This window comes from Rhinoraja longicauda, chromosome 13 (assembly GCF_053455715.1).
Source record: "Rhinoraja longicauda isolate Sanriku21f chromosome 13, sRhiLon1.1, whole genome shotgun sequence".
NCBI lineage: Eukaryota > Metazoa > Chordata > Chondrichthyes > Rajiformes > Arhynchobatidae > Rhinoraja > Rhinoraja longicauda.
In genome coordinates, this window is record NC_135965.1 from 52,062,936 (window position 1) to 52,351,293 (window position 288,358).

Consider the following 288,358-nt stretch of genomic DNA (forward strand, 5'->3'; position numbering starts at 1 on the left):
CACAGACTGAAACATTAAGACAATCCTGGGAGGGTGTTGGCAAATAAACTGTAAAATACTTTTACAAGGAACTGAGTTTCAATGTACTTATCTACGATTAACTACTGTTTCAAAGCAAGACTGGTGTTTACTGCTTTTCATTAATTCAGTGTGGAAAGCAAATTAATTTTTCACAAAGGAAAGCAGGTTGGTTCATTAAATACTCATAAATAGTCTTGCATGGTGTGGTAATTAATCTGTTGTCTTCATGTGATACTCCTGTTACAGTCAACATGAGGTGATTTGCTTGGCAAGGTACTGCTTTATTAATCTTCATGATTCCACAACCAACAATTGACTTGCACAGGTTATTTTATTCATTCGTTGATATGATTTGAGATAAGTTGCAACTAAACCATTTGGATGTCATTTTGGAAAATTCTATCTCCGTGATCTTTTTACAAAAATATCTTTTATTACACATTTAACCGATGCCTGAACATAGTTTTTGAATAAATAATCCTATTGGAGAATATTATAATACAATCTGTTTATTATGTGTAATCTATGGGTATTGTGTTAACATACCAGTTATGCTGCTGCCAGTCAGAGTATCATGATTCTGTTGTCAGTACATCTGACAATTAAACACTCATGACTCTTGACATAGAAACATAGAAAATAGGTGCAGGAGGAGGCCATTCTGCCCTTCGAGCCAGCACCGCCATTCATTGGGATCATGGCTGATCATCCATAATCAGTAACCCGTGCCTGCCTTCTCCCCATATAACATAACATAACATAACATAACATAACATAACAAAACTTTATTGTCATTCGGCACAAACACCGAACGAAATTTCAGCAGCCACAAGACACAGCAAAAAAGAAAAGAACACAGGACACACGACCCCAACACAAACATCCATCACAGTGACTCCAAACACCCCCTCACTGTGATGGAGGCAACAAAACTTCCCCTCTCCTCCCCCCGCACCCACGGACAGACAGCTCGACCCCTACCGAGGCAACCGACACGCACAGCCCCCACAAGGGGATGGAAGGCCCCGCGGCCGAGCCGCCCCGGGCACCGAAACGTCCCGCGGCCGCACCGGGCGATGTTAAGTCCAGCGGCCGAGCCGCACCGGGCACCGAAACGTCCCGCGGCCGAGCCGCACCGGGCACCGAAGCGTCCCGCAGCCAAGCCGCGCCGGGCACTGAAACGTCCCGCGGCCGAGCCGCGCCGGTGATGTTAAGTCCCGCAGCCGAGCCGCACCGGGCACTGAAACGTCCCGCAGCCGAGCCGCGCCGGCAATGTTGTCCCACAGCTGAGCCGCGCCGGCGATGTTAAGTCCCGCAGCCGAGCCGCACCGGGCACTGAAACGTCCCGCAGCCGAGCCGCGCCGGCGATGTTAAGTCCCGCAGCCAAGCCGCGCCGGCGATGTTAAGTCCAGCGGCCGAGCCGCGCCGGGCGATGGAAGGCCCCGCGAGCGAGCTGCGCCCCGGGGAAGAGACCTAATAAAAGAAAGGTTTCCCCCGCCCCACCCCACCCCCCCACACCCCAACCCCCCCACACATACACAGCCAAAAACAGAAACAAAAACCATCCCAACACCGACACAAACAAAAAAAAGAAAAAAAGACAGACAGACTGCCAGAGAGCCGCAGCCGTTAGGTGCAGCCAACTCCTCCCAACAAATCCAATGAATGTACCAATATCCCTTGATTCCACCAGCCCCGAGAGCTCTATCTAACTCTCTTTTAAATTCACCCAGTGAATTGCCCTCCACTGCCTTCTGAGGCAGAGAATTCCACAAATTCACAACTCTCTGGGTGAAAACGTTTTTTCTCATCTCAGTTTTAAATGCCCTCCCCTTTATTCTTTGTCCTAGATTTCGTGTACACGAAGGCAAGATCAAAAATTCTTATTTTTGTTATAAATATGATTAGAACTCGAGAAGACATACAGTGAATATTCTTCAACTGAGATATAAATTCTTCTTCATCTTAAATCACAGACAGTAATGTTGCTGTTGCCACAAAGGGCCATTGCAGATCAGGGAACAGTTCTGCAGTCTGTTGATCTGTTTAATTACATCCATATCAAAGAGAGAAAGCTAGGATGTATCTGGTAGTCATGGCATTCAAGAGTCTGTGTGGGCAGAAGTCCGTTTGCTGCTCAATTAATAAAAATACTTTAAAAATTTTGGATGTATAATCTTATTGGAAAAGATTTTGATAAAATTTGTGTAATCCTAGATAACGTAATGTAATGTAATGTAGTGCTGTTGGTAGGATGGTCTCGGGTTCAGACCCAGTGGTAATGAAAGACTGGTGATATATATCCAAGTCTGTAAGATGTGTGACTGGACATGTTGATTCCTATACCTGTTGCTCTTGGAGCTAAATGATAATCGATCCGCAATATTAGTTCCTACTGGAGATAGACACGAAATGCTGGAGTAACTCTTCCATAACTCTACGTCTCCCTCTCCCCTGACTCTCAGTCTGAAGAATGGTCTCGACCCGAGACGTCACCCATTCCTTCTCTCCAGAGACGCTGCCTGTCCCGTTGAGTTACTCCAGCGTTTTGTGTCCATTCATTCCTACAGGCTCTTTCAGGTGTTACAATAGTAACCTATCGTAAAGTAAGATAAACAATGAGATAGACAATAGACAATAGACAATAGACAATAGACAATAGGTGCAGGAGTAGGCCATTCGGCACTTCGAGCCAGCACCGCCATTCAATGCGATCATGGCTGATCATTCTCAATCAGTACCCCGTTCCTGCCTTCTCCCCATACCCCCCGACTCCGCTATCCTTAAGAGCTCTATCCAGCTCTCTCTTGAATGCATTCAGAGAATTGGCCTCCACTGCCTTCTGAGGCAGAGAATTCCACAGACTTACAACTCTCTGACTGAAAAAGTTTTTCCTCATCTCCGTTCTAAATGGCCTACCCCTTATTCTTAAACTGTGGCCCTTTGTTCTAGACTCCCCCAACATTGGGAACATGTTTCCTGCCTCTAACGTGTCCAACCCCTTAATAATCTTATATGTTTCGATAAGATCCCCTCTCATCCTTCTAAATTCCAGTGTATACAAGCCTAGTCGCTCCAGTCTTTCAACATACGACAGTCCCGCCATTCCGGGAATTAACCTAGTAAACCTACGCTGCACGCCTTCAATAGCAAGAATATCCTTCCTCAAATTTGGAGACCAAAACTGCACACAGTACTCCAGGTACAGTACTCCAAAACTGCACACAGTACTCCAGGTACAGTACTCCAAAACTGCACACAGTACTCCAGTACTCCAACCATTGAACATGATTAATGTATTTTTTAAACTCCAATATGTCATCCATTTTTTCAAAGAAGCTAAATATTCAAACAATATTTTTGTAAATGTATTCACTCCCACATCAGGAAAATGCTTCTGATTTTCCTTAATTGAGTAGAGTAATTGACACGTTAACTTTCCAAAAGGAACAAAATCTCATTCTCTTGATTTCTTAAGTTCTTTTTCCAGATGCACCTTATAAAATTGGGAATGTGCAATGCTTCACAGCATAGAGTGTCATAGAGAGAAACAGGCCCCTGGGCCTAACTCGTCCATACTGACCAAGAGGCCGCCGAGAACGCTAGTCCCATTTGTCCGTGTTTGGGCCATATATCCCTCTAAACCTTTCCTATCCTTTTGCCTCTTTAAATGTCGTTTAAATGTTGTTATAGTACCTGCCTCTCGGGTCGCCAACTTCCTCACTCCCAAATAAGGGACAGGGTGACGTCACTGCCCCGTGCCCCACGTGACCTCACCCAGCCAGCGGCCACGTGCTCCCGCTCCACTAATGGCGGGTGCCCGGGCCAGGAGGCGGGTTGCTATGCAACCTCCATTAGGCGGCACCCAGGCCTCTGTCCTACAGCGTCTGGGCCCACACTGTCCAGGCCTACAGCGGCCCCCGGGCCTACAGCGCCCCCTGGGCCTAATACGGGACAAGGGGGGTCCTGTACCGGACGAACCAATTTAGCCCAAACTACGGGATGTCCTGGGTAATCTGGGACAGTTGGCAACCCAACCTGCCTCAGCGATTTCCTCTGGCAGTTTGTTCATGAACCATCCTGAGCGGTTAGTTACGGGCATGAGTGTCGCTATCACTGCCGACCAGGAACGTCACGGGTGTGCGCGGCCTGGTAGATTGGCAACACCGTCCCAAGGGGGCGATCAGAGGACGGTGACACAGGACCTGGTCGACACTCGGCCCACACACAGTTTGAAAGGCTGCAGCCATTTTATGTACGTTAGGATGATGTACCATGTTCGAAGGTTGTTAGTAATTGACCGCTAAATTACTTACTCGTTTGTTGTTATTGTTCTGGGCGACAATTCCAAATACTCACCACCCTCTGAGTGAACAGGATTCCGGGAATTAACCTAGTAAACCTACGCTGCACGCCCTCAATAGCAAGAATATCCTTCCTCAAATTTGGAGACCAAAACTGCACACAGTACTCCAGTTGCGGTCTCACTAGGGCCCTGTACAACTGCAGAAGGACCTCTTTGCTCCTATACTCAACTCCTCTTGTTATGAAGGCCAACATTCCATTTGCTTTCTTCACTGCCTGCTGTACCTGCATGCTTCCTTTCAGTGACTGATGCACTAGGACACCCAGATCACGTTGTACGTCCCCTGTTCCTAACTTGACACCATTCAGATAATACTCTGCCTTCCTATTCTTACCACCAAAGTGGATAACCTCATACTTATCCACATTAAACTGCATCTGCCATGCATCCGCCCACTCACACAACCTGTCCAAGTCACCCTGCAACCTCATAGCATCTTCCTCACAGTTCACACTACCACCCAGCTTTGTGTCATCTGCAAATTTGCTCATTGGCCCTCTGTAAATTGCCCTCTCGTGTTCAGGGAGTGGATGAGAGAGTGGGTTAACATAGAACTAGTGTGTACAGGTGATCGATGGTGGGCGTGGGCTCGGTGAGCTGAAGGGCCTGTTTCATGCCGTATCTCCACACTACACTAAACTACACACTGAGACAGAAGTACTGGAGGGATTCTGCAGATGGAGCCATTTACCAACAAGACAACATCAATAAGAAAACAATTCCAGTCAAACTCGCAGATATCTAGTATCAGGAATACATCATTTACCTGTGATAACCAGATTTACAAATTCTCCAAAAATTCATTCCATAAACTATAATAACTATTTGTGCAGTGTACGTAGAGAACACTGAATCTGTAGCATTCGTTGCCACTAAGGGTTATAGAAGCTAAGTCAGTAATATTTTAAGAAGAGTGTAGGAGAATCGAGAACCAGGGGACACAGGTTTGAGGTGAGGGGGGGAAAGATTTAATAGGAACCTGAGGGTAACCTTTTAACACAAAGGGTGGTGGGTGTATGGAATGAGCTTAGGCAGGTACTATCGCAACGATTAAGAAACATTTATACAGGGACATGGATAGGACAGATTTAGAGGGATATGGGCCAAATGCAGGAAAGTGGAACGATTGTAGATGGGGCATGTTGGGCAAGTTTGGCTGAAGGGTATGTTTCCATGCTGTAAGACTCTATGACTCTAAGAGGGGTAAGGGGGGGAGAGTGGAAAAATTGTTTCGTTTATTTTAGAGATACAGCATAGAAACAAGCCCTTTGAGCCACCGAGTCCACACTCAACATCGATCACCTGTTCACACTAGTTCTATGTTATCCCACCTTTGCATCTACACACTAGGGACAATTTTCGGAGGTCAATTAACCTGCAAACCCGCATGTCTTTGGGATGTGGGAGGAAACTGGAACGCCTGGAGGAAACCCACGCAGTCACAGGGAGAACGTGCAAACTCCACATAGATAGCACCTGAGGTGAGGATCGAACCTGAGTCTCCGGTACTGTGAGGTAGCGGCTCTACCCGCTGCAACACTGTGCGGTATTATGAGAGAAGATCAGTCGTGATTGTATTGAATGGCTGAGCAGATTCTAAGGGACGAAAGGCTTACTTTTAGTTTAGTTTAGTTATAGAAGCAACGTGAATACAGGCCCTTCGGCCCACCGGGTCGACACCGCCCAGCGATCCCCGCACACTGACACTATCCTACACACACTAGGGACAATGTACATTTATACCAAGCCAATTAACCTACAAACCTGCACGTCTTTGGAGTGTGGGGGGGAAACCGAAGATCTCTGAGAAAACCCACGCAGGTCACGGGGAGAACGTACAAACTCCGTACAGACAGCACCCGTAGTCGGGATCGAACCAGGGTCCCTGGTGCTGAAAGCGCTGTAAGGCAGCAACTCTACCGCTGTGACAATTGCTGCCCTCCTTGCTTACTCCTGCTCCCTGTTTTCACGCTGCCGTTTTTCTATGAGCCGCTGGACACAAGATCACAAGGATGAAGGATGAGGACTGGTTCACCTGGCCACTCGTTCAATACGATCCACCTCATCCGCTCTGTGCAAAGTCTCCACAGCTCCTCAATGCCCTGATATTTTAAACATGAATCTGCCTCCATTTTAAACCAACCAGTCTCCACAGCTCTCTGGGATGAAGAATTCCAGAGATTTGCTGCCATGCGCAAGAAGACATTTTAGTTTTAAACGACCAATCCCTTATCTGGAAGATAAGAAAATAACTGCAGATGCTGGTACAAATCGAAGGTATTTATTCACAAAATGCTGGAGTAACTCAGCAGGTCAGGCAGCATCTCAGGAGAGAAGGAATGGGTGACGTTTCGGGTCGAGACCCTTCTTCAGACTGATGTCAGGGGGGCGGGACAAAGGAAGGATATAGGTGGAGACAGGAAGATAGAGGGAGATCTGGGAAGGGGGAGGGGAACGGAGGGACAGAGGAACTATCTAAAGTTGGAGAAAGCTGCAAGCTGCCCAGGCGAAATATGAGGTGCTGTTCCTCCAATTTCCGGTGGGCCTCACTATGGCACTGGAGGAGGCCCATGACAGAAAGGTCAGACTGGGAATGGGAGGGGGAGTTGAAGTGCTCAGCCACCGGGAGATCAGTTTGGTCGATGCGGACCGGGCGCAGGTGTTGAGCGAAGCGATCGGCGAGCCTGCGCCTGGTTTCGCCGATGTAAATAAAATCCCTTATCTGGAAATCACTCATGCAGAACACTCTCACTGATCAAAACATTTGCCTTGTCAAATCCCCTGAGGATTTAAGAGAGAGGATAGAGCGGATGTGAAGAGGATGTATCCACTACAGGAAGAGTCTAGGACCAGGTCATGTTGTCAAGCTGGAAAGAGTATGGAGAAGATTTACAAGGATGTTGCCAGGACTAGAGGGTCTGAGATTGAGTAGGCTGGGACATTATTCCTTGGAGCGCAGGAGGATGAGGGGTGATCTGAAAGAGGTGTATAAAATTATGAGAGGAATAGTTTGGGTAGATGCACAGAATCTCTTGCCCAGAGTGGGTGAATCGAGGACCAGAGGACATAGGTTCAAGGTGAAGGGGAAAGATTTAATAGGAATCTGAGGGGTAACTTTTTCACACAAAGGGTGGTGGGAGTATGGAACAAGCTGCCAGAGGAGGTAGTTGAGGCTAGGACTATCCCAACATTTAAGAAACAGTTAGACAGGCACATGGATAGGACAGGTTTGGAGGGATATGGACCAAACGCAGGCAGGTGGGACTAGTGTAGCTGGGACATGTGGCTGCTGTGGACAAGTTGGGCCGAAGGGCCTGTTTCCGCACGGTATCACTCTATGTCTCTAAGACTCTGTAGCCTCAGAATTAAAGAACATTCTTTAGGAAAGAGAAGTGGAGGAATTTCTTTAGTCAGAGGGTGGTGAATCTGTGGCTCTGCAGTCCGTCTGTTTTTTGTTGTTTTTGTCTGAATTGTAGTTTAATATGATGTAGTGTTGTATGTTATGTTTTGGGGGGTGGGGGGGGGGGGGGGGTGGGAGGGAACGGGAACTGTAACATTCTCTCTCCCGAACGGAGACACGACCTTTGTTCTGTGTCGTGTCTCCGTTGCGGCCTACCACCGGCCATGCACCTGGGACCACCTGGGGCTCTGGTTCGCAGAGCCCACGGGCCGGACTCACCACCTGCGGCGCTGGCTGCCTGCGGATGCTGCGGGAACGGCTGCGACTCGTCTCCGGAGGCTCCGGCGCGGGCCGCGTGGACGTCGGAAGCCCGCAGGCCCCTGGATGGGGGCCGACATCGGGAGCTCCGGCAGCGGCAGAGGCAGCGTGTTCGCCCGCCCCGAATCGCGGGGCTTGGGTCGGCCCGCCACAGACCTTTCACCATCGGGCGCGGCCTGAAATAGGCCGCGGGATTTTTCACCGCCCAGCGGGGGCTTCAATGTCAGGAGCCCCGACCGCCCCGACGTGGCAAATCCAACAGCCTGACCGCGGGACAAGACGGCAGGGGAAGAGAAAAAGACATTCTGGCCTTCCATCACAGTGAGGAGGGACTGGAGGAGACTCACTGTGATGGATGTTTCTTTTTGTTTGGTGTTAGTTGTGATTGTATGTGTTATTGCATTTTTATTGATTAATCTTATTGGTCTTATTGTTCAACTGCGGGTAATGTTTCATTTCACTACACATTTATGTGTATGTAACAAATAAACCACTATTGACTATTGACTATTGACTATTGAGAAGGCTGTGGAGGCAAAGTCAATGGATATTTCTAAGGCATAGATTCTTGAGTAGCACAGGTGTCAGGGGTTATGGGGAGAAGGCAGGAGAATGGGGTAATAGGGAGAGATAGATCAGCCATGATTGAATGGCAGAGTAAACTTGATGGGCCGAACGGCCTAATTCTGCCTTCCTCGTGCCTCTCTCTGCCAGTACTATGTTTAATTCACCAACTCCTCCCATGACTCATGCTTCAGCTAACTGCACATCTCACAGAAGGTGTCCCACATACACCTTGTCTCATTCCTTGTCCAGAACAAGGGGTCACAGTTTAAGGATAAGGGGGAAGTCTTTTAGGACCGAGATGAGACGTTTTTTTTCACACAGAGAGTGGTGAATCTGTGGAATTCTCTGTCACAGAAGGTAGTTGAGGCCAGTTCATTGGCTATATTTAAGAGGGAGTTAGATGTGGCCCTTGTGGCTAAAGGGATCAGGGGGTATGGAGAGAAGGCAGGTACGGGATACCGAGTTGGATGATCAGCCATGAACATTTAAAATGGCGGTGCAGGCTCGAAGGGCCGAATGGCCAACTCCTGCACCTATTTTCTATGTTTCTATGTTTCTTTCTTCTTGTTTCCTTGCACAAAGATCCATTGCTCGGAGTACTTCAGTCAATTACACAAAGAGCAGCTTGTTTTTAACGAGGGAAACATTCCCAAGCTATCTCAAATATGGAATGATCCATAAACTACACACTCAATGGAAAGTAAGCTTTGCCTTTTTGCTTTGACATTTGTGCTGCCCTCACAGAGAACATGGAGTCGTGGCATCATAGACAATAGACAATAGGTGCAGGAGTAGGCCATTCAGCCCTTCGAGCCAGCACCTCCATTCAATGCGATCATGGCTGATCACTCTCAATCAGTACCCCGTTCCTGCCTTCTCCCCATACCCCCTCACTCCGCTATCCTTAAGAGCTCTATCCAGCTCTCTCTTGAAAGCATCCAACGAACTGGCCTCCACTGCCTTCTGAGGCAGAGAATTCCACACCTTCACCACTCTCTGACTGAAAAAGTTCTTCCTCATCTCCGTTCTAAATGGCCTACCCCTTATTCTTAAACTGTGGCCCTTTGTTCTAGACTCCCCCAACATTGGGAACATGTTTCCTGCCTCTAATGTGTCCAATCCCCTAATTATCTTATATGTTTCAATAAGATCCCCCCTCATCCTTCTAAATTCCAGTGTATACAAGCCCAATCGCTCCAGCCTTTCAACATACGACAGTCCCGCCATTCCGGGAATTAACCTAGTGAACCTAGAGTACCTAGGATTAAGGTGAGAGGGGAACAATTTAATAAAAAGCAGAGGGGCAACTTTTCCACACACAGGGTGGTGGGTATATGGAATGAGCTGCTGGAGGAGCAAGTTAGACAATAGACAATAGGTGCAGGAGGAGGCCATTCGGCCCTTCAAGCCAGCACCACCATTCAATGTGATCATGGCTGATCGTTCTCAATCAGTACCCCGTTCCTGCCTTCTCCCCATACCCCCTGACCCCGCTATCCTTAAGAGCTCTATCCAGCTCTCTCTTGAATGCATTCAGAGAATTGGCCTCCACTGCCTTCTGAGGCAGAGAATTCCACAGATTCACAACTCTCTGACTGAAAAGGTTTTTCCTCATCTCAGTTTTAAATGGCCGACCCCTTATTCTTAAACTGTGGCCGGTACTGTAAAGACATTTGGTCAAGCACATGGATAGGAACGGTTTAGAGGGATATGCAGTCAGGTGGGACTAGTCTAGATGGGGCATTTGGGTCAGCATGGAGAAGTTGGGCCAAAGGGCCTGTTTCTGTACTTTATGGTCGGTGGTTGCTGGGAAGAAGCTATTCTTGAACCTGGGATCAGGGTGTGAATCTGAAGTCTGAAGTTTCGACCTGAAACGTCACCTATCCATATTCTCCAGGGATGCTGCCTGACCTGCTGAGTTAGTCCAGCATTTTGTGTCTATCTTTGATATAAACCAGCATCTGCAGTTCCTTCCTAAACTGTATTCCAGTATACTTCCGACTTGCTTCATGTAGGTGGTTAAAAGGGCTTGGGGGTTTTAGGAAGGGGATCATTCCTCAGTGGTTGAATCAACCCATAGATTCACAGAGTGATACAGTGTGGAAACAGGCCCCTCGGCCCAACTCGCCCACACCGGCCAACAATGTCCCAGCTACACTAGTCATAGAGTGATACAGTGTGGAAACAGGCCCCTTGGCCCAACTCGCCCACACCGGCCAACAATGTCCCAGCTACACTAGTCATAGAGTGATACAGTGTGGAAACAGGCCCCTTGGCCCAACTCGCCCACACCGGCCAACAATGTCCCAGCTACACTAGTCCCACCTGCCTGCATTTGGTCCATATCCCTCCAAACCTGTCCTATCCATGTACCTGTCTAACTGTTTGTTAAACGTTGCAATAGTCCCTGGCTCAACTACCTTTTCTGGCAGCTTGTTCCATACACCACTCTTTGTGTAAAAAAGTTACTCCTCAGTCTCCTATTAAATCTTTCCCCCTTTACCTTAAACCTATATACAATACAATACAATACAATATATCTTTATTGTCATTGTACCCAGGGGTACAACGAGATTGGGAATGCGCCTCCCATACGATGCACTAATTTAGGTAATTTAGACAGCAGCAACCCAACGAAACGAACAGTTGTAACAGTTTTGGACAGGGTAAAGTGCAAGTTGATCTATGCGTTGTGGCCATCCGGCTCAGCAGGACCGGTTCATAGCAGCTATGGCCCTGGGGATGAAGCTGTTCCTGAGTCTGGAGGTGCGGGCATAGAAGGCCTTGTATCGTCTGCCCGATGGAAGGAGTTCGAACAGACTGTTGCAGGGGTGTGAAGAGTCTTTGTGGATGCTGGTGGCTTTTCTGAGGCATCGTGTGTTGTAGATGCCCTCCAAGTCTGGTAGCTGTGTTCCGATGGCCCTCTGAGCTCTATGGACTACCCGCTGTAGAGCTTTCCTTTCTGCCTCCGTGCAGCTGAGGTACCACACAGGGATTCCATGCGTTAGGATGCTCTCTATGGTGCAGCGGTAGAAGGTCTTCAGCAGCTGTTGGGGTAGACCAGACTTTTTCAGTGTTCTTAAGTAGAACAGTCTTTGTTGTGCCTTCTTGACCAGCGCAGCAGTGTTATTGGACCATGTTAGGTCCTCCGAAATGTGAGTGCCCAGAAACTTGAAGCTGGACACTCTCTCCACACTGACCCCATTGATAGAGATCGGGGCATATTCCCCGTTATGTGACCTACGGAAGTTGATGATCAGCTCCTTGGTCTTGGTGGTATTTAGGGACAGGTTGTTATCCGAGCACCAGTTCGCCAGGTTCTGCACCTCCGCTCTATAGTTTGTTTCATCCCCGTTGGTGATCAGCCCGATCACCGTTGTGTCATCTGCAAACTTGACAATGGTGTTGGTGTCGAATGCAGGAACACAGTCGTGTGTGAAGAGGGAGTAGAGCATGGGGCTCAGAACACAGCCCTGTGGTGTGCCGGTACTCAGGGTGATAGTGGAGGACAGGTGCGGGCCCATTCTCACTGCCTGCGGTCGTTCCAGCAGGAAGTCCAGGATCCAGTCACATAATGACGAGCTAAGGCCTAGCTGGTGGAGTTTGGTGATGAGCTTGGTGGGGATGACCGTGTATCCTCTGTTAAAGAAATGGATAGCTGATTCTGAAGATAAGAAATGTCTTGATTTTATATATCTTGTGAACTTTTTTAAACAGAGTCAAGATTATAACAAAGGAGCAAAAAAGACATATTTTTCAAAGTCTCGGAGCATGAAGTAAAGTATCGTGCCACCCGTTGGGCATTGCAAATCTAACATTCTCAGATCCTGCACCTTCAGCAGTCAAAACTCACATTTATATTATCATATCATATCATATCATATATATACAGCCGGAAACAGGCCTTTTCGGCCCACCAAGTCCGTGCCGCCCAGTGATCCCCGTACATTAACACTATCCTACACCCACTAGGGACAATTTTTACATTTACCCAGACCAATTAACCTACATACCTGCACGTCTTTGGTACATTATTTTGAAATCTAGTCTTGTGCTGTGTTCACCAACTTCAGTTGAAGTGCTGTCTTACGTATGGGTCCTTATCCATTGATGTAGACTTTCACCAGGACTTTAGCTTGCCTCGTTTTAAACTAAACGATGCAAAACTTCAACTATTCCAGTCTGCGTTGATATGATTGTTTATGTACCAAACATTTTAGATATCTTTCCCTTTGTGTATTTCTGATACTCTGCTAAAACCTTCCGTTCCTGAGGCAGCAATTGTCAGATAACAAATCTGAAAGATAACAATCCCTTTGGCTGTGCCATAGAATTGCTCGAATCGGATCAAGAATAATTTCACCAAGGGATGAAATCTTTCAGTTTTGTAACACCTCAAGCAAGATGTTAAAACAAAGGATCCTTCTGTACTAGCTGGGTACTTGGGCATGGAACGCAGACCACAGAACAATGCAGGACAGGAACAGGCCCTTCGGCCCACAATGTCTGTGCTGAACACGATGCCTAGATAAACTAATCTGTTCTGCCTGCACGGTGGCAGTGACAGAGTTGCTGCCTTACAGCACTTACAGCGCCAGAGCCCCAGGTTCCATCCTGGCTACGGGTGCTTTTCTGTACGGAGTTTGTACGTTCTCCCTGTGACCTGCGTGGGATTTCTTCGAGAACTTTGGTTTCCTCCCACACTCCAAAGACGTACAGGATGGTAGGTTAATTGGCTTGGTGTGAATGTAAAAATTGTCCCTGGTGCGTGTAGGATCGTGTTAATGTGTGGGAATTGCTGGTCGGTGTGGAATCGGTGGGCCGATACGCCTGTTTCCGCACTGTATCTCTAAACTAAACTAAACTAAACATGATTTATATACTTCCATTCCTTGCTATCCAAGTGCTTGCTATTGGTATCCAAGTGCTTATCCAAAACCCTGTCAGATGACTCTACTATATCTGCCTCCACCACCACCATCTCTGGCGGCACATTCCAGGCACCTCTTACTCTCTCTATAAAAGTAATGTGTCCCACACATCTCCTTTAAACGTTGCCCCTCTCACCTCAAAGCTCTGTCCTCTAGTCTTTGACATTTCCACTCTGGGAGAAAGGTTCTGACTGTCTACACTACCTATGCCTCTCATAATTTTATAAACTTCTATCAGGTCTCCTCTCAGCCTCTGCCATTCCAGGGAAAACAACCCAAGTTTGTCCCACCTCTTATAGCTGATACCTTCTAATCCAGGCATTATTATGGTCAACCTCATTTCCTTTTCTCCAGAGATGCTGCCTGACCTGCTGAGTTATTCCAGCATTTTGTGTCCAACATTCTGGTAAACCTCTTCTGCATCCTCTCCAAATCCTCCACATCCACCCTGTGATCAGAACTCCACACAGTCCTCCAAATGCAGCCAAACCAAAGTTTTACAATTTATAAACGTCACCTATCCATGTTCTCCAGAGTTGCTGCCTGACCCACTGAGTTACTCCAGCACTTTGAGTCTTTTTCTTCCCTATAATTCTTTGTTCAGGTCAAAATGATTGTTCAGGTCAAAAAGATCAGCCATGATTGAATGGCAGAGTAGACTTAATGGGCCGAATGGCAGGCCATTCGGCCCATTAAGTCTACTCTGCCATTCAATCATGGCTGATGTATCTCTCCCTCCTAACCCCATTCTCCTGCCTTCTCCCCATCACCTGTGACACCTGTACCAATCAAGAATTTGTTCTATGTGGCTGAGGAACTGAATACCCCAACAAAACACAAGATCTCATCAGGGCGTGAAATCACAGAGCTATGAGCTGAGAAGTAGCAAGTGACCTTGTTCCTGGCAACCACCACCATTCTCTCCTGTCCCACTCAGTCCGCCCAATTTAACATTTACTCTCTTCATCACTAGAGGCCCAACATGTACCTTCTACAAAATGGACTGCAGCAGCAAACCAAACCCTTCAGTGCCTGACAAACCCGCCAACTCTACACATTGGAAGAGCAACAGCGGAAATTACAAGAGACACCATCATTAAAAGTTGTCCATATCCCTTTGCAGATTCCCAAGTGTCTTCACAGCTCAATTTTACACCCAGGGTTGTATTGCCAATGATCTTGTATGCATTACACTCACTAGAGTCTTTCATTGAAGAAATAAAGTATTGAATATACAGTAAATAACCAAAAGCCCAGTACTGATTTACATTAGACTTTTACTTCAGAGACACAGCATGGAAACAGGCCCTTCGGCCCACCGAGTCCCTGCCGACCAGAGACCACCCCACACACTAGCACTATCCTACATTCCAGAGACAAGTTACGGAAGCTAATTAATCTACAAATCTGCACGTCTTTGGAGTGTGGTAGTAAACCAGAGCGCCCGGTGAAAACCCACGTGGGTCACAGGGAGAACGTACAAACTCCGCACAGACAGAACCCGTAGTCAGGATTGAACCCGGGTCTCTGGCGCTGTGAAGGCAGCAACTCTACCGCTGCGCCACCGTGCCACCCTGCTTGTGGCATCACTTGAATAGCAGTCTGCTAACCCCTAAATGAATGATAATTCCTGTCCCTTGATTTGGCTCTATGATTCCCCCTGAAAGTGCATCATTCTATCTCGGTAGCCAATACCTTACCAAACAAACTTTTATGCCTAATGAAATAACAAATCCAGGTACTTTTCAAACATCTCCTTCTAGCCACGTCTACGAACCCACCAACATTAGATGCTACCTGACCCACAGAGTACTCCAACACTTGGTGTTCTGCACAAGATTCCAGCATCTGCAGTTTCTTGCATTTCCAGCAGACATCTTATTTTTCTGACCAGAGATCGATATGTTCCATTTGCTCCGTTGTCTCTCTACGTTAAATAGTTGCACATTTGGAATGTTGGTCTATTTGGAACTATAAACATTTGGAGCTACCTATTCACGTTCACCAGAGAGACTGCCGGACCCGCTGAGTTACTCCAGCACTTTGCATCTTTTATTTGTTAAACCAGCATCTGCAGTTTTTTGTATCCCCACATTTTAATAACCTTCTTTCCCCTTATTTCACTTAAACATTTATTGGTGACTAGCTGAAGCAAATGGCCATAAAGATTCTCTCATTCAAAACTCACAATTTGTGGACTGGGGACTAACACTGTGCTGTAGAATATTAAGGTTTGCAGTGGCACAAAGAAACAAATTGTAAATCAACGTATCCCAAAAACAAAATCAGCTGAAGGAAATGTTGAGCAGCAGCAGAAACGACGAGGCTTTGGAAGCTTTGGAAGCGATGATGTGTCTATTTTTATAGTTATTTAGGTTATTGTTTTGGATTATATTGCTGCTGTGCCAATTGTAGTGCATGTTATTGCTGAGATGTCCTATTAGTCACCTTAGTTTAGTTTAGAGATACTGCGCAGAAACCGTGGCCCTTCAGCCCACCAAGTCCACACTGACCAACGATCCCCGCACGTTAACACGATCCTACATGCACTAGGGACAATTTACGTTTATACCGAGTCAACTAACCTACAAATCTGTACGTCTTTGGAGTGTGAGAGGAAACCGAAAATCTCGGGGAAAACCCACGCAGGTCACGGGGAGAACGTACAAACTCCGTACAGACGGCGCCCGTAGTCGGGATCGAACCTGGCGCTGTAAGGCAGTAGCTCTAAAGCTGCGCCACCGTGCCACCTGCTTCATTTCTGAGTGTTTATGCTGTCTGCGTTTGTTCATTTGATTTCTGATTTCTCCCACCAAACTCTGTTGGCAGTCACCTGCTTTTATAAACCTTCAACACAATTCAATTGGAGTCACAGGTATCAGGGAGATTTAGGAGTCAGGTTCAGTTTATTCCGTACCATTGGCCATGTTCTGTCCTGCCCCGCCTTCTCCCAGCTTTCTTTCCTGCCACTCCTACAAGCAGTGTGAAGAAGGGTTCCGACCCAAAATGTCACCTCTTCACGTTCCCCAGAGTTATTTACTCCAGCACTTTGTGTCTATCTTTGGTAGAAATCAGCATCTGCAGTTTCTTGTTCTTGAAGGTTTAGTTTAGTTTGGTTTAGTTTAGTTCAGTTTAGTTTAGAGATCGAGCATGGAAACAAGCCCTTCGGCCAACAGAGTCCACGATGACCATGGAATTTAGAAGGATGAGAGGAGATCGTATCGAAACGTATAAGATTATTAAGGGGTTGGACATGTTAGAGGCAGGAAACATGTTCCCAATGTTGGGGGAGTCCAGAACCAGGGGCCACAGTTTAAGAATAAGGGGTAGGCCATTTAGAACTGAGATGTGGAAAAACCTTTTCAGTCAGAGAGTTGTGAATCTGTGGAATTCTCTGCCTCAGAAGGCAGTGGAGGCCAATTCTCTGAATGCATTCAAGAGAGAGCTAGATAGAGCTCTTAAGTATAGCAGAGTCAGGGGGTATGGGGAGAAGGCAGGAACGGGGTACTGATTGAGAATGATCAGCCATGATCACATTGAATGGTGGTGCTGGCTCGAAGGGCCGAATGGCCTCCTCCTGCACCTATTGTCTATTATCGATCACCCATTCACACTAGTTTTATGTTATTCTACTTTCGCATCCACTCCCTGCACACTGGGGGCCATTTGCCTGAGGATTTTGTACAACCGTGTGTGATTTCCCCCCCCCCCTCAGCATCCTGCGCTCCAAGGAATAATGTCTATGTAAAATAATAGGCACGAAAATCAGCGGAGAGGTGTAAAAACTTTACACAATGGTCGGTCAACATCTGGCGTGGGCTTTATGGATGTAAATTCAGGCATAATTTTCAATTACATAACTAAAGGAGAGACGAATATTGAAGGGCCACAGTGAAAGGGCAGCGCGATGGCACAGCGGCAGAGTTGCTGCCTTACAGCACCAGAGACCCGGGTTCCATCCTCGTCTGTACGGAGTTTGTACATTCTACCAGTGACCACATGGGTTTTCTCCGGGTGCTCCGGTTTCCTCCCGCACTCCAAAGACATACAGGTTTGTAAGTTAATTGGCTTCTGCAAATTGTAAATTGTCCCTAGTGTGTGTACAATAGTGCTAGTGTACGGGGATCGCTGGCTGGTGCAAACCTGATGGGTCGAAAGTCAGAGAAACAAGTATTTCCTTCAAAGAATTAACATTGGGTTGTGAGTTGAAGAAGCTTCATTCATGCTGCACAATGAACTAGAAGAATCACAATTTTCTAGAAGAGTTTGTGCAATTCTACCCCCATGGAGTTTGTTTCCAGAGACAATCAAAGGTCTTGGCTGTGAGTTTGTAGACATATCTATATTCTAATAGCGCGACAATTTTAGGCCCACCTTACTCACCGTTGTCCCTTTGGTGCTAACGGAAGAAGTTTCATTAAAAACTGGTGTTAAACTTGTAAAGTTATTCACATTTTAAAGTTTAAATCTATCTTCTAGAGAAGGTGGGGGGAGGAGGGAGGATAAGGGGGGGGGTTGAGGGGGATGGAGTGGGGGAAGGGGGGAGGGGAAGGGAGGAGGTGAGAGAGGGGAGAGGGGGGGAGGGGAGGAGGAGGGGAGGAGGAGGAGGAGGGGGAGGGGGGAAGGAGGGGGAGAGGGGGGGAGGAGGAGGGGAGGAGGAGGAGGAGGGGGAGGGGGGAAGGAGGGGGTGGAGGGGGAGAGGAAAGGGTGCTGCACCAATTAAGGAGATTTGGGCCCAATGGGTCCACTTGGTCTAGTCACACATAAAAATGCTAGATAACACAAAATATGAAGCATCTTTCCTCTTTAACATAAGTCCTCTTTGATGCGATCCACCACTTCTCCGGTGATAAGCTCACCAACAAAATTTGAATTAGTTTTCTATTTTCTGACAATGGCCTCATCTCAGATTAGTGGAAAGTACCAAAGCATTCTTTATTTCAAACTCCTTCTTACACACATTATTCTTATTATTTTTTTATCATTTTATTTTATAAACTAAACTGCCTAACTGCATATTATCGTTAAGGTTGTGTAAGTCAAGGGGAATTAAGCTTTATTCGTTGTGTCAATGGTTTTTAGATAAAGCAGAATCCATGTTGTTACATAAATGGTTCACACTGCTGTTTTATATTTAGGAAACATTTCACCGTTGGAAAAAAAGTCTTGTGATTGTCTTTTTATTGAGTTACTGTTGTTTCTAACCCAATAATATAGCATTATATTCAAAAATAGACTACGTCCATGCCATTTATAAGTTATGCTGTGTTTATTTTCCCAATGAACTCATTTGGGAACTGGTCAGATGGGAACGGCAGTCAAACGAACTGCAAACGCTGCAAATTTAAAAGAAAGAAGCAGATGCTGAAAATGCACAGTCAGTCAGGCTGCACCCCTGGGAACAGACACCGAGCAAACATACACAGTCAGTCAGGCTGCACCCCTGGGAACAGACACCGAGCAAACATACACAGTCAGTCAGGCTGCACCCCTGGGAACAGACACCGAGCAAACATACACAGTCAGTCAGGCTGCACCCCTGGGAACAGACACCGAGCAAACATACACAGTCAGTCAGGCTGCACCCCTGGGAACAGACACCGAGCAAACATACACAGTCAGTCAGGCTGCACCCCTGGGAACAGACACCGAGCAAACATACACAGTCAGTCAGGCTGCACCCCTGGGAACAGACACCGAGCAAACATACACAGTCAGTCAGGCTGCACCCCTGGGAACAGACACTGAGCAAACATACACAGTCAGTCAGGCTGCACCCCTGGGAACAGACACCGAGCAAACATACACAGTCAGTCAGGCTGCACCCCTGGGAACAGACACCGAGCAAACATACACAGTCAGTCAGGCTGCACCCCTGGGAACAGACACCGAGCAAACATACACAGTCAGTCAGGCTGCACCCCTGGGAACAGACACCGAGCAAACATTTCAGGTCGAAAGACTTCGTCGCAGCTGAATGAGAACTTACCGAATAGTGAGCGGCCTGGATAGAGTGGATGGGGAGAGGATGTTTCCACTAGTGGGAGAGTCTAGGACCAGGGGTCACATCCTCAGAATGAAAGGACGTTCCTTCTTTAGTCAGGAGGAATTTCTTTAGCCAGACGGTGGTGAATCTGTGGAATTCTTTTCCACAGAGGGCTTTGGAGGCCAAGTCAGTGGCTATTTTGAAGGCAGAGATAGATAGATTCTTGATTAGTACAGGTGTCAGGGGCAATGGGGAGAAGGCAGATGAATGGGGTTAGGAGGGAGAGATAGATCAGCCATGATTGATTGGCGGAATAGACTTGATGGGCCGAATGGCCTAATTCTGCTCCTAACACTTATGAACAATAGTCTTATGTCAATGATTTTGAATTGAAGTAAATTCTACCCAACTCATTGGACATCGTTGAGAGGGAGTTATTTTCATATTGCCTTGTAATTTTACATTAGTAATAGTGATGATCATTTACTTTAAAAATGTTTTAAAAGCTTCTGTCCACATACATCTATCTTCTTGGCTCTGAAAGGTTTTTGCTCATAATCTTGATGCGCATTATTTAATAGATTGAAAGAAAATAACTTCCTTTGTTTTTTTATTTCCTGAACTTAAAGGAAACATTAATACTTTCCAATTTCTAGTCTTATGTCAAAGAACATCAATAAATGCCATTGTTGCTGTACAAAGATTGAAGAGGCAGTTGTTGAAAGGGCTAACGTTGATTGGAAATCCATCCGCTTGCTTAGTTCAGTTTGGTTTAGTTTATTGTCTCGCGTAGATACAGTGAAAATGTTATCCAGAAAGACCATATACGATTACAATCGAGCCGTCCACAGTGTATAGATACAGGATAAAGGGAATAAAGCTTAGTGCAAGATATCGTGTCTACCTGCACATAATCCATATCCCTCCAGACACTGCATATCCATAATGCCCATCCAAAAGTATTTTACAGTAAATGCCACTAACTTATCTGTTTCAGTCAGCACCCCTTCATTTGCTCAGCTGTTTTTATTAAATAAGAAAGCAGCACTCCGGGTATCGATTGTGATGTAACCAGTCTTTATGTCTGCTTATCTTCTTGTTCTATGCTCCGCCCTTGCTCCCCCTCTCCCCATTCGTAACAAGGACAGAATCCCCCTCGTTCTCACCTTCCACCCCACCAGCCAGCGTATCCAACAAATTATCCTCCAACATTTCCGTCATCTCCAACAGGACCCCACCACTGGCCACATCTTCCCATCCCCTCCCCGTTCCGCAGAGACCGTTCCCTCTGTAACTCCCTGGTCCACTCGTCCCTTCCTACCCAAACCACCCCCTCCCCGGGCACTTTCCCCTGCAACCGCACGAGATGCAACACCTGTCCCTTTACTTCCCCCCTCAACTCCATCCAAGGACCCAAACAGTCTTTCCAGGTGAGACAGAGGTTCACCTGCACCTCCTCCAACCTCATCTATTGTATCCGCTGTTCCAGATGTCAACTTCTTTACATCGGCGAAACCAAACGCAGGCTCGGCGATCACTTCGCCCAACACCTTCGCTCAGTCCGCCTTAACCAACCTGATCTCCCGGTGGCTCAGCACTTCAACTTCCTCCTCCCACTCCCAGTCTGACCTTTCTGTCATGGGCCTCCTCCAGTGTCATAGTTGACACCGCAAGTTGGAGGAACAGCATCTCATATTTCGCCTGGGCAGCTTGCAACCCAGTGGTATGAACATTGACTTCTCCAACTTTAGATAGTTCCTCTGTCCCTCTCTTCCCCTCCCCCTTCCCAGATCTCCCTCTATCTTCCTGTCTCCACCTATATCCTTCCTTTGTCCCGCCCCCCTGACATCAGTCTGAAGAAGGGTCTCGACCTGGAACGCCACCCATTCCTTCTCTCCACAGATGCTGCCTGACCTGCTGAGTTACTCCAGCATTTTGTGATACCTTCTTGTTGGCAATGTTCGACTTTGCAATCACTCTCACATTTACCAATGATCTTTGAAGGGTACACCAGTAAGATGATGAATGATTTCATGTAGAATCCTGAGATGACCTCTGGCACCTGAAAAATTCCATACACCCATCACCCTTTGTGTAAAAAAGATTCCCCCTCAGTTCCTATTAAATCTTTCCCCCCTCACCTTAAACCTATGTCCTCTGGTTCTCCATTCCTTACTCTGGGCAAGAGACTCTGGGCATTTATTCGGTCCGTATCACGTTCTGTGGTGATCACTTATCTTTGAACTACTTACTGACACGGGCTCATGTTTCTGACCTGGGAATATTTAACGTTTACTACTGTTTTCTTACCATGTGCTGGTACACCTAATTTTTACATTGTACAACAACGTAGCTAGCAAATAGTTGTGTACTGTTTTTAGCGACATTTTTAACTATATGCAATAGTTAACCAAGAGCATTGGACTAAACCTTGATTTACATATTTGACTGCACCACGCTATTTTACATTAACTGCAGTCTGAAGAAGGGTCTCGACCCGAAACGTCACCCATTCCTTCTCTCCAGAGATGCTGCCTGTCCCGCTGAGTTACTCCAGGTTCTAGTGTCTATCTTATTTTACATTATCTACATATCAAGAAATATTTTTTAATATACCTTATTTCTCTACCATCTCCCCTCTTCCCCCTTTCCCACTCGACCAATATCTAACCTTCTAGTTTTGCAATACTCCTCCCCTTCTCTCACCCCACACCCTTTTGTTTCCGTTTCACCTCTAGCCTTTGTCACTTACAAAACTCATCTGCCATCCAAACCCCCTCACCTGTATCCACCTATCACTTGCCGGGCTTCGTCCTGCCCCCCCCCCCCCCACCTCTCTTTTCCAGCTTTCTCCACCCCCTCCCTCCACAATCACAAACTGAAACGTCACCGGTCCATTCCCTCACAGATGCTGCCTGACCCGCTGAGTCCCTCCAGAACTTTTGTGTCTTACAAGAGATTTTGAAGCTTATATAATTTTCTTTTAAGTTGCAGATTTTTAAATGTTGGCTTTGTTTCAGATGGAGAAATGAAGAAAGTCATGAATGCAATTGACAAATTAACCCAGCACACCTGGCGATATGAAAAATAAATAGCTTTGCTCTAAAACGCACCTAAAGTAAGGCAAAAATACAATCCTGAATGCAAGCGATCTGTTCAAGACTGGACCCAAAGCACAATGTCCTTGTAAGCTATAAATCATTTGATCCTCTGCTTCAGCTGTGAAGGAAATGGGCGCAAATATTTAGACACAAATACTGCAGATGCTGGTTTACAAAAGATAACAGAAAGTGCTGGAGTTAATATGGGTCATGGTGGCACAGCGGTAAAGTTGCTGCTACACAGCGCCAGAGACCCACGTTCGTTCCTGACTACGGGTGCTGTCTGTACGGAGTTTGTATCTTCTCCCTGTGACCGTGTGGGCTTTCTCCGGGAGCTCCGGTTTCCCCCCACACTCCAAAGACGTACAGTGTTTGTAGGTTAATTGGCTTCTGTAAATTTAAATTGCGTGTAGGATAGAGCTAGTGTATGTACAGGAGGATTGCTGGTTGGCACAGACTCACTGGGCTGAAGGCCCTGACACCTTACTGCATCTCTAAAGTTTAGTTTAGTTTAGTTTAGAGATACAGCACGGAAACAGGCCCTTCGGCCCACCGAGTCCACACCGACCAGCGATCCCCACACATTAACACTGTCCTACACACAATTTACTATTTTATCAAGCCAATTAGCCAACCAACCTGCACGGATTTAGAGAGTGCGGGGAAACCGGAGCACCTGGAGAAAGCCCACGTGGTCAAAAGCCTAATGTCTAAAACGCAGCAGGTCAGGCAGCATCTCTGATGAACAGGGACAGGCGATTTATTGGGACAGGACCCTTCTTCAGACATAAATATTCTGAAGAAGGGTCTCGACCCGAAACGCCACCCATTCCTTCTCTCCAGTGATGCTGCCTGTCCCGCTGAGTTACTCCAGCATTTTGTGCCTATCTTCGGTTTAAACCAGCATCTGCAGTTCCTTCCAACACATACACCAATCAGCCAAAACATTATGACCTGATGCGCCAAAACATTATGCCCACCTGCCTAACATGCTGTTGGTTCTCCGTGTGCAGCCCCATACGCAGCAGGGTGCGATGCACTGTGTATTGTGACACATTCGTCCCGTGACCTCCATTAACATTTTCCATGACTTGTGCCGCAGTCGACCTTCTGTCGGTTCGGACCAGACGGGATAGCCTTCGTTGCCCTCGCGCCTCGATGAGCCTTGGGCGCCCAACACCCTGCCTGTCGCCGGTTTGTGGTTTGTCCCTCCACGGACCACTGTCGGTCGGTACTCACCACTGCTGACCGGGAGCACCCCACAAGCCTTGCCGTTTCAGAGATGCTCTGACCCAGTCGTCTGGCCATAACAATTTGGCCCTTGTCAAAGTCGCTCAGGTCTTTACTCCTGTCCATTTCTCCTGCATCCAACACATCAACTTCAAGAACTGACTGTTCACTTGCTGCCTAATATACCCCACCCTTTGACAGGTGCCATTGTAACAAGATAATCAATGTTATTTACTTCACCTGTCAGTGGTATGATGTTTTGGTTGATCGGTGTATATTTATCAGGTAGGACAATTGTTTGGACAAGACTCTTGATTCTCACTGTGCCAGCTATTCCAGCAGCCTTGCGCTTTGCAGCTGTGAGATGAGTTGATTCATCATTAATGGTCTGTCATGGGGACTTCTCTTCACCGACACCATCCTGTCACTCCCGGTTGATAAGGAGCAGAGAGGAAACGCTTGTCAAAGCTGTCGCTTGAAGGGAACTCTCAGCCTGACTCGCCTCACAGCCAGTCATGTGTGAGGGTCACTCAAGTCAAGTGTAGGCAGGGGTTGAGGGGAAGTCCAGGCTGCTACTTGACCCTGGCAGCTGCCACTTCCCTGCGGGCTGGAGCAGCCTCAACATTGTTAAAAAGTACAGCGTAAAAGGACAAATATCGGACTTTGTTGGCTTTCCCTTGCACTATACGTCATTCCCTTATCATGTATCTATACACTGGAAATGGCTCGACTGTAATTGAAGATTGACACAAAATGCTGGAGTAACTCAGCGGGTCAGGCAGCATCTGTGGAGAACATGGATAGGTGACGTTTCAGGTCGAGACCCTTCTTCAGACTAGCCAGGGGAAAGGGAAACGAGAGATATACACAGAGGTAGAGAGATGAAGAACAATGAATGAAAGATGTGCAAAAAAGTGACGATGATAAAGGAAACAGGCCATTGTTAGCTGTTTGTCAGCTCGATTGTAATCATGTATTGTCTTTCTGCTGACTGGTTAATGTGCAACAAAAACTTCTCACTGTACCTCCGTGAACGTGACAATATACTAAACTGAACTGAATTCATAAAAATATTAATAAGCTTGCTCTCCTTACGCATCTAAGTGATTAAACTAAAAATATTAATAGCGCATCAAATAATGAGAAAGCAGAAAATCTCCACAACGCCTCGTAAAGACAGAGACCCAGGTTCGATCCTGACCTCAGGTGGAGTTTGCACGTTCTACCTGTGACCATGTTGGTTTCCTCTGGGTGCTCTGGCTTCCTCCCCAATCTCAAAGATGTGCAGGTTTGTAGGTTAATTGCTCCGGGCAGGTAGGGAGTGGATGAGAAAATGGGGATATCTGGAGACTGCTCCGGCGCCAAGACCTCCCCCACTACATAGACCCAACACCTGAACCATCCCAGGACCATACCGAGTGCCGAGGGCTTTGATGGACAGGGTGGCTTGGCCTCTGGGAGGCGCCACATGACCATAGAACTAGTGTGAATGGGTGATTGATGGTCGGAGTGGCCTTGGTGGGCCGAAAGGCCTGTTTTCATGCTGTATCTCTAAAATAAACTAAAGAGTTGCATATTCTGCAGGAGTACACTGGAGTGATATAAACTTTCATTATTTCTATGCATTATCTCTAAACCAAACTCAACCAACGTCATTGGAGGAACAGCATCTCAAATTTTGCTTGGGCAGCTGTCAACCCAGTGGTATGAACCTAGATGTCTCTAACCTCAAGTACCCCTTGCATCCCCTCTCTCTCCGTCCCTCTCCCACCAAGTTGCACCAGCTTCAAAGTGGTCTTGTCGAGTCTCATTGTCTGTACTCATTCTCACTGAGCCCACAGCTGACAATGGCCTGTTTCCTTTCTCTTCGTTACCTTTTTGCATATATTTCATTCATTTGTTCTATATCTCTCTATTTCACCGATTGTATCTCTTGCTTTCCTTTCCCCTGACTCTCGGTCTGAGGAAGGGTCTCGACCCGAAATGTCGCCTATTCCTTTTCCCCAGAGATGCCGTCCGACTCCAGCTGTTTGTGTCTATCTCGAGCTTATCAATCAAGGTTTGGTGACTCTATTCAAACGAGTGGAGTATCGGAGTTGGGGAAGATGAAGTTGGAGGGTTTCCAAGCAGGGGATGAGTCACAGCTTGGTCATGTTCTGTTTGCTGCTTAGTCACCGACACACAGACGACAGTAGGCTTGCCTTGAGCAACATGCACACTTGACATGTTGTGATGTTGGATTGCCTATGAGTTCCTAGCTGGCGACAGCTTTGACAAGCGATTCTCCACAGTCTTTGTCAGCCGGGACTGACCGAGTGTCATCCTTGAAGCAAAGTACCCGTGACAAATCTTAGCGATGGATCATTGGAATTGAAATCTTAGCGATTGATCATTGCTTTCAGTGGTGGCACCTACATGGTTTAAAATTAGGTTTCACTCATTACCAGAGCACACAAAAGCCTCAGAATATTGCTGTAGATAAGACAGCAAAAAAAACATGCCAGGTTTCTGAAATATTTGAGATAGACACAAAAAGCTGGAGTAACTCAACAGGTCAGGCAGCATCTCTGGTGAAAAGGAACAGGCGACGTTTCGGGTCGAGACCCTTCTTCGGACTGAGAGTCAGGGGAGAGGGAAACGAGAGATGTGAAAAGGAACATACTGTAGAACAAATGGATGAACGGTGTGCAAAAGGACAGATGAAAGCCAGCATCAACGATCAAGGAAAGGTGGAGCATTGGCCCATTGTTGGCTGTGGGGAGATGATAATGAGCAATACAACAGTGGAACTCAGCAGGACAACAGTGAAACTAGTACGACAACTAGGGTGGGGGAGGGGCGGAGAGAGAGAGGCGATGTAAGGGTTACTTCAACCAGAGTCAGGGACAGTTTCTTCCCAGCTGTTATCACGCAACTGAACCATCCTACCACAACCAGAGAGCAGTGCTGAACTACCTCATCCGTGACCTTCGGACTCTCCTTGATCCTTGACTTGGCTGGCTTTACCTTGCACTAAACATTGGAATTTAGAAAGATGAGAGGAAATCTTATCGAAACGTATAAGATTATTAAGGGGTTGGACACGTTAGAGGCAGGAAACATGTTCCCAATGTTGGGGGAGTCCAGAACAAGGGGCCACATTTTAAGAATAAGGGGTAGGCCATTTAGAACAGAGATGAGGAAAAACTTTTTCAGTCAGAGAGTTGTGAATCTGTGGAATTCTCTGCCTCAAAAGGCAGTGGAGGCCAATTCTCTGAATGCATTCAAGAGAGAGCTAGATAGAGCTCTTAAGGATAGCGGAGTCAGGGGGTATGGGGAGAAGGCAGGAACGGGGTACTGATTGAGAATGATCAGCCATGATCACATTGAATGGCGGTGCTGGCTCGAAGGGCCGAATGGCCTCCTCCAGCACCTATTGTCTATTGTCTATTGTCTATTATTCCCTTATCATGTATCTGTACACTGTAAATGGCTCAATTGTAATCATGTATTGTCTTTCTGTTGACTGGATAGCACGCAAAAAAAAGATTTTCACTGTACCTCGGTACACGTGACAATAAACTAAACTGTAAACTGTAAAATGTGTACAGAAATCAATATTCATGGTGGTCTATCATTGTCATGTGCAGTGGAATGCAAAACCAAAGAAGAGATTCAGATCTGATATGAATCATTAGTTAGGCTATAGTTAGATTGCAGCTGAGCATTTGTCAGATATTAACTGACAGCTGAATGACTTTGCCTGTGCTGTGCACCTGCGTGATACCTCCGCCTGCGATTGTCAGGCGACTGACCCGTGAAACGCAGCGACTCACAGTAATGCCGCAGAACTGTCCTCTCCGCTTTCCAATTATAATTTGAGATCCACCTTCACATTTGTCAGACCGACTGATGGGACCATATCTCTACCTAGTCACATTAACACACTGGGAGATTTGTCTCCCAGCTTATTTATTGTTCAGAATGTGGGAGGCAGAGGCAAAGTGCCTCCCCACAACTCAGGTAGCACCTGGCCTTTACCAAGCATCAGTAGTTGTCCTGGGAAGGTGGGAGAGGGCCACTAGATTGAACCAAGGCAGTCCTTCTGGCAATGTTATCCCAATGACGATTGAAGGTCCTGCAATGCGTTTCCCAGTTGGGATGGTGTTGGGACTAGCTTAGAAAGATGCCAAGATGCCCCATCCAGGCTAGACCTAGCTTAGTTTAGTTATGTAGGAAGGAACTGCAGATGATGGTTTAAAACAAAAATGGAGTCTGAAGATGGGTCTCGACCCGAAACGTCATCCATTTCTTCTATCCAGAGATGCTGCCTGTCCCGTTGAGTTACTCCAGCATTTTGTGTCTAACTCTAGTTTAGTTATTGTTTAGTTTAGACTATTATTGTCACGTGTACTGAGGTAATGTCATGCGAGACTCTCCTAATTAATTGCTAACGTTCATTTGTAAAGGTGAAAATTGCAGGAAGCGAGGCTGCTTCTGTAGAGGGAGAACAATGAATGTTTCAGGCGATTGACCTTTAATCAGAAGAAATTCAAAGATACATTTTAAGATTTGGAGAAAGGTGGGAGAGAATAAAGATTCTCTAATAGGGTTGATTAAATGACATTTTGAATGATGGGTGTATGATGAAAGGAGTGAGTGATCGATCGGCCATGATTAAATGGTGGAGTAGACTTGATGGGCCGAATGGCATCATTCTGCAGCTATCACTTGTGAACTTAGGAAAGAAATGGAGTCTTTCTCATTGTAAAAATCAAACAATTGGTCTGGAGGCCAGGCAAATGAGAGAGGCATAAACGTTATGTGAAAACATTGGAATCAATTCAATTCAATTTTCAATTTCAATTTAAAATACTTTATTGGCATGATACTTTATACATCATTATATTGCCAAAGTATAGAACATTGCATCATACATATTTAAAATGCATGAATATAAAAACAAGTATACAATGCATGGGTCGATATAGCCCTGTACATGTACATATATATATATATATATATATATATTCATGCAATACATTTATAGCCTTTTATCGATTGCTACTCATTCTTGCAGTTGTAAACAGGACAGTAAGGTGGCAAGTTTAGTAGCTTGATATTAATTTCCTTAGTGTCAATTTATGTATGAGTGTATGTGTACATGTTGGTCATTCACTGTCTCTCAGGGTGTGGCATGCTGTTACATATTGTGGGCCAAGATGTGCCGTATTGCCTTCGCCAAGGATTATTCTTAGTTTTGATATATCGTCTAGTTCTTTAAAATCTGGAGTTGCCAGACTGAGTTTTTCAAGATATATTTTTCTTATTTTATCGAATTTTTTACATTTTAAGAGGAAGTGCACCTCTGTTTCAACCTCATCTGTCAAACAGTGACCACATATTCTATTTTCTCTTGGTTGCCAAGATCTCTTCTGTCTTCCTTTTTCAACTGCCAAATGATGGTCGCTTAACCTGTACTTGGTGAGGGTCTGTCTCTGCTTTATGTCTCTAACAGTTGAGAGATACTCTGCCAATTTATCATCTCTTTTTAGGGCACGGTAGCACTCTAGTCTGCTTTGGCTTTTAGTTACTTTATCCCAATGTTCCAAATAGATTTCCTTGCATTGTTTAATAATTTGGTTCACTCTAACTGGTGATTGGAAAGCAGTGTTGATCTGAGACTGGTCAAGGTTTAACTGAGTAGGAGTAGTGAGTCTCAATACCAACTGACACAGGGAGCTCTTTTCCTGGTTCCCCTCTTGGGTTTGGAGGGCTTTGAACTGGAGGGTGTCTGGGGGACTAGATTTAAGGTGATTCCAAAAATTTAGTGCTGGTTTCTGGATATTTATTATCAGTGGGTATCTACCTAATTCCGCCCTACATGCGTTTGTTGGTGTTTTCCTTTGGATGCGAAGGATGTTCCGACAAAACTCCATTCTCCGTTCAGGCAGACTATAATGCTCTGAGCTGATAAATGGGGATCTGTTTCAGGAAAGTGGAGATTATCAGAAGAAATTAATTGATAAATTTTAAGTCTGAAGAGGCCTGACTAGAAACGTCACCTGTGCATGTTCTCCACAGATGCTGCCTGACCCGCTGAGTTACTCCAGCACTCTGTGAAACATCACCTATCCATGTTCTCCACAGATGCTGCCTGACCCGCTGAGTTACTCCAGCACTCTGTCCTTTTGCGTAAAGCAGCATCTGCAGTTCCTCGTGTCTACACTTTGATAAATGTTATGATACAGAGGAGGCTGTTCCTCATGTTATCTTGAGTTTCACTGGCAAAGTGTCGGAGACCAAGGGTGGAGAGGAGAAGGTATAGGTTGGACAAAAGTCAAACCTTGTTTCGTTTCTTAAATTCTGGTTTCATCTGGGGTCTGAATAAAGCTGTTTTGCAAAGCACTCATCTAATCCGCATTTAATCTCCCCACAGTCAGATACAACATCAAGATACTACCACGATGCAGGCTTCCAGCTTTTGGAATATTTTGCTTTGCTAGATCGTTCCTAAATCGTTCTCTTTGAGAGAATTCTGCTTCTTCATAACCATTTGATCAGTTTAATTCAAGTAAATGGATCTAATGGCACAATTAAAATGGCCTAAAAGACAAATCAATTTTATAAAGGAGCAATCCTGGTGCCTGGCTTAATTGAGCTTAGATTTAAACATTTCATTCAAGCATGTGAAAGTCTCCTCACATTTAAAAAGGCAATTGGTCAGGAACATGGGTGGGAAAGGTTTAGAGGGATATGGGTCTAATGCGGGCTAGTGGGACCTGTGCAAATGAGGCATCTTGGTCAGGACGGGCAAGATGGGCCGAAGGGCCTGTTTCCATGCTGTGTGACTCTATGGATCTATGGCACATCGCCTATTAATTGAAAAAACGATTTCCTTGTAACTTAGCTTGGAGTGAAAAATGATAAATTTATGCTTAAGAAACAGAATGATGTGATAATTTAAATCTAATGAACAGCAAAGAAAAAAAATCATTTTTATTAGTTGAAGCTACTCATCAATTTACTTCCCACTGGTAAAGGAACGATGCATGAATTCATAGAACACAACATTTTCTTTCCACAATTAAACATTTGGCAAAAAAAAAATCCAATGAACATGAAGAGATTTTTTTTTAAAAGGTATAAAATTGGTGCATTGAGTTAGAAGGGATCATAAGTGAATATTATGGAATATCATGCAGGCACAAGGAACTGCAAATGCTAGAATCCTGAGAAAAACACAAAGTGCTGGAGTAACTCAGTGGGTCAAGCAGCATCTGTGGAGGGAAGGAATAGATGACGTTTTGGGTCGGGACCCTTCAATCAGATCAGGGATGCAGCCTGTCCCGCTGAGTTACTCCAACATTTTGTGTCTATCCCAACCTAAAATGTCGCCTATCCACAGATGCTGCCTGACCCACTGAGTTGCACATTGTGTTTTGTTTAGTGTAGAGATACAGCGCGGAAACAGGCCCTTCGGCCCACCAAGTCCATGCCGAACAGCGATCCCCGCACACTCACATTATCCTACAAACTAGGGACAATTTACATTCATACCAAGCCAATTAACATATTAACATGTACACCTTTGGAGAGTGGGAGGAAACGGAAGATCTCGGCAAAAACACACGCAGGTCACGGGGAGAACGTACAAACTCCGTACAGACAGCACCCGTAGTCGGGATCAAAGCCGGGTCTCTGGCGCTGTGAGGCAGCAACTCTACCGCTGTGCCACCGTGCTGCGCTAAATGAGATCTGTCACAATATTGTGAAAGTTATCTGATGAGGACTACTCTGTCTGGTGACACGTTGTCAATAAGGCAGCAGGACCTGAAGGTATTGTTTCACAGACAAGAGAAATACATGCAGACTGTCTCTGGTGACAGCTGTCTCCGAAAGAACTGCATTGTTACTGATATCGTAAAAAAAACCACACATAATTAAACATAAGGAAGAAAAATGATAAAATTCCTTTAAACCTAACAGTTTAAACCTTTTTGGTTATGCAAATATCAATTTGTAAAGAAACAACAAATAATTCAGTTAATATATACAATGTCAAGTGTATTATATCTCGTCAGATATAGCATTTTACAATAGTTTCGTTTAGTTTATTGTCACGTGTGTCGAGGTACAGCTTTAGTTGCGTGCTAACCAGTCAGCGGAAAGACAATGCATGATTACAATCGAGTCATTTACATTGTACAGATACACGTTAAAGGGATAAATGTGAACAATAGACAATAGGTGCAGGAGGAGGCCATTCGGCCCTTCGAGCCAGCACCGCCATTCAATGTGATCATGGCTGATCATTCTCAATCAGTACCTCGTTCCTGCCTTCTCCCCGTACCCCCTGACTCCGCTATCCTTAAGAGCTCTATCTAGCTCTCTCTTGAATGCATTCAGAGAATTGGCCTCCACTGCCTTCTGAGGCAGAGAATTCCACAGATTCACAAATCTCTGACTGAAAAAGTCTTTCCCCATCTCAGTTCTAAATGGCCTACCCCTTATTCTTAAACTGTGGCCCCTTGTTCTGGACTCCCCCAACATTGGGAACATGTTTCCTGCCTCTAACGTGTCCAACCCCTTAATAATCTTATATGTTTCGATAAGATCTCCTCTCATCCTTCTAAAACAATGTTTAGTGGAAGATAACGTTAGATGAAAGATGGTCCAATGGTCTCTAATAAGTTGGATAGCAGTTCAGGATTACTCTCTCGTTGTTGGCAGGATGGTTCAGTTGTCTGATAACAACAAAATGATCAGCCATGATCACATTGAATGGCGGTGCTGGCTCGAAGGGCCGAATGGCCTACTCCTGCACCTATTGTCTATTGTCTATTGTCTATAAAATAACATTTAGCGTGTTTAATCTAGGTTTCGCACTTTTGAAATCTAGTTGTTTGGATGTTTGCAATACCCTGGATTTTGCACCCTGTGGCTTGTGTTAATAATTTCCTGCAGAGTTCACCACTGATAATCGATGGAAATTTTCATGCAATGGCTGTCTGCCATAAGGTTCCCTAGTTCAGTTTAGCTTATTGTCACGTGTACCGAGGTACAGTGAAAAGCTTTTGGTGCGTGCTATGCAGTCAGCAGAAAGACAATACATGATTACAATCGAGCCATTTACAGTGTACAGATGCATGATAAGGGAATAACGCTTAATGCAAGGTAAAGCCCTATGTAAAGCATCCATGAATAGCTCAAACAACGGCGAGATTTCACCACCTTTCAGATGTCACTGAGTGCTTGGAGAATTTGAATCAGGAAGTGAAAACACTTCTCCAGAACAGTCCCAGCTTTTCAGTCATTCTTAAACCTGAACTATGGGGCAAGTGCAGCAAATTCATGGAGCTGAATGTGGGTAGAAAGAACTGCAGATGCTCCTTTACAACAACAAAATAAAGACACAAAGTGCTGGAGTAACTCAGCGGGCCAGGCAGCAACTCTGGAGAACATGCATTTAGAAGGATGAGGGGGGACCTCATCGAAACTTACCAGATAGCGAGCGGCCTGGATAGAGTGGATGTGGAGAGGATGTTTCCACTAGTGAGGGAGCCTGGGACCAGAGGCCATAGCCTCAGAATTAAAGGACGTTCCTTTAGGGAGGAGATGAGGAGGAATTTCTTTAGTCAGAGGGTGGTGAATCTGTGGAATCCTTTGCCACAGAAGGCTGTGGAGGCCAAGCCAAGTCATATTTTTAAGGTGGAGATTGACAGATTCTTGAATTGCATGTGTGTCAGGGGTTACGGGGAGAAGGCAGGAGAATGGGGTTGAGAGGGAGAGAGAGATCAAGCATGTGTGAATGACGGAGTAGACTTGATGGGCCAAATAGCCTAATTCTGCTCCTGCAACTTATGAATATGGATGGGTGACGTTTCGGACCCCGACCCGAAACTATGTCTGAAGAAGGGCCCTAACCTGTCTACATTCTCCAGAGATGCTGCCTGACCCACTGAGTTACTCCAGCACTCTGTGTCTCAGGTCACACAGTTGCTCTGTGATAAGTGGTGTGCTGGATAGAGCTCTTAAGGATAGCGGAGTCAGGGGGTATGGGGAGAAGGCAGGAACAGGGTACTGATTGAGAATGCACCTATTGTCTATTGTCTATTGCCCAACTAGGGGTCTCTGGCAAGGCCTGAAGTTAATTGTGCATTAATAATAATAATAATGCATTTTATTTATATAGCGCTTTTCATATACTCAAAGACGCTTTACAGAGATTTTGAGAACATAGGGAAATGAATAAATAGATAAATAAGTAAATAAATAAATGAACAGAGAAAGGAGACAGAAGGTGAGGTGACCTTCAGTGGTTGAAGGCAGTACTGAACAGGTGAGACTTCAGCGATGTTTTGAATGTGGTGAGTGTGGAGGAGTCTCTAACGGTTTGGGGTAGTGAGTTCCATAGGGTGGGAGCAGTGATGGAGAAAGCCCTGTCCCCCCAGGATCTGAGTTTGGTCCGGATGTGGGGGGATAGGAGATTGGCAGCGGCAGAGCGGAGGGTGCAGGTGGGAGTGTGCCTGTGGAGGAGGTCGGTCAGGTAGTATGGGACCAGGTTATGGAGGGCTTTGTAGGTTATGAGGAGGATTTTGTACTAGATTCTCTGGGGGATGGGGAGCCAGTGGAGTTTATAAAGGACGGGGGTGATATGGTCACGGATCGAGGTGTGTGTGAGTAGACGGGCAGCGGAGTTTTGAATGTATTGAAGTTTATTGATGATTGAGGGTGCGCCATAGAGGAGGCTGTTGCAGTAGTCCAGACGGGAGGTGATGAAGGCGTGGATGAGGGTTTCTGCAGCTGTGGAGGAGAGGGATGGACGGAGACGGGCAATGTTTTTGAGGTGGAAGAAGGCTGTCTTTGTGATGTGTTTGATGTGTTTGTCGAAGGAGAGGGTTTGATCAAGGATGATTCCAAGATTCCGGATGTGAGGTGAGGTGGATACTGGGAGACCATCAATGTTGAGGATGAAGTTTTGGGTGGATTTGGTGAGCGTTTTTGGACCAATGATGATGATTTCAGATTTGTTGCAATTGAGTTTGAGGAAGTTTGATTGAAGCCAAGATTTTATTTCAGTGATGCAGTTTGTCAGTGTAGAGTGTGTGGTGGGGGAGATTGACTTGGTGGAGATGAGGAGCTGGATATCATCGGCGAAGCAGTGGAAGTTGAGACCATGACGGCGGATTAATTGACCAAGGGGGAACAGGTAGAGAGGATGAAGAGGAGGGGGCCAAGGACTGAGCCTTGGGGGACACCTTGGGGGAGGGGAGCGGTGGGGGATTTACAGTTGTTAATGGAGATGAACTGGTGTCTGTCAGAGAGGTAAGATTTGAACCAGGATAGGGCTGTGCCGGTGATGTTAAGGGAGGTTTCAAGTCGGGTGAGGAGAATGGAGTGATTTATGGTGTCAAAGGCGGCGCTGAGGTCAAGTAGGACGAGGATGTTGAGGTTGCCAGCGTCGGAGGAAAATTAGCATTTTCTGTCTGATTTTTCAAAGTACAGTAATATGAGTGAGTGCTAAATTATCCAAGAGGTATTTTCACAGCGAAGTTCAGGACATTAGAGGCTTAATGTAATATTAAAAGTAACCGTTGCAATACATTACCATTAATTATCTATTTGTCCACATAGACTAAACAGTTATTTTCGGCTCACATACTAATGACATAACAAAACAAGCCTTCGATAATTAGTAGGATGCTACAAATCTCAGTTTTTTGTCCTTAATTATAATTAAGCCTTCTGCCTAATTCCAAAATATTTTCCTTTAGACCTAACTTGATATCTGAACATGGCACATTCAGAATTTTGGTATTTCTCACAAGGATTGAACTGACTATTTAATTTAATTCAAGTCCAGATGGTCATGTATAAAATCATGAGAGGAATAGATCGGGTAGATGCACAGAGTCTCTTGCCCAGAGGAGGGGAATCGAGGACCAGAGGACACAGGCTTAAGGTGAAGGGGAAAAGATTTAATAGGAATCTGAGGAGTAACTTTTTCACACAAAGGGTGGTGGGTGTATGGAACAAGCCGCCAGAGGAGGTAGTTGAGGCTGGGACTATCCCAACATTTAAGAAACAGTTAGACAGGTACATGGATAGGACAGGTTTGGAGGGATATGGACCAAACGTGGGCAGGTGGGACTAGTGTAGCTGGGACATGTTGGCCGGTTTCCACACTGTATCACATGATGATGCTAAACAGTAAAAGATGGAAGTGGTTTATTTGGTTAATTGTTTAATGGAGAAATGTACATTTTGTTTGTGCCATAAATGCTCTCGATGGTAAATAATTCAATACTTTAGTTTAATTTAGGTTTAGAGATACAGCACGGAAACAGGCTGTTTGGCCCACCGAGTCCGCACCGACCAGCGATCCCCGCACATCAACACTATCCTACACACACTAGGGACAATTTACACTTATACCAAGCCAATTAGCCTACAAACCTGTACGTCTTTGGAGTGTGGGAGGAAACTGAAGATCTCTGAAATAACTCACACAGTCACGGGGAGAACGTACAAACTCCGTACAGACAGCACCCGTGGTCGGGATCGAACCCGGGTCTCTGGCGCTGTGCCACCGTGCCGCCCGTAGATTTCTAACCTCGGTGAACCATTCTATTAGAGGACATTCACAAAATCCTGGATATTAAGTGGCTGCCTCACACCACCAGAGACCCTGTTCGATCCTGACCTCAGCTGCTATCCGTGTGGAGTTTGCACGTTCTCCCTGTGACTCTGCGGGTTTCTACAGGTGCTCAGGTTTCCTCCCATGTCCCCAAGACCTGTGGCTTTGTAGGTTAATTGCCCCTTGTCAATTGCTGCTAGCGTGCGGGGCGTGGATGCGGAAGTGGGATAACATAGAAGTAGTGTGAACAGGTGATCGACGGTCAGTGTGGACTCGATGGGCCGAAGGGCCTGTTTCCATGCAGCATCTCTCAATCAACTCCTCAGGAAACAGACGGCCGCAGCAACTAACGAGTCTTTGCCATCCATTCTCAGCAAACATTGTGCCCCCCTTGTGTTCATCACTCTCTTGCTCTCCACCCAAAAGATGTTCCTTTTGTAATCTCCATCCCTTCCACTTCCCTGCGTGAATCTAAGTGATTTCTAACTTTAGACAGACACAAAATGCTGGAATAACTCAGTGGGACAGGCAGCATCTCTGGAGAGACGGAGTGGAGAGAAGCATCTCCAGAGATGCTGCCTGTCCTGCCGAGTTATTCCAACACTTTGTGTCCATCTTCGGTTTAAACCAACATCTGCAGTTCCTTCCTACATGATTTCCAACATTCCCTTGTTCCAATGAAAGATCATTCACCTGAAATATGATGTTAACAAAACGGCAATAGCTGTCGGATATTTCCCTCATTTCCTGTTTTCATTTTTATCATGGAATTTTTTCTCTATTTTACCAAGGCTTGTTATTTACACGATTATGTAAACTGGCATAATTCCAAGTTGTTTAATAATGTATAAATGCACTGGGGCATTTGTCAAGAGTTAGTCTTTCACGTTCAGTTATACTGTCTAAATGTGATCGTGTTACGCAAGTCTTTGGGATGTGGGAGAAGACCGGAGCAGCTGGAGAAACCCATGGAATGGAGCCAGTAGCCCAACACAAAATGTTGGAGTAACTCAGCGGGACAGGCAGCATCTCTGGAGAGACGGAATGGGTGACGTTTCGAGTCATGGCCCTTCTTCAGACTGAGTGTCAGGGGAGAGGGAGACCAGAGACATGGAAGGGCAAGGTGTGAAAATGACAGATCAAAGCGGACGTGATCAAGGACATGTCGAATGGTTCATTGTGAGCTGAGGGGAAGGTGGCAACATGGCGCATAATCAGTAACATTTAATCAGGAGGGCAGTGAGACTAGTTGGAGAACTAGGGTGGGAGAGGGACACAGAGAGAGAGAGAGGGACACAGAGAGAGAGAGAGGGACACAGAGAGAGAGAGAGGGACACAGAGAGAGAGAGAGGGACACAGAGAGAGAGAGAGGGACACAGAGAGAGAGAGAGGGGGACACAGAGAGAGAGAGAGGGGGACACAGAGAGAGAGAGAGGGGGACACAGAGAGAGAGAGAGGGGGACACAGAGAGAGAGAGAGGGGGACACAGAGAGAGAGAGAGGGGGACACAGAGAGAGAGAGAGGGGGACACAGAGAGAGAGAGAGGGGGACACAGAGAGAGAGAGAGGGACACAGAGAGAGAGAGAGGGACACAGAGAGAGAGAGAGGGACACAGAGAGAGAGAGAGGGACACAGAGAGAGAGAGAGAGGGACACAGAGAGAGAGAGAGAGGGACACAGAGAGAGAGAGAGAGGGACACAGAGAGAGAGAGAGAGGGACACAGAGAGAGAGAGAGAGGGACACAGAGAGAGAGAGAGAGGGACACAGAGAGAGAGAGAGGGACACAGAGAGAGAGAGAGGGACACAGAGAGAGAGAGAGGGACACAGAGAGAGAGAGGGGCACAGAGAGAGAGAGGGGCACAGAGAGAGAGAGGGGCACAGAGAGAGAGAGGGGCACAGAGAGAGAGAGGGGCACAGAGAGAGGGGCACAGAGAGAGGGGCACAGAGAGAGGGGCACAGAGAGAGGGGCACAGAGAGAGGGGCACAGAGAGAGGGGCACAGAGAGAGGGGCACAGAGAGAGGGGCACAGAGAGAGGGGCACAGAGAGAGGGGCACAGAGAGAGGGGCACAGAGAGAGGGGCACAGAGAGAGGGGCACAGAGAGAGGGGCACAGAGAGAGGGGCACAGAGAGAGGGGCACAGAGAGAGGGGCACAGAGAGAGGGGCACAGAGAGAGGGGCACAGAGAGAGGGGCACAGAGAGAGGGGCACAGAGAGAGAGGGGCACAGAGAGAGAGGGGCACAGAGAGAGAGGGGCACAGAGAGAGAGGGGCACAGAGAGAGGGGCACAGAGAGAGGGGCACAGAGAGAGGGGCACAGAGAGAGGGGCACAGAGAGAGGGGCACAGAGAGAGGGGCACAGAGAGAGGGGCACAGAGAGAGGGGCACAGAGAGAGGGGCACAGAGAGAGGGGCACAGAGAGAGGGGCACAGAGAGAGGGGCACAGAGAGAGGGGCACAGAGAGAGGGGCACAGAGAGAGGGGCACAGAGAGAGGGGCACAGAGAGAGGGGCACAGAGAGAGGGGCACAGAGAGAGGGGCACAGAGAGAGGGGCACAGAGAGAGGGGCACAGAGAGAGGGGCACAGAGAGAGGGGCACAGAGAGAGGGGCACAGAGAGAGGGGCACAGAGAGAGGGGCACAGAGAGAGGGGCACAGAGAGAGGGGCACAGAGAGAGGGGCACAGAGAGAGGGGCACAGAGAGAGGGGCACAGAGAGAGGGGCACAGAGAGAGGGGCACAGAGAGAGGGGCACAGAGAGAGGGGCACAGAGAGAGGGGCACAGAGAGAGGGGCACAGAGAGAGGGGCACAGAGAGAGGGGCACAGAGAGAGGGGCACAGAGAGAGGGGCACAGAGAGAGGGGCACAGAGAGAGGGGCACAGAGAGAGGGGCACAGAGAGAGGGGCACAGAGAGAGGGGCACAGAGAGAGGGGCACAGAGAGAGGGGCACAGAGAGAGGGGCACAGAGAGAGGGGCACAGAGAGAGGGGCACAGAGAGAGGGGCACAGAGAGAGGGGCACAGAGAGAGGGGCACAGAGAGAGGGGCACAGAGAGAGGGGCACAGAGAGAGGGGCACAGAGAGAGGGGCACAGAGAGAGGGGCACAGAGAGAGGGGCACAGAGAGAGGGGCACAGAGAGAGGGGCACAGAGAGAGGGGCACAGAGAGAGGGGCACAGAGAGAGGGGCACAGAGAGAGGGGCACAGAGAGAGGGGCACAGAGAGAGGGGCACAGAGAGAGGGGCACAGAGAGAGGGGCACAGAGAGAGGGGCACAGAGAGAGGGGCACAGAGAGAGGGGCACAGAGAGAGGGGCACAGAGAGAGGGGCACAGAGAGAGGGGCACAGAGAGAGGGGCACAGAGAGAGGGGCACAGAGAGAGGGGCACAGAGAGAGGGGCACAGAGAGAGGGGCACAGAGAGAGGGGCACAGAGAGAGGGGCACAGAGAGAGGGGCACAGAGAGAGGGGCACAGAGAGAGGGGCACAGAGAGAGGGGCACAGAGAGAGGGGCACAGAGAGAGGGGCACAGAGAGAGGGGCACAGAGAGAGGGGCACAGAGAGAGGGGCACAGAGAGAGGGGCACAGAGAGAGGGGCACAGAGAGAGGGGCACAGAGAGAGGGGCACAGAGAGAGGGGCACAGAGAGAGGGGCACAGAGAGAGGGGCACAGAGAGAGGGGCACAGAGAGAGGGGCACAGAGAGAGGGGCACAGAGAGAGGGGCACAGAGAGAGGGGCACAGAGAGAGGGGCACAGAGAGAGGGGCACAGAGAGAGGGGCACAGAGAGAGGGGCACAGAGAGAGGGGCACAGAGAGAGGGGCACAGAGAGAGGGGCACAGAGAGAGGGGCACAGAGAGAGGGGCACAGAGAGAGGGGCACAGAGAGAGGGGCACAGAGAGAGGGGCACAGAGAGAGGGGCACAGAGAGAGGGGCACAGAGAGAGGGGCACAGAGAGAGGGGCACAGAGAGAGGGGCACAGAGAGAGGGGCACAGAGAGAGGGGCACAGAGAGAGGGGCACAGAGAGAGGGGCACAGAGAGAGGGGCACAGAGAGAGGGGCACAGAGAGAGGGGCACAGAGAGAGGGGCACAGAGAGAGGGGCACAGAGAGAGGGGCACAGAGAGAGGGGCACAGAGAGAGGGGCACAGAGAGAGGGGCACAGAGAGAGGGGCACAGAGAGAGGGGCACAGAGAGAGGGGCACAGAGAGAGGGGCACAGAGAGAGGGGCACAGAGAGAGGGGCACAGAGAGAGGGGCACAGAGAGAGGGGCACAGAGAGAGGGGCACAGAGAGAGGGGCACAGAGAGAGGGGCACAGAGAGAGGGGCACAGAGAGAGGGGCACAGAGAGAGGGGCACAGAGAGAGGGGCACAGAGAGAGGGGCACAGAGAGAGGGGCACAGAGAGAGGGGCACAGAGAGAGGGGCACAGAGAGAGGGGCACAGAGAGAGGGGCACAGAGAGAGAGGGGCACAGAGAGAGAGGGGCACAGAGAGAGAGGGGCACAGAGAGAGAGGGGCACAGAGAGAGAGGGGCACAGAGAGAGAGGGGCACAGAGAGAGAGGGGCACAGAGAGAGAGGGGCACAGAGAGAGAGGGGCACAGAGAGAGAGGGGCACAGAGAGAGAGGGGCACAGAGAGAGAGGGGCACAGAGAGAGAGGGGCACAGAGAGAGAGGGGCACAGAGAGAGAGGGGCACAGAGAGAGAGGGGCACAGAGAGAGAGGGGCACAGAGAGAGAGGGGCACAGAGAGAGAGGGGCACAGAGAGAGAGGGGCACAGAGAGAGAGGGGCACAGAGAGAGAGGGGCACAGAGAGAGAGGGGCACAGAGAGAGAGGGGCACAGAGAGAGAGGGGCACAGAGAGAGAGGGGCACAGAGAGAGAGGGGCACAGAGAGAGAGGGGCACAGAGAGAGAGGGGCACAGAGAGAGAGGGGCACAGAGAGAGAGGGGCACAGAGAGAGAGGGGCACAGAGAGAGAGGGGCACAGAGAGAGAGGGGCACAGAGAGAGAGGGGCACAGAGAGAGAGGGGCACAGAGAGAGAGGGGCACAGAGAGAGAGGGGCACAGAGAGAGAGGGGCACAGAGAGAGAGGGGCACAGAGAGAGAGGGGCACAGAGAGAGAGGGGCACAGAGAGAGAGGGGCACAGAGAGAGAGGGGCACAGAGAGAGAGGGGCACAGAGAGAGAGGGGCACAGAGAGAGAGGGGCACAGAGAGAGAGGGGCACAGAGAGAGAGGGGCACAGAGAGAGAGGGGCACAGAGAGAGAGGGGCACAGAGAGAGAGGGGCACAGAGAGAGAGGGGCACAGAGAGAGAGGGGCACAGAGAGAGAGGGGCACAGAGAGAGAGGGGCACAGAGAGAGAGGGGCACAGAGAGAGAGGGGCACAGAGAGAGAGGGGCACAGAGAGAGAGGGGCACAGAGAGAGAGGGGCACAGAGAGAGAGGGGCACAGAGAGAGAGGGGCACAGAGAGAGAGGGGCACAGAGAGAGAGGGGCACAGAGAGAGAGGGGCACAGAGAGAGAGGGGCACAGAGAGAGAGGGGCACAGAGAGAGAGGGGCACAGAGAGAGAGGGGCACAGAGAGAGAGGGGCACAGAGAGAGAGGGGCACAGAGAGAGAGGGGCACAGAGAGAGAGGGGCACAGAGAGAGAGGGGCACAGAGAGAGAGGGGCACAGAGAGAGAGGGGCACAGAGAGAGAGGGGCACAGAGAGAGAGGGGCACAGAGAGAGAGGGGCACAGAGAGAGAGGGGCACAGAGAGAGAGGGGCACAGAGAGAGAGGGGCACAGAGAGAGAGGGGCACAGAGAGAGAGGGGCACAGAGAGAGAGGGGCACAGAGAGAGAGGGGCACAGAGAGAGAGGGGCACAGAGAGAGAGGGGCACAGAGAGAGAGGGGCACAGAGAGAGAGGGGCACAGAGAGAGAGGGGCACAGAGAGAGAGGGGCACAGAGAGAGAGGGGCACAGAGAGAGAGGGGCACAGAGAGAGAGGGGCACAGAGAGAGAGGGGCACAGAGAGAGAGGGGCACAGAGAGAGAGGGGCACAGAGAGAGAGGGGCACAGAGAGAGAGGGGCACAGAGAGAGAGGGGCACAGAGAGAGAGGGGCACAGAGAGAGAGGGGCACAGAGAGAGAGGGGCACAGAGAGAGAGGGGCACAGAGAGAGAGGGGCACAGAGAGAGAGGGGCACAGAGAGAGAGGGGCACAGAGAGAGAGGGGCACAGAGAGAGAGGGGCACAGAGAGAGAGGGGCACAGAGAGAGAGGGCACAGAGAGAGAGGGGCACAGAGAGAGGGGCACAGAGAGAGGGGCACAGAGAGAGGGGCACAGAGAGAGGGGCACAGAGAGAGGGGCACAGAGAGAGGGGCACAGAGAGAGGGGCACAGAGAGAGGGGCACAGAGAGAGGGGCACAGAGAGAGGGGCACAGAGAGAGGGGCACAGAGAGAGGGGCACAGAGAGAGGGGCACAGAGAGAGGGGCACAGAGAGAGGGGCACAGAGAGAGGGGCACAGAGAGAGGGGCACAGAGAGAGGGGCACAGAGAGAGGGGCACAGAGAGAGGGGCACAGAGAGAGGGGCACAGAGAGAGGGGCACAGAGAGAGGGGCACAGAGAGAGGGGCACAGAGAGAGGGGCACAGAGAGAGGGGCACAGAGAGAGGGGCACAGAGAGAGGGGCACAGAGAGAGGGGCACAGAGAGAGGGGCACAGAGAGAGGGGCACAGAGAGAGGGGCACAGAGAGAGGGGCACAGAGAGAGGGGCACAGAGAGAGGGGCACAGAGAGAGGGGCACAGAGAGAGGGGCACAGAGAGAGGGGCACAGAGAGAGGGGCACAGAGAGAGGGGCACAGAGAGAGGGGCACAGAGAGAGAGAGGGGCACAGAGAGAGGGGCACAGAGAGAGGGGCACAGAGAGAGGGGCACAGAGAGAGGGGCACAGAGAGAGGGGCACAGAGAGAGGGGCACAGAGAGAGGGGCACAGAGAGAGGGGCACAGAGAGAGGGGCACAGAGAGAGGGGCACAGAGAGAGGGGCACAGAGAGAGGGGCACAGAGAGAGGGGCACAGAGAGAGGGGCACAGAGAGAGGGGCACAGAGAGAGGGGCACAGAGAGAGGGGCACAGAGAGAGGGGCACAGAGAGAGGGGCACAGAGAGAGGGGCACAGAGAGAGGGGCACAGAGAGAGGGGCACAGAGAGAGGGGCACAGAGAGAGGGGCACAGAGAGAGGGGCACAGAGAGAGGGGCACAGAGAGAGGGGCACAGAGAGAGGGGCACAGAGAGAGGGGCACAGAGAGAGGGGCACAGAGAGAGGGGCACAGAGAGAGGGGCACAGAGAGAGGGGCACAGAGAGAGGGGCACAGAGAGAGGGGCACAGAGAGAGGGGCACAGAGAGAGGGGCACAGAGAGAGGGGCACAGAGAGAGGGGCACAGAGAGAGGGGCACAGAGAGAGGGGCACAGAGAGAGGGGCACAGAGAGAGGGGCACAGAGAGAGGGGCACAGAGAGAGGGGCACAGAGAGAGGGGCACAGAGAGAGGGGCACAGAGAGAGGGGCACAGAGAGAGGGGCACAGAGAGAGGGGCACAGAGAGAGGGGCACAGAGAGAGGGGCACAGAGAGAGGGGCACAGAGAGAGGGGCACAGAGAGAGGGGCACAGAGAGAGGGGCACAGAGAGAGGGGCACAGAGAGAGGGGCACAGAGAGAGGGGCACAGAGAGAGGGGCACAGAGAGAGGGGCACAGAGAGAGGGGCACAGAGAGAGGGGCACAGAGAGAGGGGCACAGAGAGAGGGGCACAGAGAGAGGGGCACAGAGAGAGGGGCACAGAGAGAGGGGCACAGAGAGAGGGGCACAGAGAGAGGGGCACAGAGAGAGGGGCACAGAGAGAGGGGCACAGAGAGAGGGGCACAGAGAGAGGGGCACAGAGAGAGGGGCACAGAGAGAGGGGCACAGAGAGAGGGGCACAGAGAGAGGGGCACAGAGAGAGGGGCACAGAGAGAGGGGCACAGAGAGAGGGGCACAGAGAGAGGGGCACAGAGAGAGGGGCACAGAGAGAGGGGCACAGAGAGAGGGGCACAGAGAGAGGGGCACAGAGAGAGGGGCACAGAGAGAGGGGCACAGAGAGAGGGGCACAGAGAGAGGGGCACAGAGAGAGGGGCACAGAGAGAGGGGCACAGAGAGAGGGGCACAGAGAGAGGGGCACAGAGAGAGGGGCACAGAGAGAGGGGCACAGAGAGAGGGGCACAGAGAGAGGGGCACAGAGAGAGGGGCACAGAGAGAGGGGCACAGAGAGAGGGGCACAGAGAGAGGGGCACAGAGAGAGGGGCACAGAGAGAGGGGCACAGAGAGAGGGGCACAGAGAGAGGGGCACAGAGAGAGGGGCACAGAGAGAGGGGCACAGAGAGAGGGGCACAGAGAGAGGGGCACAGAGAGAGGGGCACAGAGAGAGGGGCACAGAGAGAGGGGCACAGAGAGAGGGGCACAGAGAGAGGGGCACAGAGAGAGGGGCACAGAGAGAGGGGCACAGAGAGAGGGGCACAGAGAGAGGGGCACAGAGAGAGGGGCACAGAGAGAGGGGCACAGAGAGAGGGGCACAGAGAGAGGGGCACAGAGAGAGGGGCACAGAGAGAGGGGCACAGAGAGAGGGGCACAGAGAGAGGGGCACAGAGAGAGGGGCACAGAGAGAGGGGCACAGAGAGAGGGGCACAGAGAGAGGGGCACAGAGAGAGGGGCACAGAGAGAGGGGCACAGAGAGAGGGGCACAGAGAGAGGGGCACAGAGAGAGGGGCACAGAGAGAGGGGCACAGAGAGAGGGGCACAGAGAGAGGGGCACAGAGAGAGGGGCACAGAGAGAGGGGCACAGAGAGAGGGGCACAGAGAGAGGGGCACAGAGAGAGGGGCACAGAGAGAGGGGCACAGAGAGAGGGGCACAGAGAGAGGGGCACAGAGAGAGGGGCACAGAGAGAGGGGCACAGAGAGAGGGGCACAGAGAGAGGGGCACAGAGAGAGGGGCACAGAGAGAGGGGCACAGAGAGAGGGGCACAGAGAGAGGGGCACAGAGAGAGGGGCACAGAGAGAGGGGCACAGAGAGAGGGGCACAGAGAGAGGGGCACAGAGAGAGGGGCACAGAGAGAGGGGCACAGAGAGAGGGGCACAGAGAGAGGGGCACAGAGAGAGGGGCACAGAGAGAGGGGCACAGAGAGAGGGGCACAGAGAGAGGGGCACAGAGAGAGGGGCACAGAGAGAGGGGCACAGAGAGAGGGGCACAGAGAGAGGGGCACAGAGAGAGGGGCACAGAGAGAGGGGCACAGAGAGAGGGGCACAGAGAGAGGGGCACAGAGAGAGGGGCACAGAGAGAGGGGCACAGAGAGAGGGGCACAGAGAGAGGGGCACAGAGAGAGGGGCACAGAGAGAGGGGCACAGAGAGAGGGGCACAGAGAGAGGGGCACAGAGAGAGGGGCACAGAGAGAGGGGCACAGAGAGAGGGGCACAGAGAGAGGGGCACAGAGAGAGGGGCACAGAGAGAGGGGCACAGAGAGAGGGGCACAGAGAGAGGGGCACAGAGAGAGGGGCACAGAGAGAGGGGCACAGAGAGAGGGGCACAGAGAGAGGGGCACAGAGAGAGGGGCACAGAGAGAGGGGCACAGAGAGAGGGGCACAGAGAGAGGGGCACAGAGAGAGGGGCACAGAGAGAGGGGCACAGAGAGAGGGGCACAGAGAGAGGGGCACAGAGAGAGGGGCACAGAGAGAGGGGCACAGAGAGAGGGGCACAGAGAGAGGGGCACAGAGAGAGGGGCACAGAGAGAGGGGCACAGAGAGAGGGGCACAGAGAGAGGGGCACAGAGAGAGGGGCACAGAGAGAGGGGCACAGAGAGAGGGGCACAGAGAGAGGGGCACAGAGAGAGGGGCACAGAGAGAGGGGCACAGAGAGAGGGGCACAGAGAGAGGGGCACAGAGAGAGGGGCACAGAGAGAGGGGCACAGAGAGAGGGGCACAGAGAGAGAGGGGCACAGAGAGAGAGGGGCACAGAGAGAGAGGGGCACAGAGAGAGAGGGGCACAGAGAGAGAGGGGCACAGAGAGAGAGGGGCACAGAGAGAGAGGGGCACAGAGAGAGAGGGGCACAGAGAGAGAGGGGCACAGAGAGAGAGGGGCACAGAGAGAGAGGGGCACAGAGAGAGAGGGGCACAGAGAGAGAGGGGCACAGAGAGAGAGGGGCACAGAGAGAGAGGGGCACAGAGAGAGAGGGGCACAGAGAGAGAGGGGCACAGAGAGAGAGGGGCACAGAGAGAGAGGGGCACAGAGAGAGAGGGGCACAGAGAGAGAGGGGCACAGAGAGAGAGGGGCACAGAGAGAGAGGGGCACAGAGAGAGAGGGGCACAGAGAGAGAGGGGCACAGAGAGAGAGGGGCACAGAGAGAGAGGGGCACAGAGAGAGAGGGGCACAGAGAGAGAGGGGCACAGAGAGAGAGGGGCACAGAGAGAGAGGGGCACAGAGAGAGAGGGGCACAGAGAGAGAGGGGCACAGAGAGAGAGGGGCACAGAGAGAGAGGGGCACAGAGAGAGAGGGGCACAGAGAGAGAGGGGCACAGAGAGAGAGGGGCACAGAGAGAGAGGGGCACAGAGAGAGAGGGGCACAGAGAGAGAGGGGCACAGAGAGAGAGGGGCACAGAGAGAGAGGGGCACAGAGAGAGAGGGGCACAGAGAGAGAGGGGCACAGAGAGAGAGGGGCACAGAGAGAGAGGGGCACAGAGAGAGAGGGGCACAGAGAGAGAGGGGCACAGAGAGAGAGGGGCACAGAGAGAGAGGGGCACAGAGAGAGAGGGGCACAGAGAGAGAGGGGCACAGAGAGAGAGGGGCACAGAGAGAGAGGGGCACAGAGAGAGAGGGGCACAGAGAGAGAGGGGCACAGAGAGAGAGGGGCACAGAGAGAGAGGGGCACAGAGAGAGAGGGGCACAGAGAGAGAGGGGCACAGAGAGAGAGGGGCACAGAGAGAGAGGGGCACAGAGAGAGAGGGGCACAGAGAGAGAGGGGCACAGAGAGAGAGGGGCACAGAGAGAGAGGGGCACAGAGAGAGAGGGGCACAGAGAGAGAGGGGCACAGAGAGAGAGGGGCACAGAGAGAGAGGGGCACAGAGAGAGAGGGGCACAGAGAGAGAGGGGCACAGAGAGAGAGGGGCACAGAGAGAGAGGGGCACAGAGAGAGAGGGGCACAGAGAGAGAGGGGCACAGAGAGAGAGGGGCACAGAGAGAGAGGGGCACAGAGAGAGAGGGGCACAGAGAGAGAGGGGCACAGAGAGAGAGGGGCACAGAGAGAGAGGGGCACAGAGAGAGAGGGGCACAGAGAGAGGGGCACAGAGAGAGAGGGGCACAGAGAGAGGGGCACAGAGAGAGAGGGGCACAGAGAGAGGGGCACAGAGAGAGGGGCACAGAGAGAGGGGCACAGAGAGAGGGGCACAGAGAGAGGGGCACAGAGAGAGGGGCACAGAGAGAGGGGCACAGAGAGAGGGGCACAGAGAGAGGGGCACAGAGAGAGGGGCACAGAGAGAGGGGCACAGAGAGAGGGGCACAGAGAGAGGGGCACAGAGAGAGGGGCACAGAGAGAGGGGCACAGAGAGAGGGGCACAGAGAGAGGGGCACAGAGAGAGGGGCACAGAGAGAGGGGCACAGAGAGAGGGGCACAGAGAGAGGGGCACAGAGAGAGGGGCACAGAGAGAGGGGCACAGAGAGAGGGGCACAGAGAGAGGGGCACAGAGAGAGGGGCACAGAGAGAGGGGCACAGAGAGAGGGGCACAGAGAGAGGGGCACAGAGAGAGGGGCACAGAGAGAGGGGCACAGAGAGAGGGGCACAGAGAGAGGGGCACAGAGAGAGGGGCACAGAGAGAGGGGCACAGAGAGAGGGGCACAGAGAGAGGGGCACAGAGAGAGGGGCACAGAGAGAGGGGCACAGAGAGAGGGGCACAGAGAGAGGGGCACAGAGAGAGGGGCACAGAGAGAGGGGCACAGAGAGAGGGGCACAGAGAGAGGGGCACAGAGAGAGGGGCACAGAGAGAGGGGCACAGAGAGAGGGGCACAGAGAGAGGGGCACAGAGAGAGGGGCACAGAGAGAGGGGCACAGAGAGAGGGGCACAGAGAGAGGGGCACAGAGAGAGGGGCACAGAGAGAGGGGCACAGAGAGAGGGGCACAGAGAGAGGGGCACAGAGAGAGGGGCACAGAGAGAGGGGCACAGAGAGAGGGGCACAGAGAGAGGGGCACAGAGAGAGGGGCACAGAGAGAGGGGCACAGAGAGAGGGGCACAGAGAGAGGGGCACAGAGAGAGGGGCACAGAGAGAGGGGCACAGAGAGAGGGGCACAGAGAGAGGGGCACAGAGAGAGGGGCACAGAGAGAGGGGCACAGAGAGAGGGGCACAGAGAGAGGGGCACAGAGAGAGGGGCACAGAGAGAGGGGCACAGAGAGAGGGGCACAGAGAGAGGGGCACAGAGAGAGGGGCACAGAGAGAGGGGCACAGAGAGAGGGGCACAGAGAGAGGGGCACAGAGAGAGGGGCACAGAGAGAGGGGCACAGAGAGAGGGGCACAGAGAGAGGGGCACAGAGAGAGGGGCACAGAGAGAGGGGCACAGAGAGAGGGGCACAGAGAGAGGGGCACAGAGAGAGGGGCACAGAGAGAGGGGCACAGAGAGAGGGGCACAGAGAGAGGGGCACAGAGAGAGGGGCACAGAGAGAGGGGCACAGAGAGAGGGGCACAGAGAGAGGGGCACAGAGAGAGGGGCACAGAGAGAGGGGCACAGAGAGAGGGGCACAGAGAGAGGGGCACAGAGAGAGGGGCACAGAGAGAGGGGCACAGAGAGAGGGGCACAGAGAGAGGGGCACAGAGAGAGGGGCACAGAGAGAGGGGCACAGAGAGAGGGGCACAGAGAGAGGGGCACAGAGAGAGGGGCACAGAGAGAGGGGCACAGAGAGAGGGGCACAGAGAGAGGGGCACAGAGAGAGGGGCACAGAGAGAGGGGCACAGAGAGAGGGGCACAGAGAGAGGGGCACAGAGAGAGGGGCACAGAGAGAGGGGCACAGAGAGAGGGGCACAGAGAGAGGGGCACAGAGAGAGGGGCACAGAGAGAGGGGCACAGAGAGAGGGGCACAGAGAGAGGGGCACAGAGAGAGGGGCACAGAGAGAGGGGCACAGAGAGAGGGGCACAGAGAGAGGGGCACAGAGAGAGGGGCACAGAGAGAGGGGCACAGAGAGAGGGGCACAGAGAGAGGGGCACAGAGAGAGGGGCACAGAGAGAGGGGCACAGAGAGAGGGGCACAGAGAGAGGGGCACAGAGAGAGGGGCACAGAGAGAGGGGCACAGAGAGAGGGGCACAGAGAGAGGGGCACAGAGAGAGGGGCACAGAGAGAGGGGCACAGAGAGAGGGGCACAGAGAGAGGGGCACAGAGAGAGGGGCACAGAGAGAGGGGCACAGAGAGAGGGGCACAGAGAGAGGGGCACAGAGAGAGGGGCACAGAGAGAGGGGCACAGAGAGAGGGGCACAGAGAGAGGGGCACAGAGAGAGGGGCACAGAGAGAGGGGCACAGAGAGAGGGGCACAGAGAGAGGGGCACAGAGAGAGGGGCACAGAGAGAGGGGCACAGAGAGAGGGGCACAGAGAGAGGGGCACAGAGAGAGGGGCACAGAGAGAGGGGCACAGAGAGAGGGGCACAGAGAGAGGGGCACAGAGAGAGGGGCACAGAGAGAGGGGCACAGAGAGAGGGGCACAGAGAGAGGGGCACAGAGAGAGGGGCACAGAGAGAGGGGCACAGAGAGAGGGGCACAGAGAGAGGGGCACAGAGAGAGGGGCACAGAGAGAGGGGCACAGAGAGAGGGGCACAGAGAGAGGGGCACAGAGAGAGGGGCACAGAGAGAGGGGCACAGAGAGAGGGGCACAGAGAGAGGGGCACAGAGAGAGGGGCACAGAGAGAGGGGCACAGAGAGAGGGGCACAGAGAGAGGGGCACAGAGAGAGGGGCACAGAGAGAGGGGCACAGAGAGAGGGGCACAGAGAGAGGGGCACAGAGAGAGGGGCACAGAGAGAGGGGCACAGAGAGAGGGGCACAGAGAGAGGGGCACAGAGAGAGGGGCACAGAGAGAGGGGCACAGAGAGAGGGGCACAGAGAGAGGGGCACAGAGAGAGGGGCACAGAGAGAGGGGCACAGAGAGAGGGGCACAGAGAGAGGGGCACAGAGAGAGGGGCACAGAGAGAGGGGCACAGAGAGAGGGGCACAGAGAGAGGGGCACAGAGAGAGGGGCACAGAGAGAGGGGCACAGAGAGAGGGGCACAGAGAGAGGGGCACAGAGAGAGGGGCACAGAGAGAGGGGCACAGAGAGAGGGGCACAGAGAGAGGGGCACAGAGAGAGGGGCACAGAGAGAGGGGCACAGAGAGAGGGGCACAGAGAGAGGGGCACAGAGAGAGGGGCACAGAGAGAGGGGCACAGAGAGAGGGGCACAGAGAGAGGGGCACAGAGAGAGGGGCACAGAGAGAGGGGCACAGAGAGAGGGGCACAGAGAGAGGGGCACAGAGAGAGGGGCACAGAGAGAGGGGCACAGAGAGAGGGGCACAGAGAGAGGGGCACAGAGAGAGGGGCACAGAGAGAGGGGCACAGAGAGAGGGGCACAGAGAGAGGGGCACAGAGAGAGGGGCACAGAGAGAGGGGCACAGAGAGAGGGGCACAGAGAGAGGGGCACAGAGAGAGGGGCACAGAGAGAGGGGCACAGAGAGAGGGGCACAGAGAGAGGGGCACAGAGAGAGGGGCACAGAGAGAGGGGCACAGAGAGAGGGGCACAGAGAGAGGGGCACAGAGAGAGGGGCACAGAGAGAGGGGCACAGAGAGAGGGGCACAGAGAGAGGGGCACAGAGAGAGGGGCACAGAGAGAGGGGCACAGAGAGAGGGGCACAGAGAGAGGGGCACAGAGAGAGGGGCACAGAGAGAGGGGCACAGAGAGAGGGGCACAGAGAGAGGGGCACAGAGAGAGGGGCACAGAGAGAGGGGCACAGAGAGAGGGGCACAGAGAGAGGGGCACAGAGAGAGGGGCACAGAGAGAGGGGCACAGAGAGAGGGGCACAGAGAGAGGGGCACAGAGAGAGGGGCACAGAGAGAGGGGCACAGAGAGAGGGGCACAGAGAGAGGGGCACAGAGAGAGGGGCACAGAGAGAGGGGCACAGAGAGAGGGGCACAGAGAGAGGGGCACAGAGAGAGGGGCACAGAGAGAGGGGCACAGAGAGAGGGGCACAGAGAGAGGGGCACAGAGAGAGGGGCACAGAGAGAGGGGCACAGAGAGAGGGGCACAGAGAGAGGGGCACAGAGAGAGGGGCACAGAGAGAGGGGCACAGAGAGAGGGAAAGCACGGGTTATTTGAAGTTAGAGAAATCAATTTTCATACTGCCCAAGCGAAATTTGAGGTGCAGTTGCACCAATTTATGTTGGGCCTCTCTCTGCATGGAACAGAGCAATAGTCACAGCAGTTCCTGCAAATCTGGAAAAGGGAATTGACAGGACAGTTATAGCTAGCTGAAATAAATAGCGAGCGTTGCAGAATCTCCGAACGAAATACATATTTCTTGTAACTTCAGTCATATCATGATGGTTTGTTTCAATTGAACTGGATACAAGGTGCAGAGTCAGAGTTCTGCTCACCCAGTTTTGATCACCCAGTAAAGCACTTGCAGTACGTTTCTCATTGTTCACATGATTGCAGTTTTAATGTGCATTTACGCTTGGATGGAGCACCACACTGGATCAAAAGATTATAAACCTGTTAAGGTGAAGGGGAACAGATTTAATAGGAATCTGAGGGGTAACTTTTTCACACAAAGGGTGGTGGGTGTATGGAACGAGCTGCCGGAGGTGGTAGTTGAGGCTGGGACTATCCCAACCCGAAACATCACACATTCCTTCTCTCCAGAGATGCTGCTTGACCTGCTAAATTACTCCAACATTTTGTGATACCTGGGACTATCCCATCGTTTAAGAAACAGTTGGACAGGTACATGGATAGGACAAGTTTGGAGGGATATGGCCCGTGCAGGCAAGTGGGACTAGTGTAGCTGGGACATTGTTGGCCGGTGTGGGCGGGTTGGGCCGAAGGGCCTGTTTCCACACTGTAGGAATCTATGAGTCTATGAACATCTGATGATATGACACTGCCTCACAAGGCAGCCAGCATCATCAGAGACACACATCACCCTGGTCACACTCTCATTTCACTCCTGCCATCGAGGCTGGGACTATCCCAATATTTAAGAAACAGTTGGACATGTACATGTTTGGAGGGATAGGGCCAAACGCAGGCAGGTGGGACTAGTGTAGATGGGACATGTTAGCCGGTGTGGGCAAGTTTGGCTGAAGGGCCTGTCTCCACTCTGTATCCCTCTATGACTATAACAATATATTCAATAGCTCCTTGCTGTTAGCAATGCCTGAGGAATTTGGGATGGACTGTATGGTGAACAATACAACATGAAAGTGCCTTGGGTACTTGAAGTCCCTGACACCCAGCTCGCAAATAAATGTGTAAACAACCCCACCATATCAGTGAAACATCTGAACAGCCCTCCATAAAGGAGGCGTTGTCATTCAAGAAACTCCATAGCAGCACAATGTGCAGTGCAGAGTATGTCAGCGGGTCAGGCATCCTCTGTGGAGGCAATGGACAGGCAATGTTTCGAGTTGGGACCCTTCTTCAGTAGTGGGGGAGGGAGAAAGCTGGGGAAGTGGAGAGACACAGCCTGGCACGGTGTCAGAGGTTATGGGGAGAAGGCAGGAGAATGGGGTTAGGAGGGAGAGATAGATCAGCCATGGTTGAGTGGTGGACTAGACCTGATGGGCCAAATGGCCTAATTCTACTCCTATCACTTATGACCTTATGACCTTATGATCTTAAGTGTCTGGAAGGAACTGCAGATGCTGGTTTATCAGTCTGAAGAAGGGTTCCACCCCAAGAAGTCACCTTAAATGGAAACCTCTCATCTACATGTTACATGGAGAAAGACAATGAAGATAGTAGTTTGTGAGAGGGAACCCATGCCTCTGCGTTGAATCCAGAAGTCGAGGCTCACGTCCAGACTTGTTGACTGTTGAGGCAGTTTGCATCTTATGGCACAGTGGGTAGAGTTGCTGCCTCATAGCCCCAGAGACCCAGGTACCATCCTGACAACGGGTGCTGTCTGTCTGGAGTTTGTACGTTCCCCCCGTGACCTTCGTGGGTTTACTCCGGGCGCTCCGGTTTCCTCCCACACTCCAAAGACATACAGTTTTGAAGGTTAATTGGGTTCGGTGAAAAAAATTGTAAATTGTCCCTGGTGTGTGTAGGATAGTGTTAGTATGCAGGGACCACTGGTCGGCACGGACTCGGTGGGCCGAAGGGCCTGTTTCCACACTGTATCTCTAAAACTAAAACTAAAAGGTCCTGCGAAAGCTGATTTTTCTCAGAAGCTAAAATCCCTCATCTCAACCATTTACAAAATAGCTAGTGGCAGGATTTATTTCAGCAGGTGTCTGTAGTCCTCAGTAGGGCATGGAATCACTTGGCAAGAAGGGCCTTTGCTTTCAGTGGCCTTTGATTAACACAGACAAGTGTGATTGCCTGCAGCTCCAGCCACGACAATGGTTTCATCACCCGGATTTAGTGTTGTGTAATGAACCTGATCTGATAAGGGGACTCGAGGTAAAAGAGCCATTAGGATGCAGTGATCACAATATGATAAGTTTTACTCTACAAATTGAGAGGGAGAAGGGAAAATCGGAAGTGTCAGTATTACAGTATAGCAAAGGGGATTACAGAGGCATGAGGCAGGAGCTGGGCAGAATTAACTGGAAGGAGGCCCTCGCAGGGAAGACGGTGGAACAGCAATGGCAGGTATTCCTGGGAATAATGCAGAAGTTGCAGGATCAATGTATCGCAAAGAGGAGGAAAGATTCCAAGGGGAGTAAGAGGCACCCGTGGCTGACAAGGGAAGTCAAGGACAGCATAAATATAAAAGAGAAGTACAACAAAGCAAAGAAGAGTGGGAAGCCAGAGGATTGGGACTCTTTTAAAGAGCAACACAAGATGACTAAGAAGGCAATACGGGGAGAAAAGATGAGGTACGAGGGTAAACTAGCCATTAATATAAAGGAGGATAGTAAAAGCTTTTTTAGGTATGTGAAGAGGAAAAAAATAGTCAAGGCAAATGTCGGTCCCTTGAAGACAGAAGTGGGGGAATTTATTATGGGGAACAAGGAAATGGCAGAAGAGTTGAACCGGTACTTTGGATCCGTCTTCACTAAGGAGGATACAAGCAATCTCCCAGATGTTCTAGTGGCCAGAGATCCTAGGGTGACGGAGGAACTGAAGGAAATCCACATTAGGCAGGAAATGGTGTTGGGTAGACTGATGGGACTGAAGGCTGATAAATCCCCAGGGCCTGATGGTCTGCATCCCAGAGTACTTAAGGAGGTGGCGCTAGAAATTATGGACGCATTGGTGATCATTTTCCAATGTTCTATAGATTCAAGATCAGTTCCTGTGGATTGGAGGGTAGCTAATGTTGCCCCACTTTTTAAGAAAGGAGGGAGAGAGAAAATGGGAAATTATAGACCAGTTAGTCTGACATCAGTGGTGGGGAAGATGCTGGAGGATGTAACTAGGAAAATTGACAGGGGAGAGCCGGTGGATGTGGTGTACCTTGACTTTCAGAAAGCCCTTGACAAGGTTCCACATAGGAGATTAGTGGGCAAAATTAGAGCACATGGTATTGGAGGTAGGGTACTGACATGGATAGAAAATTGGTTGACAGACAGAAAGCAAAGAGTGGGGATAAATGGGTCCCTTTCAGAATGGCAGGCAGTGACTAGTGGGGTACCGCAAGGCTCGGTGCTGGGACCGCAGCTATTCACAATATACATTAATGACTTGGATGAAGGGATTAAAAGTACCATTAGCAAATTTGCAGATGATACAAAGCTGGGTGGTAGTATGAACTGTGAGGAAGATGCTATGAGGTTGCAGGGTGACTTGGACAGGTTGTGTGAGTGGGCGGATGCATGGCAGATGCAGTTTAATGTGGATAAGTGTGAGGTTATCCACTTTGCTGGTAAGAATAGGAAGGCGGAGTATTATCTAAATGGTGTTAAGTTAGGAACAGGGGACATACAACGAGATCTGGGTGTCCTAGTGCATCAGCCACTGAAAGGAAGCATGCAGGTACAGCAGGCAGTGAAGAAAGCCAATGGAATGTTGGCCTTCATAACAAGAGGAGTTGAGTATAGGAGCAAAGAGGTCCTTCTGCAGTTGTACAGGGCCCTAGTGAGACCGCACCTGGAGTACTGTGTGCAATTTTGGTCTCCAAATTTGAGGAAGGATATTCTTGCTATTGAGGGCGTGCAGCGTAGGTTTACTAGGTTAATTCACGGAATGGCGGGACTATCATATGTTGAAAGATTGGAGTGACTAGGCTTGTATACACTGGGATTTAGAAGGATGAGAGGAGATCTTATCGAAACATATAAGATTATTAAGGGGTTGGACTCGTTAGAGGCAGGAAACATGTTCCCAATGTTGGGGGAGTCCAGAACAAGGGGCCACAGTTTAAGAATAAGGGGTAGGCCATTTAGAACGGAGATGAGGAAAAACTTTTCCAGTCAGAGAGTTGTGAATCTGTGGAATTCTCTGCCTCAGAAGGCAGTGGAGGCCAAGTCTCTGAATGCATTCAAGAGGGAGCTAGATAGAGCTCTTAAGGATAGCGGAGTTAGGGGGTGTGGGGAGAAGGCAGGAAGGGGGTACTGATTGAGAATGATCAGCCATGATCACATTGAATGGCGGTGCTGGCTCGAAGGGCCGAATGGCCTCCTCCTGCACCTATTGTCTATTGTCTAACGCTGTTAGACCAAGGACACATGAAGCAATTTGTAACTCCAGTCAGCACTGCAGCACCTTCTGACAACTCGAGATCTGAGTTATAATGTTCTTCCAAAACGTACCATTAGCATTCTCAGCTGTGAACCAGAAGCCAGACACATTGAGAAAGTGCCACAATACAGCTTTGCCAAGATCACCACTGAATAATTTTAATCTTGAATTTGGAAGGTGCAAGATAAGAAAGCCGATAAAGCAGCAAATTGGATAGGAGTGCATTCCATGTTCACTTAAACTAGTATTTATTCATCTTATATGCATTCTTTGCACTATATGGATGAGTGCCAGGGATGGTGCTGGAGGCAGGTATGATAATGGCATTTAAGATGCTTTTAGAGGCAGATGGACATGCAGGGACTGGAGGGATATGGATCATGTGCAGGCAGAGGAGATTAGTGTCACTTGGCATCATGTTTGGTGCAGGCATTGTGGGCCAAAGGGCCTGTTCCTGTACTGTGCTGTTCAGTCCTCTATGTTTAGTTTGTTTTGCTCAAGTGGAATTGACCACTGGGTGGCGCCAGCAATGGCTGCCTCGCCAACAGTCTGTCTGTCCTTTCCTTCTTTGTGTTTAAATTGTACGTGTTAAACGTATGTTTTTAGTGTTCTTTAGCTTGTTTTATGGGGGGGGGGGGGGCAGGTGGGGAAACTTTTTCTAATCTCTTACCTCGACGGAGATGCGATTTTTTTCTGAGTTCTATCTCTGACCTATCACTGCGGCATCGCGGTCGCCTGCGGACTTACCACGGCGGAGCGCGTGATCCCATTGCCAGGGGTCGACCTCGGAGCTCCAACCGTGGGACCTGCGGACTTAACATCACGGAGCCCGTGGTCTCTGGTCAGAGACCGACTTCAGGGACTCCAAGCCGTGGGAGTTTCGATCGCCCGACGCGGGAGTTTCGATCGCCCCGACGCGGGAGTTTCGATCGCCCCGACGCGGGAGTTTCGACCGCCCCGACGCGGGAGTTTCGACCGCCCCGACGCGGGAGTTTCGACCGCCCCGACGCGGGAGTTTCGACCGCCCCGACGCGGGAGTTTCGACCGCCCCGACGCAGGAGTTTCGACCGCCCCGACGTGGGGACTGGTGTCTGACGAAGTCGTCTCGTTGAGTCTGATTGTCTGTAACTCGTTCTCACCTAGCCCACAGCAAAGAATGGCCTTTTTCCTTTATCTTCGTCACCTCTTTGCATGTCTCTCATTCTGTTGTTCTACATCTCTCTACGTCACCGTCTATATCCCTATCCCTTGACTCTCAGTCTGAAGAAGGGTCCCGACCCAAAACGTCACCTATTCCTTTTCTCCAGAGATGCTGCCTGACCCGCTGAGTTACTCCAGCATTTTGTGCCCATACATCTATCTGCCTTTTACTAGCAAATTACCCCAATCATATTCTGGGGTTTCATTGCCTTTAATAAACGAGCTGGTCTACTTTCACCAGCCTCGGTGAAAATTAAAATCACACATTATACAATGTTGCTTTTGTCTTTGATTTCCATTTTAGCATCTGCCCCAATCACCTCTCCACAACATTAGTATTATCAGGAGGTTTAAAATCTTGCATTCTTTCTCACAGACTTGTAGCTATTGGCAACTCAAATGAGACATGCATGATCTATTTGATGTAATATTCTACAATGAATTGATGATGTTCATACTGAAGGAAAGGCTATCTAATCTAATTGATTGTGAATGCACTGAACAATGCTTGCATATTTATTCCATCCATCATACATATTTATACATAAAGAACTTTTGCCTCTATGTTCCCACTTGATCTGACAACTATAGTTAATTCCACTGAAAGTGTGCGCTTTGGTCCGTTCAAGCAAGAATACGCCAATGGTAGAAATATTCTGCAACCTTGTTGCCACGGAAACCACCAACACTCGTGGCAATACACAAAACTAGAATTTATTAGTAACTAAACCAGTACGAGAAAATAATAGTAACTAAACCAGTTCATGAAAATAATTAATATAACATGTTTGGAGCAGTGTTTATTGTTTTCTAAATCACTTGATTGCCACCCTGCAGCTTTGAACATGTCAATAGACAATAGACAATAGACAATAGGTGCAGGAGGAGGCCTTTCGGCCCTTCGAGCCAGCACCGCCATTCAATGCGATCATGGCTGATCATTCTCAATCAGTACCCCGTTCCTGCCTTCTCCCCATACCCCCTGACTCCGCTATCCTTAAGAGCTCAATCTAGCTCTCTCTTGAATGCATTCAGAGAATTGGCCTCCACCGCCTTCTGAGGCAGAGAATTCCACAGATTCACAACTCTGACTGAAAAAGTTTTTCCTCATCTCAGTTCTAAATGGCCTACCCCTTATTCTTAAACTGTGGCCCTTTGTTCTAGACTCCCCCAACATTGGGAACATGTTTCCTGCCTCTAACGTGTCCAACCCCTTAATAATCTTATACGTTTCGATAAGATCTCCTCTCATCCTTCTAAATGCCAGTGTATACAAGCCTAGTCGCTCCAGTCTTTCAACATATGACAGTCCCGCCATTCCGGGGATTAACCTAGTAAACCTACGCTGCACGCCCTCAATAGCAAGAATATCCTTCCTCAAATTTGGAGACCAAAACTGCACACAGTACTCCAGGTGCGGTCTCACTAGGGCCCTGTACAACTGCACACAGTACTCCAGGTGCGGTCTCACTAGGGTCCTGTACAACTCCACACAGTATTCCAGGTGCGGTCTCACTAGGGCCCTGTACAACTCCACACAGTACTCCAGGTGCGGTCTCACTAGGGCCCTGTACAACTGCACACAGTACTCCAGGTGCGGTCTCACTAGGGCCCTGTACAACTCCACACAGTACTCCAGGTGCGGTCTCACTAGGGTCATGCTCATTGTATGTACCTGATGGACCACTGATATCAGGGTGGCACGGTGGCGCAGCGGTAGAGTTGCTGCCTTACAGCGCTTGGTGCGCCGGAGACCCGGGTTCCATCCTGACCACGGACGCCGTCTCAGATCACGGAGTTTGTACGTTCTCCCGGTGACCTGCGTGGTTTTTCTCTGAGATCTTCGGTTTCCTCCCACACTCCAAAGACCTGCAGGTTTGTGGGTTAATTGGCTCGGTGTAAATGTAAAATTGTCCCTATAGTGTCGGTCGGTGTGGACTCGGTGGGCCGAAGTGCCTGTTTCCACGTTCTATCTCTAAACTAAACTAAACAACTCCTATGTTACGGACCATGGTTGTGGTAGATAGGCTGAAAGCAGCAGTATTGGATTTAGATTTAGATTTTAGGTTTAGAGATACAGCGCGGAAACAGGCCCTTCGGCCCACCGGGTCCGTGCCGCCCAGCGATCCCCGCACACTAACACTATCCTACACACACTAGGAACAATTTTTACATTAAAAAAAAATTAACCCAGCCAATTAACCTACATACCTGTACGTCTTTGGAGTGTGGGAGGAAACCGAAGATCTCGGAGAAAACCCACGCAGGTCACGGGGAGAACGTACAAACTCTGTACAGACGGCGCCCGTAGTCAGGATCGAACCTGAGTCTCCGGTGATGCATTCGCTGTAAGGCAGCAACTCTACCGCTGTGCCACCGTGCCGGGGGAATGGATGAGATGATGATAACTGTGCATGTGACCAACACCACCTGACCTGCTCACTTGCTCCAGAATTGTGTGTCACCTTTGAAGGTGAATCAACATGATTTTGCTGAATAACATGAAGGAGTTGAGGGATTAAATATCCTGCTCACGTTCATATCATCCATCATATTCAATATCATGTTCCTTTCTCAAACACATTTCCCACATTCCTATTTCCACACAAAGCATCTCCATCTTCTATCAGCATTTCCGACATCCTGTTCCATCTCCATGAAAGGTTAATCCAATTAATTTTCTTTTTATTTTGAGGTCAACCCACCTCCATCTAGAATGCACTTCTTTTCCTCTCAAAGTTATTTTTCTAATGTGTCTCCAACTTAAACATATGACATACTGTGGGATTTACCACAGCCTGGCTCTCCCCCCCACCAACTCCTCCCCACCAACTCCCCCCCCCCCCCAACCCTCACCCTCACCCCCACCCCCAAAAACCCCAGACCTTGTATCAGAACGTAAGCCTTACGTTCAAGATGTATTCAAGAGAGAGTCAGATATACCTCTGGGCTAACGGAATCAAGGGACATGGGGAGAAGGCAGGAACGGGGTACTGATTGTCGATGAGCAGCCATGACCATATTGAATGGCGGTGCTGGCTCGAAGGGCCGAACGGCCTCCTCCTGCACCTATTTTCTATGTTTCTATGTTCCATATCATCCTTCTCATTAATCCTTTCTCCACTTCTTTACCCAGCTATCCTGTGAATGTCTTCTACCTTCTATTCAATGTAATTTCTCACTGTATACCTGGCTCTTCCCTTCCACACACATCAATGTGCTTCTTTGTTTCAGCAAATCCAATTACTCTTCATTAATTGAACGGCTCGGGTTTTCATCGGCATTTTTGGAAACCGAGATGATTTTGTTTAGTTCAATTTAGAGACACAGCGCAGAAAGAGCCCCTTCAGCCCACCGAGGCCTGATGACGAGCGGTCCCCACACACCAGCACAATCCCAGCCCACCGAGGCCTGATGACCAGCGGTCCCCACACACCAGCACAATCCCAGCCCACCGAGGCCTGATGACGAGCGGTCCCCACACACCAGCACAATCCCAGCCCACCGAGGCCTGACAAAGACCGGTCCCTACACACCAGCACCATCCCAGCCCACCGAGGCCTGATGACGAGCGGTCCCCACACACCAGCACAATCCCAGCCCACCGAGGCCTGATGACGAGCGGTCCCCACACACCAGCACAATCCCAGCCCACCGAGGCCTGACAAAGACCGGTCCCCACACACCAGCACCATCCCAGCCCACCGAGGACTGATGACGAGCGGTCCCCACACACCAGCACAATCCCAGCTCACCGAGGCCTGATGACGAGCGGTCCCCACACACCAGCACCATCCCAGCCCACCGAGGCCTGATGACGAGCGGTCCCCACACACCAGCACAATCCCAGCCCACCGAGGCCTGATGACGAGCGGTCCCCACACACCAGCACAATCCCAGCCCACCGAGGCCTGATGACGAGCGGTCCCCACACACCAGCACAATCCCAGCCCACCGAGGCCTGATGACGAGCGGTCCCCACACACCAGCACAATCCCAGCCCACCGAGGCCTGATGACGAGCGGTCCCCACACACCAGCACAATCCCAGCCCACCGAGGCCTGACAAAGACCGGTCCCCACACACCAGCACCATCCCAGCCCACCGAGGCCTGATGACGAGCGGTCCCCACACACCAGCACAATCCCAGCCCACCGAGGCCTGACAAAGACCGGTCCCCACACACCAGCACCATCCCAGCCCACCGAGGCCTGATGACGAGCGGTCCCCACACACCAGCACAATCCCAGCCCACCGAGGCCTGACAAAGACCGGTCCCCACACACCAGCACCATCCCAGCCCACCGAGGACTGATGACGAGCAGTCCCCACACACCAGCACAATCCCAGCCCACCGAGGACTGATGACGAGCGGTCCCCACACACCAGCACAATCCCAGCCCACCGAGGCCTGATGATGAGCGGTCCCCACACACCAGCACCATCCCAGCCCACCGTGGCCTGACAAAGACCGGTCCCCACACCAGCACCATCCCAGCCCACTGAGGCCTGACAAAGACCGGTCCCCACACACCAGCACAATCCCAGCCCACCGTGGCCTGACAAAGACCGGTCCCCACACACCAGCACCATCCTATCCCACTGAGGCCTGACAAAGACCGGTCTCCACACACCAGCACCATCCCAGCCCACCGAGGCCTGACAAAGACCGGTCCCCACACACCAGCACCATCCCAGCCCACCGAGGTCTGATGACGAGTGGTCCCCACACACCAGCACCATCCCAGCCCACCGTGGCCTGACAAAGACCGGTCCCCACACACCAGCACCATCCCAGCCCACCGAGGCCTGATGACGAGTGATCCCACACACCAGCACAATCCCAGCCCACCGTGGCCTGACAAAGACCGGTCCCCACACACCAGCACCATCCTATCCCACCGAGGCCTCACGACGACCGGTCCCCACACACCAGCACCATCCTGCACACTAGGAACAATCATACAAAGCTGTACGTCTTTGGAGTGTGGGAGGGAACTGGAGCACTCCGGGGGGGGGGGGGGGGGGGGGAAGCACGCAATCACAGGGAGAAGGTACAAACTCTGTACCGACAGCACCCATAGTCGGGATCGAACTCGGGTCTCTGGCGCTGTAAAGCAGCAACTCTACCGCTGCGCCACCCTCATCCTGCCGCCTCTCCGGAGAAGGTCACATCCTGACCCGAATCGCCACCTGTCCGTGCTCTCCAGAGACGCTGCGTGACCCATTGAGTTACTCCAGCACTCTGTGTCCTTTTGTGTAAACCAGCATCTGCAGTTCCTTGTTTTTACATCCTGATCCGTCTTCACCTGTTCTGCCGTCATGAATCTAAAATTCTTGGCAAACAGAAATCTATTGATTTCAGAAAACCATGAATAAGCTGGCATTTAAAATCGATTTTCTGATAGAGAATTCCACATCTATATCGCCTTTTGCCTGAAGGCATGTTCCCTAACTTCATGAATGGTCATCTGTTTAACAGACATGACTTTCTGCTTTAACTCATTACTCCAGATGATGGTGTTAAAAGCCGGCTCGCGCTCTGAAATAACTGATATTGAAGACACTGATAGTGAAGACACGACTATATCACGCTTGCAGGAGTGGCAGTCACTGCACGTATGGTCACACTCAGTTATTTTGTGCACAGGCAGTGTATTTACACATTAGTCACGAGTCCAGATCATCACACAATCAGTATACTTCTGCACCGGTTATTAATGTCTAGAACTTGTTGTCTAGAATTTGGTATCCGGCCTTTCTCCTTTAGTCACAACACCTCTGCATTTCTGCAAAGCAATCTGTTATACTTTAGCTAGCAATTCTAAGTAAGTAAAGCAGGCTCATCACACGCAACATGAACTCTTAAACCCCCATCCTCCTCTACAATAGCAGGTGAAAAGAGTATTATTCTCCTTCTATTTTTTTCAATTCCATTCAAAATTATCTCTTTTAAGATACAACTGAAATTTATGAATATTTTACTAATCCAACTGTGTTGCATTGAATTGCTATTGAGGGCGTGCAGCGTAGGTTTACTAGGTTAATTCCCGGAATGGTGGGACTGTCATATGTTGAAAGACCGGAGCGACTAGGCTTGTATACACTAGAATTTAGAAGGATGAGAGGAGATCTTATCGAAACGTATAAGATTATTAAGGGGTTGGACACGTTAGAGGCAAGAAACATGTTCCCAATGTTGGGGGAGTCCAGAACAAGGGGCCCCAGTTTAAGAATAAGGGGTAGGCCATTTAGAACTGAGATGAGGAAAAACTTTTTCAGTCAGAGAGTTGTGAATCTGTGGAATTCTCTGCCTCAGAGGGCAGTGGAGGCCAATTCTCTGAATGCAATCAAGAGAGAGCTAGATAGAGCTCTTAAGGATAGCGGAGTCAGGGGGTATGGGGAGAAGGCAGGAACGGGGTACTGATTGAGAATGATCAGCCATCTATTGTCTATTGAAAGATACAGCATGTGAACAGTCCTTTCAGCCGACCGCGTCCATGCTGACCTTCGATCACCCGTTTGCCCTAGTTCTGCTGTCCTATTTCTTCATCTACAACTTACATAATCTGCAGAGATCAATCAACCCCAAGCCCGCAAGTCTTAGAGATCTTGGAGGAAACCAGAGCACCTGGAAGAAACCCACATAGTAACAGGGAGAACGTGCAAATTCTGTGCAATCAGCACCCGAGGATCTAACCTGGGTTTCTGATGCTGTGAGGCAGCAACTCTACCAGCTACACCTCTGTGCCACCCTAAGTTCTTGTACCTCAGGTATCCTTCGAGTAAATCTCTATTGTAATTGCAAGATCCGTATTTCCTATCTTTGGATCAGAGCTCAAAACCAGGAAGGTATCAGGTGTGAACTAAATTAGGGGTTTCCTACAGTTGCTGCTATACTTCATCGCCCTTGTATAGACAGTCAATGGATATTTTAAAGGCAGAGATAGATAGATAGATTCTTGATTGGTACAGGTATCAGGGGTTATGGGGAGAAGGCAGGAGAATGGGGCTGAGAGGAGAAGATATATCAGACACGATCGAAGGGGGGAGTAGATTTAGTGAGTCCAATGGCCTAATTCGTCTCCTCTCACTAATAAAATTATGAACAGTCCTATGAAATATAAGACAAGGCAATCTGGGGAAAGGAGAGTTGAGACAGGATTGCCTTTGCGTTTGACGATAAATATACTGTTACAACTGGAGTGCCATGAATACTGGAATGAGGCATCGACCAAAGTTATAACAGGGACAAAATGTATTTTCAGAGTCTTTAATTCTTCTGCCTTTGATTTTCATTTAATACGTCTTGATAGATAATAGATGGCTAAGATGGCTTTATCTACTTTAAAATAGAACATGGGATTAGTGTAAAGGAATCCTTTAGATATCTTCCCGGTTCCATCCAAACCATTTGGAAAGGAAAGTCTGAAATTCATTTTGCTTTCTGACAGGTTAGAAAGTCCCATGAGAATTCTGCAGGAGATTGAAGCAGAGGTCTGGCAGATTTTAAATGCCAGTAATCAGCTGCCTGTTCATTTTTGGCAGAATAATTCAGCTGGCAGCTGGGGAAGGGTGAAGATTAATCCATTCACTGAGCAGCCACCAGGTTCAGGAGAAGCTGCTAGCTGGAAAGCACGGTTAGGATGGACTGGGGAGTATTGTAGGGCTTCTCGGTGAAGGAAGAGGAGGCTTGGGACTTTATCTGCGAGGCCCTGATGAACACTGCTCCTCCTTGGATCCACAATAGAATTACTTTGAACTTCATGTCAGTGTGATAGGAATGCTATAGACTGCTTGAAATTCCATTGGTGATCATTGGCCATTAAGGGACTGAATTGTTTCCATTAGGGATGCTCCTGGCTATAAGAAACATTGGGACTGGTAGATGGATTGGATAGGTTTAGAGGGATATGGCCCAAATGCTGGCCTGTGGGACTAGTATAGATGGGACATGTTGGTTGGGCAAGTTGGGCCGAAGGGCCTGTTTCATGTATGACTATGTCTTATTTGCCAAACCTGCCCATCTGGTGCCAAAACCATCCATGTTAACAACTGAAGATCGACAGCAACAGACCAGCAAAAGGAAGGGAGATGTGGAGCCTCCCAATCTCCTTTGTAGCTTCAGCTTTTGTGCAGAAACAAGGAACTGCAGATGCTGGTTTACTAAAGAGGACACAGAGTGCTGGGGTAGCTCAGCAGGTCAGGCAGCATCACCAGCCTGAAGAAAGGCCCCGACCCTGGAAGGTCTCCTATCCATGTTCTCCTGCACTTTGTGCCTGTGTCTGCTGTTGGGTGTTGGTTGTAAGTGGTAGGAGCCCTTCCATCCATTGCAGGAACTGCACAATTTGTGTACACTAGTTGTTACTCCAGTAGTAACAATATATTTATTACTCACAGCACAATTTGTCCTTTCAATACACATTCTGTCCCTAATGCAGTTCTGCTGCCAATCTGACATGATATGACAATAGACAATAGACAATAGGTGCAGGAGTAGGCCATTCGGCCCTTCGAGTCAGCACCGCCATTCAATGTGATCATGGCTGATCATCCACAATCAGTACCCCCCGTTCCTGCCTTCTCCCCATACCCCCTGACTCCGCTATCCTGAAGAGCGCTATCTAATTCTCTCATATGCAACAAAATGGAAGTCATAAAAGGAATAGATGATATTTCGTGTCGAGACTCTTCTTCAGACTCCGAAGAAGGGTCTTGACCCGAAACGCCACCTATTCCTTTTCTCCAGAGATGCAGCCTGTCCCGCTGAGTTACCCCAGCACTCTGTCTATCTTTGGTGTAAACCAGCATCTGCCGCCCTTTCCTACACAAAAAGAAAGTCGTCATCCATTTTGTGAACCAAAACCCTGGTTGGCTCTAAAGCCAAGTGAAATGTCAGGAGCCAAGAATCAAGAGGGTTTCATTGTCATAAGTACCAAAAACATAACGATGAGTTTCTTATTTGTAGCAGTATATAGGTCTGTAATTTTAGTACTCGCAGATAACACAATAAACCAAAGAAAGATTAATAAATTAATAAAATACAATATTAGTGCATTTTTAGATTTAGAGATACAGTGCAGAAACAGGCCCTTCGGCCCACCGGGTCCGTGCCGCCCAGCGATCCCCGCACATTAACAATATCCTACACCCACTAGGGACAATTTTTTTACATTTGCCCAGCCAATTAATCTACAAACCCGTACGTCTTTGGAGTGTGGGAGGAAACCGAAGATCTCGGAGAAAACCCACACAGGTCACGGGGAGAACGTACAAACTCTGTACAGACGGCGCCCGTAGTCAGGATCGAACCCGAGTCTCCGGCGCTGCATTTGCTGTAAGGCAGCAACTCTACTGCTGCGCCACCGTGCCGCCGTTTTATGAAGGAATTGCAGATGCAGGTTTACACCGAAGATAGGCAAAATGCTGGAGTAACTCAACGGGACAGGCAGCATCTCTGGAGCGAAGGAATGGGTGATGTTTCAAATATTGGTGCAGAATGCTTCTTTATCAACAGGCCATCTTGTACCTTGTTGACGGTATACCAGCTTCAATATGGTTAAGTCACCTCCTGCATAATGCCATATTTGAATTGGGTATAGAAGGTCTGATTATGTTTAGAGATGCAGCGTGGAAACAGACCCTTAGAGTTGACATTCACCATCAATCATCTGTACACTAGTTCTTTGTTATCCCACACCCCACACACTCGGGACTATTTACAGACGCCAATTAACCTACAAACCCAAACGCCTTTGGAAAGTGGGTGGAAACCGGAGCACCCGGAGGAAACCCATGTGGTCACAGGGAGAACGTACAATCTCCACACAGAGTCTGTGCCTGTGGACTCTCCTGGAACCTTTCAAAATATGTATGGCTTTTCTCACACTGTGATTTGAGAAAGAATTGCTTTCTTTCATAATCCAACGGAGTTGAATTGAATTGAAAGACACAGCTTGGAAACTATTACTCCAATTACTCCTATGATACTCATATTACTCCTATTACTCCTATTACTCCTATTACTCCTATTACTCCTATTACTCCTATTACTCCTTTCCATGTGCATGATTTCCACACACACATTGAAGTGCATGCACAGATGTATATTGTAGTCGACCTAAGAGCAGTGTACACCATCTTAATGCCAGTTTGATGATTGAATGGAAACTGATCTGAGTCTAACATATGATCAAGAGATTATGATACCCTTGCAACCATAAAGGGGATACCTAATGCGCTAAAGAAAATATTTTCGACCATAGACCATAGACCATAGACCATAGACCATAGACGCAGGAGTAGGCCATTCGGCCCTTCGAGCCAGCACCGCCATTCAATGTGATCATGGCTGATCATTCTCAATCAGTACCCCGTTCCTGCTTTCTCCCCATACCCCCTGACTCCGCTATCCTTAAGAGCTCTATCTAGCTCTCTCTTGAATGTATTCAGAGAATTGGCCTCCACTGCCCTCTGAGGCAGAGAATTCCACAGATTCACAACTCTCTGACTAAAAAAGTTTTTCCTCATCTCCGTTCTAAATGGCCTACCCCTTATTCTTAAACTGTGGCCCCTGGTTCTGGACTCCAACATTGGGAACATGTTTCCTGCCTCTAACATGTCCAACCCCTTAATAATCTTATACGTTTCGATAAGATCCCCTCTCATCCTTCTAAATTCCAGTGTATACAAACCTAGCCGCTCCAGTCTTTCAACATATGACAGTCCCGCCATTCCGGGAATTAACCTAATAAACCTACGCTGCACGCCCTCAATAGCAAGAATATCCTTCCTCAAATTTGGAGACCAAAACTGCACACAGTACTCCAGGTGCGGTCTCATTAGGGCCCTGTACAACTGCAGAAGGACCTCTTTGCTCCTATACTCAACTCCTCTTGTTATGAATGCCAACATTCCATTGGCTTTCTTCACTGCCTGCTGTACCTGCATGCTTCCTTTCAGTGACTGATGCACTAAGACACCCAGATCACGTTGTACGTCCCCTTTTCCTAACTTGACACCATTCAAATAATAATCTGCCTTCCTATTCTTACCACCAAAGTGGATAACCTCACACTTATCCACATTAAACTGCATCTGCCATGCATCCGCCCATTCACACAACCTGTCCAAGTCACCCTGCAACCTCATAGCATCTTCCTCGCAGTTCACACTGCCACCTAGCTTTGTATCATCGGCAAATTTGCTAATGGTACTTTTAATCCCTTCATCCAAGTCATTGATGTATATTGTAAATAGCTGCGGTCCCAACACCGATCCTTGCGGTACCCCACTAGTCACTGCCTGCCATTCTGAAAGGGACCCATTTATCCCCACTCTTTGCTTTCTGTCTGTCAACCAACTTTCTATCCATGTCAGTACCCTACCCCCAATACCATGTGCTCTAATTTTGCCCACCAATCTCCTATGTGGGATCTTGTCGAAGGCTTTCTGAAAGTCGAGGTACACCACATCCACCGGCTCTCCCCTGTCAATTTTCCTAGTTACATCCTCAAAAAATTCCAGTAGATTAGTCAAGCACGATTTCCCCTTCGTAAATCCATGCTGACTCGGAACAATCCTGTTACTACTATCCAACATTAGCTACCCTCCAATCCACAGGAACTGACTCGGAATCTATAGAACATTGGAAAATAATCACTAATGCGTCCACAATTTCTAGAGCCACCTCCTTAAGCACCCTGGGATGCAGACCATCAGGCCCTGAGGATTTATCAGCCTTCAGTCCCATCAGTCTACCCAAAACTTTTTCCTGCCTAATGTGGATTTCCTCCAGTTCCTCTGTCACCCTAGGATCTCTGGCCACTAGAACATCTGGGAGATTGTTTGTATCTTCCTCAGTGAAGACAGATCCAAAGTACCGGTTCAACTCTTCTGCCATTTCCTTGTTCCCCATAATAAATTCCCCTGCTTCTGTCTTCAAGGGACCCACATTTGCCTTGACTATTTTTTTCCTCTTCACATACCTAAAAAAGCTTTTGCTATCCTCCTTTATATTATTGGCTAGTTTACCCTCGTACCTCATCTTTTCTCCCCGTATTGCCTTTTTAGTCATCTTCTGTTGCTCTTTAAAAGAGTCCCAATCCTCTGGCTTCCCACTCTTCTTTGCTATGTTATACTTCTTCCCTTTTATTTTTGTGTTGTCCTTGACTTCCCTCGTCAGCCACGGGTGCCTGTTACTCCCCTTAGAATCTTTCCTCCTCTTTGGGATAAATTGATCCTGCAACTTCTGCATTATTCCCAGGAATACCTGCCATTGCTGTTCCACCGTCTTCCCTGTTAGGGCCTCCTTCCAGTCAATTTTGGCCAGCTCCTGCCTCATGCCTCTGTAATCCCCTTTGCTATACTGTAATACTGACACCTCCAATTTTCCCTTCTCCCTCTCCATTTGTAGAGTAAAACTTATCATATTGTGGTCACTGCCTCCTAATGGCTCATTTACCTCGAGTCCCCTTATCAGGTCAGGTTCATTACATAACACTAAATCCTGAATTGCCTTCTCCCTGGTAGGCTCCAGTACAAGCTGTTCTCAGAATCCATCTCGGAGGCACTCCACAAACTCTCTTTCCTGGGGTCCATTACCAACCTGATTTTCCCAGTCTACCTGCATGTTGAAATCTCCCATGACCACCACAGCGTTACATTTGTGACATGCCAATTTTAGCTCCTGATTCAACTTGGCACCCTATGTCGAGGCTACTGTTTGGGGGCCTGTAGATGACTCCCATTAGGGTCTTTTTACTCTTACAATTCCTCATCTCTATCCATACTGATTCTACATCTCCTGATTCTATGTCACTCCTTGCAAGGGAGTGAATATCATTCCTTACCAACAGAGCTACCCCGCCCCCTCTCCCCACCTGCCTCTTTTTTCTGTACGTTGTGTACCCCTGAATATTCAGCTCCCAGCCATGTCTCAGTGATTCCCACAACATCATACTTGCCAATGTCTAACTGAGCCTCAAGCTCATCCACTTTATTTTTTATACTTTGCGCATTTAAATACAACACTTTAACTTCCGTATTCACCTCCCCTCTCACACCGGTCACAATTGGCCCTGACCTTACTCTCATATCCCTTCTAGAACTTCCCTTCCCATTCATACGAGAGTCCTTTACAGTTTCTCCTGTAGTCGTTTCCCCTTTAACTCCATCTCCATATTCCCATTTTGTCAACCCCTCCCCCCCCCTTACTTAGTTTAAAGCCACAGGTGTCGCACTAGCAAACCTGCCTGCCAGAATGTTGGTCCCCCTGCTGTTAAGGTGTAACCCGTCCCTTTTGTACAGGTCACCCCCTACCCCAGAAGAGATCCCAGTGGTCCAGAAATCTAAATCCCTGCTCCCTGCACCAGCCCCTCAGCCATACATTCATATCCCTGATCTCTCTGTTCCTGCCCTCACCAGCACGAGGTACAGGTAGCAGTCCAGAGACAACCACCCTTGACGTCCTACTTCTCAGTCTTCTTCCTAACTCTCTAAACTCACGCTGCAGTATCTCCTTCCTCTTCCTCCCGACGTCGTTCGTGCCCACATGCAAAACTACTTCCGGTTGATCACCTTCCCTCGCTAGGATGTTCTGAAGCCGCTCCGTGATGTCTTGAACCCTGGCACCAGGGAGGCAACAAACCATCCTCGAGTCCCGCCTGCCGCCACAGAATCTACTGTCCGTACCTCGGACAATGGAGTCACCCACTACTATGGCTCTTCCAGACTTCGGTCTCCCCGGTCGAGTCTCCTTGCCTGGGATAGAACCGCCAACACGTCCGCCGCTCGGGCTGGAAGCGTCTTCTGCCCCAACAGTTCCCAATAGGGTGTACCTGTTTGCAATAGGCACAGCCACCAGGGTCTCCTGTAGTCCACGTTCGCTCCTCCCTGAAACGGTCTCCCACCTTCGCTCGACCTGGACCCTTGGCGTGACAGCCTCACAGTAGGTCCTGTCCAGGAAACTCTCGCATTCCCGGATGGCCCTGAGGTCATCCAGCTGCTTTTCCAACTCTGTCACACGTCCAGTCAGGAGCTGCACCTGGACACAGTTCTTGCAGGTGTAGCTTCCAGAAGCTCCAGCGGTGTCTCGACCTTCCCACATCCTGCAGGAAACACACTGCACCAACTTGTGCCCCATCACTTCGGTGTCAAAAACAATTCCAGCTCAAAAAACAAGCGTAACCTCCTCGCCTCAGCCTCCTCGCCTCAACCTCCTCGCCTCAACCTCCTCGCCTCAGCCTCCTCGCCTCAGCCTCCTCGCCAAAGACTGGCAGCCAAAGACTCGCACTTTTCTCACAGGGCACTTCCCTCGACAGGGCTGCACCCCTTGTGCAAGCCTTGCTTATATCAGCCACTAAATTACTTAAATGGCCAATTTACCAATCGTCTGCTTTAATTGATCAACCAATCTCACTTCTCTGCTGCCTTCCTAACCAGCTTGGAGTTATGCGCTCTTATTAATCTGCCTTTTCCACTGCAATTAACACTTACTTTTCTTCTCCTCTCTTCTTAAGGGGTTGGACAGGCTAGATGCAGGAAGATTGTTCCCGATGTTGGGGAAGTCCAGAACAAGGGGTTACAGTTTAAGGATAAGGGGGAAGTCTTTTAGGACCGAGATGAGAAAGTTTTTTTCACACAGAGTGGTGAATCTGTGGAATTCTCTGCCACAGAAGGTAGTTGAGGCCAGTTCATTGGCTATATTTAAGAGGGAGTTAGATGTGGCCCTTGTGGCTAAAGGGATCAGGGGGTATGGAGAGAAGGCAGGTACAGGTTACTGAGTTGGATGATCAGCCATGATCATATTGAATGGCGGTGCAGGCTCGTAGGGCCGAATGGCCTACTCCTGCACCTATTTTCTATGTTTCTATGTTAATACTGCGGTCTGTCAAATATTGCATAGTCTGTAAATTGACCCTACTGTGTAGGGAGTGGATGGGAAAGTTGGGTAACATAGAACTAGTGTGAATGGATGATGGATGGCCAGCCTGGACTCAGTGGGCCGATGGGCCTGTTTCCATGCTGTATCTTTCAATCTATTGCTATAGATATAGCTCTTAGTGCCAACAGAATCAAGGGATGTGGGGAGAATGCAGGAACGGGGTACTGATTTCGGATGATCAGCCCTGGCTCGAAGGGCCGAATGGCCTACACCTGCACCTATTTTCTATGTTTCTGTGTTTCTATGTATCAAAAAACAAGTACCATACATATCCTCGACAGGGTCATTTCAGTCCAAAATGTTTTGGCTTCAATGCAAAACTGTTCTTTCCACTAACAAATTGTGCTCTCTCTCTTCCAATTCTGGTTCACCTCCTTTCATGTTAATTAGAAACAGCAATACCCCTAAAGCTGGTCCTGGGGGTGTCCCAGTCAACACTGCCTCCTGACATGTTTCAAATCTGTCATGTTTTAACTTTCATCAAATTCTGGTCCAGATGAAAGTTTTGTCCTGAATGAGTTAGGTCAAAGAGCCTGTTTCTGTGCCATATGAATCTATGGCACATATAGCTGTCCAAGATGCCCTGTCTACGTTAGTCCCAGTTGTCCAGGTCTGGTTCATCTCCCTATAAATGTTTCCTATGGCATTCATAGCGAGGGGATTTGAGTATAGGAGCAGGGAGGTTCTGCTGCAGTTGTACAGGGCATTGGTGAGACCACACTTGGAGTATTGCGTACAGTTTTGGTCTCCTAATCTGAGGAAAGACATTCTTGCCTTAGAGGGAGTACAGAGAAGGTTCACCAGATTGATTCCTGGGATGGCAGGACTTTCATATGAAGAAAGACTAGATAGACTCGGCTTGTACTCGCTGGAATTTAGAAGATTGAGGGGGGATCTTATAGAAACTTACAAAATTCTTAAGGGGTTGGAGAGGCTAGATGCGGGAAGATTGTTCCCGATGTTGGGGAAGTCCAGAACAAGGGGTCACAGGTTAAGGATAAGGGGGAAGTCTTTTAGGACCGAGATGAGAAAGTTTTTTTTCACACAGAGAGTGGTGAATCTGTGGAATTCTCTGCCACAGAAGGTAGTTGAGGCCAGTTCATTGGCTATATTTAAGAGGTAGTTAGATGTGGCCCTTGTGGCTAAAGGGATCAGGGGGTATGGAGAGAAGGCAGGTACGGGATACTGAGTTGGATGATCAGCCATGATCATATTGAATGGCGGTGCAGACACGAAGGGCCGAATGGCCTACTTCTGCACCTATTTTCTATGTTTCTATGTTTCTATCCACCTTCCTGTCCAAGTTTATTTGAATGCTGTTACAGTATCTGCCTCAACTACCTCCTCTGCCAGCTCGTTCCATACACCCGCCACTCGCTGAGTGAAAAGGTTGCCTCTCAGGTTCATATTAGATTTTGTACCCCTCTCCTTAAGCATATGTCCTCTTGTTTTCAATTGCCCTATCCTGGCTGAAAGATTGTGCATTCCCCCTATCTATTCACCTCATATTTTTATAAACATTTGCCTTCCAATTAATTATCAGTGCATCTGTTAAATTATTGGTATTGGGATGGTCAAAAACTGATTGATGATCACTTGAGCATATAAGAGAGGACCCATTTTTATTCCTACTCATAGAAGAGTGGTTTTGATTGATTGAAACTTGTAGACTTTCGAAGGGATCCCCCTCCCCTCCCCCCACTCACCATCAACAACACCATAGTCACATCTGTGGAGTCATTTAAGTTCCTTGGAACCATCATCTCCAGGGACCTTAAATGGGGGGCCACCATCGACTCCACAGTCAAAAAGGCCCAACAGAGGATGTACTTCCTGCGGCAACTGAAGAAACACAATCTGCCACAGGCAATGATGGTCCAATTCTATACTGCTATCATTGAGTCCGTCCTCACCTTCTCCATCATGGTCTGGTTTGGCTCAGCCACCAAGCACCACATCCGGAGGCTGCAACGGATCGTTCGCACAGCTGAGAAGGTTGTTGGCTGCAACCTACCCCCCCATTGACGAACTGTACACTGCAAGGGCCAGGAAGCGAGCGGGCAAGATCATCTCTGACCCCTCTCACCCTGGCTACAAACTCTTCGAAGCACTTCCCTATGGAAGGCGACTCCGGACTGTCAAAGCAGCCACAGCCAGACATAAAAACAGCTTGTTTCCCCACGAGTAATAGTTCTACTCAATAACCAAAGTCTGTAGTCTCGTTTTTGCTCTGGTTTATTTTCACCCACATGTGTAGACCATAATGGTGTATCCTTATTGTTTTGATGTGGTTTTGTTATGCTTTATTCTTAATTGTTAACTGTATGTTTGTGTTGTCATTTGTGAGCGGAGCACCAAGGCACATTCCTTGTATATGCACATACTTGGCCAATAAACCTATTCATTCATTCATTCATTCATTCATTCATTGAAAAATACAGCTTGTAAACAGGCCCTTTGGCCCACCTAGTCCATGCAGACCATAACACTAGTTCGACGTTATCCCATAGTTCATGCAGACCTGTTCACACTAGTTCAATGGTTTCCCAAGGAGATAGCAAAACTTCCAAACTTCCAGAAGGGTGTGGAGAGCGAGTGGGAAAATGGTACAGTTTTGTTTAGATATGCAGCGTGGAAACAGGCCCTTCAGCTCACCAACTCCATGCCAACCCGTTCACACTAGTTTGACACTATCCCATTTTCCCATCCACTCCCCACGCATTAGGGGCAATTTTACTGAGCCCAATGAACCTACAAAGCCACACGTCTTTGGGATGTGGGATGAAACGGAGCACCCGGAGGAAACCCACGTAGTCATAGGCAGAACGTGCAAACTCCAGATAGACAGCGATGAGGTGAGCATCAGAGCCAGGTCTCTGGTCCCGTGAGGTAACGGCTCACCAAATAGGACATCATTCAACAAGAGCACAGTACTCCTCACCATGAGTAATGGTGGCATCAACTTATTCCTTTGAGTGCAGGACGAAGAGGGGTGATCTTATAGAAGTGTACTAGATCATGAGAGGAATAGATTGGGTAAATGCACAAGGTCTTTTACCCAGAGTTGGGGAATCAAGAACCAGAGTACTTATGTTTAAGGTGAGAGGGGAAAGATTTAACAGGAACTCCAGGGGCAACTTTTTTTCAATAAAGTGTGTTGGGTGTATGGAATGAGCTGCCAGAGGAGGTAGTTGAGGCAGGGACTATCACACTGTTGAAAAAGCATTTGGACAGGTACATGGATAGAATGGGTTTAGAGGGATATTTAGATTTAGATTTAGATTTAGAGATACAGCGCGGAAACAGCCCCTTCGGCCAACCGAGACCGCGCCGCCCAGCGATCCCCGCACATTAATACTATCCTACACCCACTAGGGACAATTTTTACATTTACCCAGTCAATTAACCTACATACTTGTACGTCTTTGGAGTTTGGGAGGAAACCGAAGATCTCGGAGAAAACCCACGCAGGTCACGGGGAGAACGTACAAACTCCGTACAGACGGCGCCCGTAGTCAGGATTGAACCTGAGTCTCCGGCGCTGCATTTGCTGTAAGGCAGCAACTCTACCGCTGCGCCACCGTGCCGCTAAATGCCGCCGGATATGGGCCAAATGCAGGCAGGTGGGACAAATGTAGATGGACACGTTGGTCAGTGTGGGCATGTTGGGCCAATGGGCCTGTTTCCATACTGTATAACTCTATCAATCCTGTAGAATTAAAGACACTGGAGCTTTGATTTTGGTTCAGGGTCAGAAGGCAGAAAGTAGTAGGAAGTTTTATTGTTCAAACTAGAGGGAGTTCCCCAGGGGTTTATACGAAGTCAGTTGCTTTTCCCACGTACTGTATGTTAATGACCTAGAATTAAGTATATGGGAAGCAGTTTTTAAAAGCTGCTGATGCTATGAAACTCAATGCAAACAATAGACAAATATAGATTTGGGTGACAGTGAAAATGCAATAACTGATGAAATTTACACGCAGCATGTTTTGGGATGATTTTTTTTTAGATTACATAGATACATAGACAATAGGTGCAGGAGGAGGCCATTCGGCCCTTCGAGCCAGCATTGCCATTCAATGTGATCATGGCTGATCATCCACAATCAGTACCCCGTTCCTGCCTTCTCCCCATATCCCTTGATTCTGCTAGCCCTAAGAGCTATATCTAACTCTCTTTTGAATGCATCCTGTGAATCGGCCTCCACTGCCTTCTGAGGCAGAGAATTCCACAGATTCACAACTCTCTGGGTGAAAAGGTTTTTCCTCATCTCAGTTCTAAATGGCCTACCCCTTATTCTTAAACTGTGGCCCCTGGTTCTGGACTCCCCCAACATTGGGAACATGTTTCCTGCCTCTAACGTGTCCAATCCCTTAATAATTTTATATGTTTCTACAAGATCCCCTCTCATCCTTCTAAATTCCAGTGTATACAAGCCCAGTCGTTCCATTCTTTCATCATATGACAGTCCCGCCATTCCGGGAATTAACCTCATGAACCTACGCTGCACTCCCTCAATAACAAGAATATCCTTCCTCAAATTTGGAGACCAAAACTGCACACAGTACTCCAGGTGCGGTCTCAATAGGGCCCTGTACAACTGCAGAAGGACCTCTTTGCTCCTATACTCAACTCCTCTTGTTATGAAGGCCAACATGCCATTGGCTTTCTTCACTGCCTGCTGTACCTGCATGCTTCCTTTCAGTGACTGATGTACAAGGATACTGAGGTCTTGTTGTACGTCCCCTTTTCCTTACATGACACCATTCAGATAATAATCTGCCTTCCTGTTCTTGCCCCCACAGTTTACTTTAGTTTATTATTGTCACGTGTACTGGGGCACAGTTAAAAGCTTTTCTCATGCATGAATGTGCATAGCTTTAATAAGTTGGTGGAGAAGGCCCAAACAAGCTAGCTGTGTAGAAATATATACATTTTTGAAGATGAAAAGACAAATTGAGAATGCATTTTAAAACAATATATTCAAGAAACCTTGGCTATCTTAAGAGGAATAAAATACTTGCTGGTTCCAGTTAAATAGGATTGAACTTCTGACTATGTATGTCTTCTAGTTCTTGATTCCCTGCATTGGGTTAAAGACTTACCCAGACAGAGTTTAATAGACCAGAGGAACTGAGATCCCTCTTTAGGTGGGAAAGATTAAGGTTAGGGGGCGATTTGATAGAAAAGTTCAAAATGAATCTCAGAGTAAAAATGCCGAGACGGTTCTCAGTGGCAGGTGACAGGGGATTAAATGCAGCTGATGAACCCAACCCCTGTGAAACGAGCAAACTTTTTTCTCTCCTTAATAATGTCGCACATAGACAATAGACAATAGGTGCAGGAGTCGGCCATTCGGCCCTTCGAGCCAGCACCACCATTCAATGTGATCATGGCTGATCATTCTCAATCAGTACCCCGTTCCTGCCTTCTCCCCATACCCCCTGACTCCGCTATCCTTAAGAGCTCTATCTAGCTCCCTCTTGAATGCATTCAGTGAATTGGCCTCCACTGCCTTCTGAGGCAGAGAATTCCACAGATTCACAACTCTCTGAAAACGTTTTTCCTCATCTCAGTTCTAAATGGCCTACCCCTTATTCTTAAACTGTGGCCCCTGGTTCTGGACTCCCCCAACATTGGGAACATGTTTCCTGCCTCTAACGTCTCCAACCCCTTAATAATCTTATACGTTTCGATAAGATCTCCTCTCGTCCTTCTAAATTCTAGTGTATACAAGCCTAGTCGCTCCAGTCTTTCAACATAGGACAGTCCCGCCATTCCGGGAATTAACCTAGTAAACCTACACTGCACGCCCTCAATAGCAAGCAGACACCGTATTGGAAGGGGTGGAGCGGCAGATTCAACTGTAACTTCCAAACGTGAACTGTGTCCTTGAACCGAATGCTGTGCTATCAGTTGGATGGTTCCAGCAAGGGATTGGTGAAGGGTCGGTAACTGAGATATGTTGAGTCTAACCCAGCCTCGAGGTGCACACAAAATGCTGGAGTAACTCAGCGGGACAGGAAGCATCTCTGGAGAGAAGGAATGAATGGGTGACGTTTCGGGGCGAGACCCATTCCTTCTCTCCAGAGATGCTGCCTGTCCCGCTGAGTTACTCCAGATTTTTCGGTGTCTATCTTCGGTGTAAAGCAGCACCTGCAGTTCCTTCCTACACACACACACACACATGCACGGCTTTTGCATCCTGCGCTGTGTCTCTGCTGAAAATGCACGGGGCAGTGTTGGAAAGTACCGAGAAAGCCAAGCCCTGCTTTTAAATGTATATATATTCTTTTGCAGTTTGCAAATCTCAATGCTCTCTGAGCAGAAATCTTGCAGCACAACGGTCTGTCAGAAGCTGGAGGCAGATGAATGTGCCTGCTCGTTGGCACATGCATGTTTCACTGTGGTACCCAGGAGGGTGGCTGTGTTTGGGGAGGGGTGGTGGGGGGGGGGGGGGTGGTGGGGGGTGGGGTGGAGTGTGGTTTGGGTTGGTGTCTTGCCTAGAGTTGTGTTCAGGGTGAGGAGCTGGCGCTGCGCTGCGGTGTGTGATGGGGATGGGGATGGGGATGGGGATGGGGATGGGGATGGGGATGGGGATGGGGATGGGGATGGGGATGGGGATGGAGTAGTTAAGGACGAGGGAGGAGAATCCTGGCCACTAAAGGCAGAGCAAGAGACAGCGCTGGAAGAAAGCTGTTACCTGGGAACCCCACACTGTAGAGTTTCCCCTCCAGCCAGGAGTTGATCCGCTGCAGGGAGTGGCTGAGGGGTAAAGCTCTGGAGCCCTGGACCCTTGGTGTGGTCTGGACCCTCGGTGTGGTCTGGACCCTCGGTGTGGTCTCTCTCTGCCCACCGTCCCCTGCCCACACACACACACACAGGGACCGCTGATACAACGTGTCTCTCCTCTGGTGCCTCCTCCCCTGGTTAAAGCAGCTCGCTGATTCAACGTGCGCTGAGAGACAAGTCTTGCAGCTCAGCTCAGCTCAGCTCGCTGGCTCGTTGGGCTGAGGTTTGGTATCTGTGATTCGGAGCTCGTTTAGCCAGAGGATGCAAGTCTCCATCGCTTGTACAGACCACAACCTGAAAGGACGGAGTAACGAGGAGAGACACAAGCAGATTGCAAGCAGCCCCAAGTTAGGCAATGGGGCCCGGGCAAAATTCCGGACGGTGGCGATCATTGCCCGAAGTCTTGGCCACTTCATTCCCCAACAACACATATCTCTGAAGGAGTCGACTGCGAAGCAGACGGGGATGAAATACAGGTTTGAGAAACGTTCGCCTTTTATTCCGTAACCTAGCGACTTGTTCAGGGAGATGACTTCAAACGCAAAGTAGCAATGCAAGATATTCCGACTGGAGTCACTATAACCCTGAGACAGAGGGGTTTGTTCACAAAATGCTGGAGTAACTCAGCAGGTCAGACACACACACACACACACACACACACACACACACACACACACACACACACACACAGACACACAGACACACACACACACACACACACACACACACACACACACACACACAGACCCGATACAGAGAGAGGGGCGTGAGTTTGTGGTCAATTCATTGTTCGCCTTTTTTTTTCAAAACTTCAAAGTCTTTAATTATAAAGAGGAGGTTAAAATTAATTTGATTATGTATTTTAATGTCATGTTTCATAGAATCAGAACCTTGGAGAACTGATACTCGTATAAAACTGATACGTATAAGGTTACACTTATGCAAACAGTGGTGGGTGCTTGTGGAATTTAATTATGTCCAGCTGTTTGCTTTTGTCCCATTCATTAAATGTCCTCAATTAAATTAGTTACTTGTCTTTCTCATCCAAATCATCAACACTTTTACTTGGTGCTAAAGTATATTTGCAAATAACAAGATTCAGTGAAAAATACCATAAATAAGCTTTTATTTTTAAGTTTAACGTGCCTAGGAAGAGATTCCATGCATCGAATCTCTTTCTCCCAACTTGGGAGATCTAAATCAAGTAGGGAATAAATACAGAATAGACTGTGATGAAAAATGCAGTCTGAAGAAGGGTCTCAACCCGAAACGTCACCCATTCCTTCTCTCCAGAGAAGCTGCCTGACCCGCTGAGTTACTCCAGCACTTTGTGTCTATCTTCGGTGTAAACCAGCATCTGCAGTTCCTTCCTGCAGATAAATGCATTTCTCTTTTCAATATTTGAATAACTTATTTTGCAATAGTATTGAAGTGGACGTGTGGAAATCACACTTTAATTGTATGTCCAGGAGTCCAAACAAAGATAGATAAAAAGATTCTTTAATATTTGATATTTCAGTTGATATTCAGTAATAAAAATAATGGCTATTTAGCTGAGAATGACATCGGAAGGTTTGTAGATCTAGTGCAAACATGTTTGCAAAGGTGTGAAATCTGAATTGCCTCATCCCACAGATGGATAAATAATTGTCTCTCTTCATGGACCTGAGGTACAGGATGGATGCTTCATGGTCCTGAGGTACAGGATGGATGCTTCATGGTCCTGAGGTACAGGATGGATGCTTCATGGTCCTGAGGTACAGGATGGACGCTTCATGGTCCTGAGGTACAGGATGGATGCTTCATGGTCCTGAGGTACAGGATGGATGCTTCATGGTCCTGAGGTACAGGATGCTTCATGGTCCTGAGGTACAGGATGCTTCATGGTCCTGAGGTACAGGATGCTTCATGGACCTGAGGTACAGGATGGGATGCAAAATCCAGCAGCAACGTAGAATTAGGCAGTGTTTGGATTCTCATCTTTACACGAGTAGCTTATTGAAATCGAAACAAAGAAGTGCAGAAGGTGCCGAAGATGGACACAGAGTGCTGAAGTAACTCAGCGGGTCGGGCAACATCTCTGGAGGAAAAGGGCGGGTGACATTCCGTGACAGAGGACGTGTGCATTCTCCTCTAAGGAAATATAAGAAAATAACTGCAGATGCTGGTACAAATCGAAGGTATTTATTCACAAAATGCTGGAGTAACTCAGCAGGTCAGGCAGCATCTCAGGAGAGAAGGAATGGGTGACGTTTCGGGTCGAGACCCTTCTTCAAACTCCTCTAAGGAAAGGATGGAATGTGTGAAAAGCATCTTCCTCAGACAATATAGATTCAAAGGCAGGTTGCCAAAAAAATGGGCCGAGTGTATATCGCCAGGAGCTGTTGCAGTGACTGCTGTCAGGAGTATTAAATTTATATCATCTCTTTACGTGCTGTGACTTCATTGTTCTTCAAATCATGGACGTCCAGGCATCGTTTACCTTTTATTACGCAACCACCGATTCCAGTGACCCCAATGGCGATAATACTTTACTTATATAGAGCTTTCGTTGTTGTAAATTGTCGCCAGTCACTTCAAAAGAGAGTTATTAACCAAAATTTGAGAGCGAGCCATATGATGAGATAAGGAAACAGCCTTGCCAAAAGGTTTCAAGGTGCTCTTAAAAGAGGGAATATATATTATTAGCAACTCCAGATCATAAGATCACAAGATCATAAATGGTAGGAGCAGAATTGGGCCATTCAGCCCATCAAGTCTACTCCGCCATTCAATCATGGCTGATCTATCTTTCCCTCCTAACCCCATTCTCTTGCCTTCTCCCCATAACCTCTGACACCCGTACTAATCAGTACTAATCAGATACTAATCAGGACTCACTACAGATCCTGGTGTATTCAGCAGCTGAAGTTGCTTCTGTCACGGGTAAAGCATTTAAAATTAGGAATGCCTGCCTGGAGGATCGTTGACAGTTTTGTGAGCTGTGGGACCTTAAGAAACCACAGAGATAAAGAGGAGCAAGACTGTGGAAACAGGACCTTCGGCCCACAAGTCCCTGTACACTTGCACTATCCTACACAGGTAGGGACAATTTACAATGATACCAATGCCAATTAACCTACAAACCTGTACGAGTTTGGATTGTGGCTGGAAATTGGAGCACCTGGAGAAAACCCACATGGTCACAGGGAGAATGTACAAACTCCGTACAGACAGCACCCACAGTCAGTTTTGAACCTGAGTCTCTGGCGCTGTAAGACAGCAACACTGCCGCTGTGCCACTGGGCTGCCTCTAGACCAAAGGTATTTAAATACCGACGGTATTTAAGGACCGCTTTTCAATTTTAAAATGTATCTCTGGAACGCCAGAGATTGAGGGGAGACTTGATAGAAGTATTGGAGGCATAGATAGGGTAGACAGTGTTGCACATTTAGGGTAGATAGGGTAGACAGTCAGCACCTTTTCCACTGTGTGGAAATGTGCAACACTGTAGGACATAGCTACAAGGTGAGAGGGGGAAGGGTTAATGGTGATGCGTGGGCTGTTTCTTTATGCAGAGAGTGGTGGGAGTCTGGAACCCCCTGCCAGGGGTGGTGGAGGGTGGAGGCAGATACGATAGTTACTGTGGCGTTTAAGAGGCTTTTAAACAGGCACATGCAAGTGCAAGGGGATAGAGGGATATGGACTGTGTGTAGACAGATGAGATCTGTTTAAAGTGGCATCATGTTTGGCACAAACACTGTGGGCCGAATGGCCCGTTCCTGTGCTGGACTGTTCTATATTCAAGCTATATCAAGCTGCAGAATTTTGGACGACTTTATAACAGTTAGAGTGAAGGAAGCTCGGCAGGAGTACACTGAAGCAGTCAGGTATAAAGTCAACAAAGGCTGTGGGTTTCAACTGTAGATAAGCTGAAGGAGGAAGTGTTGCAGAAATGCAAGTAGGTGATCTTCGTGATGCTGCAGAAATGATCTAGACGTTCTGATCTCTGAGTCAGACGAGATGGCAAGTTTGCAAATAATCTGGCTATGTCCCCAATTGTTGTCGAGAAGGCAGATGGAAATGGAGATGGTTGGAGATGGAGTTTGTGATGGAATCCAAGACAATTACTTCGATCTTTGATCTTAGGCCTTGGGTCTTCCCAGTTTCTTTATTTTCCAGGAATATTCTCCTGACCCGAAACGTCACCAATCCACATTCTCCAGGGATGCTGCCTGACCCACTGAGTTACTCCAGCACTCTGTGAAATGTCACCTATCCATGTTCTCCACAGATGCTGCCTGACCCGCTGAGTTACTCCAGCACTCTGTGAAACGTCACCTATCCATGTTCTCCACAGATGCTGCCTGACCCGCTGAGTTACTCCAGCACCGTGTGTCTACATTGATATTCCACACTTCCTTATGACAACGAAGAGGGCCATTCTGGGCCATTCTCCAATAGTTATTGGAGGACATGTCAGAGATTATGAAGGGAACAGGGAAAGTAAAAGGGAAGAATGGATATTTTTAAGGCAGAGATTGACGGATTCTTGGTTAGTTCGGGTGTCAGGGGTCATGGGGAGAAGGTAGGAGAATGGGGTTGAGAGGGAAAGATAGATCAGCCATGATTGAATGGCGGGGTAGAATTGATGGGCTGAATGGCCAAATTCTTCTCCTAGAATTTGTGAATAGGCGGTCACAGGGAGAACATACAGAGTATTCAAAGTCAGGATCGAACGCGGGTGATCGATGTATGTGAACTTATGAACGCGGTGTGATCGATGTACATGAATAAATCAACTTATATTCTTTCCTTGGAACATTGCAGAGTTGGCCGATGTACCGGCGTGGTGTTCTGTAGATTGCACTCTTTCGTCATCAGGCCACATGTTTGTAGTTAGTGAATCATCACTTACCGATCACCGAGTGCCCATCTATTGTTATTCCCATTTTCCAGCTCTTTGTCCACTGCCTTCTCCGTGTTGGCAGCTCATCTACATGCTGTGGGATGTCTGCACTCACTACCCACACCTCAGCTTTAAATGACCGCTCCCTTATTTTGTAGTTCTGTTCCCATGTTCGTGACTCTCTCATGATTGAAAATATCTCCACATCTGCCCTGTCAAGCCCCTTGAGGAACTTGTATGTGTGAATAAGCTAACCCCTCATTCTTCTAAACTCCAAGGCAATACAGACCAAAACTGTCTAGACTCTCTTGATAGCACCAACTTCTCATCTTAGTGAATGAGAGTCATGGCAGTTCAGTTCAGTTTATTGTCACGTAAACCGAGGTGAAAAGCTTTTTGTTGCTCGCTATCCAGTCAGTAGAAAGACAATATGTGATTACAATCGATCCATTTACAGTGTATAGATACATGATAAGGGAATAATGTTTAGTGCAAGGTAAAGCCAGCAAGGTCCGATCAAGGATAGTCCGAGGGTCACCAATGAGGTAGATAGTAGTTCAGCACTGCTCTCTGGTTGTGGTAGGATGGTTCAGTTGCCTGATAACAGCTGGGATGAAACTGTCCCTGAATCTGGAGGTGTGCGTTTTCACACTTCTATAACTTTTGCCTGATGGGAGAGGGGAGAAGAGGGAGTGGCCGGGGTGAGACTGGTCCTTGATGATGCTGCTGGCCTTGCCGAGGCAGCGTGAGGTGTAGATGGAGTCAGTGGAAGGGAGGTTGGTTTGTGTGATGGTCTGGGCTGCTGGCCTTGCCGAGGCAGCGTGAGGTGTAGATGGAGTCACTGGAAGGGAGATTGGTTTGTGTGATGGTCTGGGCTGCGTCCATAATTCGCTGTATTTTCTTGCGGTCTTGGATGGAGCTGTTCCCAAACCAGGCTGTGACGCGTCCTGATAAAATGCTTTTGGACAGTGCATCTGTAGAAGTTGGTGAGAGTTGTAGGGGACTTGCCGAACTTCCACAGGAAGTTGAATATTGTTTTGTTTGCGCCCTGAAGCAAACTGCCTCGTGGACATAGGAAATGTGCCATCCAAAATAACAGCTGAGGAAATGTATGATATATTTGGGAAGTGTGGACCATTCAGACAGATCAGAGTGGGAAATACACCTGAGGCAAGAGGGACTGCCTGTGGTATATGAAGAGATTTGTGCCTAGGGTACTGTGCAACATATTTGTATATCAAGATCTAGACAATTTCTTGGACGTACTTAGGAATGTCTGGTAAATACTATATTTATGACCTTTTTAGAGTCATAGAGTGATACAGTGTGGAAACAGGCCCTTTGGCCCAACTTGCCCACACCAGCCAACATGTCCCAGCTACACTAGTCCCACCTGCCTGTGTTTGGTCCATATCCCTCCAAACCTGCCATATCCATGTGCCTACTATAAGTCTTTAAACTAAAGGTTTTGGAGAATTCAGATTTTTAGATTTAGATTTTAGATTTAGAGATACAGCGCGGAAACAGGCCCTTCGGCCCACCGAGTCCGTGCCGCCCAGCGATCCCCGCACATTAACACTATCCTACACACACTAGGGATATATTTTTTTACATTTACCCAGTCAATTAACCTACAAACCTGCACGTCTTTGGAATGTCGGAGGAAACCGAAGATCTCGGAGAAAACCCACGCAGGTCACGGGGAGAACGTACAAACTCCGTACAGACGGCACCCGTAGTCGGGATCGAACCTGAGTCTCCGGCGCTGCATTCGCCGTAAGGCAGCAACTCTACCGCTGCGCCACCGTGCCTCCGTGCCGATACTTTAGAGAAACGTACACAGGGCCACTCATCTACAATCTTGCCTCCAACTCAGGACTTAAAGGTTCTGTTCTTTCACTGGTTATTTGAGTTTTAAACCCTCAGTAGTGATAATATGAATAACAATTCAAAGAACCTTGCAGAAAATCTTGGTGTTGATTTTTGTTTCATTGCTTGTTGATATAATAACATGTGAAAAGGTGAATTTCATCCAAACTTGTATTCCATCTGAATCAATAAAACAAAAAGGCAGATTTTTTCCCCCGACATCTCTAGACGATACCTGTGAGTTATACTTGCATTTTGGGAGCATTCTGTGCCTTCAAATGTTTTTCTGTGAAGGTCAGAAACTATAGAGGCCTTATGCGTTTGCTGCATTCATTATTTGCTGGTTGAACATTGCGGAGGCAGAAGGAATTAAAACTTTTTAAAAACTTCATTAAAACTATCCTTCCGAGTTCTGACTTGAAAGCACGTCAATATGTGACGCACAATTTGCCACAGTAGACCTAACTTATTGTGCATATAATACCATTATAGTATTATATGCATCATATATCAATGCCACTTGAAGTTTTCAATGAATGCAGCAAACCCTAAAATGGCAGAGTGGTGAAGATGGTAAGGCAGCTGCTTCATAGTTCCAATGCCCTTGGGTTCATTCCTGACCTCTGCTAACTGTGTGGAGTTTACATGTTCTCCCCGTGACTCATGGATTTTTAGTTTAGAGATACAGCGTGGAAACAGGCCCTTCGGCCCGCCGAGCCCATGCCGACCATCAATCACCCATACACTAGGTCAGTGTGAACTGTGAGGAAGATGCTATGAGGTTGCAGGGTGACTTGGACAGGTTGTGTGAGTGGGCGGATGCATGGCAGATGCAGTTTAATGTGGATAAATGTGAGGTTATCCACTTTGGTGGTAAGAATAGGAAGGCAGAGTATTATCTGAATGGTGTCAAGTTAGGAACAGGGGACTTACAACGAGATCTGGGTGTCCTAGTGCATCAGTCACTGAAAGGAAGCATGCAGGTACAGCAGGCAGTGAAGAAAGCCAATGGAATGTTGGCCTTCATAACAAGAGGAGTTGAGTATAGGAGCAAAGAGGTCCTTCTGCAGTTGTACAGGGCCCTAGTGAGACCGCACCTGGAGTACTGTGTGCAGTTTTGGTCTCCAAATTTGAGGAAGGATATTCTTGCTATTGAGGGCGTGCAGCGTAGGTTTACTAGGTTAATTCCCTAAATGGCGGGACTGCCGTATGTTGAAAGACTGGAACGACTAGGTTTGTATACACTGGAATTTAGAAGGATGAGAGGAGATCTTATCGAAACGTATAAGATTGTCAGTGTTATCCCACTTTCACATCCTACGCACTTTAGGGGCAATTTACAGAAGCCAATTTATCTACAAACCTGCACGTCTTCGGAGTGTGGGAGAAAACCGGAGCACCCGGGGAAAACCCACGGGTCACGAGGGGAGAACGTACAAACTCCACACAGACAGCACCTGAGGTCAGGATCCAAGCCGGGTCCTCTGCCGCTGTGGGGCAGCAACTCTGCCGATGCACCACCCTGCCTCTCTTTTTAAACATTCTTTCTTTGTTTATTTTTAACCTGCCTCAATTACCTCCTCTAGTAAGATGGATAAATACGGAAATGTGGGGGGGGGGGGGGGGGGGGGGTGTGGGCAGGTTGGGGGGGGGGGGGTGGAAGGAGCAGGGACCAGGGTGGTGGGAGATGATGTGAGAAATGGTTGTCCCTTGCAGCAGGGGAAGGGGAGAGAGAGGTGGGTGAAGCTCGTTGTGCAATTTTATTTGGGAATGGATTCAGGAGCATTTTATAAATGTAATGCAAATATGGAGATTGGAGGAAGAAATCGCAAACCTGAATGCATTTTGTCATTTTGCATTTTCTCAAATACTACTCTGCTCAGAGCACCTCTGTCTGCACCTCTGTCTGCAGCTCTGTCTGCACCTCTGTCTGCACGCAGCTCTGTCTGCGAGCAGCTCTGTCTGCGAGCAGCTCTGTCTGCGAGCAGCTCTGTCTGCGAGCAGCTCTGTCTGCGAGCAGCTCTGTCTGCGAGCAGCTCTGTCTGCGAGCAGCTCTGTCTGCGAGCAGCTCTGTCTGCGAGCAGCTCTGTCTGCGAGCAGCTCTGTCTGCGAGCAGCTCTGTCTGCGAGCAGCTCTGTCTGCGAGCAGCTCTGTCTGCGAGCAGCTCTGTCTGCGAGCAGCTCTGTCTGCGAGCAGCTCTGTCTGCGAGCAGCTCTGTCTGCGAGCAGCTCTGTCTGCGAGCAGCTCTGTCTGCGAGCAGCTCTGTCTGCGAGCAGCTCTGTCTGCGAGCAGCTCTGTCTGCAGCTCTGTCTGCACCTCTGTCTGCGAGCAGCTCTGTCTGCAGCTCTGTCTGCAGCTCTGTCTGCACCTCTGTCTGCACCTCTGTCTGCACCTCTGTCTACGAGCAGCTCTGTCTGCACCTCTGTCTGCACCTCTGTCTGCACCTCTGTCTGCACCTCTGTCTGCAGCTCTGTCTGCACCTCTGCTGCACCTCTGTCTGCACCTCTGTCTGCACCTCTGTCTGCAGCTCTGTCTGCACCTCTGTCTGCACCTCTGTCTGCAGCTCTGTCTGCACCTCTGTCTGCAGCTCTGTCTTTGCAGAGAATGAATGATTGTTGCAGAGGTGACTTTCCCTGCTTCATTGTTCTTGCTATTGAGGGCGTGCAGCGTAGGTTTACTAGGTTAATTCACGGAATGGCGGGACTGTCATATGTTGAAAGACTGGAGCAACTAGGCTTGTATACACTGGAATTTAGAAGGATGAGAGGAGATCTTATCGAAACATATAAGATTATTAAAGGATTGGACACGCTAGAGGCAGGAAACATGTTCCCAATGTTGGGGGAGTCCAGAACAAGGGGCCACAGTTTAAGAATAAGGGGTAGGCCATTTAGAACGGAGATGAGGAAAAACTTTTTCAGTCAGAGAGTTGTGAATCTGTGGAATTCTCTGCCTCAGAAGGCAGCGGAGGCCAATTCTCTGAATGCATTCAAGAGAGAGCTAGATAGAGCTCTTAAGGATAGCGGAGTCAGGGGGTATGGGGAGAAGGCAGGAACGGGGTACTGATTGAGAATGATCAGCCATGACCACATTGAATGGCGGTGCTGGCTCGAAGGGCCGAATGGCCTCCTCCTGCACCTATTGTCTATTGTCTAATAGATTGGGGGTTGTTTCTCCCTGCTTATAAACAATATGCTTTTCAGTTGTTCCTGTATTAACTCTATTTTTGCCTATACATTTAAAACAAGTGACAGGAGCCTCTATGCTTTCCGCACGTCAGTAGGAGATGATGCAGAAAATAACACTAAATACTTCCAAACTAGTCATTTCCAGCAAGCTCTGATTTTTATTTGCTAATAATTGCAACCTATTATTTGCTGATACATTTGGATATCATTTGGAGATGAAAGCACCATGGCACTTCTGAACAATTCACAAGATAGTTTACTTTCTGATGGGTTATTGCAGGATTATTTTACAATCTATTGGAGACACAAGGAAGTGCAGATCAAGTCAAGTCAAGTTTATTTGTCACGTACACATACACGATGTGCAGTGAAATGAAAGTGGCAATGCCTGCGGGTTGTGCACAAAAAAGAATTACAGTTACAGCATATAAATAAAGTTAATAAGTTACTATAGTGTAGACAAAAATTTAGTCTCTGGAGTTATAAAAGTTGACAGTCCTGATGGCCTGTGGGAAGAAACTCCGTCTCATCCTCTCCGTTTTCACAGCGTGACAGCAGAGGCGTTTGCCTGATCGTAGCATCTGGAACAGTCCGTTACTGGGGTGGCAGGGGTCCCCCATAATCTTGCTTGCTCTGGATCTGCACCTCCTGATGTATAGGTCCTGCAGGGGGGTGAGTGTAGTTCCCATGGTGCGTTCTGCCGAACGCACTACTCTCTGCAGGGCCATCCTGTCCTGGGCAGAGCTGTTCCTAAACTAGACTGTAATGTTGCCGGACAGGATGCTCTCTACAGCCCCAGAGTAGAAGCAATGAAGGATCCTCAGAGACAATCTGAATTTCCTCAGTTGTCTAAGGTGGTAAAGGCGCTGCTTTGCCTTACCCACCAGTGCTGCAATGTGCGTTGCCCATGTCAAATCCTCTGTGATGCGGACTCCCAAGTATTTAAAACTGCTCACCCTATCCACAATAGACCCATTTATCTCCAGTGGCGTGTACGTCCTTGGATGTTGAGCCCTTCTGAAGTCCACAATCAGCTCCTTTGTTTTAGTGACATTCAAGAGGAGGCTATTGTCCTGACACCAGAGTGCCAGATCAGCCACCTCCTCCCGGTAGGCCTTCTCATCGTTGTTGGAGATCCGGCCCACCACCACAGTGTCATCAGCAAACTTGATGATGGAGTTTGGTTCCGTGTTGGGAACCTGAGCAAAAATGCGAAGTGCTGGAGGAACTCAGCGGGTCAGGCAACAACTGTGAAGGGAAATGGACAGATGACGTTCCAGGTTGGAACCTTTTGTCAAACTGCTCTACTGCAGCCTGAAGAAGGGTCCCGACCCAAAATATTATCTGTCCTTTCGCTCCACAGGTGTGGCCTTACCTGCTGTTGCTCCAGCACTTTGTGTACATGCAATCTATCGTTCAGTTCTAGGATGTAAGATCTCCATGTTTGCTGGATACAAAAGTTGGAGGGGTAGTTAGCTGTGTGAAGCAAAGACTTTGCAACAGGTCATAGACAGCGTGGGCATGCAAGTAGAAGATGGAGTAGATGTTAGGAGAGTTTCATTTAGTTTTAGTCTCGAGATACAGTGTGGAAACAGACCCTTTGGCCCACAAAGCCCACGCCGACCAACGCTCACCTGCTCACGAATTCTATCCTACACAATCTACTGAAGCCAATCAACATGCAAACCTGCACTTTTTTGGAACATGGGTGGAAACCAGAGCACCTGGAGTAAACCCACATGGTCACGGGGAGAACATACGAACTCTATACAGAAAGCACCATAGTCAGGATCAAACCCGGGTCTTTGAGATCCGGCCCACCACCACAGTGTCATCAGCAAACTTGATGATGGAGTTTGAGCTGAACCTGGCCCTACAGTCATGTGTGTACAGGGAGTACAGTAGGGGGCTAAGGACGCAACCCTGGGGGGATCCTATGTTCAGGGTGAGGGAGCTAGATGTGTGTTCCCCCATCCTGACCACTTGGGGCCTGGCGGTGAGAAAGTCCAGGACCCAGTCACACAGAGGGGTGCTAAGCCCCAGTTCCAGCAGCTTCTCAACCAGTCTGCTAGGGACTATTGTGTTGAATGCTGAACACATTAAGTGTAATGTGGAGGAATTGCTTGTGATCCAAATTAATTCAGTGACGGAATCTTTGCTTTGGAACACACCCCCTCATTGATCAGAAGATACCTTTCATTAACTGTTGTGATATTATTTTGGGAAACTAGAATGCTAATTAACAATTAAATTATATTTAAGGAAGTGAAGGGATTTATTTTCAGTGTTCCAGATTTTTATTTTGCTTTGAATTAGTTGAAGATGATTCTAAGTTGCTGTTGTCTTGTCGAGGCAAGCACTTGTCCATCTGTTGTTTAAGATGATGTTGAGATTTCTCTTTAATATTTTGCACCTCATGTTATTATGTAAAGAATTCTAAGATTTTGCCAGCAACTGTGAATGGAAGGTATTGTAATTCCAGGTGATGTTGGTGTGTGATTTGAAGGTGTCCGTGACCCCTCGTGTCTGCTGTCTGTCGGTTTGTCTGCAGTCATTTTCAGGATTTGGAATTGATGCCAAGAAGTCTTTGATAACTTGCAGTGGGATATCCTCAAGATAGGACACAGTGCAGCCATGTATTTGGTTAGTGGAGGAGGTGAATGTTTCAAGCCCATGGATAAGGTGCTGATTATCCTTGTGATTTTCATTGTGTTGCTGTGTATCAGACTGGTTCCACCAAGATGCAGCTCAAACAGCCACAGGAGATCTAGCGTGGGGTAGACAGACTCCCCTCCCCCCACCCCCCCCACCCCCCCCCTCCACACGCACACACAATGCTTGCACATCCCAACTCTTGGAATTTCCACTCATCACTTTAATTTCATGTTTCATGTACCTTGTTGTGTTTTATGACTATTGGCAGACACACTTCCCTCCTGGGATAAGTAAAGTTCTATCGTTTCAATAGACAATAGACAATAGGTGCAGGAGGAGGCCATTCGGCCCGTCGAGCCAGCACCGCCATTCAATGTGATCACGGCTGATCATTCTCAATCAGTACCCCGTTCCTGCCTTCTCCCCATACCCCCTGACTCCACTATCCTTAAGAGCTCTATCTAGCTCTCTCTTGAATGCATTCAGAGAATTGCCGTCCACTGCCTTCTGAGGCAGAGAATTCCACAGATTCACAACTCTCTGACTGAAAAAGTATTTCCTCATCTCAGTTCTAAATAGCCTACCCCTTATTCTTAAACTGTGGCCCCTTGTTCTGGACTCTCCCAACATTGGGAACATGTTTCCTGCCTCTAACGTGTCCAACCCCTTAATAATCTTATACGTTTCGATAAGATCTCCTCTCATCCTTCTAAATTCCAGTGTATACAAGCCTAGTCGCTCCAGTCTTTCAACATATGACTGTCCCGCCATTCCGGGAATTAACCTAGTAAACATACGCTGCACGCCCTCAATAGCAAGAATATCCTTCCGCAAATTCGTATCGTATCGTATCAAAGAACGAAACTGCAGATGCTGGACTCAGTTCTGATGCAGGGTCTTGACCTGAAACATTGTCTATTGCTTTGACTCTACAAATGTTGCTTGGTCCACCAAATTCTTCCTGTAATTAATACTTTGCCGTTGTGTACAGTAATTACTGATTCAGTCAAGGGAATCACATTCTTGAGTTAATTGTGGGTCTCTATTGCACCCAATAAAATATGTGTCCTTTTTATTAGTTAATGCTAGTTTGGTCCATTATTGGTCAACTTATGTATGTATCTTTACAATATTTTAACAAAATAGGTTCTGGTTAATGGTGCCTTGATAAATAGCCTTGACTATGGTGCCTTCAAACTCTGCTTGATAATTACTGTATCAAATGTTTGATGCTTTGCATTACAATTGTATAACGTTGGAGCAAGCTGTTGTATGAATGTGTCGTATTTCGCTGAAACAGCAGACAGAGCAGAATGATTTTATGAAAATATGATGACTTAGTTGCTTCTTGCACAAGATATGTTGCAACTGCACTGTGGGAAACTACTCACTCAAACCTCCATACCAATACTGAAATAGAAATGTGTATATACTTTGAGTTCTCTCCCGAGATGCTGCCTGACCTGCTGAGTTACTCCAGCATCTGCAGTTATTTTCTTATACTACTGTGTATATAATTTTGTATCCAGTCTTGCAAAGACATTTTGATCATAATTAAAGTACCAGATTTTGTTCTTTTGAATTAATTGATTTCAATTGAAGTTGTCCCACCCTCACCTCTTCTTCAGTTCAGTCCACCCCCTACTACATCAATCTGAAGAAGCATCCCAACCAGCAACGTCACCTATCCATGTTCTCCACAGATGCTGCCTGACCCGCTGAGTTACTCCAGCACTCTGTGAAACGTCACCTATCCATGTTCTCCACAGATGCTGCCTGACCCACTGAGTTAGTCCAGCACTCTGTGAAACGTCACCTATCCACGTTCTCCAGAGATGCTGCCTGACCCGCTGAGTTACTCCAGCACTCTGTGAAACGTCACCTATCCATGTTCTCCACAGATGCTGCCTGACCTACTGAATTAATCCAGCACTAACTATTTTAAATTAGAAAGAATCAATCGCCTGATTTGTCATGGAGACATAGAGAGCTGCTGAATCCTGAGCTAAACACAGTGCTGGAGGAACTCAGCAAGTTCCAGTTTTCATTTTTAATTTAGTTTTAGATTAGTTTATTGTCACATGTACCAAGGTACAGTAAAGGTCATAAGGTCATAAGGGATAGGAGTAGAATTAGGCCATTCGGCCCATCAGGTCTACTCCGCCATTCAATCATGGCTGATCAATCTCTCCCTCCTAACCCCATTCTCCTGCCTTCTCCCCATAACCTCTGACACCTGCACTGATCATGAATCTATCTCCATCTCCATCTCTGCCATGGAGATATCTCCATCTCCATCTCCATCTCTGCCATGGAGATATCTCCATCTCCATCTCCATCTCTGCCAGGCCATCCTTCCTCAGATATGGTGCCCACAATTGCTCACAACATTCCAAATGCGGCCTCACCAGCGCCTTACAGAGCATCAGCATTACATCCCAGTGTTTGTATACAAGCCTTCTTGAAATAAATGCGAGCATTGAGTTTGCTTATGCTAACCAGTCAGAGGAAAATTGACAAGTTAGTACAATCGAGGCATTCGCATGATAAAGGAAATAATGTTTAGTGCAAGATAAAGTCCGATTAAAGATAGTCCAAGGGTCTCCAATGAGGTAGATAGTAGCTTGGGACCACTCTGTAGTCGATGGGAGGATGGTTCAATTGGCTGATAACAGCTGGGAAGAAACTGTCTCTGAGTCTGGAGATGTGTGTTTTCACACTTCTGTACCTCTTGCCTGATGGGAGAGGGGAGATGAGGGAGTGAGTGGGGCGAGACTGGTCCTTGATTATTCTGCTGGCCTTGCCGAGGCAGCATGAGGTGTAGACGGAGTCAATGGAAGGGAGGTTGGTGTGTGTGATGATCTGGGCTGCGTTCACATTTCTCCACAATTTCTAGCAGGTCAGGCAGCATTTGTGAAGGGAATGGGCAGACGGCCCTTTGGGTCGGAATCCTCCTTCAGACTGATCCTCCTTCAGACTGATCCTCCTTCAGACTGATCCTCCTTCAGACTGATCCTCCTTCAGACTGATCCTCCTTCAGACTGATCCTCCTTCAGACTGATCCTCCTTCAGACTGATCCTCCTTCAGACTGATCCTCCTTCAGACTGATTGGGATGAATGGGATTCACTGGATGAGGTCCTCATATGTACAAGCTGAAGACACTCCAACATCTCTTCAGAAAGCTCAAAATTTGCACCAAATGGTAACGGAAAGGTCCCGGTCCAAAACATTGTCTGGTCCATTTCCCTCCACAGATGCTGCCTGACCTGTTGAGTTCTTCCAGCATTGCGTTTCTGTATCTGTATCTTGACGTGTAATCACCATCACTGATTGTTGCACACGTTAGGAGGGTCATGGGCCAAGTCACAATTAAATATTAAAGTGGGCCTTAAAGATCAACGTCTTAGTATCGATTGTTTCCAACTTGGTCTTGAAGGTCGTAACGTCGGGTGCAGTCTGAATGTCGTGGTGGAGATGATTCCATTCGCGAATTGTACAGTGAATACCTATAACAGTCTTTGTTTGTTGGGATGATGTTGTATTTGAAAACCCCTGATTGCCTGGTCTTTGGTTGTCTGGATGAATTTGCAGATTGAAGATGATGTTGCTTGGAATCAACCGAATCAACCCGTGCGTTTCTTTATAGACGGTCATCAGGCGTAATCTGGTCCTACGGTCTTGAAGAGTTTCCCACTCTCTATCAGCAAGAATAGAGTTTCCCACTCTACTTCACAAAATGCTGGAGTAACTCAGCAGGTCAGGCAGCATCTCAGGAGAGAAGGAATGGGTGACGTTTCGGGTTGAGACCCTTCTTCAGACTCCCACTCTAGATCAGCAAAAATGTTTAGCTAATGTTTCATGTTGTACTGTGACATAACTATTTTTGTCATGGGCGTTGAGTAAGGCAGATGGAGGAAGTTCATTCTCTCTGCCCTGCAAGCGCTAATTGGAAGTAAGAGGTCAACAATAATATTGTCTGAAGATACAAACTGCTCCTGAATCTTATGTGTTGGAAGGAACTGCAGTTGCCGGTTTATACTGAAGATGAACACAAAAAGCTGGAGTAATCAGCTGATCAGGCAACATCTCTGGAGAAAAAGGATAGGTGATGTTTCGGGTCAAGACCCTTCTTCAGACTCCTTCTTGAGTGTCCAAGTGTAGTCTGGTACGTGAGATTTTTTTTGGTAGCGGGATTCACTGGGAAAGGGCTGTAGATGTACAAAATGATGTCACTGAGGACTTTTCAGTAATTTGCCCCGAAGGTCATAACTACCAAGATAAATGAGGGGCCCGACCCGAAATCTCACCTATTCATGTCTTGCAGAGATGCTGCCTGAGTTACTCCGGCACTTTGTTTTGTTTTAATCAACATAAATTCCTTGTTTATAATAACCTTTTTTGAAGGCAAACAGGTTTATAGCTAGATCTATACCACAATGTGGCTGAATGTTGAAATTATCCTTAGCATTTTGATAACTATATGTGCTTGTGTTATTTCGGAGAAAAAACATGAAAGATAATTTTGCCAAAAGGCGTTTGACTGAAGTAATACAGCATCTTATAATTTTAATGACTATAGATTCTAGAAAATGATTGAGGGTGTACAGCGTTATTAACGCTAGACATTATTCAAGGAATATATATGGGAGAAAAATTAGTTTTTGACCACTAAAACATCGTACTACTCTACTTATGTAATTATGTAATATAATTGCAGCCATAACTATATTGCATTTTATCACTGAGTAAAAATTAATTTCCAAACAATAATCTGCTTTTCTGGACTCAAATGCACTATCTTTCTGTTTGTCTTGTAGCTGAGATTGTCATCTTTTCATAGCTTCTCATAATTAATATCACGAAGCAAATGACATTCCTGGTAGAAGGTTATAAATAGAAGCAGGTGCAGGCAGGGCATATGGCCGGTCAAGTCTTCCTCCGTCCTCCAACAAGGTTATGCCTGGTCTGATCTTGGTGACAAGCCCACTTGGCTGTCTGATCTTTACCACTCTTCGATGGGACTCTGAACATCGATTTTATTTCAGCCTTGAATACAACTCATAGTGAAGCATTCTCAGTCCTCTGGGGCAAGTTCAAAGGTGTAAAACTTCATGCTTGAAGTTCCTCGTCTCTGAGCTCCTGTCCTGAAACTGCATTCCCTTGTGACTGGAACCCAAGGTTCGACTCTTCGAAGAATCCAAATTCTTCTGTTCACCGATTGACCAAAATAATGCTTGTCTTTGGCCTGGATAAGAAAACTGGTTCTTTCTCCCCCCCCTCCCCCCCCCCCCCCCCCCCCCATCTCATTTGATTCCAGAGTTTGCTAAAGGAAGTGTATCCCTAACCAAGGCAGTCCTTCTTTTAATAATGTATTACTCAATAGAATATTGAATTCCGTTTGTCCAAATCTATATGATGGGCAGTGGTGCCCAGAGAAATACCCTGAGCGTTGGAGAATTTAATTGAGCAACCGGGGAATGGGCTTCCGTTGGAAGAATGTGCCTATTGGCACGTTGAAAGCGATACTATGTGCATGGTAAACTTGGGTGGCGTAACTGTTATTGGAAAATCTGCCCAGTTATTTTGTGCATTGTAGACAACAGAGGAAAATCAAAGACCTTTGTGGCGTGATGCATTCCTTCTCCCTGCTCCCATCGGGTTGAAGATACAACAGCTTGAAAGCTCAGGACTCATTTCCCGAGTCTGGAGCACAATCAGCTCGTGAACAGTTTTGGCAGCACAGTGGTGAAGCAGGTAGAGTTGCTGCCTTACAGCGCCAGAGACCTGGGTTCGATCCTGACTACGGCTGCTGTCTGTGCCGAGTTTATACGTTCTCCCCATGACCTGTGTGGGTAAATCCCACGCTGCAAAGACGTACAGGTTTGTAGGTTAATTGGCTTAGTATTAATCTATAATCGTCCCTATTATGTGTAGGGTGGTGTTAAAGTGAGCAGATCGCTGGTCGATTCGGACTTGGTGGGCTGAAGGGCCTGTTTCCATACTGTATCTCTAAACTAAACTAAACAACATCTTCCCTTCTATACATTATTCCCTACATCCTGTATCTGTACAGCTCGATTTTACTCATGTATTGTCTTTCCACTGACAGGATAGCGTGCACAAAAGCCTTTTCACTGTACCTCGGTACACGTGACAATAAACTAAACTGAGCTTCTGTTATCAGGCTTCTGATCAGTCCTTCCATAAGTTAGGGTCCTGTCTGACTCTCCGCTTTCCCATTGCAGATATTAGACTTTTTCTCTTGTGCTACAAGGCTGAGAACTATCTGAGAGATACTATCGCAACGTTTAAGAAACATTCAGACAGGTACATGGACAGACAGGTCCGTTTTCGAGGGAAATGGGCCAACCACAGGCAGATGGGACTGGTGTAGTTGGAACAAGTTGGGCTGAAGGGCCTGTTTTCACACTGTAAGACTATGATTCTATGACTCTATAACTATGGTCTGCACTCTATAGCTTTCCCTTTGCTTTGTCTATTGTACTTGAGTTTGGCTTAATTGCATTTACGTAGAGTATTATCTGATTTGGTTGGATGGCATGCAAAACAATGTATTTCAACATACCTCAATACATGTGACAATCGTAAACCAAAACTCAGACGTGGTAGAAACAAAAATGTTTCTTAAGGTAAGAAAATCCCACAATGATCAGAGTTCCAGTTGCTGAGCTTCTCACAGAAAAAACATCAATATTTGTTTGCACAAATAAATTCCTCCTGAGATTTATTATTCTGCACAGGAGTTACTCCTTTTGTGAAGTTCCAGTTATCCCTCCACTCATGAATAGGCTGTGTACTGTCTATTGTCTATTGTGCCGTCTGGAAAGTCAGGAGAGGATTGTCTTTCTTTCTTCCTTGGTGGAAATGGAACAGGTGGAGTCATTATCTGATCTGCCTGCAATTACTGAGACCCATTCCAACTACAAGACAGACACAAAATGCTGGAGTAACTCAGTGGGTCAGGCAACATCTCTAGAGAGAAGGGATGAGTGACGTTTTGAGGTCGAGACCCTTCTTCAGACTGAGAGTCAGGGGAGAGGGAGCCTAGAGATGTGGAAGAGTAAGGTGTGAAAATGACAGATCAAAGCAGATGGAGATAAGGGAATGTAGAATGGTTCATTGTCTGAGGGGTAAATCAGTAATATTTAACCTGGAGGACAGCGAAACTAGGGTGAGAGAGAGAGGGAACGCAAGGGTTACTTGAAGTTAAAGACATACACATTTCCTTTATACATTCCAACTATAGTTTTAGCCCTCCTTTTATGAAGTGGCAGCTCAGGCTTTCACCCAGTCATTAAATGGATGGAAGGTTTATGTCACGCAGATAACCTTTCGAGCCATGGTGAGGGCACGTATTCTCACAGCATTTAAGAAGTATCTGCAAGAGGACTTGAATTGCCTTGATTTTATGCTGTAGGACTCTGTTATAAATATTATAGGTCCTGTACGGGGCGGCACGGTGGCGCAGCGGTGGAGTTGCTGCCTTACAGCACCAGAGAAACGGCTTTGATCCTGACCATGCGTGCTGTCTGTATGGAGTTTGTACGTTCTCCCCGTGACCACGTGGGTTTCCTCCGGGTGCTATGGTTTCCTCCCACACTCCAAAGGTTAATTAGCTTCAGTAACGTTGTCCCTACTGTGTAGGATAGTGCTAGTGTATGGGATGATCGCTGATCGGTGTGGGCTCGGGGGGCCAAAGGGCCTGTTTCTGCGCTGTATACTCTAACGCCTGAAGTATGTGTTGTAGACAAGCAAAATGCCTGCATCGTGTGATCTTCACTGACGTTTACCGTTGATCTACAGGACCGCAAAAAGCTGAATCCCTCCGTTTAATATCTTTTGTTACAGTTCTTCTGAATAATCAGAACTGCTATTTACTCAACGGATCTGAATCTGTGAACTTGCATTGCAGATCTGATCTGAGGACAACATATGGGAGATTGGCCTTTGAAGTGCAACAGATTAAATTTATGCAGCAGCCTTTGAAATGTATCTTCTCCAAATTCACACAGATTGGAATAAAAATAGGACATGCTGGAAAATATGAGCACTGTTTCTCTCTCCACAGACACTACCTGACCTACTGGAAATCTTCAGTGGAGAGAGAAACAGTGTTCATATTTTGGGTTAGGTCTTTCGGTGATAGGAGGAGAATTAGGCCACTCGGCCCGTCAAGTCCACGCCATTCAATCATGCCTGATCTATCTCTCCCTCCTAACCCCATTCTCCTGCCTTCTCCCCATAACCTCTGATACCCGCACTAATCAAGAATCTATATCTATCTCTGCTTTAAAAATATCCATTGACTTCTGTGGCCAAGAATTCCACAGATTCACCACCCTCTGACTAAAGAAATGTCTTCTCTTGATGGTCTTTCATTTCAAAGGGCCTCGGTCTGAAACATTAAAGCTTTCTTAGTCCACACGTGTTTCTAACCTTCCAGCATTCTGATTTAATTTTGACATCCAGTATATTTTGCACCTTAAAATGCAGCTCAGGAATTAATTGAGTTTGTGAAGAGGCATCGTCCATGTTTGCAATGTTTCTAGGGATGTCTAGTTAGTGTTTCTAATAATGACATCTAAGTTTACAACTGGATCTTGATCAGTTTGGAAGGTGGGCCAAGGATGGCAGATGGAAAGTAACTCTGACAAGTGTGAGGTGTTGTACTGTGGTATATTGGACCAGCGTTGGACCCACACAGTGAATGGTAAAGGCCCGGAGAGTGTTGTGGGACAGAGAGGTCTAGCAGTATGTAGGAAGGAACTGCAGATGCTGGTTTACACGGAAGATAGATACAAAATGCTGGAGTAACTCAGCGGGACAGGCAGCATCTCTGCAGAGAAGGAATGGGTGACGTTTCAGGTACGGTCCGAAGATGTATCTCGACCCAAAGTCTCACCCATTCCTTCTCTCCAGAGATGCTGCCTGTCCTGCTGAGTTACTCCAGCATTTTGTGTCTATCTTCTGAGATCGAGCCGTAGATGGTCCCTGAAGGTGGTGGTTTGGGTGGACAGGGTGGTGAAGAAGGCGTTCACTTGCCTTCATTGGAAAGGGCACGGAGTACAAAGGTCAGGACATCATGATGTTGCTGTACAAGTTGTTGGAAAGTCATCCCATACACTAGCACAGCTTGACTGTGTAAGCTCTAAGATAAGGTCAGTCTAGGTCTGCAGAATGCTTTAGATCTAGTGCCTCGAGGTGACTGAAGAAGGGTTTCGACCCACAAATGTCACCAATTCCTTTTCTCCAGAGATGCTGTCTGACCCGCTGAGTTACTGCAGCTTTTTGTGTCTATCTTCGGTTTAAGCCGGCATCTGCATTTCCTTCCCACACCTGCCCTCTTGCCTAGTGCTGTGATAACATTAACCACAGCCTCTCGAGCGTTTACATTTGGATGAAGATTTCACAAGACCAGGAAGAAGGTCAGGGAATCAGCAAATGAACCAAAGTTTAAATATTAAAATTATTTCATTTTACCTCTGTGCCAGAACTTAGACCTGCTGGAGAAAATAAGATACTCGAGGCACTCTGCAGGTAGTCAGAGCGATTAACATTTGTTGCGTTTCCTGGTGAGTCTTTTTAACTCTGAACAGGTGGTGCAGCAAATGCATTTCCTGACTACATTTCAATTTGGCTCGCTGGTTTTATTAACATTTCATTTGCATGTTTCCCACCTGAAGTGTTAGAAAATGGGAAGAGCATTCTCTTTCTGGGTATGTCTTTAGTTTAGTTTAGTGTTCAGAGATATAGCGTGGAAACAACAGCGATATTTTCACTTAAGATTTGCAATTAAATATCATCGTATTGTAGAGATGTATAGCCTGGAAACAGGCACTTCAGCCGATCCTGCCCATGCCGATCCAGTTGGGATATTGGGCTAGTCCACTTTGTCTGCATTTGGCCCACGTCCCGCCAAACGTTCCTACATCTGCCAATATGTCTTTTCGTTGTAATTGTATCCAGTTCCATTGGTTCCTCTGGCAGCTCATTCCAACTACAAATCACCCTCGGAGTGAAAGGATTGCTCCCGAGGTCTCTCTCAGATCTCTCCCCTCTCGCCTTAATCCTATGCCCTCTAGTTTTAGAATCCTCTATGCTCTCATCAGCTGGATTGTGGTCTTGACCTCCCGACTACCTCATTGGAGACCTTTGAACTATCTTTAATTGGACTTTAATCGGACTTCAAACTTATAACTTGCTCTAAATGTTGTAACTTTGTCCTTATTTGTACACTGTGGACAGCTTGATTGGTTGTCTTCATGTATAGTCTTTCCGTTTACTGTCTACCAGCAGGCAGGCAAAAGCTTTTCACGTGCAGCGTAGGTTTACTAGGTTAATTCCCGGAATGGCGGGACTATCATATGTTGAAAGACTGGAGCGACTAGGCTTGTATACACTGGCATTTAGAAGGATGAGAGGGGATCTTATCGAAACATATAAGATTATTAAGGGGTTGGACACGTTAGAGGCAGGAAACATGTTCCCAATGTTGGGGGAGTCCAGAACCAGGGGCCACAGTTTAAGAATAAGGGGTAGGCCATTTAGAACTGAGATGAGGAAAAACTTTTTCAGTCAGAGAGTTGTGAATCTGTGGAATTCTCCGCCTCAAAAGGCAGTGGAGGTCAATTCTCTGAATGCATTCAAGAGAGAGCTAGATAGATAGAGCTCTTAAGGATAGCGGAGTCAGGGGGTATGGGGAGAAGGCAGGAACGGGGTACTGATTGTGGATGATCAGCCATGATCACATTGAATGGCGGTGCTGGCTCGAAGGGCCAAATGACCTCCTCCTGCACCTATTGTCTATTGTCTATTGTCTACTGCACGTGACAACAATGAACTGAACTAAACTACATTAAAACTATCAGTATCTGCTTTTCAATGTCACCGCCCACTCTTGGCTACACATTCTGCACCATTTCATTATGAATCACAGGATGCTAAATTGCCTCGCAGTGTCAAAGCCCTTCAGCAGAACATATGCGACTTCTACCTGTGGCAGGAAGCACAGAGAGAGAGAAGGGAGACCAGGACATTTGGTGTTAATGTGACTCGCTGGTCGTACCTACAACTGAGTCAGGGTGGCACCGTGGGACCGCAGGTAGCTTTGCTGCCTCACGGTGCCAGAGTCCAGGACTAGAGGTCACAGCCTCAGAATTAAAGGACTTTCTTTTAGGAGGGAGATGAGGAGGAATTTCTTTAGTCAGAGGGTGGTGAATCTGTGGGATTCTTTGCCTCAGAAGGCAAAGTCGGTGGATTTATTTAAGGCAGAGACAGGTAGATTCTTGATTAGTGCGGGTGTCAGGGGTTATGGGGAGAAGGCAAGAGAATGGGGTTAGGAGGGAGAGATAGATCAGCCATGATTGAATGGCGGAATAGATTTGATGGGCCGAAAGGCTTAATTTTACTCCTTTCACTTTTGACCTATGATCATGATCTTGTGACCTCTAGTCTGTTTGCTTCAATCTCCCTGCAGGTGCCTGGGATTCTCCCCGCACACTAACACTATCCTACACCCACTAGGGACAATCTACACTTATACCAAGCCAATTAACCTACAAACCTGTACGTCTTTGGAGTGTGGGAGGAAACTGAAGATCTCGGAGAAAACCCACGCAGGTCACGGGGAGAACGTTCAAACTCCGTACAGACAGCACCCGTAGTCGGGATCGAACCCGGGTCTCCGGCGCTGTAAACGCTGTAAGGCAGCAACTCTACCGCTGCGCCACCATGCCGCACATTGACTGACAGTTTAACGGGTTCTTGTGATTTATCTCTTACGTGGCAGAGTGTGCTGGAGTTCATGAGATAGAACACTGAAGATAAACACAAAATACTGCAGTAACTCAGTGCGTCAATTTTGGAGGAAAGGAATAAGTGACGTTTCAGGTCGAGACCCTTCTTTAGCATCTTCACCTTTAGAGATGCTGCCTGCCCCGCTGAGTTGAGTTACTCCAGCATTTTGTGTCGATCTTCGGTGTAAACCAGCATCTGCAGTTCCTTCCTACACATGAGAAGGAATACATTGCTTGGAGACAGGTGGGGGGGATAGTATTGTTCAGAGAGCCAAATTGGACTCCTTCTCCGTTGTAAAGGCCACAATATATGAGAAGGTTCAAGACACAAATGGCTCAATGGAGCATTAAGCAGGGCCTGAGTCTCACAGCTCCAGTGTGCCGAGTTCAGTCTCATCTCCAGCACTGTCTGTGTGGAGTTTGCACGTTCTCCTCGGGACCTGTGCATTTCACTATATTGAGGTACATCTGACAATAAAGTAGCTACTAACTACTATTACTACTGATCCACCACAGATTTCCCGTCATCTGGTGTCCACCACAACCACCCCCCCCCCAAACATAATCTGAACAATAACCCCCACCCCCATCCCCCCCCAGAAGTCCCCCTGAAAATGTGGTGCCTAGGCTGGGTGAGGCGGCTGATCTCGACCTCATCGGGACTTCCGCGGCCCATCGGCGGGTGGAATTTGCGGCCGGGGCTCTGGAACTCCGGCCCGGCCTGAGCCGGTAGATCTGTTCCCACATCTAACTCCCTTTTAAATATAGCCAATAAACTGGCCTCAACTACCTTCTGTGGCAGGGAATTCCACAGATTCACCACTCTCTGTGTGAAAAAAAACTTTCTCATCTCGGTCCTAAAAGACTTCCCCCTCATCCTTAAACTGTGACCCCCTTGTTCTGGACTTCCCCAACATCGAGAACAATCTTCCTGCATCTAGCCTGTCCAACCCCTAAAGAATTTTGTAAGTTTCTATTCCACCTTCCACAGCTGATACTCGGGTGGCTTAGTTTGATGTTGTGAAGTCTCCGTGCAGGGAAGCCAAGAGCCAAGAGCCAAGAGTGCAAGTGAAAAGCAAATCTCAAGTTGCTGTTTAACGTCAGAGTTAAGAAGGGATTTGGATGACGCATTAATCAACTTGGCAGGACAGTGGGACTGACATATGATGATGGAATGGGTCGACTGGGCTTGTATTCACTGGAATTTAGAAGGATGAGAGGAGATCTTATAGAAACATATACAATTCTTGGAGGGTTGGACAGGCTAGATGCAGGAAAAATGCTCCAGATGTTGGGAGAGTCCAGAACCAGGGGTCACAGTTTAAGAATAAAGGGTAGGCCATTTAGGACTGAGATGAGGAAAAACGTCTTCACCCAGAGAGGCCAGAGGGCGAAGGGCATCAAGGGATAGAGGGAAATAGCCGGAACGTGGCACTGATTGTGGATGATCAGCCATGATCATATTGAATGGCAGTGCTGGCTCGAAGGGCCGAATGGCCTACCCCTGCACCTATTGTCTATGTAATACCATCTCAGAGAGATCTGTTGTAAATCTGTCTGTATCGAGCAAGAAGTTAGAATTGTTCAAAATAAAATTTTGAAACTGAGTTTTAGACCATAAGACATGGAGGCAGGAATTAGCCATTCAGAGCATCGAGTCTGCTCTGCCATTTGATCATGGCCGATCTATTTTTCACCTCTCCGTCCTCTTCTCCTGCCTTCTTCCCACCTTTGCTAACCTATCCATCCATCTCTGCTTTAAACTTATCCATTGATGTGGCCTCCACAGCCGTCTGTGGCAATGAATTCCACAGATTCACCACCCTCTTGCTAAAGAAATTCCTCCTCAATTCCATTCTAAAGGTACGTCCTTTAATTCTGAGGCTGTGCCCTCTGGTCCCAGACTCTCCTGCTAATGGAAACATCCTCTCCACATCCACTCTATCCAGGCTTTGATCATTTCAAGCTCATTTATTTTGTTCTCTCTTTGGTCACAAAGCATGTTGTTGGCTCTGAAGTGTATTTAACTTGTAGAAATGCCGAATATGTAAGACATTTTAATTTATACAAGATGACTTTATGCTGCAGACAAAAAATGCTGGAGTAATCAACAGAGATGCTGCCTGCCCTGCTGAGTTACTCCAGCATTTTGTGTCCTAACCCGCTGAGTTACTCCAGCATTTTGTGTCCTGCCCTGCTGAGTTACTCCAGCATTTTATGTCTATCTTTGGTGTAAACCAGCATCTGCAGTTCCTTCCTACAGATATTTTGCTACAGATTTATTTCCCACAACTGGACAGATCCCTCCGTCCATTCATTTTAAACAGATACAGCTATTTTAATAAAAAATAATTTCCTCTTGTCGTTAAGACAGAACATCGACACGGGGACCTTAAACTAAAACATTTTTAAGAAGCACAGGGGGGAGGGAAGAATGGCGAGTACAAGAGGCAGGAAACATGTTCCCAATGTTGGGCGAGTCCAGAACCAGGGGCCACAGTCTAAGAATAAAGGGGAGGCCATTTAAAACTGAGGTGAGGAAAAACCTTTTCACCCAGAGAGTTGTGAATTTGTGGAATTCTCTGCCACAGAGGGCAGTGGAGGCCAAATCACTGGATGAATTTAAGAGAGAGTTAGATAGAGCTCTAGGGGCTAGTGGAATCAAGGGATATGGGGAGAAGGCAGGCATGGGTTACTGATTGTGGATGATCAGCCATGATCACAATGAATGGCGGTGCTGGCTCAAAGGGCCGAATGGCCTCCTCCTGCAACTATTTTCGATGTTTCTATGTTTACAGTGACATAATTTAGTTTGGAAATACAGCCTGGAAACCGGCCCTTCGGCCCACCAAATCCACATTGACCATCGATCACCCGTTCACGCTAGTTCTATGCTATCCCACTTTCTCATCCACTCCCGACACACGAGGTGCAATTTACAGAGGGCCAATTGACCTAGAAACTCCGCACATCTGTGGGATGTGGGAGGAAACCGGAGCACCCGGAGGAAGAAACTCATATGGTCACGGGGAGAGCGTGCAAACTCCACACGGCCAGCAACCCAGGTACGGATTGTACCTGGGTCTCTGGCTCTACCCGCTGCACCACTGGCTTCCCATGGGCCATAAATCACTGCCAAAAGAAGGCAGGGGCAACAAAGATCACCTTGTTCCCAACAAATAATACAGATGCATAACTGAAGGTTGTTTCTTTGGCTTCTATTATTAACTTTGCAGATGCTGCAGTTCATTGCCTGGTTCACCACTGAAAAGAATCGAATGATAAGAAGTTGTTACAGTTACGTAATGAACCCTCGTGAAGCTGAACGATGAACATTGTTTTTTGCCATTTCAAATCCTTGCTTTGTCCTGATGAGTTTAGTTTAGTTTAGAGATACAGCACGGAAACAGGCCCTTCGGCCCACCGGGTCCGCACCGCCCAGCGATCCCCGCACACTAACACTATCCTACACGCACTAGGGACAATTTCTACATTTACCAAGCCAATTAACCTACAAACCTGCACGTCTTTGGAGTGTGGGAGAAAACCGAAGATCTCGGAGAAAACCCACGCAGGTCACGGTGAGAACGTACAAACTCCGCACAGACTGCACCCATAGTCGGGATGGAACCCGGGTCTCCGGCGCTGCATTCGCTGTAAGGCAGCAACTACCGCTGCGCCACCGTGCCGCTCAAGTTAATTGTTTCCAATCAGCCTTATCCTGTTTTAAAAATTAACTCACAATTTTCTTTCACAGAGTCATAAAGCACAATGAATGCCTAATCACGATGCTCCATCCAAGCTGAACATAGACACCAAGTGTGTAGGAAAGAACTGCAGATGCTGGTTTAAATCGGAGGTAGACACAAAATCCTGGAGTAACTCAGCGGGTCAGGCAGTAACTCTGGAGAAAAAAGATGGGTGATGTTTCGGGTCGGGACCCTTCTTCAGACCATCTGAGCTCTCTGCCTCATGTAAGCTAGTCCTACATGAATGTGTTTGGCCCATATCCCTCTAAACCTTTAAAAAAAAATCTATATATACATTTCCAGGTGTCCTTCAAATGCTTTTATAATATCTACTTCAACTACCTCCTTCTGCAACTCGTTCCATGTACAAAAGTCAAGAATGTTTAATTGCCATATGCACCAAAACGCAGCAATGAAATTCTCACTTGCAGCAGTGTGACAGGTCTGTAAATACAGTTCTCAATGGATAACATAAAACAAACAAAAAAGCTCAATAAATGCGATAAATTAAAAACAAAACAATATTAGTGAAAAATTAAACAACAGCCTGGTCCGTAGTGAACAAAGACAGATTGTAGTTTAGTTGGAGCTGATAATCTTCAAGGTCGTTGGGAAGAAGCTCTTCCTGAACTTGGAAGTCACGATTTTCAGACTCCTGTACCTTCTTCCCGATGGCAGGAGTGAAATGAGAGTGTGACCAGGGTGGTGTGTGTCTCTGATGACGCTGGCTGCCTTGTGAGGCAGTGTCATATCGTCAGAGGGTTATAGAGTCATAGATTGATACAGTGTGGAAACAGGCCCTTCGGCCCACACCGGCCAACAATGTCCCAGCTACACTAGTCCCACCTGCCTGCGCTTGGGCCATATCCCTCCAAACTTGTCCTATCCATGTACCTGTCCAACTGTTTCTTAAACGATGGGATAGTCCCAGGTATCTCAAAATGTTGGAGTAACTCAGCGGGTCAAGCAGCATCTCTGGAGAGAAGGAATGTGTGATGTTTCGGGTTGAGATAGTCCCAGCCTCAACTACCTCCTCTGGCAGCTTGTTCCATACACCCACCACCCTCTGTGTGAAACAGTTATCCCTTGGATTCCTATTAAATCTTTTTCCCTTCACCTTGAGCCTTTGTCCTTGATTCTCCAACTCTGGGCAAGAGACTTTGTGCATCTACCCGATCTATTCCTCTCATGATTTTGTACACCTCTATAAGATCACCCCTCATCCTCCTGCGCTCCATGGAATAGAGACCCAGCCTACTCAACGTCTCCCTATAGCTCAGACCCTCTAGTCCTGGCAACACCCTCTAGTCCTGGCAACATCCTCGTGTCTTCTATAGATCCCTTCGATGGTGGGGAGGTCAGTACCTGTGATGGGCCGGGCATTGATTACCATCCTCTGAGCGCAATGTTCAGGTCTCTGGAGTTTAGAAGAATATAAAATGTTAATGGTTTTACTCTGCCTTCTATCTCACTCATTTAAACAAATCTTTGTTTCATTATTTTTTCCATTGAATTAATCCACTCTATTTCCCAATCATCTTTTTTGTGATTTAAAAAAAAACTAGCTAGCTGTTAAATGGCGGTTTTAATTTCTTAATCAATTAAATAATTAATTTAATTGATTAAGAAAATACCTTTAAATAGACACAGAGTGCTGGAGTAACTCAGCGGGTCAGGCAGCATCTGTGGAGAACATGGATAGGTGACGTTTCACAGAGTGCTGGATGAGGGGGGATCTTATTGAAACATATAAGATAATTAGGGGATTGGACACATTAGAGGCAGGAAACATGTTCCCAATGTTGGGGGAGTCCAGAACAAGGGGCCACAGTTTAAGAATAAGGGGTAGGCCATTTAGAACGGAGATGAGGAAGAACTTTTTCAGTCAGAGAGTGGTGAAGGTGTGGAATTCTCTGCCTCAGAAGGCGGTGGAGGCCAGTTCGGATGCTTTCAAGAGAGAGCTGGATAGAGCTCTTAAGGATAGCGGAGTGAGGGGGTATGGGGAGAAGGCTGGAACGGGGTACTGATTGAGAGTGATCAGCCATGATCACAGTGAATGGCGGTGCTGGCTCGAAGGGCTGAATGGCCTCCTCCTGCACCTATTGTCTATTGTCTATTGTCTATTGTCTAACCCGTGGGTATTTTCCGGGTGTTCCGGTTTTTTCACACATCCCAAAGATGTGTTGGTTTGTGGGTTGATGTAAATTGATCCTAATGTGTGGGGAGTGGATGAGGAAGTGGGATAATGAGGAGCTAGTGTGAACGGGTCGGCATAGACTCAGTGGGCTGGATTTCCATGCTGCATCTCCAAAACTAAAACTAAACAAAACAAACATTTTTATTGAATGTGTTTCGGGTCGAGACCCTTCTGACCCGTCCCTTCTCTCCAGAGATGCTGCCTGACCCGCTGGGTTACTCCAGCACTGTGTCCATCTTCGGTGTAAACCAGCATCTGCAGTTCCTTCCTGCACATGCTGAAATGATGGCTGGTTAGATAAACACATCTAAATCTAAATAGTGATTTAGTTCTGATCAGAAGGATCAGAAATTGTGATTTAGTTCTGACCCCATCTAAATAGTGATTTCTTCCTTGTGTGTAACATCGGAGGCATGAACAAAAGAAGAGAGAGCTTTGGAATGGTTACACACATGGACTGTGTGAACCGTCATGCATGTGATGGTCGTTATTATATTTTCGTTGTGTTTCTGCATCAGTTCCCAGGTCTCCTTTGTACTTGTATCCAGTACATTGCAAACTCATTCAACTGGCGGAATAGCACCTCATAGTCCGCTTGGGCAGATCTTATCGAAACGTATAAGATTATTAAGGGGTTGGACACGTTAGAGGCAGGAAACATGTTCCCAATGTTGGGGGAGTCCAGAACCAGGGGCCACAGTTTAAGAATAAGGGGTAGGCCATTTAGAATGGAGGTGAGGAAAAACTTTTTCAGTCAGAGAGTTGTGAATCTGTGGAATTCTCTGCCTCAGAAGGCAGTGGAGGCCAATTCTCTGAATACATTCAAGAGAGAGCTAGATAGAGCTCTTAAGGATAGCGGAGTCAGGGGGTATGGGGAGAAGGCAGGAACGGGGTACTGATTGAGAATGATCAGCCATGATCACATTGAATGGCGGTGCTGGCTCGAAGGGCCGAATGGCCTCCTCCTGCACCTATTGTCTATTGTCAACCCAACAGCGTGAATGTTGACTTCTCTATTTCTCTGTTAATACTGTGCTGCAAACAGACAGACGTATGAAAAACTGTATTTTTCGTTCTAAATACATTTGGGGGGAGGGGGATAATTTTCGGCACAACTAATGGCCGGCAATAACTAAGGAAGCATTGATGGGTGAAGTGTTCAAAGTGATCCATGCTTTCAGTCAGCCTTGAAACGCCTGTTCATTTACTGTAGCTCCCTCCGTTAAACCAGTGAATCCATCACTGATAACTGCAGTCATATTTGTTCCTGGGGCTGTTTGCTATCGGAAAGCTTTCCGAGGTAGTCAGTCATCGATAACCCGGCAAATCCGATAAACAAGTGCAAAGTAAAGTGTATAAGTTAAATTGGCAGTGAGGCGTCTTTGACAACAATGCACAGAAGTACAATTGCTCAGTTCACTTGGTATTTATAGGAGAGGCCGTATTGATAACACACAGTGCAAGGCATCCCTGGAGATGCACATTTCATGCACTACTTATTACAATTAGATCTACCATCTCTATTTTGAGATTTTATATAAACTCTGAAGAATGCTGAACGTTTGGGATGTCGGATTTAATGTTGCATCGTTCCATAAACCCAAGTTATTTTGATTTGATGTTTTCTTCATTTTATCCAATAACAATCTGAAATGGTTTTATCTGATTGAATTACATGCAAGTAGAAACTGGCATGAAAAACGTCACATTTTCCACTCTGGTAGATCAGATCGGGAAGTCAGTCATGTTCCATCCCAGCCATTCTGATGTAGGCAGTTTGATGCCCCCAAGGATGTCATACATTAGCTCATAGGTTCATAAGTTTATAAGTCATAGGAAGAAGAATTAGTCCATTAAGTTAACCATCAAGTCTATGCTGCCATTCAAGCATGGTTGGTCTATCTTTCCTTCTCAACCATACTCTCCTGCCTTCTCCCCATAACCCATGACACCCTGTAGAGTTCCTGTTTAGTTTAGTTTAGTTTAGTTTGGTTTAGTTTAGGTTAGTTTCGTTTCGTTTAGAGATACAGCGCAGAAATAGGCCCTTCAGCCCACCGAGTCCGCACCGACCAGCGATCCCCGCACACTAACACTACACTACCCACAGGGTCCGCACCGACCAGCGATCCCCGCACACTGACACTACACTACCCACAGGGTCCGCACCGACCAGCGATCCCCGCACACTAACACTACACTACCCACAGGGTCCGCACCGACCAGCGATCCCCACACACTAACACTACCCTACACGTATTAGGGGACAATTTTACATTCATACCAAACCAATTAACCTACAAACCTGCACGTCTTTGGAGTGTGGGAGGAAACCGGAGCACCCGGAGAAAACCCACGCAGGTGGCTGGGCTCAGCGCAGTAGAGGTCAGCACGGCAGACGGCCACAGCACTACCTTTGTCTGTGGGGTTAGTAACGATGTTGGGATTGTTGGTGGGTGAGGGGAGGCTGTGCTTGCAGAGGGGGTGAGATTGCAGCAGGTAAGGAGAGTGGAGAGGCCAAAGTGGTTGACATCGTGCCGGCAGTTGGAATTCTATCATTGATCTGACTTCTTCTATTTTGAGTTTCAGTAGTTTAGTTTAGTTTAGAGGTACAGTGCAGAAACGGGGGGGGGGGGGGAGACTGCCAGTGTATCATGGTTGACCAAGCTGATACAGCTGGTTTTATGTCCTCATCAAAATTGAAAATGACGCCCAATAATTAATGCCTGAATGTGCAGGCGGGTCGAGATCCGAAACGTCGCCCATTCCTTCTCTCCAGAGCTGCTGCCTGTCCCATGGAGTTCCTCCAGCATTTTGTGTCTAGCTTCGAGTCGGAACAGCCCCTCTGGACATGATTCTGCTGTGGATTTTTGCACACTTCCATCGTAAGAGCTGCCTCACTCAAGGAGATGTAACAGCAATTGTTCCACAATATGGGCTGCTACATTTCGAGGAGTGGATTACATGCCAAACATATTTTCAGTCGAATAAAGGCAGCAAATGGAACATCACATCTTTAAAATGTTTCTTATGAAGCATGACTGATTTAGCAATGCACTCTGAAAAGGAATTAACATTGAAGGCACAGACAGATGTCAATTCTGAACATGCTGAGAATTACATTCAGCGCTCTTATCTTTCCCTTTGTGCTCTCTATTGTACTTGAGTTTGACTTGAGTGTATTGATGTATCGTATTATTTGATTTGATTAGAAACAAAGCATGCAAAACAATGCTTTTCAATGTACCTCAGTAAACGTAACAATAATAAACCTAAACCTGGTCTGATCTCTTGACAAATCCCCTTGTTTAATTTAGAGGTACAGCACGGAAACAAGGCCTTCGGCCCACCGAGTCCATACATAGAAACATAGAAAATAGGTGCAGGAGTAGGCCATTCGGCCCTTCGAGCCTGCACCCCCATTCAATATGATCATGGCTGATCATCCAGCTCAGTAGCCTGTACCTGCCTTCTCTCCATACCCCCTGATCCCTTTAGCCACAAGGGCCACATCTAACTCCCTCTTAAATATAGCCAATGAACTGGCCTCAACTACCTTCTGTGGCAGAGAATTCCACAGACTCACCACTTTCTGTGTGAAGAAATGTTTTCTCATCTCGGTCCTAAAAGACTTCCCCCTTATCCTTAAGCTGTGACCCCTGGTTCTGGACTCCCCCAACATCGGGAACAATCTTCCCGCATCTCGCCTCTCCAACCCCTTAAGAATTTTATAATTCATACCGACCGACGGTCCTCGCATACCAACGCTATGCTACACACTAGGGACAATCTACTATTTTTACTGTCGTTGTGGAAGAGATTCAGCTGTGAAAGGGTTAATCCTAGTGTGTGTCTTGCTTAGTAGACTGTCTTGATTCCGCGACAGTAGTAAATTAACCCACAAACCTGCACGTCTTTGGATTGGGGAGGAAACCGGAGCACCCGGAGAAAACCCACGCAGGTCACGGGGAGAACGTACAAACTCCGTACAGACGGCGCCCAGGAGTCAGGATCGAACCTGGGTCTCTGGCGCTGTAAGGCGACAACTCTACTGCTGTGCCACCTGAAGAGAGGAGAAGTGGACTGGCAACGAGGTGCCGATTCTGGTGAAAGAGATGTTCTTTGAAAATCCAGGCAAAGACCGTAAGGACTTTAAAAGTCAGATTTTATTCAAGTGAAATAAATTAATCAAGAACTTCTGATGATGGCCTCCAAGGCATTGAATAAAGCATTAAATACATTTCCAAACACTTTCATTTGACGCATGCTTTTAAAATGAAGAAACTCGAACATTTACCCTTTCTTACACAAATTGAACATTTCACAGTTCAAAAGAAAAACTTGAAATGAATATTGGAAGACTCAAAAACATCTGAATTGGAAAATTAAATGTAATTTAAAAACACCTTTTCGGGGATAAGGATGGATGATCACTGCCAAGCATTTATAGTTTCTTATAAGAAAATAACTGCAGATGTTGGTACAAATCGATTTATTCACAAAATGCTGGAGTAACTCAGCAGGTCAGGCAGCATCTCAGGAGAGAAGGAATGGGTGACGTTTCGGGTCGAGACCCTTCTTCAGACTGGTGTCAGGAGGGCGGGACAAAGGAAGGATATAGGTGGAGACAGGAAGATAGAGGGAGATCTGGGAAGGAGGAGGGGAAGGGAGGGACAGAGGAACTATCTAAAGTTGGAGAAGTCAATGTTCATACCACTGGGCTGCAAACTGCCCAGGCGAAATATGAGGTGCTGCTCCTCCAATTTCCGGTGGGCCTCACTATGGCACTGGAGGAGGCCCATGACAGAAAGGTCAGACTGGGAATGGGAGGGGGAGTTAAAGTGCTCAGCCACCGGGAGATCAGTTTTGTTAATGCGGACCGAGCGCAGGTGTTCAGCGAAGCGATCGCCGAGCCAGCGCTTGGTTTCGCCGATGTAAATAAGTTGACATCTAGAGCAGCGGATGCAATAGATGAGGTTGGAGGAGGTGCAGGTGAACCTTTGTCTCACCTGGAAAGACTGTTTGGGTCCTTGGATGGAGTTGAGGGGGGAGGTAAAGGGACAGGTGTTGCATCTCGTGCGGTTACAGGGGAAAATGCCCGGGGATGGGGTGGTTTGGGTGGGAAGGGACGAGTGGACCAGGGAGTTACGGAGGGAACGGTCTCTGCGAAACGCAGAGAGGGGAGGGGATGGGAAGATATGGCCAGTGGTGGGGTCCCGTTGTAGGTGACGGAAATGTTGGTGGATGATATGTTGGATCCGCTGGCTGGTGGGGTGGAAGGTGAGAACGAGGGGGATCCTGTCCTTGTTGCGAGTGGGGGGAGGGGGAGCAAGAGCGGAGCTGCGGGATGTAGAAGAGACCCTAGTGAGAGCCTCATCTATAACATTTATACTTATAGATATTTATAGTTTATAGTTCATTTATAGTTTCTTATTGTCTGTTTATTATCATTTATAGTTTCTCATTGTCTGTTTTCTTCAAGAATATATCTGTCATTGCTTGAATCTAGTGGCTTTTGCCGAAAGAAGTTATCATGCTTTATTTCTGAGATCACTCGGCATTTTAAATATCTTTCTAAGTGCCTTCATCCACCATGTAGGGTAATTTACCAAATCTGATTAGATTAATTTAGAGATACAGTGCGGAAACAGGCCCTTCGGCCCACCAAGTCCGTGCCGATCACTCATATACTAGCCCGATCCTACACACACCACCACGCTTAACCACAGTCTAACCAAAGTCCTTAAAAGCTGCATCGTGACTTCACTGTTGCAGTGGTGGTCTATTGCTCACTTGCAAAGTGTAATGGTTTGCATAGAACTGTTGCCTCAATAGACAATAGACAATAGGTGCAGGAGGTGATCATTCTCAATCAGTACCCCGTTCCTGCCTTCTCCCCATACCCCCTGACTCCGTTATCCTTAAGAGCTCTATCTAACTCTTTCTTGAAAGCATCCAGAGAATTGGCCTCCACTGCCTTCTGAGGCAGAGAATTCCACAGATTCACAACTCTCTGAGTGAAAAAAGCATCTCGGGAGAGAAGGAATGGGTGACGTTTCGGGTCGAGACCCTTCTTTATCATATCATATCATATCATATATATACAGCCGGAAACAGGCCTTTTCGGCCCACCAAGTCCGTGCCGCCCAGCGATCCCCGTACATTAACACTATCCTACACCCACTAGGGACAATTTTTACATTTTACATTTACATTTTACATTTACCCAGCCAATTAACCTACATACCTGTACGTCTTTGGAGTGTGGGAGGAAACCGAAGATCTCGGAGAAAACCCACGCAGGTCACGGGGAGAACGTACAAACTCCTTACAGTGCAGCACCCGTAGTCAGGATCGAACCTGAGTCTCCGGCGCTGCATTCGCTGTAAAGCAGCAACTCTACCGCTGCGCTACCGTGCCGCCCATATATTTTATGTATGTCAATCAAATCAAGATCTATTTCTAGATAGAGGCGGCACGGTGACGCAGTGGTAGAGTTGCTGCCTTACAGTGCCAAACACCCGGGTTCCATCTGTGTGGAGTTTGTACGTTCTCCCCGTGACCACGTGGGTTTTCTCTGGGTGCTCCGGTTTCCTCCCACACTCGTCAGACGTGCACGTTTGTAGGTTAATTGGCTTGGATAAAAATTGTAAATGGTCCCTAGTGTATAGGATAGTGCCAGTGTGCGGGCTGATCGCTGGGCGGTGTGGGCTGAAGGGCCTGTTTACACTGCATCTCCAAATTAAAGTAAAATCAAATGAACATGAATAATAAAAGTAGCAGGCTTAATGAGGAGTGCGACAAATTTCACATTTTCTATTGCAAGATGAAGATTAAATATTCTACGATGCATGATTTTAAAATGATGGGAAGTAAAATAAACAAAATCATGCTGCTCGAACTAAGGGAATGCAAATGGATATCAGAAGGAAAAGACTAGTCAGTTTTGATTGGAGTTTTGGAAAATGAAATCAGACAGGGCCTTTGAGGGATATCAAGCCTGTAGGAAGGAACTCAAGCAGGCAATTAGAAGGGCCAAAAGGGGCCGTGAGATGTCAATGGCAAGACCAATTAAGGAAAATCCCAAGGCTTTTTACTTGTACATTAAAAACTAAAGGTTAATTCAGGACAACGATGAAATTCATTCAGGATAAAGGATGGAATTTATGCTGGGAGTAAGAAGATGTAGACGGGATAATATTCAAGTACTTTGTTTAAAAAAGGTTCTAAAAGTAAACCTAGCAATTATAGACCTATTAGTTTGACGTCTGTGGTGGGAAAATTAATGGAAAAGATACTTAGGGACAATATATATAATTATTTGGATAATCAAGGCCTGATTAGAAACAGTCAACATGGATTTGTGCCTGGAAGGTCATGTTTGACTAATCTTCTTGAATTTTTTGAAGAGGTTACCAGGGAAATTGATAAGGGCAAGGCTGTGGATGTTGTCTATATGGACTTCAGTAAGGCATTTGACAAGGTTCCACATGGAAGGTTGATTAAGAAGGTTAAATCGTTGGGTATTAATAGTGAGGTTGCAAGATGGATTCAACAATGGCTGAATGGGAGATACCAGAGGGTAACGGTTGACAATTGTATGTCAGGTTGGAGGCCAGTGTCTAGTGGAGTGCCCCAAGGATCTGTGTTGGGTCCACTGTTGTTTGTCATTTACATTAATGATCTGGATGATGGTGTGGCAAATTGGATTAGTAAATATGCAGATGATACTAAGATAGGTGGAGTAGTTGATAGTGAGGTAGATTTTCAAAGTCTACAGAGAGACTTGGGCCTTTTGGAAGGGTGGGCTGAAAGATGGCAGATGGAGTTTAATGCTGATAAGTGTGAGGTGCTGCATTTTGGTAGGACAAATCAAAATAGGACGTACAGGGTAAATGGTAGGGAATTGAGGAATGCAGTGGAACAGAGGGATCTGGGAATAACTGTGCATTGTTCCCTGAAGGTGGAATCTCATGTGGATAGGGTGGTGAAGAAGGCGTTTGGTATGCTTGCCTTTATAAATCAGAGCATCGAGTATAGAAGTTGGGATGTAATGTTGAAATTGTACAGGGCATTGGTGAGGCCGAATCTGGAGTATGGTGTGCAGTTCTGGTCGCCAAATTATAGGAAGGATGTCGACAAAATGGAGAGGGTACAGAGGAGATTTACTAGAATGTTGCCTGGGTTTCAGCACTTAGGCTACAGAGAGAGGTTGAACAGGTTGGGTCTTTATTCTTTGGAGCGTAGAAGGTTGAGGGGGGACTTGATAGAGGTTTTTAAAATTTTGAGAGGGACGGACAGAGTTGACGTGGGTAGGCTTTTCCCTTTGAGAGTGGGGAAGATTCCAACAAGGGGACATAGCTTCAGAATTGAGGGACAAAGGTTTAGGGGTAACATGAGGGGTAACTTCTTTACTCAGAGGGTTGTGGCTGTATGGAATGGGCTTCCGGTGGAAGTGGTGGAGGCTGGCTCGATTTTATTATTTAAGAGTAAATTGGATAGGTATATGGATAGGAGGGGATTGGAGGGTTATGGTCTGAGTGCAGGTAGATGAGACTAGGTCAGGGAGAATGGTCGGCGTGGACTGGTAGGGCCGGACAGGCCTGTTTCCATGCTGTAGTTGTTATATGTTATATGTTATATGCATCTGTGTTCACCAAGGAGAAGAATGTGGAGAATAATGAGATCAGTGTGGAGCACACTAACATACAAGGGCAGATTGAGATCAAGAGGGAGGGGAGGCATTGCACGTTGGAAGGTCGTACCTAGGGGAAAGATGTACATTTAACGGCAAGATCCTGAAAAAAGCATTGATAGACAATAGACAATAGGTGCAGGAGGAGGCCATTCGGCCCTTCGAGCCAGCACCGCCATTCAATGTGATCATGGCTGATCATTCTCAATCAGTACCCCGTTCCTGCCTTCTCCCCATACCCCCTGACTCCGCTATCCTTAAGAGCTCTATCCAGCTCTCTCTTGAATGCATTGATGTACAGAGGAATCTTGTGGTACAAGTCCATACCTCCCTGAAAGTAGCAGCTTAAGTAGATAGAGTGGTATCTTCGGCCTTCATCAGTCGAGCTGGTGCATATAAGAGTCAGGAAGCAATGTTGCAGTTTTACAAAACTTTCAGTGAGGCATTTGGAGTATTTCGTTTTAGTTTAGTTCAGAGATACAGCACGGAAATAGGCCCTTCGTCCCTGAGAGTGCACCGACCAAACGCCCAGCGATCCCCACACATTAACACTACCCTACACACATTAGGGACAACGTTACATTTATACATTTATACCAACCTACAAATCTGTATGTCTAATGTGCTGGAATATCTCGGCAGCATCTCTAGAGAACATGGATAAGTGATGTTTCAGGTCGGGACAATAGACAATAGACAATAGGTGCAGGAGGAGGCCATTCGGCCCTTCGAGCCAGCACCGCCATTTAATGTGATCATGGCTGATCATTCACAATCAGTACCCCGTTCCTGCCTTCTCCCCATACCCCCTGACTCCGCTATCCTTAAGAGCTCTATCCAGCTCTCTCTTGAATGCATTCAGAGAATTGGCCTCCACTGCCTTCTTAGGCAGAGAATTCCACAGATTCACAACTCTCTGACTGAAAAGGTTTTTCCTCATCTCAGTTCTAAATGGCCTACCCCTTATTCTTAAACTGTGGCCCCTTGTTCTGGACTCCCCCAACATTGGGAACATGTTTCCTGCCTCTAACGTGTCCAACCCTTTAAGCAGATTGATTATTATTGATCCTTATTGATCAAATTAATTTATGCCTGCTTTAGAGAGATTGGACCCTGCATGTCACATTGGGAATTCATGAATTGATAGGTTGTGGAGTTTTGTTGTCTCAGATTCCACCAATTACTTGTAGAGGCCATCGTGCTGTGTTAAATACTGAATTAAAACAACACTGATAAATCTGTGAAACCTCCGTATAGCATTTGGCAAGTCGAATAGCAAGCTCCGGTTCTTGGTCAGTGCCCGCTAAAGTTAATCTGAGATTCTTGCTTCCTTATAGAAGCTGGCCTGGTTTGATTAAAATAGCTTTCAATCTCGCATCATTGTTGTAGACTTTACCTCATCATTACGTCAGAGTATTAGGTAAACAAGTCTTTTAAGTCTTCTGGAAGAACTTTAATTGCACTTGCTTAGTTTCACTAAATGAAATAGATCAGCGTTTTAGCTTTTGGTTCAAAACATTCATAGGTTCATAAGTGATAGGAGCAGAATTAGGCCATTCAGCCCATCCGGCCAACACTGCCATTCAATAGACAATAGACAATAGACAATAGGTGCAGGAGTAGGCCATTCAGCCCTTCGAGCCAGCACCGCCATTCAATGCGATCATGGCTGATCACTATCAATCAGTACCCCGTTCCTGCCTTCTCCCCATACCCCCTCACTCCGCTATTCAATCATGGCTGATCTATCTTTCCCTCCTAACCCCATTCTCCTGCCTGCTCCCCATAACCCCTGACACCCGTACAAAATATATATGCTTTTTTGTTATTACACACTGAAACATTTAGACAATAGACAATAGGTGCAGGAGGAGGCCATTCGGCCCTTCGAGCCAGCATTCAATGTGATCATGGCTGATCATTCTCAATCAGTACCCCGTTCCTGCCTTCTCCCCATACCCCCTGACTCCGCTATCCTTAAGAGCTCTATCTAACTCTCTCTTGAATGCATTCAGAGAATTGGCCTCCACTGCCTTCTGAGGCAGAGAATTCCACAGATTCATATTTTTTATTTTCATATTTCAGATACAGCGCGGAAACAGGCCTTTTCGGCCCACCAAGTCCGCGCCGCCCAGCGACCCCCGCACACTAACAATATCCTACACCCACTAGGGACAATTTTTACATTCACCCAGTCAATTAACCTACATACCTGTACGTCTTTGGAGTGTGGGAGGAAACCGAAGATCTCGGAGAAAACCCACGCTGGTCACGGGGAGAACGTACAAACTCCTTAAAGTACAGCACCCGTAGTCAGGATCGAACCTGAGTCTCCGGCGCTGCATTCGCTGTAAAGCAGCAACTCTACCGCTGCGCTACCGTGCCGCCCATTCACATCTCTCTGACTGAAAAAGTTTTTCCTCATCTCCGTTCTAAATGGCCTACCCCTTATTCTTAAACTGTGGCCCCTGGTTCTGGACTCCCCCAACATTGGGAACATGTTTCCTGCCTCTAACGTGTCCAACCCCTTAATAATCTTATATGTTTCAATAAGATCCCCTCTCATCCTTCTAAATTCCAGTGTATACAAGCCTAACATTTCTGAAGCAATATTTTTTTCTAGACATGATGTATAAGAAGTGCACATGGAATGTCAAGGAATAGAGGGATATGGATTATATTCAGGCGGATGAGATATATTCAACTTGGTATCATGTTTGGCACAAACATTGTTCCTGTGTTGTACTATGTTCCATAAAAGCAGATTTACAGAAGAATCGTGGAAGTTAATGGAGACACAAGGAATTTCAGATGTTGAAATCTTGAGCAAAACACAAAGTACTGGAGAAACTCAGCGGGTCAGGCAGCATCTGTGGAGGGAATGGACAGATGACGTTTCTGGTTAGGACCCTTCCTCGGATAACATCTGGTCTGTGTCGGGACCTTTTTCAGACTGATTGTGGTAGTTGGGAGAAAGCTGGGAAAGAGGGAGGGCAGGACAAAGCCTTGCAAGTGATAGGTGGATACAGGTGAGGCGTTGGATGGTTGGCAGATGGTTGGAAAAAGTGAGAAAAGTTAGAGGTGAAAAGGAGACAAAATGGCGTCAGATAAAGAGACAAGAGGAGAGAATTGTGAAACCAGAAGGCAGGATGGCCGTGGAAGGGGTCAGAGGGGAGAGAAAGAGGGGCGGGGAAGAGGAAGACATTGAAGAACACGGGAGTGGGAGGCCACGGGAAAGAGGGAAGGGGAAGGAGGCAGCAGGGATTTAACATGGAGAAGTCAGTGTTCATCCACGGTCTCTCTGTATGCAGGAACGATGATGATATCGGCAGAAACTGGTGAAATTGACTGAAATGTAGGAATCTGTGAGCAAGATTGTAACCCTCGGACTATCCTTGATGGGACTTTGCTGGCTTTACCTTGCACTAAACGTTATTCCCTTATCATGTATCTATACACTGTAAATGGCTCGATGGTAATCATGTATTGTCTTTCTGCTGACTGGTTAGCACGCAACAAAAGCTTTTCACTGTACCTCGGTACACGTGACAATAAACTAAGCTGATTATTACTCGCCTTGTTGATAGAATAGCTCACTCAATTTACTCAGTTTTCCCGCCATTTGTTTGCGAGAGAGATTCTGCAGGAGTAATTTTGTTGGGTGTTCTTTTGTCGGGTCAAGATTGATTCCTCGGTCTCGTCTTTTATTGCGGACTATTCATTGGATGAAATTTTGTGTGCCTGTCGCTAACAATTTTGTCCAGAAATGTTCTTTGTTGTCAGTGACAATCAATGTATTTTGATATTTAATTTAGTTTAGTTTAGACATAGAGTACGGTAACAGTCCCTTCACCCTAACGAGTCCACGCCGACTAGCGATCCACGCACATTACACACTAGGGATGATTTTACATTTCTACCAAGCCAATTAACCTACAAACATGTACGTCTTTGAAGTGTGGGAGGAAACCGAAGATCTTGGGGATCTAGGCTTGTATTCACTGGAGTTTAGAAGGATGAGAGGGGATCTTATTGAAACGTATAAAATTATAAAAGGACTGGACAAGCTAGATGCAGGATAAATGTTCCCAATGTTGGGGGAGTCCAGAACCAGGGGCCACAGTCTAAGAATGAAGGGGAGGCCATTTAAAACTGAGATGAGAAAAAACATTTTCACCCAGAGAGTGGTGGATTTGTGGAATTCTCTGCCACAGAATGCAGTGGAGGTCAATTGACTGGATGAATTTAAAAGAGAGTTAGATAGAGCTCTTGGGGCTAGTGGAATCAAGGGAAATGGGGGCAGGCAGGCACGGGTTACTGATTGTGGATGATCAGCCATGATCACAATGAATGGCGGTGCGTACAGGCTCGAAGGGCCAAATGGCCTCCTCCTGCACCTATTTTCTATGTTTCTATGTTTCTGTATAAAACCCACGCAGGTCACGGGGAGAACGTACAAACTACATACAGACAGCGCCCGTAGTCGGGATCCAACCCGTGTCCTTGGCGCTGTGAGGCAGCAACTCTACCGCTGTGCCACCATCCAGTCACTGATAGAAATAATTATATATTAAATGGCTTTATAAATAAAGGTATAATAACGGCAACACCCCCATTATTTTTGTTCATAACGCAGGAAAATGATTGCACTGTTGCCTAAGTGTGAAATATTTATCAGCTAACTTTTGACTTTAAACTATATTCCAATTCCAATTTAAAGCAAAGATTTGAATGTGATTTTGAGAGCAGGGAGATTAAATGTTCTCATCTCCTTCATAAAGTGCGAGGGAATTAACTGACTGCCTGTCAGCTCTGAGGAATATATATCCATCCAGTGATGTGTTTAAATAAATTAAGGACAGCTTATGTTTGAAAGCTGTGGCATCTGTTCTCTCAAAGGGCACGTTCACATGAGAGAGTTCTGTTCTCCTGGAAACAGTGGCCCCGGGGGGTCAGTCTGATCCTCGGAAGAAGGTGGACTTATTGGACAAAACGCGTTGGAAGTGTGTGGCTATGGCTTTGAGACCCGCGTTCTCGAGGCACAGCAATAAATGTTACCTCAGTGACAACAGGGGAACTGCTGGGAGTGCTCAGCAGGTCAGGCAATCTTTATTTAGATTTCGAGAGTCGGCGCCACTTTGTTTTCAAAGTGTTGAATTTTATTTTGGTCGTCAGTGGAGAAAGACAAATGGCCACAGCTGGTTTTTATCGCAACAGACAACAGACAACAGACAATAGACAATAGACAATAGACAATAGGTGCAGGAGGAGGCAATACCAATGAAGCTTCGGCTTTGGAGTTAAGTGGGGTAAATGTGAATGGAATGGAGCTGTTCCTGGAATCACAGCCTGCACTGTGTCCTCCACGCTGTGACTGACTGAAGAGATTAGTTTAGTTTAATGTATAGATACAGCGCGGAAACAGGCCCTTCGGCCCACTGAGTCCACACCAACCAGCGACCACATTGACACTACCCTACGCACACTAGGGACAATGTATGCTTACACCAACCCAATCAGTCTACAAACCTGTACGTCTTTGGAGTGTGGGAGGAAACCAAAGATCTTGGAGAAAGCCCACGTGGTCACGGGGAGAACGTACAAACTCTGTACAGACAGCGCCCGTAGTCGGGATGGAACCCGAGTCTCCGGCGCTGCATTCGCTGTAAGGCAGCAACTCTACCACTGCGCCACCGTGACCGCCCCAAGCCAATGACAGCTAGATCACCCAATACATAGAAATCCCACATCTAATGTATTTAATTATTCCAGCCAGTCATGGTCATAGAGTGGGACAGCACAGAAACAGGCCCTTCAGCACGTCACAGGGCGCAGTGGTAGAGGTGCTGCCTCACAGCGCCAGAGTCCTAAGTTCAATCCGCATTAACCAAACTGATCTCCCGGTGGCTGAGCACTTCAACTCCTCCTCCCACTCCCAGTCTGACCTTTCTGTCATGGGCCTCCTCCAGTGCCATAGTGAGGCCCACCGGAAATTGGAAGAACAGCACCTCATATTTCGCCTGGGCAGCTTGCAGCCCAGTGGTATGAACATTGACTTCTCCAACTTTATATAGTTCCTCTGTCCCTCTCTTCCCCTCCCCCTTCCCAGATCTCCCTCTATCTTCCTGTTTCCACCTATATCCTTCCTTTGTCCCGCCCCCCTGACATCAGTCTGAAGAAGGGTCTCGACCCGAAACGTCACCCATTCCTTCTCTCCTGAGATGCTGCCTGACCTGCTGAGTTACTCCAGCATTTTGTGAATAAATACCTTCGATTTGTACCAGCATCTGCAGTTATTTTCATACACTGACAGTGGGTGCCGTCTGTATGGAGTTTGTACGTTCTCCCTGTGACCGCGTGGGTTTTCTCCGGGTGCACTGGTTTCCTCCCACACTTCAAAGGCGTACATGTTTGTAGGTTAATTGTCTTCGGTAAAAAAAATTGTAAATTGGCCCTAGTGTGAAGAATGTAACTAATGTACGGGGGGATCGCTGGTCGGCACGGACTCGGTGGGCTGAAGGGCCTGTTTCCACACTGTATCTTTAAACTAAACTAAACTAATCTCTTCAGCCAGCCAAACCTGCCCATGCCAACCAACGTGCCCCATCTACTCTAGTCCCAGCTGCCCGCATTTGGCCCATATCCCTCTAAACCTTTCCTGTCCTTGTGCCTGTCCAAGTGTCTTTTAAATGTTCTATGCAATGCATAATCAGCACAAGTCTTTGTGAATTATGACAGCGCTTACTAAACAAAAGTGAAACTGAGACTCTGTAAGAAGAGAATCTATTGGGATCTGTCAGAGGTGCAGATTAATCTGCTTGTGGATAACTGGGCATATGGTATTTGTTAATAAGTCAGCGATATACTGGCTGCTGACACTGATGTTTGTGCAGGTTCTTCAGCAGCCCACTTTGGGGTTATGATTTAATACAATTTCCTCATTGCAAGGTATTGTCGAGTTGGGCTTGTCTTCCAATCCTGTCAGGAACCTGTCAGGGAGTCCAGAACCAGGGGCCACAGTTTAAGAATAGGGGGTAGGCCATTTAGAACTGAGATGAGGAAAAACTTTTTCAGTCAGAGAGTTGTGAATCTGTGGAATTCTCTGCCTCAGAAGGCAGTGGAGGCCAATTCTCTGAATGCATTCAAGAGAGAGCTAGATAGAGCTCTTAAGGATAGCGGAGTCAGGGGGTATGGGGAGAAGGCAGGAACGGGGTACTGATTGAGAATGATCAGCCATGATCACATTGAATGGCGGTGCTGGCTCGAAGGGCTGAATGGCCTCCTCCTGCACCTATTGTCTATTGAACCAAGGCAGGATGACCCAGACGCTGTCCAAAAGCAGTTCAGAGTTTAGTTTGGAGATGCTGCTTGGAAGCTGGTCCTTCAGCTCACCGATTCCACATCAACCACTGATCACCCATTCACGTTAGTTCTATTTATCCCACTTTCGCATCCACTCCCTACACACTAGGGGGCAATTCACAGAGGGCCAATTAACCCACAAACCCGCACCTCTTTGGGATGTGGGAGGAAACCAGAGCGACTGGTGGAAACCCACGCAGGTCACAGGTAGAACGTGCAAACTCCACACAGACAGCGCCCGAGGTCAGGATCGAACCCGTGTCTCTGGCGCTGTGAGGCAGCGGCTCTACCCGCTGCACCACCGTGCCGAGTTCATTTATTCAACAGAGAGACGTTTTATCCAAACAATGTTAAAGTTCAGTTCTCAGAGGTGAAAGGCTGTTCTAATTACACTGCTCCACCCAGTCCAAACTCCCTTTTTTCCCATTTCCTGAGAAGTATTTTATTTCATGAGACACCTATTTTTCATAAATCATTAGAGAGATTTCTTGCAAATGTAAAATTCAAGATAGCAGTTTAATAATTGGGCAGCTTACAACTCAGAATGTATGAAGGTTGATTCCTCTCATTTCAATAGACAATAGACAATAGGTGCAGGAGGAGGCCATTCGGCCCTTCGAGCCAGCACCGCCATTCAATGAGATCATGGCTGATCATTCTCAATAAAAATATGGAACGCTTCACGAATTTGTGTATCAAGTAACCCCTGCATTCTCTCCTCCCCCCCCCCTCACCCCCTCCCCCCTCCCCCAGCAATTTACTTTGCCATTAAATGATCTGAATAGAGGAAGCACCATTCCCAACACCATTAATGTCAGGCAGGTTTGTGAGCCCCCACTTTCCAATATTGGAAAGAGTTCATTATAGTTGCATCACTTAAAATGTATGAAATCCATCACCAATTCCCCCGTGCAGTTCAATCACGACTTAGGCCACATTGTCCGATTTCAAAAAGCCTTGATTGGTTTCAGACACCATTGACTATTCAAACATTACCAGAGTTGACAGCTTTGGGAAATGTTCAAAAGAGATTGCTTGTTATATAACGGAAAAGACAGATTGTAAATCCAATTAACTTCACAGGGGTTGAACAATTATCCAAGAGAACCATCTGTAAATGTAAGGAACAACATCAAAACCTGGCTATCAAGCAATTCCAGAATCTCCACTTGGTTGCTTCAACAGCCAGGTACATCACAGATATGTCAGGTGTGTGTGACACAATAACAGACATTGCTTTCTGGAGCAGTACATGGTGGCAGAGCGGTTGATCTACTGCCTCACAGCGCCAGAGACCCGGGTTCCATCCTGACTGCAGGTGCTGTCTGTACGGAGTTTGTACGTTCTCCCCGTGACCTGCGTGGGTTTTCTCCGGGTGCTCCGGTTTCCTCCCACACTCCAAAGACGTACAGGTTTGTAGATTAATTGGCTTCAGTAAATTGTAATTTGTCCCTAGTGTGTGTAGGTAGGATAATGTTAGTGTGCGGGGATCGCTGGTCGTTGCGGACTCGGTGGGCTGAAGGGCCTGTTTCCACACTGTATCCCTAAACTAAACTAAAGAAAACTAAACTACAAATGTCACAGCAGCATATTGATTCGTAAAATAACTATGTACACAGCAATGTTTTTGTAATTATCACCCAGTTTTGGGAGAATTATTTAGTTTTAGTTTAGTTTAGTTTAGTTTATAACTCTGTCCTTCAAATTTAAAAAAAAATCTGGAATTAATAGCAACATTTTATTTCTATCATTCTTTGGCTCAGATAAGAATGAAGGGAGACAATGTTTCTTTCCCCAATATTATTTCCCTTTCTTTACATTTCGCAATTAATTCATCCAATCTATTGTATATTTCCTTTGCATTCTTTTCATACTGTTAACTTATGAGGTGAAGAATTCTGAAATCGAGGACAGACACAGTAAAAGGCGGGTCTCGACCTGAAACGTCACCCATTCCTTCTCTCCAGAGATGCTGCCTGACCCGCTGAGTTACTCCAGCATTTTGTGTCTATCTTCGATTTAAACCAGCATCTGCAGTTCCTCCCTACACAGTTACTTGCCCTGTTCACTCAGATTTTAGAGGGATTTAGACAAATTCATTTCTCAGCTCATAAGTGATAAGATCAGAATTAGCCCATCAAGTCCACTCCGCCATTCAATCATGGCTGGTCGATCTCTCCCTCCTAACCCCATTCTCCTTACAACCTTTGACGCTCATACTAATCAAGAATATAAGTTCATAAGTGAAAAATTCATATCTTTCCAGCAAAATATTCTTGTAATTACATTGGGAAAGACAAACACGGAGATAATTGCACTGTTAAAAAATATTTACTCACTGTATCACACATGCAACCAAGCTTAGAGACAGCATGGAAGCAGGCCTTTCAACCCACAGAGTCTATGTTGACCATTGATCACCTGTTCATACTAGTTCTAAGTTATTCCAGTTTCATATCCACTCCCTACGTTTTTAGGGAACTTTTTTCCTTTCACAGAGGCCTCAACTGACAAACCTGAAAGGAAACATTCATTTCCATCTTCTATCAGCATTTCCGACATCCCATCCACTCGCCTTGCGTGCTTACTGGCTTTATTGAGTTTTAACATCCAGATTTAACAACTTGCCAGCTGTTTTCTTCCCTCCCTTTGCAGTCAAGAAACTATTGGAGATGTTGTGATCAAAGCAGGTTTTGCTTTTCTGCTGCGGATTAGTTATGGCTGGAAGGAGAAGGCAGTAACAGATTGACCTACTCCCTGTTTGTTTACCTTTTTGAACTTTTATGGGTTTGAGAAGAAAAGAAAAAGTGAAGTGCTCTGTGCTGGAGGTCAGAGATGCAGAGAACAGCAATTGCTGTAAATGTGAAATGGAGAGGGAGCATTGGGAATGCCCAGCAGGTCAGGCAGCATCTATGCAGAGAGGAGAACTGAGTTACATCAGAACTGGCCAGTTGAGTTTATACTTTAGTCACGTGTACCGTGGTACAACTAAATGCTTTGGTTGCGTGGTTACCAGTCAGCGGAAAGACAACACACGATTACAATCGAGTGAGGCCGCCTCCCATGAATCCAACTCCGCCCCCATGATGAAGCCAGCCTTCCTGATGGGTTTGTTGGTCCTATTGGTGTCCGCGGCCTTCGCCCTGCTGCCCCGGCACACGGCAGCGAACAAGACGCGACACGGTGGCGCAGCAGTAGAGTTGCTGCCTTACAGCGAATGCAGCGCCGGAGACTCAGGTTCCATCCCGACTACAGGCGCTGTACTGTACGGAGTTTGTAAGTTCTCCCCGTGACCTGTGTGGGTTTTCTCCGAGATCTTCGGTTTCCTCCCACACTCCAAAGACGTGCAGGTTTGTAGGTTAATTGGCTGGGCAAATGTAAAAATTGTCCCTAGTGGGTGTAGGATAGTGTTAATGTGCGGGGATCGCTGGGCGGCACGGACCCGGTGGGCCGAAGGGCCTGTTTCCGCGCTGTATCTCTAAAATCTAAAAATCTAAAATCTAAAATGGCACTGGCTACCACCGATTGGTAGAACATCTGCAGCAGGTGGGGCAAGGGTAGCTGGGACATGTTGGCCAGTGTGGGGCCGAGGGGCTTGGTTCCATGCTCATTTAGAGGCCATTTAGAACTGAGATGAGGAAAAACATTTTCAGTCAGAGAGTTGTGAATCTGTGGAATTCTCTGCCTCAGAAGGCAGTGGAGGCCAAATCTCTGAATGCATTCAAGGGAGAGCTAGATAGAGCTCTTAAGGATAGCGGAGTCAGGGGGTATGGGGAGAAAGCAGGAACGGGGTACTGATTGAGAATGATCAGCCATGATCACATTGAATGGCGGTGCTGGCTCGAAGGGCCGAATGGCCTCCTCCTGCACCTATTGTCTATTGTCTATTGTCTCTATGACTCTATAACCAGCGAATGCAAAGGTGAATCGCACTCATCAAAATAGAGTGGTTGAGTCATAAAGCCTCTGCCCGTCTGTATTACTGGTGCCATTGGCCCGGATTGGATTATCTTCAGTGATTGGCTGTTGCGTTAAATTAACGGCTGGACTGGACACACCATTTGGCACCAACTCCACATAGAAATGTGTCTTCGCTCTCGGCACTTATGATGCGGGAACGAAAGATGTTTTTTGGCAGCACTTTGAGAAGATTTGCAGAGAAACCAAATTAGTGACAAGACCCAGCAGATGCCTGCTAATTAGTTCAAGGTAGGTAAAGCTGAAGCAGAATGTTTGTTTTAAATTTTATCAAGTTAGTGTGGTTGGAATGGAATGGGCATCTGCCAACACAGCATCTTGTTTTAATCTTGGAAAATCTTGGAAAATATAAATGCCAAAATAATTCATTAATCTGCTATTTCAGAATTGAAAGCTTGAGTTAAACAAATCGTAAGGTGACAAGTGATAGGAGCAGAATTAGTCCATTCGGCCCATCAAGTCTACTCCGCCATTCAATCATGGCTGGTGTATCTCTCCCTCCTAACCCCATTCTCCTGCCTTCTCCCCGTAACCTCTGACACCCGTACTAATCAACAATCTATCTATCTCGGCCTTGAAGATATCCATTGACTTGGCCTCCACAGCCTTCTGTGGCAAATAATTCTACAGATTCACCACATCATCTCCTTAAATCTCAGTCAGAGTGATCACGAAACAGCAAGAATGAGATATTCCTCCTCATCTCCTTCATAAAGGAACATCCTTTAATTCTTATCCTATGACCTCTGGTCTTAGACTCTCCTTATAGGATAATAATGCTGTGCACCAGATTCATTTATTTATAAACTGCATTCCTTTGGATTGGAGTCAAAAGTTGAACCTGATTTTGGTGCATTTGGGAATCCATGTACAGATGGGGCTTCAAATGTGTTTTGCTTTTGAGATACAATCATGCTTCAGGTTTTTGCAACAGTCTGTTGCCCAGTCACAAACATATAATTTTCATCAACAAACGCAGTTAGACTTTACAAACACAGTGCGGAAACAGGCCCTTCGGCCCACTGAGTCCGTGCTGACCAGCGATCACCCCGAGCGCTAGCAATATCCGACACTCTAGGGACAATTTACAGAAGCCAATTAAGCTACAAACCTGCACATCTTTTGGAGTGTGGGAGGAAACCGGAGCACCCGGAGAAAACCCACGCAGGTCACGAGGAGAACATAATAACTCCCTCCCACACAAAAAAGACGTGCAGGTTTGTAGGCTATTTGGCTTGGTAAAACTTGTAAATTGTCCCTAGTGTGTGTAGGATAGTGCTAGTGTGTGGGGATCGCTGGTCGGCGTGGACTCGATGGGCTGAAGGGCCTGTTTCTGCGCTGTATCATTAAACTAAACTAAACTAACTATATTTAACGGATTCCAAGAATGTACAGTCCTCTGCTGCATGGTTTAACCTATGATCCCAGATCAATAGACCAGATCATTGAAGGTAGACACAAAGTGCTGGAGTATCTCAGCGGGTCAGGCAGCATCTCTGGAGAGGAGGAATGGGTGATGTTTTGGGTCGAGACTCTTCTTCAGACTGATCATTGAAGCTACCTCTATACAACAGCGGCAACAGTTGAGGGATGTTTGTGTATTCATTATGAAACACTGATAAAGGAATATTGCATTATCTTTCCGTGTTTATACTACTTCAGATTTAATAAAAAACAATCACACATCCAGAATAATAAAGAGGATATTTCAGATATTTGACCCCACTTTCACGCAGGCAGAAATCTTTCTATTGTCACTCAAATATTATCATGGCAATATCAAAGCGACCTGTTTTTCCAATGTATTTTGTTAAATGTTTTTGTGGTTATTTTTGCAGCAATGAGCAGTTCTGTGCGAGGTAGGATTTATAATTTGGCATCAGTCGAAGCTCATGGTCGGTTAAGAGATTTTACACGACATTAAACCATAAGTGTCTATAAATATTCATTTTAAGCAGAAGGCTCATCTCTGAGCCCACAGAACATAATGTGTGCTTTCAGTTAACTCAATGAGGGCAGCACGGTGACGCAGCAGGTAGAGCTGCTGCCTCAGCACCAGAGACCTGGGTTCCATCCCGACCTCGGGTGCTGACTGTGTGGAGTTTCCACGTTCTCCCTGAGACCTCGTGGGTTTCCTGCTGGTGCTTCGGTTTCCTCCCACATCCCAATCACGCATGGGTATGTACAGTGCCCCCCCATAATGTTTGGGACAAAGACCCATCATTTATTTATTTGCCTCTGTACTCCACAATTTGAGATTTGTAATAGAAAAAAAATCACATGTGGTTAAAGTTCACATTGTGAGATTTTAATAAAGGCCATTTTTATACATTTTGGTTTCACCATGTAGAAATGACAGCAGTGTTTATACATCGTCCCCCATATGGCACCATAATGTAGTCGAGATCAAAGCCGTGTCTCTGGCGCTGTAAGGCAGCAACTCTATCGTGGTGCCACCATGAGAGGGATCTCAATGTTGGGATTGCTATCATGTCATACACTAGACCAGATGGGAGGAAGCAACAATAATGAGGAGCTGGTTCAGATCTCAGCCCCCTTGCCATCTGTTCAGCCTCTCATTTAGCCAATGGCTGATTTATACTTGAGTCTCTCCAGCTTTTTGTGTCTAGACCTGGTTTATGCGTCTTAAATCCGGAGTGGTCTCTGGGCCAGCTTCACAGCTTTTAGAAACATAGGAGCAGGTGCAGGAAGAGGCCATTCGGCCCTTCGAGCCAGCACTGCCATTCATTGTGATCATGGCTGATCATCCACAATTAGTAACCTATGCCTGCCTTTTTGACAATAGACAATAGGTGCAGGAGGAGGCCATTCAGCCCTTCGAGCCAGCACCGCCATTCATTGTGATCATGGCTGATTATCCACAATCAGTAACCCGTGCCTGCCTTCTCCCCATATCCCTTGATTCCACTAGCCCCTAGAGCTCTATCTAACTCTCTTTTAAATTCATCCAGTGAATTGGCCTCCACTGCCTTTTGCGGCCGAGAATTCCTTAATTTCACAACTCTCTGGGTGAAAAAGTTTCTTCTCACCTCAGTTTTAAAAAAATTGTTTTCGGAAAAAACGTCTGAGGTCTCTCGAAAGGTCAGAGTATTGTTTCTGCGTTTTTCGCGAAACCCGCTCGAAAATGTGTGACCTTCCCATCAACCCTCGGATACAAAGGAGGAGCATTTGGTGATGGCCGTGAGAATCTCAAGTCCTAGTGTTGAGGGGGCAGAGTCATAGGAATGCCAGTGGTCTCCATTGCCTGGACATAGGTTTAGGTTAAAGATGGACACAAAGTGCTGGAGTAACTCAGTGGGGCGGGCAGCATCTCTGGAGAAAAACAATAAGTGACTGAGGGGTCTGAAGAAGGGTCCCAACCTTAAGCGTTCACCAATCCTTTTTCTCCGGAGACGCTGACTGACCCGCTGAGTTATTCCGGCACTTTGTGGCTATCTTTGGTACAAAGCTAGCATCTGGAGTTCTTTGTTTCTATATAGGTTTACGTTTATTATTACAGTCAAAAGATTTGTTTTGCATGCTATCCAATCACCTCAGATAGTAGTGTACATAGTTACAATCAAGGCAACGCAGGTACAATAGGAAGATGCAGAGTTCAGAATATAGTTCTCAGCTTAGCAATACACCAGTTCCAGAGACATAGTCTAATGTCCGCAATAATAATAATAATAATAATGCATTACATTTATATAGCGCTTTTCAAACACTCAAAGACGCTTTACAGGGATTACTAGAACATAGAGAAGTAAATAAATAGATAAATAAGTAAACAAACAGAAAAAGGAGACAGAAGGTGAGGTGACCTTCAGTGGTTGAAGGCAGTGCTGAACAGGTGAGACTTCAGCGATGTTTTGAATGTGGTGAGTGAGGAGGAGTCTCTGACGGTTTGGGGCAGTGAGTTCCAGAGGGTGGGAGCAGCGATGGAGAAAGCCCTGTCCCCCCAGGATCTGAGTTTGGTCCGGATGGGGGGGGACAGGAGGTTGGCAGCAGCAGCAGCAGACAGTACCCTAGCTAATGGAAGGACCCTTCAGAAGCCTGATAACAGAAGGGAAGAAACCTTCCTTGAGTCTGGTAGGCTGCGCGCTTTTAAGCTTCTGTATCTTCTGCTGGATGGAGTGGGGAGAAGAAGGAATGACTGGGGTGGGATGGGTCTTTGTTTATGATGGCTGCTTTTCCGAGACAGCATGAATTGCCAATGGAGACAGTGATGAGGAGTCTGGTGGGTGTGATGGACTGGGCTACATCTGCTATTTACTGAAGCCAGTGTCTATCGTGCTAACAGGGTGCAATGAATCTTAAGTCAACAAATAAATGGGCAATTTAGCGAACGTCCAGATTAGCATGAGTGTTCAATAATACATGTAAATAAACACGGCTCCACACTCAGGGCATCTGTTGCCTGGTGACAAATGGAAATTCAACATTGTTTCCTGATGTTCTTTGTGTGTTAACCACAATCAACCCCTGAGTTTTAGTTTAGTTTAGTTTATTGTCACTTGTACCTCGGTAGGTATATGAAACACTTTTAATTTGGTTTAGTTTAGAGATACAGCGCGGAAACAGGCCCTTCGGCCCATCCTGCAAACTAGGGACAATTTACTATTTTACTGAAGCCAATTCACCTACAAATCTTTGGAGTGTGGGAAGAAACTGGAGTTCCTGGAGAGAACCCACGCAGGTCACGGGGAGAACGTGCAAACTCCATACAGACAGCACCCGTATTCAGGATCGAACCTGGGTCTCTGGTGCTGTGAGGCAGCAGCTCTACTGCTGCGCCACCGTGCCACATGGGTGTCCTAGTGCATCAGTCACTGAAAGGAAGCATGCAGGTACAGCAGGCAGTGAAGAAAGCCAATGGAATGTTGGCCTTCATAACAAGAGCAGTTGAGTATAGGAGCAAAGAGGTCCTTCTGCAGTTGTACAGGGCCCTAGTGAGACCGCACCTGGAGTACTGTGTGCAGTTTTGGTCTCCAGATTTGAGGAAGGATATTCTTGCTATTGAGGGCGTGCAGCGTAGGTTTACTAGGTTAATTCCCGGAATGGCGGGACTGTCATATGTTGAAAGACTGGAGCGACTAGGCTTGTATACACTGGAATTTAGAAGGATGAGAGGAGATCTTATCGAAACGTATAAGATTATTAAGGGGTTGGACACGTTAGAGGCAGGAAACATGTTCCCAATGTTGGAGGAGTCCAGAACAAGGGGCCACCGTTTAAGAATAAAGGGTAGGCCATTTAGAACGGAGATGAGGAAAAACTTTTTCAGTCAGAGAGTTGTGAATCTGTGGAATTCTCTGCCTCAGAAGGCAGTGGAGGCCAATTATAGACAATAGACAATAGACAATAGGTGCAGGAGTAGGCCATTCAGCCCTTCGAGCCAGCACCGCCATTCAATGCGATCATGGCTGATCACTCTCAATCAGTACTGAATTCTCTGAATGCATTCAAGAGAGAGCTAGATAGAGCTCTTAAGGATAGCGGAGTCAGAGGGTATGGGGAGAAGGCAGGAACGGGGTACTGATTGAGAATGATCAGCCATGATCACATTGAATGGCGGTGCTGGCTCGAAGGGCCAAATGGCCTCCTCCTGCAAAATAAAAGTCCAAAGTCCAAGTCCACATATTGGACGTAGTGGAGCGTCCCGGATCCAGGTAAGCCCCAGGCTGCTGCAAGCCCATGACCCAACGTCCCCCTCCTCACCCGACCTCCAGTGTCCCGGGGAGGGGGGGGGGGGGGGAGTTTCCATGTGGAGCTCATAAAAATAATCTCAGACTGCCACATCTAGAGTAGCGTGTTTCTGTTGTTCACTAAACCAGGTTTAACGGTTTTTCTTTGTGTGTTTTGGACTGCTAAAACGCTAAAGGTGAAGATAAGTTTAGAGGGACATGGGCCAAACGTGTACAGGTGGGACCAGTGTAGATGGAGCATGTTGGGCGATGTGGGCAAGTTGGGCTGAAGAGCCTGTTTCCACACTGTATGACTCTATGACTTGCATAAGCTATCGGTCTATTGTTTATTTACCTACTTTGCATCCTCTGCTTTTGACCTCCGAGTTTCTCTTTCATGTTCGGGGTTGTGGAGAGCGGTTCCATTGCTGCTTCATTGATTCCAATCCCCGTTGCTCAGCAAGCCTAGCCTAGCACAGGCCTCTGCCTGTGGCTCAATCCAATTGGGAATTCACTTGTGAGGTCAACACCGATGCTCAATGACTGCCTTCTGCTTCATTGAAACCAAACGTTGGATGTGTTGCAGCATCGAGCCATGGAGTGATATAATGTTCAACACCAATCATGAGAAATCACATCTACTATAGCGTTATTGTATGGAGTCCAAGGGCTATACAGCATGGATAAAGGCCCTTCAGCCCACCATGCCCATGCCGACCATGTTGATATACTGATCCCCATTTGCCTTTATTTGGCCCATAAAGAGTCTTCTTTTTGGACTTTACTCTTTTAGAGATACAGCGCGGAAACAGGCCCTTCGGCCCACTGAGTTCATGCCGACCAGCGATCACCTGGTACACCAGCACTATCCTACACACACTGGGGACAATCCGCAAATTTACCGAAGCCAAATAACCTACAAACCCGTACGTCTTTGGAGAGTGGGAGGAAACCGGAGTGCCCGGAGAAAACCCACATGGAAACAGGGAGAACGTATAAACTCCATGTAGACCGCACCTGTAGTCATGATCGAACCCGGGTCTCTGGCGTTGTATGGCAGCCATTCTACCGCTGCACCACCGTGCCGCCCTAAGTCATCTTGTCTGGTGCAACGAGACTTGATTGTTTTAGATCATCACAAGTTATAGTTAACTGACAGGGTTCACATTGAAATGGAAATTTTACAAAATATCATAATGAATGCACCAGAGGTTCTTGGATCTCGTGAAAGTGCCATTCACTCCATTTTGTACGACTGGCTTGAAACAAAATGTAGACTGCCGTTAAACCCAAATTACTAAAGATTTATTCCTAAAGAAAAATTAAAAGATTCAGCCAATGTGCAGACAGAAATGAAGGACTGCAAAGTAATTGCTGTTTTCTATTGATTGAAATCCTTTGTAATGGTTTAATAAATGTTGCTGTGGTGCTGGCCCATGTACAAGGCCTGCCACAGCCACACATCATGTACAGTAAATCACAACTGGAATTTCTGCACAGTACATTCGTTTGTGAGTCTTTGAAAACGTTCAATAGGTTATCTGGCACCCTTATGCAACACTCAGGGGCAGCACAGTGGTGCAGCGGGTAGAACTGCTGCCTCACAGTGCCAGAGGCCCGGGTTCGATCCTGACCTCGGGTACTGTTTGTGTGGAGTTTGCACGCTCTCCCTGTGGCCGCGTGAGTTTCCTCCGACTGCTCCGGATTCCTCCCACAACACAAAGACGTGCTGGATTGTATGTTAATTAGCCCTCTGTAACATTGCTCCTCGTGTGCTGGGAGTGGATGTAAAAGTGGGATAACGTAGCACTAGTGTGAATGGGTGAGCAATGGTCGGCATGGACTTGGTGGGCCGAAGGGCCTGTTTCCATGCCGCATCTCTAAACAACCGGCCAGATTTGAAAAGCTTCTGTTTAATTTTCATCAGGAAGACTTCTATACTAATATACCTATAGATAAGACTCCATGCAGTTCAGAAACAACTTGCAGTGATTTTATAAATCATTTGGTGGTGATCCTGGCACTGGTTATTTTCCTTCTGATTAAATCGATTTTTGCTGTTTAATTTAGTCAGAATAAGTTGTCACAGTGAGATATGAGCTAGATAGAGCTCTTAAGGATAGCAGAGTCAGGGGGTATGGGGAGAAGGCAGGATCGGGGTACTGATTGAGAATGATCAGCCATGATCACATTGAATGGCGGTGCTGGCTCGAAGGGCCGAATAGCCTCCTCCTGCACCTATTGTCTATTGTCTATTGTCTATAATATTGCAATTAACATATTTTAAAGCAAAAATGTTAACATTATATATGGAAATATTTTTGATAAAAGTATTTAAAATGAAGAGCTTATGATTATGGGCGGTGTGGACAAGTTGGGCTGAAGGGCCTGTTTCTACACTGTATAACTCTATGAATCTACAACTCTGTGAAAGGCATAGATAGGGTAGACAGTCAGAACCTTTTTCCCAGGATGGAAGAAATCAAATGCTTGAAGGCATAGCTTTAAGGTGAGTGGGGCAAAGTTTAAAGATATGTGCAGGGCAAGTTTTTCTTCATTCAGAGGGTGGTGAGTGTTGAGAAGGTGCTGGCAGGAGTGGTGGTGGAGGCAGGTAGGATAGTGGTGTTTACAGGCTTTGGTATAGGCATGTGGAAGGATATGGAGTATCTGCAGATGGGTAAGAGATGGTCTTGACATCATGTTCAGCACAGGTGCTGTGGGCCGAAGGGCCTGTTCTTATGCCCTTCCTGTTCTGTGTTTTATGAAACGCTGCCAGTTGTGGCAGTTTTAAAATGAGAGGAAATAAAACATTATTAAAATAACTTTTAGCTCATACCATTACCTGAAGTTATTTTGCTCAAAGTAAATTGTGCGATGCGATGTGCTGATTTCTGAGAAATAATGTTTTTGTTTGGAAAAAAGTACCACATGCCCGCAGAATCTCCAGGGCAAACTCAGATTAATTTTACTAATGAAGACTCTATCAAATTACAAAGGGTTTGGGATTAAGCAACCCATTAAAACGAGTCACCAGTTGTAATAACTCAGCAGTTTGGCCACTGAGTAACTAAGTGAGATGAATGGACTACAGAAAATCTTGTGCATAATTCCAGGTCTATCCAACATTAGTTTAGTTTGGTTTAGCGATACAGCACGCAAACAGGCCCTTCGGCCCACTGAGTCTGCACCGACCAGCGATCCCCGCACACTAACACTATCCTACACCCACTAGGGATAATTTTACAATTATACCGAGCCAATTAACCCACAAACCTGCACGTCTTTGGAGTGTGGGAGGAAACCGGAGCTTCCTGGAGAAAACCCACGCAGGTCACGGGGAGAACGTACAAACTCCTTACAGACAGCACCAGCGCTCAGGATGGAACCCGGGTCCCTGGCACTGTGAGGCAGCAACTCTACTGCTGCACCACCGTGGCGAGCAGCTTGTTCAGAATAGCAGTACCTCATCCGTTATTCCCCAAGACGAGCAAGAACTCAGTCAACCAGCATTTGAAATAAAAACAAAAGATGTTGGAAACATTTCGGAAATCGGGCAGCATCTCTGGAGAAGAGGTTTATTGGAATGCTGCCTGGGTTGGAAGATATCGGCTCTAAGGAGAGGTTGGACGGTCTTGGACCGGTTTCTCTGGAGCGTCGGAGGCAGACGGGAGATTGATAGAAGTGTATAAAATTATGGGAAGCATAGATAAGGTAATCAGTCAAAATGTTTTATTCCCAGGATGGAGAAATCAAATACTGGAGGGCATAGCTTTAAAGTGAGGGGGACAAAGTTTCAAGGGGATGGGTGGGGTAAGTTTCTTTACACAGAGGGTGGTGAATACCTGGGACATGCTGCCAGGGGTGGAGGCAGATACATTAGTGGCATTTACAATGCTTTCTGATAGGTATATGGGACATGCAGGCAATGGAGGGATATGGATTAAGTGCAAGTAGGTTTGAGTTGGTCTTGGCATCATGTTGCATACAGACACTGTGGGCCGAAGGGCCTCATCCCGTGCTGTACTGTTCTATGTTTCTGCAGAGGCCACTCTGCATGACACTATAAATGTACTGAGTGTAATAAGCTTGTAACGTGTCTGACTGCGTAAATCTAGGTGTTATGAGAGTACGGGGAACATCAGCAACAGAGAAAAGCTCCTTATCAAAGTCTGTAACCTCATAGAAACATAGAAAATAGGTGCAGGAGTAGGCCATTCGGCCCTTCGAGCCTGTACGCACCGCCATTCAATATGATCATGGCTGATCATCCAACTCAGTATCCCGTACCTGCCTTCTCTCCATACCCCCTGATCCCTTTAGCCACAAGGGCCACATCTAACTCCCTCTTAAATATAGCCAATGAACTTGCCTCAACTACCTTCTGTGGCAGAGAATTCCACAGATTCACCACTCTCTGTGTGAAAAAAAACGTTCTCATCTCGGTCCTAAAAGACTTCCCCCTCATCCTTAAACTGTGACTCCTTGTTCTGGACTTCCCCAACATCGGGAACAATCTTCCTGCATCTAGCCTGTCCAACCCCGTAAGAATTTTATAAGTTTCTATAAGATCCCCCCTCAATCTTCTAAATTCCAGCGAGTACAAGCCGAGTCTATCCAGTCTTTCTTCATATGCAAGTCCTGCCATCCCAGGAATCAATCTGGTGAACCTTCTCTGTACTCCCTCTTGTGGCCCACGTGCAGGAAGGAACTGCAGGTGCTGGTTTAAACCGAAGATGGACACAAAAAGCTGGAGTAACTCAGCAGGACAGGCAGCATCTCTGGAGAGAAGGAATGGGTGACGTTTAGGGTCTGAAGAAGGGTCTCGACCCGAAACGTCACCTATTCCTTCTCTCTAGAGATGCTGCCTGACCCGCTGAGTTACCACATGGCCCATCCTGCCCCTCACCCCCTCGTTATAGACAAGCCAAGCTTACTGCAAAACAAAGTACTACAGCAACACTGTGGGTCAGGCAGCATCTGTGGAGGGAAACGGACAGACTATGTTTCGGATCAGTTCGAAGAAGAGCTCCGACCAGAGATGCTGCCTGACCTGCAGAGAATGTTCAGCATTTTCTGTTTTATTTTAGGTATTACTGTGGTGAACAGGATGGGAATAGAGTGGATGTGGAGAGGATGTTTCCACTAGTGGGAGAGTCTAGGACCAGAGGTCACATCCTCAGAATTAAAGGACGTTCCTTTAGGACGGAGATGAAGTGGAATTTCTTTAGTCAGAGGGTGGTGAATCTGTGGAATTCTTTGCCACAGGAGGCTGTGGAGGCCGTCAATGGATATTTTTAAGGCAGAGATCGATAGATTCTTGATTAGTACGGGTGTCAGGTTATGGGGAGAAGGCAGGACAATTGGATTGAGAGGGAAAGATAGATCAGTCATGATTGAATGGCGGAGTAGACTTGATGGGCCGAATGTCCTAATTCTGCTCCTATCACTGATGAAGCTATGGAAGGGAAACGTCTAATTTTATTTCCGCTTCAGAGCCTAGCCTTGATTTGATGTCCATCGATAGCAAGGGGTGGAACCAGAGATCGTGAGGTTAAGTGGCAAAGCTTTTAAAATTCCTCAAAGGTTCTTCAAAGTAACAATGGTATCACTCAAGTTAAATTATCAACTTGTTGAAAAAGGTATTAAATATTTACAGGGACGTGGTTTTAGACACACGAGTGCCTTGTAATGGTTTATGTCTGTAATTTACCACTTTTCACACTATGGAAAGAAATGCGTTGATCGATCGCTCCTGAAAATGCCTTCTGTTAATCAAGTCAAGCCCCATATCAAACGAACTCCATTACCGAGGTGTCAGATCATTTTATTAGGATTGTTGGTGTCAGCAGTAGATCTAATCCAGTCAATGAAAATGTTTTGGAGAGACAGCAATCTTAATCAAATACAGGCAATGTGTTTGTAACCTCGAGCGATAATGTGTGATCTTGGGGGCTCAATGTAAAATAGCTGAAATATTCATGTGTTCCTATTTGTGAGACTTTATTTACTCCAAATGACAAATGACCGTGTGGAAAATAGAAAAGGGCCTGCGTTGTATAAGAGTTAACCTAGATTCCATGGCTGAGGGGTGGGTGAGAATCATTATCTTTTAAGTGGATGTACCAGACCTTGAAAAATTAATGCTAGACCTACGAAAATATTCTCGGCAGCAGGTCGTATGAGATAGGAGCAGAATTAGGCCATTCGGCCCATCAAGTTCACTCCGCCATTCAATCATGGCTGATCTATCTCTCCCTCCTCACCCCATTCTCCTGCCATTCTCCCCATAACCCCTGACACCCGCACTAATTAAGAACCTGTCCATCTCTGCCTTAAAAAGGCTCTGCCTTAAGAAGGTTGGACAAAAGACCAGAGATGGGAAAAATAAATGTGAGACAAAAGGATTGAAGAGTTGCGAACAGTGAAGCCAGAGGAAGGAATGGAGGGAGAGGTAGGTGTGAGTCCAGGTGTAACACTGGGGAGGGGGAGGAACAATACCTCATTCTGCTTGGGTACCTTCCAACTCAACAGGATAGAAACATAGAAACATAGTTGCAGGAGGAGGCCATTTGGCCCTTCGAGCCTGTATGCACCGCCATTCATAGTGATCATGGCTGATCATCCACAATCAGTAACCTGTGCCTGCCTTCTCCCCATATCCCTTGATTCCACTAGCCCCTAGAGCTCTATCTAACTCCCTCTTAAATCCATCCAGTGAATTGGCCTCCATTGCCCTCTGTGGCAGAGAATTCCACAAATTCACAACTCTCAACGATCCCCGCACATTAACACTATCCTACACACACTAGGGACAATTTTTACATTTACCCAGTCAATTAACCCACATACCTGTACGTCTTTGGAGTGTGGGGGGAAACCGAAGATCTCGGAGAAAACCCACGCAGGTCACGGGGAGAACGTACAAACTCCGTACAGACAGCACCCGTAGTCAGGATTGAACCTGAGTCTCCGGCGCTGCATTCGCTGTAAGGCAGCAACCCTACCGCTGCACCACCAGTCATAGGTGATGGGAGTAGAATTAGGCCATTCAGCCCATCAAGTCAACCCCACCTTTCAATCATGGCTGATCTATCTCTCCCTTTTAAAGCCATTCTCCTGCCTTCTCCCCATAACCTCTGACACCTGCACTGATCAAAAATCCATCTGTCTCTGCCTTTAAAAAAACGCAGTCCCTCCTCTATGTCCTCTTTAGTGAGAGGGTGGTGAATCTGTGGAATACTTTGCCACAGAAGGCGATGAAGGCTAGGTCAATGGATATTTTTAAGGCAGAGATAGATACTGTAGATAGATTTCAAGAGAAAGATTTCAAGATCAATTTATTGTCACGTGCACCAATTAAGGTGCAGTGAAATTTGAGTTACCATACAGCCACACTTAGTGAAAAGCAACAAGACACACAGCCACATAAAGTCAAATTTAACATAGACATCCACCACAGCGGATTCCACATTCCTCACTGTGATGGAAGGTAATAAAGTTCAATCAGCTTCCTCTTTGTTCACCCGCGGTCGGGGCTGTTGAACCGTCTGTAGTCGCTGCTGCCGACTGTCCGAGGCCCTCGCGTCGGGACGATCGAAGCTCCCGCGTGGGGACAGTTGAAACTCTCTCCGCGGCACAGAGCCCCCGAGTCCACAGGCCTCTTCTCACCAGAGACCGCGGGCTTCACGGTGTTAAAGTCCACAGGCCCCACGGTTGGAGCTCTCCACAGTCGATCCCCGGCAAAGGATCGCAGCACCGCGATGTTAAAGTCCACGCCACGCCCGCGGCACGAAGCGCCGGGCCGATCTCCAGGAAAGGCCGCCCCACTCCTCGATGTTAGGCCGCAGTGGGGACGGAGATACGACACGGAGAAAAATCACATTTCCGTCGAGGTAAGAGATTGAAAAAAAGTTTCCCCCAATTCCCCCCCCCACCCCCCACATAAAACAAACCAAGAAACACTAAAACATACTTTAACACAAACTTAAAATAATAAAAAACAGTAGAAAGGTCAGATAGACTGTTGGCGAGGCCTTCCCTTGAAGGTCTTTACTAGGACATAGGCCCAGGGCTGATAACCATGGCAATAGACAATAGACAATAGGTGCAGGAGGAGGCCATTCGGCCCGTCGAGCCAGCACTGCCATTCAATGTGATCATGGCTGATCGTCCCCAATCAGTACCCCGTTCCTGCCTTCTGCGGCTCACACTGGTTGCCTCATTGTGCCTCGGTGACCACCTGTGAATGGAAACTTCAGAGCGGTTTATTTAGTGCAATACTTTAATTCATGCTGTGAATGTCCATTGCTTTGGTTGACAATGGAACAGTCATTGGTAATTTCATTGGCCTCCCCATTACCATCTAATATGGAGTTAACCCTGCACACTGTTTAGGGCGAGACCTCGTTATCATCAGAGCTATTGGCAAGGCTTTAGTCCACTTTAAACCTGTCTCATTACATCACTTAGCCCGTTTAGTCTTTGAGTATAGACACAAAGTGCTGGAGTAACTCAGCAGGTCAGGCAGCAACTCGGGAGAAAAGGGATTGGTAACCTTTTGGGTCGGGACCTTTCTTTAGTCTCCAGTTACTCCAGCACTTTGTCATAGAGTCATAGAGTGATACAGCGTGGAAACAGGCCCTTCGGCCCAACTTGCCTGCACCGGCCAACATGTCCCATCTACACCAGTCCCACCTGCCTGCATCTGTCCTATATCCCTCTAAACCTATCCAATCCATGTACCGGTCTAAATGACTCTTAAACGTTGCAATATTTTGTGTCTATCTTCAGTATATACCAACTTCTGTAGTTCCTTTCTGTCCATTTAGTCTTGAGTATCCCATTTTGTTCTGCCCTGAAGACTGTGGGTGATGTGGGCAGGATAAATGTTGTTTGCACTGAAGTCCCTTCATTAGTTCCTTTATCAGTGAACCAGTGAGGTGGGGTCTGAGGTCACTTGACATCACCTCTGGAATGTCAAATCTCGGTGCTACCTCTTTCTACACCTTGGCTATTGCTGTGGCACCACTGCATTGAGCAGGAAGGGCTTATACCCTTCTGAAAAGCAAGTCTACAATTACCAATATATAATTATATTCCATATACTCGGGCATTTGTATGAAATCCATTTGCATTGGCACAGAGAATGAGGGAGAGTGCCACATCTGTAAGGAGAGCTGCCTCATTACTCTAACACAGCATTGCTCTGGTAGTTGTGAGATGCTGGTTCGCCGTTCGGGAGAGTCCTGAAGCCACTGAGTCCGGCACCTGTAGTACTGTGGGATGTCCGAGCATTAATGGTTGGGATGTAATGAGTTGGGTTGAGTTGAGTTGGGTTGCGTTGGGTTGAGTTGGGTTGAGTTGAGTTGGGTTGGGTTGGGTTGAGTTGAGTTGGGTTGAGTTGAGTTGGGTTGCGTTGGGTTGAGTTGGGTTGAGTTGAGTTGAGTTGGGTTGGGTTGAGTTGAGTTGGGTTGCGTTGAGTTGGGTTGCGTTGAGTTGGGTTGGGTTGAGTTGAGTTGAGTTGGGTTGGGTTGAGTTGAGTTGGGTTGAGTTGAGTTGGGTTGCGTTGAGTTGGGTTGAGTTGGGTTGCGTTGGGTTGGGTTTGGTTGAGTTGAGTTGGGTTGCGTTGGGTTGAGTTGGGTTGAGCTGAGTTGGGTTGGGTTGGGTTGAGTTGGGTTGAGTTGAGTTGGGTTGGCTTGGGTTGGGTTGAGTTGGGTTGGGTTGGGTTGCGTTGGGTTGAGTTGGGTTGAGTTGGGTTGGGTTGAGTTGAGTTGAGTTGAGTTGAGTTGGGTTGGGTTGGGTTGGGTTGAGTTGGGTTGAGTTTATTGTCTTGTCTACCGAGACACAATGAAAAGCTTTTGTCACGTGCTAATGATGGCGTGAGATGCCGCGGCAACAGATTTCATTCATTGTTGGAGGCTACGTGCCACAGGATCAAGTTGGTCACTGTAATGGGCGATGGGTCGGAGTCTGTTGCCTCTGCCCCACGACGGTGGGTATTGGGATCCTCACGGCGAAGGTTTAGTTGGGTCCACTCTGACTGAAGGGTTTGACTGAAGGTGTGGAGCCACCTCCATTGGAATACTTGGCTCACCGATGAGCTGGTACTCGGTGTCTACCAGATCTTCTTGTGACTTTGGTTGAAGTGAGTATCTTGCTGAAGCCTGGTGTTCAGAACTAGAGTTGCACTCAACAGGTTGTGTGTTCAGTCGGATACTGCTGGATCCTGGGATGGCTACGTCTCTCTCCACCTCAAACTTCAAACCCATCTGTAATGCTTTGCAAAAGGCGCAGGACCATAGGCCCCAAATCTCCAGCCTTGTATCCCTTGTTAACATCAATGACCACCTGAGGGACAGCTCCCCCCATTCCCTCCAACGATAACTCTTGTCCCAGCTGCAATTCCACTGTTGCCACCCTGCCTTCATGGCCTGCAGTTCATGGATGCCATTTTGAGCAGTTGGTCGTCATCTCGGTATGTGGCTGCACTTCCCATTTTGTCTGGTAGGACCGTAATAGGCAGTGTGGGTCGACTCTGTATCCAAAACCGGACAATCTCTCAGTCTTATGGAGAGTGGGGCGAAACTGGGTCATCAGTTAACCTGGGGCCCATGGTCTTGCTCCAGTGCTCCAAAGCTCAACACGTGACCGCCATGTGCTTCAGGGATCTGGGGAGTCATTCCTTCAGGAGAACATGTAATGGTCATCTCATCTCTTCCCAAAACGATGAACCGGTACATCTTCGAAGTGTGAAGTTCGCACAGTGGAGTGGGTCGCTCCGCTGTCCAAAAGGAGTTCGTTACCGAGCTCGTTAATAGCGGGAGTGGTCAAGGTCAAGGGTTCACTGGGATTTTGGGGCTGGGACGTAAGTTGGGATGAGTCTCAAGGTTGCACAGGGATTCTTCGCCACAGAAGGATGTGGAGGCCACGCCAATGGATATTTTTAAGGCCGAGATAGATAGATTCTTGATTAGTACAGGTGTCAGGCGTTATGAGGAGAAGGCAGGAGAATGGGGTTTGGAGGGAGAGTTTGATCAGCCATGATTGAATGGTGGAGGAGACTTGATGGGCCGAATGGCCTAATTCTGCTCCCATCACTTATGGCCATCATTTGGGTATAAAGCGTGCATGTTGGCTGGGCCTGAAGGGGTTGTTCATGGTGCAGGGAGTGGTGTGGCCTGTACTGTTATCATAGAGGTTGGCATCACCACCATCACCACCCCAGCAGGCTGTGCTGGAAACATTCCGCTCAGGGCAGTCTCTGGCCCAGTGGCCATATTGGCCGCAGTTGTAGCATTGGCCTCCTGCTCTTCCCCTTCCCGGTGGCCTGCCTCTTCCCCGCCCGGACCTCGCCCTCCGGGGGCCCGCGGGACGGGACGTGCCCACCTGGACGGCCCCTGGTGCCTCACTCGCCCTGTGCTGCCCGCGCTCAGACTGCCCCTGACAGTGGTGCAAGACCATCAGCACTTCCTCCAACGGCTTGCTTTCCCATCCCCTGCAGATGTTGCGGAACATCTGCCTGACACCAGGCTGCAGCCCGTTTACAATGGCCCTGACCAAAGCACGCTCGCCTCCTCCTGGGTCCAGGCCAGGCTCTGCCAAGACCTCTGGCACACAGCCCAGAGTCACCAGTGCTTTGTACGTTGCACAGAACATCTGTGTGACACCAGGTTGCCCAAGAGCAGCGACTGAAGCGGAATCTAAAGCAGAACGTCTTGCAAAGACATCACTGACACGATCAACATAATCCCCCACGTCCTCTCCCTGCCTCTGGACAGTGGCACCGATCTCTGCCCAGCCCACCTCAGGCAGGTGGTGTTTGCCAAATGCATCATGCAAGTCACCCCAACCAACGTGGCCAGCTCCAGCGTGGCCATCCCAACCCACGCTCCTCTGAATAGTCTCGCATCTGGACGTACTCAGGGCCACTCTGAGAGCCGAGTCCACCTCGCCTTTGGCTGGAAGGTGACATTTGCGCGGCGTGTCTGACTGATGAATGGATTCTGGGCCGTCGTCATTAGGGCCGGGCGTGCCGTGAACGACAGGTGGCCGCTCCGAGGGTCTGCAAACTTCAACGGTGTCTCCCTCCGGACCTGGGAAGACCCACACTGGTCCTTGTGCAGGGGGTCGGGCTGAGGCCTCACTGCGACTGGTCCCGTGGTTGGATTCATGACTCTGTGCCAGCGGCCTCAGGGAAGGAATGGGGCCAGCTGGTGCTGGAGGTGGAGGTGGGCAATGGGCACGATGCTGGGCAGTTTGACCAGTAGAGGGCAGTGGCAGGGCAGGTGGAGGTGGAGGTGGGCAATGGGCATGTTGTTGAGCAGGTTGACCAGTAGGGGGCTGTGGCAGGGCAGGTGGAGCTGGAGGTGGAGGTGGGCAATGGGCACATTGTTGAGCAGTTTGACCAGTAGAGGGCCATGGCAGGGGAGGTGGAGGTGGAGGTGGAGGTGGGCAATGGGCACATTGCTGAGCAGTTTGACCAGTAGAGGGCAGTGGCAGGACAAGTGGAGGTGGAGGTGGAGGTGGGCAATGGGCACATTGCTGAGCAGTTTGACCAGTAGGGGGCAGTGGCAGGGCAGGTGGAGGTGGAGGTGGAGGTGGGCAATGGGCACGTTGCTGAGCAGTTTGACCAGTAGAGGGCCATGGCAGGGGAGGTGGAGGTGGAGGTGGGCAATGGGCACATTGCTGAGCAGTTTGACCAGTAGAGGGCAGTGGCAGGGCAGGTGGAGGTGGGCAATGGGCACATTGCTGAGCAGTTTGACCAGTAGAGGGCAGTGGCAGGACAGGTGGAGGTGGAGGTGGAGGTGGAGGTGGGCAATGGGCATGTTGCTGGGAAGTTTGACCAGTAGAGGGCCATGGCAGGACAGGTGGAGGTGGAGGTGGGTGCGAGGAATCTACGCCAATCCAAACATCTCGGCCATGGGCATCTTCCTCGCCGTGTGTGTTGTGTTTGGATGTAGGAGCCATGTCTCTCTGTCCTGATGGGGATTGAGGCGGTGGAATATAACCATGGTCACGGGTGTGCGATGTGTCTCCACACTCTAGTCTGTTTGTAGCGGGTGTATGGTTGTAGCTGTTGTTCGGGGGGCCCTCTACTTTGTGTTTCTGCTCCTCGATCTCTCTACTCTTGCGCCGAGACTCTTCCCTTCTCTTTGCTGCTTCCCTCCGCCAGTACATGAACTGGGACCACCCGACATCCTTGCAGCCCCCCTTCCCCTTCACCTGTAATGCTTCCTCCAGGTATTCTATGCGATCCCAGTTGAATGTGCCATCAGGGGGGAAACCTTTCTCTCTCTTCTTTGTCCACTCGACCCACCTCTCCACTTTCTTCACACTGCCCGGTCCATAGTGGATGTACATGTAGCGTACTGGGGTTCCTCTGTCATAGTTGCCTTTGGAGGCTGAGTTGCCCATCTTAGCTGGAACGCCGGGACCCTCAGGACTTGCACCTGGACAAGCAGCCCGGGTGGGACACGGACCCACAGAGGCAGGGACCGGGGCTTTGCGAGTGTGGGGGTCACTCAAGTTCACTCTGGTCTCAGCAGTCACCTTCCCCCCACCTGCATCCAAACGGCTACTGGCGGTAGGAGAGGAGACTCGGAGCAAGGGAAGCCCTTACCTTTCTGTGCGTCGTAGATGCGTTAGTCTGTCACCAGGGCTCTCCTCTCATCAATCCAAGCCGGGGAAGGGATTACTGATCTCGGTTGGAGCTCCAAAAACCTGTCGGAATAACAAGGCTACGGAACAACACAAAGACTTTACTCGGAAGCTTGTTAACAGGGAGAGCAAGTCAAGCTGCAGATTCCACTGCTGGCCTTGAGCGGCCAGACAGCTTATCCCACTCTTGATAACGACTTCATTGTAATGGGCCAGGGATTGCACTGCTGTGTGGGGTTTGCATCCTAACTTGTTCCCACAACATCCACAGCCTTATCGTCTGGTAGAAGCTGTACAAACCATTCAGGCTGTCGACTGCAGCCTTGTACAGTGAGTGGCAACTTTTCCCCACTCACCAGCCAGGTTTAACGTAACTTCACAGACAACGTTTACATACAAACATAGAAAATCACTACCCCGTTCCTGCTTTCGCACCATATCACTTGATTCCGTTAGCCCTAAGAGTTATACCCAACTCTCTCTTAGAGAGAGAAACATCCAGTGAGTTGGCCTCCACTGCCTTCTGTGGCAGAGAATTCCACAGATTCACAACTCACTGGGTGAAATCGAGTCCGAGTCTCAATTCCCACACCCCGGGTGACCAAAACCCAACCCGGTACTCCCAAATTGGGCCTCGCCAACCTGTGGCCAAGAACGTAGAAACAAATTCAGATAGAACTGAAGATAGGCACAAAATGCTGGAGTAACTCAGCGGGTCAGGCAGCATCTGTGGAGAACATGGATAGGTGACGTTTCACAGAGTGCTGGAGTAACTCAGCGGGTCAGGCAGCATCTCAGGAGAAAAGGAATAGGCGACGTTTCTGGTCTTCAGACTGAAGAAGGGTCTCGACCCAAAACGTCACCTACTCCTTTTCTGGAAAGATGCTGCCTGACCCGCTGAGTTACTCCAGCAATTTGTGAAACGTCACCTATCCATGTTCTCCACAGATGCTGCCTGACCCGCTGAGTTACTCCAGCAATTTGTGCCTATCTTCAGTGTAAACCTGCATCTGCAGTTCCTTCCTGCACATAGATCGAATTGATATGTACTTGCAAAAACAAAGTAAGCACAGGTGCATTCATTGCAATGGTGTGTAGATTGTACACATAGATAATGGCCATGCCTGAAGTCAGCTGGATGTAGGAGCAATGGACTGCAGATTCCGGCTTACAAACAAAGTCACAAAGTGCTGGGGGGCTCAGAAATCGTTGCAGAGTGGGCTTAAAGGTGCAAAGGTAAGGCCTCCCTGAGGACTGAGAAAGAGGAAGGTCGGGGGGATAGTGAAAATCCGACAGGGGTGAGGAGTGGGGTCAGAGAAGGTTCCTGACCCAAAATGTCACATATACATGTAGTCCTGTGATTGGGCAGCATGGTGGCACAGCGGGTAGAGCTGCTGCCTCACAGTGCCAGAGACCCATATTCCATCTTGACTGCGGGCGCTGTCTGTACGGAGTTTGTACGTTCTCCCCGTGACCACGTGGGTTTTCTCCGGGCGCTCCGCTTTCCTCCACCACTCCAAAGACGTGCAGGTTTGTAATGTTAATTGGCTTCTGTTAATTGTAAATTGTCCCTCGTGTGTAGGATAGTGCTAGTGACCGCTGGTCAATAGACAATAGACAATAGACAATAGGTGCAGGAGGAGGCCATTCGGCCCTTCAAGCCAACACCGCCATTCAATGTGATCACGGCTGATCATTCTCAATCAGTACCCCGTTCCTGCCTTCTCCCCATACCCCCTGACTCCGCTATCCTTAAGAGCTCTATCTAGCTCTCTCTTGAATGCATTCAGAGAATTGTCCTCCACTGCCTTCTGAGGCAGAGAATTCCACAGATTCACAACTCTCTGACTGAAAAAGTTTTTCCTCATCTCAGTTCTAAATGGCATCTAAATGAGCACGGAACTAAGCCCCTCGGCCCCACACCGGACTCGATGGGCCGAAGGGTCCTGTTTCCTCGCTGTATCTCTAAAGTCGAAAGACGCTGCCTGACCCGCTTAGTTACTCCGGCACCTTTGTGTCTTTTTAAGGTGGAGAATAATGGTGGGTTTAGGAATGTCAGCACGAGGTGATGGGTCTTGTTTGTATGTGCTGCAAAACATCAACTCATTCCTGATCCATAAATAACTGCATGTCTGTTGAACAATTGGAGACTGTTATAGGCACGCTGCCACATGAGAAGTAATGAACTTCAGCTAATTACACCAACCTGCAGCTGCCAAATAAATCATCCCAATTCTGCCGAGCTTTAAATTATTGCCTGACATGCCAATTGTAGCTGTCAGCACTTTTCCTAAAGCTGTCTTCTCATCTCATTTCTGGTGGAGATTATAAAGACTTAAATTTTAGATTTTCTTATTTTAGATCTGCTTATGCATAATTTCACAAAATGTTCATTTAATTCTGATTTACTGTGCTCCGTATGCACACTCTTTACGTCCTTACAAAACTTATAATCCCGCTTTGAAGATTCTCTTCTGTAAAACACAAGGTGCTGGAGTAACTCAGCGGGTCAGGCAGCATCTGTGGAGAACATGGATAGGTGACGTTTCACAGAGTGCTGGAGTAACTCAGCGGGTCAGGCAGCATCTGTGGAGAACATGGATTGGTGACGTTTCACAGAGTGCTGGAGTAACTCAGCGGGTCAGGCAGCATCTGTGGAGAACATGGATTGGTGACGTTTCACAGAGTGCTGGAGTAACTCAGCGGGTCAGGCAGCATCTGTGGAGAACATGGATAGGTGACGTTTCACAGAGTGCTGGAGTAACTCAGCGGGTCAGGCAGCATCTGTGGAGAACATGGATAGGTGATGTTTCACAGAGTGCTGGAGTAACTCAGCGGGTCAGGCAGCATCTGTGGAGAACATGGATAGGTGACGTTTCACAGAGTGCTGGAGTAACTCAGCGGGTCAGGCAGCATCTGTGGAGCGAGTGGGCAGGACACGTTTCAGAAGATCATAAGACAGAGGAGCGGAATTAGGCCATTTGGCCCATCTAGAATGCTCCGCCATTCATTAGCTCGTACGTTCATAAGTGATAGGAGCAGAATTAGACCCTCAAGTCCACTCCGCCATTATGCCGAGTTCAGTTTCATCTCCAGCAACATCTGTGTGGAAAGCCAAAACGACCCGCCACCCATTCCTTCTCTCCACAGATGCTGTCTGTCCGGCTGAGTTACTCCAGCATTTTGTGTCTATCTTTCATCACCTATCCATGTTCTCCACAGATGCTGCCTGACCCGCTGAGTTACTCCAGCACTCTGTGAAACGTCACCTATCCATGTTCTCCACAGATGCTGCCTGACCCGCTGAGTTACTCCAGCACTCTGTGAAACGTCACCTATCCATGTTCTCCACAGATGCTGCCTGTCCTGCTGAGTTCCTCCAGCACTTTATGTTTCAATAAGGACAGATTTCCTTTTGCTAAGGCCCCACTAATCTGGTAGTTTTGATTTGTTGTGCTGTTTTTCTATATTCCAGATTTATATCATTGTCATGGAGCAGACAGCTTTTAGTATCAGTGAACGTCTAATGTGCCCATTTATAACTTATTCAGTGCAGAAATGTGATTGTGGAGTTATATCTGCACAGGCTGGAAACAGATTGCTATTCACAATAATACATCGAGGAATTTAAATTCTGGAACACAGTAATAAATTCTGCTAGACAGCAGTCCCTGATACACAATTGCAACCTTTATGGCAGCTCCATATTTTCCGTAATGGTCCTTTTACTTTTCAAATGGTCTGAGGCTTTTCACAATGTGCAGATTCGCTTCAGTTGCAAACACTGCTTGGTGACTGAAATATCAGAACAGGTTGTCCATTAGGGTGGCGCAGCGGGTAGAGCTGCTGCTTCCCAGCGCCAGAGAGCCGGGTTCGATCCTGACCTCAGGTGCTGTCTGTGTGGAGTTTGCACGTTCTCCCCTGTGACCGTGTGGGTTTCCTCCGGGTGGGTTTCCTGTACATTGCCCCCAGTGTTTGGGGAGTGGATGAGAAAGTGGGATAATATAGAATCTGTGTGAGCAGGTGATCGACAGTCGGCATGGACTCGATGGGCCGAAGGGCCTGTTTCCATGCTGTATCTTTCACTGGTTCAATGTTATCTCACTGAGGAGAGAAGTGTGTTTTACTGCCATATACACACTGAAACGAAACAATGAAATTCTTACACAGCAGCACAGCAGGTTTGTAAATGCGATACTTAATCGTACTGAATAGAACTTGACTCATTTTCTATCCATTAATTTGAGGTGGGTTTTAGCATACAACTTATTTTGCAGTACATCAGTGGGTCAGGCAGCATCTGTGGAGACCATGAATAGGTGATATTTCAGATCGGGACCCTTCTTCAATTCCCAAAGCTGTTGTAAATGGCCAGCCTGCAATGCAATGGTGGCTCCACAGCAGTAAAAGATAGAATCCAGCTGTTCCCAAGAAGCTCCTCATGTCGCTTTGTCATTCTCTGGTGAGTTTAAAGGCTCAAAGCTGCCAGTACAGGTGTACAGAGCAGGCATGTCATGGTGCAAAAGCAATCCGTTGTACCTGAAAACTGCTGTCATGGGGGAAGGAACTGCAAATGTTGGTTTAAACCGAAGATAGACACAAAAAGCTGGAAGAACTCAGCGGGTCAGACAGCATCTCTGATTAAAAGGTGTGGAGAAGGGTCTCGACCTGAAACGTCACCTATTCCTTTTTCTCCAGAGATGCTGCTTGTCCCGCTGAGTTACTCCAGCTTTTTGTGCCTGTCAAACTGCTATCATGGACGGTGTGTTACAGACCTTGCAACTGAATAGATTGATGGCAGGAGACTGGGGTTGGGAAGGAGAGATAGATCAGCCATGATTGAATGGTGGAGTAGACGTGTTGGGCCGAATGGACTAATTCTGCTCCTAATACTGCAAAAATAAATCGAACCCTTGAACCAATGTTGTTGACGAGACGTCACTGTCAGTTTCACAGGAGACATGGACACTTACAATTGGTCCAGCAGCAGATTTTTTTAAATGGTGGAAGTTTCTGATGTTAACATTTATAACATTTGGCTTTGATAAGGCTTTAGACAATAGACAATAGGTGCAGGAGGAGGCCATTTGGCCCTTCGAGCCAGCACTGCCATTCAATGTGATCATGGCTGATCATTCTCAATCAGTACCCCGTTCCTGCCTTCTCCCCATACCCCCTGACTCCGCTATCCTTAAGAGCTCTATCCAGCTCTCTCTTGAATGCATTCAGAGAATTGGCCTCCACTGCCTTCTGAGGCAGAGAATTCCTCAGATTCACAACTCTCTGACTGAAAAAGTTTTTCCTCATCTCCGTTCTAAATGGCCTACCCCTTATTCTTAAACCGTGGCCCCTTGTTCTGGACTCCCCCAACATTGGGAACATGTTTCCTGCCTCTAACGTGTCCAACCCCTTAATAATCTTATACGTTTCGATAAGATCTCCTCTCATCCTTCTAAATTCCAGTGTATACAAGCCTAGTCGCTCCAGTCTTTCAACATATGACAGTCCCGCCATTCCGGGAATTAACCTAGTAAACCTACGCTGCACGCCCTCAATAGCAAGAATATCCTTCCTCAAATGTGTCCCTTCTTCCCGATGGTAGGAGTGAAATGAAAGCATGGCCAGGGTGGTGTGGGTCAGTGAGAGTGTGGCCAGGGTGGTGTGGGTCAGTGAGAGTGTGGCCAGGGTGGTGTGGGTCAGTGAGAGTGTGGCCAGGGTGGTGTGGGTCAGTGAGAGTGTGGGCCAGGGTGGTGTGGGTCAGTGAGAGTGTGGCCAGGGTGGTGTGGGTCAGTGAGAGTGTGGCCAGGGTGGTGTGGGTCAGTGAGAGTGTGGCCAGGGTGGTGTGGGTCAGTGAGAGTGTGGGCCAGGGTGGTGTGGGTCAGTGAGAGTGTGGCCAGGGTGGTGTGGGTCAGTGAGAGTGTGGCCAGGGTGGTGTGGGTCAGTGAGAGTGTGGCCAGGGTGGTGTGGGTCAGTGAGAGTGTGGCCAGGGCGGTGTGGGTCAGTGAGAGTGTGGCCAGGGTGGTGTGGGTCAGTGAGAGTGTGGCCAGGGTGGTGTGGGTCAGTGAGAGTGTGGCCAGGGTGGTGTGGGTCAGTGAGTGTGTGGCCAGGGTGGTGTGGGTCAGTGAGAGTGTGGGCCAGGGTGGTGTGGGTCAGTGAGAGTGTGGCCAGGGTGGTGTGGGTCAGTGAGAGTGTGGGCCAGGGTGGTGTGGGTCAGTGAGTGTGTGGCCAGGGTGGTGTGGGTCAGTGAGAGTGTGGCCAGGGTGGTGTGGGTCAGTGAGAGTGTGGCCAGGGTGGTGTGGGTCAGTGAGAGTGTGGGCCAGGGTGGTGTGGGTCAGTGAGTGTGTGGGCCAGGGTGGTGTGGGTCTCTGGTGATGCTGGGTGCTTTTGTGAGGTAGTTGGACGTGGTACCTGCAGATATCATTGAGTGCCTTTGCTGTTTGTCTAGGGGCTTCCTTGTATTAGCAGATTAGGTAGATGGAGAAACTGGAAGAAAAGTCAGTGACTTGTTGATGTCCACTGAGCATAACGAGATAGGTTACATCGCAGGCAGGAATGTTGCAATGTGCAGTTGAGTTTAAGCCTTTGACTTGTATCCAATGTTTGGGAACAGCTCCGTCCAAGACCGCAGGAAATTGCAGAGTTGAGGACGTAGCCCAGACCATCACACAAACCAAAATCCCTTCCATGGTTCCATCTACACCTCACGCTGCCTCGCCAAGGCCAGCAGCATCATCAAGGACCAATCTCACCCTCTTCTCCCTCCCCCATCGGGCAAGAAGTACAGAAGTGTGAAAACGCACACCTCCAGATTCAGGGACAGTTTCTTCCCGGCTGTTATCAGGCAACCGAACCATCCTCTTACCAGTCGTTTATCTGTGCCCTGTGGAGGGCTTGATTGTAATCATGTATAGTCTTTTCTTTGACGCAAACAACAGCACTTCCCTCTAGAAGGCAACTCCGGACTGTCAAAGCAGCCACAGCCAGACATAAAAACAGCTTTTGTCTACTCAACAACCAAAAGTCTGTAGCCTCCTTTTGCTCTGGTATTTTATTTAATTATTCACATGTTTAAACTATAATGTTTTATTCTTAATGTTTTAATGTTTTATGTTTTATTCTTAATTGTTTACTGTATGTTGTGTTGTTATTTGCGAGCAGAGCACAAAGGCACATTCCTTGTACGTGTACATACTTGGCTAATAAAATTTATTCATTCCAATTCGATTCAATTCACTGTGCCTTGCTACACGTGACAATACTAAACTAAACGATACTAAAGTGAGCCCTGGCTTTCCCTGGCATTAACTTTAGTTTGTACTCTCTGTCCTTGCTGATTACTGAAACACAGAAAACATCTGTAAAATGCAATCATTGCGGAGTTTATTATTTTTATACCGCAGTGCAGTTAAGGAAGTTGGAGACTGAGTGCCACAGTTTTCATGCGTCATTAACTGTAACCCAGAACATTTGTGTTCATTTAATAACAAAGCCACTAATCTTCTCTAGACACAGTAGTTTAGTTTAGTTTAGTTTAGAGATACAGCGCGGAAACAGGCCCTTCGGCCCACCGAGTCCGCGCCGACCAGCGATCCCCGCACACTAACACTATCTTACACACACTAGGGACAATTTAAAAAAATATTTTTATACCAAACCAATTAACTTACAAACCTGCACGTCTTTGGAGTGTGGCGGGAAACCGAAGATTTCGGAGAAAACTTATGCGGTCAGGTGGAGAACGTACCCACACTGTACAGACAGCGCCCTTGGTCGGGATCGAACACGGGTCTCTGGTGCTATAAGCGCTGTAAGGCAGCAGCACTACCACTGCACCACTGTGCCACCATAACCTTCTCCAAGCACAGTACAGGACTGAAAGTGGACAATGACCTGCCTCTTTCTCCAATGTAAGGTTGAATGCAATCAATTCCTTGGCTTTTAGGATGTTTAGAAGGTGAATAAGATGCATATTTTTCTTTGCATTCATATAGTAATTTACTGTCTTTAACTTAAAGGAACCTGGGCAAGTCTGGACTTCGAGTATCTTGTCTGGGGCTCGGTAAGTGACATGTATGATTTGTAAGTGACATGTATGATTTGTAAGTGACATGTATGATTTGTAAGTGACATGTACATGGCATGACATGTACATGGATAGTTTGTCTGTTTGTTTCTATGTTAATTGTTTTTGTAAAGCGCTTTGAGCATGCGATAAGGCGCTATATAAAATAAATGAATTATTATTATTATTATTATGTATGACATGTATGATAAGTGACATGGCATGATTTGGGTCAAAATGACGAAGAGGGTGGGGGTGTTTGGTGGGGCTACATCCCTGGTTCACAGAGTACAAGTCAGGGGATCGATGGTTCGTATCGAACCCGTGTCTCTGGCGCTGTGAGGCAGCAGCTCTACCCGCTGCACCACTGTGCCGCCCTCACGTTGATAAAACATTACCATGAAAAGCGTTTGAAACTTGATCGTGATGGAGGTTGTTTAGATTTAGAGATTTAGAGATACAGCGCGGAAACAGGCCCTTCGGCCCACCGAGTCCGCGCCGCCCAGCGATCCCCGCACACTAACACTATCCTACACACACTAGGGACAAATTTTTTTAACATTTACCCAGCCAATTAACCTACAAACCTGTACATCTTTGGAGTGTGGGGTAGGTTAATTGGCTGGGTAAATGTAAATGTAAAAATTGTCCCTAGTGGGTGTAGGATAGTGTTAATGTACGGGGATCACTGGGCGGCACGGACTTGGAGGGCCGAAAAGGCCTGTTTCCGGCTGTATATATATGATGATGATGAAACCGAAGATCTCGGAGAAAACCCACGCAGGTCCCGGGGAGAATGTACAAACTCCGTACAGACGGCGCCCGTAGTCAGGATCGAACCTGAGTCTCCGGCGCTGTATTCGCTGTAAGGCAGCAATTCTACCGCTGCGCCACCGTGCCGCACTGAACTGAATTGTTCTCAGAATTATAAAACTGCAGCAAGGGAAAGCAATCAGCATGGTCTGTAAGCAAGCTAATAAATTAATATGAAGGTAGACACAAAATACTGGAGTAACTCAGCGGGTCGGGTAGCATCTCGGGAGAGAAGGAATGGGTGACGTTTCGGGTCGAGACCCTTCTTCAGAACGTCACCCATTCCTTCTCTCCCCAGGTGCTACATGACCCGCTGAGTTACTCCAGTATTTTGTGTCAACCTTCGATTTAAACCAGCATCAGCACTTTTTTTTCCTGCACAGAATAAATGAATATCTTGGGTATCTGACGACTGGCTGGATACGAGTGGTGATGAAAGGCCACAACAGGGTTACAGCAGCAGCAGCTAGAAAGCTTCCTGCTCTGCTGTGTGAGTAGAATATCACCTTAGGGCACAGAATCAGCAATCCAAGGGCAAATTGAATTTAAAGCCATGCTCCTTTGAAGTTTTGGTTTTGAATCTGCTCTCAAACGTATTTGCATTTACCCAAAAGCATGAAGTCCCTTGGACCTGCACAGTTGTAAGTTTAAATTGCTCCGCAATATTTCTTGGCACATATGAATTTAGTTTCGTTTATTATCGTCACGTGTACTGAGGTACAGAGAGGAGCCTGGTATCCAGACCAAGAAAAGACTACACATGGATACAACCTAGATAAAGGTCAATTAAGTCCAGAAAAAAACCCCTGCAGATGCTGGTTTAAAACGAAATGGTTTAAATTCAGGAGTCTGAAGAAGGGTCTCGACCCGAAACGTCACCCATTCCTTCTCTCCCGAGATGCTGCCTGACCTGCTGAGTTAATCCAGCATTCTGTGTCTACCTTAAATTAAGTTCACAATATGCTTGAGTAACTCAGCAGGTCAGGCAGCATCTCGGGAGAGAAGGGATGGGTGACGTTTTGGGTGGAGACCCTTCTTCAGACGGGTCTCGACCCGAGACGTCACCCATTCCTTCTCTCCCGAGATGCTGCCTGACCTGCTGAGTTACTCCAGCATTTTGTGAATAAATACCTTTGATTTATACCAGCATCTGCAGTTATTTTCTTAAATTAAGTGCAGTTTGATTTAAACTATTTGTGAGCAAAAATACCATTTTTTATCAGTACACAGTCTTAAATAGTGGAATGCAAATGGAATGATTTTCTGGTAATACTGAACTACGCTTGTAGAAACAAGGAGCTGCAAATGCTGGTTGACTGAGGAAAGACACAAAGTGCTGTTGTAACTGAGCGGGTGAGGCAGCATCGCTGGAAAACATGTTAACGTTTGTTATCTCTGTGACTGCGTGGGTTTTCTCTGGGTTCTCCTGTCTCCTCCCACACTCTAAAATTGTGCAGGTTTATAGGTTAATTGTAAAATTGTCCCCAGTGTGTAGGATAGTGCGAGTGGACAAACTGCTAACAGAATCAAGGGATATGGGGTGAAAGCAAGAACGGGGTACTGATTTTAGATGATCAGCCATGATCATATTGAATGGCGGTGCTGGCTCTAAAGGCCGAATGGCCTACTCCTGCACCTATTTTCTATGTTTCTATGGATGGAGTTATCGCTGGTCAGCACGGGCTCGGTGGGCTGAAGGGCCTTGTTTCCTTGCTGTATCTCTAAAGTCAAAAGTCTCAAGGATGGGAAGATGCTTCAGGAGGATTGGGACAAGTTTGTTTAGTTTAGCGATACAGTGCGGAAACAGGCCCTTTCGGCCCACCGGGTCCGCGCCGCCCAGCGATCCTCGTACATTAACACACTATCCTATATCCACTGGGCACAATTTGTACATTTGCCCAGCCAATTAACCTACATACCTGTACGTCTCTGGAGTGTGGGAGGAAACCGAAGATCTTGGAGAAAACCCACACAGGTCACGGGGAGAACGTACAAACTCCGTACAGACAGTGCCCGTAGTCGGGATGGAACCTGGGTTTCTGACGCTGCATTCGCTGTAAGGCGGCAACTCTACCGCTGCGCCACCGTGCCGTCTCAACTAAGTTGAGTGAGTGGAAGGGAAAACATGGAAGGTGGAATATGTCGGGAGGAATTGCAGATGCCGGTTTAAACTGAAGATAGACACAAATTACACCAAGCCAATTAACCTACAAACCTGTACGTCTTTGGAGTGTGGGAGGAAACCGGAGATACCGGAGAAAACCCACGCAGGTCACTGGGAGAACGTACAAACTCCGTACAGACAGCGCCCGTAGTCGGGATTGAACCCGGGTCTCTGGTGTTGTAAACGCTGTAAGGCAGCAACTCTACCGCTGCGCCACCGTGCCGTCCTACAATTACAAGTACAAATAGTGCAATATTAGTGTGGAAATTAAGTGTTTGTACACTATTATAAGGATATCCTCTTTACAACATTCATAGGAATGGCATCTCTGTGCCTGAGGATTGTGAAGGGGAACGAGTGGCAATTTCACTGCTTTTGTAAATTCAATTAAACACTCAGCTACATTGAAGAGGTGGAAGAAAGGTTTAGTTGTTGCTTTGGAGACTGACAGCATGAAACATATGTACATGCGTGTATTAATATGTTTGATTAGTACAGACCAAGTCAATGGAGTGTAAGAAAATAACTGCAGATGCTGGTACAAATCGAAGGTATTTATTCACAAAATGCTGGAGTAACTCAGCAGGTCAGGCAGCATCTCAGGAGAGAAGGAATGGGTGACGTTTCGGGTCGAGACCCTTCTTCAGTCTGAAGAAGGGTCTCGACCCGAAACGTCACCCATTCCTTCTCTCCTGAGATGCTGCCTGACCTGCTGAGTTACTCCAGCATTTTGTGATCAAGTCAGTGGATATTTTTAAGGTAGAGATAGGTAGATTCATGATTAGTGCGGGTGTCAGGGGTTACAGGGAGAAGGCAGGAGAATGGGGTTGGGGGGAGAGATAGATCAGCCATGAATCAGCCATTGAATGGCAGAGTAGACTTGATGGGCCGAATGGCCTAATTCTGCTCCTATTACTTATGACCTTATGATCACTGTTTAGCTTTATTGATTCTAAGGTACAGCTGCGATATTATTACTCTGGAAAAAGAAAGACCAAGTGCTGGAGTAACTCAGCGGGTCGGGTAGCATTAGCCAGTCAGTCCAAAGGATGGAAAGGCTGCCAGAATCCCCAGACATTATTACAGGAAGGCTCGTCACTAATCCCATACCGGCCATGCATTCCACTGCAGTAACTCAGCGGGTCAGGCAGCAACTCTGGAGAACATGGATAAGCGATGTTTTGAGTCAGGACTCTTCCCTATTCCAGGTGTCTGGTTATGGGGAGAAGGCAGGAGAATGGGGCTGAGAGGGGAAAGGCAGATCAGGCATGATTGAATGGTGGAGTAGGCCTGATGGGCCGAATGGCCTAATTCTGCCCCTAGGACTTGAACTTATGAACTTATTCTGTACACAGTGCACGCTTTATTAATGTACAAAATGCTTTCAACTTGTGACCAACTCTCTTGGATGGGCCGAGTGACATTAAAACAACTGTTCTAAATGATCAAAATGATCTGAAGAAGGGTTCCAACCCAAAACGTCACCTGTTCTTGCTGCCTGACCCTCTGAGTTACTTCATCATTTTTTCGTCTATCTTCGGTATAAACCAGCATCTACAGTCGAAAAGATCGTTGGTGGGCAAAATAACTCGAGCACCCTGCAGGGAGAACACCTTATTGTTCAGGCCATCTCTTGTGGTATGGTTAGGAAGGGGTTAGAGGGATATGGGCCAAACACAGGCAGGTGGGACTAGTGTAGATGGGGCATCTTGGTCAGCATGGGGAAGTTGGGCCGATGCTGTTTGACTCCATGACTCTATTCATGATGGCAATGGGGAGGGGAAAGCCTCTAGCCAACAGCACACACATGCAATTTAACCGACGGTGAAATGGTCAACTCATTACTGCAGCAATGTTGTAACGATGCTGCGGCCTAACGTCATGGAGTTGGCGGCCTTATCGTATCTCCGTCCCCACTGCGGCCTAACGTGGTGGAGTTGGCGGCCTATCCTGGAGACCCACCCAGCGCTCCAGCCACGGGAGACTGAGGGACTTTAACATCGCGGAGCTTGCGATCCCTTTACCGGGAATCGAAGCTCCAACCGCGGGGCCTGTGGACTTTAACATCGTGAAGCCACGTGAAACACGTGGGTACGAATGACGTCGGGTGGAAGAGGAAGGAGGTGCTACAGCGGGAGTTTAGTTAGGAAAAAGACTGAGAAGTAGGACGTCGAAGGTGGTTATCTCTGGACTGCTACCGGTACCTCGTGCTGGTGAGGCCAGGAACAGAGAGATAGAGGGTATGAATTTATGGCTGAGGGGCTGGTGCAGAGAGCAGGGATTTAGATTTCTGGACCACTGGGATCTCTTCTGGGCTAGGGGTGACTTGTACAAAAGGGACGGGTTACATCTTAACAGCAGGGGGACAAACATTCTGGCAGGCAGGTTTGCTAGTGTGGCACCTGTGGCTTTAAACTAAGTAGTGGGGGGGAGGGGTTAACAAATTGTGAATATGAAGATGAGGTTAAAGGGAATACAGGAGATATTGCAAAAGACTCTCGGAAGAATGGGAACAGAAGTTCTAGAGGGGAAAAGAGATTAAGGGCAGGGCCATTTGTGAACGATGTGAGAGGGGAGGTAAATACAGAAGTTAAAGTGTTGTACTTAAATGCGCGTAGTATAAAAAATAAAGTGGATGAGCTTGAGGCTCAGTTAGTCATGGGCAAGTATGATGTTGTAGGGATCACTGAGACATGGCTACAAGAGGACCAGGGCTGGGAACTGAATATTCAGGGGTACACAACGTATAGAAAAGACAGACAGGTGGGCAGAGGGGGTGGGGTTGCTCTGATGGTAAGGAATGATATTCATTCCCTTGCAAGGGGTGACATAGAATCAGGAGATGTTGAATCAGTATGGATAGAAATGAGGAATTGTAAGGGTAAAAAGACCCTAATGGGAGTTATCTATAGGCCCCCAAACAGTAGCCTCGACAAAAGGGGGCAAGTTGAATCAGGAGATAAAATTGGCGTGTCACAAATGTAATGCTACGGTGGTTATGGGAGATTTCAACATGCAGGTAGACTGGGAAAATCAGGTTGGAAATGGACCCCAGGAAAGAGAGTTTGTAGAGTGCCTTCGAGATGGATTCTTAGAACAGCTTGTACTGGAGCCTACCAGGGAGAAGGCAATTCTGGATTTAGTGTTGTGTAATGATCCTGATCTGATAAGGGGACTAGAGGTAAAAGAGCCATTAGGAGGCAGTGATCACAACATGATAAGTTTTACTCTGCAAATGGAAAGGCAGAAAGGAAAATTGGAAGTGTCAGTATTACAGTATAGCAAAGGGGATTACAGAGGCATGAGGCAGGAGCTGGCCAAAATTGACTGGAAGGAGGCCCTAGCAGGGAAGATGGTAGAACAGCAATGGCAGGTATTCCTGGGAATAATGCAGAGGTTGCAGGATCAATTTATTCCAAAGAGGCGGAAAGACTCTTAGGGGAGTAAGAGACACCTGTGGCTGACAAGGGAAGTCAGGGACAGCATAAAAATTAAGGAGAGGAAGTATAACATAGCAAAGAAGAGTGGGAAGACAGAGGATTGGGACTCTTTTAAAGAGCAACAAAAGTTAACTAAAAAGGCAATACGGGGAGAAAAGATGAGGTACAAGGGTAAACTAGCCAATAATATAAAGGAGGATAGCAAAAGTTTTTTTAGGTACGTGAAGAGGAAAAAAATAGTCAAGGCAAATGTGGGTCCCTTGAAGACAGAAACAGGGGAATTTATTATGGGGAACAAAGAAATGGCAGACGAGTTAAACCGTTACTTTGGATCTGTCTTCACTGAGGAAGATACACACAATCTCCCAAATGTTCTAGGGGCCGGAGAACCTAGGGTGATGGAGGAACTGAAGGAAATCCACATTAGGCAGGAAATGGTTTTGGGTAGACTGATGGGACTGAAGGCTGATAAATCCCCAGGGCCTGATGGTCTGCATCCCAGGGTACTTAAGGAGGTGGCTCTAGAAATAGTGGAAGCATTGGAGATCATTTTTCAATGTTCTATAGATTCAGGATCAGTTCCTGTGGATTGGAGGATAGCAAATGTTATCCCACTTTTTAAGAAAGGAGGGAGAGAGAAAACGGGTAATTATAGACCAGTTAGTCTGACATCAGTGGTGGGGAAGATGCTGGAGTCAATTATAAAGGACGAAATTGCTGAGCATTTGGATAGCAGTAACGGGATCATTCCGAGTCAGCATGGATTTACGAAGGGGAAATCATGTTTGACAAATCTACTGGAATTTTTTGAGGATGTAACTAGGAAAATTGACAGGGGAGAGTCAGTGGATGTGGTGTACCTCGACTTTCAGAAAGCCTTCGACAAGGTCCCACATAGGAGATTAGTGGGCAAAATTAGGGCACATGGTATTGGGGGTAGGGTACTGACATGGATAGAAAATTGGTTGACAGACAGAAAGCAAAGAGTGGGGATAAATGGGGCCCTTTCGGAATGGCAGGCAGTGACCAGTGGGGTACCGCAAGGTTCGGTGCTGGGACCCCAGCTATTTACGATATACATTAATGACTTAGACGAAGGGATTAAAAGTACCATTAGCAAATTTGCAGATGATACTAAGCTGGGGGGTAGTGTGAATTGTGAGGAAGATGCAATAAGGCTGCAGGGTGACTTGGACAGGTTGTGTGAGTGGGCGGATACATGGCAGATGCAGTTTAATGTAGATAAGTGTGAGGTTATTCACTTTGGAAGGAAGAATAGAAAGGCAGATTATTATCTGAACAGTGTCAAGTTAGGAGGAGGGGGAGTTCAACGAGATCTGGGTGTCCTAGTGCATCAGTCAATGAAAGGAAGCATGCAGGTACAGCAGGCAGTGAAGAAAGCCAATGGAATGTTGGCCTTCATAACAAGAGGAGTTGAGTATAGGAGCAAAGAGGTCCTTCTACAGTTGTACCGGGCCCTGGTGAGACCGCACCTGGAGTACTGTGTGCAGTTTTGGTCTCCAAATTTGAGGAAGGATATTCTTGCTATTGAGGGCGTGCAGCGTAGGTTCACTAGGTTAATTCCCGGAATGGCGGGACTGTCGTATGTTGAAAGGCTGGAGCAATTAGGCTTGTATACACTGGAATTTAGAAGGATGAAGGGGGATCTTATTGAAACATATAAGATAATTAGGGGATTGGACACATTAGAGGCAGGAAACATGTTCCCAATGTTGGGGGAGTCCAGAACAAGGGGCCACAGTTTAAGAATAAGGGGTAGGCCATTTAGAACGGAGATGAGGAAGAACTGTTTCAGTCAGAGAGTGGTGAAGGTGTGGAATTCTCTGCCTCAGAAGGCAGTGGAGGCCAGTTCGTTGGATGCTTTCAAGAGACAGCTGGATAGAGCTCTTAAGGATAGCGGAGTGAGGGGGTATGGGGAGAAGGCAGGAACGGGGTAATGATTGAGAGTGATCAGCCATGATCGCATTGAATGGCGGTGCTGGCTCGAAGGGCTGAATGGCCTACTCCTGCACCTATTGTCTATTGTCTATTGTCTCTGGTAAGAAGAGGCCGACTTGGGAGCTCCATGCCGCGAAGAGACTTTCAGCCGCCCCGACGCTGGAGTTTCGATCATCCCGACGGGGGCTTCGATCGGGTCTTTGATCGCTCCGACTGTGGATGGTTTGACTGCCCCGATCATGGGAGAACAAAGAGGAAGAAGATTTAACTTTATTGCCTTCCATCACAGTGAGGAATGTGGAATCCACTGTGGTGGATGTTTTGGCTGTGTGTCTTGTTGCTTCTCACTTAGTATGGCTGTATGGTAACTCAAATTTCACTGTACCTTAATTGGTACATGTGACAATAAACTGACCTTGAGACTTTGAACTCATTGTGTTCGTACTCATTATCTGAACGGGGCGGGAAGATTCAGATTCAGATTCAGGTACCATTTTACATTTTCCGGAGATAAATTTGGGGCTGTCAAACATCAGCTTAAAATACTTTTTAAGCAGATGTAGGTAGTTCAAGACTACGTTTTGTGGAAGGTCGCCAATGTTTCTTTGTCAACACTGACAACTTAGTTAAGCTGATCTTATTTCAGGCTGTAATGATGGTCGATGGGTGGTTTTCCTTGGTTTCACTGTCCTCTGTCCACACTCGCTCCACACAATAACCTGCTTCACTCCCCACTGTGTAGCTCCTTCCATCTCTGAAAAACAATAGACAATAGACAATAGGTGCAGGAGGAGGCCATTCGGCCCTTCGAGCCAGCACCACCATTCAATGTGATCATGGCAGATCATTCTCAATCAGTACCGCGATCCTGCCTTCTCCCCATACCCCCTGACTCCGCTATCCTTAAGAGAACTATCTAGCTCTCTCTTGAATGCATTCAGAGAATTGGCCTCCACTGCCTTCTGAGGCAGAGAGCTTGTATACACTGGAAGTTAGAACGATGAGAGGAGATCTTATCGAGACGTATAAGATTATTAAGGGGTTGGGCACGTTAGAGGCAGGAAACATGTTCACAATGTTGGGGGAGTCCAGAACAAGGGGCCACAATTTAAGAATAAGGGGTAGGCCATTTAGAACTGAGATGAGGAAAAACTTTTTCAATCAGAGAGTTGTGAATCTGTGGAATTCTCTGCCTCAGAAGGCAGTGGAGGCCAATTCTCTGAATGCATTCAAGAGAGAGCTGGATAGAGCTCTTAAGGACAGCGGAGTCAGGGGGTATGGGGAGAAGGCAGGAATGGGGTACTGATTGAGAATGATCAGCCATGATCACATTGAATGGCGGTGCTGGCTTGAAGGGCCGAATGGCCTCCTCCTGCACCTATTGTCTATTGTCAGTTGGGACCCTTCTTCAGTCTGAAGCTGCCTGACCTGCTGAGTTACTCCAGCACTTTGTATCCTTGGTCTGGAGGTAGTTTTCAAGGTTTCTTTAATCACAGCTTGCAGTTGTTATATACCCAGGAGAGAGAGAAAAGTAGACAATCTAAGTGACCTGCAGAAGGCAGCTAAAAGTGTCTGGAGGATCAGGCGGTTAATCTCTGTGGTTGTTCTAGGTGGCTCAGAGCCAGTCGCCTATGTGTCCCCTTCCTTATTGTTCCAGTTAGCGTTATCTCCGTAACTCGGTCCTGAGAAGCACTTCTTGTTCACAGTTCTGTCTAGGGTTTTTGTAATCAGTTCTAACCTTGAGTTCACAAGCTGTTCGTTGTCTCTGGGCGCACATGTTCACAGGCTGTGTTCTTTTCAGGGAGTTAGCAGTTTGTAACAAACTCACTCCAGCAATTCTCTGCAAACCCCTACAGTCGGTAAGAAGACAGATTTATGAGTAATGCAGATGTATGAGTAATGCAGGTTTATGAGTAATGCAGATGTATGAGTAATGCAGATGTATGAGTAATGCAGATGTATGAGTAATGCAGATGTATGAGTAATGCAGATGTATGAGTAATGCAGATGTATGAGTAATGCAGATGTATGAGTAATGCAGATGTATGAGTAACGCAGATTTATGAGTACTGCAGATTTATGAGTAATGAGTTAAGAAATAGACAACGCTGGGTGAGTTTCAGGGCATTGGGAATCGAGACCTCACCTTATGCAATGTCAAAACCCAGGGAATGCCTCAAGGATTGAGGTACATTAACCAAGGTACAGTGGAAAGCTTTTGTTGCGTGCTAACCAGTCAGTGGGAAGACCATACATGATTACAATCCAACCACCCACAGTGTACGGACGGATACACGATAAAGGGAATAAGGTTTGGTGCAAGATGAAGTCCAGTAAAGTCCAATTAAAGGGGGCAGATGGTAGTTCAGGACCACACTCTAGTTGTTGATAGGATGGTTCAGTTGCCTGAAGACACTGTCTCTGAATCTGGAGGTGTGCGTCTTCACACTTCTGTAACTCTTGCCCGATGGGCGAGGGGAGTGGCCGGGCTGAGACTCACCCTTGATTATGCTGCTGGCCTTGCTGAGGCAGCGTGAAGTCCTCTTCTAGTGAGGCCTGTTCCTGATTGATGAATGAATGCTTCATTGTCACATGTGACAGGTTACAGTGCGATTCTTTGCTTGCACACCCAAGGTATGCAAATAGTCGTCCATAAAGGGCGCTGACCAAGTTACAAAGCCAGGTCCCCCTGTGTTCTCCCCCCTCCCCCTCCCTCATGGTGGTCCTCCAACGCCACGCCGGCTCCTCCTTCGTTCCTTTCCCCAGCGGCGGCGTCTTCACTCCCACGCTCCGTCCTCGTCCGTCGGTCGGCGCCGACCTCTCCACTATCGATGCTGGGTCTTCTCCCCACGCCTCCTTCTTATTTTAACAAAAGTAAAGTTAATCAATTATTGCAATAATATATACAATACACAACGATACCAAACAAACCCACCAGCATACTACAGAATCAGCCAATTATCTAAAGGAATATCCGTAAATGTCACACTCTTAAACAACTATATTGCAATCCTTCCGGACGCCTCCTGGTGCCAACCGTCGACCCAGGGGCCGTTGCCCGTGGGCTTCCTCGACTTGCGAGGCTCCACCTTCGGCCTGCGACGCTCCGGCGCTAGGGGCTCCGACCCGCGAGGCCCAGACTCCGGCCTGCAAGGCTCCAGCTCACGAGGCCCCAACCTGCAAGGTCAAGGCTCCGGCCCGCGAGGCCCAGGCTTCGGCCTGCGAGGCCCAGGCTCCGGCCTGCAAGGCCCAGGCTTCGGCTTGCGAGGCCCAGGCTCCGGCCTGCAAGGCCTGGGCTCCGGCCTGCAAGGCTCCAGCTGACGAGGCCCAGGCTCCGGCCTGCAAGGCCCAGGCTCCGACCCACAAGGCCTAGGCTCCGGCCTGCAAGGCCCAGGCTCCGGCCTGCAAGGCCCAGGCTCCGACCCACAAGGCCCAGGCTTCGGCTTGCGAGGCCCAGGCTTCGGCCTGCAAGGCCCAGGCTCCGACCCACAAGGCCTGGGCTCAGGCCTGCAAGGCTCCAGCTGACAAGGCCCAGGCTCCGGCCCGTCAGGCCCGGGTTCTGACCATACCAGCAGCCTGTCCTGTGTCAGTAGCCGACACTTAATTGTCGCAACGACAATGTGGCAAGTTAACAGGTGCCCTTGCTGTATGCTTGGAATTTCAAAGTAGATGTGATTACAATTTACAACCTGGCCTACCTTGCAAGCCTGATCAGGTAACGCCAGATGGCCTTCCCTGAAGGGTAGAGAACCAAGTGTTTTAATTTTAATAATAATCTGAGTTTCATTATCATCAAATTACTGCATTGGCTTTTCATTCCAACTTTGCTTAATTAATTAAAACATATTTCCAAAGCATCCGTGATGCGATTTGAAATTGTTACTGGATGATTAGGTTTAGATTTATTATTGCCACATGCACCAAGACACAGTGAAAAGCCTTGTTTTTTTATGTTATTCAATCAAATCAGGTATACTATACATAAATACAATCGTAAACTCACGAAGGGCAAAAGGGAAAGACACAGAGTGCTGAATAAAGTTCTCAGTATTGCAGTACATCAGTTTCATAGACTGTCTAATATCCAATTGCCAGGGTGAGGCCCAGTGCAAATTGGAGGAACACCACCTCATATTTTGCTTGGGTAGTTTGTATTGACTTCAACATTGACTTCTCTAACTTCAGATAGTCCCTGCTTTCCCCTCTCCATCCCCTCCCCCTTCCCAGTTCTCTCTCTAGTCTTCCTGTCTCCGACTACATCCTATCTTTGTCCCGCCCCATCCCCTGACATCAGTCTGAAGAAGGGTCTCAACCCAAAAACGTCCCCCATTCCTTCTCTCCCGAGATACTGCCTGACCCGCTGAGATACTCCATCATCTTGTGTCTACCTTCGGTGCAAAGCCTTAGAGGGGAAAGGCAGAATTAGGTCACACCTGCCCTGTCATGAATCATGTAACAGGCACAAGGGGCTTGCTCACCCTCTGTGCCAAAGCCCATCAATGGCTAAAGTAAGACCTAAGACAGACACAAAAAGCTGGAGTAACTCAGCGGGACAGGCAGCATCTCCGGTCAGAAGGAATAGGTGACGTTTCGGGTCGAGACCCTTCTTCAGACTGGTTAGGGATAATGGAAACGATAGATATAGACGATGATGTAGAGAGATAATGAAGAATAAATGAAAGGCATGCAAAAAGGTAACGTTGGGTGAAAGCAAGAAGCTTGTGCAACTTGGCTGGGGAGGGATACAGAGGGAAAGGCATCATCTTTTCAATTCTGTATATGTCATGGACATAATACATGTCATGCCTATGTCTTGTTTTCAAAGGCAATTTTATACGATAATTAGGGGATTGGACACATTAGAGGCAGGAAACATGTTCCCAATGTTGGGGGAGTCCAGAACAAGGGGCCACAGTTTAAGAATAAGGGGTAGGCCATTTAGAACGGAGATGAGGAAGAACTTTTTCAGTCAGAGAGTGGTGAAGGTGTGGAATTCTCTGCCTCAGAAGGCAGTGGAGGCCAGTTCGTTGGATGCTTTCAAGAGAGAGCTGGATAGAGCTCTTAAGGATAGCGGAGTGAGGGGGTATGGGGAGAAGGCAGGAACGGGGTACTGATTGAGAGTGATCAGCCATGATCGCATTGAATGGCGGTGCTGGCTCGAAGGGCTGAATGGCCTACACCTGCACCTATTGTCTATTGTCTATTGTCTATTAATTTGAGAAAGGACTCCATGAAACGATCAGTTTATTTGCCTGTGTCTTCTGCAACAACACTCGGCTTGACTTGTGTCTTTCTCTGTGTTTCTAGGAACCTGGGTGACATTTGGAGGTCAGATCACTGATGAGGTAGGAGCTACCTGATATATTGAAGTGAATTGCTTATTTACTTTTTACAGAATTAAGGAATTCTGGAAATAATGTTGTATTTGTCACCCCGGGCACATTCGTACCCACTGTGGAATGTTGTATTTGTCACCCCGGGCACATTCGTACCCACTGCGGAATGTCCACACCAATTTCACGTTCATAAGTGATAGGGGCAGAATTAGGCCATTCGGCCCATCAAATCTACACTGCCATTCAATCATGGCTGATCTATCTCTCCTTCCTAACCCCAATCTCCTACCTTCTCCCCATAACCCCTGACACCTGCACTCATCAAGAATCTACCTATCTCTGTCTTAAAAATATCCATTGACTTCACCTCCACAGCTTTCTGTGGCAATGCATTCCACAGATTCACCACCCTCTGACTAATGAAATTCCTCCTCATCTCCTTCCAAAAGGAACACCCTTTAATTCTGGGCCTTTGACCTCTGGTCTTAGACTCTCCCACTGGTGGAAACATCCTCTTGACCTCCACAGCCATCTGTGGCAACGAATTCCACAGATTCACCACCCTCTGACGAAAGAAATCAAAATAAAATTCAGACAAAACATACATAGAAACATAGAAAATAGGTGCAGGAGGAGGCCATTCGGCCCTTCGAGCCTGCACCGCCATTCATTGTGATCATGGCTGATCAATAACCCGTGCCTGCCTTCTCCCCATATCCCTTGATTCCACTAGCCCCCAGAGCTCTATCTAACTCTCTCTTAAATACATCCAGTGATTTGGCCTCCACTGCCCTCTGTGGCAGAGAATTCCACAAATTCACAACTCTCTGGGTGAAAAAGTTTTGCTCTCACTTCAGTTTTAACAATTACAATTGCAATTACAATAGCAGACAAATCACAATTTTTACAGAAGCCAATTAACCTACCAACACGCACGTCTTTGGGATGTGTGAGGAAACCGGAGCGCCCGGAGGAAACCCACACAGTCACAGGGGGAATGTGTAAACTCCACACAGACAGCACCTGAAAGCCAAGATTGAACTCGAATCTCTGGCGCTGTGAGGCAGCAGCTCTACCAACTGCACCACTGTGCCACCCTGACGTGTTGGTATTGCTTCATGTTCTAGCTGTCCGAGTAAGATCAATTGTTGCCCTACAACAAGGTGGCACCCGACTTATCTACGGGATGGATGAAATTGCGCAAATCTATCCTGGGCACTCGGTTGGAAAGATAATGACACAAAAAGCTTCCTATTACTTGTACAACTACCTGTTGTTTAGTTAATGGTGTTCTGAGGTCCCGCCGAGATGAATGATAAATTGCCATGATGTACAGAAACGCTCAGTTTGATTAATGCAGAATTCGAAGCCTTCAACAAACATCCACTTAAATTTATAAAGAGCGTCACGAAACAGTGAAAAGTGACCGAGATGAGCTTTCTTGCCGTGCACGTCACACAACACAAGACGGGGAATTGTACAGAGAGTGGAACTGCTGGCTAATCATGAACCTTTAGCGGGGAACAATGGGAATCTGGAGCATGTAATTGGACAGTTTATCCAATTTCCAACTCAAGGTTTGTGTTGCATTGTGCCTTGGCAGGTGGCTGAGGAATTAATGACAATTGCTTATGAACATGGAGTCAATCTGTTTGATACAGCAGAGGTGTACGCAGCTGGCAAGTAAGTGCTTCAGTGATCAGTCGATTCAGCGATCCCCTCTGTACACTAGCTCTATCCTACACACACCAGGGGCAAGTTGACAATTTTACCGAAGCCAATTAACCTACAAACCTGCACGTCTTTGGAGTGTGGGTGGAAACCGGAGCACCCGGAGAAAACCCACGCGGGTCACGGGGAGAACGTGCCAACTCCGTACAGACAGCGCGCGTGGTCAGGATCGAACCCGGGTCTCCGGCGCTGTGAGGCAGCAACTCTACCGCTGCGCCACTGTGCCGCACCACATCTTCTGCGCTCTTTGCAAATGATTCACATCCTTCCTGTGATGTGCTCACCAGTATGGGAGGTGTGTGTTGCACTGTCACCTTTTAAAGGAATCAAACGTCATTCTCACACGACCTGCACATATGTTTATTAATCGTGCATGCTAGCACCTTTTTTTGGTGTGCGAGAAAATATAGCTCTGACCAGAACAGTTTGCAGCACTTGGCTGTGGTCCCAGTAGAGATTTGCACAGTGGTAGCATAACCTCCCTTCCAGCATGCTGTACGTCGGCCAACACAGCAACTCATCCCAGGTAGATACAAAACGCTGGAGTAACTCAGCGGGTCAGGCAGCATCTTGGAGAGAAGGAATGGGTGACGTTTCGGGTCGAGACCCTTCTTCAGACTGATAGAAAGGTCTCGACCCGAAACGTCACCCATTCCTTCTCTCCCGAGATGCTGCCTGACCCGCTGAGTTACTCCAGCATTTTGTGTCTACCTTCGATTTAAACCAGCATCTGCAAAACATTAAGGGTCTTCTTAACCACTTTCTTGAACTGCCTAGCTACCTTTTAAGATTCTGTTGCTAAGACTCCAAGGTCCCTTTGTTTCTCCGTACCACTTAATATCCTCTCATTTATTGTGTTTTTTTCCCCCTTTGTACCATGTCTGAAAATCCATAATAATGCGTACTTCCTGAGAGTAGTTTGATTTTAATATGACTCTCCTGCCTAATTGGATTATATCTGGTGATAGGATATCTTGCATTGAAAGTTCATCTCCAAAAATGACATGCCTCTTTTAGAACTCTGAGCAGAAATAATTGGTGTGAAAAGGTTAGATTCCAAACACTGCGATCGTCATTAAAATGATAAGTATCTGTCACTGTGCTGAGCCTGTAATGTTGAATACTGCAATAATCAGTTGGTTTTTTTTACTCCTATGTGACACAGTTGCATCTAAATTTCTGTTTAATGGAAATATATGAAACTTGATTTACTGAACTGAAACGTTCCAACAGAAATGCTATTCTCTGGAGAGAATGGAACTGTTTTTATTTATTTTTTAATAAGCCTGTTTGCAAAAGTTTTCCTGTCTTGTACGCGGCTTCAAGAAAATAACACAATCATAATTATTGGCAACTGCCTCAACAATACCACAGCCAGAAAACGAACGATTCTGCATTGAGATAAATCATAAGCCCCTTCAGTTCCCTGAAGTAACATCTGGACTAGACTTTGGGCTTTGGGCTTTTTCGTTGTAAATAACGGCAAAATATGGTGACTGTGTGTGTGTGGGTTTAGTTTAGTTTAGTTTAGTTTAGTTTAGTTTAGTTTAGTTGTACAGAGTGGAGACAGGCCCTTCGACCCACCAAGTCGACCAGCACATGGACACAGCACATGGATCCCTGCACATGGACACTACCCTACACACACTAGGGGCAATTTACATTTATACCAAGCCAATTAACCTACAATTTTTTTCATCTCTTGCAATGATATTATAGATCACAGGTAGTAACTCAGCGGGACAGGCAGCATCTCTGGGGAGAAGGAACAGGTGACGTTTCGGGTCGAAAACCCGGATCTCGACCCGAAACGTCACCCCACTCCTTCTCTCCAGGGACGCTGCCTGTCCCGGCTGAGTTACTCCAGCATTTCATGTCTTATCTTCGGTTTAAACTAGCATCTGCAGTTCCTTCCCGCACAACCTACAATCCTGTGCGTCTTTGGAGTGTGGGAGGAAACCAAAGATCTCGGAGAAACCGCACGGGGAGAACGTACAAACTCCGTACAGACAAGCACCCATAGTTGGGATCAAAGCCGGGTCTCTGGCGATGTGAGGCAGTCACCCTACCATTGCACCACCGTGCCGCCCGGTTGTGTGTGAGATTTCCACTGTGCGATGCGTATACGTGACAATAGAGAACCATTGAACCATGAGACCACCAGTGCAGGCAGCACTGAACTGCTTATTATTATTTTCACTGTCATTTCTTTTGAATTATTAGGCTAGTCTCAAATAGAGATTTAGTGAGTCTTTAAAATATTGATAGAGGATTATAGTTTCAAAATCCATTGGATTACTGGATTAATCTGCATGTATTTTCTTTTACACATGAGATTTTGCCAAAAAGCCCAAGGTTACAGGGCCAATTACTTCTCCATAAACGAGCCTTTCATGGTTGTTAATGCTCCAGGTGACTGGGGTAATTCTGTGTGAAGTAGCTGAACTCGGTTAAATAGCTCATTTACAACACTTTGGATACTGTAAGACTGCACCATACTCTCGGGATGTTATTGTTATATCCCTACTGCTAGCGTTGTACTCTACTGACCAAGATCATGTTTCAATGCATTACATTTATTTCTAATGAAGATTCATTAGCTGAGGTATTTATCATGTGACAAGCAGCAGACAAATTTACATCCTTGTTCAGGTGCTTCCAGTAAGTACCGTTAGCTGCTAGAACCTGCAGCATCCGGGCAGCATGGTGACACAGCGGTAGAGTTACTGCCTCACAGCGTCAGAGACACAGGTTCGATCCTGACCTCAGCTTTTAGATTTTTGTAGATTTAGAGGTACAGCGCAAGAAACAGGCCCTTCGGCCCACCGGGTCCACGCCGCCCAGCGATCCCCACACACTAACACTATCCTACACCCACTAGGGACAATTTTTTAAAACATTTGCCTAGTCAATTAACCTACATACCTGTACGTCTTTGGAGTGTGGGAGGAAACCGAAGATCTTGGAGAAAACCCACGCAGGTCACGGGGAGAACGTACAAACTCCGTACAGACGGCGCCCGTAGTCAGGATCGAACCTGTGTCTCCGGCGCTGTATTCGCTGTAAGGCAGCAACTCTACCGCTGCGCCACCGTGCCGCCCGAGGATTGGTGCTCTCTGTACGGTGTTTGTACGTTCTCCCTGTGACCATGTGGGTTTTCTCCAGGTGCTCCGGTCTCCTCCAGTCTCCAGCGACATGCAGGTTTTTTGGTTAATTGGCATCTGTAACTTGTCCCGAGTGTGTTGGATGGAACTGGTGCACGGGTGGTCGCTGGTCGGCGTGGACGCGGTGGGGCGAAGGGCCTGTTTCCACGCTGTATCTCTGGAACTAACTAATTAACTGGAAAGAAGACACAAGGGGGCTGGAGTATCTCAGCGGGTCAGGCAGCGTCTCTGGAGAATATGGATCGGTGACATCAGGCAGCGTCTCTGGAGAATATGGATCAGTGACATCAGGCAGCGTCTCTGGAGAATATGGATCGGTGACATTACCGGTCGAGGATCCTTCTATTGTAAATCTAAATCTGCAGTCCTTTATTTATCTATTAATCAATTCAATCTTGTTTCAGGGCAGAGACTATACTTGGGAACATCATCAAGAAAAAAGGCTGGAGGTAATATTTTTATTGCTGAATTCAAGAATCTTGGACAGTTTCCTATTTTTTTTCCATTATGTTTCTTCAGAAACACATTCCTATATTCATCCTTCACTCGATCATGAAGGACATCAATAAAGTCTTTTTCCCAAGATAGAGGATTCTAAAATTAGAGTGCGCGGGTTTAAGGCGAGAGGGAAGAGGTTTAAAAGGGTCAACTGTGGGCAACTGTACCACTCAAAGGGGAGTCAGTATCTTCATACCATCAACATTTTTCAGGTATAAATTCCACATATAACTGGAAATAGAGGTGTCCTTTACAGCAGGAAAATTGAAGAGTTGTTTTCTAATAACAGGTTACACGCTGATCAATGGTGAATTGTTCCAAAGGTGTGTTGTTGTTGTTGTTGTTGTTGTTGTTGTTGTTGTTGTTGTTGTTGTTGTTGTTGTTGTTGTTCGTCCTTCGGGTTGGAAGATGACCATGACTTCACTTTCAGTTGGAGGATTGGTGACTGTGGGTCCGGAAGTGACTGGTGAGGCCAATCCGGGCCCAGAAGGCACGCCCACACGGAGGACACAAGTGGATGGGTGCTGTAGTGGAAGTGGAGGTAGCCCGGGCCTTGCGCGCGGTGCGTTTCCTCTGGACAAACCACATGTGACCATTCATCCCTGATGTGTAGGATAAAACTAGTGTGCGGGGATCACTGGTCGGCGTGGACTCGGTGGGCCGAAGGGCCTGTTTGCACGCTGTATCTCCAAACTAAACTAAACTATAGGTAGTGAACCTGTAAATCACAAACCATCTACATATTGTTGAAAACCCCCTGCAGTTGCAACATTTTTGCACCAGTTGTCTCGGGGACTCCATCGCTACAGGAGATCCTGAATATTTGAAGTGAAGGAATAAATTGAGTTCCTTCGTGGCTTATTTATTCCAGGTGATGGTGTTCACTGTTTATTCTCACAGGCAGCGGGCTTGTCATACAGCACTAACCGTCAGTTAATGTTAAAAGAAATGAGTTGCAGTCGTCCAGACAGTGCCCGTTTAATCACGCTCCCTTAACTTCATCTCTGGACCGCTGAGTCCCGAGGGTATGTTTGGCAGTAAATCAGTGGCAGCTAATCTAGATATCTCCATGCCAATGCACAACAGGCATCAAACACCTTGAGGGCAGCAAGGTATTTCGCCGGAGGTTTATCAAACACAATCTGTCCACAAAGCACAAAATGAAATTCAGGGAAGAACATTGGAAAGTTGATTGGTTTGAGCTTTAAGGAAAGAGAGGAGTGATTCTGGAAGAGTTTTCAGTAATGGTAGTGTATTTAAATCCGGGATATTTAGGAACATGGGTGATTTATAGATTCACCTTCAATCTATCTACAATATTTTAAAACTCATTCACTGGTTTTTTAATGACCTAATTCTGCTCCAATAACTTCTCAACTTATGATTTAGAGTCATAGAGTGATACAGTGTGGAAACAGGCCCTTCGGCCCAACTTGCCCATACCGGCCAACATGTCCCAGGCACGTCAGTCCCACCTGCCTGCGTTTGGTCCACATCCATCCAAACCTGTCCTATCTGTGTATTTAGATTTAGAGGGCTATGGGTTACATGCAGGCAAATGGGACTAGCCCAGTGTGTCACCTTGATGGGCATGGACAATGTGCACCAAAGGACATTGCCATGCTGTAGGGGTCTATGACTCTATGAGCTGCCCATTGCAGTGAAAGGTCTGGCCTAAGGAATATGGATCAGGCCAGCCAGTAACATTATTGAGGCACTGTTTTCCCACAGATGGACAGGAAATTAATTGACTCCTTTCCCCCTGGAATTTGAACCCAATGTTATCATCCTGGTGTTAGCTTGTCACAGTGTGGTAGGGTTTTGTTTCTTGGTATAATGAAGCTCGGGCCACGACTAGTTCCCTGTGTTCTGAGTCGTGCAGGAGACAAGTCTCGGACAACTGCAAAGATGGACAACCAAAGGCTGGAGTAACTCAGCGGGACAGGCAGCATCTCTGGAGAGAAGGAGTGGGTGACGTTTCGGGTCGAGACCCTTCTTCAAGACTGAGAGTCAGGGGAAAGGGAAACAAAATACATAGGTGTTGATCTAGAGAGATACAGAACAAAGGAATGATAGACAAGCCAGAAAGTAACGATGATAATGTAAACAGGCCACTGTTAGCTGTGGGCTAGGTGAAAACGTGTTACAGATAATGAGACTCAACAAGACGACATTGAAGCTAGAACAATGACTTGAGTGGGGGAGGGATGGAGAGAGAGGGAATGCCGGGGTTACTTGAAGTTAGAGAAGTCAATGTTCATACCGCTGGGATGTAAGCTGCCCAAGCGAAATATGAGGTGCTGTTCCTCCAATTAACGCTGGGCCTCACTCTGACAATGGAGGAGGCCCAGGACAGAAAGCTCAGTGTGGGAGTGGGAGGGGTATTAAGGTGTTTGACCACTGGGTTATCAGGTAGGCCCAGGCAGACAGAGTGGACGTGGCCAACTCCGGGCAGGTTCCAGGTTCCACGGTGGGCGAGCCAGGCCTGCTGTGGAGAGGTGGCCATGGCTCGCCAGGAGCTTCTGCCGCCCCGCACGGCTCGTACGGCAGACCCACACATCGGCAATCAATGTAAATACGCAGCAAAACACCAGGCAGATGTGGGAAGCCATTTGTTGGGCAGATGATGGTGACGGTTTGGAATTCTTTGCCACAGGCGGCTGTGGAGGCCAAGTCAGTGGATATTTTTAAGGCAGAGATAGATAGATTCTTGATTAGTACGGGTGTGGGGAGAAGGCAGGAGAATGGGGTTAGGAGGGAGAGATAGATCAGCCATGGTTGAATGGCGGAGTAGACTCGATGGGCCGAATGGCCTAGTTCTGCTCTCAGAACGTATGATAAGTTGATCAATCAGCGATGCTTTGTAATTTAGTTTAGTTGAGTTGGGAGACACAGCACGGAAACTGGCCCTACGACCCACTGACTCCACACCCACCAGCGATCACCCTTTACACACTTCCTCAGCCACTCCCTGCACACTAGGGGGTGATCTTGGAGGCCAATTATCTAGAAACCTGCACGCCTTTAGGATGTGGCCGAATGGCCTAATTCTGCTCCTATCTCTTATGACCTGATGATCTTGTGATGGTGACACTGTGTTTCTCTTTCAGACGCTCCAGCCTGGTGATAACTACAAAGCTGTACTGGGGAGGGAAGTGAGTGCTAAGTATGGTTCCCACACTCTCTTGTTTCTGTATCTGACAGTCGTGTAGATGATCTGACATCTGCGTCTGGTTCCCACACCCTCTTGTTTCTGTATCTGACAGTCGTGTTTACAGTCAGAAGCCAATTGTCATTTATTTTGTTCCTTTGAATCGCCTACACCAATCAGCTTTCCAACCGTGTAGCACGGTGGTGCAGTGGTAGAGTTGTTGCCTCACAGCGCCAGAGACCCGGGTTCCATCCCGACTACGGGTGCTGTCTGTGCGGAGTTTGTACGTTCTCCCAGTGACCCGCGTGGGCTTTCATTATGAACGAATATAGCGATTGTTTGGAGACTGAGTCAGTGACGACCCACCCACAATAGACAGGGCTGGTCCATGTCATCTCACAACAGGGCAATGCTCCAGCCCATCACTCTTGTTGTGAGGATCACAGATCTTCATAAAAGCCACCAAATGCTGGAGTAACTCAGCCAGCGGGGCAGGCAGCATCTCTGGATACAAGGAATGGGTGACTTTACGGGTCATAGAGTGATACAGTGAGGAAACAGGCCCTTCGGCCCAACTCGCCCACACCGGCCAACATGTCCCAGCCACCCTAGTACCACTTGCGTGCGCTTGGCCCACATCCCTCCAAACCTGCCCTATCCATGTACCTGCCCAGGTGCTTCTTAATCAATGGAAAGTCCCAGCCTCAACTACTTCCTCCAGCAGCTCGTTCCACACACCCACCACCTGTGTGAAAAAGTTAATCGGATTCCTATTAAAACTTTTCCCCGATGAAGGTGGTGCTTCCAGAGATGCTGCCTGTCCCGCTGAGTTACTCCAGCATCTTGTGTGTATTTTCGATTAAAACCAGCATCTGCAGTTCCTGCCTATTCATAAAAGACATTCCTTGCATTTCAAACCGTGTGTTTGTGAATCGAGTTGCTTTGTTTTCGAAGTTGTGGGTTTGCTAATAAGTATTGATGCATGTGTTTGGTCTGCATTATTTTGATTTAAAATGAAGCAGGCATTAAAGTTCAGATAGTGCTGTGCATTTAGTTGGGTGACAGTGGCTTCGTGCATGCTTGCTTTGCATGGAGGTGCACTGTGTGTCACTACATCAGCCAGCAATGAATGAAACGCTGGGCCTGCTCCTTGCCTTCTGGCTGCACTTCACACCCACCATCCTCATCTCTGGACCCTGTGTGCAGGGGACCGGGTGGGGCCAAAGGTGTCAGAGTGTCAGAGGTGATGAGGAGAAGGCAGGAGAATGGGGTTAGGAGGGAGAGAGAGATCAGCCATGATTGAATGGCGGAGTAGACTTGATGGGACGAATGACCTAATTCCACTCCTATCACTTATGATCTTGTGAAGATGTCCTGGTTGGGTTGCTCCTGGGCCTGGCCAAGCTGGCCATCCGTGAGTCACGGCGCCAGGCGGAAGAGGGCTCTGCCCGAGCCCCTTTTCCGGGGTTACTTCCGCGCCCGGGTGGTACTTGAGAGGGTCGATGGTTTCATTCTTGCTATTGAGGGCGTGCAGCGTAGGTTCACTAGGTTAATTCCCCGAATGGCGGGACTGTCATACGTTGAAAGACTGGGGCGACTAGGCTTGTATACACTGGAATTTAGAAGGATGAGAGGGGATCTTATCGAAACGTATAAGATTATTAAGGGGTTGGACACATTAGAGGCAGGAAACATGTTCCCAATGTTGGGGGAATCCAGAACCAGGGGCCACAGTTTAAGAATAAGGGGTAGGCCATTTAGAACTGAGATGAGGAAAAAAAAATTCAGTCAGAAAGTTGTGAATCTGTGGAATTCTCCGCCTCAGAAGGCAGTGGAGGCCAATTCTCTGAATACATTCAAGAGAGAGCTAGATAGAGCTCTTAAGGATAGTGGAGTGAGGGGGTATGGGGAGAAGGCAGGAACGGGGTACTGATTGTGAATGATCAGCCATGATCACATTGAATGGCAGTGCTGGCTCGAAGGGCCGAATGGCCTCCTCCTGCACCTATTGTCTATTGTCTATTGACGTGCTATCCATGGGAACCCTGGGGGATTTCTGGGACTACAGGCACCGCGGGGGTGGAGTGCATCCTTGACAAGGATGGTGATAATAGTTGTTTGGAAATGTAGTGATGAGATAGTTTGTTGATTCTGCTTGATGGGGGTGGGTGTGTTACCATTGCTTTGGTTTTGTAAATATCATTTTTTAATAAAACTTCAACAACTTATTTTTGATTTAAAAAACTAAATAAATAAAATGCTTGCGATCTGAAAACGCCATCAGAACATTTCTTTGCAAATCAGTCTTTGAACCGAGAGGCTCAATGAATGCGATTGACTTTATTACGATCTTCGGCCACTGGAAGTGTCAGATTTTATTTTTGAATTTATTGTGTGCAAACGATTAACAAGTCTTAAATCTCGTCCGCAGGGCTGAGACAGAAAGAGGTCTTTCACGGAAACATATTATTGAAGGTATCTGACATGCGGCACAGCCTAATTCACTCACTGTTTGACTATTTGCCTCTGATTCTGTAAAAGTGTCCTCTGTGCGGTGTTTTGTACAAATGTCAGTATCCCACAGCTGTCGGCTTGCAATTATGCTGCTTATTGGAAGAGTGGATGTAAATATTGCAACAGGGACTTTATGGGATAATGATGCATCCTCTGTGTGTGATGGTCTTGTGTCTGTAGCACTAACCCTCCCACTCATGTACAGTTAGATGAATTGTGGTCGTGACAGTGTTTCTCTGTAGTGTAGGTTGATGTATTCAGACTTTGCACAATGCTTGCAGGGAAATATGAATACAGGCGCTTGGAGGTTTAACTCTTTCGTTGCCCGCACCAGGCATCTGTTTTCAGCCAGGAGTTTGGAAGGATGAGGGGGAGGGGGGGACCTCATTGAGAACGGGTTCATCCCAGGATCCTACGAGAATCATCCCAGGATCCTACGAGAATCATCCCAGGAATGAGTGGGTCAACATATGATGAGCGTTTGTGGGCACTGGGCCTGTACTCGCTGGAGTTTAGAAGGATGAGGGGGGACCTCATTGAAACAAACAGAATAGTGAGCGGCCTGGATAGAGTGGATGTGGAGAGGGTGTTTCCACTAGTGGGAGAGTCTAAAACCAGAGGTCACAGCCTCAGAATTAAAGGACGTACCTTTAGAAAGGAGATAAGGAGGAATTTATTTACTCAAAGGGTGGTGAATCTGTGGATTCATTGCCACAGACGGCTGTGGTGGCCAAGTCAATGGATATCTCTCAGGCAGAGATTGACAGATTCTTGATTTGTGCGGGTGTCAGGGGTTATGGGGGGGAAGGCAGGAGAATGGGGTTGAGGGGGAAAGATAGATCAGCCATGATTGAATGGCGGAGTAGAGTTGATGGGCCGAATGGCCTAATTCTGTTCCTAGAACTTATGAACATGATAAGTTGATCAGCGATGCTTTGCAATTTAGTTTAGTTTAGTTGGGAGACACAGCATGGAAACTGGCCCTCCGACCCACTGACTCCACGCTGACCATTGATCACCCTTTACACACTAGTTTAGTGGACTCCACTTTCTCAGCCACTCCCTGCACACTAGCAGGTAATTTCACAGAGGCCAAATAACCTACAAACCTGCATGTCTTTAGGATGTGATAGTTTAGTTTAGTTTAGAGATACAGCATGGAAACAGGCCCTTCGGCCCACCGGGTCCGCGCCGACCAACGATCCCCACACATTAACACCATCCTACACACACTAGGGACAATTTTTACATTTACCAAGCCAATTAACCTACAAACCTGTACGTCTTTGGAGTGTGGGAGGAAACCGGAGCACCCGGAGAAAACCCACACGGTCACAGGGAGAACTTGCAAACTCCACACAGACAGCACCCGAGCTCATGATCAAACCCAGGTCTCTGGGGCTGTGAGGCAGTGGCTCTACCAGCTGCTCCACCCCAATGGCAGAGATCATATTTATAATTCGAGAATGCCTTCATATTAACAATAGGATAATGCCACGCACCAATCTTCATTCCCCTTCCTCTCTTGTAGGGAAGCATTGTAACATAGTGAGGTGATCAATTACTCTCAGAAACCTGTCACAGATATGGTGCCAGAAGACGCACAGCTACGTGACAAGCTTGTAGCCGCAACGTAGCCATGAAACGATCTGTTAATACGAAGAAGGGCTCCGACACGAAACTTCACCTATTCTTTTTCTCCAGAGATACTGCCTGACCTGCTGAGTTACTCCAGCACTTTGTGTCTACAGTGTAAACCAGCGTCTGCAGTTCCTTCCTACTCACTTAACCTGGATGAATTAGTATTGCTGATCGCACGCAATTCCATGTGAGGGAGGGTCTCGACCCGAACCTTCACCTATTCCTTTTACCCCAGAGATGCTGTCTGACCCGCTGAGTTACTCCAGCACTTTGTGTCTGTCTGCAGTTTTGACAGTGCCAGTCTGGGCAGGTATATGGAAAGCAAAGCTTTTGGCAGAACATGGGATAAATGCAGGTAAATGGACGAGCTAGGATGGGGTATCTTAGTCGGCACGGATGAGTAGGGCCGAAGGGCCTGTTTCTGTGCTGTTTGAATATGATGTGAAGGAGGCAGTTTAAAAGCCGTGGGGAAATCTGGGGATAAAATGAACAGAACCTCTGCAGAAACACCATCCTTTGTCTCATTTACAGACGTATCATCATTATATCTTTCATCAGCTTGTTTCCTCTCCTTTACTCCTCGCATTCCGAGTCCAACACAGTAACGTTGTACGCAATCTGTTCATTCATCCCATAAAATGGTCTGGAGGCAACTATGATGCAGAAATACAAGAATGATAGTGCTCAGTGTTACGGCAGTCGGGAGCGATGGTGTTGGGGGACACACAATGTGCTGGAGTAACTCAGCGGGTCAGGCAGCATCTGTGGAGAGAAGGAATGGGTGACGTTTCGGGTCGAGACCCTTCCTCAGACTGAGATCCAGGGGAGAGGGAAACTACAGAAGAAGAGTCTGGACCCGAAACGTCACCCATTCCTTCTCTCCAGAGATGCTGCCTGACCCGCTGAGTTACTCCACCCAGCATTTTGTGTCTATCCTCAGCTTGAACCAGTATCTGCAGTGGCTTCCTACACTGTTGTACATTGTGGAACCTGGTGCATGTTGACTGCACCATACACCTGCCACTGGCTGTGCAAGAGGAGGCAGTGTTTATTGTCTGAATGCTCATGGCTACTGACAGAACGCACACATTTACATTCTGTGCTGCTTCTAGGTTTAACGGCGTCTCTGCAGCGGATGCAACTAGAATACGTAGACGTTGTGTTTGCCAACCGACCAGACAGCAACACTCCGATGGAAGGTCAGTATCACTCCCTCTCCAAGTCCAGCGCACTCTTGTTGACCGGCCGAAACGCTCCCAAACAGTGACAAACGTGAACCTCCAAAAACTATTCATTAATCAAACTGGCCCTTCAATTTATGTTCATTAGCCCTGATAGTAACTCAATATGAAAACCTACGTGGTCACATGGAAAACATACCTCTCCCACCCACCCCATTACAATCCTGACCTGAAACGTTGCCCATCCATGTTCTCCAGAGATGTTGCCTGAACACAAAGTTACTCCAGCACCTTGTGTGTTTTTTTGTAAACCAGCAACTGCAGTTCCTCCTGTCTAGTCCTTATTCATTGATAATCTAACGAGATGTCCACTAGGCAGGAAAATAAGGGGTTTTCCAGCTTTCTGTCTGCACATACTGACAATGACCTTGTGTTCTTTACAAGAAGGGTGTAATAGAAATGTGTAGAAAATCATGAGAGGAATAGATCGGGTAGATGCATCTTGCCCAGAGGAGGTGAATCGAGGACCAGAGGACATAGGTTTAAGGTGAAGGGGAAACGATTTAATAGGAATCTGTGGGCTAACCTTTTCACACAAAGGGTGGTGGGTGTATGGAACAAGCTGCCAGAGGAGGTAGTTGAGGCTGGGACTATCCCAATGTTTAGGAAACAGTTAGACAGGTACATGGATAGGGCAGGGTTGGAGGGATATGGGCCAAGCGCAGGCAGGTGGGACTAGTGTAGCTGGGACATGTTGGCCAGTGTGGGCAAGTTGGGCTGAAGGGCCTGCTTCCACGCTGTATCGATGACCCTAAAGAGAGTAGATAAGGTTTGTTTAATCATGGTAATGGAAAAGGTAGATCGAGGAATGAAGATTAAAAGCTAGGAATGAGCTCCTAAAAGCGACTAGATTGGAATGGTCTTCATTGGTTGATAAATAACTCAATTGGAGGAGGGAGCAATGTTTGAGATACTTTCATTGTAATTCTTCAGAGGCCTTTTAATTAACAGCCCAATAACTGAGATGTAGCTGGGAAAAAACAAACGTAATAGTCAGTCTTTGAGAATCGTGGAATCAATTATTGTGTGGAAGGCAGACGTGAGAAATTGAAACGGGGAGTAACTGGAAGTGAGATATTACAGAGCACAGCGATATCAAGGAATACATGGAGGCTGACGAGTCAATCAGATTGTACAAGTGGCTCAGGGCCATGTGGTTAAAATCTAACCCTGCCATCCCTGGGGAAAGGCTTGCCTGAGTGTCTGTGGGACAGGCTGGTGGTGACTTGATCTTGCTGTGTCCTCTGTACAGCCACTGCTCTCCTCTCCTCGTGTCCCAAAACTGAACACTGTATCCCTTAGTCAGCGCCTCTTCTCCAGCCAACAATGGGCCTTTGTGGGCTCCACCCTTCCTTGGTCATCTGTTGCTGGACTCTGATTTGTTCTGGCCTTTTCCTGCCTCTAGTTTCCTCCCCTCTACATTCAGTCTGGAGAAGGGTCTCTCGACCCAAAATGTCACCCATCCTTTTCCTCCAGAAAATGCTGCCTGACCTGCTGAGTTACTCCAGCGCTTTGAGTCTATCTTCGGTGTATACCAGCATCTGCAGTTCCTTAATACATAATACTCTTAAGACATTGTTGAGGCCTCATTTGGAGTATTGTGCATCTGCTTTAAACTTTGCCCTCTCACAATATAGTGATGCCCTCGAGTATCTGATTATCCAATTCTGGGAAAATGGTCCTGACTGTCTAATGTTATAGGCAATAGGTGCAGGAGGAGGCCATTCGGCCCTTCGAGCCAGCACCGCCATTCAATGTGATCATGGCTGATCATTCTCAATCAGTACCCCATTCCTGCCTTCTCCCCATACCCCCTGACTCCGCTATCCTTAAGAGCTCTATCTAGCTCTCTCTTGAATGCATTCAGAGAATTGGCCTCCACTGCCTTCTGAGGCAGAGAATTCCACAGATTCACAACTCTCTGACTGAAAAAGTTTTTCCTCATCTCAGTTCTAAATGGCCTACCCCTTATTCTTAAACTGTGGCCCCTTGTTCTGGACTCCCCCAACATTGGGAACATGTTTCCTGCCTCTAACGTGTCCAACCCCTTAATAATCTTATATGTTTCGATAAGATCTCCTCTCATCCTTCTAAATTCCAGTGTGTAGAAGCATAGTCGCTCCAGTCTTTCAACATACGACAGTCCCGCCATTCCGGGAATTAACCTAGTAAACCTACGCTACATGCCCTCAATAGCAAGAATATCCTTTCTCAAATTTGGAGAGCAAAACTGCACACAGTACTCCAGGTGCGGTCTCACTAGGGCCCTGTACAACTGTAGAAGGGCCTCTTTGCTCCTATACTCAACTCCTCTTGTTATGAAGGCCAACATTCCATTGGCTTTCTTCACTGCCTGCTGTACCTGCATGCTTCCTTTCAGTGACTGATGCACTAAGACACCCAGATCTCGTTGTACGTCCCCTTTTCCTAACTTGACACCATTCAGATAATAATTTGCCTTCCTATTCTTACCACCAAAGTGGATAACCTCACACTTATCCACATTAAACTGCATCTGCCATGCATCCGCCCATTCACACAACCTGTCCAAGTCACCCTGCAACCTCATAGCATCTTCCTCACAGTTCACGCTACCATATTCACTGAAGATAGACACAAAATGCTGGAGTAACTCAGCGGGACAGGCAGCATCTCTGGAGAGAAGGAACGGGTGACGTTTCAGGTCAAGACCCTTCCTCAGACTCCGTTTCGGGTTGAGACCCTTCTTCAGACTGGTTATTTTCCCTCAACCTGAATTGATCTTCATCTTCCACAGTAGCCATTAATAATCCTTGGTCTTTGCTGAGCCTGCAATTCCTGTCAGCAGCAGTCTGGAGGTGACAGACAAACTGCAGTGGCAGCCTTCAACTGGCAAACTGCAGCAGCAGAAGGTAGCAAACAACATGTTCAAACTGCAGTGAAGTAAAGCTCTCCAATTCACAGTTGCCTTTTCAAGGTGCCATTATCACTACTTGGTGCCAAGCTGCCTCAGGTAGATCATAGTAGACTCGAAGCCTTCCAATTGTACTGAAGGGTCAGAGCTGAAGAAGGGTCTTCAACCTGCAACATTAGCGCTATATCTCCTTCCACACATGTGCAGTTTTTCCAGCACTTGCTGTTTTTATTTCAGATTTCCTGCATTAACAGTGTTTGATTTTTATTTATTGAGTTCAGTAGTTTAGTGGAACGTTATTGTATCATGTACCTGGAAACAGTGATATTCCTTTTTTACCTTCCAGTTCAGTAACAATCTCAAGGACTGGATTCACACCTACGTCTCCCTTTCACCCCCCCCCCCCCCCCCCCCTCCACCTATATTCATTCCTCCAGCTTCACAATTCATACCTCTTCTATCCTTGCTCCCTGTTTAGTTTAGAGATACAGCACGGAAACAGGCCGGGTCCGCGCCGCCCAGCGATCCCCGCACATTAACACTATCCTACATCCACTAGGGACAATTTTTACATTTACCAAGCCAATTAATCCACATACCTGTACGGCTTTGGAGTGTGGGAGGAAACCGAAGATCTCGGAGAAAACCCATGCAGGTCATGAGGAGAACGTACAAACTCCGTACAGACAGCGCCCGTAGTCAGGATGGAACCCAGGTCTCTGGCGCTGCATTCGCTGTAAGGCAGCAACTCTACCGCTGCACCACCATGCAAAGATTTGTCTTTTCATCTCTGGCCTTTGTCCAACTATCTGCCAAACACCACCACCACCCCCCTCTCCTCCCTGTCACCTGTATCCACCTATCATTTGCCAGGCTTTGCCCTGCCCCTCCTCTCCTCCAGCTTTCCCCCGCACACCCCACCCCCAACTACAATCAGTCTGAAGAAGGGTCCCGATCCGAAACGTCACCTATCCATGTTCTCCACAGATGCTGCCTGACCCGCTGAGTTACTCCAGCACTCTGTGAAACGTCACCTATCCATGTTCTCCACAGATGCTGCCTGACCCGCTGAGTTACTCCAGCATTTTGTATCTTTTTTTAGTAAAACATCTTGCTAGTTCTGCACTGATATAATACAAATGTAAAGTGTAGGAAAGAACTGCAGACCCTGGTTTAAACCGAAGTTAGACACATAAAGCTGGAGTAACTCAGTGGGTCAGACAGCATCTCTGGAGAAATGAAATAGGTGACGTTTCGGGGTCTGGAAGAAGGGTCTTGACCCAAAATATCACCTGTTCCTTTTCTCCAGAGATGCTGCCTGACCCACTGAGGTATTCCAGCTTTTTGTATCTATAATAGATTAGAGAATATAAAGTTGCTGGAATAACTCAAGAGGTCAGGCAGCATCTCTGGAGAGTGTGGATGGGTGACGTTTTGGATCAAGACCATTCTCTAGACATTATAGAAACATAGAAACATAGAAAATAGGTGCAGGAGTAGGTCATTCGGCCCTTCGAGCCTGCACCGCCATTCAATATGATCATGGTTGATCATCCAACTCAGTATCCTGTACCTGCCTTCTTTCCATACCCCTGATCCCTTTAGCCACAAGGGCCACATCTAACTCCCTCTTAAATATAGCCAATGAACTGGCCTCAACTACCTTCTGTGGCAGAGAATTCCACAGATTCACCACTCTCTGTGTGAAAAAAAACTTTCTCATCTCGGTCCTAAAAGACTTCCCTCTTATCCTTAAACTGTGACCCCTTGTTCTGGACTTCCCCAACATCGGGAACAATCTTCCTGCATCTAGCCTGTCCAACCCCTTAAGAATTTTGTAAGTTTCTATAAGATCCCCCCTCAATCTTCTAAATTCCAGTGAGTACAAGCCGAGTCTATCCAGTCTTTCTTCATATGAAAGTCCTGCCATCCCAGGAATCAATCTGGTGAACCTTCTCTGTACTCCCTCTATGGCAAGAATGTCTTTCCTCAGATTAGGAGACCAAAACTGTACACAATACTCCAGGTGCGGTCTCACCAATGCCCTGTACAACTGCAGCAGAACCTCCCTGCTCCTAAACTCAAATCCCCTCGCTATGAATGCTAACATACCATTCGCTTTCTTCACTGCCTCACTGCCTGCTGCATATAGGTTGCAGCTGGCAGAAATATACTCTGATATCTGCTTTCTGCCACCTTGCTGGAGTGTAAAATTCCTTCTGGATGCCAGCTGAGATCCACTGAGAATGCCCCTTGCTTTAGGAACTTGCTTGCTCCATGTTCAGTCAGTCCGGCATCATTACTGAGTGAACAGTATCCCCTAGTGGCTGCTGCAGTCAGGTGCAGCAAATTGAACACACATGGTAGCATGATCTTGATAAATGGTATAACGGCTCCTGTTCCCTATCCTACTGTTATCTCAATGGTGTCAGATTAGGTGAAGGGGAAATGCAACGAGACCTGAGTGTCCTTGTACACCAGTCAATAGACAATAGACAATAGGTGCAGGAGGAGGCCATTCGGCCCTTCGAGTCAGCACCACCATTCAATGTGATCATGGCTGATCATTCTCAATCAGTACCCCGTTCCTGCCTTCTCCCCATACCCCCTGACTCCGCTATCCTTAAGAGCTCTATCCAGCTCTCTCTTGAATGCATTCAGAGAATTGGCCTCCACTGCCCTCTGAGGCAGAGAATTCCACAGATTCACAACTCTCTGACTGAAAAAGTTTTTCCTCATCTCCGTTCTAAATGGCCTACCCCTTATTCTTAACTGTGGCCCCTTGTTCTGGACTCCCCCAACATTGGGAACATGTTTCCTGCCTCTAACGTGTCCAACCCCTTAATAATCTTATACGTTTCGATAAGATCTCCTCTCATCCTTCTAAATTCCAGTGTATACAAGCCTAGTCGCTCCAGTCTTTCAACATACGACAGTCCCGCCATTCCGGGAATTAACCTAGTAACTGAAAGTAAGCGTGCAGGTACAGCAGGCAGTGAAGAAAGCTAATGGCATGTTGGCCTTCATAACAAGAGGATTTGAGTAAAGAGGTCCTTCTGCAGTTGTACAGGCCCCTGGTGAGACCACATCTGGAGTTTTGTGTGCAGTTTTGGTCTCCAAATTTGAGGAACAATGTCCTTGCTATTGAGGCAGTGCAGCGTAGGTTCACCAGGGTAATCTCTGGGATGGCAGGACTATCGTATGAGGAAAGATTGGAAAGACTGGACTTGTATTCACTGGAGTTTAGAAGGATGAGAGGGGATCTTATAGAGACGTATAAAATTATAAAAGGACTGGACAAGCTAGATGCAGGAAACATGTTCCCAATGTTGGGCGAGTCCAGAACTATGGGCCACAGTCTAAGAATAAAGGGGAGGCCATTTAAAACTGAGGTGAGAAGAAACTTTTTCACCCAGAGTTGTGAATTTGGGAATTCTCTGCCACAGAGGGCAGTGGAGGCCAATTCACTGGATGAATTTAAAAGAGAGTTAGATAGAGCTCTTGGGGCTAGTGGAATCAAGGGATATGGGGAGAAGGCAGGCACGGGTTACTGATTGTGGATAATCAGCCATGATCACTATGAATGGCGGTATTTATTCACAAAATGCTGGAGTAACTCAGCAGGTCAGGCAGCATCTCAGGAGAGAAGGAACGGGTGGCGTTTCGGGTCGAGACCCTTCTTCAGACTGATGTCAGGGGGGCGGGACAAAAGAAGGATATAGGTGGAGACAGGAAGATAGAGGGAGAACTGGGAAGGGGGAGGGGAAGGGAGGCTCGGAGGGTCAAATGGCCTCCTGCACCTATTTTCTATGTTTACTGTTTATGTACCCACTTGAGTGGGCTTTTTTAAAGCACTCCATTAGAGTAAGGAAAACAACTTTTCCAACTTTTTCAAGGGTGACGCAGCGGTCGAGTTGCTGCCTCACAGCGCCAGAGACCTGGGTTCGATCCTGACCACGGGTGCTGTCTGTACAGACTTTGTACGTTCTCCCCCTGACCACGTGGGTTTTCACCAGGGGCTCCGGTTTCCTCCCACACTCCAAACATGTACAGGCTTGTAGGTTAATTGGCTTGGTGTAATGAAAATTGTCCCTCGTGTGTGATGGGTAGCGTTAGTGTGTGGGGATCGCTGGTCGGCACGGACTCAGTGGGCTGAAGGGCCTGTTTCCGTGCTGTATCTCGAAACTAAACTAAACTAAATTAAACTGCAGACCCGTAATGTCGACGTCACGTCATTGGGAAATTAATTTTGTTCCGTTGTTTGATGCTGATGAACTGTTGAATTTAGACACAAAGTCTAAATGTGTCTAGCGGGTCAGGCAGCATCTCTGGAGAAAAAGGATGGGTGGCGTTTCAGGTTGGGTCCCTTCTTCAGACACAAACTGTTGAATTTGTTCATTGACAATGTGCAGTGGCAGATGGTAACCAATAACATCACGCATCAAACTGTACTTGTATATCTTGATAACATTGTATGAGCTGTATTGTTGTGAGAAAGTTCACAAGATCCAAAGCCAGCCCCTGGGCATCAGGTCACATCTCATTTTATTTTAAATTGCTCAAGTCAAGTCAAGTCAAGTTTATTTGTCACATACACATACACGATGTGCAGTGAAATGAAAGTGGCAATGCCTGCGGATTGTGCACAAAAAAGAATTACAGTTACAGCATATAAATAAAGTTAATAAGTTACTATAGTGTAGACAAAAATGTCGTCTCTGGAGTTATAAAAGTTGACAGTCCTGATGGCCTGTGGGAAGAAACTCCGTCTCATCCTCTCCGTTTTCACAGCGTGACAGCGGAGGCGTTTGCCTGACCGTAGCATCTGGAACACTCCGTTACTGGGGTGGCAGGGGTCCCCCATAATCTTGCTTGCTCTGGATCTGCACCTCCTGATGTATAGGTCCTGCAGGGGGACGAGTGTAGTTCCCATGGTGCGTTCTGCCGAACGCACTACTCTCTGCAGGGCCATCCTGTCCTGGGCAGAGCTGTTCCCAAACCAGACTGTGATGTTGCCGGACAGGATGCTCTCTACAGCCCCAGAGTAGAAGCAATGAAGGATCCTCAGAGACACTCTGAATTTCCTCAGCTGTCTGAGGTGGTAAAGGCGCTGCTTAGCTTTGCCTCTAGCAAAGGATGAGTACAGATCAGAACAGTCCAACCACCTGCCTCTCAGTGACCATCTCCACCGACATCGGCCTCTTCCCTGCCACGCTTTGTCCTGCCTCTCCCACTTTCTTCTCTCCTCCCCCCCTCTTCGCCCGCAACCAACTACTCTGATCCGAAATGTCACCCATCCACTTTCTCCTGAGATGCTGCCTGACCCGCTGAGTTACTTCTGCACTTTGTATCTCCTTCAAAAAAGTCTCTCCCTTTGAGAGAAAAATTAAAAAATTATGTACATTATTTTAGCTTTGCATTACTTGAAATCGTATAAGTAACATTGACAATGACACAGGCCAATTACAGACAGCTCCACGTTCAGAATTGCTGTGTTTTCTATCACTTTCAGTTGACTTTTAATTTTGACCTTTTTGCTTTGTTCCCCGCCTCGGTATTTAGAGATTGTCCGGGCCATGACGCACGTGATAAACCAAGGAATGGCCATGTACTGGGGCACTTCCCGGTGGAGTGCCATGGAGATCATGGTAAGCATCTCTGGAATACCTTCAGACATAAACCCAAGGCCTGGATAGATTGGATGTGGAGAGGACAGTTCCACAGGTGGGAGAGTCTAGAACAAGGGGCCGCAGCCTGGGAATTAAAGGACGTCCCTTTAGGAAGGAGATGAGGAGGAATTTCCTTCGTCAGAGGGTGGTGAATCTGTGGAATTCATGGCTACAGAAGGCTGTGGAGGCCAAGTCAGTGGTTATTTTTAAGACAGAGATAGGTAGATTGTTGATTAGTACGGGTGTCAGAGGTTATGGGGAGAAGGCAGGAGAATGGGGTTAGGAGGGAGAGATAGATCAGCCATGATTGAATGGCGGAGTAGACTTGATGGGCTGAATGGCCTCATTCTGGTCACATCACTTATGAAATGCACAATACACACTTCTAAAGTTGTAAATGGCCACTTATAATTTCAGACGGATGCTAAAACTCAGTAGCATATACTCTAATCTGCATAAATTGTGCTCAAGATAACACAAAGTGTTGGAGTAACTCAGCAGGTCAGGCAGCATCTCTGGAGGAAAAGGATGGGTGACGTTTCAGGTCGAAACCCTTCTTCAGACCTGAACCGAAAACGTCACCCATTCCTTCTCTCCAGAGATGCTGCCTGACCCGCTGAGTTACTCCAGCACTCTGTGAAACGTCACCTATCCATGTTCTCCAGAGATGCTGCCTGACCCGCTGAGTTACTCCAGCACTCTGTGAAACGTCACCTAGCCATGTTCTCCACAGATGCTGCCTGACCCGCTGAGTTACTCCAGCACTCTGTGAAACGTCACCTATCCATGTTCTCCACAGATGCTGCCTGACCCGTTGAGTTACTCCAGCACTTTGTGTCTGTCTTTGAGATTACTTTCACTTGGTATCATGTTCAGCACAGATATTGTGGGCAATGGGTCCATTCCTATGCTGTACCATTCTATGTTCTAAATAATGGCACATTAACCATAATCAACCCCAGTTCCTTCCTACATAAGTTGTGCTTTCTACCCATAAATAAAATAGTACTAGACCCGTTGGGCCCAAACCTCTCCTGCATTGGTGCAGCACCCTCTCCTCCCCTCCCCCTTCCTCTCTTCCCCCCCCATCCCCCTCCCCTCCCCCTCCCCCCCACTCCATCCCCCTCAACCCTCCTTATCCTCCCTCCCCCCCCCCCCTCCCTCCCTCCCCCCCCCCCCCCCCCTCCCTCCCCCCTCCATCCCTAGGAGATAGATTTAAACTTTAAAATGTGAATAACTTTTAAAATATCACATTGATTTCAATGAAACTTCTTCCATTAGCACCAAAGGGTTGATGGTGAGTAAGATGGGCCTAAAACTGTTGCGCTATCATGTACCGTTCTGGCTGTAGTTCAGGGACAAACAAACAAATGAGTTTTAGTATATAGATTAGTGTAGATTTATTTTTAAAATTCTCATTAGCAATTGTGTGAAAACTATTTTGGAATTGCAATGTTGTTTAAGTAGTCTTGACAGAAATTCTCCATGCACTGAAAGGAGTTTTAGGCAGCAATTTAAATGTTTGCTATCTGCTCGTAACAATGTTATTTTAAGGCCTTGGCCTTTTCATCGCGCACTAAAAAATCTATTTTGTCCGTCAGGATTAACTTCCTAAAATGAGCGTCCTTGTTTATTCAGAATCCATCGCTTATCTGTCAGCAGCAGAAAGCTGCTAATCCTCTGTCACCATTTAATTGGCTCATTTCATGCGACAAAAATCCAAAAGTGGGTGATTGTCGACTGTTCTTTACTAATTAACAATAGTCTCTTGAGCAGCACTTTCCAAATGAAATCCTCAACAGTGGAACAAAACAATTGCTGCAAATGTGTACTCACAGGAACTGGAGATATGGGACCCTGTTATAGGAAAGGTGTTGTTAAGTTGGGAAGGGTGCAGAGAAGATTTACAAGGATGTTGTCAGGACTCGAGGGCCTGAGCGAGAGATAGAAGTCGAGCTGGCTAAGACCCTATTCCTTGGAGCGTAGGAGGATGAGGGGCGATCTTATAGAGGTGTATAAAATCATGAGGGGAATTAATCGTGTAAATGCATAGAGTCTCTTGCCCAGAGTAATGAAATCGAGAACTAGAAGACATAGGTTTAAGGTGAGCAGGGAAAGATTTAATAGGAACCCGAGGGGTAACCTTTATACAACAAAGGGGTGATGGTCGGTGTATGGAACGAGCTGCTGGAGATGGTGAAGGCAGGTACGCTCGCAATGTTTAAGGAACATTTAGACAGGTAAATGAGTGGGATAGGTTTAGAGGGATATGGGCTAAACGCAGGTGGATGGGACTAGTGTAGATGGAACATGTTGATCAGTGTGGGCAAGTTGGGCTGAAGGGCCTGTTTCCAGGCTGCACGACTCTATAGATTGGCAATTTGGTCGCAATGTTCCATCATGATGTATCCATGTTGGCTCATGGACTCATGTATCTTCTCCCTTTCACCTCTCCCTTATTTTGTAATTGTAATTGTAATTAATTTATTAGCCAAGTATTATCTGAATGGTGTCAAGTTAGGAAAAGAGGACGTACAACGAGATCTGGGTGTCCTAGTGCATCAGTCACTGAAAGGAAGCATGCAGGTACAGCAGGCAGTGAAGAAAGCCAATGGAATGTTGGCCTTCATAACAAGATGAGTTGAGTATAGGAGCAAAGAGGTCCTTCTGCAGTTGTACAGGGCCCTAGTGAGACCGCACCTGGAGTACTGTGTGCAGTTTTGGTCTCCAAATTTGAGGAAGGATATTCTTGCTATTGAGGGCGTGCAGCATAGGTTTACAAGGTTAATTCCCGGAGTGGCGGGACTGTCATATGTTGAAAGCCTGGAGCGACTAGGCTTGTATACACTGGAATTTAGAAGGATGAGAGGGGATCTTATCGAAACATATAAGATTATTAAGGGGTTGGACACGTTAGAGGTAGGAAACATGTTCCCAATGTTGGGGGAGTCCAGAACCAGGGGCCACAGTTAAGAATAAGGGGTAGGCCATTTAGAACGGAGATGAGGAAAAACTTTTTCAGTCAGAGTTGTAAATCTGTGGAATTCTCTGCCTCAGAAGGCAGTGGAGGCCAATTCTCTGAATGCATTCAAGAGAGAGCTAGATAGAGCTCTTAAGGATAGCGGAGTCAGGGGGTATGGGGAGAAGGCAGGAATGGGGTACTGATTGTGAATGATCAACCATGATCACATTGAATGGTGGTGCTGGCTTGAAGGGCCGAATGGCCTCCTCCTGCACCTATTGTCTATGTAAACATACAAGGAATTTTAATTTGCCAACAGTCGTACAAAAAAGCAACAAGATACATAACCACATAAAATTAAACAGAGACTTAAACAGCCACACAGAGGCCTGTGAGAATCCCCAGGGCACCAGCATAGGCCTCACCAGCTCAGGCAACACATCCATCTTGGTTTTTTCGGCAACCTCATGTTCCCCACTGTGATGGAAGGCAAATAACTTATACCTACTTTCCTCCTTTTCTCCCCCGGTCAGGGCGATCAAAACTTCCGCAGTCAGGGCGATCGAAGCTCCCATGATCGGGGTGGTCGAAGCTCCCGTGATCGGGGCGGTCAAAGCTCCCGTGATCGGGGCGGTCAAAGCTGTGGTTAGAGCTCCCGCAGTCGATCCCTAACAAAGGGACCACCAGCTCCACGATGTTAAAGCCTCAGTGCAGACGGAGATACGATGGAAACGTCGCATCTCCGTCGAGGAAAGAGATAAAGGTTTACACCAACTCCCCTCCCCCCTCCCACCCCCACATAATACAACACTAAAGGTACACTAAAAACATACAAGTAACACAGTAACAAAAGAAGAAAAGGACAAGGCAGGCCATATAATGCCTGCGCTCTCCAACCTTATTTTCAATATCTTCTGCTCTTCATGGGGTTTTTTTTTTAACATAGATCAATAAATGAAGACAAAGATGAAACGAGTTTCCAGAGGAAACAATTACAGATATTTGCCCAAGAAGTTATTTATTTACAAGAGAACAATGTCTAATGTTTTTTCCTTCAGTTTCAATTTCTGAAATGCTGCTTTCAGAAGTTGTACACCAACAAGTTAGCTTCTTCATCCAATATTTCCGAGTATTGTTATAGCCCACTTTGAATTTTCAGAGTCATCACAGCCCAACCTGTCGGTGCTGACCAAGATGCCCCATCTACACTAGTCCCACCCACCTGCGTTTGGCCCTTAGCCCTATAATCCTTTCCTATCCATGAACCTGTGCAAGTTCATTATTTTAAATGTTAGCATAGTCCCAGCCTCAACTACCTCCTCTGGCAGCTGGTTCCATATACCCACCACCCTCTGTGTGAAAATGTTTATGATAGTCTTTTTATGATAGACTGAAAACGCACACCTCCAGGTTCAGGGACAGTTTCTTCCCGGCTGTTATCAGGCATCTGAACCATCCTACCACAACCAGAGAGCAGTGCTGAACTACTATCTACCTCATTGGTGACCCTCAGACTATCCTTGATCGGATTTGGCTGGCTCAGCCATGATCATATTGAATGGCGGTGCAGGCTCGAAGGGCCGAATGGCCTACTCCTGCACCTATTTTCTATGTCTATGTTTAACCTTGCACTGAACGTTATTCCCTTATCAGGTATCTATACACTGTAAATGGATCGATTGTAATCGTATATTGTCTTTCTACTGACTAGATAGCGCGCAACAAAAGCTTTTCACGGTCCACGTGATGATAAACTAAACGAAACACTGATCATGTTTTCTTCTTCCTTCAGGAAGCCTACTCGGTGGCAAGACAATTTAATTTGATCCCTCCAGTCTGTGAGCAAGCGGAATATCATATTTTTCAGAGAGAAAAGATTGAGGTCCAGCTGCCTGAGCTTTATCATAAAATCGGTGAGTGTTTACATTGCACTGATTGTAGTAGATGGAGCCTTATATCCGGGCCTAGTCAAACTGCTGATTGTGGTCACAGCAGTAATAATCATGAATTCAGTGGTTGGGTGTTTTCACCACTGTGGGAGGTATTGAAGTTATCCCATGCATTTATAAATTTACATTAAAGAAATCCCAGATGAACAAAACCGTTGAGTTGTGACTCAATATTTTAGCCCATGTTCCATTTACTGCTTCAGAATATATCCCGATTTTTGAAGTAAAGATGGAATGAAATTGCATTTTAATATGCGGCAGAAACTTCACGTTATTGAATGTTATCCAAGTATATTTAATGTAATCAGAGGGGTGGACATAAATTTAAGTGGTGTTTGTTCAAAGATCATCTGAGAAATATGGAGATGACAATCTAATTTTGTTCAGACTTAGTGTTCTGATCCTGTGGGATTTTGTTTAAAGTTATAAAGCATGCAATAACTTGAACACCTCATGCAGCTAGTGTCATTGTGGTGAAAACACTCAACCGTTGAATTCATGGTCATTACTCATGATCAAAGTTAACAGCACTTAAAGTTTGACAGGTCCTGTAACGAAGGCTTCATCCACTGGTCACCTAAAGGACTTTGGTCGTATGGATTCAGAAAGACTCTTCATAGTCTCATGTTTATGGACAGAGAGACACATTTATCTCATAAGGTTTAAGTTGAAGCTTATTATGGTCATGTGTATTATGGTCATGTGTATTATGGTCATGTGTATTATGGTCATGTGTATTATGGTCATGTGTATTATGGTCATGTGTATTATGGTCATGTGTATTATGGTCATGTGTATTATGGTCATGTGTATTATGGTCATGTGTATTATGGTCATGTGTATTGAGGTACAGTGAAAAGCTTTATTTTGCATGCTATCCAATCAGATCAGATTATTACACAACACTGCATAATATATATTAATGTAAATACCATCAACCCAGACTCAAGTGCAATAGGCAGAGCAATTGAGGATGTGACATTGAGGAAGTAACAAGTAAAATGGACAAGGGTGAGCCAGTGGATGTAGTGTACCTGGACTTTCAGAAAGCCTTTGATAAAGTCCCACACAGGAGGTTAGTGGGCAAGATTAGAGCACATGGTATTGGGGGTATTGACATGGATAGAAGTTGTGAATCTGTGGAATTCTCCGCCTCAGAAGGCAGTAGAGGCCAATTCACTGGATGCATTCATAAGAGAGTTAGATAGAGCTCTTAAGGATAGCGGAGTCAGGGGGTATGGGGAGAAGGCAGGAACGGGGTACTGATCAGCCATGATCAGCCATGATCACATTGACTGTCAGTGCTGGCTCGAAGGGCCGAATGGCCTCCTCCTGCACCGATTGTCTATGTATCTATGTAAATTCAGCAGGTCTGGCAGCATCTGTGGAGGGATTTGACAGATGATGTTTCAGGTCGGGACCTGCTTCAGACTCCCTTCAGGATCCCGACCCATAACGTTGCCTCACCGTTCCCTTCACAGATATGTCCCGACCCACTGAGTTACTACTTTGGTTTTCGCTCAAGATTCCAGCATCTGAAATACTTTGTTATATAAGCATTGTAGTTTTAATTAGCATCTTGGTTCCCCACTTAACAATCCCAATGTATGTGTAGAAAAAAAACTGCAGATGCTGGTTTAAATCAAAGGTAGACACAAAATGGTGTAGTAACTCAGCGGGACAGGCAGCATCTCTGGAGAGAAGGAATGGGTGACGTTTCGGGTCGAGACCCTTCTTCAGACTGATGATCCCAATATATGGTCTAGTATAGTTTAGATATTGTCACGTGGGACAGCTTTTACACTGAAAAGCTTTTGATGCGTGCTAGCCAGTCAGCGGGAAGACAATACATTACAATCGAGCCATTCACAGTGTATAGATATCTGCTAAGGGAATAACGTTCAGTGCAGGGTAAAGCCAGCAATATACAATTAGCCGTTCCATGAAACACCCATGTTCTTGTTCTCGATGTTGACCTTGGTTGTCGGCGAATATCAATTGACTTGCACTTTGTTCTCTCTCTGCAGGAGTTGGAGCAATGACTTGGTCTCCACTAGCCTGTGGAATCATTAGTGGAAAGTATGATATCGGAGTACCTGATAGCTCACGGGCTTCTTTAAAGGTAAAACAAACAAGGAATAAACCATTGGGTTTTTAATGAAGTTCTCGATTGGAAACAAAAGTCATTTTGTTGTCTTGCTTTGCTAGAAGTGAGGTTACAATGCATTGATCACATCAGTACCAGCTTTCCACATGGACACTCCAGCTGGACCCATTCATCCTACACTCTTCACATAACCCTGCTATATTTTCCGTATGAAGTATTTATTCAGTTTCCTTTCAAAGGAAATGGAGCTTGGATGGTCTCCAAGTGGGTGCCTGGAACGCACTGCTAGGGTTGGTATTTGAGGCTGATACGACAGTTGTTGAGCCATCCTGAATAAGAATCCATGAGCACCAGTTATTGTTTGCCACGCCAATCAAATATGTCAGCTGCAGCTGTGGACCACGGGAGGTCAGGTACCAGAAGTGAATGAAGCGGTTGCTTTTGTTGGTGAGGTGCCAATCTGTTACACACTGCGCAGGATGCCATATCCTCGGTGATGTATTCAGCCATGCCAGGCCAGTAAAACATGTCGTGCTGACCGCATAATACACCTGCACAACGATCCAAAGACTTTATTAACTAGCACGACCTCACGCCTGCACGTTCCACTTACACTAACTCCAATCTCGCAAGCAGTGGTCACTCAAAAGCTAATGGGGCGTAACTACAAAAGCATGACACATAACATGAGTGACACCATTACACTAATCTACAGTAGTGGCATTTAAGAGACGTTTAGATAGGCATGTGTATATGCAGGGAATGGAGAGAGATGGTTGATCATGTTATACACAGGTGAGCCAAAGGGCCTGTGTTTGTGCTGTACTGTTACACGATTGTATCTGCCTGTAAAACCCTTCCCAGTTACAGACGCTCCTCAGCTTATGATGGGGTTACGTTCTGTGAAACCCATCGGAAACCAAAAGTATTGTAAGTGGAAATGCATTGTGACACACGCGACCACGTGGCCGGGAGCGAGCTGTGGCTCGCTACAGGTCACTGCCGTTGGCACCATCGCTAAGTCGAACTATCGCAAGTCGAAGCATCGTAATCCGGGGAGCATCTATAGTACGTTTCACTTCCTGATGTTACTTTATATTCTCTCCGTCCTCTACTTCGTGGCTTCTTGCACCAATAGGAACAGCTTCCAGCTGTCTCCCATGTCTAGATCCTTTATGACTTTAAGTACCTCCATCACCTACCTCAGTCCAAGGAGAAAAATCCCAGTTTCTCCGGTCTATCCACATAAAAACCTCGTCCTTGGATCCATCTCAATGAATCTCTCGGTACCCTCCCTGCAGGGGAAAGTGACAATAAGGCCACTATTGTAGATTAGTGTATTGTATTGTATTGTATTGCAAACAGGAAAATCAATCAGGACAGTGAAACTAGTCGGAGAACTAGGGTGCGGGAGGGACAGAGAGAGAGGGAAAGCAAGGGTTACTTGAAGTTAGAGAAATCAATATTCATACCACTGGCCAATATTCATACCACTGTCCAATATTCATACCACTGGCCAATATTCATACCACTGGCCAATATTCATACCACTGGCCAATATTCATACCACTGGCCAATATTCATACCACTGGCCAATATTCATACCACTGGCCAATATTCATACCACTGGCCAATATTCATACCACTGGCCAATATTCATATCACTGGCCAATATTCATACCATTGGCCAATATTCATACCATTGGCAAGCTACTGCATTGAAATAAGTTACAAATGACGATTGAAAAAATGTTGAATGTTATAAGGTCATAAGTGATAGGAGCAGAATTAGGCCTTTCGGCCCATCAAGTCTACTCCGCCATCCAATCACGGCTGATCTATCTCTCCCTCCTATCCACATTCTCCTGCCTTCTCCCCATAACCCCCGACATCTGTACTAATCAAGAATCTATCTCTGCCTTAAAAATATCAATTGACTTGGCCTGCACAGCCTTCTGTGCCAGAGAATTCCACAGATTCACCCCCCTGTGAGGAACATCTGACGTTTGAGAGTTATGTGAGACTTTGAGCTCTGCTCTGATTCTCCTGCTTTCAGTGCTACCAGTGGTTGAAGGACAAAATTATCAGTGAGGAAGGAAGGAGACAGCAGGCTAAGCTGAAGGAACTCGGAGTGATCGTGGAGCGACTGAGCTGTACGCTCCCCCAGTTGGCAATAGGTGAGAACGGTTGTAAAAGATCCAGAAATAAGATGCTTCCGGGATTTTTGATTTTGTTTGATACCACTCCGAATTTTTTTAAACTATAATGTAACCAGCAGGCTGAAGTGAAATCTGCACTATCATGTGTAGGAAAGAACTGCAGATGCTGGAGTAACTCAGCGGGACAGGCAGCATCTCTGGAGAGAAGGAATGGGTGACATTTTGGGTCAAGACCCTTCTTTAGACTGAGAGTCTGAGAATAGATCATTGTTGATCAACAATGATCCATTCTACATTTTCCTTGATTTTCGTCCCCTTTGATCTCTTGTTGTCACACCTTCCCCTTCCATATCTCTGTCTCCCTCTCCCCTCTCAGTCTGAAGATGGATCTCGACCCAAAACGTCACCCATTCCTTCTCTCCAGAGATGCTGCCTGTCCCGCTGAGTTACTCCAGCATTTTGTGTCTACCTGCATTAATATGTTTGACTCCAAAGATTGAGATCAATGTAGATATGGTATTCCTGCACTCAGCCTCTTCCCCCACCAATACGACAAGTGAAATCATGCACGATGTATCCAACAATTAAGATCCAAAGCAGCTGAAACTCCTGAACATTCACAAGACCATTTCCAAACTCTCAGATTCTGGCAAGTCTACCAACATTTTAAAGTGATGTTGGTAGAATCTTCGATGCTCAACACCTCCGCTCAGCCTGTCTCAACCAACCTGATCTCCCGGTGGTTCAGCATTTCAACTCCCCCTCCCATTCCCAATCTGACCTCTCTGTCCTGGGCCTCCTCCATTGTCATAGTGAGGCCCAGCGCAAATTGGAGGAACAGCACCTCATATTTTGCTTGGGTAGTTTACACCCCAGCGGTATGAACATTGACTTCTCTAACTTCAGATAGTCCCTGCTTTCCCTCTCCATCACCTCCCCCTTCCCAGTTCTCCCACTAGTCTTCCTGTCTCCGACTACATCCTATCTTTGTCCCACCCCCTCCCCTGACATCAGTCTGAAGAAGGGTCTTGACCCAAAACGTCACCCGTTCCTTCTCTCCCGAAATGCTGCCTGACCCGCTGAGTTACTCCGGCATTTTGTGTCTACCTAACATGTTAATATTGTTCACGCACACCTTGTACAAACTTTCCAGTTGCTGTTTAAGCAACCCATCAAAAGTGCAAGCACGTTAATCTGGCCAAAGAAGCAGAAGGCCGATTTAAGTTTCAATATTCCTTAATTCGAAGACTTCGTCAGCAATAAAAACAGAAAATGCTGGAACAACTCAGCAGGTCAGACAACATTTGTGGAAAGAGAAACAGGAAATAAAATCAAATATAATTAGGCCTTCCTTAGAAATATATTCATTGAAGAATGTACATACAGTATACTTTGAATCAGTTATACTTCAGGTTGAAGTCCCTATGTCAGGACATGCTCTTCCCACAGAACTGTTATTCTATTGTGAACTCAGTGGTTCAATGGTGCTTTATTTGTTACATGTGCTACTGTGCAGTGAAATTCTTTTTGCATATTTACACATACGGGCAACGCCACGTTTTGGTGCAATTTCCAAAGCCAGAGTCCAGTCTGCCCACGTGCTCGGTCTACTAGAGCAGCTCCCGATCCCCGTCAGTCCGGCCCCTACATGGAACTCATTGCAGTTGCCTTGTACTTTCAGCCTGGTGCCTGCGTACAGAAGGAGTTAGCTCTGTCCTTCTAGGGGCCTCCAATCCACAACAGCTCACAGAGAACCTTGGCGCCATACAGGCAAGTAACTAAGGAAGCCTTCAACCCATTGATTCATTGTTAATGACAGGATTGTATGGATGGAATTCATCAGAGTCACACAAAAGAAACTTCACGGAAGAAAGAAATCATGGATTAATTCACGGGGTTAAGGGTGGCGGGGTGGGGAGCTGTAGAGTCCCAGGGTTGATCCTGACTAAGGGCACTGTATGTACAGAGTTTGTACGTACCTCCCTGTGACCTGGGGGGGTTTCTCCAGGTGCTCCAGTTTCTTTCCACACTCCAAAGATGTACAGGTTTGTAGATTAATTGGTTTTGGTAAAATTATAAATTCACCCTAGTGTGTGGTATAGTGCTGGTAATGGCTGGTCAGAGTGGGGCAAAGGGCTTGTTTCCATGGTCGATCTCTAACGTTAGGAGCTGAACTCTCAAATAAACTTCCTTGAAGAAAAATTACCAATGCCCGGGAGGGGGGGGGGGGGGGGGGGGGAGAAAAACTGTTATTAAAAGCTCTGTGTGAAATGAGATTCCCATCCATTACATTTTGCTACTTTGGTACTAATTGATACAGTCTGTTGTTTTCAGCGCTATTAATTTGATCAAATGTAGTTTATTATAAGTCATTTCTGTTGGGATAACAAGTCATAAACCCTGCACCTTTTTTGACTAATACTCATTCGGCAACTTGCATTGAAATTTGGTTTATATCACATAGGAGAGAGATATGTTCATAAGTTCATAAGTGAAAGGAGTAGAATTAGGCCATTCGGCCCATCAAGTCTACTCCACCATTTAATTATGGCTGATCTATCTCTCTCTACTAACCACATCCTCCTGCCTTCTCCCCATAACCTCTGACACCCGCACTAATCAAGAATCTATCTATCTATGCCTTAAATATATCCACTGACTTGGCCTCCACAGCCTTCTGTGGCAAAGAATTCTACAGATTCACCACCCTCTGACAAAAGAAACTCCTCCTCATCTCCTTCCGAAAACAATGACCTTTAATTCTATCAACAAAACACCAAGGAGGGTGCCCACCTGATGACCCTATTGATGTCTTTACCCCTACCCCCACTCAAGATATTAAGAACGTGCCAATTATATCATATCAAGTCCTATAATATCAAGTCCTATAAGCTCAACTAAGGCTATGACCTCTAGTCCTAGATTCTCCCACTAGTGGAAACATCCTCTCCACATCCACTCTATCCAAGCCGCTCACTATTCTGTACATTTCAATAAGGTCCCCTCTCATTCTTCTAAACTCCAGCGAGTACAGGCCCAGTGCTGTCAAACGCTCACCATATGTTAACCTACTCATTCCTGGGATCATTCTTGTAAACCTCCTCTGGACCCTCTCCAGAGCCAACACATCCTTCCTCAGATAAGGTGCCCAAAACTGCTCACAATATTCCAAATGTGGCCTGACCAGCGCCTTATAGAGCCTCAGCATCACATCACTGTTTTTGTATTCTAGCCCTCTTGAAATAAATGCTAGCATTGCGTTTGCTTTCTTTATTACCGATTCAACTTGCAGATTAACTTTATGGGAATCCTGCACCAGCACTCCCAAGTCCCTTTGCACCTCCGATTTCTGGATTCTCTCCACATTTAGAAAATAATCTACTCCTTTATTCCTACTACCAAAATGCACGACTCCACTTTACAGCACTATATTTCATCTGCCACTTCTCTGCCCACTCTCTCAACCTATCCAAGTCCTTCTGCAGAGTCCCTGCTTTCTCTACACTACCTGCCCCTATCATCCACAAATTTTGGCCACAAAGCTTTCAATGCCCCTCATCCAAATCATTAATATACAACATGAAGAGCAGCGGCCCCAGCACTGAGCCCTGCGGAACTCCGTTAGTCACTGGCAGACAACCAGAAACAGCCCCCTTTATTGCCACTCTTTGCTTTCTGCCACCCAGCCAACCTAATATCCATGCTTGTATCTGCCCTTTCTTATACCATGGGCTCTCATCTTCCTTACCAGCCTCCCATGTGGCACCTTATCAAAGGCATGACACAGAAGCAGAATTAGGCCATTCGACCTAACGAGTCTGCTCCGCCATTCAATCATGGCTAATCTATCTATCTCTCGCAAACCCATTCTCCTGACTTCTCCCCAGAATCTTTGATCCCGTTACTAAATGGTTTCCTCCCATTTCCCAAAGAGGTGTGGGTTTGTACGTTAATCGGCCACCTCTAAATTACTGCTATCGTGTGGGGAGTGGATGAGAAAGTGGGATGCCAGAATTAGCGTGAATGGGTGGCCAAATGGTTGGTGTGGACTTGATGGGCCTAATTTGCACAGAGCAATGTAATGATGGTGAAGTAGAAACAAGGAGCAGCAGATGCTGGATTACAAAAAGACACAGTGCTGGAGAAACTCAGCGGCTCAGGCAGCATCCCAGGAGTACATGGATAGGTCACGCTTTGGGTCAGGACCCTTCTGCTTCAGACCTTTATTCTGAAGAAGGGTTCCTGTCTTTGTTCTCCAGGAACCCACCAGGTTTCTCCAGCAATGCGTGTCTTTATCTAAATGTAACGATCGTGATTTATTGGCTGCTAAGCACCCAAGGATTTTCTTGCACTCTGAAATGCTCTGACGAATTCCTTAGCGTTTAATTGAAATGTTTTTTAATTACTTCAGGTGGTCTCGAAGATGACAACACAGACTGTGACTGAGATTGATAACATACTTGGCAATAAACCGTACAGCAAGAAGGATTACAGATCCTAACTTAAAGCAGCATGAAATCAACTGAGAATGCATGACAGTGGTGCTCTTTACTTGAACCACTCTCTGGTTAATGTGAATCTAATGCTGTTCCCTGCTGAATTCCCACAGGTGCATGCCATTGCAATGAGAGAATGTGCTCGTCCAGAAGCACAGTCCTTGGTTAGTAAGATGGTTCCTGACTTTTATTACTCAGCAAAATTGAGTTATCGCTCTTTGCATTAAAAAAATTAGTAGATCATGCAAGGCCATAGCTTGAACTATTAATCCCAGTATTCTTTTTCCTCCCATTTTAAACCTTGTGCAGTATATTGCCTATCATACACTGTTGATGGCTCACTTTCAGCCAGGACTTGTCATTTTCTTAGAACCCGTAGCAAAGTCTGCTTACATCAATGAATGGACACACAGTGACAAACTTTGCACACCTTTGTTTGCATTGTAAGATATGCTGAAAACAAATGCTTGTGTTAACTTGTTCTTGAGTAGATACCGCCTGCAATAGCCAAAAGCTTTAACCTGCATGGACCTATGTTGCACTCATTCATGTTAAACTACACGGAATTTCTCAACAGACCTGTTCAGAATGAAAGTTTATTTAAAGAAGCTCCATAAACCTTATCTTCTACACTATTATGTAAATGTCTAGTTTACAATGCTTTCATTGAACTGGGGCTTTGAGCTCTATCACATGTGTCAGAGTTGTTCAAAGAAAGAGAAATGTATTTGTGAAAGGTACTGTTTGATGTGTTAACGTTCCTACATGAATGGAGCAGTTAACATTACTTGGGTAAAGTGAGTGGGCAAGTTACATGTGATGGGTCCAAGAAGTACAAATCAAAAGGTAGAGTGCAGTATTCGTTGAAAAGGCGATTAAAAAGAGGCAGAGAATATACTTAAAGACCCAGAACAAGGGGTCACAGTTTAAGGTCCAGAACAAGGGGTCACAGTTTAAAGATAAGGGGGAAGTCTTTTAGGACCGAGATGAGAAAGTTTTTTTTCACACAGAGTGGTGAATCTGTGGAATTCTCTGCCACAGAAGGTAGTTGAGGCCAGTTCATTGGCTATATTTAAGAGGGAGTTAGATGTGGCCCTTGTGGCTAAAGGGATCAGGGGGTATGGAGAGAAGGCAGGTACGGGATACTGAGTTGGATGATCAGCCATGATCATATTGAATGGCGGTGCAGGCTCGAAGGGCCGAATGGCCTACTCCTGCACCTATTTTCTATGTTTCATAGCAAGAAGAGTTGAAGCACAAAAAGGGTGAAGCACCACTTTAGTTGGAGCTGGCCCAAGTCAGACCACATTGTCATCAGTTTTGGCAATGCACCTCAGGAAGTATATTGGGCCCTGGATAGGTACGATACCATTTTCTTTGCTTGTGAAGTTTTAAAAATTAGATCTAAAGTATCCAGTCTCGATCAGGTCATTGAAAATGCTGTGGATACTTAATTTTTTCCCTAAAATCAGGTGGAAAGCATACAGCCTAGTATTATACTATCCAAATTTACAGGTATAAATCAGCCATTATATAACTGAATCATAGGACCATGTCAAGGGGCTAAATAATTAACCCTATCAGCATATTAAAACAAGCCAAGATAATTTCAGGTAATTAAAATCTTTAAAGCCTGTAATAAGAATCGATGTTTGTTTCCCATGCACATTATCAAAGTCATGCACAATGACAGTGCAAAGTAGAAACAAAGTAGTTTGATTTGAGGATGATGATCAATGTGTTCATCCTCACTTGCTTTGAAACATAAAACTTCCGAGTACTACGCACTCTTGACTATTTAATAAATTTCAGTTAAAGTTTATTCATCTTTACAAAATGACTTGCTAATGATTAAGATTTGTACATTTAAAGAGTAAAGCTTGATTAGGTGTACTATTAGCTAATTGGTTCTGCCACACTAACTTCTGTTGTTGGTTTACTGCAGTATAACTGATAAATCCAGGACTAACCAGTCGACATTTTAATAGCAATCTAATTGGATTGCCGAGAGTTATTAGATGATATTGCATATCCTTGAGCTTTAATTTAGGTTATACTGTGTGCCTGCAGCTATTGCCTGTGTTCTTAAGAGTGCAACATCTCAGGAATAAATGCTTCGTTTCTCTTGTTCAATGGTTTACGGACAATGTAGAAGTAATTTTTTTTGGAATGTATTATTTGTGCATGACAGCATCCACTCCAGACAAATAAAAAGTGAACTCTTCTTTTTAGTCATTGATTCAACAAGTGACAATATTAACACACTGGTTTTAATACTCTGATGGAAAATACTCCACTCCATTAACTTTAAATTGCCTCCTGTACAAACCTACATCGCACTGGAGGCTGTATCCCCTTAGTCTTATCTCATCCAACAATTCTCAGATGTGGTCACACTGGATGCATCGTTCAGACAAGCTGCAGGGAGAATTATTGAAGTATACTCGTATATGGAGAAGCTGCTGCCAACACCACATCTCAGCTCATGAAAGGCAACTTCATCTTAAGTCATAGTGTGGAACAGGCCCTTCAGCCCAACCTGCCCATGCCGACCAAGGTGCCCCATCTACGCTAGTCCCACCTGCCCTCGTTTGCTCCCTGTCCTCTAAACCTTTCCTATCCATGTACCTGTTCAATGTTCTCACATCCTTTAAATCTAGCACTCTTTCCAACTTAACATCCTTCCTATAGCAGAGTGACCAAAACTGAACACGATACTCCAAATGCAGCCTCACCAACATCTTGTATAATTGTACCATAATATCCCAACTTCCACGTACAATATGTAGGAAGGAACTGCAAATGCTGGTTTATACCAAAGGGCCCCAACCCGAAATACCACCCAATCCTTCTCTCCAGAGATGTTGCCTGCAGTTCTACGAAAATAGAGTCTGCTGGCTTGTGCTTTGTGGATGTGTGTTTGACTTCCATTGTACATTGTACCTTCAACCTTCAGACTGAGCTCCCACTCTGCCACTGGACTCACCACTAAGTTAACAACATGCTACATTAAAATCAAAAATATTACACCAACATGTTAATCAATTTCAACTATTTTTAACTCTTTCCAAAACTCAACTGGGAATGAAGTCAAGGTCACAAGAATTAATCCAGTCATTGCCAGTCACATTTTCCATTTGACGAACCTAGAAATGGTTATTGCTGTACTTCATTACAGAGGGCTGGGATGGGGTGGAAAATCACTTAAGCTATGTGATTGAATTTCTAAGCAGGGTTATGGTTCTCAGTAGTGTAAAGATTATCAGCAGTTTTGCAGTATCATCATTTCAGAATTTGTACAATTCTATAACCACATTAAAAAACATGCTAAAATAATTTCTAACTATTTGTAATGTAAAATGTATGCCTGGATGCCCAAACATGACTTCAGAGGCTTTGCATGGCCATTTATAAAACATTAATAAACCCTGATGTGTATGGACAAGAAAACAACCAACATGTACAAAAATTAGTTGCAAAATGCAGTTTTATTACAGTACATCCACACCCGATAACATGAAATTTAAAAAATGCAGTTCATAGAACTGTTGTTATCTCAGTTAAGTGGCCAATACTGTGGTCTTGGCTCTTAATTCTGTAGATTGTGAAGATCTAAATGACTTTATCCTCACGAATGCATCATTCAAATCTTGACATCAGCTCCCGAAGCCAATGTTAATCACTTTGAGCCAGTCGAAAGTAAAGCAATCATCCCAGATGAAAAACAGATGGACAGGATGTAGTTCCTGAGATTAAAATTAAGGAAAATAAACTTTATACAATAACACGTGAATCAGATCTAGCAGACAATAGCACCTCCATGCCTGAATTACCTGCTTCGGATGCAAGCTGATTTAATTATTGGCCCTCCACATTTTCTGGCCTGATGGCATGAACTAAGGCCATTCGGCCCATCAGGTCCACTCTGCCATCATGGCTGATCACAGATGAAGCGGCGGCACGATGGTGCAGCGGTAGAGTTGCTGCCTTACAGCGAATGCAGCGCCGGAGACTCAGGTTCGATCCTGACTATGGGCGCTGTCTGTACGGAGTTTGTACGTTCTCCCCGTGACCTGCGTGGGTTTTCTCCGAGATCTTCGGTTTCCTCCCACACTCCAAAGACGTACAGGTTTGTAGGTTAATTGACTGGGCAAATGTAAAAAAATTGTCCCTAGTGGGTGGAGGATAGTGTTAGTGTGCAGGGATCGCTGGGCGGCACGGACCCGGTGGGCCGAAGGGCATGTTTCTGCGCTGTATTTCTAAATCTAAGAAAATCTAAATCTAAAAAATCTATCTCTCCCTCCTAACCCCATTCTCCCCATAACCTCTGACACCCATACTAATCCTGTACCACAATGTGTTTCATGGACAAAATGAGTGCCATCATTAAGTGGGCAAACTACTGTGCAGGTACAGGTCAAAATCATGGGTTTGATACCGAATTATCGGATGGTCAATCTCTAGCCATTCATTTTGCGATTTTTTAAAAGTTAGCCACAACTGGGTTACTCAATAACTATTTATTTATTAAACTTACCTCTTGGACTTGGCATAATATGAAAGTGCAAAGATAAATCCACATTGCTGAACCAGCATTAAAAAGGATACACAGTTGGATTGAAGTTCTTCAGTATGAAGAATGAAGCAATGATCACGATAACCAGAAATAAGGTGTTGTTGTAAAAGATTGAAAAGGTTGTAGCTTCGTAGTCAGCCACCTCATTCTTTTTCCACAGAATTCTATTGTGAGGGAGGGGAGGGGAGGGGAGGGGGGGAAAGAGAGAAATTTTTTTTATCTCCACATGTCAGACTGGAGTGAAATCAACTTAAAAACATTTGTGTAAACGTTTACACCGAGAGGAAAAAGTCCTTTGTATTCAAAAATGGATTTACAAGATACCGAGATAATCTTAATGGATAAAAGTTGCATGACTTAAAATACCTCTCATCCTTTTCTTTGCGAGACATCTTCCTGTTGTCAGCCTCTGAGAGTTTCCGGGTGACTTCTTTGGAAACGGCATCTTCCCTCTTCTGCGCCACCCTGGACACACACATACGTTAGTAATGTCTAGCACATCGCGGGTAAACCTGTGCAAAAAAAAAACTAGCACTCCAGGAATTACTTACTTGTGTTTCAGGACGAACTTCACATTTTTGTACGCAAATGCCACAAGGTAGGTGCTAACAAGGGTTATAACACAGTATAGAACTGCGGATTGGACAAGGTCCATATGCCAGATCCTCCAATAGAGCCCTAAAGGAACAAGTCTGAGAATTATCATTTTCACAATTAAAAATGTACACCAGCAGCAGATAGTGACATGGCATGAGATTTCGATTCTACTTAGTGGATTTAATAGAAATTTTAAAAGCAGGAAATTTAAACAATCTGCCAGAGTTTATTGTTTATGAGAAACCTCTAAGTGTAGAAATCATCACATTTTCCTGACCTTGGAAGAAATATTCAAAATTATTTTGGCAGTAACACAATGAAACTGGAGAACTTTAACTTAGTTTTACAGATGAAACACAGCCCAGCCCATCACAGGTACCGACCGCCCCACCAGATCGACCTTTACGAGGGTCTACCCCAAAAAGGGAACCTGGAAATACCCAGACCACCAAGGCCATGCTCTGATTGCACTCTTACTCATGGGAACAAGGTTTAGGGGTCTGAAAACCAGTACCACCAGGTGCAAAAATAGCTTTTGTGGGGGGGGGGGGGGGGGGAATGGTGGAAGAAATAGGTACAAACCCAAGGTGGGGCAGGGGAAAGAGGGGGGGGGGGTGTAAGGAAAGGAGGGGAGGGTTGGTGTTGCTTAATATTGGAGATTCCTCCAGTTTGCATGTGCCCTCACACTTGCATGGAGGAGACCATGGGGATCTAGGTGGAAGAGGATGGGACAGGAGGAAGAAATGGGTGCAGCACAGAGGGAGGCAGGGGTAAAGGAAGGACTAAGGTTATTATCCAAAATTGGAGAATTCGATGTTCACACAAGAGTAACTCACTGGTGGGGTCAGGGAACATCCCTGGAGGGCATGTGTCGGAAGAACTGCAGACGCTGGTTTAGGCAAAAGATAAGATACAAAATGCTGGAGTAACTCAGCAGGTCAGGCAACATCAGGCAGGCAGGGTGGATGTGGAGAGGATGTTTCCACTGGTGGGAGAGTCTAGGACTAGGGGTCACAGCCTCAGAATTAAAAGGACGTCCCTTTAGGAAGGAGATGGGGAGGCATTTATTTAGTCATAGGGCGGTGAATCTGTGGAATTATTTGCCGCAGAAGGCGGTGGAGGCCAAGTCAGTGGCATCCCTGTGTGGTACCTCAGCTGCACGGAGGCAGAGAGGAAAGCTCTTCAGCGGGTAGTCCATAGAGCTCAGAGGACCATCGGAACAGCCTTGGAGGGCATCTACAACACACGATGCCTCAGAAAAGTCACCAGCATCTACAAAGACTCCTCACACCCCTGCAACAGTCTGTTGGAACTTCTACCATCGGGCAGACGATACAAGGCCTTCTACGCCCACACCTCCAGACTCAGGAACAGCTTCATCCCCAGGGCCATAGCTGCTATGAACCAGTCCTGCTGAGCCGGATGGTCACATCGCACAGTGAACCGGCACAGACCTACTTGCACTTTATTCTGTTTTAAAACTGTTCTAATTTGTTTCATTGGGTTGTTTAAATTAATACTGACTAGCTAATTAATTTATTGCATCGTATGGGAGGCACATTCCCAATCTCGTTGTACCCCTGTACAATGACAATAAAGATGTATTGTGTTGTATTGTTGATCAGTGTAGGTGTCAGGGGTTGTGGGGAGGATGGGGTTGGAGGGGGTAGAGATGGAGCAGCCGTGGTTGAATGGGCAGGAGTGGACTTGATGGGCCGAATGGCCTAATTCTGCTCCTGTCACTGATGAAATCTCAGGAGACGTTTGTGATCCAATAGACAATAGGTGCAGGAGGAGGCTATTCGGTCCTTCGAGCCAGCACCGCCATTCAATGTGATCATGGCTGATCATTCTCAATCAGTACCCCGTTCCTGCCTTCTCCCCATACCCCCTGACTCCGCTATCCTTAAGAGCTCTATCTAGCTCTCTCTTGAATGCATTCAGAGAATTGGCCTCCACTGCCTTCTGAGGCAGAGAATTCCACAGATTCACAACTCTCTGACTGAAAAAGTTTTTCCTCATCTCCGTTCTAAATGGCCTACCCCTTATTCTTAAACTGTGGCCCCTTGTTCTAGACTCCCCCAACATTGGGAACATGTTTCCTGCCTCTAACGTGTTCAACCCCTTAATAATCTTATACGTTTCGATAAGATCCCCTCTCATCCTTCTAAATTCCAGTGTATACAAGCTTAGTCGCTCCAGTCTTTCAACATATGACAGTCCCGCCATTCCGGGAATTAACCTAGTAAACCTACACTGCACGCCCTCAATAGCAAGAATATCCTTCCTCAAATTTGGAGACCAAAACTGCACACACTACTCCAGGTGCGGTCTCACCAGGGCCCTGTACAACTGCACACAGTACTCCAGGTGCGGTCTCACTAGGGCCCTGTACAACTCCACACAGTACTCCAGGTGCGGTCTCACTAGGGCCCTGTACAACTCCACACAGTACTCCAGGTGCGGTCTCACTAGGGCCCTGTACAACTCCACACAGTACTCCAGGTGCGGTCTCACTAGGGCCCTGTACAACTGCACACAGTACTCCAGGTGCGGTCTCACTAGCGCCCTGTACAACTGCAGAAGGACCTCTTTGCTCCTATACTCAACTCGTCTCGCCGCTACCACACCGCCCGGCGGCCCGGCTACTCACAGATGGGAATGGCCGACACGATGAACGCATTCCCGTAGAAGAGCGCCGACGACTTGGCCGACACGTTCCTGCTGAAGTCCTGCAGCAGTAAATCCTCCTCGGACTGCTGCTTGCTGCTGCCTTTGGGCGCCATGACTCCACGTCAGCTGGAGGAGCCGTCCCGCCGAGCACCGCGCCCGGCCTGCCACGTGACCCCGGCCGCCGAGATGAGCCGAACCCTCACACGTGACCCCGGCCTCTCGGCCCCGGCCCCCGAGCTGAGCCGAACTCTCACACGTGATCCCGGCCCCGGGCAGCCGAGCTGAGCCGAACCCTAACACGTGATCCCGGACCGCCGAGCTGAGCCGAACCCTGACACATGACCCCGGCTCGGCTGCCGAGCTGAGCCGAGTCCTGTCCAGTCTGAAGAAGGGATCTCGATCAGAAACGTCACCCATTCCTTCTCTCCAGAGGTGCTGCCTGTCCCGCTGAGTTACTCCAGCATTTTGTGTCGATCTCCTGTTCCATCAGCCCGACCACCGAGCCGAACCCTGACATGTGATCCATTAACGCGTCACCTCGGCCGCCAAATCGAGTCTTGACACGTGACCTCCCTCGCCCGGAACCAGCCGAGTCGTGACACGTAATCCGCTCGCCCGGAACCAGCCGACCCCTGACACGTGATCCCATCGCCCGGAACCAGCCGACCCCTGACACGTGATCCGGCCGCCGAACCGAGCCCTGACACGTGACACCTCGCCCCGGCCCGGCCCCCGCACGCCGAGACACATTAAAGACTTTTTATTAATTAACTTCAGCAACATTCACGTCACACCAAACGCATGAACTCGACAACATTGTCCAGGGAGAGCTTCGTGTTTCCACCGCGACACCCCCGGTAGGACGAATAGATCGCCGCCATCTTTGATACTGGCAAAGCTGCCCCTTGCCTGGGGTCGAGTGTGTTTATTGTTCAGTGGCTGTGGGGCACACTGGCAGTCAACCACAACCATGACATTCTGGCTCGCTGCAGCTTTGATACCACAACAATATATCTATATATATATATACTATCTATGTGTCAGATATTCTAAGTAAATACCTGGGAGTCCACATCACAGAGGATCTGACATGGGCAACGCACATTGCCACACTGGTGGGTAAGGCAAAGCAGCGCCTTTACCACCTCAGACAGCTGAGGAAATTCAGAGTGTCCGGCAACATCACAGTCTGGTTTGGGAACAGCTCTGCCCAGGACAGGATGGCCCTGCAGAGAGTAGTGCGTTCGGCTGAACGCACCATGGGAACTACACTCGCCCCCCTGCAGGACCTATACATCAGGAGGTGCAGATTGGGAGCAAGCAAGATTATGGGGGACCCCTACCACCCCAGTAACGGACTGTTCCAGATGCCACGGTCAGGCAAGCGCCTCCGCTGTCACGCTGTGAAAACAGAGAGGATGAGACGGAGTTTCTTCCCACAGGCCATCAGGACTGTTAACTTTTATAACTCCAGGGATTACATTTTGTCTTCTCTGTATTAACTTTAATTTATATGCTGTAACTGTAATTCTTTTTTTTTGCACAATCAACAGGCATTGCCACTTTCATTTCACTGCACATCGTGTATGTGTATGTGACAAAGAAACTTGACTTGACTTGACTTGAGTGGAAACAAACCCTTTGGCCCAACTTACCCACACCGGCCAACATGTTTCACCTACCTGTGTTTGGTCCATATCCCTCCTATCCTGTCCTATCCATGTACCTGTCTAAATGCTTCTTAAATGTTGCGATAGTCCCGGCCTCAACTAACTCATCTGGCAGTTTGTTCCATACACCCACCACCCTTTGTATAAAAATGTTATCCCTCAAGTTCCTACTAAATCTCCCCCCCCCCCCCTCACCTTCAACCGATGTCCTCTGGTCCTCAATTCACTTACTCTGGGCAAGAGACTCTATGCATCTACCCGATCTAGTCCTCTCGTGATTTTATACACCTCTATAATATCTCCCCTCATCCTGCTGTGCTCCAAAGAATAAAGCCCCAGCCTGCTTAACTTCTTATATTTCAGTCCCTCAAGTCCTGGCAACATCCTGGTCATCTCTGAACTCTTTCAAGCTTGACAAAATCTTTCCTATTCCTTACCTATGGTGGACGTGAAGAGACTTTCTTGGTCAACCCTTCCAACGAGTGACTTGTACTCAAAAGAAGAAACGTAAAATCTTGCTGGAAAAGAAAGTGGTGTTTTTGGGAACTGTTTGAAAGAAATGTGCAGTTGCTTCTGAGTTAAAAAGGCCTTCCAGTCGGCAGAGTTATTGTTAGAATGTAATAGTTTATCAGAAACACAGCAAGTGTGAAGCTCGAAAGAACAAGACAATCCAAGCCATTTCTTTTGATGATCCTACTAGAAATAGAGTACAGACACGAAGGCGCAGCAGGAGAGTTGCTGCCTTACAACGCCAGGGATCCCGGTTTGATCCCTGCTACGGGTGCTGTCTGTATGGAGTTTGTACATTCTCCCTGTGGCCTGCGTGGGTTTTCTCCGGGATCTTCAGTTTCCTCCAAAGACCTAAGGGTGTTTTGGGGTTAATTGGGGATCGCTGGTCAGTACGGACGGTGGGTCAAAAGGCCTGTTTCCCCACCGTATCTTTAAACTAAACTAATCATGTAACAGAATTCATTGCCATCCTTTTCAAAATAAAATATAAACAATGAAAACAAATTAAAGCTTCCCGCAATCTACCCTTCCCTAACTGCTTATCTCTTCCCTATGTTTGTGTGGGGATATGTGGAGACATGAGTCTGATGTTTCCTACTCCTTACCCATTAATTAACAAAACTTCCACAACCATTGACCAAACAATGACAATAAATGTTTTAGTGGATCCCAAGAGAGGCAAACTTTTGGAAACTGGTTCAGATTCTCAATGGGTTGCTGCTTCACTGCCACAATCAGGCTTCTCCTTTGATGAAGTGTCCTGACATGAAACATCGCCTCTCCTTTTTCTCCAAAGATGCTGCCTGACCCACTGACGTACTCCAGCACTTGGTATATACCAGCATCTGCAGTTCCTTATTATTACATGTTTTTCCTTTATTGTGTTGTTTAAAGTTTTCCTATAATCCTTAATTGAGCTTGTGTCTATTATACTTGATATTTCCACATGTTACAACATTGCAGGAAGTATATACAACCTGCAGAGGGGTCTCGACCCGAAACGTCACCTATTCCTTTTCTCCAGAGACGCTGCCTAACCCGCTGAGTTACTCCAGCACTTTGTGTCTATGCTGTTCAGTTCAGTTTAGTTTATTGTGTACAGTGAAAAGCTTTTGCAAACAATAACCTTGTGCACTATTTTCCTAAAGGGAAAATTAATCAAATGATTTCTTCCTCCTCTTGGCACTCTAATTAATACTTGCTGGTATTAGGATTTTCACATCATTTTCAGAAACGATTGTAGGCAAAAAAACATTGCATGTTCAGTCTCTCAATGTTTCGAACAAGCCAGCAGGTGGCATGTGAGAGCTTGCTAAGAGGCCTCCCATTATTGATGGAACAATTACGAATTGCTAAGTTCAGAAGCATGCTTTGGTGTAAGCCTGCGGAAGAAATACAATCTGTTTGAAATATTACAAAAGAAAAGTAAGACATGTGCTAGAAATCTGAAATAACAGAAGATGCCGGAAATACTTAGCAGGTCTGGAGAGTATCTGTGGAATCAGGCTTAGTATTTCAGGTCAATGACCACACTAATCATCAGACTAAAATATTTACCCCATTTCTCTCTCTACATATGTTTTCTGACCATCTGAGCATTTTTTTTTAGCATTTTCTGTCTCAAATATTAATCAGTCCAAGATGCCATTTTATCAGTGCATGCCTTGGAAATACAGGACAGTTAAGTGGACCAAAATATTATTAGATTTAGTTTTATAGAAACAGCCTAGAAACAGGCCATTTGGCCCACCGACTCCATGCCAACCATCGGTTCTCTTACCCAACTTTCTCATTCAATCCCGACACATTAGGGTCAATTGACGGAGGCAAAACCGGCATCTTTTGGATGTGGGAGGAAATTGAAGCAGGCAGTCATGGGGAGAACGTGCAAACTCCACAAAGACAGCACCCGAGGTCAGGATCGAACCCGGATATCTGGCGCTATGAGGTGTAATATATTAAAAGCGTAGTTGCACATGCATCCTGGACTTTCAGAAATCAGTGCCCTGGAACACCAAGTGGTTTATCATGCTATTTTTTACAATATTTTAAATCTTTTTTTTTTAGAGATACAGTGCGGAAACAGGCCCTTCGGCCCACCGAGTCCGCGCCGCCCAGCGATCCCCGCACACTAACACTATCCTACACACACTAGGGACAATTTAAAAAAAAACATTTACCCAGTCAATTAACCTACATACCTGTACGTCTTTGGAGTGTGGGAGGAAACCGAAGATCTCGGAGAAAACCCACGCAGGTCACGGGGAGAACGTACAAACTCCGTACAGACGGCGCCCGTAGTCAGGATCGAACCTGAGTCTCCGGCGCTGTATTCGCTGTAAGGCAGCAACTCTATAGCTGCGCCCATTGATCTTGATTCTAATTTGGAAATTAAAACCTCCCAAAAGAATAATTGTTGACATTTGAAGCATTCTTTAGCTTGTTCTGAAGACTGTCCTAAAAGTAGTGAATACGGAAAAGTAGCTGTTATATCTGTGGCTTTGTAAATTTATAAAGATCAGGTGAAACCTTTCTCCCAACATTCATTATTCTACCTATATAAATCCTATTGGTGTAAATCATGCTTTAGGTTTATTATTTTCACATCTGCCGAGGTACAGTGAGAAGCTTTGTTTGCATGCTATCCAATCAAATCAGATAATACTATACATAGTTTAACGGAAGTACAATACAGAGAGCCAAGGCAAAGCTACAGAGTGCTGAATATAGTTTCCAGCATTGTATTGCACCAAATCCATAGACAAAGTCCATTGTCCGCAATGGGGTAGAGGTGAATCTGACAGTACCCTGGCTTATAGAGGGACCATTCAGAAGCCTGACAACAGAGGGGAAGAAACTGTTCCTGAGTCTGGTTGTGTGTGCTTTCAAGCTTCTCTACCTTCTGCCCGACTGGAGCAAGGAGTAGGAATGACAAGTCTTTGATTATATGTAGGAAGGGACTGCAGATGCTGGTTTACACCGAAGACAAGACACAAAATGCTGGAGTAACTGGCAACGTCTCTGGAAAGAAAGAATGGGTGGCGTTTCGGGTCGAGACCCTTCTTCAGACTTTGATTATTCTTTGATTATGTTGGCTGCTTTTCCAAGGTGAAGTGTAGATGGAGTCAATGCCCAAGTTATGTGGAGTCACTTAGCAGTTTGCCACGAGGCATTAATCTAGTGTCATGTTTTGAATTTCTTTGAAATGGAAAAGAAGATAGGATGGTTTTTAATCAGGATGAATGAGTCACAATTTGAATTTCATACAGTAGCATAAAGTTATGAATCTTCTATGAAAATGCAAAAACAACTGACAGTGAAGGCAAACCACTTGTGGACAGTAATATATTTTTTACCCTTTGAATTCTAAAATGAGCTTTCCACAATAGATGTATTTGAAAGCCTGCTCCTCAACTTCTGCCTGGATACACATCTGTTGGTTGCATGTTTAGACTAATTGAGTACAGTACATTTCTGCATTGGTAACATGCCTTCAGATTTACCAATAAAATGAAAAACAACTCATAAGCTGACAGAAAAATGCAGCAGAGTTCCGCCATTAGTATCACTTTTTCGACTTGCCCAATGATGATTAATCAAAATGAGTCAATTAAACATTGCAGAATGGTTAGACGGAGGTAGACGCAAAATGCTGGAGTAACTCAGCGGGTCAGGCAGCATCTCGGGTCGAGACCCTTCTTCAGTCTCGACCCGAAACGTCACCCATTCCTTCCCCCCCGAGATGCTGCCTGACCCGCTGAGTTACTCCAGCATTTTGTGTCTACCTACGATTTAAACCAGCATCTGCAGTTTTTTCCCCTACGCATTGCAGAATGGTTACTCCTGACAGGAAGAGAATATTCCACCTGTAATTCTGTTCCATACAGTTCAGTTTAACTTCTCTCTATGTAATATTTTATGAGGGCCTCTGTCATTCTGATAGAATTTGTTCTGTACATAATACCTTCAGTTTTATGTTGTCAAATTAAAGCAATTTACATTTTGTGTCCCAAATGTTGCTGATGATACCAGGCTAATCACTTTGGGCCAGCGTCTCATATTCTGTTAGTCTTTGCCAGAACACACCTCTACTTCCAGTTTTCCGGCTATGTCCGGGCTCACCACCGATTCTCCGGCCACTGGTGCACCGGCACCTCCTTTAATCCGGACAACATTACGAGAGCTCACTTGAAATCCCCGCTGGAAGTCCCCCCGAAAATGTGGTGCCGATCTCAACCTCACCGGGACTTCCGCGGCCAATCGGCGGGTCGAAGTTGCCTCCAGCGCCCAGGGCTCTGGAACTCCAGCCCAGCCGGAGCCGGCAGATCCGTTCCCATGGCCACCTTCCCTGGCAGACTTGGTCCAGCCGGTTATCTCGGCCGCACCCAAGGCAATGAGCACTGTTGGTTCGGCAAAATGGTTACTACGGCAAGGCTCAGGAACCAAGGGTGCCGGAGAAACGGTGGTGGACCTGCAGATCTTTATAATGCACCATTGTTTCAGGCCTTGGAACAATTCTGTGGAACTCTCTACCTCAGAAGGCAGTGGAGGCCAATTCTCTGAATGCATCCAAGAGAGAGCTAGATAGAGCTCTTAAGGATAGCGGAGTCAGGGGGTATGGGGAGAAGGGAGGAACGGGGTACTGATCGAGAATGATCAGCCATGATCACATTGAATGGCGGTGCTGGCTCGAAGGGCCGAATGGCCGACTCCTGCACCTAGGACGAGAAAATCGCAGTTTGATCGAGTCCGGGTTATGTTCAGAAAAGATTAGCAGTGGTGCTCAGGGGCAGAATCCTGACCGACTATAATTCTGGCACCTTGCTGCTGAGATAGCTCTCTGGTTGCTGTGGACAGCGTGATCATCTTAGAATAGACCTGGAGACAAAATAAGTTCCTTCTTGCTCCTATGATTCACATTGAACATAGAACAGTGCAGTACAGGAACATGATGTGTATACCGTTTATGGTACTTACTTAAACTAATCCCTTCAGCTTTACATGCTCCACCTCCCTCTGTTCCCTGCATTTACCATGTATCTAGTTAAGCCTCTTAAATCACTATGAATGAATGAACGATTGAATGAATGAATGAATGAATGAATGAATACTTTAGGTTGAATACTATCAGATCTGCATACCCAGTTGTCTGTTCCAGGCCACAGAAGGCTGTGGAGGCCAAGTCAATTGATATTTATAGGGCAGAGATAGATAGATTGTTGATTAGTTCGGGTGTCAGGGGTTATGGGGAGAAGGCAGGAGGATGGTGTTAGGAGGGAGAGATAGATTAGCCATGATTGAATGGCAGAGTAGACTTGATGGGCCAAATGGCCTAATTCTGCTCCTATCACTTATGAACTTATTCTCAACCAAGTCATGTTGGTCTGACAGGCTGGTCTCCATTGTTAAATATCTTGGCTGTTCTTTTTATTGCTATGGGTCAACCATCTGAATACAAGGGAGAGGAAGGGAAATCTATTGATATTCTTGTGATGGTTAGGTCCAGCGTTTAAAAGTTGGGAGTCCAAGCCGCTTAATTTTATTCACCTTTAAACAAGGAGAGTCTTTGGCGATGACAAGAGAGGATGCCTGCTGGTAGGCTGAAGATAATGTTGCCTTGTCTGGAATACTATAAATACTTTTGGTTCTTGTTCATCCACAAACACCCAGAGAGTTGTGAATCTGTGGAATTCTCTTTTTTTTTTTTTTTTTTTTTTTTTAATATTTATTTATTTATTTATTTATTTTTTGAAAAGCATATGTACAAATAGAAATAAGAAAAAACACATTCGTTACAACGTTCTTACATAGCTTCAATTTTTAAATTTTTGAAGAGAGAAAGTAAAAATAAAAATAAAAAACTATAAACTTGGGGAGAGAGAATAAGAGGGTTAATAAAAATTAAAAAAAGGATCTAACAATAAAAATTAAAGGGAGTAGATCCGGGAGACAATAACCACAGTTGTACATCTAACCCCTAACTCAAGTTTCAACTTTTAATTTAAATTTTTTTTATTTTAGTCCTGTGCCAAACCCATTTACTTTTCTAAAAATTCAATAAATGGAGACCATATTTTTAAAAATAACTCAGGTTTGTCGATTAAGGCAAATCTTATTTTTTCCAAATGCAGGGTCTCTGTCATTTCCGTAGTCCACATTTTAATTGTGGGGGTTATTGGTTTTTTCCAAAATTTAAGTATTAATTTTTTCGCAGTTATTAGACTGTAATCAAGAAAATGTACCTGACTTACTGTAAAATTTGTAGTATGTTCTGATAATCCTAATATAATTAATTTTGGGTCCATATCTAATTTTTTATTAATAACTTTAGAAACTATTTTAAAAATCTCCAACCAGAAGTTTTGCATTTTTATACAAGTTACGAAAATATGAGTTAAATTAGCTTCTTGAAATTGACATTTATCACAAATAGGAGAGATACTAGGAAAAATCCTATTTAATTTCGTCTTCGAATAATGTAATCTATGTATTATTTTAAATTGTATTAAGGAATGTCTAGTATTCAATGAACATTGATGTATATGTTGTAAGCTTTCATCCCATATATCTTGCATTATAAATTGATTCAATTCGTCCTCCCATGCTCGTCTATAAGATTCTGATGACGGAATGTCAGTGTCAAGGAGAGTATTGTAAATAAAGGATATTAATTTATTTGAATTATAATATCGATTCAGGCATACATCAAGTGTTTCTGGACCTCTAAACTTATATTCTTGCATGTGTGATTTTACATAATCTCTAAGTTGTAAATATCTAAAATAATTATTAACATGTAATCCGTACTTCTGCTGTAACTCCTGAAACGAAAGAAAAGTTCCCTTATGATAAAGATCTCCCACCCTTTTGATTCCATAACTTTTCCATTGAGCAAAGCCTCTATCTAAGACAGACGGTTTAAAAGAAGGATTATTCGCAATAGGAAGGAAAACAGATAATTTACTCAATTTTAACGTAAGCTTTAATTGTTTCCAGGTACGGATAACACTATGTATAATGGGATTACCTCCATATGTTTTTTTATTTAAATTTATTGGAGCTAAGAGGATCGCACCAATATCAAATGGTAAACAATCCTCGTTCTCCATCTTTAACCAATCCGGTTGTTGATCAGAATCATCCAACCAGCAGGTTATATTTTTAATATTAACCGCCCAATAATAAAATAAAAAGTTAGGTAAAGCAATTCCTCCATTAATTTTAGACTTACATAAGTGTCTTTTATTTATTCTATGAGTCTTGTAGTCCCAAATAAAATTAGTAACAATTGAATCAATTTAAAAAAAAAACTTTTTTGGAAGATAGATCGGAATTGCTTGAAATAAGTATAGTAACTGTGGAAGAAAGATCATCTTTATAGCATTACTACGACCAACTAATGATATAGGAAGTGTTTTCCAAAATTGGATATTTCTGTGTAATTTAGCAAGTAAAGGAGGAAAATTTGATTTAAATAAAGAAGTATATTTCCTAGTCACGTAAATTCCAAGATATTTAAACTTTTCATAGGCAATTTTAAAAGGAAATTGTTGAAGTATGGCCGGATTATGCTCCATTATTGGCATAATTTCACTTTTATACCAGTTAATTCTATAACCTGAAAATGAACCAAATTGAGTTATGAGATTTAATAAATTCGGAATGCTAATTTCTGGCTTTGTAATATATATTAATACATCATCCGCATATAAAGAAATTTTATTGGTTGTATGTTTAGTGTTGTAGCCATGAATATCTGAATTTGATCTAATACTCTCAGCAAGTGGTTCTATAATAAGGGCAAATAAAAGTGGTGATAGTGGACATCCTTGTCTACAACCCCTAGCTAAATGAAATTTAGATGACAGCATTTGATTAGTTAATATTCTAGCTGTTGGGGATGTATATAAAAGTTTCACCCATGCACAAAATTTTTCACCTAGTTGAAATTTTTCCATCACTGAGAAAAGATAGGGCCATTCTACTTGATCAAATGCTTTTTCAGCATCTAGCGAGATGATTGCTAAATCTTCATGTAATAGTCTATTTGAATAAATTATATTAAACAAGCGTCTCAAGTTGAAAAATGAATATTGTTTAGCTATAAAGCCTGATTGATCGGGGTGTATCAATTTGTCTATAACTAGACTTAATCTCTGAGCTAAAATTTTCGCTAATATCTTCTGATCAGTATTTAAAAGAGCTATCGCCCTATACGAACCAGGGTCTTCAGAATCCTTATCTTTTTTAGGAATGAGGATTATTGTTGATTCAGTCAGAGTTTGTGGCAATCTCTGTTGTTTAAAGGCGTGACTATATACAGTTTGCAAACGTGGAGAGATCAAACCACTAAATTTTTTATAAAATTCATTATTTAAGCCATCAGGGCCAGGAGTCTTCCCATTTTTCATGGATTTAATAGTCTCTTCAACGTCTTTCATAGTTATTTCTGCGCCCAGTAAATTTCTATCACTCACATTCAAACCAGGAAGGTTACATTCCTGCAAAAACTTTTGCATCTGCGCAGAAGTATCTGTTATTTTTGATGAATATAATGACTGATAAAATTGCAAAAATCTCTGATTAATATCCTTAGGTAGTTTAAGCAAATCTCCATTTTCTGATCTAATTTTATGAATTGTAGAATCATCTTCTAATTTACGGAGTTGACGTGCTAGCAATTTCTGTGGTTTATCTCCAAATTCAAAATGTTTTTGTTTAGTATATTGAAAAAGCCTTAAAATATGAGCTGAAAGGATATAATTTAACTTATATTTGAGAACTGCAATTTTATTATGTATTTCAATAGAGGGAGCGATGGCATTTGTTATGTCTAACTGTCTTATCTGACTTTCCAGGTCATTCTGTTCAGCTCGGTTCTTCTTGTTTTGAGACGCTTGAAAAGCAATAATACATCCTCTCACAAACGCTTTAAATGTTTCCCAAAGCAGGGACGCAGATGTTTCAGGAAGGTCATTTGCGTTAAAAAAAATCTCAAATTGCGATTTAAGATAGTCATAACATGCTTTTTCATTTAAGATTTGCGGATTAAATCTCCAATTAGTCTGTTTCCCCGTTACTCCTTGGAGTTTTACCCTAAATGTTAAAGGGGCATGATCGGATATAATAATATTATGATATTTCGAATTATACGTATAAGGAATAAGTTTGGAGTCCACCAAGAAATAATCAATTCTTGAATAAGTTTTATGCACAGGTGAATAAAATGAATACTCTCGGCCTGAAGGATTATCAATCCTCCAAACATCTTTTATATTTGCACTATTTATATAAGAGTTTAATAATTCACACAACTTGGATTTTGTTTTCCTTTGAGTTGAAGATCTATCCAAATAAGGATCTAATGTACAATTTAAATCTCCTCCAATTATCAAGTTATATTGTCCAAATTCTGGAATGGTATTAAATATATTTTTTAAAAATAACGGATTATCAAAATTTGGTGCGTAGACATTCACCAATATCAATTTTGTAGAATATTGTTCTCCCACTAATATAACATATCTACCTTCAGTGTCGACTATAGAGGAAGTATTTATAAATGGTATACCCTTACGAATTAAAATAGCAACACCTCTTGATTTAAAGGGAAACGATGAGTGAAATACTTTATCAATCCATTTGCCTTTCAGTCTATTATGTGCTACATTTTTTAGATGAGTTTCCTGAAGGAACATTATGTCTGCATCAATAGATTTTAAATGTGAAAGTACTTTACCTCTTTTAATTGGTTCATTAACACCCTTGACATTCCAACTACAAAATGTAATACCTTTAACCCCTGTTTTCCTAATAGAATCTTGCATCTTAACCGATAAATGGTCTATAATAAAGCAAATGGTCTGGCACCCGGACTACAACATTTTTCTTGAATGAGGGGTGGATGATCTTTTGTACAGCGTAGAGTGCCTCCCGGAAATATCTCCCAAAAGTATATAATTTCTGAAAAATGACATAATAATAAAAGTTAAATCTAAAAAAAAAATCAATATATAAAAGGTTAAAAGAGTGCAGGAAAAAAGAAGAGACAACTAAAACTACAACTACAATTAGTGCAGTTAGTGTTAGCCACCCTAAGGTGGCAAAAAATCTAAGGACTTCCGTGAGATGTAAAAAAAAATTAATACTAGCTCCGTTTTTTAACACAGTTATTATTTGTTTTGTTTTTTTTTAAAAAGAGAGATAAACGGGGCAGGCCCGAAACTAATTAGTCTATAATAAATCGATTTTTCTATCTAAAGTGTATTAATTAAGTATTCAAAGTAAGGTTTACATAAATCAAATATTACTTATACTTCTTATTAGTGATGATTAATAAAAATATATATGTTTTTTAATTAATAATTATTAGTTACGGTTAATATACGTATAGTATATACACTAAACTTAAATCTTTGAATTTTAATATTTTTAAAGTCCAATTAGATGTCTGCCAATTAAGATAGCCGTGAAATCATAATCAAGCCTTCAGCGACCTTTCGATCTCCCGAGCAAATTCCAGTGCTTTATTATAGTCAGTAAAAAAGGATTCATTTTGATTGTAGGTCACTCGGAGTTTTGCTGGATACAACATACCAAATCTGAGCGCTGGGATCTTCTTGAGAATAGATCTTGTCTCATTAAACAGTGCTCTTTTCTTAACCACCTCAAAGGGGTAATCTCTGAAGATGCGAATCTCATCGCCTCGGAATGATAAAGCTCTGTTACTAGCAATTCTTGACAGCATATCTTCTAAAACGTGAGCATTATGCACCCTCAGAATCAAATGTCTTGGAGGCGCATTAGCACCTGGCCGTGCTCTCAGTGCTCTATGGGCTCGATCCAGCAAGGGCTTTGAATCCATTTTCAAAACTTCCTGTAATAACTCAGCAGTAAAATCACGAACGTTTTTATCTTTTTCTTTGCCTTCTTTAACTCCAAGGATTCTTAAATTTTGTCATTTTGAATGACCCTCTAAGTCAGTACATTTTTCGGTTAATCTCATCAATAAATCAGAAAGACGCTGAGTCTCCGACAATACTACTTTTGTAGTTTCAGCACTCATCTCAGCTAAAGTTTCCAACTCACCTATAGCCTCATCAAGTTACGTGGCGGCGCCTAACGGCAGCGGCTGACTAGCATTCTGTCCGTCTTTTTTTTGTTGAGTGTCGGTGTTGGGATGATTTTTATATATATTTTTTTGGTTGTGTATGTGTGGGAGGGGGTGGTGGTGTGTGGGGAACTTTTCTCTTCCTCACGGCGCGGGGTGCGGCTCGGCTGCGGGGCCTAACATCCCCCGGTGCGGCTTGGCCGCTGGACTTTACACCGCCCGGTGCAACTCGGCTGCGGGGCTTAACACCGCCCGGTGCAACTCGGCTGCGGGACTTAACACCGCCAGGTGCAACTCGGCTGCGGGACTTTTCACCGCTGGTGCGGCTCGGCTGCGGGACTTAGCTGCGCAAGGCTTGGTCGCGGGTCTTTCATCGCCCGGTTCGGCCGCGAGACGTTTCAGCGCCCGGTGCGGGGACTGTGCGGGTCGGTCGGGGACGAGCTGTCTGTCCGTGGGCGTGGGGAAGAGAGGGGAAGTTTTGTTGCCTCCATCACAGTGAGGGGGTGTTTGGAGTCACTGTGATGGACGTTTGTGTTGGGGTTATGTGTCTTGTGTTCTTTTTTTTTTTTCTATGACTGCTATGTAGTTTCGTTCGGTACTTCGGTGCCGAACGACAAATAAAGCTCTGTTATCTGTTATGTTGTTCTATTGACGCGGTGATGTGGTTCAGCTTACCAGAAAAATCAGAGTCCAACTTTTGTAACTTGGAGGTTACTTCCTCCATCTGTGGAATTCTCTGCCACAGAAGGCAGTGGAGGCCAATTCACCGGATGTATTCATGAGAGAGTTGGATATAGCTCTTAGGGCTAACAGAATCCGGGGATATGGGGAGAAGGCAGGAATGGGGTACAGATTCTGGATGATTGACCATGAATATATTGAATGGCGGTGCTGGCTTGAAGGGCCGAATGGCCTAATTCCTGCACCTATTTTCTAAGTTTCTATCGCTCATCCATGGTTGAATCACACATGGTTACCAGCCATACTTAACCAGATGTCATAAATAAATGGGCAGCATGGTAGCGCAGCGGTAGAGTTGCTGCTTTACAGCGAATGCAGCGCCGGAGACTCAGGTTCGATCCTGACTACGGGTGCTGCACTGTAAGGAGTTTGTACGTTCTCCCCGTGACCTGCGGGGGTTTTCTCCGAGATCTTCGGTTTCCTCCCACACTCCAAAGACGTACAGGTATGTAGGTTAATTGGCTGGGTAAATGTAAAAATTGTCCCTAGTGGGTGTAGGATAGTGTTAATGTGCGGGGATCACTGGGCGGCACGGACTTGGTGGGCCGAAAAGGCCTGTTTCCGGCTGTATATATATGATATGATGATATGATGATAAATCACATTTACCTTCCATTATTTTAAATCTGATCATAAAGCATATAAATAACATTTCCAGGAAAGCAATCTCCTTTATTGCACAATAGATTAGAACATTTGAACATTTTGAAAACCAATTTATCTTGTAAATGAAATTGGGGGTAATGCAATGTGGATGTCACGTGACAACTCTAGTATTCCAGTGAATAGGAATTCCACATTTCACCGAAGAAAAATCTGGAAATAATAAATAAAAAGCTGCTTTCAGCAGAAGTTATTATAACGATGTCTTTAAGATTTGAACTGGTGGTCATTTTTCCCCAGTTTGATGTTTTTTTCCCGTGGAGTGTGCACTTCACCAGTGTGGTTGACACTGATGTAGTAACACAATCGTGTCTAACTCAGGATAAATCATGCCCCGCAATAAATCTCCACCTTGTCACATCCCAAAAATGGATTTCTAAGAACAACAAAATAAATCAGCTGTCTTTTGTTTAAAATGTCTAGACTAACAATCCTGACAAGACAGCTGATGTAATACAACATTGCTTCAATTAGGTAGATTTTGCAGATATTACTCAAATCTAATTGAAGTGTTTCCAGCATTTCATAAGATCATAAGTGATAGGAGCAGAATGAGGCCATTAGGCCCATCACGTCTACTCCGCCATTCAATCATGGGTGATCTACCTCTCCCTCCTAACCCCATTCTCCTGACATGGAAACAGTAAAGTTCAGAATATAGGAAATGGAGAGGGCTATTTAGTCCCTCAGTTAGGACTAAAAAGCTCTGTGCTGTTCAATTAGATCACAGCTGATTAATGAGTCAACTCCATCATCGTATCATGTTGCTGAATGTCTATGATTAACCAATATCTATCTCAGGTGTAAAATTAGCGATTGATCTTTCATCAATTGCAGGAGATCCAAGCTAACCTTCGCTTGCACAGGGTGGCACAGTGGTGCAGCGGTAGAGTTGCTGCCTCACAGTGCCAGTGGCCCCAGTACAATCCTGACCACGGGTGCGGCTGACTAGCAGTCTGTCCGTCTTTTTTTTGTTGTGTGTCGGTGTTGGGATGGTTTTTATATATATATTTTTTGGTTGTGTATGTGTGGGAGGGGGTGGTGGTGTGGGTGGGTGGGGGTGGGTGTGTGTGGGGGGGGGGGGGGACTTTTCTCTTCCTCACGGCGCGGGGTGCGGCTCGGCTGCGGGGCCTAACATCGCCCGCTGCGGCTCGGCCGCTGGACTTTACATCCCGGTGCGGCTTGGCCGCTGGACTTTACATACCGGTGCGGCTTGGCCGCTGGACTTTACATCACCCGGTGCGGCTTGGCCGCCGGACTTTACATCCCGGTGCGGCTTGGCCGCTGGACTTTACATCCCGGTGCGGCTTGGCCGCTGGACTTAACAGTGCCCGGTGCAGCTCGGCTGCGGGGCTTAACATCGCCCGGTGCAGCTCGGCTGCGGGGCTTAACATCGCCCGGTGCAGCTCGACTGCGGGGCTTTTCATCGCTGGTGCGGCTCGACTGCGGACTTGACATCGCCCGGTGCGGCTCGACCACGGGACTTAGCTGCGCAAGGCTTGGTTGCGGGCCTTTCATCGCCCGGTTCGGCCGCGAGACGTTTCAGCGCCCGGTGCGGGGACTGTGCGGGTCGGTCGGGGACGAGCTGTCTGTCCGTGGGCGGGGGGAAGAGAGTGGAAGTTTTGTTGCCTCCATCACAGTGAGGGGGTGTTTGGAGTCACTGTGATGGATGTTTGTGTTGGGGCTATGTGTCTTGTGTTCTTTTTTTCTATGACTGCTATGTAGTTTCGTTCTGTACTTCGGTACCGAACGACAAATAAAGCTCTGTTATACCTGTTATGTTATACCTGTTATACAGAGTTTGTACGTTCTCCCAGTGACCACGTGGGTTTTCTCCAGGTGCTCCCGTTTCCTCCCACACTCCAAAGACGTGCAGGTTTGGAGGGTAATTGGCTTCTGTGTATTGCCCCTAGAGGGTAGGACATAGAACTATGATCGATGGTTTAGATTTAGATTTTTAGATTTAGAGATACAGTGCGGAAACAGGCCCTTCGGCCCACCGGGTCCGCGCCGCCCAGCGATCCCCGCACATTAACAATATCCTACACCCACTAGGGACAATTTTTTTACATTTGCCCAGCCAATTAATCTACAAACCTGTACGTCTTTGGAGCTTGGGAGGAAACCGAAGATCTCGGAGAAAACCCACACAGGTCACGGGGAGAACGTACAAACTCTGTACAGACGGCGCCCGTAGTCAGGATCGAACCTGAGTCTCCGGCGTTGGATTCGCTGTAAGGCAGCAACTCTACCGCTGCGCCACCGTGACCACCCGATGGTTGGCGTGGGCTCGGTGGCCTAAAGAGCCTGTTTCCATGGTGTATTTCTAAACTAAACTAAACTAAACTTCAGTCTTGACAGGTCTGGCATATTTTAATAGTCTCCAAGACATTGATCAAATCATCCTAAAAACACTAGTGAATCCAGTAGAGTTAAATAACCTTTGCTTGTAATTTAACCCTTTGTGTTCTGTTACCATTGCAATACATCAACATTGCATTTGTATAGTAGACTTTTACTCAATCGTTTATCCAGAGCAGGGGAATCAAGAACCAGAGGATACAGATTTAGGTAAGAGGGCAACGTTTAGTGCAGCATAGGTTCACTAGGTTAATTCCCGGAATGGCGGGACTGCCATATGTTGAAAGACTGGAGCGACTAGGCTTGTATACACTGGAATTTAGAAGGATGAGAGGGGATCTTATCGAAACGTATAAGATTATTAAGGGGTTGGACATGTTAGAGGCAGGAAACATGTTCCCAATGTTGGGGGAGTCCAGAACAAGGGGCCACAGTTTAAGAATAAGGGGCAGGCCATTTAGAACGGAGATGAGGAAAAACTTTTTCAGTCAGAGAAATTCTCTGCCATAGGCCGATTCTGTGGATGCTTTCAAGAGAGAGCCAGATGGAGCCCTTAAAGACAGCGGAGTCAGGGGGTATGGGGAGAAGGCAGGAACGGGGTACTGATTGAGAATGATCAGCCATGATCACATTGAATGGCGGTGCTGGCTCGAAGGGCCGAATGGCCTCCTCCTGCACCTATTGTCTATTGTCTGTTTGAACTACTTCCATCTGGCAGACGTTACAAGGCTTCTACGCCCGCACCTCCAGACTAAGGAACAGCTTTATTCCAAGAGCTGTAGCTGCTGTGAATCGGTCCTGCTGAGAGCCCCCCATGATCTGTCTTTGCCCCCCAGGGTTATCTGGCACAACTCACCCGGCATCAACCTTTTTTGCACTTTGCCTTGTTTCTTTTTTTCCCCTCCCCTTGTTGTTTTTGTTTTCGCCGTGATTATTTAGTATATTGCATCGATATGGAAGTGGCATTGTTAATCTCGTTGTACTTGTACAATGACAATAAAGATATTGTATTGTAACAGCACTTCATTTAGTTTAAAGATACAGTGCGGAAACAGGCCCCTTCAGCTCACCGAGTCTGCACCGACCAGCGATCCCCGCACATTAGCACAATCCTACACACACTAGGGACAATTTTACATTTATACCAAACCTGTACGTCTTTGGAGTGTGGGAGGAAACCGGAGATCTCGGAGAAAACCCACGCAGGTCACGGGGAGAACGTACAAACTCCGTACAGACGGCGCCCGTAGTCGGGATGGAACCCGGGTCTCCGGCGTTGCATTCGCTGTAAGGCAGCAACTCTACCGCTGCGCCACTGTGACCGCCCTGTATGGATGTGACATCGTTTATGCCCCTTCTATGCTAGAATTCTAGATACAAAGACCAACATTCAATTGGTCTAAGATAAACACAAAAAGCTGGAGTAACTCAGCGGGCCAGACAGCATTTCTGGAGAAAAGCATTAGGTGACGTTTCGCGTCGAGACCCTTCTTCAGACTGAGAGTCAGGGGAAAGGGAAACGAGAGATATTAGACGGTGATATTAGAGAGATATAGAACGAATGATTGAAAGATATGCAAACAGACCATTGTCAGCTGTGGGCTAGGTGAAAAGGGGTTACAGACAATGAGAGACAACAAGTATATAAGAAAATAACTGCAGATGCTGGTACAAATCGAAGGTATTTATTCACAAAATGCTGGTCAGGCAGCATCTCGGGAGAGTAGGAATGGGTGACGTTTCGGGTCGAGACCCTTCTTCAGACTGAACCACCACCCTTTGTGTGAAAAAGTGACCCCCTCAGATTCCTATTAAATCTTTTCCTCTTCACCGTAAACCTATGTCCTCTGGTCCTCGATTTTACTACTCTGAGCAAGAGACTCTGTGCATCTACCCAATCTCTCATGATCTTACACACCTCTATAAGATCACAGTCTGAAGAAGGGTCTCGACCCGAAACGTCGCCCATTCCTTCTCGCCAGAGATGCTGCCTGACCTGCTGAGTTACTCCAGCATTTTGTGAATGAGAGACAACAAGACGATTTTGAAGCTGGTGTGACTTGGGTGGGGGAGGGATGGAGAGAGCGGGAATGCAAGGGTTACTTGAACAATATTCATACCGCTGGTTACCAGCTGCATGTCCATTGTATTTTAATGATCATCTAAATGGACCCCAAAGTCGTTTTGAAGTTCACTGTTTATAGCTTTACTATTTAGACAGTCATTAGTTCAATTGTTCAGGTTGAAGTGGGTGACCTTACAATTGCCTGCACTAAAATCTGTTTGCCACAAATTGGCCCATTCATTTTATCTATTAATATCTCTGTAATTTATTTCATCCATCTGGAATAGATTTGTTTATTTTTGAAGCTATCTCAAAGAGGGCCTGCCAGACATCTGAGGTCCTTTCAAGTCTTCACCATGTATGAACTTGCACAGTAACCTGAAGAGAAAAGAACTCGGTAAAAGAGTAACAGACAAAAATGTGGGACAGAATAGTGAGCAGTACAGCGAAACAGCTTGGCTGATGCTGAACAGCTTTACTTTCGTTTTGTTTAGACGTTTCAAGGGAACACTTATACTTGCAGTCTTAGCATGATTACCAAGTGGTTTCACACAGACACTGCAATTACAGTGCAGTTTCAGTCTTGCGGTAGAAACCTAATCCTGTTTCATTACGTGACTTAACTTGCATCTTCACATCCAATTAACACAGAGCTGTGCACTGACGTGAAGTTGTTTACCTGTGAATGCTTTGCTGGAGAAATCAGTTAGAGTCATAGAGCCATAGAGTGACACAGTGTGGAAACAGGCTCCATGGCCCAACTTGCCCACCACGACCAACATGTCCCTTCTATATTAGTCCCACCTGCCTGCATTTGGTCCATATCCCTCCAAGCCTGTCCTATCCAAATACCTGTCTAACTGCTTCTTAAATGTTGGGATAGTCCCTGCCTCAACTACCTCCTCTGGCAACTTGTTTCATACACCCACAACCCTCTGTGTGGAAAAAGTGACCCCTCAGATTCCTATTAAATCTTTTCCTCTTCACCTTAAACCTATGTCCTCTGGTCCTCGAGTCTACTACTCTGAGCAAGAGACTCTGTGCATCTACCCGATCTCTCATGATCTTACACACCTCTATAAGATCACCCCTCATCCTCCTGCGCTCCAAGGAATAGAGTCCCAGCCTATTCAACCTCTCCCGATAGGTCAGACCCTCTTGTCCTGACAACATCCTCATAATTAATAATTAATACTTAATTATTTGTGTAGGAGTGAACTGCAGATGCTGGTTTACACCAAAGATAGACACAAAATGCTGGAGTAACTCAGCGGGTCAGGCAGCGTCTCTGGATAGAAGGAATGGGTGACGTTTTGGGTCGAGACCCTTCTTCAGACTGATTATTAATTGTTGCACAAAGCATTCTACATAAGGGTGTAGTGCAAATTAATTTGAACTAGTGTTGGAGAGGATCCAGAGGAGGTTTATGAGAATTACAGTGCAGTTTCAGTCTAACGGCACGGTGGCACAGCGGTAGAGTTGCTGCCTTACAGCGAATGCAGCGCCGGAGACCCGGGTTCATCCCGACTACGGGCGCAGTCTGTAAGGAGTTTGTACGTTCTCCCCGTGACCTGCGTGGGTTTTCTCCGAGATCTTCGGTTTCCTCCCACACTCCAAAGACGTACAGGTTTGTAGGTTAATTGACTGGGTAAATGTAAAAAATAAATAAATTGTCCCTAGTGTGTGTAATGTGCGGGGATCGCTGGGCGGCGCGGACTCGGTGGGCCGAAGGGCCTGTTTCCGCGCTGTATCTCTAAATCTAAATCTAAATCTAAAAATTATCCCAGGGATGATTGGGTTCAGGAAGAGGAACGTTTGAAGGCTCTGGACCTGGACTTGCTGGAGTTTAGAAGGATGAGGGAGGGATCTCATTGAAACATACTGCATAATGAAAGGCATAGATAGAGTGGACGTGGGAAAGATGTTTCCAGTAATGGGAAAGTCTAGAACCAGAGGCCACAGCATCAGAATGAAAGGCCATACCTTCAAAATGAAGATGAAGAGGAATTTATTTAGCCGGAGGGTGATGAATCTGTGGAATTCGTTGCCACAGACGGCTGTGGAGGCCAAGACATTGGGTATTTTTAAGGCCGAGATTGATGGGTTCTTGATTAGTAAGTGTATCAATGTCTATGGTTGAGAGGGAACAATAGATCAGCCATGATTGAATGGGGAGTTCACTCGATGGGCCGAATGGCCTAATTCTACTCCTATATCTATTGGTCTTATGGTTTACATAGAATTATTTTGCACAGAAAGATTAAAAATATTTTGCGTTCACATGAAGAGCCATAAAGTGAGTTAGTTTATTTTAGATGGATGTACCGATCTAAAGGTCCTCTGATTTCTGAAAGTCATTTTGCAGGCATCTACATATGAATGTATAGGATAGTCATGCACAATATAGCGGACTGCCAGTGTGACCTCCCTGACAACACATTTAGGGCAGTCTGTTTTCTGTCATTTTATGTGCAGGGTGTTGAAATGTACCTCCTAGCGTGATGGAAGACAAATAGGTACCTCGGTTGGAGAGAGAACCAGTCATTGGAACTATTGGTCAGTTGTCTTTTGCATTCTTTCCTTCATTTCGTCAGAGTGGTGCAGCGGTAGAGTTGCTGTCTTATAGCGCCAGACACCCAGACCCAGGTACAAACCCAGAGTTAGTATGTTGTCCACCTATACGCATGGGTTTCCTCCGGGTGCTCCGGTTTCCTTCCACATTCCAAAGATGCACAGGTCTGTAGGCTCTAAATGGCTTTAGTAAAAATTGTAAATTGTCCCGTGTGTAGGATAGTGCTAGTGTAATGGGTGATCACTGGCTGGCATGGATTCGGTGGGCCGAAGGGCCTGTTTCCATGCTGTATCTCTAAAGTCAAGTAACTTTCCCTGCAGGCCCAGGGTTTCAGGCAGAAGCTGCTGCCCAACTGACCCAGAATCCTGCATCTCACTGCGAATAAACAATTAGCCGGCAAATTATTTCAGCGTGGGTGCGAGCAAGTTTGGATTAATCACCATGAATCATATTGTTTTTATGGTGGTGAGATCTTTACTGGCACCAGCACTCTCTGTGGTGGAGCTGATTAAAGTGCATTGAAGATTATCCCCTGTACACAAGGACTGCCCCTGAGTGCAAGTGTTCTCAAGGTCTGGCATCTCCAGAGGACCTTGGCAGATTCCACATTGATGTGTGAGGCTTGGAATACCTTACAAAAGGAACAGTGTTTGAGCATTAAATTGGAAAACTCAATATACTTCAACATTTTTTAAATAAAGCTTGCAAAAAACTGGCAAGGCAGACTTTGCAAGGTTTATTTTCAAACGTTGAGGTGTATCGTGGTTTCCAAAGAGCTGTTAAAATGTCAGGTTACAATCCAGCATTACTTCAGATCTTCTTGCTGTAGAAAGTTGCTTGCAGTGCCCTTTCATCTTTTATGATGCTTACTTAGTTGAATAGCCAAGCCGGCAGTCCGCCATTGTTGGGTGGTGTGATGTCTTGAGAGGTCAGGAGCTTTTCTCTTGAAGGTTGGGAGGTGTGGGGGCCGGAAATGAAGACAGAAAAGTTCTTGTTTTCAAACTTAAATTCCATATATTTAGTCTTTTCCAAAAACAGATAAACTTAATTGTTTGCAGACAGGTACACAAAACCAAAACAGGTAGTGAAATCAAAACTGTAGCTTGCTGCATTCTTACAAAATATAACTCAAACACTGCTTCTCTCCCTGTCTGCTCCAGTCGTTGTCTCTCTCCCTGTCTGCTCCAGTCGTTGTCTCTCTCCCTGTCTGCTCCAGTCGTTGTCTCTCTCCCTCTCTGCTCCAGTCGTTGTCTCTCTCCCTGTCTGCTCCAGTCGTTGTCTCTCTCCCTGTCTGCTCCAGTCGTTGTCTCTCTCCCTGTCTGCTCCAGTCGTTGTCTCTCTCCCTGTCTGCTCCAGTCGTTGTCTCTCTCCCTCTCTGCTCCAGTCGTTGTCTCTCTCCCTCTCTGCTCCAGTCGTTGTCTCTCTCCCTGTCTGCTCCAGTCGTTGTCTCTCTCCCTGTCTGCTCCAGTCGTTGTCTCTCCCTGTCTGCTCCAGTCGTTGTCTCTCTCCCTGTCTGCTCCAGTCGTTGTCTCTCTCCCTGTCTGCTCCAGTCGTTGTCTCTCTCCCTGTCTGCTCCAGTCGTTGTCTCTCTCCCTGTCTGCTCCAGTCGTTGTCTCTCTCCTTAAATATACTGCTTCCCTTCCCTTTTAGCTCTCTCACTGAGGCAATCAGCTCATCTGGTTCAGCTGGGCAGCAATCAGTGTCAGCAGCAATCAGTGTCAGCAGCAATCAGTGTCAGCAGCAATCAGTGTCAGCAGGGCAGGCAGCCCTGCTGACTATGGGTTTTGTAGTCTTTTGCTGGCAGCCATGATGGTTTGTAGTCCTTGTTGCATCCACCAGGAAGAAATGTACCTCCCCTCTATGACTCTACCTCTCATGATATCACAGTGGGTAGAGCCAGCGATAGAGTACTTGTTTGTTATCTTGTGATCTGCAGCGATGGCATTTACTTCTTGGCTAATTAAATCTCTCCACGCAGCCAGCACATGTCTACATACCTATAAGCTAATTGCCACAAAGCAAATTTCAACCAAAGTTACAAAATCAAAATGTAGACACAAGGAACTGCAGATGCTGCTTTACACAGAGTGCTGGCTGGGGTAACTGAGCGAGTCAGGCAGCATCTGTGGAGAACATGGACAGGTGACGTTTCACAGAGTGCTGGGGTAACTCAGCGGGTCAGGCAGCATCTGTGGAGAACATGGATAGGTGACGTTTCACAGAGTGCTGGAGTAACTCAGCGGGTCAGGCAGCATCTGTGGAGAACATGGATAGGTGACGTTTCACGTTAGGACCTTTCCTCAGACTCTCTGAAATCTGTAGAAGGGTATCGGCCCGAAACGTCACCTATCCATGTTCCTATCACCTATGAATATTAACTCCACTGTGGAAATGTAAGAGTGCGCTCCCATATGGAGGGTTGAGATGCTGCCTGTCCTGCTGAGTTACTCCAGCTTTTTGTGTCTCTAAACTGATCTAATCTTCACTGCTGCAAATCTGCACCAGCTTTTCGACTGGAGGAAATTGTTGAGGCGTGATTGCAGACATGCGAGGCATAAACGGGGAGAATTAGTTCCGTGAACACTGAGTCAAATAATCACAAACTCATGGAAGCTGTTGCAACTCCAAGCTTGACATGAAGAGGCAGGGTGACACAATGTGTAGAGTTGCTGGTCGATCCTGACTACGGGCGCTGTCTGTACCGAGTTTGTACGTTCTCCCCGTGACCTGCGTGGGCTTTCTCCGGGCGTTCCGGTTTCCTCCCACACTCCAAAGACGTGCATCTTTGTAGTTTAATTGGCTTTGGTGAAATTGTGAATTGTCCCTAGTGTGTGAAGGATAGCGTTGGTGAGCGGGGATTGCTGGTCGGCACGGACTCGATGGGCCGAAGGGCCTGTTTCCACTCTGTATCCCCAAAATAAAGGAATATTGTCATCATTATCTGCTATACATTGACTGATATAACATGATTGAGAATGCCAAGTGAATCCAAATACACCACATCTTTGAAAAAAGGAAATAATCTGTTTCCAATTTCCACTAGGTGGTGTGAAAGATTAGAATCAATAGTTTGATGCAATCCTTGAAACACTGAAAGAACGCTGCTGGGAGTAATAAAGATTCTAGGATCAGTATGTTTCCATTTATCAGCGTGACCCTATGAGAACAATATAAAGTCAAGAGCACTGGTAGTTTCTGTTTATGTGTATACGGACAATTACTTTTAAAAGAATTACAGATACTTGGAACAAGAATGTTCTCTCCTGTAACTAGTTGTCACCCTGTGAACATTGGTGAATAGCAAGGAAGTGACAAGCATAAACCAGTCTGTTCACAAGCCCTTTCGAAAAGAGGGTGGAACGACTCGAAAAAATGTACCAGCTCCACGGATCAGGCAGTTTACCAGAACGAGCACATGCCAGAGTCCAGGGATTTATACCACAGGTCCTGGTTTCTCACGTCCTCCCAACAAAACGTTAAATGTTACTTGTGCTACCAAAATACTTGCAGAGATTCTTTGGGAACAGTTCCTCTTTGGAGAAATGGGTTGAAACAAAACTCCAGTCACTCTCTCTTCTAAAGTAAACTTCTTGTGCTCCCCCCATTGTTAAGAAAGTGGCAGGATCTCACTATCCCTGCTCGGTAAGAGCACTGGATTTCACTATTCCTGCTCGGTAAGAGCACTGGATTTCACTGCCCCTGCTCGGTAAGAGCACTGGATTTCACTATCCCTGCTCGGTAAGAGCACTGGATTTCACTGCCCCTGCTCGGTAAGAGCACTGGATTTCACTGCCCCTGCTCGGTAGGAGCACTGGATTTCAGTGTCCCTGCTCGGTAAGAGCACTGGATTTCACGGTCCCTGCTCGGCAAGGGCACTGGATTTCACTGTCCCTGCTCGGTAGGAGCACTGGATTTCAGTGTCCCTGCTCGGTAAGAGCACTGGATTTCACTGTCCCTGCTCGGTAAGAGCACTGGATTTCACTGTCCCTGCTCGGTAGGAGCACTGGATTTCAGTGTCCCTGCTCGGTAGGAGCACTGGATTTCACTGTCCCTGCTCGGTAAGAGCACTGGATTTCACTGTCCCTGCTCGGTAAGAGCACTGGATTTCACTGTCCCTGCTCGGTAAGAGCACTGGATTTCACTGTCCCTGCTCGGCAAGAGCACTGGATTTCAGTGTCCTTGCTCGGTAAGGGCACTGGATTTCAGTGTCCCTTCTCGGTAGGAGCACTGGATTTCAGTGTCCCTGCTCGGTAGGGGCACTGGATTTCACTGTCCCTGCTCGGTGGTAAGAGCACTGGATTTCACTGTCCCTGCTCGGTAAGAGCAGGGCAGAGGCAGTCCATTCTCAGCCAGTGCATTCACTGCCCTGTTCAAGTACCTGTCATCCAATCCCGCATTAAACCATTGAGAGGTTGTGCCCGTTTCTTTCAGTCGAGTGTCTGACAGGGGAAGGGTATGCAGAGGAGAGGAGCACGCTGATCATGGTGAGTGCCAGCTGTAATGTATGTGTCAGTTCCCATTCTCACTGCATCAACTGCCAGGAATATAATTGCCAGGAATATGTCTGAAGAAGGGTCTTGACCCGAAACGTCACCCATTCCTTCTCTCCTGAGATGCTGCCTGTCCCACTGAGTTACTCTAGCACTTTGTGAAATAGATGCCAGGAATATAATGAATCTCTAAGAGATTGTGAAGAACTGGTCAATTATGTGCAGCTTGTTTGCTCAGCTCTGAGCATGTGTTCACACTTCACATATATGTCACACTCTGACTACACCTATTTTGGAAAATAAAGAATGATTTCATATATATGCAGATGAGTCACAGATTGAATCCAGTCATAAGTTCATAACTTATAGGAGCAGAATTAGGCCATTCGGCTCATCAAGTCTACCCTGCCATTCAGTCATGGCTGATCTATCTTTGCCTCTCAACCCCATTCTCCTGCCTTCTCCCCATAACCCCTGACACCCGCACTAATCAAGAATCTGTCAATCTCCGCCTTAAACATATCCATTGACTTGGCCTCCACAGCCGTCTGTGGCAATGACTTTATGTGATCATGTAAAAGGAAGCTCTTTCATCAGTGTTCATTTCATTCTCAGACATTGAGGAAGAGGCCACTTCATTACTCAATGCTCGAGAATCTTGCTTTTTTTCCCACGATCTCCATTGTTATCAATTTCTGGAAAAAATCATACAACTCTTCAATATTTGTACCCCTCTCTTTGACAGGAATTAAAGTGTTTTGCATCTTCGCTTCTAATTCTGTTCCCTGTTTTCAAGAGATATCTCTTTGTATCACAGCACAAAGTGCTGGAGGAACTCAGCAGGGTCGGGCAGCACCTGGGGAGGGAACGTCAGCAGATGCTTTGGGACAAGGCCCTTCTTCAGCCTGATTGTGGTATGGACGAGGATGCTGGGAAAAGGAATGGGGCGACACAATGCCTGGCAAGTGATAGGTGGAGACTGGTGAGAGGGCAGGGGTTGATGAGCAGATGGGTGGACAAAGGCTTGATATAGAAAGGAGTCTTGGTCAATTGGTCACTGATGGAGCTATGGCTGCTAATGGACATTGAGGTCCTCCATCCTCTGCAAGTCTCTGTTTATTCTTACGCTGTTAGTTATTACAGGTAACCTTGCTGAGGTAACCACGGTGGTGCAGCGGTAGAGTTGCTGCCTCACAGTGCTTGAGACCAGGGTTCAATCCTGACTACGGGTGCTGTCTGTACAGAGTTTGTACGTTCTCCCCGTGACTTGCATGGGGTCTTCCCGGGTGCTCCAGTTTCCTCCCACAATCCCAAGGATGTACAGGTTTGTAGGTTAATTGGCTTCGATAGAAATTGTAAATTGGTCGTAGTGTGTAGGAGAGTGCAGGTGTACAGGGATCGCTGGCCAGTGTGGCCAAGATGGATCAAAAGGCCTGTTTCCGAGCTGTATCCCTAAAGTGAACACTCTACACTGGAATTTAGAAGGATGAGAGGAGATCTTATCGAAACGTATAAGATTATTAAGGGGTTGGACACGTTAGAGGCAGGAAACATGTTCCCAATGTTGGGGGAGTCCAGAACAAGGGGCCACAGTTTAAGAATAAGGGGTAGGCCATTTAGAACTGAGATGAGGAAAAACTTTTTCAGTCAGACAGTTGTGAATCTGTGGAATTCTCTGCCTCAGAAGGCAATGGAGGCCAATTCTCTGAATGCATTCAAGAGAGAGCTAGATAGAGCTCTTAAGGATAGCGGAGTCAGGGGGTATGGGGAGAGGGCAGGAATGGGGTACAGATTGAGAATGATCAGCCATGATCACATTGAATGGCGGTTCTGGCTCGAAGGGCCGAATGGCCTCCTCCTGTACCTATTGTCTATTGTCTATTGTGAACCAAAAAACTGAACGTTGACTGAACAAGCCAGATCCCAGAACCTGGAAATAGCTGCCTGCTTGGTGCGGCAGACCCAGAATACTGATCCACTTTTCACAGCCATGAGGTGGTGGTATCTACGAGCACGGATGTTCAAATTCCAGAGATGGTGTGTCCAATCGTTGGCAAGCATTGCTGCCATAATGCACAAATCCATAATGAGTCTATTCCCATTCTCATTGAAGATGATCTGGCCTGTACACCGATCATAGAAAACATAGAAACATGGAAAATAGGTGCCGGAGTAGGTCATTCTGCCCTTCGAGCCAGCACCGCCATTCAATGTGATCATGGCTGATTATCCACAATCAGTACCCCGTTCCTGCCTTCTCCCCATATCCCTTGAATCCACTAGCCCCAAGAGCTCTATCTAACACTCTTTTGAAAACATCCAGTGAATTGAAGCAGAGAATTCCACAGATTCACAACTCTCTGGGTGAAAATGTTTTTCCTCATCTCCGTTCTCAATGGCCTACCCTTTATTCTTAAACTGTGGCCCCTGGTTCTGGACTCCCCCAACATCGGGAACATGTTTCCTGCCTCTAGCCTGTCCAATCCCTTAATAATTTTATATGTTTCTATAAGATCCCCTCTCATCCTAAATTCCAGTGTATACAAGCCCAGTCGACCCATTCTTTCATCATATGGTCCCACAGTCAGCCTAGCTGTGGAGCAAAGGGCTCGCCAGGTTGTAGTTGAGAAGTTCCCACTGTGCAGACGAAAGACACAACACAGGAAAGACACAAAGTTTTTATCGTGGTGTTCTTTCTCCAGCATTGATCTGAATTCTCAAAACCTGTCTGTATCGTTAGCGTGTGGCAGCTTCTGTGTCCAGGACCACAAGTAATGGCAGAGAGTGGTGGACGCAGCCTAGTCGACCACACCAACCATCTCCCCTCCCCACATCGACTCCATCTACACTTCACACTGACTCAGGGAAGCAGTCAACACAACCAAGGACCACACACACATGTAGATCAGTGTAATGGTCTACAACACCCTCCAGTCATTCTCTCTTGTTCCTCTTCCTATCGAGCAGAGGATACAAAAGCAGGGAGCAGTAAATTCAAGAACAGCATCTTTCTCGTTGTTATCAAACTTTTACGTCATAAGGTCATAAGTGATAGGAGCAGAATTCGGCCATTCGGCCCATCAAGTCTACGCCGTTCAATCATGGCTGATCTATCTCTCCCTCCTAACCCCATTCTCCAGCCTTCTCCCCATAACCCCTGACACCCTTATGAACCTCTGAATGAACCTCTCATATGTTACGGATGTATTCCTGATCTTCCGATCAACTTCTCTGCACCTCCTGCACTTAACAAAATTGCACTTTCTCCGTAGTTGTAACATTATATTCTGAACTCTGTCTCCATTTTCTTTTTGGATTACCTGTAGTATTATGTGTAGGTCCGAAGACGGGTCTCGGCCCGAAACGTCACCCATTCCATCTCTCCCGAGGTGCTGCCTAACCCGTTGAGTTACTCCAGCATTGTGTGTCTCCCTGTTGTATTAAGTATGGTATGATTGCACTCACGTATGTGATGATCTGGATAGCATACGAAAGGTCATTCACTGTATGCTTGGGACACGCAATAGTAATAAACTAGTACCAATACCAATAAAAGTCAGGTGCGTGCAGAACCTTGGTTTCTTCAGATTGTGAACCTCGACTGTTTATCAGACAACTGCACAAATGCAGGCAATGGAAAGCAGCTGGAATTCTTCAAAAAGAACAGTCTTTTATAGAGCATCTATAGCTACTGTGGAATCCACTGTGGGGGATGTCTATGTTAAATGTTATTGTATGAGGCTGTGTGTCTTGTTGCTTTTATTTACAATTTATCCTAATCTAGGTTTTCTGAGTAGCTTTGATTTTTGTGCCCAGTTGTTTCCAAGTGATTCTTGTGTGGTTTCTTCTACAATCTCCAATGGATAACACCATTAATCATATTACTCTGATATTCATTTATATAAGGAACATTATTTCACTGTTAACAATTAGCATAAGTGACAATAATAAAAGCACGATGATCTCTAACTGTAATTCAGTGTAAGAAAATAACTGCAGATGCTGGTACAAATCGAAGGTATTTATTTCACAAAGTGCTGGAGTAACTCAGCAGGTCAGGCGGCATCTCAGGAGAGAAGGAATGGGTGACGTTTCGGGTCGAGACCCTTCTTCAGACTGATGTCAGGGGGGCGGGACAAAGGAAGGATATAGGTGGAGACAGGAAGATAGAGGGAGAACTGGGAAGGGGAGGGGAAGAGAGGGACAGAGGAATATCTAAAGTTGGAGAAGTAATTCTAGCTGTAATTCAGCGATATGCACGTCTCATGTTTTCTCCTATTTTCACACGGTATCTCATTATACCACATTCTTCAACAAGCACTTCACCATTTCATTTTTAAATGCCTGATTTTCAAGATGGTGTTAACACACGTTTGAATTGATTCCCTCCATGACATGAATCATCATTTTGTTTCTTTCTATACTGTTTATAATCTACTCTCCCCTCAAGATTGGCTGAACTAAACTCAATCTTGTTCTGAGTTTTCCATCTATTAATAACTCAACATGTAAAATGGTTTCTTTTTCTTTCAGGAACGGTTTAGCTTGCAACCCTCTAGCCTGCAGAACATGGAGAGGGCAGCACAGAGGTGCAGCGTAACATTGCTGCCTTGCAACGCCAGAGACCTGGGTTCAATCCATACTATGGGCGCTGTCTGTAAGGAGTTTGTACGTTCACCCTGTGAACCTCGTGGGTTTCCTCCAGGTGCTCCAGTTTCCTCCCACACTCCAAAGACGTACAGGTTTGTAGGTTAATTGGCTTCGGTAAAACTTCAGTTATTGCAGAGAATTGTGGACACAGCCCAGACCATCACACAGTCCAACCTCCCTTCCATTGACTCCATTTACACCTCACGATGCCTCGGCAAGGCATGAGTCACATCCTGGCCACAACCTCTTCTCCCCTCTCCCGTAGGGCAAAAGATATAGAACACACACCACCAGATTCAGGGATAGCTTCTTCCCATCGGGCAACTGAACCATCCTACCACAACCAGTGAGCAGTCCTGAACTACTATCTACCTCATTGGAGACACTCAGACTACCTCTATCTTTGATAGGACTTTACTAGCATCTTGCACTAAACGTTATCCACGTTATTCCCTTTATCAGGTATCTGTACACGGTAAATTGCGTGGTTGTAATCATGTATTGTCTTTCTGCTGACTGGTTAGCACGCAACAAAAGCTTTTCACTGTACCTCGGTACACGTGACAATAAACTAGGCTCATGTAGTAAATTGTTCCCAGTGTGTGTAATGAGGGTGATTGCTGGTTAGCATGGACTCAGTTGACCGAAGGGCCTGTTTCCACACTGTATCTTTAAAGTCTGAAGTCTAAAGCATGGCGTGTCAGTCACAACCATGACACACATGGGTTCTTCAGTGCTGCCAAGATCATCTACACCTCCAGCCCCCAGTAACTTACCTCACTCATAGCCAAGAATCACCTATTCATGTCAGGCACCAAACCTCAGTGAGGGGCGTTCGGCTTCTTTCATGTCCGTCATCTATGTTTCAAATGTTACGTCACTGTCATCGTCCGTCCTGAAAAGGTTCCGGCCACAATCAGTGGGAGCCATCACTTGTCCAATAGATGGTGGTGGCAGTAGGATTAGCTCAGGACATGTCCAGTTCCCAGCCCGTGATGTGGACACTTCTGCTGTGGGGCTGGTGAGGTGGGGTTTATTGCTCTATCAAACTTCCCATTATCTGCACCATAACCTTACATTCCACCAAAAGCAACATTCAAGTGGAGAGAATCTTCGGAACTTGCTTGCAATGGCTGCACGTTAGTCTTTTGCAAGTCATTCACTAGGACACTGGGATCCCTCTGCTGCTCAGAGCTCTTCAACTACTCAGTCCGGCAAAACGCTTCTTTTTAAACGGACTAAATGGCCAAAATGGACAATTACACATTTCCTGCACCTTAATCAATATGTCTGCTAACTCACTTAACCTATCTCTTTATGGCCCCCTTATACCCTCTCCCACTTACTTCAATGTCATCAGCAAATGTGGCAACCACACAATCATTGACCTTGTAGAAGTTTAGATGAGGTGCTGTCCAGGGCCTCCTCCATTGTCACAGTGAGGCCCACCACACATTGGAGGAACAGCACCTCATATTTCTCTTGGGTAGTTTACACCCCAGCGGTATGAACATTGACTTCTCCAACTTCAGATAGTCCCTGCTTTCCCTCTCTATCCCCTCCCCCATCCCAGTTCTCCCACTAGTCTTCCTGTCTCCAACTACATCCTATCTTTGTCCCGCCCCCTCCCATGACATCAGTCTGAAGAAGGGTCTCGACCCGAAACGTCACCCATTCCTTCTCTCCAGAGATGCTGCCTGACCTGCTGAGTTACTCTAGCATTTTGTGATACCTTTATCAACCAGATTGTTCAAGTTTCATTGGACCAGAACCAGATGTTCTGTTCTGATCCAAACCCCATCACTCCCTCACCTTTCAGAAAATACCTTCCTTTACATTGAGCTCATTGCCTTGCGCTTCATTAGTTATTTCTCTATTGTCGTGTCTGAGTTAGGTCGTGCGAGGTATGTTGTGTAGGTAAATGCTGTTCAACTCCACCATGGATTTCCGGCACCCTTGGTTCCAGACCTCGTGGGGTTATCCGCACAGTAGTCACTGCCTCGGGGGGGAGTGGGTGAGATACTCGCCCACAATGTCGGCCTGGGGAGTCGGCGATGGGAAGGGATCTGCCGGCTCCGGCCGGGCTGGAGTTCCAGAGCCCCCGGCCGCAGGGGGCAGAGTTCACCCGCCCATCGGACACGCAAGTCTTGACGAGGTCGAGATCGGCCGCCTCACCCCGCCCGGGCCCCACCCGGGCCCCACCTTTTCAGGGGGACCCCCCCCCCCCCAGGGGGGATTCCAAGTGCACTCTCGTAATTTTGTCCAGATTAAAGGAGGTGCCGGAAAATCGGTGGTGGGCCTACATCGACCACGATGAAGCCAATGGCAGGGTGGGGATTTGTGTGGTATTTAAATTGATTGATTGAAAGATTCGGCGTGGCAACAAGCCATTCAGCCAACTGAATCCATGCTAACCATCGATCACCTAGTCACACAAGTTATCCCACTGTCACCTACACTCACTACACACTAGTTATCCCACTGTCACCTACACTCACCTAGTCACACTAGTTATCCCACTGTCACCTACACTCACTACACACTAGTTATCCCACTGTCACCTACACTCACCTAGTCACACTAGTTATCCCACTGTCACCTACACTCACTACACACTAGTTATCCCACTGTCACCTACACTCACTACACACTAGTTATCCCACTGTCACCTACACTCACCTAGTCACACTAGTTATCCCACTGTCACCTACACTCACCTAGTCACACTAGTTATCCCACTGTCACCTACACTCACTACACACTAGTTATCCCACTGTCACCTACACTCACTACACACTAGGGGGAATTTACAGAGGCCAATTAACGTACAAACCTACACGTCTTTGGAACATTCAAATGTTTTTTAAAAATGAAGCACTGAATATTTTTTAAATGGTGAGGATTTTGGAAAGCTGCAAAGATTCACCAGATGGGCAATACGATGATGGGTTTATAAAGGAGGAGAGATTGGTGAGGCTACACCTCTATTGGCTGGTGGTGATTCAGAGAGATGGTTTCATAGACCAGGACTAGTCCGGGTAACGTTTTTTTAGAGAATCATAGAGAATAGGTGCAGGAGGAGGCCATTTGGCCCTTCAGGCTCTTTGGCCCACCTAGACCGCGCCGACCAGCCTATCCCCGTACACTAGCACAACCCTACACACTGGGAACAATTTACAATTTTACCAAATCCAATTAACCCACACACCTGTCCCTCCCTTCTTCAGGCTTTCTTCCCAAGGCCTGACAATGTAGGAGGCCTCGGACAGAGGCCAAAGAAGGATCTCGACCAGAAACGTCACCCATTCCTTCTCTCCAGAGATGCTGCCTGTCCCACTGAGTCACTCCAGCATTTTATGCCTATCTTCTGAAGTGAACGGCCTTTCATTCAGAACCGGGGAATAATTAGAAGTGAAACCAGTTTATAGTTTCAAAGAAAGAGGAAAGGCGAGAGAGAAGGAAGGGGAATGCCCATGAAAGGGTGGAGGTCAGGAGACATTGCGTGTTGTGTGGCTGATGCCAACCCAACAATGGTGGCTGGTACCAACCCAACAATGGTGGCTGGTACCAACCCAACAAGGGTGGCTGGTGCCAACCCAACAATGGTGGCTGATGCCAACCCAACAAGGGTGGCTGGTACCAACCCAACAAGGGTGGCTGGTACCAACCCAACAATGGTGGCTGGTGCCAACCCAACAATGGTGGCTGGTACCAACCCAACAAGGGTGGCTGGTACCAACCCAACAAGGGTGGCTGGTACCAACCCAACAATGGTGGCTGGTGCCAACCCAACAATGGTGGCTGGTGCCAACCCAACAATGGTGGCTGGTACCAACCCAACAATGGTGGCTGGTACCAACCCAACAAGGGTGGAGGTCAGGAGACATTGCGTGTTGGGTGGCTGGTGCCAACCCAACAAGGGTGGCGAAAGCTGAGTAACAACAATAGGTGTATCTGGAGCATGTATAAATAGAAGGAGATGAATCAAATATGAAATACCAAAAGAGGAGAGGAGAGGAGAGGAGAGAATACTGAGTGCTGGTAATATGAGATGCATAATTAAAATGGCTGATTGTTTGAGATTTCATTGACCCGAAATATATTCTCACCGCAGATGCTGCTTAACCTGTTGACTAACTTTGTTTTAATTTCATACTCCCAGCATCTGCAGTGTTTTTCTTGTTGATTTATGGGTGACCAACTAAGGGCGGTGACTCAACTGCTCGTCAAATGTATTAATGTTCACAGCCGTGCCGATCTGCACCGTGAATAGCTTTCCATCAATCAACTGCCGCCTTAAAACCCCATTCGAGTCAGATTCACGGAGTTATGCAGCTTGGAAACAGGACTGTCGGCATCATCTGATCCCAAATAACCAACGGCATTCTCACAAGGAGCAGGAGTAGGCCATTCAGCCCATCAAGTCTACTCTACCATTCAATCATGGCTGATCTATCTCTCCCTCCTAACCCCATTCTCCTGCCTTCTCCCCATAACCCCTGACACCCGCACTAATCAAGAATCTATCTCTGCTTTAAAAATATCCATTGACTTGGCCTCCACAGCCTTCTGTGGCAGAGAATTACACAGATTCACCACCCTCTGACTAAAGAAATTCCTTCTCATCCTCTTCCTTTAATTCTGAAGCTATGACCTCTAGTCCTAGACTCTCCCACTAGTGAAAACATCCTCTCCACATCCACTCTATCCAAGGGGGTGGAGGGGGGGAGGGGAAGGGGAGGAGGGAGGGAGGGGGGTGAGGAGGGGAGGGGGAGAGGGGGTGGAGGAGGGAGGGGGAGGAGGGGGAGGAGGGAGGGAGGTGAGGAGGGGCAGGGGAGAGGGGGTGGAGGGGGAGGGGGGGAGGGGGAGAGGGGGTGGAGGAGGGAGGGGGAGGAGGGGCAGGGGAGAGGGGGTGGAGGGGGGAGGGGGAGGGAGGTGAGGAGGGGCAGGGGAGAGGGGGTGGAGGGGGGAGGGAGGGGGAGGAGGGGCAGGGGAGAGGGGGTGGAGGGGGGAGGGGGGGAGGGGGAGAGGGGGTGGAGGAGGGAGGGGGAGGAGGGGCAGGGGAGAGGGGGTGGAGGGGGGAGGGGGGAGGTGGGGAAGAGAGGGTGCTGCACCAATGCAGGAGAGGTTTGGGCCCAACGGGTCCACTTGGTCTAGTTATCTACTCAAACAGACCTCTTCAAAAAACTCTTTCAGATCCATGGGACATGGTTTCCCGTGCCCAAATCCATGCTGACTATCACTTATCAGATCAACAATCACAACCTTTAAGAAACATTTGGATAGGGACATGGATACGATGGGTTTAGAGGGATGTGGGCCTTACACAGGCAGGTGGGACCAGTGTAGATGAGACATGTTGGTTAGTGTGGGTTAGTTGGGCCAAAGAGTCTGCTTTCACACTCTATGACTAGCTGCCCTGGTAATCTTTTACTTCCTGATTAACTAGCAGCACCCACTCCAGTCAGAGTGTCCCTTTGTGTTAGGGAGAGCAGTGGGCAATGTTGTGGTGTGCAGGGATGAACTGCAGATGCTGGTTTAAACCAAAAACAGACACGGAAGGCTGTAGTAACTCAGCGGGTCAGGCAGCACCTCTGGAGAAAAGGAATAGGTGACGTTTCATAAATTCATATGTCATAGGAACAGAATTAGGCCATTTGGCCCATCAAGTCTACTCTGCCACTCAATCATGGCTGATCTATCTCTCCCTCCTAACGCCATTCTCCTGCCTTCTCCCCATAACCCCCTACTATACTAATCAAGAATCCATCTATCTCTGCCTTGGTCTCAACCCAAAAGGTCACCTATTCCTGTTCCCCAGAGACGCTGCCTGACCCGCTGAGTTACTCCAGCCTTCTGTGTCTGTCATCGGCAATATTGTGATGTAGGTTTTAACTGGAGCAAGCATCACAACATTGGCTGCTGAAGCGTTTAGTCAATCAACAGCAAGGCTGGTGCTGGCAGCCTGCTGGGATCATTCAAATCAGCAGGCATCAAAGGTTGGCACTGCGCTCGCTTTGCAATCAACAAAACAAGGTGTAATTGTTCACCGTGACCTCTGCACCTTTTGCCAGGGCCTGTGAATCCACTCCTTAAATCTATGCATTTTGATACAAGCGGAGTTCTTTACTCTAAAGTGGCCGTTTTAAATGCAGCTTTAAAGATAATTTCCAGTGCATTGGGAAAGAGAGTTGCTTGCAGGATACTTTTCCTACTTTGTGGCCTGTTTTAGCAACCAGGGTGGTAATGTACAATTGTGACAAGGGAAAAGAACACCTTTGTATAAGAACATGGGTAGGTACAGAACTAAATGACATTCAGAGTCCTGTACGTTGTAAGCACCACAAGAAGTATTCCAGACCTGTGTGCACTTGTCACAAACTTGCACAGAAACTGGAAAATACACGTTCAGGAGAGTCACAGTTACTGAGAGATCACACCCTAGTCATTGTGAACAAAAACTTGCATGAGTTGAATTTGTCTTTTAATTAAAGTATATTGTCCTTTGTGGATGAATTCCATTTCATTGAAAAGAATTGCAAATAATTCCAAGCATTTTTTTTTCCCTTTCCCATAACCCAACAGTTTTTAGTTTTAGAGACACAGCAAGGAAACTCTGTATCTCTAAATCTAAAGGAGTCCTTCGGCCCCAGCCAGGCTATGCCGCCCGCTAATCGCTCATTCACACACTAGTTCTACACACTTCTTACACACTAGAAGCAATTTACAGAGGGGCGATTGATCTTCAGATCCCCATGTCTTTGGGGTGTGGGAGGAAACCGGCCTCAGGTTAACCTATGATGAGTGTCTGTCGGCACTGGGCATGTACTCACTGGAGTTTAGAAGGATGAGAGGGTCCTCATTGAAACATACAGAATAGTGCTTGGATAGAGTGGATGTGGAGAGGATGTTTCCATTAGTGGGAGAGTCTACGACTAGAGTTCGTAGCCTCAGAATTAAAGGACGTTCTTTTAGGAAGGAGATGAGGAGAAATTTCTTTAGTCAGAGGGTGTTGAATCTGTAGAATTCTTTGCCACAGACGGCTGTGGAGGCCAAGTCGGTGGATTTATTTAAGGCAGAGATAGATAGATTCTTGATTAGTACGAGAGTCAGGGGTTATGGGGAGAAGGCAGGAGAATGGGGTTAGGAGGGAGAGATAGATCAGCCATGATTGAATGGCGGAGTAGACTTGACTGGCCAAATGGCCTAATTCTGCTCCTATCCCTGATGACCTTATGATCTTATGATCTCAGATGTCCCACTGCCTGCCCCAACAACCACCTCTGAGGAAAGGTTCCTGGTTCCCACAATGGCCTCATCACCCATATCAACACTAGAAGCAAATCATACTCTTTTATGATGCAGAAGAAATTAAAATCTTTTACTGGTAGAAGAAAAGGTCATTTATAATTTACATTTGTGTGCAATTCGTGGTGAAAATGACATTGGGCACTTTGCGATCCTGATGCAAAGTGGATCCTGCTGGTTGTCTAGTTAATAGATCTAGTCAATGCCGAATGAGCTGGGACCAGGGTGGAAAGGCTTGATTGTAGCTGTTCAAACCGGAGCTATAAAATCACCCTGGATGATGGACATTTGAGAAAAACAAAAACACAAAATGCCGAAAAGCAAAATCACAAAATGCTGAAAGTGCCAACAGACCTGGAAGCATCTGGGAGAAGAAAGACAAAGGGGATGTCTCAGGTCAGAGCCTTATTTCTGAAGAGGACAATGTTTTGCGTATTGTAAGCAAATGTTTTAAGCCAGGCAGGAAGAAAGAGACTTGTGGACAAGGGGACAGAGACCAAGGTAGAATAGGATGAACGAAAAGCAAAAAGACAGTGACATTAAGACCCACACAGAAACTGAAGATGGATCCGGAGGAGGTGGAAAAGGTCACAGAGAGAAGCCCAAGGTAGGGAAACGTGGGAAGTCTGGAACAGGAATAGATGCTATCTCAACTAACGAATGTGGTGCAGAAATACACATAGATTCCAGCGGTATAGACCATAGAAGATAGATCAGTACAACAGAAGAACAGGCCCTTCGGCCCACAATGTCTGTGCTTGGTATGGCAACAGCTCCATTCAAGACCGCAAGAAATTGTGGACCCATCACACAAACCAACCTCCCTTCCATTGACTCCATCTACACCTCACGCTGCCTCGGCAAGGCCAGCAGCCCAGACCATCACACGAACCAACCTCCCTCCCACCCACTCCATCTACACCTCACGCTGCCTCGGCAAGGCCAGCAGCCCAGACCATCACACAAACCAACCTCCCTTCCACTGACTCCATCTACACCTCACGCTGCCTTGGCAAGGCCAGCAGCATCATCAAGGACCAGTCTCACCCCGGCCACTCCCTCTTCTCCCCTCTCCCATCAGGCAGAAGGTACAGAAGTGTGAAAACGCTCACCTCCAAATTCAGGGACAGTTTCTTCCCAGCTGGAAGAAACCCTCGGACTATCCTTGATCGGACTTTGCTGGCCTCACCTTGCACTAAACGTTATTCCCAATATCATGTATCTAAAAACTGTAAATGGCTTGATTGTAATCATGTATTATCATATCATATCATATATATACAGCCGGAAACAGGCCTTTTCGGCCCACCAAGTCCGTGCCGCCCAATGATCCCTGTACATTAACACTATCCTACACCCACTAGGGACAATTTTTACATTTACCCAGCCAATTAACCTACATACCTGTACGTCTTTGGAGTGTGGGAGGAAACCGAAGATCTCGGAGAAAACCCACGCAGGTCACGGGGAGAACGTACAAACTCCTTACAGTGCAGCTGTCTTTCCGCTGACTGGTTAGCACGCAACAAAAGCTTTTCACCGTACCTCGCTCGGTACACGTGACAATAAACTAAACTGTAACTGGGAACAACCGAACAGTCAATAACGATTCTCACATCAAACACCAGCTACAACCTCTCCACATGCCACTTCTACGTCGCTATCATCTTCCCTCAAGTGTTAATGTGCGGGGATCGCTGGGCGGCACGGACTTGGTGGGCTGAAAAGGCCTGTTTCCGGCTGTATATATATGATATGATATGTGTCTCAGGAAAAATGGAAACAATGCTTAATTTAAACCTATTGCGTTCAACATCACTTGCAAAAGAAATAACATCAAAGCCAAAAGTGGTCACGTGGTTAATGAATTATTGAAGGAAATGTCATGGAGGGGAATCTTTACAGGCGTGACATGTGTGACCTTCAGACAGAAGGCCTTCCTTATGTGACCAGGTGAAGTTTGTGATAATGGCGATGCTCTCGGCTGATGCTGACGTAGCGTCCATCCATCCAGCAGCACCCACTCTGTTTATTGCCTTGTTCACAGCTTGGTCCAATAGTGCAGGGTAGCTTAGAGACACAATCTGCACCTGGTGAGTCAGCAGCCATCAGTGGCCTTCAGTTTTGGTATCATGACATAACAAAGGTTCACTTTGACACGTAAGGAACCACTTAAAATCTATGGCATCAACCCCATAGCATTTAAAACAGTTTAGTGTAGAGATACAGCATGGGAAGAGGCCCTTCGGCCCACCGCGCCCGTGCCAACCATCGATCACCCATCCACACGATGTTGTTCCTCTTTGACATCCACTCCCCACACATCAGGTGTTATTTTACAAAGGCCAATGAACTGACAAACCCGCACATTTTTGGGATGTGGGAGGAAACCGGAGCACCTGGAGGGGACCCACACGGTCACGGGGAGAAGGTACAAACTCCACTCAGACAGCACCCACAGGTCAAGATTGAATCAATCTCTGGCACAGTGTGGCAGCAGCTCTACCAGCTGTGCCACTGTGCTGCCCTAATGGTTCATGTCCCAGCTTTCCAAGTAAGATGAATTGTTACCCTGTAATACCCTATTGCTACCCACATGACCACAAGGAGGACGTGCAAACTCCAGACAGGCAGCACCCGAGGACAGGATCGAACCTGGTTCTCAGGCGCTGCGAGACAGTGACTCCACCAGCTGCCCCACTGTGCCGCCCTTAAACCGTGACATTAGTTTAAAACTATGATATTTATTCTTTTCTTTGTTTCCATCTGTCTTTCGACTTGATCTTATTAAAGCAATGTCTTCAAAATTATGTTTCCTGTTCCTTTGTGCAGTATCTTTTTGTTCTGTCTGTCTCCTCTTTTGTTCGTTCTTGAGACTGATTTAGTTCTGTTCAAGCAGTTTTTCATTAAGTTCTCCCTGTTCTGCTTCAGTACAAATGCTTTGCATGAACCATTAGTCCAGCACACGTATTCAGCAAGTCAGCATGGATATTTTCTCAGCACAGTAATGATTGAACTCAGCAGTACTATTACAACACTCTTTAACCACACAACATCCAGTGTGCAAGTTGCTAATGCTTCCTCCTTGGTTGTCTTTTTCTCAACAGCTTACTGACTCATGAAGCACACTTGAGGGTATAAAGGGACTGGCGGAAGGTAGTGCTGCTATTTCTGGCAACCCGCGTTTGATCTTGATCCCTGGTGTTGTCTGTGCGGAGTTTGCATGTTCCACCTGTGACCATGTGGGTTTCTCCACGTCCCCACTCTCCCCCACCACCACCCCCCCCCACCCCCCCCCCCCCCACCCCCCCCCCCCCCCCCCCACCCCCCCCCACATCCCAAAATGTGCCGGTCGGTAGGTTCAGTTCAGTTTCAGTTTGGTTTATTGTCACCTGTACAAAGCTTTTGCTGTGTGCTAACCAGCCAGCGGAAAGACAATACATGATGACAATTGGACCATTTACTGTGTACAGATACACGATAAGGGAATAACGTTTAATGCAAGGTAAAGCCAGCAAAGTCTGATCAAGGATAGTCTGAGTGTCTCCAATGAGGTGGATAGTAGTTCAGCACTGCTCTCTAGTTGCGGTAGGATGGTTCAGTTGCCCGATCACAACTGGGGAAAAATTGCCCCTGAATCTGGAGGTGTGCGTGGAGGTTAATCGGCAATTGAAGATTGCCCCAGTGCGGTTGGGTGGAGCTGTTTGATATATGAGAGAATAGCTTACAGGGACTGAGATTGCTGTGTGGGCCGGCATGAGTTTAATGGGCCAAACAGCCTCCTTCTGTGTCATACGAATAGGAATACTTTATTGTCACAAGTGTCTTGGCACAGTGGAATTCTTTGCTTGCTTACTCACAAGTAGATAGGGAAAAAAAGAGTGGGAAAAGACAGCTCATTAGATCTCTTTTTTCATTTGTTAGCATTGGCAGTCAGAGCTGCAGACTGAACCTTGAACGACAATAAGAAGGACCTGTGGATGGTAGTTTCCACCAAACATAGACAGAAAATGCTGGCTTAACACAGCAGAAATTACTGAAGAAGTCTGAAGAAGTTCTGACCCGAAACGTCATCTATCCATGGGAATGCTGCCTGACCTGCTGAGTTACTCTAGCATGTTGTGTCTGTCCTTGAAAAATCAGGACCATTAACGGAGAATATTAGTTCTGTCCTCGGCCTAGTAGGAAATTTGAATTATTGAAATCAACATTGTTTGACATTAACAAACATAAGTTCATTCGTCATAGGAGCAGAAGTAGGCCGTTCGGCCCATCGAGTCTCCTTCACCATTTAATCATGGCTGAAGTATCTTTTTATCTCAACCCCATTCTCCTGCCTTCTCCCCATAACCCTCGACTCCCTTACTAATCTGTAATCTGTAAATCTCTGCCATAACAATACCCATTGAGTTGGCCTCCACAACCGTCTGTGGCAACAGAGTGAGGAATAGTTAGCAGAGGGTCTCAATCCAAAGCTTCACCTGGCCATTTCCTTCCACAGATGCTGCCTGACCTGTCCTCTGTCAGTTTGGGTTTTGTTCAACATTCCTCCATCTGCAGTCTCTGTGACTCCAGAGGCAGAAATAGTTTGTGCCTGGACACAAAAATCTGGAGTAACTCAGCGGGACAGGCAGCATCTCTGGAGAGAAGGAATGGGTGAAGTTTTGGGTCGAGACCTTTCGAAGGGTCTCAACCCAAAACGTCACCCGTCCCTTCTCTCCAGAGATACTGCCTGTCCCGCTGAGTTCCTCCAGATGTTTGTGTCTATCTTCAGTTTAAACCAGCATCTGCAGTTCCTTCCTACACTATCTATCTATCTAGACAGGCACATGGATAGGAGAGGTTTCGAGGGATATTGGCCAAGTGTGTGCAGGAAACAGGCCTTTTGGCCCAACTTGTCGATGCTGGCCAAAGTGTCCCCATCTACTCTAGTCCCTGTTTCAATCCCATGTGTCATGTTTCACTGCAATTAATGTTGAGCAATCTTGATGCACTGGCCAATGCCATGCTAATGCCTTGACTTCTGCTCCATTCTGTTGGCCACTTCCTCCATCCATCAAGAGGCCTTAGCATGAAGTCTGTCCTTTAATTAGATTTTGCATTGCTTAACTCATTGAAAATTAATGTGTTAGAAATGACACCATTATGTCCAATTCTTGCTCAATATTCTATGAGTTTCCTTTAATAAACAAGGTGATATTTTGGGTCGGGACCTTTCTTCAGACTAGTTTTCTGAATAGCCTATTAGACTATTAATAAACATCTTGTAACATCCAGGATTAAATATTCTAGGATAAAATATATCAGTTTCATAATGCAGTGGGACTCTAATCTGTGGTTAGATTGTGTTTGGTAAAATTCTAGTGTAGTACATCATGAATGGCTGCTTCCAAGGAAGAATTTCCGCACCTTGGTTTCCTGTTGAACCTCATTATTGAGAAAGCATACTTCAGATGTTGTTGCAAGTCCTGTGTTGACTGCTGTGACTATTTCAACATGATCTTACGGTATTAAAGACAGCAGCAAATTTGAAAAAAAAAGTTAGGTTAAATAAATGACACCTGAAGATTTTAGACGCTACGATGCTTATAGGTAATGGGGTAAGATTTTTTTAAATGCTCGGGTTTATTGCATTGAGTTGATAATTAATATTGACCACTGTTGTGATTAGCAGAAACAAGGAACTTAAAAACACATTTGGACAGCAAAATGGATAGAGCAGGTTTAGAGGGACGTGGGCCAAATGTGGGCAGGTGGGGCTGGTGTAGATGGGGCATGTTGGTCGGTGTGGGCAGGTGGGGCTGGTGTAGATGGGGCATGTTGGTCGGCATGGGCAGGTGGGGCTGGTGTAGATGGGGCATGTTGGTCGACATGGGCAGGTGGGGCTGGTGTAGATGGGGCATGTTGGTCGGTGTGGGCAGGTGGGGCTGGTGTAGATGGGGCATGTTGGTCGGCATGGGCAGGTGGGGCTGGTGTAGATGGGGCATGTTGGTCGGCGTGGGCAGGTGGGGCTGGTGTAGATGGGGCATGTTGGTTGGTGTGGGCAGGTGGGGCTGGTGTAGATGGGGCATGTTGGTCGGCGTGGGTAAGCTGTGTTGAAGGACCTCTTTCCATGGTGTATGACTCTATGTCTCTAACCGCAGGTGCAGGCCTACAAAAAATGGACACAAAATGCTGGAGTAACCCAGCGGGCAGGCAGCATGCCTGGAGAAGGGAGATAGACCACTTTTCGGGTCGGGACCCTTCTTCAAGGTGTGATTAGCATGTTGGCAGCTTGGATGTGAATTTCGAGGTGACGTTCCCTGTGTACGTCACATCTGGCTTGGCAGTAATATTTCAAGCAGTGCCAGGAGCAGTGATGGAGATGGGGGGGTGGGGGGGCTACACAGGGGGACGGGGTTCCCCTAGTTTTCAACTTCCAGCTGGGGTTTAATGAGTTGCAGAAAGATTCGAGTCGTTTATCACTTTATTCAACTCAGACGAAAACGATTTGTTAACTGCCACTGTTAGCACTTGTAAACAGCCAGTAGTTAACAGGTAGTAATTACACACTGTGTCATCAACACATCGATCCACATTCCTCAGTAAATGTAATTGTGTTTTGACAATGTATTAATGACACCGCGTTTCTTTGAATAAAATTCAAGGGAGAATTTCTTAAAGTCACTGTCAGGGCGACCGGACCGCGAGCACGAGCTCAGGTAAAGTCACGTTATTTTATTATTCCACGTTATTCATTCCGAGCAGCTCCGTCACAGAGGACTCTGTGATCTACGGACTGTTCCCAGGGACGCATTCGGAGACTGACATCGAGTGCTGCTGGAAGGTCATCAACTCGGTGAAAGACGCTCTTTGGTCTGCCCGATCCTTGTTGACCTCCCAGCGGAGCGAGCTGTCCGTCAAGGAATGTTGCCGACTGGCCCACTGCAGACTGCAGGAGTACGTGCTGAGGGACGCACTGAAGCTTGGTGCAGCCAACGCCAAGGCCCTGTGGGGGAGGACCACAGTCTAGGGTCCTTCCGCTGCTGGACATGGGGGGGGGTGGCAGGGTGTGGTGGAGAGAGACGCCCCTCCAAATAAGGGATACTGGGTAAATGTATGTAAATGTATGTAAATGTCTAAGTAAATGCCTGTATTGAATATGTAACCTCCGGAAATGTCGGATGGGTTTGTTTAAAAAAGATTTTTTGTAAATGATATTTATTACTTGAATAAAGTATTTTTTGATATAAAAAAAATAAAATTATTCCACGTTATTTTATTTGCCGCTGTGCCGCTGTGCCTCAGTTGTTTCAGTTAAATTAGAATGGATGGGGAGAAAATTAAATAATATTACCAATTGTTTTTTCCAGCCTAAATCGTGAGTGGTGAATATTTAATTGTGGGTGGTTTTATTTAGCAAAACAATAGTGCAAGCGGAAATATTTTATTATATATCACTATCAGATTTTATTATATATCACTATCAAATATCTATAAATTTCAGATTTGTGTACCCCTGTGAAAATGAGCATACTGAGATACTTTGAAAGACAGCGTCTTCAGATCGATGAAGAAATAAATGATAATGAAAACACTCTGCCAGAAAAGAAGGCAAAATTACTTGAAAATGACAATGTAACTGATGCAGCCGTTTCACCTGATGCTGCTGCATGTGAAGACATTGCAAAAGATATTGAAAAATGTGATCTTCCAGACTGTCGGACACAAGAAATGTACTTAAGCAAAAAGAAAGAATATCCCTGGCTAATTGTTAAAAACAGAAAACTAGGATGTCGTGCAAACAGCAAGTGTCATCTTGGACTTGAACGAACACAAGGAATTCATTTGTCTGGTGAGTGGTGCAGCGTTAATGTAGTAGGAGTGAGTGATGATGAAGCAAAACAGTTCATGAGTTTAAGAAAAAAGATTTTTAAGCACAAAAATAGTGAAGTATGGCGAGTCCGAAAACTTGTTGGTTGTAAAGGAAGTTTATTGCAGCCGCAATATTCGAATACAGAGTTAACCCCATGGTCGCGTTCACACGTGACCTCGCTGGCCAATCCGAGGGTTCGACGACCTGGACCATTCTCTATGGTCGCTACAGAAGCTCATATCAGATGCCAAAAAACCAATGAAACAGCTGGAAAAAAAGCAATCGAAAATGTAGTGTATATGTCACTGAAAAAGGACGAAGCAAAAACAGGTGGAGTTTTTAGAACTGAATGTAATATTGTACACAAAGGTAGGCCCTACACAGATATGTCTTCTGATATTGAACTGCAAGAAAGAAACGGTATCGACTTAGGGTACGTCCTACACTCTCGTAAGTCATGTGCAGATGTTTCTCACCACATAGGGAACCAGATGTGAAAGACAGTGGTGGAAAATATCATTTCAAAACAATCTAAAATGTCTATTATGATTGATGAATCTACTACTATTAATGGGAACACTGTTCTAGTAGTCTGCTTGAGAGTAGCAGTTGGTGAATCTTCCCAACCTATATCATTCTATTTTGACTTAGAACATATGAAACTTGGTGCAAATGCAAAATCTATATATGATGGGCTTCTAAGTTGCTTACAAAGAGGTGGTTTTTCAATACAGTACCTAAAAGAAAATGTGATATCACTTGTAACTGATGGTGCATCAGTAATGTTAGGACGAAATGCAGGGGTTGCAAAACTATTTCTTGATGATTTCCCTAATGCAACTGTTTGGCACTGTGCCAGTCACAGGCTTGAACTCAGTGTAGGTGATGCTATCAATGAAGTTGCAGGTTTGAATCATTTTCAGATATTTTGTGATAAATTGTATTCCTTATATCATAGGTCTCCTAAGAATTAGGATGAGTTAACTGCATGTGCTGAGGCTTTTCACTGTCAACTGTTGAAAGTTGGCCGTGTTTTCAGTGTGAGATGGGTTGCTTTGTCTTACCGAACTGTAAAGGCAATGTGGCAGTCTTATAAAGCTATTTGGGAGCATTTTGGAAAAGCACACTGTGATGCTTCAAGATCTAGTGTAGAGAGAACAAAGTACGAGGGGCTGAAAAAAGTATTAGAGTCATCAGCTTTCGTAAATAACTTGGGCTTGTTGATGGACAGTTTGCTAGAGTTGTCTGAACTGTCACTTCAACTGCAGAACTGAAATTGTACACTTAGTAAAGCACATGAGGAAATTAAACGAACTATCAAGGTTCTTGAATGTCAAATAGAGAAGCCAGGAAAATGTTATACTCAAGTGGAGAAAGCAACAAGCCAGATGATATTTAATGGAATAAATTTGAGAGCTGGTAAAGTACCTACTATACATAGACAACAGTTTTGAGGAGTTTGGTCAATAATATGAAATCCAGGCTGCTTGAATCTACAACAGCTTCCAATGATAAATGTAAAAAGTTAATTAACAAGTCGAAATATTTAGATATTAACAATATTCCAGAAGATTCACTTTTTACCTTTGGGGATAATGATGTAGAAGAAATGGCAGAACAATTTGGCTGAAATGGTCGGCTTTGTGTCGGATCCTTCAGAGAATTCAAGGAATCTAAAGGGAAGATAGTTTCTGCAGATTTTCAGCAGCTGGTAACGGCTGTAAATACAATTCCGGTATCAACAGCAGAACGTGAAAGGAGCTTCAGTGGCATGAATTTCTGCAAATCACCACAACGTGCAAGACTTCAAACTGATCATCTCTCAACTCTTCTATTTATTAAGTTGGTGGGACCTCCTCTGACAAAATTCAACCCCGAAGAATATGTGAGGACATGGCTTCTTAGTGGCAGAAGGCGTGCTGAAGAAACGGCATGCAGAAAGAAAGAGGAGGTGACAGAATAAAATGGAGATTATATACCATTATGTAATGTAAACAGAGAGAGACAGAGAGAGAGAGAGAGAGAGGCCAGAAAGCAGCTATGACATATAATACACAGTAAACGATATTATAAATACACAATAAACAAGTTATGCATTCTTGTACTCTTACATGGGTATGACCTCACAAACCCCCCCCTTCCTTCCTAACCTCAGCCTCATGGACCTTAGAGTACCCCTAGTTCCTAAAACCCATTTCCATCCCTGGCCAGGAGTCTGTTCTATAAGCAGCCGGAAAGTGCACGACAACTTGGTGCCAAGTAGGTGGAAGAACAGGGTAAACAGGTGGTGCATGTTTGGAAGCAAGGTTTGGAGATGATCGTGAGATTTCTCTTTTGTTTCCAAATGGCCTGGAGCACATGGTAGGGAGTCCATCCCCACTGTGTTCAAGAGGCCCAGGCAAATTGTTTCAACTGCCAAGGAGCTTGCAATGGTTTCTCCTCAATTAGGTCAGGCTCCACCATGATGTAATGTAGGTGGGAGAGGCTCAAGGCAGTGTCTATTAAATGTCCAGATGTACCTGTGGGGATAGGCCATCGGCATTTGTGTTTTTTTAAGCTTCTAAATTAGATGGAAACTGCATAATGGTAACTTGCCAATGACACACCCCAGTAATCTAACTAAGCCTTGATCATCATTGGCAATTAAATGATGATATCAGACCTAAGGGAATGGGTATGTAAATAGCCAGTTACATGCAAAGCTTTGGTTGTTTGCAATTAGTATTGGCAATTTGGACACAGGGGCCAATGTGCTGCATTGCATTTCCTATTATAAGAAAATAACTGCAGATGCTGGTACAAATCGATTTATTCACAAAATGCTCAGTGGGTCAGGCAGCATCTGTGGAGGGATTGTCCAGGCAACATTTCAGCTTGGAACCTTTCTTCATCTGTGTTCCATCCACAGATGTTGCCTGACCCACTGAGTTCCTCCAACACTTTGTGTTATGCCTCATCCATGTAACCCATGCTTCCTATTGCCAGAGAGAGAGAGAAATCCACCTTCAGAGTTGATCCATTCAAATCATTTTCATGGACATATGGACATGGAGAACCCTCAGCAACGGTGTTATACTGTCGAATCACCCCTCCCTGTTAATGACATTTGGACGGATACATGGATAGGAAAGGTTTGGAAGAATATGGGCCAAACGTATATAGGTGGGATTGTGGAGATCATTGTGGTTGACAACAATAGACAATAGACAATAGGTGCAGGAGTAGGCCATTCAGCCCTTCGAGCCAGCACCGCCATTCAATGCGATTATGGCTGATCACTCTCAATCAGTACCCCGTTCCTGCCTTCTCCCCATACCCCCTCACTCCGCTATCCTTAAGAGCTCTATCCAGCTCTCTCTTGAAAGCATCCACCGAACTGGCCTCCACTGCCTTCTGAGGCAGAGAATTCCACACCTTCACCACTCTCTGACTGAAAAAGTTCTTCCTCATCTCCGTTCTAAATGGCCTACCCCTTATTCTTAAACTGTGGCCCGCCATTCCGGGAATTAACCTAGTAAACCTACGCTGCACGCCCTCAATAGCAAGAATATCCTTCCTCAAATTTGAAGACCAAAACTGCACACAGTACTCCAGTTGCAGTCTCACTAGGGCCCTGTACAACTGCAGAAGGACCTCTTTGCTCCTAAGTATACTTTTAGATTTGGATTCTTGCACAATGCCCCAGAAAGTGGCCTCCACTGCCTTCTGAGGCAGAGAATTCCATACCTTCACCACTCTCTGACTGAAAAAGTTCTTCCTCATCTCCGTTCCAAATGGCCTACCCCTTATTCTTAAACTGTGGCCCCTTGTTCTGGACTCCCCCAACATTGGGAACATGTTTCCTGCCTCTAATGTGTCCAATCCCCTAATTATCTTATATGTTTCAATAAGTTCCCCCCTCATCCTTCTAAATTCCAGTGTATACAACAGACACCAGACAATAGACAATAGGTGCAGGAGGAGGCCATTCGGCCCTTTGAGCCAGCACTGCCATTCAATATGATCATGGCTGATCATCCACAATCAGTACCCCGTTCCTGCCTTCTCCCCATATCCCTTGACTCCGCTATCTTTAAGAGCACTATCCAACTCTCTCTTGAAAGCATCCAGAGAATTGACCTCCACTGCCTTCTGAGGCAGTGAATTCCACAGATTCATAACTCTGGGTGAAAACATTTTTTTAAATCTCCGTTCTAAATGGCCTACCCCTTATTCTTAAACTGTGGCCCCTGGTTCTGGACTCCCCTAACCCCTTAATAATCTTGTCCAACCCCTTAATAATCTTGTATGTTTCAATGAGATCCCTTCTCATCCTTCTAAATTCCAGTGTATACAAGCCTAGTCGCTCCAGTCTTTCAACATATGACAGTCCCGCTATCCCGGTTGGCGTGGGCAAGGTGGGCCTGTTTCCACACTGTATGATCGTGTAAAGTCAATGGATGGCTCAATCAATGAGTGAATATAAAACAACCAATCCGACATTACCGATATTACTGCTGAAAGTAAAAATGACAAATGGCAAAAAATGACAGTGGAGGCTGTTTCATCAGTCTGAAGAAGGGTCTCGACACGAAATGTCACCCATTCCTTCTCTCCTGAGATGCTGCCTGACCCGTTGAGTTACTCCAGCATTTTTTGTGATACCTTCAAAATAACAATCAATGTTCTGTTCTACCATCACTCAGAAGTAATATTTGTGATCTTTCATATCTTTAGACTTTAGAGATGTAGCATGGGAACAGGCCTTTCAGCCCACTGAGTCTGTGCCAATGAGCGATCACCCCGTACACTAGCACTATCCTACCCACTGAGTCTGTGCCAACGAGCGATCACCCACTAGCACTATCCTACCCACTGAGTCCGTGCCAACGAGCGATCACCCACTAGCACTATCCTACCCACTGAGTCCGTGCCAACGAGCGATCACCCACTAGCACTATCCTACACACTGAGTCCGTGCCAACGAGCGATCACCCCGTACACTAGCACTGAGTCTGTGCCAACGAGCGATCACCCTGTACACTAGCACTGAGTCTGTGCCAACGAGCGATCACCCTGTACACTAGCACTATCCTACCCACTGAGTCCGTGCCAACGAGCGATCACCCACTAGCACTATCCTACACACTGAGTCCGTGCCAACGAGCAATCACCCCGTACACTAGCACTATCCTATACACTAGGGACAACTGACCATTTTACCAAAGCCAATTAACCTACCAACCTGCACGCCTTTGGAGAGTGGGAGGAAACCAGAGCACCCGGAGAAAACCCACATTGTCATAGGGAGAACGTACAAACTCCATACAGCCTGCACCCGTGGTCAGGATCAAACCAGGGTCTCTGCTGCTGTAACTCTACCGCTGCGACAACTAATTTGTCAATGGATGTGTTGTTTGTGATAGGGTGGATATTAAACAAATCTAAAATTAAAAATTAGAATAGCAGATGGATATTTTTAAGACAATAGTATTTTTCCTCTCGGCCCAGTTACTCCACAGTGGTTGTCAGGTGATTTAATAAAAAATGTGCAAACACTGTAAAACTGATTGATAAAAGGCTGGAGTCACAGGTCACTGCTACCAAGGGTTTTATCCAGGGTTTCAATGCTATTTATTTCATTGTTGACCTATTGCTCCCTTCTATTGACTCCGTTTACACCTCACGCTGCCTCGGCAAGGCCAGCAGCATAATCATGGACCAGTCTCACCCCGGCCACTCCCTCTTCTCCCCTCTCCGTACAGAAGTGTGAAAACGCACACCTCCAGATTCAGGGACAGTTTCTTCCCAGCTGTTATTAGGCACCTGAACCATCCCACCACAACCAGAGAGCAGTGCTGAACTATTATCTACCTCATTGGTGACCCTCGGACTATCCTTGATCGGACTTTGCTGGCTTTACCTTGCACTAAACATTATTCCCTTATCATGTATCTATACACTGTAAATGGCTTGGTTGTAATCTTGTATTGTCTTTTTGCTGACTGGGTAGCACGCAACAAAAGCTTTTCACTGTACCTCTGTACACGGGACAATAAACTAGACTGAACTAAACTGAACTATTGCATGCCCTTAGGGGACATTTTGCTTCATGAGAAAGATAATGGAATCGCGGCTATTGATAGGATATTTGCATCTAACCCTGGTATACAGAGGAGTCTCGACCAGAAACGTCACCCATCCCTTCTCTCCAGAGATGCTGCCTGTCCTGCTGAGTTAGAAACATAGAAACATAGAAATTAGGTGCAGGAGGAGGCCATTCAGCCCTTCGAGCCAGGACCGCTATTCATTGTGATCATGGCTGATCATCCACAATCAGTAACCTGTGCCTAACTTCTCTAGTTACTCCAGCATTTTGTGTCTACCTACAGTTTTACTAGGGAAAAAGAACTGCAGATGCTGGTTTAAATCGAAGGTAGTCACAAAATGCTGCAGTAACTCAGCGGGTCAGGCAGCATCTCGGGAGAGAAGGAATGGATGACGTTTCGGGTCGAGACCCTTCTTCAGACTCCGTCTCAGGTCGAGACCCTTCTTCAGACGGATGTCAGGGGAGAGGGCGGGACAAAGATAGGATGTAGTAGGAGACAGGAAGACTAGTGGGAGAACTGGGAAGGGGAGGGGAAAGAGAGGGACAGAGGAACTATCTGAAGTTAGAGAAGTCAATGTTCATACCGCTGGGGTGTAAACTACCCAAGCGAAATATGAGGTGCTGTTTCTCCAATTTGCGGTGGGCCTCACTCTGACAATGGAGGAGGCCCAGGACAGAAAGGTCAGACTGGGAGTGGGAGGGGGAGTTGAAGTGCTGAGCCACCGGGAGATCAGGTTGGTTAAGGCGGACTGAGCAAAGGTGTTGAGCGAAATGATCGCCGAGCCTGCGTTTGGTTTCGCCGATGTAAAGAAGTTGACATCTGGAGCAGCGGATGCAATAGATGAGGTTGGAGGAGGTGCAGGTGAACATTTGTCTCACCTGGAAAGACTGTTTGGGTCCTTGGATGGAGTCAAGAGGGGGGAGGTAAAGGGACCGGTGTTGCATCTCCTGCGGTTGCAGGGGAAAGTACCTGGGGAGGGGGTAGTTTGGTTGGGAAGGGACGTGTGGACCAGGGAGTTACGGAGGAAATGGTCTCTGCGGAACACAGAAAGGGATGGAGATGGGAAGATGTGGCCAGTAGTGGGGTCCCGTTGGAGGTGACGGAAATGTTGGCGGATAATTTGTTGGATCCGCTGGCTGATGGGGTGGAAGGTGAGAACGAGGGGGATTCTGTCCTTGTTGCGAGTGGGGGGAGGGGGAGCAAGAGCGGAGCTGCGGGATGTAGAAGAGACCCTAGTGAGAGCCTCATCTATAATGGAGGAGGGGAAGCCCAGTTTCCTGAAGAATGAGGACATCTCTGATGCCCTAGTGTGAAACACCTCATCCTGGGCACAGATGCGGCGTAGACAGAGGAATTGGGAGTAGGGGATAGACTTTCTACATGAGACAGGGTGGGAAGAAGTGTAGTTCAGATAGCTGTGCGAGTCGGTGGGTTTATAGTAAATGTCAGTCACTAGTCTGTCTCCTGTGATGGAGATGGTGAGATCTAGAAACGGGAGGGAGATGTCAGAGATGGTCCAAGTATATTTAAGAGCGGGATGGAAATTAGTGGTGAAATGTATGAAGTCAGTGAGTTCTGCATGGGTACAAGAGGTAGCACCAATGCAGTCGTCGATGTAGCGGAGGTACTAGTGTTTTCTTAGTAGCACATAATCAGGAAGAAAATTTGCATGTACTAGTTTCATCTCGCATGCCACTTCCAGTTAGTTTTCTGCACTGCAAAATATGGTGTGTTAAAAGAAAATTAACAGAAATACCTCAATGTCTAGCCTTTTCTTTACTGTAATTGACTTCCCCAATCCAGCAAAAAGCACTGAGTCAATTTTGGTTATTTATTTATTGGTGAGGTTCAGTATGTCCCATAGTTGTTTTCTCTTCCTTTTTTGTGTGTGGGTAGGTTGTTCATGTTGTAACAGATCAATGCCTTCGTATACCTGGGGGCTTGTCAAGGAACATAATGATCTAAGAGGAAGGTTCTTGTCCTGGCTTGTCATGTTGTAAGAAATCTCATACTTTCTTTTTATGAGAGGGACGTTTTTTTTTTAAGGAGGAGTTTTCCCTTGACAATATCTTATCTATCGTTTCCTTTATCTCGTTAGAATAGATGTACAAATTGATGGTTGTTCACATGACATAATCTTCTTATCTAACTTATTCCGCTTTTGTTTCTTAGATCCATTGAACTGTTTTGCATTTTTCCCGGTCCATCATCTAAGCTTTTCTCCTTTTTTGTGATAGCAAAAAAAAAGTCAAGCTTACTTTTGAAGCACATGTAAGAGTCACCAGAGGAGATGGTCTCTGGGAACACAGGTCACCCATCGGTGGAAGCCTATTTGACTGGATGTCTGCTTGAGGATTTGTGGTAAGTAGGTCTTTGATGAACTAGAAATCTGTAATTCCTAACATTCCCTCAATTGCAGGAAAAATGTTCCTGATGTTTGGGAGAGTCCAGAACCAGGGGTCACAGTTTGAGAATAAGAGATAGGCCATTTTCGGACTGAGATGAGGAAGAACCTTTTTCACCCAGGGAGTTGTGTACCTGTGGAATTCTCTGCCAGAGAAGGCAGTGGAGGCCAATTCACTGGATGTTTTCAAGAAAGAGTTAGATAGAGGTCTAGAGGCTGGCGGAATCATGGGATATGGGGAGAAGGCAAGAACGGGGTTCTGATAATCAGCCATGATCATATTGAAAGGCGGTGCTGGCTCGAAGGGCCGAATGGCCTTGTCCTGCACCTATTTTCTATGTTTCTATGTTTCAATCTTTCTCACCTCTTGAAGGCAGTGAGAATAATATGTGTGGGGGGGTGGTGGTGGTGTGGGGGGGGGGGGGGGGGGGGTGGTGGTGTGGGGGGTGGGGGAAACCTTTCTCTTTTAGGTCTCTTCCTCACAGCGCGGGGTGCGGCTCGGCCGCGGGGCCTTCCATCGCCCGGTGCGGCTCGGCCGCGGGGCCTAACATCGCTGGTGCAGCTCGGCCACTGGACTTAACAGTGCCCGGGCCGCGGGGCCTAACATCGCCCGGCGCGGCTCGGCCGCAGGACTTTTCATCGCTGGTGCGGTTCGGCCGCTAGACTTAACATCGCCCGGTGCGGCTTGGCCGCGGGGCCTTCCATCGCCCGGTGCAGCTTGGCCGCGAGGCCTTCCATCGCCCGGTGCGGCTCGGCCGCTGGACTTAACATCGCCCGGTGCGGCTCGGCCGCGGGACTTAGCTGCGGACGGCTCGGTCGCGGGGCCTTCCACCGCCCGGTTCGGCAGCGAGACGTCTCAGCGCCCGGTGCGACTCGGCCGTGGGGACTTCCATCCCCTTGCGGGGACTGTGCGGGTCGGTCGGGGACGAGCTGTCTGTCCGTGGGCGTGGGGAAGAGAGTGGAAGTTTTGTTGCCTCCATCACAGTGAGGGGGTGTTTGGACGTTATGTGTTGGGGTCATGAGGTTTGTGTTCTTTTTTGTGTGTGACTGCTATGTAGTTTCGTTCGGTACCTTGGTACCGAATGACAAATAAAGCTCTGTTGAACTGTTGAACTGTTGAACAAGACATGAGAACACTCTTGATTTGGGTTTCTGAACCTCTCTGTGTGGCAGGGTGGGTAGGGTTTGGAGTGTGTATTGGATGTGGAGCCTGCCTCTGCCCAGGGCAGTTCACAGGGCCAGGGTGGAAGCTGCATTCTTAATGTACTGTTCAAGTCAAAAGCATTCCTCCTCACCAATCGGAACATTGATCAAGTGTTTTGATATTTTTTTTTAAAGATGACGTAATGGGAAATACTGAAGATGGAAATCATAAGTACGGCAGTCGTAGATCTTAAAGGCGAACTGCGAACTAAATCCCAGGTTCACCTCTTCGTCTCCCCCCTGTTAGGTCAGTGGCACACTGCCACAGCTGGTAGAGTTGCTGCCTCACAGCGCCAGAGACCTGGGTTCTATCCTGACCATGGGTGCTGTCTGTGTGAAGTTTGCACGTTCTCCCCGTGACCACATAGGTCTCCTCTGGATGCTCCGGTTTCTAACCACATCCCAAAGACGTGCAGGTTTGCAGGTTGATTGGCATCAGTAAATTGCCCCTAGTATGTGGGGACTGAATGAGAAAATGGGATAACATAGAACTCACACTATGTCTCTAAAATTAAAACTCAAACTAAACCACTTACTTCCATCCATATCCCTCCCTCCGGCTTCACCTCTCTCTGTTCCTCTCCTCTCGTTACCTGCCACCCTTTTATCTCCTTTTCACCCATCTAACACTTGCCAGACTTTGTCCCACTCCAACTTTGTAACTTTGTCAGTGGTGACTATTTGCATATCTTGGGTATGCAAGCAAAGAATTTCCCTGTGACTTGTCAAATGTGACAATTAAGTAAAGTATTCCATTCCATCTCTCTTTTCCAGCTTTCCCCTCACGACTCCAATCAGTGTGAAGACGGATCCCGGCCAGAAACATCTGGTGTTCATTCCCTCCCCACATGCTGCCTGAACCTGCTGAGTTCCTCCAGCACTCTGTGCTCAAGGTTCCAGTAGTCTCACACGTCTAACATCTCAGGTCAATGATTCGAGAAAAGCTCTTTTGTAGATACCTTCAAGTCTGTTCCTCTCACCACCAGCTCCCTGATCTGCAGACTAGTTCCATAAATTCAAAAACCGTTGGCAATGGGGGAAACGAGCACTGGAGATCTTGTGAGTGGAGTAACAAGGGACCCTGTGAATTCCACAAACGCACCACCTCATCTCCAGTCTAAAGGTACATCGTTTTATTCCAAGGCTGTTTTCTTCTGTTTCTAGACTCTCCTATCAGTGAAAACTTCCTTTCCACGTCCACTCTATCTAGGCCTTTCATGATCTGCTAAGTTTCAACGAGATCCCCCTTCATCCTTCTAAACTTCTAAGTTGATAATGATATACATTTATTCCCACCTTTGTGGCTCTGTACAACTTCTGACTGCTACGGTTGGAAATGATTCTGTAATGTTTTGCTACAATCATGACACAAATATGTTAAAATTATGAGGATGGACACAAAATGCTGGAGTAACTCAGCAGGACAGGCAGCATCTCTGGAGGGAAGGAATGAGTGAGACCCTTCTTCAGTCTGAGAGTCAGGGGAGAGAGAAACGAGAGATATAGACGGTGATATAGAGAGATGTTTTTAGATTTAGAGATACAGCGCGGAAACAGTCCCTTCGGCCCACCGAGTCCGCGCCGCCCAGCGATCCCCGCACATTAACACTATCCTACACACACTAGGGACAATTTTTACATTTACCCAGTCAATTAACCTACAAACCTGCACGTCTTTGGAGTGTGGGAGGAAACCGAAGATCTTGGAGAAAACCCAGGCAGGTCACGGGGAGAACGTACAAACTCCATACAGACAGCGCCCGTAGTCAGGATCGAACCTGAGTCTCCGGCGCTGCATTCGCTGTAAGGCAGCAACTCTACCGCTGCGCCACCGTGCCGCCGATAAAGAACAAATGAATGAAAGATATACAAAAAAGTGAAAAAGTACTGATGATCAAGAAAAGGTCGAGCCCAGAATGGGCTTTAAATTATGATATTGACTTATTGTCAATATTGAATGAATGTAATCCAATCCATTTCATGTAGAAGGTTGGCTTTAATGGGCGTGCATATAGGATGGTTTATGCACAACCAAATTTACACCAATCCAAGTAATTTTCATGATGCTATTTACGGAACAAATACATTTTGTGTGTGAACTGCATTCAGTCACATGCAGCAAGCCTGATGGTGTAGACACAAAATGCTGGAGTAACTCAGCAGGACAGGCAGCATCTCTGGAGAGAAGGAATGGGTGACGTTTCGGGTCGAGACCCTTCTTCAGACTGATGTCTCGACTCGAAACGTCACCCATTCCTTCTCTCCAGAGATGCTGCCTGTCCTGCTGAGTTACTCCAACATTTTGTGTCTACCTTCGATTTAAACTAGCATCTTTCTTACACAAGCCTGATAATGTAACCACCTTAATCATCAATTGTAGGAACAGGATTAGGCCATTCGGCCCACCAAGTCTACTCCGCCATTCAATCATGGCCGATCCATCTCTCCTTCTCAACCCCATTCTCCCGCCTTCTCCCCATAACCCCTGACACCAGTACTAATCAAGAATCCGTCAACCTCCGCCATAAAGGATATTCTTGCTATTGAGGGCGTGCAGCGTAGGTTTACTAGGTTAATTCACGGAATGGCAGGACTGTCATATGTTGAAAGACTGGAGCAACTAGGCTTGTATACACTGGGATTTAGAAGGATGAGAGGAGATCTTATCGAAAAGTATAAGATTATTAAGGGGTTGGACACGTTAGAGGCAGGAAACATGTTCCCAATGTTGGGGGAGTCCAGAACAAGGGGCCACAGTTTAAGAATAAGGGGAAGGCCATTTAGAACAGAGATGAGGAAAAACTTTTTCAGTCAGAGAGTTGTGAATCTGTGGAATTCTCTGCCTCAGAAGGCAGTGGAGGTCAATTCTCTGAATGCATTCAGGAGAGAGCTAGATAGAGCTCTTAAGGATAGCGGAGTCAGGGGGTATGGGGAGAAGGCAGGAACGGGGTACTGATTGAGAATGATCAGCCATGATCACATTGAATGGCGGTGCGTACAGGCTCGAAGGGCCGAATGGCCTCCTCCTGCACCTATTGTCTATTAAGTCTGAACAGTCACATTATCCTGTTCCCACTCTTAACAGTAATGCAGTTTCTGCAAACCCGAAGGAGTGATTTATTTACAGAAGGGGTTTTCACAGCAGATAGCCACAGAAAGGAAGTTTGTCCAAAGTTGAAACCAAAGGGAACAAAGGATAATTAGACTTTTTAGTTTAAAAAAATAACTGCAGATGCTGGTACAAATCGAAGGTATTTATTCACAAAATGCTGGAGTAACTCAGCAGGTCAGGCAGCATCTCAGGAGAGAAGGAATGGGTGACGTTTCGGGTCGAGACCCTTCTTCAGACTTTTTAGTTTAGTTTATTTTAGCAATGCAGCGCGGAAACAGTCCCTTCGGTCCCCAGAGTCCACACCGACCAGCGATCCCTGCACACTAACACTATCCTACACGCACCAGGGACAATCTATATTTACACCAAACCAATTAACCTATAAACCTGCACGTCTTTGGAGCGTTGGAGGAAACCGGAAGTCTCAGCGAAAACCCACGCGGTCACGGAGAGAACATGCAAACTCCGTACAGACAGCGCCCGTAGTTGGGATCGATCCCGGGTCTCTGGCACTATAACCGTTATAAGGCAGCAACTCTACCGCCATGCCACCGTGACTGCCCCTTATATAATGTTAACGTATCAGAAGCAATAGCAGACACAGAACAGTTACGCATGATGCAATTGCACTTCATCCAGAGACTGTTATTTCTACAACCATGTTTGTTTGTAGACGTAAGCTAGTCCTTGTGCGTTTTCAAAGTTCAAATCAGTGGCTGCACACTTCCAGTCCTGCCCCAGAATCGTTTCACTCACACACGCTGACAAAGACTCTGCGTATTTGTTGGTCTTCTCTGCTCATCGCTAATTAATAGTGTATGTGCATGTGTCCCTTACTTCAAAGCTGAGCAAGGCAGGGTGAGCAGAGAGAGATTCACACAGGGGAGGCTGCTGGAACACATGCAGCTGGTTCATTCCATTCCCTGACCACACCATACTGGGCACATACTGCATATGTAGGAACACACAAACACAGATGCAGGATTCGGCCATTTGGCCCTTCGAATCTGTTCCATCATTCAAAATGATCATGGCGGATTCTTCATCTTAAATCCACATTCCCACCCACTCCTCACACAACTATGGATGACATTTGTATGTAGAAATACATTTACCTTCTTCTTAAATACATTCAGTGATTTGGCCTTCACAGTGCTCTGTGGTGAAGATTCCACAATTTCATCAGATGTTTCTCTCCATCTCAAACTTAAACACCTCACCCCATATTCTGAGACAGCAGTCCTACAAAACCTAAAAGAGTGTTTATGTTGCAATGAAATGTATCTTTCTTCTACACTCTAGTTAATATAAACCTAAGTCAACCTCATCTCATGTTACATTCATCTCGAGGTACAGTCAAAAGCATTTTTGTTGCGTGCTATCTGGTCAATGAAGGGAAGACACAAAATTACAATAGATTGTCTGTACAGATACAGGATAAAGGGTATAATGTTTAGTGTGAGATAAAGTCCAGTAAAGTCCGATTAGGGATAGTTCGAAGGTCTCCAATAAGGTAGAGGAGAGGTCTGGACCTCTCTCTCGATGGTGAGTTGCCTGATAATGGGCGTATCCTTTCTTCAGTAAGGAGACAAAAGGTGCACGTAACATTGTAAACATGGTGACACTGGCCCCTTCAACAGTTACTAAAATAACATAATGCCTATGCTCAAAAGCTCTTGTGATAATGTTAACAGACCATTTGCCCTCTGAACTGCTGGAGGGAAGTTTTCTTCAGCAGGGCAGTTCAAAAGTTGCAGGATTATTTCAATCCCAAATTGTCAAAGCCAAATATACATTGTGAGCAATGTCGGCTCCAGGTCTGATCCTTTAGGGACCTGGCTTTCCAACTTCTTTCTTCTTTCTTGGCGCAGTGGTAGAGTTGCTGCCTCACAGCGCCAGAGACCCGGGTTCCATCCTGACTACGGGCGCTGTCTGTACAGAGTTTGTACGTTCTCCCTGCGACTGCGTGGGTTTTCTCCGGGTGCTCCGGTTTCCTCCAAACATCCAATGAGGTGCGGGTTAATTGGCTTGTGTAGATTGCCGCTAGTGTGTAGGGTAGGACTAGTGTGTGGGTGATGGCTGGTCGGCACGGACTCAGTGGACTGAAGGGGCCTCTTTCCACGCCGTATCTCTAAACTAAATCAAGTTTTACTCCGCTCTCGTTTTTCTGCCTTTCAGGTTTTGTCCCCCTCTGTGTTCCTGACCTTATTGATCAATCTGAACAGACTGAGATGAGATGAGCAGACTGAGATGAATAGCGATAAGGGGCCTGTGTGCGGTGTAAATACCAAGAAGACTCAGAAGGACTTCATGACCTGTTTCCACGCTGCACATCAACATTGACTTCTCCAACTTTAGATAGTACCTCTGTCCCTCTCTTCCCCTCCCCCTTCCCAGATCTCCCTCTATCTTCCTGTCTCCACCTATATCCTTCCTTTGTCCCGCCCCCCCTGACATCAGTCTGAAGAAGGGTCTCGACCCGAAAATGTCACCCATTCCTTCTCTCCTGAGATGCTGCCTGACCTGCTGAGTTACTCCAGCATTTTGTGAATAAATACCCTCGATTTGTACCAGCATCTGCAGTTATTTTCTTATATAAAGTAACTGTTCTTTCACATACTTCACACATCAACTTGAAACGCTTATTAAAACAAGAGCAGTATAATTCTGTGCCTAATTTGAGAACTCACTCGTTTGAGAAAAAAGCAATTGTGTACACTTAAACCTAACATGCTGGTCTAATACTGGTAACTCCAATGAATCTGCTGTCAACTTTGTGGACAAGATTATCTGCACCTGGCCAGGAATGGCCCATTGGAGACATATTTTCCTGACCCTTACAGTACATTTTAATCTAACCACACTGTGTATAGTGTCCAGTGACTAGATTCTTTCTAATAAATTTCCCATCTTGTGGGTACTATAAACGTATTTAAAAGACGCTCGGATGGATAGTACATGGATAGGAAAGGTTTAGAGGGATACTAGACCAAGTGGACCTGTTGGGCCCAAACCTCTCCTGCATTGGTGCAGCACCCTGTCCTCCCCCAACTCCCTCCCCACCCCCTTCCCCTTCCCCCTTCCCCTCCACCTCTCCCCTTCCCCTCCATTCCCCTCAACCTCCCTCCTCTCTCCCTAGGAGATAGATTTAAGCTTTAAAATGTGAATAACTTAAAAAATATAACACCAATTTCAATGAAACTTCTTCCATTAGCACCAAAGGGTCGAGGGTGAGGAAGGTGGGCCTAAGATTGTTGCGCTATCGTGGACCGTTTTGGCTGTAGTTCAGGAACAAACAACCAAACAAACGAGAGTTTTAGTATATAGATGGGCCAAACATGGGCAAATGGGACAAGTTTAGTGATAGTGTGGAAATAGGCCCTTCGGCCCACTGAGTCCATGCTGACCTGCAATCACCCATGCACTAGTTCTATCCCAACACTAGGGACAATTTACAGAAGCCAACTAACCTACAAACCTGTGCAGGAAGGAACTGCAGATGCTGGTTTACACCGAAGGTAGACACAAAATGGTGGAGTAACTCAGCGGGTCAGGCAACATCTCTGGAGAGAAGGAATGGGTGACGTTTCAGGTCGAGACCCTTCTTCCAACCTACAAACCTGCACATCTTTGGATCTTTGAAGCGTGGGAGGAAACCGGAACACCCGGAAAAAACCCCCCACGCAGTCACAGGGAGAACGTACAAACTCCGTTCAGACAGCACCTGTAGTCAGGATCCAACCCGGGTCCCTGGCGCTGTGAGGCAGAAACTCTACCACTGCTTCACTGTGCCACCCCTAATCTTGGTTGGCACAGATTAGTCGGGCCGAAGGGCCTGTTTCTGTCCTGTACGACTCCATGACTGATAATAATGGAAAGGGAGTGAGATTACATTGTTGGTCTGGGATAGAGTTGCCAACTTTCTAACTCCCAAATACGGGACAAGGTGACGTCACCGCCCCGCGCCCCACGTGACCTCACCCAGCCAGCGGCCACGTGCTCCAGCTCCACCAATGACGGCCGCCCAGGCCGGGAGGCGGGTTGCTACGCAACCTCCGTTAGGCGAACACACTCGGTCCCCCTCTCCGAACACACTCCGTTAGCCTACAGTGTCCAGGCCTACAGCGGCCCCCGGGCCCACAGTGTCCGGGCCTACAGTGTCCCGGCCTACAGTGTCCGGGCCTACAGTGTCCCAGCCTACAGTGTCCGGGCCTACAGCGTTCGGGCCTACAGTGTCCGGGCCTACAGTGTCCGGGCCTACAGTGGCCCCCGGGCCCACAGTGTCCGGGCCTACAGTGTCCCGGCCTACAGTGTCCGGGCCTACAATGTCCCAGCCTACAGTGTCCGGGCCTACAGTGTCCGGGCCTACAGTGTCCGGGCCTACAGTGTCTGGGCCTACAGTGTCCCGGCCTACAGTGTCCGGGCCTACAGTGTCCGGGCCTACAGCATCCCCCGGGCCTAATACGGGACAAGGGCGGTCCCGTAAAGGACAAACAAATTTAGCCCAAAATACGTAATGTCCCGGCTAATACGGGACAGTTGGCAACCTTAGTCTGGGATGAGATCAGAGCGATGGTGTGAAGGGATATTGGTTCCAAAAATCAAAGCGTAAAATCAGATCAGATGGAGCGAAGAAACACGAGAGGGGAAGAAACATTGGTTGGGATTTGTATGAAGGCCTCTGGGCAGTATTGTAAATATGGGTGAGATGTGTGTGTGAAGCAGTATAAAGAAAGCTTTATAAACAATATAAAGAAACCAGTCTGAGGAAGGGTCTCGACCCGAAACGTCACCCATTCCTTCTCTCCAGAGATGCTGCCTGTCCTGCTGAGTTACTCCACCATTTTGTGTCGATCTTCGATTTAAACCAGCATCTGCAGTTCCTTCCTACACATAAAGAAAACTTAAAGTGTATTTATTTTGTGTGAATTACATTTTGATTCATTCACATCCCTTGTGGAATGTAGTTGTACAGCCTGGTTTGTCGGTGCACAAAATAGCTGGTGTACTGTTGAGTGCAGGTATCTGAACGTTTATCTGCAGATAGTTCCGATCGCACCACAGGGATAAGGAGAAAGCCTTGCATAACCCCTGACATCAAACACTGCTGGAGTCACCTTGTTACAATCTGTGTTGCTGTGCAACGTCAGTGACTGTTTGTGATTCCGGTCTGTAACCCAGAGCGTATGAAGGCAAGCTGACATTAAACTCACCTGTTTGGAGCAGATTGTACAGTAAGCCAAGACAAGCATTGTTAATGCCCCAAACATGACAGGACCTTCAGATCCATATCAGCAGCATAACTTTAGTAATACAGAGAGACACGGAGGGCTCTGCGTCTTTAAGGTATCGTGTTTCTCTTGCAGCATAGCCTGAAGAGAAGCAGATAACAGCAGCATGTGCAAGTCAGGAGCTATAATAGTCCAATGCAGCAAGTATTAACACTGCCTGCTCTGTTCTATCAACGGGGGAACAAAGGCAGTGAGAGGTCACGGGGGGATATGTGATGGCGATGATCAAATGCTTGACTCGGTTCCAGGACAAGGCCGGGGCGCTGAAGTGTTGGTTCACTGCTATGCAAAGCTCCACTCTCACACCATTGCATTGCAAACAAAACACAAGGTGCTGGAGTAACTCAGGCAGGGTCGGGCAGCATCACTGGAGGACGTGAACAGGCAACGTAGCCAGGGTCGGGCAGCATCACTGGAGGACGTGCACAGGCAACGTAGCCAGGGTCGGGCAGCATCACTGGAGGACGTGCACAGGCAACGTAGGCAGGGTCGGGCAGCATCACTGGAGGACGTGCACAGGCAACGTAGGCAGGGTCGGGCAGCATCACTGGAGGACGTGCATAGGTCAACGTAGGCAGGGTCGGGCAGCATCACTGGAGGACGTGCACAGGCAACGTAGGCAGGGTCGGGCAGCATCACTGGAGGACGTGCACAGGCAACGTAGGCAGGGTCGGGCAGCATCACTGGAGGTCGTGCACAGGCAACGTAGGCAGGGTCGGGCAGCATCACTGGAGGACGTGCACAGGCAACGTGGGCAGGGTCAGGCAGCATCACTGGAGGACGTGCATAGGTCAACGTAGGCAGGGTCGGGCAGCATCACTGGAGGACGTGCATAGGTCAACGTAGGCAGGGTCGGGCAGCATCACTGGAGGACGTGCACAGGCAACGTAGGCAGGGTCGGGCAGCATCACTGGAGGACGTGCACAGGCAACGTAGGCAGGGTCGGGATCCTTCTTCATACTGAAGGGTAGTGCCGACTTGAAACATCACCTACCCACGTCGTCCAGGCTGAGTTACTCCAGCACTTTGTGTCTTCTTTTGTAAACAAGCACCTGCAGTTCCTTGCTTCTGCTGCTGTGGTCTGACAGGCTAACCTCTACTGCGGAGTCTGGAGAAGGATCCCTACCCAAAACGTGGCCTAACCGCGTCCTTCAGAGACGCTGTCTGATCCGCTGAGTTACTCCAGCACTTTGTGTCTTCTTTTGTAAAGTGGCATCTGCAGTTCCTGGAGTCGCCCAAATCAGACTGTTGCAAAGTGACCAAGAAACAAAGTTGTGGGGAAACTCAGCAGGTCGGGCAGCATCTGCGGAGGGAATGGATAGGCAGCATTTTCGGGTGGGAGGCCATTCTTGTTGGATAGCAGGTTTATCTCTCAGTGTAACAGTGTCTGTAACAGTGCCCTGCAAACGCACGCATTGGCATGCAGTTGGCATGCAGTTGACATGCAGTTGGCATGCAGTTGGCATGCACAGGTGCTGCAGGAACCAGATGCCGCCTGGACAGGATAGTATTCTTCTTTTGCCAAAGCAATTGCAATTGGTCAAATGCGTTTACCTCATGTATGGTTGCAGAATATATGCGTGGCTGCAGAATATATGCGTGCTGGGACCACCTGACCACACCTCATTGCAAGTCTAGCCCTTGAGGCTGCAGTTCTTCCTGTAAAGGACATAGTTATTAGACTGCCTGTAAACATGCGCTATTTCGTTGCATCATGGGGTGATTGATGCGCTGTTGCAGGAAGCGCATGCATGAGCAGTAGTGGGTGTGAGCACTGACCTTTGCAACATTTCTAGTTTCAATTAAGTTTCATTTAGAGATATAGCATGGAAACAGGCCCTTCGGCCCACCGAGTCCGTGCCAAACCAGCGATCCCCCGCTCACACTAGTTCTACGTTATCTTATTTTCCCATCTACTCCCGACACCTGATTAACCCGCACGTCTTTGGGATGTGGGAGGAGACCGGAGCGCCTGGAGGAAACCCACGCAGTCACAGAGAGAACGTGCAAACTTCTCATGGCCAGCAGCTCAGGTCAGGATCGAACCCTCGTCTGTGGTGCCGTGAGGCAGTGGCTCTACCAGCTGCACTGGTGTGTCACCCCATCCATGCACCTTCTGCATGCATGCCCCAGCATGCACATATCCTGCACCCTTGCATGCAGGGCCGTTTTTACAGCATTATGGGCCCCCGGGCAAAGCAGTGTACTGGGGCCCCTACCGTTATTCTCCCCCACCCCCCTTTCCCTACCAGCCCCCCCCCCCTGTCGTGCCGGCGAAAAGCACTTACCGAAAAGCACTTTGCGATGGACTTAGGGTGCTACATTGTTGCAAAAAGCGCTTACAGATCGCTGTGAGAAGCACTTAGGGATGGAAAATGTTGCGAAAAAAGCACTTATTGAACCTACATTTTTAAAGTAGTATTTATTTATTGCAAGTCACTTAACATACACAGATCAGCATGGGGCCCCTATGCTCGTGGGCCCCCGGGCAAGTGCCCATCAGGCCCATGCGTTAAGACGGCCCTGCTTGCATGCAGCAAGACATTTATTCTCTGCATGAATGCCTTGCTGCCCCAATACATTTGTTTGTTAAAAACTGAATTTGTGTTTAGCAATAAAAGCGGCCTAACACGTTCACTGGATTGTGCATTATTGCAGTCAATGTTCAGTGTCCATAAACTACATTCCTTCCTTGTCGGAGATCAGAGGTTGCGAGAGGCTGGAGGGTCAAAGGGAAAGAGAAGGTCATTGAAGGCAGATTTAGGTTCCGGATGCAGGGGCAGGTTCATTGATTGTGAATAGCTCAGTGGACAGATGTGCTCAGCTACTGGCTGTGCACACAGCTGCATCCTCCCCTCCCTCCTGGGTACCCCAGCACAATCTTCAAAGCTGCTGACTACTTCTCCAGCTCATTACAGCTCCCTCACGCTGCTTCAAGGCACGGATTGTTAACTTGTGAAGTTCCACAACAGACCAGACCAGCTCACCACCAAGACTGAAGAAGGGTCTCGACCCGAAACAGAAAGGGTCGCGACCTGAAGGGCCTGTTTCTCTACGCTGTATCTCCAAAGCCTAAAGTAAAGTCTGAAGTCTAAAGCAGTGAATAGCAGCCTCTGTCCACAAACTCACTAACGCAATTCATCGACTAGTCACGGGCTCCACATCAGCCCATAGGATCTGTCGATAGAAGATCAGATGGAATCCCTTCATTGTTATCTCTTCGCCAGCCAACAACGGCCCATAGATGGACACAAAATGCTGTGGTAACTCAGCGGGACAGGCAGCATCTCTGGAGAGAAGGAATGGGTGACGTTTCAGGGCGAGACCCTTCTTCAGACTAGTTAAGGATAAGGGAAACGAGAAACATAGACAATGATGTAGAGAGATAAAGAACAATGAAAGAAAGATATGCAAGTTAGCAGTTTGTTGGGTGGAAACACAAAGCTGGTGCGACTTTGGAGATCCATTATGGGCCTCTCTAGTTTAGTTTAGTTTAGTTTAGTTTAGAAATACAGCATGGAAACAGACCCTTCGGCCCACCGAGTCCGCACTGACCAGCGATCCCAGCACTGTAACATTACCCTGCACACACGAGGGACAATTTTACATTTTACTTTCATAACCAATTAACCTACAAACCTGCACGTCTTTGGAGTTTGGGAGAAAACCGGAGATCTCAGAGAAAACCCCCGCAGGTCACGGGGAGAACGTACAAACTCCGTAGTCAGGATCGAACCCAGGTCTGTGCCGCTGTAAGGCAGTAGTTCTACCGCTACGCCACAGTATATCATTTTAAACCCGCCCCTATAATTTTAATATCTCCATCAAGTACTCCCTTAGCCTTCTCTGCTTGACCCCAGCCTGTCCAGTGTCTCCTCAACACTCAAACACTCTGTCCCAGGCAAGTTGCTGGTGAATCACAGGCTGCCAGGGGCTAGAGGGATGCAGAGGAGGAGGGTTTACAACACGAATGGGGCTGTTCATAAGGTCATCATTGATAGGAGCAGAATTAGGCCACAACTGCACTGACTGCTGCCCACCCCACCCCCCAATCACCACCGTGTGCTTCCTTGCCTTGCAAAACTGCATAAAACCACAGTCTCATGAGACCGACCGACCGCCAGTATATCACACTGCGTGTGCCTGGTAGACCACACAATAGTTAGGCTGCAGAGGTGACTGAAAGTTCACAGCTCAGCACCAGCAGATGGTGAAACTATGTTTTGTGTTTGTGTTTGTGTTTGAGTTTATTGCCATGTGTACCGAGGTACAGCATAACGCTTCTGTGGCGTGCTAACCAGTCAAGGGAAAGACAACCGAGCCTCCCATAGTGTATAGATACAGGGTAAAGGGAATAACGTGAATAACGTTTAGTGCAAGATAAAGCTTCTTCTTTGCAGCATTGCCAAGCTAACGAGCTGCCAGAGGAGGTAGTTGAGGCTGGGACTATCCCAACGTTTAATATACAGTTAGACAGGTACATGGATAGGACAGGTTTGGAGGGAAATGGACCAAATGCGGGCAGGTGGGACTAGTGTAGAAGGGACATTGTTGGCCGGTGTGGGCAAGTTGGGTCGAAGGGCCTGTTTCCGCACTGTATCACTCTATGACTAGTGTAGCTGGGACATGTTGGCCGGTGTGGGCAAGTTGGGCCGAAGGGCCTGTTTCCACACTGTATCACTCTATGACTAGTGTAGCTGGGACATTGTTGGCCTGTGTGGGCAAGTTGGGTCGAAGGGCCTGTTTCCACACTGTATCACTCTGGGACTAGTGTAGCTGGGACATGTTGGCCGGTGTGGGCAAGTTGGGCCGAAGGGCCTGTTTCCGCACTGTATCACTCTATGACTCTATGATAACTAAGAATGTGATGGAAGTGAGTAAGGATGACCTAGGATTCAGCACGTAATTGTAATTTAGTTTAGTTTAGTGCAGAAACAGGCCCTTCGGCCCAACGAGTCCGCGCCGGCCGGCGATCCCCGCATATTAACCCTATCCTTCACACACTCGGGACCATTTACAATTTTACCAAAGCCAATTAACCTACAAACCTGTAGGTATTTGGAGTGTGGGAGGAAACCGGAGAACCCGGAGAAAACCCACGCAGGTCACGGGGAGAACGTGCAAACTCCGTACAGACAGCGCCCGTAGTCAGGATGGAACCCGGGTCCCTGGCGCTGTGAGGCAGCAGCTCTACCCGCTGCGCCACCGTGCCTTGTCATTAAGCTAAAGTTGGACACTGTCTGGATCTGAAGTATCCCACAGTGAACAGTGCAATAAATCTACAGTGTCCAGATTACTGAACAGCCATGACTGAAGGCAGTAACTGGGGGCAGGCCCAGTGCGATGGGACTGGTGGAAAGAGAAGCTGTTCCCGTGAAGGCAACATGCAGTGTCCCAGCCCTCAAGCTGACCACCCCCCGGACATCTTCCTGCAGTTAGCTCCTTCCATCAGTAACACGCCTGAGTTTGAGTTGAGTTGTGCATTAAATCCGCACATTATCTCTAAGTTAAACTAGACTAAACTACAGAGACATAGCGAGATTAGACAGCAAGAAACCTTTCCCATCACACTAAGTCCAAAGGACAAAGGCATGAGGCAAGAAGTGGGAGGTTCAACAGAATATTTGTTTGAATCCAGAGAGTGGTTGGAACATTCATGAAGTTTGAGTTAAGTTTTATAACACGTGTACCGAGGTACAGTGAAAAGCTTTTGTTGTTTGCTATGCAATCAGCGGATAGACAATACATGATTACAATTGAGCCGTCCACAGTGTACAGGTACATGACAAAGGGAATAACGTGGATAACGTGTAGTGTGAGATAACGTCCAGTAAAGTCTGATCCAAGATACTCCAATGAGGTAGATAGTAGGTGGACTGTGCTCTGGTTGTTGGTAGGATGGTTGGGTTGCCTGATACCAGCACGTGGTTTTGCTCTGGTGTGGAGGTGATCCGCTGACCACGGGTGGGATTGTGGGCTGGACAGGGTGGTCGATAGTTCAACCCCGCATTGTCGTGCAATGCTACCGAATGCTACCTGGAATTGCGTGACCGAGGATCAGATATCACAGCCCGGTGATCGCCAACACTGGCAGACCGCAACTGTTACCATCTTTCTTGTCGTGCAAACTTGCACTTTTATAAACAAGACCGACATTTTTAAAAGATCCTCCTGTGCCACTTTCTGGGGCATTGTGCAAGAATCCAAATCTAAAAGTATACTTAGGAGCAAAGAGGTCCTTCTGCAGTTGTACAGGGCCCTAGTGAGACTGCACCTGGAGTACTGTGTGCAGTTTTGGTCTCCAAATTTGAGGAAGGATATTCTTGCTATTGAGGGCGTGCAGCGTAGGTTTACTAGGTTAATTCCCGGAATGGCGGGCCACAGTTTAAGAATAAGCGGTAGGCCATTTAGAACGGAGATGAGGAAGAACTTTTTCAGTCAGAGAGTGGTGAAGGTGTGGAATTCTCTGCCTCAGAAAGCAGTGGAGGGCAGTTCGGTGGATGCTTTCAAGAGAGAGCTAGATAGAGCTCTTAAGGATAGCGGAGTGAGGGGATATGGGGAGAAGGCAGGAACGGGGTACTGATTGAGAGTGATCAGCCATGATCGCATTGAATGGCGGTGCTGGCTCGAAGGGCTGAATGGCCTACTCCTGCACCTATTGTCTATTGTCTATTGACTATCATATGTTGAAAGACTGGAGCGACTAGGCTTGTATACACTGGAATTTAGAAGGATGAGAGGAGATCTTATCGAAATGTATAAGATTATTAAGGGGTTGGACACGTTAGAGGCAGAAAACATGTTCCCAATGTTGGGGGAGTCCAGAACAAGGGGCCACAGTTTAAGAATAAGGGGTAGGCCATTTAGAACTGAGATGAGGAAAAACGTTTTCAGTCAGAGAGTTGTGAATCTGTGGAATTCTTTGCCTCAGAAAGCAGTGGAGGCCAATTCTCTGAATGCATTCCAGAGAGAGCTAGATAGAGCTCTGAAGGATAGCGGAGTCAGGGGGTATGGGGAGAAGGCAGGAACGGGGTACTGATTGAAAATGATCAGCCATGATCACATTGAATGGCGGTGCTGGCTCGAAGGGCCGAATGGCCTCCTCCTGCACCTATTGTCTATTGTCTATTGCCTCGTGTTCCAAATGTAGAAGGCAGTATTTGGACATGGTGTGGATTCAGTGTGTGCTAAATGACAGAGTGCTCTGACACCTCTGGCTTGTTCTGAAGATATGCTCCATGGGTTTGTCTGCTGGAAACACATTTGCAAGAACAGGGTTGTGAATGTACAGTTGCTTTGAAGCTGCAGGTGTAGTTTTATGTTGCTTCCACCAATAGCACAGTGCAGAAAGAGCGTGCATTTCTGCACAGCTCTTGCACACACAGATAGACCTCACAGGATGTTATTCAGCCATTTTATTATGTCACTGGCCTTGAGGTAAACTTGCACACTGATGACGTAGGAGCCGAAGACTGTGAATTCTTAGAAACGTCCAAAAATATAAAGTGTTAGCAAAGTGGAAAATAAAGCAGAGTTTCCAGAGAACATAGATGGAACACCCTAATGAGCAAAGACATCACATGTTGAAGAGTGGGAGGCTAGAACCTTGATGCATATATGTAAAGTGAGGGAACTGTGCAGGAACTGCAGTTGCTGGGTTACAAAAACAACACAAAGTGCTGGAGTAACTGGAGGGGCGGCACAATGGCATAGCAGTAGAGCTGCTGCCTCACAGCACCAGAGACCTGGGTTCGATGCTGACAACGGATGCTGTCTGTATGGAGTTTGTACGTTCTCCCTGTGACCATGTGGGTTTTCTCCAGGTGCTCCAGTCTCCTCCCACATTCCAAAGATGTACAGGTTACAGGTTAATTGGATTTGGTCAAAAATTGTAAATTGTCCCTAGTGCGTGTAGGATAGTACTAGTGTACGGGGTGATTGCAGGTCGGTGCGGACTCGGTGGGCCGAAGGGCCTGTTTCCGTGCTGTATCTCTAAAGTCCAAAGTAAACTCTAAAGTCTAACTCAGCCGGTCAAGCTGGGTCCAGTAGGAAATTCCAAATCCTAAAGCCTATAAAAAGTTACATTTCCATTCATCGTTTTCTGGCGATATCACGTTTATGTTCGAAAATAACTACAGATGCTGGTACAAACCGAAGGTACCACAAAATGCTGGAGTAACTCAGCAGGTCAGGCAGCATCTAGGAAAGAAGGAATGGGTGATGTTTCGGGTCAAGACCCTTCAGTCTGAAGAAACGTCACCCATTCCCTCTCTCGTAGATGCTGCCGGACCTGCTGAGTTACTCCAGCATTTTGTGATACTCACGTTCATGTTCTATCATTCCATGGGCATTGATTGATCTCATCAAAATCACCCATGGAAATAGGACAAGTTGGCGCCCAAACCAGGCAGCTCTTGTGTGCTCAGAGTGTCACAGAGGTGGATCTGCAATCACACATTACAATCACTCCACTCTTAAACCTCTACTCCGACAGAAACATTTATTTCCTTTACTGTGGTCTTCTTAATCTCCTCTACCTCATTGGAGACCATCGCAGTATCTTTGATCGGACTTTCCTGGCTTCGTCTTGCACTAAACGTTACTCACATTATTCCCTTTATCAGCCATGATTCAATGGCGGAATAGACTTGATGGGCCGAATGTCCTAATTCTGCTCCTATCACTGATGAACATATGAACCTGGTGGTCATGATTTTCATTCTCTGATACCTTCTTCCCCGTGGTAGGAGTGAATTGAGAGCGTGGCCAGGGTGGGGTGGGTCCATGGTGATACCGGCTGCCTTTTACAGGCAGCGCCTTCTGGAGATCCCTTGGAAGGTGGGGAGATCAGTACCCATGACCAGTACCCATGATCAGTACCCATGATCAGTACCCATGATCAGTACCCATGATCAGTACCCATGATCAGTACCCATGATCAGTACCCATGACCAGTACCCATGATCAGTACCCATGACCAGTACCCATGACCAGTACCCATGACCAGTACCCATGACCAGTACCCATGATCAGTACCCATGACCAGTACCCATGACCAGTACCCATGACCAGTACCCATGATCAGTACCCATGACCAGTACCCATGACCAGTACCCATGACCAGTACCCATGATCAGTACCCATGATCAGTACCCATGACCAGTACCCATGATCAGTACCCATGATCAGTACCCATGACCAGTACCCATGATCAGTACCCATGATCAGTACCCATGATCAGTACCCATGACCAGTACCCATGATCAGTACCCATGATCAGTACCCATGGTCGAGTGGGCAGGGCTCACCACTCTTTATAACCTCATTCATTCCCGGTCCGTCGAGTTACTGAATCAAGTCCCAG

General features: G+C 47.0%; 2 protein-coding genes across 2 annotated transcripts; one reads left to right on the top strand and one right to left on the bottom strand.

The window, feature by feature from the left end:
• The first annotated feature begins 79,286 nt into the window (after positions 1–79,286).
• On the top strand, positions 79,287–209,268 carry kcnab1a (potassium voltage-gated channel subfamily A regulatory beta subunit 1a). Its single transcript, XM_078410977.1, has 14 exons — positions 79,287–79,841; positions 157,121–157,164; positions 170,851–170,888; positions 172,483–172,562; positions 176,179–176,223; positions 179,383–179,427; positions 181,855–181,898; positions 184,691–184,777; positions 193,275–193,360; positions 198,136–198,256; positions 200,320–200,414; positions 202,456–202,576; positions 204,240–204,328; positions 206,970–209,268. The coding sequence occupies exons 1-14, from the start codon at positions 79,627–79,629 to the stop codon at positions 207,057–207,059; spliced, it is 1,200 nt and encodes a 399-aa protein (XP_078267103.1). The 5' UTR covers positions 79,287–79,626; the 3' UTR covers positions 207,060–209,268.
• Positions 209,269–210,517: 1,249 nt separating this feature from the next.
• ssr3 (signal sequence receptor, gamma) lies at positions 210,518–215,093 on the bottom strand. The gene is made up of 5 exons (XM_078410104.1): positions 214,881–215,093; positions 212,182–212,308; positions 211,997–212,095; positions 211,663–211,794; positions 210,518–210,800 (listed from the first exon to the last, which is right to left on the bottom strand). Exons 1-5 carry the CDS (start codon positions 215,011–215,013, stop codon positions 210,734–210,736), a joined length of 558 nt encoding a protein of 185 aa, XP_078266230.1. The 5' UTR covers positions 215,014–215,093; the 3' UTR covers positions 210,518–210,733.
• Positions 215,094–288,358: the final 73,265 nt, after the last annotated feature.

Coding starts and splice junctions, on each gene's coding strand:
- kcnab1a (XM_078410977.1), top strand. CDS start 79,627: ATGCAAGTCTCCATCGCTTGTACAGACCACAACCTGAAAGGACGGAGT. Junction 176,224..179,382: donor ATCAAGAAAAAAGGCTGGAG/GTAATATTTTTA, acceptor TTTCTCTTTCAG/ACGCTCCAGCCTGGTGATAA. Junction 193,361..198,135: donor GGAGTGCCATGGAGATCATG/GTAAGCATCTCT, acceptor TTCTTCCTTCAG/GAAGCCTACTCGGTGGCAAG.
- ssr3 (XM_078410104.1), bottom strand. CDS start 215,013: ATGGCGCCCAAAGGCAGCAGCAAGCAGCAGTCCGAGGAGGATTTACTG. Junction 212,096..212,181: donor AAGTTCGTCCTGAAACACAA/GTAAGTAATTCC, acceptor GTGTGTGTCCAG/GGTGGCGCAGAAGAGGGAAG. Junction 211,795..211,996: donor CGCAAAGAAAAGGATGAGAG/GTATTTTAAGTC, acceptor CCCTCACAATAG/AATTCTGTGGAAAAAGAATG.